The sequence below is a fragment of the Oenanthe melanoleuca genome, chromosome 11 (genome assembly GCF_029582105.1).
Source record: "Oenanthe melanoleuca isolate GR-GAL-2019-014 chromosome 11, OMel1.0, whole genome shotgun sequence".
Classification (NCBI taxonomy): Eukaryota; Metazoa; Chordata; class Aves; order Passeriformes; family Muscicapidae; genus Oenanthe; species Oenanthe melanoleuca.
In genome coordinates this window covers 18,526,306-18,810,192 of record NC_079345.1, presented here as the reverse complement: position 1 = coordinate 18,810,192, position 283,887 = coordinate 18,526,306, and the positions used below count along the sequence as shown (strand labels likewise).

The 283,887-nt window shown below is 45.2% G+C and overlaps 8 protein-coding genes across 12 annotated transcripts in view; 6 read left to right on the top strand and 2 right to left on the bottom strand.

The window, feature by feature from the left end:
- The window catches only part of PDP2 (pyruvate dehydrogenase phosphatase catalytic subunit 2), a 4,729-nt gene extending 2,429 nt beyond the window's left edge, over positions 1-2,300 (top strand). For both annotated transcript variants that reach the window (XM_056500723.1, XM_056500722.1), the window contains exon 2: positions 214-2,300. In XM_056500723.1, coding sequence (XP_056356698.1) covers positions 272-1,873 — 1,602 coding nt within the window. In that variant the 5' untranslated portion in view covers positions 214-271 and the 3' untranslated portion in view covers positions 1,874-2,300. The remainder of the gene's footprint in view (positions 1-213) is intronic.
- A 102,165-nt stretch (positions 2,301-104,465) lies between these two features.
- Positions 104,466-108,636, bottom strand: RRAD (RRAD, Ras related glycolysis inhibitor and calcium channel regulator). Its single transcript, XM_056500735.1, has 5 exons — positions 108,435-108,636; positions 107,764-108,101; positions 107,571-107,644; positions 106,840-107,044; positions 104,466-105,422 (listed from the first exon to the last, which is right to left on the bottom strand). Exons 2-5 carry the CDS (start codon positions 108,095-108,097, stop codon positions 105,145-105,147), a joined length of 891 nt encoding a protein of 296 aa, XP_056356710.1. The 5' UTR covers positions 108,098-108,101; positions 108,435-108,636; the 3' UTR covers positions 104,466-105,144.
- Positions 108,637-133,879: 25,243 nt separating this feature from the next.
- On the bottom strand, positions 133,880-135,663 carry CIAO2B (cytosolic iron-sulfur assembly component 2B). Its single transcript, XM_056500738.1, has 5 exons — positions 135,458-135,663; positions 135,305-135,384; positions 135,092-135,217; positions 134,585-134,630; positions 133,880-134,099 (listed from the first exon to the last, which is right to left on the bottom strand). The coding sequence occupies exons 1-5, from the start codon at positions 135,594-135,596 to the stop codon at positions 134,002-134,004; spliced, it is 489 nt and encodes a 162-aa protein (XP_056356713.1). The 5' UTR covers positions 135,597-135,663; the 3' UTR covers positions 133,880-134,001.
- A 1,502-nt stretch (positions 135,664-137,165) lies between these two features.
- Positions 137,166-147,041, top strand: LOC130257830 (fatty acyl-CoA hydrolase precursor, medium chain-like). Of its 2 annotated transcripts, XM_056500719.1 has the most exons (13): positions 137,166-137,526; positions 138,030-138,234; positions 138,598-138,736; positions 139,000-139,133; positions 139,623-139,776; positions 140,021-140,122; positions 140,878-140,976; positions 141,451-141,591; positions 142,779-142,859; positions 143,730-143,877; positions 144,480-144,629; positions 146,359-146,431; positions 146,575-147,041. In XM_056500719.1, the coding sequence occupies exons 1-13, from the start codon at positions 137,451-137,453 to the stop codon at positions 146,762-146,764; spliced, it is 1,692 nt and encodes a 563-aa protein (XP_056356694.1). In that variant the 5' UTR covers positions 137,166-137,450; the 3' UTR covers positions 146,765-147,041. The 2 variants fall into 2 exon arrangements, with proteins under 2 accessions (XP_056356694.1, XP_056356695.1); XM_056500720.1 differs by lacking the exon at positions 146,575-147,041 and having other exon boundaries at positions 144,480-144,687; positions 146,359-146,407.
- Positions 147,042-150,765: 3,724 nt separating this feature from the next.
- On the top strand, positions 150,766-160,604 carry LOC130257829 (fatty acyl-CoA hydrolase precursor, medium chain-like). 2 transcript variants are annotated; one of them, XM_056500717.1, is made up of 14 exons: positions 150,766-150,873; positions 152,604-152,796; positions 153,606-153,750; positions 154,197-154,330; positions 154,664-154,817; positions 155,665-155,766; positions 156,559-156,663; positions 156,789-156,842; positions 157,323-157,463; positions 157,548-157,634; positions 158,607-158,754; positions 158,942-159,073; positions 159,387-159,459; positions 159,876-160,604. In XM_056500717.1, the coding sequence occupies exons 1-14, from the start codon at positions 150,801-150,803 to the stop codon at positions 160,048-160,050; spliced, it is 1,716 nt and encodes a 571-aa protein (XP_056356692.1). In that variant the 5' UTR covers positions 150,766-150,800; the 3' UTR covers positions 160,051-160,604. The 2 variants fall into 2 exon arrangements, with proteins under 2 accessions (XP_056356692.1, XP_056356693.1); XM_056500718.1 differs by lacking the exon at positions 156,789-156,842.
- Positions 160,605-161,839: 1,235 nt separating this feature from the next.
- Positions 161,840-168,275, top strand: PDCD2L (programmed cell death 2 like). Of its 2 annotated transcripts, XM_056500734.1 has the most exons (7): positions 161,887-162,092; positions 162,171-162,334; positions 162,446-162,515; positions 164,241-164,632; positions 165,644-165,757; positions 167,383-167,531; positions 168,027-168,275. In XM_056500734.1, exons 1-7 carry the CDS (start codon positions 161,982-161,984, stop codon positions 168,155-168,157), a joined length of 1,131 nt encoding a protein of 376 aa, XP_056356709.1. In that variant the 5' UTR covers positions 161,887-161,981; the 3' UTR covers positions 168,158-168,275. The 2 variants fall into 2 exon arrangements, with proteins under 2 accessions (XP_056356708.1, XP_056356709.1); XM_056500733.1 differs by lacking the exon at positions 162,171-162,334 and having other exon boundaries at positions 161,840-162,092; positions 162,403-162,515.
- Positions 168,276-169,463: 1,188 nt separating this feature from the next.
- UBA2 (ubiquitin like modifier activating enzyme 2) lies at positions 169,464-186,826 on the top strand. Its single transcript, XM_056500716.1, has 17 exons — positions 169,464-169,673; positions 172,900-172,983; positions 173,252-173,322; positions 174,454-174,518; positions 174,940-175,040; positions 175,186-175,307; positions 175,923-175,990; positions 178,188-178,309; positions 179,087-179,186; positions 179,720-179,880; positions 180,783-180,876; positions 180,970-181,082; positions 181,537-181,692; positions 182,240-182,336; positions 182,879-182,984; positions 184,426-184,562; positions 185,518-186,826. Exons 1-17 carry the CDS (start codon positions 169,530-169,532, stop codon positions 185,799-185,801), a joined length of 2,025 nt encoding a protein of 674 aa, XP_056356691.1. The 5' UTR covers positions 169,464-169,529; the 3' UTR covers positions 185,802-186,826.
- An 8,030-nt stretch (positions 186,827-194,856) lies between these two features.
- On the top strand, positions 194,857-280,824 carry WTIP (WT1 interacting protein). Its single transcript, XM_056500714.1, has 8 exons — positions 194,857-196,758; positions 222,423-222,524; positions 253,986-254,053; positions 266,376-266,438; positions 270,641-270,771; positions 271,846-271,897; positions 273,576-273,644; positions 276,725-280,824. Exons 1-8 carry the CDS (start codon positions 195,321-195,323, stop codon positions 276,875-276,877), a joined length of 2,076 nt encoding a protein of 691 aa, XP_056356689.1. The 5' UTR covers positions 194,857-195,320; the 3' UTR covers positions 276,878-280,824.
- The last annotated feature ends 3,063 nt before the right edge of the window (positions 280,825-283,887 follow it).

Here is a 283,887-nt window from a genome sequence, read left to right as displayed (position 1 = left end):
TAAAAATTATCTTTTCTGATGAGCAGTCATATCCTTGGTTATAATTAAGTGATGGAAATTGTATCCTTTTCAAGATGCTTTTATCTATAGCAATCTCTTTTGGGAGGAAGTTCTGAATGTTTCTGAGAGCTCTAGATATGCTTTTGTACTTCTGTATGGAAAGCTTCTTGTGAACTTTCTAATTATTTTCCCTTTCCTACGTTTATATTCCAGGCTGCAAGAACACTCTGTGTTACTGAAGGAAGGTGCTCCATTTTTGGAGTGACTTAGGATGTCAAGAACTGTATCATCCTGGATTTTAAGCTCAGCCAGAAGCAGCGTTATTTTACAAGGGAAAGGACGTTTCTACTCCATCTGTATCCCAAATAGAAACAGGATCAAATGGAAGCTTGTTTTCTCCAAAACATGTCCCTACCCTGCTGGGAGCTGCAGCTTAGACAGAACTTTTTCCTTTCCCAAAGCATTCCGACACACTTCCACCGAAGAGGAGCATATTTCTTTCCAGTTGTCTCCGGCACAAATCAACGACATACTCCGAGCGGGCGAGCTGTCCCACAGAACGCTGGGTTTGCACGGCAAGAGCAGCAATTCCGTGCTGAGGTTTGAGAGCAACCAGCTGGCCTCCAACAGCCCCATAGAGGACCGGCGGAGCGCGGCCACGTGCCTGCAGACGGCGGGGATGATGTTCGGCGTGTTCGACGGCCACGCGGGCGCCGCCTGCGCCCAGGCTGTCAGCGAGAGGCTGCTGCACTACATCGCAGTGTCGCTGCTGCCCCGCCAGCGCCTGGAGGAGATCGAGCTGGCCGTGGAGGCCATGAAGCCAGTGCGGCCCATCCTGCAGCGGCACAGGCACCCCAGCGATGTGGAGTACCAGGAGATCACCTCGCAGTACTTTGAGAACCTCCGCGTTTACTGGCAGCACCTGCTGGACCTGGACGCTGAGCCGGGCTTTAGTTTGGAAGAAGCCATGATTTGTGCATTCAAAAGGTTGGACTCAGACATATCACTGGAGGTTCAGGCTCCTCAGGAAAATGAGCTGATGAGAAATATTGCCTTGCAAGTGGCTTTTTCTGGTGCAACGGCCTGTGTAGCTCACATTGATGGTGTTCACCTACATGTGGCAAACACTGGTGATTGCAGAGCGGTTTTAGGGGTCTGTGAAGAAGATGGAACATGGTCTACCCTCCCTCTAACCCGAGACCACAATGCCTATGATGAATTTGAAATTAGAAGATTGAAGAGAGAACATCCTAGATCTGAGGAGAAAACCCTATTTGTGAATGACAGATTACTGGGGATTCTCATGCCCTCTAGAGCTTTTGGAGACGTGCAATTAAAATGGAGTAAAGAATTACAACACAGCATTCTCGAGAACAGCTGTGATGTTGAGGCTCTAAACATTTATCAGTATGTTCCTCCAAACTACCACACGCCCCCTTATTTAACTGCAGAGCCTGAAGTCACATACCACAAGTTAAGAAGCAAGGATAAGTTTCTCGTTATTGCATCGGATGGGCTATGGGAGATGCTGAGCAATGAGAAGGTTGTACAGCTTGTTGCTGCACACCTTACAGAGCTCAACATGCAGAAACCCCCACTGACTTTTAAGAAACCAGTTAATTTGGGTTACATGCACAACTTGTTGCTGCAGAGGAAGAGCAAAGGCCTGGCCTCCCTGGACCAGAACATCGCCACGCACCTGATCCGGCACGCCATCGGCAGCAACGAGTACGGCGAGGTGGACCCCGAGAAGCTGGCTGCCATGCTCACCCTGCCCGAGGACCTGGCCAGGATGTACAGGGACGACATCACCGTCACCGTGGTCTTCTTCAACTCAGAAGCTATTGAAGGTTACCACAGGAACCAGGAGTAGAGCCTTGCACTGCTGCAGTTCAGTACCACTAGGGAACTTCATACCAAACCCTTCCTCTCTCTCTCTGGTAGTCCAGTCTGCAAGTTCCTACATTTTTTTGTTACTTACTGGCTTTGAAAATAACTTTCTAAAAGGTGAAATTTCCCTGGGTTTCCAGGTTTGTATACACTGAAGAAAAAATGTTTTCATAAAACCTCACTGAAATGTGACTGAACTAAAGATTGTGGACCAGTTCTGATTCCATGAGAACCTCTGGTGAAACTTTCCAATGGACAAACAAGACAAACTTCACTGAGACTGGTACAATTTAACAGAGATGGGTAATAGGTGTAGCTGCATGGAGTGTCAGGCTCTGCTCTTGTGGAGAACAAGTAGCATCCTTTTGAAGCACTGTAACTGAATTGAATAAATTAACTACCAGACCTTTTCTGAATGTGTCAAATATTTTAACAAATTGTCCCTTATTCATAAAACAACATGAAAGAAGGCTGTTGAAAGAGTCCTGGGATTGTCACACCTTTCCTGATTCTCTTCCTTAAGCAAGGGAAAAATTGTATCTTCTTGTGCAATTCTTTTTAAGTGGAAATTCACATTCTCTTAACTGTGTGGAATTGTGTGGCAGCTTATAATTCAAACACCTGAGGGAACTCACAATTCCCTGTTCAGGATTTAACAGTACTAGGCTTAAGCATTTAAGTGTTTTGCTTACACGGTGTACCCTTTATTAAGTATTGATCTATGAGGTGCTATGCATCAAATCCACCAACCATAATTTAAATTGTTCATCAGACGTAGAAGTTCAAAAATTTGCCTAAAAGTAAATACAGCAAAAGAGAGCACCTTTTCCTCCAGGTTTAATTTAGAAGAAATAACAGTGCTCATACTTCTCCGAAATAGGTTTAATCTTTCATTCTTGCTTTTCCTTATAGTTACAGAGTTATTTTCCCTAATGAATGTATGTTTTAGTCTCTGAACATACACCAAAGTGTATTTTACAATGTTCTTTTTTATATACTGAGCTTTCCAGAGTGCTGTCCAAGCTTGAAAATTAACTTTTACATATGGTGTTCTCTGGTGCCTCTTCCTTGTTTACACTCAGCAGGAACTGTTTCCCACAAGGATGTGCACACTGGGAATATAGATCTGTTTACTGTTCTTGCTGCTAAGAACTCTTGTGGGTGCAGCAGAGCAAATAAAAACATTGCTTTTTTTTTTCTTAAATTCACTTAAAAGCTTTGTCCTTCTACAGTTTAGCAGATGAAAAAGTTATTTTTTTTCTCAAGATCTTAAGTAGACAAGGTATTGGGGCTTAGACTGGTAGCATTTGTGGATTTTTGGGGGCTTTGTGTACTTTTCCTTACATATAAAATTTCTTAGTGGTTTTTTCAGGCATTTAATAATCTGTTTGGAAGATGGGATTAGAAGGAGAAGGAAGCTAAATTAGTTGAAAAAATATTTATGCTTTTGACTATTCAGGATTGACTGTAATTCAATAGGCTTGACTACGATTGCAATTACTAAATGCATCCCCAAAAAAACTTCTGAATTTACTGTTAATTTTTTTTTCTTTTTTGTCTAGTACATACTGGAATACATCCAGCCATTCAACCTGAATGCAGATTCAATGACTAGGTCTGTTGCCCTTGATACCAACAAACCAGGATTGACCTGAGGAAATCTGCCCCAAGCTCTGGGTGCTAGGGGCTGCAGGCAGACTTTGGGATTGTGCCAGATGCTGCAGAGGTTGCTGAAGTTCTTGGTGCTGGGGTCCAGCTTGCTTTAAAGGGTGCCCTGCTCTCATCCTCCAGGCTGGTGCCTGTGGGGACTGAGATTTCCTCTGCCAGGAAAGGCAGGCAGGGATGGCTCTGTGCTGACCTCAGGAGGGGCTGCTCTGCCTGCAGGGTGGGGGATGAGGAGGGCAGAGCTCCTCAGCAGCATCCCTGGACCACTCTGGCTTCACTGGGCTCTGCTTGCTCTTACAAATCCTCATGTGTGTTCAGTTACAGGCTTCACTGCTTGAAATTTAGCCATAAAGTAGTGCAAAAGCATTTCTCATCTCTTCATAGAGAAATTACTTGGCAGTGTAGCCAGAGGCACAAAGGTGCCAAGCCTTTACCAAAGGGATGTGAGCTGAGACATGTCTTATGAAGATAGTCTAGAAAACATTTAATGTAGAACCAAACTGCTGCTGCAAGAGTAGTGTAGCAAAGCAGCAAGTGCTGTAAAATAAACACAAAATTTTGTTCCTTTCAGCATCCAGTGGTGAAATCTAGGTTCTCTCTTGAAAGAGCCACTGGGCACTTTTTCATCAAGTGTAACTCCTGGAGACATTGTTGTGTGTAGGTTGTAACTGCACCTTCAAATTTGTAGTGATTGTTTAGGAGAAGGTGTTATTTCCATTTCATGGTAGGTTTGCTCAGTTTTGATATGCAGCACTATAATCATCTATGGGGAAAAAGGATAATGTTAAACTAGTTAAAAGTTTGATTTGATTTGGTTGCTTGGTTTTTTAAATACAAATTATGGATTGAGCTGCGTATTCCCTGGAATTTGTTGCTGTCAGTGAAGGCAATCCATCCATACTTAGAATCATTTAGGCTGGAAAAGATATCTAAGATTTAATTGAGCTGTTAACCCAGCACTGCCAAGGCCACCACTAAACCATGTCCCTGAGCACCTCATCCACATGGGTTAAAATATTTCCAGGGGTGGTGACTTCACCACTGCCCTGGGCAAGCACACAGGGGAAGACAGGAATTTGCCAGAAACTCCTCCCCCTCCACAAAATGAGTGTGAGCTAGGACTAAGCAGGATGAAAACACCCCAGGGTGAAAAGTCCACACGTGTAGAAGTGTGTGAGAACTCTGGAAACCCAAAGCTGATTGTCTGAGATGCCACGTGGTGCAGACAGCCTTCAGGTAAGCAAGGTGTGATTCTGCATTCTTCTCAGAGAACTGAGATTTGTGAGGTGACAGAGCTATTGATTCTTACCACAGAGCCCTGGACATCTGCTCCCTGTCACTGTGGCTGTCACACAGGTGGCAGGAGCAGCCAGCTGGAGGTGGCACACCCCAGCCAGCTGCTGTGCCATTGATCCCATCAAACAGCTGAGCTGCAGCCACATCAGCACTGAGATTCATTTCTGCCTCCAGGCTCACACAAGAACAAGGTGACAATACTGTCCCCCCTCCTTTCACCATCTCTGACAGCTGATCCAGAAGAGCTGTGCCTGATCAAAGTGAGGGGGATTCTCTCATCAAGCCTGAGGGATCTTCAGCTCTGAAGAGCTGCTGAAACAGAATAAAGTGTGCACTGTGCTGACATGTTGCATTTTCTTGCAATCCCTTTCAGTCTCAATTCTCTGCAGTATTAGGTGTGCATATTTACTCAGGAAAGAATCACGTTTTAAAGTCAAAAAATGAAAGATTGTGCTGAGCTGTGAGTGTACACACAGTGAAATGTTTTGTGATTAATTCACCCACTACAACCACAGTAAGTTGTATGAGTTCAACAATTTACTGGACCCTGAAGTTACCTGAATTGACAGCAATTCAATTGTGTTTTCTATCCAATGTATTTTAACAAAGTTCCACATTTCAGTCACTCTAAATTCTCAGCAATGTCTGCACCATGCACTTGTGTTGAGGAAAATTGTACCCATTTGAACTGGATCATAGGTATTTTCATCTTTTAATTGCTCCATTAATTAGTGCAGAGCTAACTGGCACTAATAAAAGTAGTATTTTGTGACTTGGAGAGTCAAAAAAGTTTTTATGTGAGCAAGCTAACTGCATTAACCTGCTCCTGAAAGCTTGATGATGTGAAGATTCATGAGAACATTTAGATGCAACTCCTGCAATATTGAAAGTCTGTTGGAATAAACATCTTTACAGGCAATCTGGTTTAGGTTAGATAGTTCTGCTTGCCTTTTGTGTTCTTCATTTCTGCAGCAATAAGAGAAGTAATAGTCAATAGTAGTCACACAAATTATGTGTCTTAAAATTATGAGCATTATGACTTTTAAATAAAACATCTGAGGTTAATCATGGATATAAATACTAGGAAAAAAATTATTTTCTTCCCTAAAACTTACACTTTGAGCTCAAATACAACTTTGTCACTTTTTTTCTTCAGAACTCCTAAATTATTATGCTTATTTATATTTAAGTATTCAGACCTCCACAATGTAGAGTTGAGAGAGGTCTTTTTTTGTTTGCTTGTTTGTTTTTTTAATTTTTTTGTAAGTTTTTTGTAGCTGGTGAGAGGAAATGGCTGTTTTTGGGAGTAGAAATACTCCTTTCACACATAAAACTAATCCTTATTAAATGGATGAAAGGCAGTGTTTTGGTTGCTGCACTGGAATGTAGCTCCTAGGGAAATATGCCAGGTTCCAGGTCAGAGAGCACAAATGTTCAGCCTGGGGTAGAAGTAAACAGCTTGAGCTTGCTGAAGTGTTTGTAACTCTGGGGGTTTTCCACAACAAAAACAACTCTTAATAAGTGAAAGTGAAGACATCTTGACACTACTGAGGTTCCATTAAATTAACCAAGTAGCACAGGGGACATGAGTTCACTGGCCAAAATAAAGCCCAGTTTGGGTAGTTTATTTGACACTTACAGAAAATTATTTTAACTTTGATATATATGTGTTCTTCAGCAGTTAAAGCATCATTGTAACATTCAAAATGGTGTCATTGTCTTAATGCAAAACCTCCCTACAACACCTACAGGAACAATAAATCCTTATCCTGTGATAGACCTGTAGCAAGGCAAGTGTTCATGTCCTTAGTCTTTGAGGCTTAACTTTTTTCCTGTTAATTCCAAGTATTTATCTATTCTTGGACAGGTAAAAAGAAAATTGTTTGGGACTGATTCTTCCAGAAGAAGATTCTTGACTAAAACTGAGGAAGAGTTTTTTGGTATTAAGTTGAAGAGAGGTTCTCAGAGCTGTAGCTGTAATGAGAACAAAGGCAGAGCTGTGCACACCTGGGGTTTTGGCAGGTTTGCCACACTGCTGGTGTGTGCTCTGTGCTGCCACAGGCTGAGTAATTCCACAGAAAGTGGAAAGGAAAGGGAAGAATCCAAAGTGTGAGTTTCTCTTGGGGTTACAAAGCATGGTGTGACATGAAAAGTTTTTTTCCCCTTCCCCTGTATCTGTGGTGGGGACACTGACCTTCAAATTGTTACTGTCCAGTAGAACACTTGTGTTTACCCTGCAGGATTGGCTCACACTGCTCCTGTTGGATCTCTGCATGTCAGCTGGGTGGGATCATTTCTGTGCTGGTGCTCAGGGACATCCCAGCCTGGCCTGTGCCAGCCCCTCAGGACACACAGGGCACCTGTGCTGGAGCCAGGTCTCAGGGACTGGGGATGCTCTGCCTGGAGCCCTTCAACATCCTGGGGGAAAAAGGTGACTGGGAGCCATCAGTTGGGGCAGGCAAGAATAATTATGGTTTTTATTTGGGTTAAGGGAACTTGTCTAGCACTTTTCTGAAAGAGAAAAACTTGCATGGCTTGATGAGGTTAAACAGTGCAGAAGGGGAAACTGTGGCAGCAGGCAATGTTTAAAATTATATGGGTGACAGATGAGTGGGTCATAAAGTGCACTTCCCATGCCTCCCTGCTGAAATTTTGGAGCCAATCCTGTAGGCACTTGTTCTGAGGTGGGTAGGTTAGCTCAGACTCTGGCTCTGTACTTCTCCCAAAGCAGCCCAGAGGTTCTCCCTGTGGAAGTTCTTCCCACCTGCAGCTGACTGCAGTGCTTTAGGGGCCAGCGTCCTGCTGCCAGGACAGGGGGCTCTGAGCTCCCAGGGTGGAGCCTTGGGCTTGCTCCTCTCTGTTTGTGTTCAGTCGCTTTGTTTGTCCCCTCTGAAATGGATCTGGTTGCTTTGAGGTGGCTCTCACAGCTCCACAGTTCCGTGCTGATTCTCTTAACAAGCAGAATTCCCATTTCAGTGCGTTGCTGGGTAATCCCTGCTTTGGTACCTGCAGAGCCGAGCTTGGCCAGACGATGTCACCTGAGTTTTGCAAAAGGATTGCTGTGCTGTGGGCCCAGTCTCTCCTCACTCTTACTTTTCATAACATAAATTTCAGATGCTCTTGAAAATAGAGGGGTAAAGCCACCAATCACCTGTACATATCTTCAAAATTCTATGTGATTTATTAGTACTTTAAACTTATGAATGGGATAATCTGAGCAAGAGTTTGATTAAATTCTTTTTCAAGACCAAGTCTGAGTGGCCCAAGCACCCTAAGGGGTTAAGCTTTGTGGAATAATCTCCTTGTCCTGGCACTGAGAGGTACAAGACCATGCAAGTGAAGCCAGGACACACCTGCCTGAGTTTTCAGGAGAGCTGCAGTTGCACAAGAGGAAAAGATGCTTCCAGAGCTGGGGAAATCTTTGCTCAGCCATAACCCCAGTGTCTCCTCCTGCTGCTGTGCAGCTCCAGCTGCATTGCATGGCTGCTTAGATTCAAACATTTTCATTTGGACAAACTTCTAGTCTGGGGATTGCATTGGGGTGCTCCTGGAGGAACAGGGATGCATTGTTGGTCTGGGTGTTCACAGAGATGTCTTTCTCCAGTCTCGTTGTCAGCTGGCATTCTTGAGTAAAATGAGGCTTTCCCCACCCTTTACCCTTTCCTTTTATCTCCAGTTCTTTTTTTTTTTTTTTTTTCCTGGACATAGTTACCTGCACTGAGTGCAACTTATCAAAACTTGCATTCTCTGTGTATTCTTGCTGTTGCATTTCCCACATACCTCTCCCCCTCCTGTTCCAGTTACTCCATGGTATTACATTTTCTGATTATTGTTCTGAGCAACTAAATCAAGAAAAAGGGGCAACATTGTCATTTTAGAGCAATATGAGAAGGGGGACATGACTTTCTTCCACACAGGAGGGTGAGGGAATTCCACAGTGGGACCAAATGCAGTTTCAGCCAGGTGCACATGTGAAAAATCCATAATTCCATGGAAAAGCTTCTCCCACTGTTTGCTGCTGTCACCAAATGCAGAATTAACACAGCAAATAACACCCATCTGCTGGGGGACAGAGGAATAACTTTGTCCTCATTGTTATTTGATCAAAGTAATGCATCATCCTCTTAGACCAGTTTTACCTTTTGTGTAATCCCGAACTTCAGCCTGGGGTTTGTTTGACTCTGTTTCTAACCACTTACCATGAAAATAAAACAACCAGACAATAAGTGGAACTCAACTGAAGGATTAAGATGCTGGGCAGTGGTGGAGCAGGGCAAAGTTGTGAACTTTGGAGCTGGTCCTCCATGGACTTGCTCCACACATGGCCTTGGGCTGGGTTCTGATCTCAAACCCACTTGGAGTCTTTGCTAACCAGATCTAATAGAGTGTTCTCTCACTCTATTAGAAGTGAAATCCAGTCTTTGACCAGAATTTCAGAGGAAATAATAGGTCATTATTAAAATCTTCCAGGATTGGGTTCATATTGCACCATCCTATTATAAAAAAACCTGGAATTGTTATTTCTGACTGTTTGGAAGCATTTGGAAAACAAATAAATCAGTGCATCCAGCCTTAATTCTGATGTGCCATGCATTCAGGACCCTGCTCTTTGCCAGGCTCTCTGCTATGAAATCCCCTGTGAATTCCCAAGGCAGGCACAGAGAACCCTCCCCTCACTTGCAGAGTTCAGTCTATGAACAGGAGATAATTGCTGTATTATTGAAACTATGGCAAGAGTAATAAAACCCTAATGCTGTTTAAAGAGGGATTTATTTATTTATTTTTATTATGACTTTGTGGTAAGCCCTGTGTTTCTGAAATCTTTGGCTGCAGTGGAGCAGATGGCACTGTCCAATAACCTGAGTTTCTGTGGTGAAAAGCCTGAAACCTCTGTAAAACCCACAGAAACAATGGGACATTGTTGCCCTTCTATGACTATGTGACGTAAAGGAAAAGAGGTTTCAATTTCATTTTGACTTAAATTTTGTTTTGATTTCAATTTTTGTTCATGCAGTTTTTTAACTACATGGTGTGCTTGCTTATCTGGTTATCTTCATTTCCTTTTCTGGAGTAAGAGTTAATTTTTAAATGGCTTTTTCTTTTTTTCCCCCCTACCAGCCAGGCTTTTAGAGGCATTCTAGTGTCATTCTCAGTGCATGCTAGTAATAAATATTTCTACTTGATTCACCTGCCAACTCATCTTTTATTCATCCTGCTGATGAAAACAATCTCCCACGAAACTTCTGTTGCTGAGAGAGTTCAAAAACTTTCCAGTTATGGATGTAATTAATTGCCTTTCCAGCTTAATCTAAGAATTTTCTATTGCTTTTTTGCACATTTTTGAAGAGGTTAAGAATTGTAAAGCTCTGATGTTGATTAGAGCAAGAGGAAGAATGTAACCCAGGAAATGTAGCAACAGGTGAACCTGCTCTTACTTTATGTTCTTATTGCAAAATACTCAAGTGGTAGCCAGGAAATAACAGCTGTAATCAAACAGCTCTCCTCCAGTTGTATTTTGCAATTATGTTTTGTGAAAACTGCAAATTGCAGCAGGAGCCTGCATACCTAGTTAAAATATAACAAAAATTACTAAATAAATCTGAGCAGGTTGTGCTATTCATCAGACCACCTGATTGCTGCAGCTGTATATATTATTTTTGTGTAAGTGTGGCTTAACACATGACTTGATCTACAGAGGAAGAACAAGACATGGAGGCAAGCTGGGATCCTGGGCAGCCATGAGCACCAGGATCTTCCTGCTTGAAAAACATTTTTGCAATGAAAATACGATTTGTATGCTCTGTGAAGAGAAAGGAGACATATGAATATGCATCCATTTAAACTTTTATTTTTGTCTAAGGAGGTTTTCTCAACTTGATGACGTTTTAGCTGCTCTAAGAACTTTGACAGGAACTGAGAGGAATGACTGTATTTCTGATATGTTCCATAGGAGCACAGCAAAGGCTGGCTGTGGTTCCCAGGATGGTGTTGAATTAAAACCAAACATGCCAGTGATGTAGGCATTGCACAGAAGTCAGACCTGGTCAATAGGACAACTCTACTGGGAAAGTAGAAGGAAAGCAAATGCCCACCTCTCAAAAATCACTAAAGTTTTGATTCCTTGGCCTGGAATCGGAAATGTAGTGTTGTGGTCTCGATGGAGGTCACATAAATTTTCACTACCACAACATCCTGAGACTGTCCAGAGTCAATTGACATCTGCTTGGAAAACCTGGGAGAAGTAAGAATGGGACCCCCTGGATGTGCACATTGTACCTCACATGCAGTGTGGTTTCAGGTGTGAGACACTGTCCCAGGTTACAATGTAAAGATGTGCCCAAAGAGATGTATTCTATCATCATCTGCTGAAACCAGGTGGGGCAGTGATTCTTATCTCTGTGGGAGATATCCTCTGCTAATGGGCCAACTGTTAAAAACCAGATGGGGCAATGTTCTTTATCTTTCCCACGACCCACCCTTCCTCCAGGAACATACCTTCTGTTAATGGATCATTGAGTCCCATTTGCATGACTGATAAAATTACATCATCCCACTGGGAGATGCTCCACCCAGGGGGAGGTGCTAAGCCTTTCCTACCTAGATAAAAACTGAGATTTGGAACACCAAGGCTGCCCTTACCCACTGGTTTCCAGAGGACAAGAGCTACCAGACCTTTCTACAGGATCACTGCTTTGAGAAGATCACTTCCTTCAGACTGCTATCACCACACTAACTAGCGGGGTGTCAGGTTGTATTCTGACTCTGACAGTGGTTTTTATTTTGTACTAATGCATAAATTTTTTTTTCTCTTTTTTTCCTATTAAATTGTGTTTCTGACTTGGAGTCTCTCACTGGTTTTGATTTCAAAGCCATTACAGATACCCATGACTGATGCTTAAGGGTCTCTATTTTTATGGCTGTACATATGGCTGATCTCTAGTTTGGCTATTGGCTGATGGAGTATATTTTTGCTTATTGCTGACCAGTTTTTGAACTTTGGTCTCTTTTCTATTTTTTGTTGCAGAAATAGGTTGGATCAATAACCTATTAATAACCTATTCAAGCCCAAAGTTCTATTCATCTGCACTTTCCAAACAAGAGATATTTCCATTGTTCATTATTACATGCCACTTCCATTTCAACCCTGAACTCATAAATCATAAATGAGCTTAAAGTATTAATTTCCCTCTTTCAGCACTACCTTTATCTGGTATTTGCTGACATGGCTCATTATAAGTTATTTTTGAGCACAGTCAGACCTTGTTTTCTGAACAGATGAATTCATTGTTGGAAAAGACTCTATAAATAGAATTTAGGGCCCCCCAAAATGAGAACTTCTAGCTCATTAGGATCACAGCTGGAACAATGTGATCAGATATACAGAAATTTTGAGCTGGTGAAATGAAAGCAAAGTCCTAGCTAATTGGTTCTGAACCTTTAAACAACACATGGGCAATTTTTGTATTACTGTTAAAGGTGGTAGAAACCATCTGGAAAAAGAGATTCAAGGCAGCATGGAAGGAGAGAAAGAAGGAAAAATGAGGGCAGTTAATGCTAAGGAAAAGAAATGAAGTACATTCAGTGGGATAAACAAATGATTTCTGGTATCTTCTGCTATTCTGAGCTATCTCCACGTGAGGCTTGCATGAAGTTAAAGTTTCATTAACTGCTGCCAGTCTTCCTCATACGTAGAAGGCAGATACGACTCCTGAATCAACACTTAGTGCTGAGGTGGTGAGGAAAATTTATGGATGTGTGACTCCACTGTCTCAAGCAGGATTATTGTTGGAAAAAGCATAAATCCTCTAAACTATCTACCCTCATGGAAGAATAAAGACTCACTGCATCAGGCCACAGCTAATTCCTCTGGAAACTGGTAACTCTGGGCACACAATGCCTCCCAGAACTGGAACTCTGAAGCTGGGCATGCATGAAGACTTTGCTCTAATTCCTCCCTTACTGGCACATTTCAAACATGGCTGGATGCCAAACCAGTCACAGTTTTATTATCATGAAATAATACCCTAAATAATGTCTTGATTTCTTCTTTCCTCACTGAGGAACAAAGCTCAATGTGCAGGGTGAACATCCTGAGACCCACAAGGAAATGAGGGGGTGCAGGAGGACATTTTTCTGAGCTATGATATTTGATATTTAAGAATTGCATTATTATAAAATCACAGAATGGTTTGGGCTGGAAGGGACCCCAAATCCCACCCAGTGCCAGCCCAGCCATGGCAGGGACACCTCCCACTGTCCCAGCTGCTCCAGCCCCAGTGTCCAGCCTGGCCTTGGACACTGCCAGGGATCCAGGGGCAGCCACAGCTGTATGGGCACCCTGTGCCAGCCCTGCCCACCCTGCCAGGGAACAATTCCTAATTCCCAATATCCCACCCAGCCCTGCCCTCTGCCACTGGAGCCATTCCCTGGCTCCTGTCCCTCCAGCCCTTGTCAATTGTCTCTCTCCATCTTTCCTGCAGCTCCTTCAGGCCCTGCAAGGCCCCCTGAGCTCACCCCAAAGCTTCTCCTCTCCAGGTGAACAATCCCAATTCTCTCACCTCTCCTCACACAAATCATGCAAGAAAATACATATATTGTGAATGCCTGAGAAAGGAATAAAGGGCACTCACCCAACGGAGGGAGAGAGTTTGCTGAGATCAGACCATGCTATAAACAGATAAAAGCTGTGAGCCCTGGCAGGGCCCAGCTCTGAGCTCAGACTCAGCCACAGGGCATGAGCAGCCCCTGGGAAAGCCCTGCTTCCTCCTCCTCACTATGAAATGTCTTTGACATGAGGTGTTTTTCTGTGTGTTCACACACAGAACTGCAGAATTCATCTAGTTATGCCAAGCATTCAATCTTTTGAGAGGACTATTAAAAAAGGTACTTTCATCTTTGAGAAATTGTGTTGGCTACAAATTCTTTTTTTTAATAAAACATCTAATATTTGTGTCTGAAAGATAAAGATGACTTTTCTGTGTTCACAGAACTGCATTAAGGAAAGAAGCAGTGATAATGGCAAGACAATGGTGATTGTTTTCCCCAGCTGTTTCTCAAATGGCTTTTGGGTGATCAGGATGGCTGCTGGATTTAGACAAAACTGCAAATGCTTTTTTAGACACACTTATACCATCCTAATGGGAAGGACACAGGCAGTACCTGAAATTACATTTTGTTGTGGTGTTTGTGACTTGTTTATTTCTTGTGTTTGTCATTTCTACTGTTAATGCACATAACTTCAAGGTGAAGTCTGTCTTTCCTCCTGTGTTTTTTTGACAGTTTTTTTAGAAATCATTCTTTCACTTCCCTAAAACTGGAAATCTCTTATGTACCTATGCAGATGAATTTTGTGGCAAAATTAGACTATCTAAATAGTAACTAGGGTATTCTGAAGTCAGAAGAAGGAAATCTGAAGTTCAAAATCACTGTACCCTTCTTTGAATTGTGCCTTATTACAAATTTGGTCCCTTCTCCAAAAATTAAAAATACACCCAAACCCTCAACCTCCATGGAAACAAACACCATTCTCTCAAAACCAAGCAGGTGTGAATGGGCAGTCGGTCTAAGCAGATTTTTAGTGTTTGGGAAGCTCAGAAGGCTTGGAGACTGTAGCAAAAGTCCTGTGCACACAATTCGAAACTACCACTTCACATTTGGCTGACTTGCTGTATATTAGGATCCAAGCTGAAAGCACAAACTGACTTTTAAAAATCTATTTCAATTTTTGATTAAATTAGTGATCTTAATTACACTACGGGTAGTGTAAGCCAGGACTGATTAATGAAAGGAAAGTGACAGAAAATCATGCACTGACCTGAAAAATAAATGTCATGCTCATTTCAAAATTACTGAAGTAATTCTTGCATGCTGGTCTTTTTCCTTTGGTCTCTGTGGATTTGCAAACTTTTTTCCATCTAGCAAAGGATGTGTTGGTTTACGTCATATACAATGCTTATAAAAACGTTAAAAATAATACATTGCCTAAATTTTTTAGGCACACACACACAGAATTCATAAAGACAAGTCTCAGGAAAAAGAGTGAGGAAAGAATGCAGAATACTCATAAAGTACAAAGCAGAAGTAAATTGGGTTATTCTATTTGAAAGTCTCTGTGGTGTGTGCGTGTTTGCCTTCTCATGTCAGTGGTTTAAATGCAATAATCCCCATCCATAAAACACAGACACTGTGCTTGGAGTGGCTGCCTCTGATCAAAGCTGCCAATCACCATTAGCTCACTGAATTTCTGCAGGAACTGATGCTGCCCTGCCTTGTTAATCCCATCTGACTCACACCGTGTTTAATTGATACTGGCGGAGGAGGGAATTGTTTCACAGGAAATTAGGAACTGATTATGGATGCTGAGCTGAAGGAGGCCTTTTAACTTTGTGCAATGCCCTGGAGGTGTTCAAGGGAGGGCTGGATGTGGCACTGAGTGCCATGGACTGCTGACAGGGTGGTGTTGGGCCACAGGATGATCTCAAATGTCTTTTCCAACCTGGTTGTTTCTGTGGTACTGTGACTCTGTGTCCTAGGTTACAATGTAAAGATGTGGCCAAAGAGATGTATTCTATCACCATCTGCTGAAACCAGGTGGGGCAGTGATTCTTATCTCTGTGGGAGATATCCTCTGCTAATGGGCCAACTGTTAAAAGCCAGATGGGCCAATGTTCTTTATCTTTCCCACGACCCACCCTTCCTCCAGGAACATACCTTCTGTTAATGGATCATTGGGTCCCATTTGCATGACTGATAAAATTACATCATCCCACTGGGAGATGCTCCACCCAGGGGGAGGTGCTAAGCCTTTCCTGCCTAGATAAAAACTGAGATTTGGAACACCAAGGCTGCCCTTACCCACTGGTTTCCAGAGGACAAGAGCTACCAGACCTTTCTACAGGATCACTGCTTCAACAAGATCACTTCATCTGCACTGCAACCACCACCCTGACTAGCAGGGTGTCAGGTTGTATTCTGACTCTGTCAGTGTTTTTTCTTTTGTACTATTGCATGTATTTTATTTTTCTCTTTTTTCCTATTAAATTGTATTTCTGACTTGGAGTCTCTCACTGGTTTTGCTTTCAAAACCATCACACTCTGTGATCCTGTGATGTTATCCAGCTCAGGTGAGAGCAGGGAACATTCCCATACAGAGGGGGGTCCTTGGGAGGGGCAGCTCCAAGTTGCACATCAGGTTAACTTTGGGACACTGGAAAAAACTCTCAACCACCTCAGCCATGCAGTCACTAGAACAGACAAGCTCAGGAGCCAATTTTAAGAAGCTGTTACATTTCCCAGTCTTAAATCTTTTAAAGATGATGATTCACAATCTTTATTCATTAATGGGCAGCTGATTCATCGCTGGTTATAGGGGAAATTGATTTTTGTACAGGAGCATAATTGTTCAGATTGCTTTATAAAGACCATGCAATTACTTCTATGACTGATGCCTATTTGGAAGGTTTACAAGTTGTCTGCAAAGCCTATAACCTGCCAAGTTACAGCATTAGGGCAATCACTAAAGTGATTTAAAGTGGTAATTTTTAATTTATGAAAAGGTCTTTTTTTAAAAAATAAGTTTTAAAACACTCACAGCTTTTTCAATGGCCTACAGAGCTCTGATTTTCATTTAAAATGAGACATAATTTTCTGTTGCTTTAAATAAACTGGATTGTTCAATCACATTTCATAGACTTACATGCTGATTTTCACAGGATAAAAATTGGAATGTTTGGAGGTAATCAACAAAATATTAGAGGGAAATAAACTCTGCAAAACATTCCCCCCCCCTCAGGGTAGGAATGAAAAATATTAATTTCCTATGAAAAAGCAATTCAGAATTTCCATCAGCGCTTTTTAAAGTTAAATGGCTTATTCAGGATCAGCTTATATGAAACCAAGTATTAATTTTAAAATTTTCTCCATCTAAGAGTTAAGCAGGTTGGTCCAGGTGGAATCATGACATTAGTGCCATTGGTCCTTGAGACCACATTTCTTCCATTATTCCTTGGGAAGAAACTCCTGCCATGGCTGGATTGGGAATGTGCTGCTTCCTGCACAGTAGAGATATGGATCATTCCTTAGGGAGAGCTTTACAAATCCTTCCTGAATGTTCTCTGTCTACAGGCTGACCTCTGTTAGTGGCTGAGTGATGTTTTGGGTGTTTGTTTTTTTGTTTTTGTTTTTTTTTTAATTTTTTTTTTTTATATTAGAGCACATTTTCCTAATTTGCCTGGTAATTCCAAGGAGTTACCATACTGCTGGGAGAGCTGAGCTGACCCAATGGCACCAGGTTGTTCCTGTTCTTGGGTGCCTCAAGATTAAAGAAACTGGCTCATTTGGGGATATTTCATTCCTCATCATCACCACCATCATGATTATAATATAAAAATGTAAAACATTATTATTATGAATACTAGCAGTAATAGTAGCAGTAGTCCTCCAATAATTTGGCCCCAAATACTCTGCTGGGCTTTCAGCAGGTGTTTGGCAGGCAGGAACTCTTGGTTGTCTCTCACTGTGGGTGTCTGCTGCAGAGGCTGAGACTGCTGAGCCAGGATGTTCACAGCTTTGGGTGTTCTGAGCTGAGGAAGTTTATACCAATGATGATAATTATCTGAGAACACATTTGTCCTGGTAAAAAGGACAGAAATCTTTCCCTGTTGTTATGAAGTGATTGCTACCAATCACTGCTCCTTCTGAGGGAGTGGGTGAAAACACAAAGTTAAAACCTGGAATTCTGTGGGAAAAAAGGAAATCCATGAGAAGTTTTCAGACAGCCTGTCTTCAAAATCTTTGTGTCCAAAGGCCAGACAGTCCAGCTTAAAAAATGCTAACTATAAACTTGTAGAAAATGGAGAAATCTTGAAGCCAACTGATTCTTTGTGTGATTCTGATCTCTATTTTCAAACACAAAATCTCTGTGTAACATTGAGTGTGACTGAAGCATAACAGCTCCCTCTAGAACACTGAAAACTCCAAGTAGCTGAGTGAAATCCACTTGTGTCAGGCAAGGATTGATGGTCTGCAGCTGATGGCTGGTGTGGAGGCTTTATCTCTGTCCCCTTTGATAGGTTCTCCTCAAAGTTTCCAGCTCTGACATTTAACCCTCATTTGGCACTCGATTTTTGTAATGTTTTTTTTTTACAGTTTTGATGACAACTCTCTTTCTGTTTCATGTGTTGCTTTTTACTCTCCAGGTCTTGGTACTTCTATCTCATTATTATCATTCAAGTCTTGTAAGAGTAGTTCACTCAGTGTGAAGGCATTTTGTGGTAGTAAAAGCACAAAATGGGGAGCCATGAGTTATCCTCAGGAGATGTGACTGACTAAAGCTGTATTTATGTGAGCAGAAAGCAGCTGAACCTCTGAACATCCAAAATGCTACACAGGCTCTTCACAGTATTCTCTTCCTTTTATTGGAGCCAAATTTTCCAGCTTTGCAGAATTCCCATTACTTTAAAAGTAAGGAAATGTAGTTTGTGTAATTCTAACTTTTACCACAATACTCTATGCATTTCTTATTTAATATTAATACAACTAATTGATATAAAATGTCTTATCTTTTGTTATTTGTTAATGTCTTCTGAACTAACAATGATGTCAGAATGAAAGTACAGGGAGGGTGGGGAGGAAATATCATATCTGCTTGCGAGATAGCCTAAAGTGTATTTATATAGATAAACAGATATTTCATAAATGCAACAGCAAGAGAGCTTAAAGTGTATTTATTTTTTTGTTGTTGTATTACTTTGAATTGGGAGAAAATGTTCTCTTGAGGAGTGTGAATTGTTTAGAGGCAAAGTTAAGGAGCAACTGCAGTAGTGAAGGAAAGCTGTCTGTTTTCTACCACACTTTAGACCAGTAAAAAAGAATTTTTTTTATATGTGAGTGTAGGTGGGAGATACAGAATGTGAAGATCCCCAATTCAAATTTGTGCTTTTTCAAAAATTTTGGCAGTGTCCACAGCTTTGTTCTGATGCTCTGGTGTCAGATCCCACTTTTCAACCACTTTATTGCTCTGGTTTTTTGTCTGGTGTTTCACCTCCTGGAAGGGAGCACAACAGGACTAATGAGATAAGATTATCTTCTACAAGGCATTGGAAATGGCACAAAATGGGATTAATATTAATATATATATATAATTTTAATAATTTAATAATTATATATTATATAATATATATAATATATATTATATTATAATATAAGCAGTATTAATACTGCTTTTAGCCTAATGTACAAAGGAGTTTAAACATGAATTCTGTGATAGGGTTTGCCTTGTTACATTTAACTCAAAATGCAGATTCAAGCCAACAGCTGTGCAGAAAGAGACATGGAACAAGGGGAGCATCCCTGGTTTGCAGCTCAGAAGGGAAGTGTTCAGTGAAAGCCCAGCTGGTGCCTCTGAGCTGGTGTAATCCACAGCTGTGAAATACCTGCAGTGCCAGTGCCTGCTCTGCCTGGGCACTCGGGCTCTGAGCTTTGGGCTTGCAGGGGATCAGCCACGAAATCTCAGCCAAGCACACAAATTGATGCATCCAAGATTGCCTCTCATTTAGTGGAGAGCTGAGGAATATTGTCCCTGGCTGGTTTCTGGCTTGTCTGTGAGCAGGCAGTGATGAGGCCATTCTGACACTGCTGCTAATGGCTGTGCCTCCCTGGGATTCTCTGTACTGCAGCTGTGGTGTTTGTGTTCTGGAGTGGGTGGGGACTGCATGGGGAAGCACCAGTTAAAGTTCTGCTGTCCACTGGAACAACAATTGAAAGATCAGTTTGCCATGTAGCTTTTCTTGCATATGTCTTCCAAGTTGCAGCAGGAAGTGCCTGAGATTATGAAGCCCAGGCTGACTGAGCAGAATGGGTGCTTGCATTTCAGTGAGAATTTCCCTATTTGCACTGGCTTCACCATTAGAAGAGAAGAGACAAAAGCTGTACTTCCAGAAATGTCTGAAATCCTACTGAAGTCCCTAAGCCATCCTACAGAAGGGCACCCAGCCCTCTAAAAGCAAGGAAGACTTGAACAGAATCTGTGCCTACCATAGACTATTTTTAAAAACTTATTGTAGAATAAAAATTACCCACAGTTTTGAAAAACAGAAATAGTCTCTTAAAGACTGAAGCTTTTTTTTTTTTTTTTTTTTTTTTTTTTTTTTAATTTTTTTTTTTTTATTTATGGCTATTTTAAAATTATCTCCTCCTGAGTATAAAAATGGTAGTGTTCCACTACCCTGCTGAAAGCATTAACCAAGCTTCCTAAAGACTTCTCAAAATCTCACATAGGTTAAGTCTTATCCACAGTTTGAAATAGCACTTGTCATACCAAACTTTAATTTGAAGGTAAATAATACCAGTTTGGGATATGTCCTCACAGCATTCTGCTTCCAGGGTTTGTGCACAGCAAGATTTGCCATCTCTAAAGCAGCAAAGCGGTGCCTGATATTGCAACACCATATTTTTGGGTTTTTTTTAAAGGCATATTTGTGAATAACCACAGCCAGAATTTGGCTGCTAAAGAACCAGCATTCCAATTACTTGTACTCCTGGAGATGGGGGATTAATGAGTCTGATCCACCACAGAGAGCAGTGCAGGAACTGGAGGTATGAAAACACAAACACTTTGTTCAGGTGGTGAAAATTAAGTTACAGAAGCAGCATTGCCCCAATGAGAGAACAGAGTGGAGCTGTGACCAAAACACAGGGTAGAAAAAGAGTAGAAGTCACAGCTGCTCAACTTTAATTAGCTCTCAATATTTGTCTAGAATGATCAAATAACTGATCCAACTAAACTAGAATAATTCTGTTTTAGTGGAATGACTGCATACAAAAGCAAAATAGGGAGCTCATTTCACTACAGTCTAAATGAAATGCAATATCCTTATTTATCCATTTCAGCTAACTTTTGTGTCTGCTCTGCAATTAGTAGGCTGACAGCCTACATTTCAATCAATTCCTCTTAGGAGCAAGAGTGTATTCTTTTTCACAGTTCCACTTAGGCAAAAATGGCTCATCATCTGGCACCTTAATTTTTTTTTTTCCAGGTACGTGGTAGAAATGAAAGAGCTGGACTAAATACAAGAAGGAGCAGTCAGCTGTGGTAGAATGTCTGAACCGTGTGTCAGTCAAAGGAACAAAGATGGATCTTTCCAGCTTTTTCTCCAGGACACAAACAGCAGTTGGGAGTTACTTTGCTGCTGCTCACAACTCAGAGCAGGTGGAAACACTGAGCACTGCCTGCTTATGGTAAAAATACCCCAGCCCTGCCCGAAAAGAGGCAGGAAATCACTGCTGGAATCTGGAGGTAAGGGGAGCAGAGGGGCTGTGTGCACAGATGCTTGGTTTGGAGAAAAGGTTGAGGAGTTCAGGTTTTGCACTCTGCAATAGTGGAAAGGGCTTCTCCTGGTTTCCAGCAAGGGCAATGAAAACTTCTACCAAAAATGTGTTTCCAGTGCATCTATTTTTCAGATGTACAGATTCTTCAGCAGCTCAAATTATGGACATTCTTTAGACTTTTATAGTTCTAATTATGGAAACACTTTTAAACTATGTAATTCACTGTGATCTTCCACCTGTGAGTTTAGAAATCTGCTAACCCACGCTGCACTCACACTCATTGAAAAGTCCAATTTGGGTTTTTGGAAGGGGGATTCTCCCCTGTGAGCTTGGGGAAGGTGAGAGCCCCAGGGCAGGTGGCACAGCAGCCAAACCTGCTCAGGTCTCACCTGGGAGCCTCCCCTGCCCTTGCCCAGTGTCAGACACCAGTGTCTGTCTGTCTGTCTGTCTGTCTGCCACGTGTGGGGCTGGGGAGCATCTGGGGCAGTGTCAGATGTGTGGTTTATCAGTCACCTCCTTTCCCCCAGCACCTGGCACTGGGGATGAGAAAAGCCCCCAGAGATTTCAATTTGCATTGTACTCAAACAGAGGGGCTCAGCTCTGACACTGAGGACTTCTGAAAATCTTGGAAATAGGCTGATAACACTTAGATAGAAAAACAACAGTCCAATATTTTTTTAATCTTTGATAGTTGTTTCAATTTTCCCCTTTAAAAGCTAAATTACAAAGCTATTTCAGATATTAATTGAGAGTTGTCTGTAGCTTACATGATGGTTTTTGCTTTTTTGGCATTATTTCATGTTCAAATTAAGAGAATTCTGAATTATTTCCCCCCACTTGCCAACCTGCTGTCAGATTGTGTCCAAGAATGCTCATTGCTTATTTCTCTTAGTAATGTAATCACAAAACTTAGGTATTTCTTATATGCTTCTACATACTTACAGCATATAAATAATACTTCCAGGTGAGAACAGACATCCAAGACAGTAGAAAAAGAAAATAATCAATATTTTGACCTATTGTTTTGCCATCAGTCTGGAGATTTTCTTGCTCCATTGGGTCACACAAGTGTGATATAGTAGTATAGGGAGACTTGGCTTATCTTTTGGTATTTAAAAAATTGAGAGAAAGATGGTTTATGGCAATGCAGCTCCCCTCTGACTATGGCTGCATCTCTCTTAAGCTCTCATATTTTGGTACATTTTCTGACAAATGGCAGAATTAAAAATCACTGCTGCATTTCTAAGGGAAGGGAACTTTCTCCCACCCAAATCAGCTTATTGTGTTATTACATATTTTTCTGATGCCTGTGCTCTGATTGACAGTGTAAGTTGTGACTCTCTATTAATTTTAGTTTGGCCTGTTTTCTCTTGTTTTCCCAAATAAAGCAGATTCAGCACAACAAGATATAGAATCTTCACTGGGCTCTCCCTGGAGCTAGACCAGACTATGGAAACCTGGAAGAAATAAAGAAGAAATCTGCTAAAGCACAGGAATACCCTTGCACAGATATAAGGATATTGTAGGTCAGCTTTAGAAATAAAAGGCAATTTTCCCCCTCTTACCTTAACCATAAGTGTAGTAACCTTTCAGTCCTTTTATTTTCATTTATTCTTCTAATTTTAGTGTTTCCATTGAAGGTCATAGTCCCTCTTCCAGCTTTTGAAACGATCAAATGCTAAAGGAGAGGGGGATTATGTACAGAGGAGCAATTTCCTAGTTGGATTAATATCCATGAATGAATTCATTAATGTGCCTTAGGGGAGAAAGGCTGCAGGACTGAGTTTCCCTTGATGACCAGAGGCTTTTACCATCAGGGAACAGCTGAAATGCATAGGTACATGAAAATACTCAGCTCTAGCAATTGCTGCCCAGGCTTTGAATCTAATCTGGTCAGGTTTTTAATCCTTTCACAGTAATTGGGAAATGAATTGCATTCTGTAGTCTTAAAGCATACCTTGGGAATAGTCTGTTAAAATAGGACAAGTTGGAATCACCCTACTTCCAGCCTTGAGCAGCCTTAATGAACTGGTATTTAGGACCAGATTTATTTCCAGGAGAAATAAGGCTTTATTCACAGACTTCTTGTGAAATTAACTTTTAAAATTATTTCAAATATTGGGTAAGTGTTCATAACACTGCCTTTTTTTTTTTTTTTTCATTTGTGCATTTTTTTGCCTAGATTTGGCTATAATGTCATATTGAAAGGTAACATGAGCAAGAAACTTCAATGAGAAGTTTCAAAGCACAGCTTGGCATCAGTTTCAGCTTTTCTGATGCTGAGCCATGGATTTGTTTTTGCTGTCCTGGATAATACAGAGCTGCTCTCTGCTCTGTGAATGGTGCCAGCTGCAGGGATCAGAGACTTTCTGAACTGGAGGCTTTGGACAGCAGCAAAGCCCACACTGGACACACAATCCCAGATGTGGCACCTTACAAGGCCTCTTCTCTCTTTTAAAGTTGCCCCTCCAGAGCTTGTTCCTGTCTCCTGGTGTTATGCTTTCCTAGGTAAAAGTTGATTTGTTATTTTGAACTAGTATTTAATCAGCTGCAGATGATGTGGTTGTCATGGAAATTACAATCTTCCTTTGAAAAATCTTGCCAGGGATGTTAAGATGGGTAAACCAGGTTAAGTGCTAAACTAGATCTGATCTGGCAAGCATTCCTCAAGCTACAGGACATTTACCATCTAGACACCTTTCCTTGGGATTTGGCTCTCACTACAATAGTAAATATCAGAAATACAAGTTCTCTGGGATGTTGATAGTAATGACTAAAGCAGGTGGTGCTGCCAAAATGTTCCTGTTCTGCTACCCTGCTGTACTGAACTGATGTGAGCTAACACAGCAAGGGCTCTGCCCACACAGGAGATTCTAGTGCTGTTTATGGCTGGTAGAGTTGTACCAGAGGTACATTTTGTTTTAGAAAATGTGTTTGGATAAGAACATCTGCACCATCAACAAATAGTGAACTTCTATCTGCCAGAAGGGTGAATTGGGCATCTGCCATTAGTACTACATTCTCCTACTAAAAATATATATATGTATATATGTATGTGTGTATATATCTATATCCTTTCCTGGTCATTGAATGAGGAACTGCATCAAAGTCATCCCAAGGTTACATTTCACTTCTAGTTAATTCAATTCAAAATTATTCTTTTCAGTTACATTGGGTATCAAACCATCAGACATCTTAGGACTCCTCAAAGTGACAGGTGCTTTAGACTCCAGCAACAATTTAGAGAACCTCATGTGATAGTACAGTCTCCATTTTCTAGGTTAGTTCTCCCTCCATGAGTACAAATGTCCAGTGGGATAAATATATTCCATATCTTCAAGAAGAGCCACAAGAACAGTGACAGCACCTGTGTGCACAAGTAGTCATGTAAGCTAAAGATCATGAATGTTTCCCCGAGCCTGTGTGCCCAAAATAGCCCAGGTTTGGTATCTGGAATCAAAGGGCTGCTATAAAAAGCTGCCTGGGTGCCTGTGGAGTATCCATGCCATCCATCAGAGCTATTTTTGGCCCGAGTGCTGACACTGGCACTCACAGGCAGGGCAGGCAGGAGGACTGAGCCGTGGTCCCAGCAGTGTGTGACAGGGGCAATGCCATTATATAACTGGGTCCTGCTGGGGGGAGGCTTCCAGGAGCTGCACTTGCCAGAGCAGCTCCACCTCTGGTCGCCTCTGTGTGGCCAGGAGGCCAAGACACTGCACAGTTTATCAGTCAGGGTGGGCAGGGGCCACACTGCCCACCAGCACAGCTGGAGCCTGTGGATGCTGCTGGGGATCAGGGAAAATGCAGCTTGAGCTTCACCCTGATTCCCACCAGTATCCACAGGAGCCCTCTCTTATCACAGCCTGTTTTGACCCCCATACTTGAACTCTGGTGCAGCTGGGGGGTTTCTCTGATAGTTGAAGTAGAAAGCTGCTGTGCTTCCAAAAAAAAGTTTGTCTGCTTTCCTCGGCCTCGGTGCCGCTGTATTCGAGGGCTGTGCAATCTTATCCTCAAGAACCCCTGCAAATGTTTTTCAGGCAGCAAACTGAGCCCCAGACAGGGCAATTCCTTGTTCAAGGTCACAGAGGCAGATGTGAGAGTTCCCAAAGGGTGGCTGTTCTCTGCCAACCCCTGACAAGAGGTGTCCTCTGCTCAAGACCTCACTGGGACACAGGGGCTGGGAGGATTTCTTGTGCTGGGCTCTGGAGTGGGATTTCTCCCAAATGGTGAGCTGGTGTTTCTGGCCAGGGTGTTCTGCACATCCAGGTGCCATCCCAGCATGGTGGGATGAAGGTGTAGGAGTGGGAGCAGAGCTCTGCTGCCTGCTGGACCTGCTCTGCCTGCCTGGGAAAGGACTCGGGGATCCCTGGGCTCTGAGTGCACAAGGCACTATCTATTTATATTACTGAAACCTTCCTATTAATTGAAAATAATGAACTCTCCATCTTCACATTCCAATTTCTGCCTGAGGCTGAGGAAGTTGAGGAGGGGCCTCAATGCATAACAAATGAACAATGATGATGCCACAGTAAATATTTTGTATTGTGTATGGGATGTGAATATTCTGCTTTCAGGATACAGAGCCGAATGCAATATTTTTTTAAGATCAATAATAGATTTTTATACATGAAAGATTTTTTTATTCCTGCATTCTCAGAGTGGTCTGAGCTCCCTCATCCATTTATTGAGGGAGGGTCTATTCAGCTTTTGTAGGTGATGATAACTCTATTCCTGCTCTACTTTTTTCCCTGTTAATAAGTTTTCTAAAAAAGGGCTTTTCCCTAAAATAAGGAGGTGGCATATCTCATCTTTTTCCACTGTGGTGAGCTCTTCACTCCACCCTGTGGTGCTGCAGTTTGCTCTGGCTGGGGCAGGTTGAGGAACCCCCTGTGCTGGCAGAGATGCTCTGGGAGCTCTGGGGGACCAGCAGCGCTCACTTGAGCTCAATTTACACCTCTCTGCTCCTGGCAGTGTGCCCAGCACACACAGACACTTTCCACTGGAAAATGTCGGGAAAAGGACAAGGAACAGTCTGTGGGGGATTTCCCCCTTTCAGAGGGGCAGACAGACACCGTGTTCTGACCAGGCCCTGTCTTTCTGCAGGCTCTGTTTCCATTTGGAGCCACACCTCCATCACTTCTGTGTCTCTGGTTTACACAGATCCTCTTTGAATGGAAAATTGCACCCTTGCATGCATCACTCTGTGTTTGCCTCCAGCCTCGTTGTTATCATCTTGAAAATGATGTGAAAAACTCAGTTTTCTCCCTTCTGAAGTGGTTAAATAGATTAAAATAAATCGTAGTGGTGTAAATGCAGCGTGCTTCTAGCACAAATGTGAAGCAACTCCACTGAAATTGGTCGATGAAATGGATTCAAAATCAATTTAACAAAAGCAAAATTAGACTTTGAAAGCTGCTGACAAAGAATTTTCTGTTATATGTTGCTAATGCAAATCTCTTTCTGCACAAACACTGAGAAATTTAAATAAGCCTAAAACAAATGCCATTAATTTGTGCCTGAATTCCTGTAAAACGAAACCCCTGCCAAGTTTCCAGGGAATGTGTTTGATAAGGAGTAGGCATCCTTGTGACCTTACTAAATACTCTCCTAGTGTGGGAATAGATGCTGCACACTGTGCCCAGTGAGGATAGCAGTGCTGCTAACTTTGTCCCAGATAGCTAAAAATGGGCTGCTCACACCTTGGGGGAGAGGCTGAGGGGCCAGACCAGCCTGGGAGGCAGGAGGCTGGATCCAAAAATGAAGGCTCTGGGAAGAAAGGCTCAAATAACAACTCCTGGGTGATTAAAACTGCCTAATCTGGCTCCTTGCTGACTCCAAGGTTACTCCTGAGGGTTTGCATGGCAGCCCAGCCCATTAATTATGGATATTTGGGGACACAGTTGAGCTCACGTCGTTCTCTCCACAGTTTGTTGACAGAAAAATGGCATTTCCCAGGTTCAAAATTCGAGTGACACTAAAGGTGCAGGTGACATCACTAAACAAAAGTACCACAAAAATCCCTTCCATGTTATGCTGGGGTCTAGAAACCACCCCCTGTCTTCTCTCCCCTCTTCCCAATTATTTTATGTTTTTAATGGACCTGACATGTAGGCACAGAGATCTGAATGCTGCATTGACAGGTTGGTGGAAACTGCTCACTCCCAGTTTCTAAATCGAGCACAGGTCTTGGGTTTTTTAATTCTAGTTGTAAAACCTCTGCTTTGTAGCACATTTAAGACATTTCATGAAATGTTACAATCAAGCCCAGGAATATTACTAAGTGAGCCTATTATTGAAGATGACTGTGCAGACTCTGTAGCTGTATTTATTGTTGAGCTCCAAAGTTCATTTCATACTGAAAAGTACAATTTGTTCTTGGATAGATCAGCTAACCAGCAAACCAGTGAACAGAGTTTCACTGTTTTACTGTCTGAAATAGATTGGGACCCATCAATAATCCACTTCTGAAATTAATGAGTGCACTGGCATGAAAATGATCATTGTGGGTTGTATTTTTGAACAGACCTGACCCAAACTTGTGTCTGTATTTGATGTTTCAGTGAAAAATCTGTGATGGCTCAGTGATAATAAACTGTGTAATAGAATTATGAATCTATTTTGCTCTTGACAAAACACAGCCAAATTTTCACAATGGGTATTCTTGAGCCTGACTTTCAGATATTCCTGCCTCAAGAGTGACAAGCCATTTAAAAATTAAGAATTAACTCTGCCAACTGACCTATTTCAAAGCATAAAAGTCCTTCAAATTTACATGGTGTAAGAGTTGGGGGAAAAGAAATAGATGCAGGTGTTTCAGTGTATTTCCACTGAAAACATGGATGTTAAATGAAATATGTATTTTACCTTTATATCCATGTGGCTCTCCTAAGTTGCTTTTCTTGTGGATTATTAGATTTTCAAATGTCACTGAAATATTTTAAGTCCCAGATTTATTATTTGCTATTTGCACCATTAAAGTGTAAGAAATTTGTAACATTTGCAGCACAAAACAAGATTTCACTGAAAGTTCCTATCCCATGGCTGAATGGATAGCAAGGTACTGTATTCTGTCAGAAATTTGAAAGCAGAAATTTGAAATTTTAATTGATATTAAAATATTGAAATTCAGGTATTCTTGTCCAAATTATTCACATTCCCTCATGCTTTCTAAAATATACTGTCTCAAACATCAGAAAAATCTCACTTTTCAATCAAATGAACCATTCACATTGGGTTTTCAGGCTTTTTTAAAATGCAACTAACATTTTGGGGTTTCTAAAATATATAAATCATCAAAATTACCTGGCAAACAAAACAAAATTAACTTCTTCATTGCATGGAATCTATCCAAATACACCTCTGCTTTTCTGCAGTTTTAACTGCAAGACACTCATTCTGCTAACAATGGGCTTTAAAAAATATCGCTTGATAAACTCCAGGCTATGCAGATATAATTTCCAACTGGAGCCTGCAGTGTTCTGGGAATCCTTGCATAATCTGGGGGTGGCTATAAATAGCTCCAGCAGGGAAGTGTGACTTGTTGAAGTCACTGAGTGCTCGCCACAGCCCAGCTCCCCACTCTGCTGTGGGGCTGCCAGGGACTGGGGAGCTCCTGCAGCTCAAGGTGACTTCTCAGCTGAGGGAGCAGGGCAGGAAGGAGCTCCTGAGTCATAATAAATACATATTATGGTACTGGCTTTTTGCAAATATTAGGGTGGATACTGTATGTGAGGTGTTGGAATGGTTTTTAAGATATTTTCTTTAGGAGCAGCATAAGCTGATAAAGTGTCTTTGTGAACTGTCTGCTTGGTTGGATAACACCCAGTGAACACACCTGCTACTGATACACCAGCATCACTGACTAGAAATTGAAAGCCACAGCCCAAATTTAAGAAAAATAAATTAAAACCACAGCCAAAAGTATGTATACTCTAAAAAGGCAGACTCAAAGAGTGGCCATGCAAAACAGCTCCTAGAATATAGAAAATAGTTTATAGAAGAGTTTGAAATTGCATGATAGGTCCATAAACATGCAACAGGCTGATGAATTTTAGGGGTGTCTCCAAAATAGCTGAATTCCAAGCACCCAGCTGTTACAACCTTTTGCTTTATTGTTTGTCTCTCACTGTCTTTTATTAAACCTTTCAAAATCTACCAGGAAAGTGAACTTGTTTTTTCACAAGTGCTCCCAGTCCTTTTCCTTTTGGTGCCTCCAGCCTGGGCTATCCCCCAGCGGGGTCAGGGAGCCCAGGAGGGGCTGCAGGGCTGAGCCCCTGCCATGGGACAGCTGAGCCTTTGCCACTCAGAGGGTGATGAGGATGTAACTAATGAGCAATTGTACCTTCACCCCACTTCTGGGTGCTGTTCACAGCCCCTGACTGGCAGGAGAGGGGTCAGGGCTCCCCCAGTGCCCAAGGGAAGCCACAGCTCCCAGGAGGATGGAACAAATTCCATTCCTTTCCAGGCTTCTCATCCCATCTTGCCAGAGCTGGTGGCAGGAAGAGGGAGAGGAGACAACAGCAATGCAAGAATCAGCACCTGAGTCCAGATTTCTGCCTGGTTCATGGCTTGCTTGCCTCCTTTGTATTTGTTAGGTGCCAGTCTTGGAAGGGCGTTTTGGAGGCTCTTTTTGACCTTCTCAGATCTGTGATCTCAAGGTGTTTTCTGTCTTAGGTCTGTTCTTGTGAATCTTTCTGAATCTGTACAAATGACTTGCTTCTGCTGTTACTATGGAAATCTCTGAAATAAAACTCCATTTTCTGTCATTTCACTCTCTTTGTCCGTGAAAGACAATTGCTTCTCTCTCATTGCCTTCTGTGAGTCATCACATTCTCTGCTGTCAGGCCAGCAAATAATTGCAAAAGTCTTCACTCTCAATAGCTGAAATGAAAAAAAAATCAGCCTTTCTTACCTATTTTCTCCAAACTCCAAAGTATCAAAAGACCTAATCCTAAGGGCTGCTGAAGTATGAATCAAGTTGGATGATGACAGGGAGACGGGCGAGCGGAAACTCATCCCCACACCCCGGCTTTCTGAAGGTTTCACTGAAACAACTCGCTTTAGAAGTGTGAAAAGAACAGAAGAAGGTCATTTTGGCTTTCTGTCATCCTCCCTGAATGAGGGGAAATGTTATTTTGTAGCTAAACCATTACTAGAGCAGCCCCTCTCAGGGTTTGGGGTGAGATCACCACAGCAGGGGAATCCTGAGCCTGACATTCATGTGCCAGCTCAAGTGCACTCCTTTCCTTCCCTGCCAGGAAAATTCTGTGTGGCTGCACCACTTGTCTGAACTATTTCTATTTTAATGGGCCTCTTGAGCTGGCTGGCACTGGTTTTACTGGGGCAGAGCTTTGTCCCTCTGCTCCTCACCTGGGCTCGAGTCCAACCCGAGTGGGAACAGGAGAACCTTTCCTGCAAAACTGCAGGACCCAGTGCTGTTACAAGATACATGGAAACTCCAAAAATAAGTTTGAAAGCAGCTTCCAGGCACATGGTTACAGCTGGGAGAAATTTTGGTGTTTTTCACAGCTCACTGCTGTTTTGATAACAAAGAGAATCAGCCACCAATTTCAAATGACCCCTGTAAAAGTCTCACCTCTAGAAAGGAGAGCTTGTACATAAACCACATTGTCAAGCTAGTAGGAAAAAGTCATTAAAGGGATCTACAAGTTTGCCTCTTAAGTTGGCATGATTTACAATGTTTTAAAAAGAAATCAAATAAATTCTTCATTATTTTCAGGGCTTGGAAGCCCCAAGAAACATTTGTAGAGCCATTATTAGCACCGGCCCTTAAGTCTGAACTGTCAGCCCTGTTCTTTAGTTCCAGTCTGTTCCAAATCAGAAAAAGAGCATTTTTGATGAATTCAATAAAAATAGCAGACAACAGGCATCCACTTATTTGAGACTTGCTAGATTTTATATCCAAGCTCTTTTTCACCAATACCCAGGAAAGGTAAAAATGTAAAAACTGAATAGGAACTGGATCCAGAAAATCTTCACCAGGCCTTCCCATGGAACACACTGGGCTTTTTTCCTTCTTATCTTTTGTCAGTGTCTCTGGAAAACCTGCAGAGCAGCAGAAACATCTTCCACTCTGGGGGTCACTGTCCCTGGAATTTCCCAGACAAGATGCTCTCTTTGGGGACAGTGACTTTAATCACTGGATATTCTCAGCCAAAGGAAGAAATAAGTCTAATAATTCTTTCCCAGATTTACCTTCTGAGATAAGGAGGAATCAGCTGAAGTCCTGGGAGAATTCCACTGAACTCTGGAAGTTATAATCACTGACAGTCATTTTCTGTGTAGCTTAGCTTTGTATGAAAATGAGATTTGTATTATCATACTCTCATTCTCTTTCCCTGGAGATGCTTTATACCCCTGGGACAATTTTAGCCAAAGCTGACTGAAAATGTGGAAGTCTGATTCATAATTAAGTTCCAATAAAACTGAAGGCTGTGAAGAAGAGAAAATCTGTGCTAAGTGAGGGGAGGAGAGGGACACCCTGAGTGCCCAGCAGGGCCAACAGGACAACCCCAGGCAGGGACATTTCAGAGAGAAATGTGCTCATGCAGTGGGGTAGGTGAGCATCTGTGGAGTGAAGAACACAGACTGATGGAAAGCATCCCTCTCATCATTTCCAGTCCTCACAGAACAACTTGTCTCCCAGCAGTGGAGTTTTTAGAAGGCTGGAGACCTGCAGAGGTGCTGGAATTCTTCTCCAGAATTACACTTTGACTCTTAGCAACACTCCAGTTTGCTCAAGCAGTAAACTGAAAAGCTGCTTTTGAAAATTTGACACAGAATTTATCCTCAGGAATACAGGTTTTCCTTCAGCAAGAGACATACATGTACCCTGAAATATATAATAAGAGTAAACACTTGTTAAAGTACCTTGCTGAATTATATTCAAATACTATAAAAAGGTGCATGTAATATTCTTTGCTACAGAACAGTAAATCCCTTGACTCACTATAATCTTGATTCAAGCAGAATCAAGAAAAAGCTATTACAGAAATAGTTTTTTAAGATCTGGTAGAAAATGTGGAGTCCTTTTAAACCCCCATCAAGCTGCAGCCTTGGCAGAAGTCGATATCTTGGCTTGACGTGCAGTATTGGAAGCGTGATTCCCAAAATAGCCCATGGCTGCCAACAGGCTGATATCTAACTGGAACAGAATCTTTTCCATTTTATCAGCCATATGATTTTTCAAAGAAGCTCAGCTGGTTGCTGTAACCACATGAAAGGTTTCCTACATGAAGCAGGAATGGGCAGAATTCATTAGTGCTAAAAGGGACCAGGGTTAACCAGGGTTACTGAAACAAAGTCTCTCTTTTTGGTGTTATTATACCCAGCTCAGGAGTCTGCATCACATTATGTACATTGAGTCTTTTGTGTTTTGCTGAGTGTCTTTAGCAATGGTGACATCAGGGATTGTCACTGTCCTTTATCAGTTCTGGCTGTGCTCAGGCTGCAGCTCAGACAGGTTCTATTTGTAGCAGGGCACAAGCCAGGGTGGATTTCTTATTTCACTCCATGAGCCTGATTGCTAAGAAGCTCCTGCTCTCTTCAGAAACATTGTTTGGCTAGTACTGAGAAAGGGAGGGCAGATTCTGGATAAGAAGCCCAGTTAATTCCTCCAGTTGCAGATCTGTGTTTAGAACCATGATCAAACCATAAACAATAATTTCATTTGATTTTTCAGAAAAAAAAAAAAAAATTATAGTTAACAGAAACCTCTAATGGACACAAGACAATCCTATGTATTTTAACAGTCTTGATTTGTATCTCATTACCTTTATTTTGGTTTTCTGTGTTCTGCTATTAATTTGGGGGGCTGGTTGTATGGAAGGGTTTAGTTACCATCAATGCTGTTTGCAGTGAGCAGCAGTGCTGCAGCTGCAGCAAACTGGGAGTGGTTGGGTGCCATTCCCTCACTCCTGCACACAGGAACAGGGGTTGGGATTGAGCTGATCAAGTGCTCATCATTTTGAGATTGTCTGCTACTTGAAACAACAATATCTCAATCTTAACTGCTAGGAGCTCAGTTACTCTGAGCTTTGAAACAGATTTACATGTGAAGTACTTTCAATAAATTCTTCTGAAATCAACAACATGCATTTCAGTGAGGTGAAGTGGGAGATTCATTTCCCAAATTTTCCTTATTTTGGCAGCTTCCTGAAAAATATTCCTTCTAGGAGCCAATCTTCTTGTAGAATTCTTAGGAAAGGAACCTCTGTGAGCATCACTGTGAGCACAGGCACCTGCTCTCATCCCAACTGGAATCATGCCCCAGGAATTTAGTGGGAAAATCCAGATGAATGAGCTGTTTGTGAGACTGTCAGCTATGAGAGAGATAAACTCTCTTTAGACACAGAAATATGCCATCTTGCAATCAATAGGATTCTGTTTGTTCTGAAAGGCTCCTTTTAAAAATGTAAAAATGTGAAGAGTTTACTTTGTTAAATCAGTGCTTCTGGATGTATAGAATAACTTTCTAGAGGAAATAAGAAAATTATTAATCTTTTACATGTTTTAGTACACTGACATGACACTGTGTTTGTTGACGATTCCTAACTGATAGGAAGGAGCAAAAGAAATAATTTTAGGTTAAATTCAAGAAGATCTCTAACATAGAAAGGTGCTTTTTGAAAAGTAAACTTTTCAACTTAGATGTTTGGGGGGTTTTTCCTGGTGTTATTTAACAGTGAAGTTTTTTGTGCAGCTGCAGTACTGCTTTTACCTCTTCTGTATGATGTATGGAGAAATTTTCATGGAAAAGCTCTGGCACTTGAGACTTGATCCACATATGAGATTATTAGTTCAAAGAGCATCTGCTCCAAGTAAAGTCACTCACAAAATGAACAAATATTTAATATTTTTCTTTTCATCTGAATAACAAAGGTTTACTGCTTTAACACATGTGTAGGGCTTCCTTTTTGTGTCTGTTCAAACTCCAAAATGTATTTATGTCCAAGTACCTGCACACATGGTTCTATTGAGTTTATATCCACTTAGTTGCATTTATGCAGGTAATTTATGTTTTTTAAAAGCAATATACTGTATAATTCTTATTCATATCCCAAAATTAGATAAATAAAGATTGTTATTGAAAGATAATATATTTTAAATAAAGCCATTAGAGAATGGGGGCAGTGTGGACAGCAAACAGGCAGGGTCATGTCCTGGAGTATAATGTCCATAAAAATGAGCTTATCCTTACTCCAGAATGGAGAGTTATCAGCAGCTGGAGACAAAGGAATTCTAGAAAGTCGAAGAGAATCATTCTAGGAAGACCCAGCTTATCACCAGCTTTTCTCCCCAGCCACATAAAACTGCACTGTGCCTTTCCTCAGCAGTGTCCTTAGAGACTTTCAGTGCTGGAGACTAAAATATTCCAGGGTCAACTGTTCTGAAAATTCACTATTATCCTTGGAAAACCTTTCTAATGTTGAACCTGAACACTGTTGGTTTGCTTTTTGGTTTTTTTTTGTTTGTTTTCTGCAATTAAATATTTTTTTTCCTTTTCGTGTCCATCTGGGGAGCAATTTGTTTTCCCAGTTTTCAATGCTTTAAGAAAGACAATCCCATTTTGTTCATTCCTACATAGAATCTTAAAAGTCCTTCCCTGTAGCTCTGGATTTTCTTAAACTCAGGAGCAATTCCTGAACAATGGCCCAAAAACAGGGCCCAGAGGTGGCACCATTGTAGAGTAGAGCAGAAGATTCCTTCACTTTCACTTAAACCTCTCAGGCTGCCACATCCCATTTTTGCAGCTGCATTAGCAGTGTTGGCTCCCTGACTCATGTCCAGCTCTGAGTCACTGAGGCTCCCCAGTTCAGCATTAATGTTCCCTCATCATTTATTCCCCACCTTGAATTTCTGCAGAGGACTATTTCTGTTTGGACCAGTATAACACTTCTTCCTATTGACCTGCATCTCTTCTTAGACATTTATCTATTTATACTTTTATTTATCCTGGGCACTTGCAGGCTCAGCTTACTGGCATTTGCAAATTTAATAAGGACATTCTCTATTCCATCTTCCAAGTCAGCACTGAGAGCATGTTATGGTTTTGAAAATAAAACCAGTGAGAGACTCCAAGTCAGAAATACAATTTAATAGGGAAAACAAAAAAAAGGTGAAAAATAAAATACATGCAATAGTACAAAAGAAAAAAGAGCCACAACTGACAGAGTCAGAATACAACCTGACACCCTGCTAGCCAGGGTGGTGGTAGCAGTCCAGATGAAGTGATCTTCCTGAAGCAGTGATCCTGTAGAAAGGTCTGGTAGCTCTTGTCCTCTGGAAACCAGTGGGTAAGGGCAGCCTTGGTGTTCCAAATCTCAGTTTTTATCTAGGCAGGAAAGGCTTAGCACCTCCCCCTGGGTGGAGCATCTCCCAGTGGGATGATGTAATTTTATCAGTCATGCAAATGGGACTCAATGATCCATTAACAGAAGGTATGTTCCTGGAGGAAGGGTGGGTCGTGGGAAAGATAAAGAACATTGCCCCATCTGGTTTTTAACAGTTGGCCCATTAGCAGAGGATATCTCCCACAGAGATAAGAATCACTGCCCCACCTGGTTTCAGCAGATGGTGATAGAATGCATCTCTTTGGGCACATCTTTACATTGTAACCTAGGACACAGAGCACAAACAGTATTTTCTGGGACAGAACCAGGCACAAGTCCTTCAGTTTTCTCTCAGTCACTGAATGTTGCAGTCTCAATGTCCCTTCCCTGCAGCAACTTCATCCAGAGGATCCTCCCTTGCATGGATGTTCCAGAGACAGCAGCCAAGGCTTTACTGGGGCCCAGACATTTGACTCCCACTGTTTTTTCTCCATTCTCAGGGCCAGCTGTCTATGAGAGAAAGGAATTAGATTGTCTTGACAGATTCTCAGTAAATCCTTGATGCCTGTGAATCTATGGGTTTCCCACGTGCTTTGATAAAACGTTGGAAAATATGTCAGTACTTTCCCAGGAATTTTAATTAATGAGTATTATTTATAATTCCCTAGCTGCTAATTGCTTTCACTCTTTCTTAGAATAAGAACTGTGTTTCTTTTTATTTTTCCCCTTGGTACCCTCGTGCAGTATTTTTTAAAGAGAGTTATTATGAGCTGCAGCACTGCTTCAGTTACTTCATTAAATAACCAAGAATGACTAAATTCTCCAAGCCCATATAAAATCTCCCTGATCCTTATTTTTTCTCTTCTAGTTAAGATCCTACCCCTCCCTCACTGGTACTAATTATGTTAGGCTCCTGTTTTTGCAAGCTATCTTTTTAAAAAGGGTGATGACAAAAGCTGATAAACACCCCAGTCTTTCCCAGAGCTGCCATTTGTTGATCTTTTCCAAGTCAAGTACAGAGATTTTCCTTAGACCTTTTTCCTTTTGCTTTTTTTTTTTTTTTTGCAAGCAGTCTGTGGGTCAACTGGCTCCCACTCCAGGAGATTCCATTCTGGAAAATGTTTCTTCCTGCTGTTGTTCAGATTTCTTACAATGCAGTCATACAAAGTGCCTGAAGCAGTGAGATTCTGAAAATCCCTTTGGCCAGTCCTAGCAAAAATCTTTGTCCTGAGCAGAGAACATAATCAACAGGTACAATTTGCACAATTTCTAAAATTTGGCTTTACTTTAGGTTGCATACTTTTAATTGCACCGTTTTCAGGTTTCAGACAAAATTTTTCAGAGAGAATAAGCGAGCAGAAATTAGGAGATTATCTTCAGAGGGATCATGAATTTAATCACAGGATTGCTCACAAGAACACAGATGCTCAAGTAAGAGTCACGTGGAGGATGGAAACGTCCTCATCACCAGGCTAATGGCATCTTTAATTGCTTTCCTTACTTACAAACAGAACTGAATCAGTGGAGAGAATTACAATTTAGCTCTGTTTATACCATGAACAAGTGTAGATCATATTTTATTTCTTTTGGGCAAGATAAGCTCCTAGGAGCATATCTCCTATATTGTCTTATACCCTGGGAGATAGATCTTTAATTCTCCAATACATTGCAAAATATAAAATGCAATTAATTATAGATATATTCCTATATATTCCTAACATTTTGGCACTTGATCTCAGAAGCAGGCTTTGTATTCCAGTGCTGCAGGAGAGTGTGGAAGAGCAGCAGAAGGGATCTGGAGAGCCCCACACCAAGCAGGCAGCTGTGTGCTGGTTTTTAGGAAGTGCTGAGGACCAGCTGGATCTCACTCACTGAGCTGCAAGAGATTTTATTCTCTGCAGTCAGGGGGCATCTTCTGTCCATTTGGATTCCACAGCTCTGATTCCCCTTCCCAACCCTGCCCCTTCTGCCTGCTCACCCACAGAACAGAGCAGGGTTTCCTTTTTTTGGGAGGAAAGGTGGCGGTGGTGCCTCCTTTTCTGGTAAAGGCAGCTGCTCAGGAAGGAGGTATGGAAATGGGTGTTATTCATTCTTTTTTTTGCTTTAAATATGTCACAGTGTAAGAGCTCAACACTGATTTCCATACTCCCTATGCTACAGAGTTGTTCTATCTTTATGCCTCTCTCAGAAAAACAGGGAAAACTAAAAATATCAGGCATCTCCAGATGGTTGAAAGGAATTCAGAATCACCATTTTGGTGCCGGTTTCCAATTAAGCCCAAGTTTTATTTTAGGTACCAAAGGCCTGGATCCTCCGAGGTTTGTCCTCCTAAACTCCATTTGACTTTCATGACAGTTTAATGAGTTAAGTGCCAAGTTACTCTCGTAATTCTGGGCAAGTGAAGTCTTTGATTTACTCTGGCCCTCAGTTTTGAGCAAAAGACCCTTGGCATTTCACAAGATCCCCCCTGGAGTGGCAAGGTAGGGACAGCAAAGTGTGGTTTTTTTTTCCTGTTTGGTTGCCCATTACAATTTTTTTCAGTTGTAGGAGTTCATGTTCCTCAGTTCCATGGGCACCTCCTGCCTCTGGAACTTGGCTGCTCAATGTTCTCTGGACTAGCTTAGGTTACTGCTTCCCTTCTGAGTTGTTTACGTGCTGTTCCCTTGTCTTTGCTTTTGGGCAAATGCTAAAAATAAGAATTTGCTTATCTAATTTGTATGGATCTTTACAGTGTTTGTGATTTCTCTGTCTCCCTTCCCCTAGAGCACTGGACAGATTTTCCAGGCCTTCTGACTGTGGGCTCTGCATTCATTGCTGTCAAAAGTCCCAGGATTTTTCCTTGCAATGCTGAAATGTTAAAATAAGACACTTCAATTTTTCCATAGGGAAAACTCCAAGTTTACAGTTTCTTCTTGTTGTGATCGAGCTCTGTTCCTACTAACCCTGTTCTGATTATATTTGTTCCACATCCTGGAAATCTAATTAACACCCTGCAAAATTGTTTACAGTAAGTGTGCCTAAAAATGTGCTTACACCTATGAAGTGATTTTTCATATTTCTTTGGACTAGAGGGGTAAATTTTTCTGTCAGCTGAATAACTCATATGGCAGAAGAAGAATCAGGGTAAGCTCCCCTGTGCTGACAGCCCCTATGCTAAAAGCTTTGCTTGAGATGCCATCTCAGAGGAAAGATCAGGTTATTCTGCCTTCAAGCCTGTCCTGTCACTGCCCATTCCACCAAAACTGTTCAATATAAGTCCCTGTTTTTGTCAACTGCAGCACTGGTTTTTTGCTTTTTGAAAAAGCAACTGCAGTACAGAGGTCACTAAATAGGCTTTTTTTGGTCCAGTTTGGATTTAATCAGAATAGGCACAAATCTCAATTATCTCTCCATGAATCAGGGGAGGTTTAAAAGGTCACCTCGGGATGGCACTTTGGGACACAGAGATGGTTGTTTAAAGTCATACAGACACAGCTCTGTCTGAACCCTTGCAGATACCCTAAATACACAGCCAGTTTAATCCAGTATCTGAAGCAAAACCTTTGTTTGCAATGCTGAGTGTCTGTCTTAGGAGAGCCTTGTCTGTACATCCCTTATGAGCTCTGATCATGAAAAAAGTCACACACCCCTGGAAGCTTACAGATGGTAGGGAGCCTTGAAAACTCCCCCTCTCTCCTTTCTGTATGCATAATTCTTTTCTGGATTTGAACTGAGGAAGTGATACTTACAGAGCAGTAAGTTCTGTTTGGACAGTTTGGAAGTTCTTTGTATCAGGTCTCCAGCTGTGGAAGTGTTTTACCACTGAGCAAACAGAACAGGGCAAGGACAGGGATCAGGGGGCAGTGCTGGCTTGCAAGGGCACAGGGCTGTGATGGGCAGGGTGGGCTGGAATTTGTGTGAACACAGTGAAATCAGCTGTGAGACCAGTCAAAATAAATACATTTTCAAGGGGTTGCACAAGAGGAATAAACGAAGCGTGCTGTGGAAGGTAGGCAGGGGTGGGGAGGATCCTGGAGGAGCCTCAGTGCAGGGAGCGTGTGAAGGTCAGGAATGCTGCAGGTATTCCAGGGGTTTTTGGAGCTGTACATTAAGTGACTTAACAAGCATGTGTGCACCTATCTACTCCCATGATTATGTCCTCTCATGGCTGGGATTTTGCCTGTGGAGGAGCAGACCTGGCACTGAGTTTGAACAAGGAGCTTTGCCCAGCAAGTGCATCAGAGATGTCGTGAGCACCAAACCTGCCCCTGGAGCCCACCTGGGCCAAAAGCATTTGAGGAGCACAGGATGAACTCAGTTTAGCACCCAGTTTATAACCAGCTGGCACATCTGCTGTTCTGAGAGCAGCCCTCTAGACCCCAGCCACACCAGTATTTCCACTCACACATTCATTTCCAAGACTCTGAATCTGTCCAGTGAGTCCATTGGCCCTGAAAACAGAGTTTGGTCCTTCTTGTGCAATCTTAGTTTTGTTCTAGGATAGGTCAGATCCCCTGAGGGAATAATGAAACATCTCAGTCCTCTGGCACATCTCCTCTCTGACAATGATACAGGGGTAAAATAGGTCAGAGTAGTTTAGGGCAGATTTTGAATTTATGAGATAGAACACACTGGTGTTTTTCTGATGCAGGAGAAGGAATCCTAGAGACAGAGAGATCACTTACTACAAAGAAGATGTAGAGAGAGAAAACAAAGCTCAAAAAAAAAAAAAAAAATCCAGGAGATTCTAAGTCTGCTAAACCAGACAAGATTAAATAAATTAATGACTTTAAAGTAATTCACTACAGTGTTGACTGCCTTCTACAAATGCTTGACAGGAGGTACAATTCTGATAAAACAGTAATGTACAGTATATAGTGTGTGTGCCAGGGGGGTGTACAACACAGAACTTACATGAATCTTCTGGACACATCAGTGTACTAAAATACAAGAAAAACATAAAAAAATGTTTAAGAAGTTAAACCTAAGGACCAGGTCCTGTCAACAACATTTGGAGTTGTCTGAAAGCATATATAGTTTGTAGTTTTTAAAAGGTAGATAAATACTATTCTAAATAAGATGAGTTTTTCTCTTTGAATAGAGAATTAAATCCTGAGAATTAAATCAGCTTTTGAAGCCATCTGAAATTGCCCATAGTTTGCAAGGCAATTTCTGAAGGTATGTCTAAAGGAAGAGTTAGCCTATTCTCATGACAGACCCAGATCTTTTAAAAAATTTGTATAATGAAAAATAGACGAAAAATAACCAGTAGCTGGAATTAGGTCAAGGCCTATAACAGAATATTTAATTTGGCTCAATGAAGGGGCTTGGATTTATCATTTGTTGTTAATCTAGGCACTCTGCTTGTCCTCATTTATCTTCCCTTCAAAGCTACTGAGAAGAGCTACAGAAATGCATTCAGCACATTGTGGAAGCAGTCTATGCTCACATTGAGTAATGAAGAAATAATGGAATTAATTGCTGTTATGTAATGGCACTTGGCAAATTAACATGGACTGCTACACAGTAAATAAATAAAACCATGAGCTATTTCTGGAGCAGCACTTAGAAATAGCTTGACCAGAGTCCTGGAGCATCCAGACATTTGGCTGATGGGTATTTACACAGGAAATGTTGGCATCAGTGGCTGTGGGGGTGAGAAGGACTCTGGAGGTGAGAAAGGAGCCTGTGTGTGCCCAGCTGGCCCTGGCACACCCTGCAGCTCCTGAGCCCCTGCTGCCAGCACCATTTCAGTGATCCCAGCAGCTCCTGGTGCTGCCTGCAGCTGGGTGTTCCTCCAGTCCAGGGGTTTCCTGATGCACTGATGTCCCATCTGGGTCACCAGAACTGTTGCCTGGAAAGGCTGACCTGGAACAGAGACTAGACAGAGCAAAAGGGATAAAATAATAAAAAATAAAATAAAATAGGTATTTAGTGAAAGGATACACCTTGGGCAGTGCAAGAGCCCTGCTGGGGCTGCACCCAAATCAAATCCAAGATGGATCCTGGTCAAGAGTCTTTACACTTTTATAAGTTTTGGTTCATTTATATATTGGGGTCAGTTGTCCAACCACAGCCCCAGGCTATGAAGTCTCCCCTGGCTTGTCCCCTTTCCCTCCATTGTTTCTGATTATTGGGTACCAGTTGTCCTTGATTCTCCAGCTAGAAAGGGATTGTTCTGTCTAACTACCCTGTGAAGAGAACTTACTAACACCTAACACGAAGTTTCAGAGTTACACACTAAGCTGGGCTGGGCTGGGCTGGGCTGGGCTGGGCTGGGCTGGGCTGGGCTGGGCTGGGCAGTGCTCCCTGCCAGGAGCTGTGTGGGATAATGCAATGGTGGTATTTGCACCACTTAGTTATTGGTTTATCTGAAGTTTCTTCTGTCTTCACTCGGAGCCAGGATTAAAAAACGCAAAGCAGATGAATTTTCTTGTGTTTGGGTCTGGTTGTTTATTAAATCTTATCTAAAGTGCAGAGAGCTCTGCAGCACTTCTAGCTACCAGATAGAAGAGAACAAAATGGAGTGAGATCCAGCTGCTGCAAGGTTTCCTAAAGCTAAATAGTCTAGTAGAGAGTTGACACCTATATTATTTATCCTTTTAACCCAATAACCAAACTCCTGTGACCCTCAGTGCAGCACTGACTGTCCAACGAGAAACTGCCTGAAACCACAAAGAAGAAGGAGGAAGAACACTGAGACACCACCCAAAACCCTTTATCTTGTCCCACACCTATTACAACATTATAAAAATCCCAAATTTAAACCCTTTCACCATGTGAATGCACACACTTCTATTTAACTACACCCCCGTGATTTTAACTCCATCACCCAAATTTGGAAGCTTCTCCAAGGCCACAGGTCAGAAGCAGAGTTCTCCAGGGGGTCAGTGCCAGAAAGCACAGAAAGCTCAAAATTTCCAGGTTTCTGGGATCCAACAGGATAATGGGACAGGTGCCAGGACAGGAGCCCAGAGGCAGCAGCTCAGAGCTGAGCCCAGCTCAGAAATTCTCCACAGCCTGGTGACAGCACCCAGCCCTTGCTCATTGTTGTCCCCATCCTCATCCTAAAAGCTAAACCAAAATTAATCTTTTTGGTTTTGTAAATGGGCCAACAAACCAATATCTCTCTACTGTAACGACTAAGAGATGCAGGTAGCCCTCTGCCTTGGTTTGAGAAATTTTATAGTAGATTAAATTATTTTTGCCATTACTACACACATGCATCACAACCTGAATAGATTAAAATATTTTGAGGGGATGGCTTTTAAAAAAACATTAAGGCTCTTACAGCATTTCCAATATCCTATTTTAAAATTGTTCATCTCCCATTTACACTGATTTTTACATTCCTTCTTCCTTTCCTAGTTGTATAACAAATCCCAAATAATAAATTTAATGGCTCCTGGCTGTTCTGAGGGTCCAGGTGCCCAGGTAGGGGGTGGCTCTGGGACCTGCACACCCAAATGTTCAAATCCTGCCTGGCCAGGGGGGTCCTGCCCTGGCCCTGGAGCCCCTCCCAGGGAGCTGATGGCAGGCACGGATATTCCTTGGTCCCTGGGATGTTCCCTGGGATGTTCCCTTGTTCCTGGGATGTTCCCTGGGATGTTCCCTGGGATGTTCCCTGGGATGTTCCCTGGAATGTTTCCCTGGGATGTTTTCTTGCCCCTGGGATGTTTCCCTGGTCCCTGGGATGTTTCCCTGGGATGTTCCCTGGGATGTTCCCTGGAATGTTTCCTTGTCCCTGGGATGTTCCCTTGTCCCCTTGGATGTTTTCCTGGGATGTTTCCTTGTCCCTGGGATGTTTCCCTGGGATGTTTCCTTGTCCCTGGGATGTTTCCCTGGGATGTTTCCCTGGAATGTTTCCTTGTCCCTGTGATGTTTCCCTCTGATGTTTCCCTGTCCCTGGGATGTTTCCTTGTCCCTGGGATGTTTCCCTGGGATGTTTCCTTGTCCCTGTGATGTTTCCCTCTGATGTTTCCCTGTCCCTGGGATGTTTCCTTGTTCCTGGGATGTTTCCTTGTCCCTGGGATATTTCCCTGTCCCTGGGATGTTTCCCTGGGATGTTTCCCTGTCCCTGGGATGTTTCCTTGTTCCTGGGATGTTTCCTTGTCCCTGGGATATTTCCCTGTCCCTGGGATGTTTCCCTGGGATTTTTCCCTTTCCCTGGGATGTTTCCCTGTCCATGGGATGTTTCCTTCCTTCTGGGATGTTTCCTTTTCCCTGGAAGGGTGTCAGCAGGAGGAGGGTGGAGGCAAAGGGAAGGACTGAAGCAGCCTTGGCACCCAGCCTGTCTCTGCTTTTCCACAGCTCTGGAGCCCTTTCTGGGGCTGACAGGGAGCCCTGGCCAGCTGGAAGGGAACCTTGCAGTTGCCTTTTCAGTGCCTTCCCAATCCAGCTTTCTCTTTATATGAGTACATGGCCAAAGGCCAGGAGGAAGAAAAGGATCAAGGGCAGATCTCCTACTAAGGGTTTGCTCACAGAATCATCTGTAGGACTGATCTCTGTTCCACAAAAAGGGTTTCCTCTGGCCAGGCCATTGCCCAGTTTTAGAGACACACCTCACTTTAAACACAGCTTTAGACACAGATGCAGAATTTTCCTTTATCTTAAACTGAGGGTTTTTTCCTTAATTTGAATGCAAAGATAAATCCAGTCTTGGTTCCTGCAGCAGTGGTGCTATGACTTGAATGTAAACATTTCAGAGCACAAGATGTAGAAATGTTGGGGAGTTTTGTGTTTAAATTTTCATTTTTCATTTAAGTATCATGCAAATTATATGCAAATATACCAATATCAAGTATATCAATATGTAAATGTGTCAATGATCTACCTTGGCTGTTTGCACAGGCAGTTCTTGTGGCCACAGGAAGACTTTGCTTCAATAGCCAAAGTAATTCTGCCCCTCTGTTGCCTTGCACACAATATTTATATAATGGTAGTTTCTCTGAGGCATTTTTGCAGTATTCCCACAGCAGTGTCTCCTTCTCATGGCTTCTTCAGGTAAATTCCAAACTAAAGTGCTCTGGCTTGAACAGAGAATCCTACCAGTGAGGTTCATAGTTGTTAAGTGGTGTGGGATCAATATTTTGTCTGAGGGTGTGTTTCAAAGTGATTTTGGGTTTGTGTTTTTTTCCAAAAAGATTTCCTTGATGTGTTGAGGATGTGCTGGTTTTGAAAATATGTGGTGAGGGGGTCAGTCTTTATTCTCTTGCTATTTCTATTCATACTGCACCTGTTGGGACTCCTGCTATAATTATAATATAAATACCCTGCCAGCCTCAAAGTGCAAGGTTTTGTAGTGACTTTGCTGTTTAACATTACTGGATTCTCATCTATTTCTATTTTTGTACATTCTTACTCTTTTTTCTTCTGCTTCGCTTACTAAATATAGGTATTTTACTAATCTTTTTATCCAAGAATTCCTGAGCTCTAATTCCATGTGTGATATTTACTCTGTGCAGGCAGAATTGTTGACTCATCACACTCAGTCCAGGGAGCTGTTTCATCTTTCAGACCCTGTGCATTGTCACCACATTGCATGGACAGAAGTGAAGGGCTGTGGCCATCTGAAACACCTGGGCATTTGTTTGCAACATCATTTTAAATGATCTTGTGCACTGCACATTTGGCACACCAGCTGTGCTGGAGCAGTGGAGGGAGTGATGTGGATGCAGCTAAGAGCAGGAACTTTACATCAGGAACTGTTTAAATTGGCAGCTTTTGCAAGAAAACAGAGTGAGGAACTTGAGCAGGGTGTGTGAGCCCTCTCTGGATGCTTGAAACACTTTGCCTAGTAAGGCAAGTGGGTGATGGGGAGCAGCCAGAGGTGGGGTGTCTGCTGCCAGGCAGACTGCAGGAAAAAGGCAAAGCTCCAGTCTGAGTGGAAAAGATCCTTTTCCCAAATCAGACTGACAAATGCTCTCTGCTAGTCTCATTCAGTGTGCTCTGCTCAAGAAGTGGGAGATGTTTGGAAATCTTTCCTTTCAGTGACAATGTGATTTTATTGAAGTCTGGAATGGCTATGAATATACAGCTTTAAGATGCACATAATGAATGCAATTTTTTTCATTGAAATAAACAGTGAATGTTCTTTGTCTTCAAATTACACCCGTGTAAAATGTTCTCCTTTCCAGGCATTGGGTCTGCAGGCAGGATGGCAACAAATGTACCTTGTACTGGAAAGACAATACTAGAGCAAGAAATGATGCAGATCACCAAAAAAGATCTTTAAGAGAAATTAATAATCTAACTCTGACTGGGAGACATTGATGTAACTTGCTTGTCTAACTATTCACTTCCCATAGTTGATGGATTTTAAGTGAGCTTTAAAAGGCTGAAACTTGATATGAATCTGTATTACTTGGGAGGGAAATGCCACGGGAAGAGCTGAGTGTGCACTTGGAAAAGCTCAGTGGGAGTGTGTGCTTATTAGAAACCAGAAATTCCTCAGGGAGACAGAGCTAGAGAGGGGATGGATGGGGATGCTGGAAAAGGTGAGTTCTGACTGCAAGGTCTCCCTTCTGTGCTTGTGGAATGGAGCTCATCTGTCCTTTCCCTCCCTCCCTGCTCTCTGTTTACCTGGAACCTGCAGGGCAGATGCTGAGCCAGAGCTGGTGAGGCCAAAAAGCACATTTATAAACACAAATCCTTCTCATATCTCATATCTCATCTCATTGTACCATCTTCAGCCCTCCCACATCTCCCACAACATTCCTGCACTCCCCCAGACCTTTCCTTCATTTCCTAGGATTTTCTGCTGCCCTTCACCAGCTTTTCCTTGCATTCCAGTCCAGCTGGCTCTCCTGGGCTGAGTGACACTCAGAGTTCTGCAGCTGACCTGGAGCTGTTCACACAATGACTGGACACTCTGCTGCCCAGGGGTTTTTATTCTCTTGAGCAAGCACCTCATAAATTTGACTTATTGATAGTATTCGATTTTGCAATTCATGTGAAATTGTTCACCAGATTCAAAATATATTTTGAGGCTGAGATGCACAAGTGATTATACATAAATATAAAACTGGACAGATGCCTAAACTTCAGTTTTATAAGAAAGCAGTCTACAAGGAACTCAATCATTTTACCTCAGAGCAATACCTGATGTGATGTAGAGGTTCTATGGGCCAAGTTAGTACAAGTATTAGAAGTAGTAAAAATATTGTTAGGCAAGTTTTCCATGCTTCAAAAGGGAATGTTAACCTTGTTGGGTTCCCAACTGCACAGGAAAAACAAGGAATCTTTCATCCCAATAGGTGACCATCCAAAAGTGTAATTCAGGGTGAATTACACCTGAATGACCTGATTTTTCACTTAAACTCAGGTGCCAAGGTTGCCAGTGGAGTTGAAAATGCATTTTCTCATCACAGGTTTCTAGCAGGCCAGCTAGTCCTATCTCTGTGAAATGGGAACTTTACTTTTTTAGGCACATATAAAATGAAAATGTGTATCCATGTGTAGAGCTGGGAGTATATTCTGACTTCCCAAACAGGGTGCTAGGGGATCATTGCTGGTTTACTGAGCAGATTGCTGACAGAAATTTGTCAATACAAATGCATTTGTGTATCAGTTGAAAAGATCAATATGGTGCTTACCAAGCTCTTCCTCTGTTCCAGAGCAAACATTTGCATTATTTAAGGTGTTGCACCATTCTGGGGATGGAAAAAGGTTTAAAAATATACTTCATGTTTGCATTCCTTGTGCATAGTGGCTCTATTCTCATTTTTGGTTTGTTTATTTAATCACTCATTGCTCATTTTTCAAGCTACTTTTGGACTGGAAAGTTGTCTCATTTGGCCCCTTTTGAGCTGGTGTTATTTCTGGGTCTGGGTGAGTGTTGCACATTTCCACCATGAAAGCAGAAATTGTGCACGAGTTGTCAGAACCATCAGCACATCCCTGGGCACGTCTGACACTCAAACTGGATTTTAACAAATGCAGTCTCAGCTCCCCTCACTGCTCACTGCCTGAATGCTGAGGTAATTCTGGCAGAATTTGCTTTCTGGGCTGCTAAAAATAGGAAGTTCACCTTACTGGCTTCAGTGGAATGCTGATATCCTGGAGACACGTTGGTGAAGCAGTTGGGGCAGCTCTTGTTCCCTGTGAGTAAAGAGCACCTGGATGCCCAAAGCCAATGCCTCAGGCTAATCAGTGTGCTTTAATTAATTAGATGGTATCATCAGAGTTATCAGCTGAGGCCCTGTGGTTCAATTGGTCACATTTTGTGTAGCAAGGATCTTGTTTTGGAAATGGCAAAGAGCTGTCTTGCTTTTTTCCTGCCATGGATCTCTTCACTCAGGCTCCTCTGATCTTTCATGCCAGACTAGTGTTGCTGCTCATTGCCTGTTTGCTTAACCCAAGCTGTGCTTTTTAATAACAGTCTTTTTTATAATATGAATTTCACAACTATGTACACTAACACCCTTGAGGGTACTTCTGAAATGGCATCAGATTTGCTTAGATTCTCTCTAAACAAAACAGTATTCTCCAAACAGCTCCATCCAAAATGTGTGCCAAGTATTCATGAGAGACTTGGTTCATGTGTATTACCACTGTAAGGGAATGAATACTCATAAGGAAAAGGGAATCCCTGAATATCTCTTAGGGGAAGTTTTATCCAACTGCATCAAAACTGTTGGTCAAGTACATTAGTGATGATTTTGCTGGGAAATGCATAAGTTTCCTGCAAAAAAATTGGAAACCAAACTGTACTCCACCTGATTAGCTTCCTTAATCACCTGATGCAGCATGTTCAGAATCCTGTGCCATGGAAAGATATCAGCATTTTCTCCTTTGTTCTGAACACTTCATTCAGACTTGGCAGAACTATATGCCAGAAAAAAAGTTAAAACTGTCCTTAACTCATCAAGTTGCTTTTTCAGAGTGAGAATCCCTGGATGAGAAAGGGAAGTGTCCTTCTTGCTCTGAATGCTCTGCATTTAAATTAAACTTGGTCCTTTTCTCAGTAAGCAAGATGAACATTTCATCAAAATTTTCCCTTCAAATTTCTGTCTGTTTTGCAGAACCTTTTTGATCAAGGTGCTAGTTCCTCCCATCCCCAGAAAAGCTCATTAGATTAACTTAAAGGAGCTCCTACCTAGTAGCTTATTTTCAGTATTTTTTTATCTGGAAACCTCTTGGGACAGAGCAGCCCCTCAAGCTTCCACAGGTTTATAAACTAAGCTTCCAAAATATTTCTACCTGATTTCAGTAATATCTTTTTTTTTTTTTTTCTAGATGGAATTTTTTGGTTCCAAAAGTGACTGAAAACTTTCCTTTATATGTTTTTTGTGGTTTTCAGTTTGATTTCTGTGCAGAGTTCAGTACCAAGCCTAAACAGAAAGTGCTGGTGAACTTCCACTGTCTCCCTGCCCTATCAGATGCTTCATTTCAGTTGAATTTCCAGTTAAGTTTTACTGAAAAGTAGGTCCAGACATACAGGTAGTGGATTTAGTTATGTTACAAGTTCAACACTCTGAAATCAGCCTCAATTATAAGAAAGCTTTTCCCCCTTTATTACATGACAAGGGAAATTCCCTCATACGAAGTTCCCTTCATTGTTACAAAGGTACAAAACCACTCTTCTAAACCATTCAGGATGGGTATTTATTTCATATAAATTATAAATGAGAAGTCTTCATTCTCCAAAGCAATCTCAGCTGGCTGCCTGTGTTTCAGTTTCCAAGAAGCATTGTTCAAGTGTGAGCCCAGCACAAAGGAGCTGAACTTTCATTCTACTGCCCCAAAGTGCCTCTGTAAGCACAGGCTGCATTTATTGAAAGTCATTCCCTTCAGGCAGTAAAACGAACTTTTCTGTTGAGATTTTAGAGAAATTTCTACAGAAACTTGTTGATCATGTTCAACTTTAGGATTAGAGAAAGAGAAGATGCTTAACTGTTCCCAGGGACAAAATGGTTGTTCGAATTCCTGCTTGCTTGACTCCAGAGAGTTCTCACTGTTCAAGTCCCTGCTTCATTGGGAATATGTGCTTGCTGGTTACTGGCACAGAAACCTTGGCTCTGAAAATTCAATGTATTTCCTAGCTTGGACTAGTGAGGCAGAATGCTCTTCTCTGATTAAGAAGTTGTAGGCACCAGTGTATTTCTCTTTTTTTAGTGGGTACAAGAGGAAGGTATTGACCGGTTGTCCTAGGTTACAATGTAAAGATGTGGCCAAAGAGATGTATTCTATCACCATCTGCTGAAATCAGGTGGGGCAGTGATTCTTATCTCTGTGGGAGATATCCTCTGCTAATGGGCCAACTGTTAAAAACCAGATGGGGCAATGTTCTTTATCTTTCCCACGACCCACCCTTCCTCCAGGAACATACCTTCTGTTAATGGATCACTGAGTCCCATTTGCATGACTGATAAAATTACATCATCCCACTGGGAGATGCTCCACCCAGGGGGAGGTGCTAAGCCTTTCCTGCCTAGATAAAAACTGAGATTTGGAACACCAAGGCTGCCCTTACCCACTGGTTTCCAGAGGACAAGAGCTACCAGGATCACTGCTTTGAGAAGATCACTTCCTTCAGACTGCTATCACCACACTAACTAGCGGGGTGTCAGGTTGTATTCTGACTCTGACAGTGGTTTTTCTTTTGTACTATTGCATGTATTTTTTCTCTTTTTTTTTTTTTTTCCCTATTAAATTGTATTTCTGACTTGGAGTCTCTCACTGGTTTTGATTTCAAACCATTACACAGGTACATAATACAGGGAAACAAAAACAATTCACAGAACCACAGAATCAGGTGAGTTGGGAGGAAGCCACAAGGATCACTGAGTGCAGCTCCTGGCCCTGCACAGGACACTCCAAGAGTCACCCTGGGTTGGTTAGAGTGAAGGGAACAGGAAGACTGGCACAGAAACCAGTTCAGCTCTTCATGGCATCAAGTGTGTGAGGTTTTTATTCTCAAGGAACAGGGGTGGTTTCTGCTGGCTCAGAACTTCTCCCCTTTGAAAATCTGAGTTCCTGTGCATGAGCTGAAAATTCCACTTTCCATATACTGGAGGTACACTTGTTAGGAGGTACATGCTAGAGCTGTTTCAGAAAGAGGTCCACTTACTTTTCCCACCAAAACAAAAGTTTTCATTGCATCCAGAGATCCCAGGGGTCTTTGGCAGCTGCCATGTGAATACCACTAGAGTCCCATTGCATTAAAAGCACTCCTGTGGGTTTGTAGGAGAGTTTCTCCTTTCTCCTTGCTGAGGTGTGCAGATACAGATAAACAGCTGTGAAGTGACTGGTTTGGTTTGCCCTGAGAAGTTGCCATCCCTCAGCTGACCTGCACCATGGCTACCCCAAACCAGCCCTGCAAAGGGGCAGTTTAAGTTTAACCTGTCTGGCTTTTCTCTGCAGTCAGGACACACATAAAATGTGTTTGTGTTGTTCCAGGTGACAGGAGGAGTCTTTGGAGACAAAGCAGAAACAAACCCGTGTGGCTTCAGTTACGGAAGAGATTCCTTGGCCACTTGAACCTTTGGATTAGTACATGAGCCAAGTAAATTCACATTTTTATGCTTTTAGTGGTTTCTAGCTGATGCCTTAGAGCTGTGGAGAGCAATGTAGAACAACAGTGCTGCTTTACTGAATTTCATTACTGAAAGATGGGATGCAAAATGAGTGCTGATGCTGCTGCTTTAACATCTGAGGATGCTCATCCATCACCTGGCATTCCATGGGTGCAGTTTAGGAGTAACCAGGGAGATATTTAGTGAACAGTTTAGCTTACAGATCACTTTGCTTATCAGATAAAACCAACAGGTTGTTTCACTGCAATATTGAGTAAACCTGTTTTGATTTATTCAGTTTATAAACCAATAAATCTCATAAGTGTTAATCACCAGTTCTGTTGATTTCCTTTGTGCTCCATAAATTTACAAAGTTGTTAAAAAGCTTCCCAGAAAAATCTGTAGCTCTCCAGTGTAGCTCTTTATTAAAGCAAATATCCTCATTTCCCACTTGTACTGGACAATGGAGATAAAGGACAGAAGAGTATTTTCTCAGCTTCAGCTGATGGTTGATAACCAGGAGCAAGAAGCAAGGGGTAGGAAAGAGACATTCCTGTTTGAAGAGACAGGGCTGAAAACCCGTGTAGCTGTAAAGGCTGTTTTAGAACACAGCCTGTTGTACTGTGACCAAACACAGGGAGTTACCCATGGCCAATGTGAGCAGGATGTTCTGCTGTACAGCCACACACAGCAATGCTCCTCAGGGGCACAAGGCTGTTTTCTAATAATAAGTACCACATGTGGGAAAAAGGGGAACAAATTCTGCCTAATTAGGCTGCCATGGAGACCAAACTAACTTCTCCTTTGATCCTGTATTGAGCAATACACCTCATAGGAAGGGCACAAGAGCAAATTGGCTCCTTGCATCCAGCTCTGGAGGTGCTGGAGCAGATCCAGAGGAGGCCACGAGGATGCTCTGAGGGCTGGAGCCCCTCTGCTCTGGAGCCAGGCTGGGACAGCTGGGGGTGCTCACCTGGAGAAGAGAAGAGAAGAGAAGAGAAGAGAAGAGAAGAGAAGAGAAGAGAAGAGAAGAGAAGAGAAGAGAAGAGAAGAGAAGAGAAGAGAAGAGAAGAGAAGAGAAGAGAAGAGAAGAGAAGAGAAGAGAAGAGAAGAGAAGAGAAGAGAAGAGAAGAGGAGAGGAGAGAAGAGAAGAGAAGAGAAGAGAAGAGAAGAGAAGAGAAGAGAAGAGAAGAGAAGAGAAGAGAGAAGAGGAGAGGAGAGGAGAGGAGAGGAGAGGAGAGGAGAGGAGAGGAGAGGAGAGGAGAGGAGAGGAGAGGAGAGGAGAGGAGAGGAGAGGAGAGGAGAGGAGAGGAGAGGAGAGGAGAGGAGAGGAGAGGAGAGGAGAGGAGAGGAGAGGAGAGGAGAGGAGAGGAGAGGAGAGGAGAGGAGAGGAGAGGAGAGGAGAGGAGAGGAGAGGAGAGGAGAGGAGAGGAGAGGAGAGGAGAGGAGAGGAGAGGAGAGAAGAGAAGAGGGACTGGGAACAAGGGGGAATGGCTTTAAATGAGAGAGGGTGGATTTATTTTAAGGAAGAAATTGTTCCCTTTGAGGGTGGGCAGGGCTGGCACAGGGTGCCCATACAGCTGTGGCTGCCCCTGGATCCCTGGCAGTGCCCAAGGCCAGGCTGGACACTGGGGCTGCAGCAGCCTGGGACAGTGGGAGGTGTCCCTGCCATGGCTGGGATGGGATGGGATGAGCTTAAAGGTTTCTTCCAACCCAAACCATTCTGTGATTCCATGTGGAAGCACTTTCTTGTCTGAAAACCTGGAGATTAAACTCCAATTCTGTAATAAGACTAAGGTGGAGCTGTAGCTCCTAACAGAAGAAGGTCCCACTTGATAAAGTCTTAATATTAATAATTATTAATATTCAACCAAACTTTCTAGCTCTTTTTGGTCATTATTAACATGCAGCAAGATAGTTATTTATACCTTCTTTGCCAATTTTGGTTTAGGGTGGAAGAAAATATGTGGATTTCTGAGTATACTCAGAGTAGAAATCCCCAGGTGGCAGCTAGATTCACCTTTGATTCTTTTTGCTTTTTTTTTTTCACAGATGAGCAGCACAGCCAAGCACAAGTGAAGATCTGAGCACAGGGACCTGGTTTGGTGTGGACTCAGCAGTGAAACCCTATCTTAAAGGTCTGTTCCAACCTAAAAGATTTTGTTCCTCTCCACAGCTGTAGCTGGATCAAACTCTAAAGGACAGGCAAGTGCAAGGTCAAGCTGCACCTTGGTGTGAGGAGGAAGAGGGAGAGGAAAGGAGGAAAAGAATGAGAAAACAGCTGCCATGTGTCACATTGGGTGCTGTGGGTGTATCCCCTTCTTTTGGGGAGTGCTCTAACAGACCTTTATTCCCAAGGTAGGAGTTTCTCTTCAGCTCAGTCTTTTTGGATTATTTTTGGTGTTGTTTCTTCACCCAGCCTCGCTCCTGGCCAAGTGTGTGGTTGGACACACAGGATGTCAGCTGTGAAAACCCCTGACCATTCCACTGCCCTCACCTGCCCCAGGGAGAGTGGCAAAAATATTCCATGTATTTTTAGCTGTGACCAGCAATGTGACAGGGAGAGATACAGCAAAGGAATTGCTGGTAAAGTTGCTTTGAAATAGTAAAGAACTTCTTCAGCATAACAGCCTTCCATCCCCACTTAGCACAGTCAGCTGTATAAACCAAGATTTTTGAGGCAAGATCTTGGATTAGGCTCAAGTTTATATTTAGCAGCCAAGTTTCAGTTCTGAAAATGAAGGTTTAACCCTAATATGGGATACTACCAGACACTGTTAGAAGTGGGTGAATGACTTGAAACAATTAAATGGTGAATTTTAGTTCATGTATTGCCTGCAAATGTTAGCACCTATAAAACTCATTGTCAGTCAAAAAGGTTTGGCAAATGCTTCGCAGCAGGAAAAAATATCTGTGTTACACTCTTCAAAACCTACAGGGAAATGATAAATAGATCTGCTCACTTCAATTTGAAGGACAAAAATAGTCTTTCAGAATTCCATTAGAGACCAAGTTATGCCAGAAGTTGAGCACTTATAGATTTTACAAAGGCACTGATCAGCCTATCTGCAGAGCTTGATCCAAAATGCTCTAAACAAGGAATCCCTTTGTCTGTGTAGCACAGTGGATCCTAATCCTTGAAATTTAAGGACTGAGAACTAAGATTAAAAAAGGACTAGCTCTGTTTATGGGCAATGTGTAAATTTATACTGTTTGACCTCAGGACAAGTTTAATTGTTGTGTTCATCTGACAGCTCGAGGCTGGAAGGAGTGTCCCAAGGGAATGGCATTGAGGTGAAGCTGTGGCTGTCACTCAGGGTGGCTGTGTGGGGTCCCTGTGCCATTGTCCATGAGCTCTGGTGCCTCTCACTTGGTCCTGGGGCAGTAAAGCTGTGATTTGGTAAAATATGCATATTCATAGCTGCAGTTTTACTGCTCACACAGCTGGGATCAGGATCCTGCCTGCAGTCCTGGGGGGATATATTTGGAGCTGCCTGTCTTCTGTGACAAAGCCCATTCTGTGCTGCCTTTCACAGTCCCTTTTTGCTAACACAAGAACCCATTAGTAGGTTTGTACAGTAAACTCACAAGCAGTTGTGCAGGGGAAATTGTGTATAAAATCGAGGGAGCTCTGTAAACTAACACTGCTGCCAGGAGATATGAACTGCACCTTCAGGATGTGCTGGGAGCAGGAGCAAGAGGCTGATGCAGCTCAAAATCATGTTGGATGCAGCTATGGCTGAAGCAGCCTCACTGTGAAAGAGTTGTCTGAGCATAAAAGAGTCTTATTATTTTTATATTTCTTTATTTCAGCATGGTTTCAGCACGCTTTCAGCACTGCAAGTGCGATAGAATTGTGCCTCTGAATTGTTTATCACCACTTGTTTTAACAAGTCAGTTATTGCTACATTTTCCTGCTTTTAGTGCTGTCTTTTTAAAACAAGAGCTGTAGGATAGTGATCTGATTTTACGTGACTGAGACACAGTAGAATAGCAGAACATAAATATTAAATGTTTCCATTTATCTTTTCAGAGTGTTCACACTTAGATTGTTCCACTTAACAACCCCTAAAATAGCCACTCCAAATGACTCCCTTCCAAACAAAGGAGAAATACATGCAAATGAATCACTGTGGAAATTTTTATAACAAGCATTAAAACATTAAAGAGAGCATAAAATGCAAACATATATTGAATCATGGGCCCTTAAGAGTAAGTGCCTACTGACCTTGTAAGAGATAATTGGGCTTTGAAACATCTTGGGGACTCAGCCAAAACACGCTGCAGTGCATTAGCTATTAAAAATCCCAAGCTCATTAAACAAACAAATTGTGTATCTGACCATCATGCAGCTTCATCTCTTTCCAGTTCATGTAAAACCTGGGATCAGGACCCCACTGCCAAAGAAATCTCATGGAATAATGGAATTTCACGACAAATGTGATCCCTACAACAAATGTGTCCTTACTTAGGATTAGGCCCTGAGCAATTACCGTGGGTTTTGTCCAAGGTTTGCATTCACTTTGGTTTCCTTATCCATTGTGTCTTGGGTTGCAACACAGGATGTAACCAAAAGTATTCCATTACCATTTGCTGAAACCAGGTGGGGCAGTGATCCTTATCTCTGGGATAGGAGATATCTCCTGTTAATGGGTCAGCTGTTAAAACCAGGTGGGGCAGTCATATTTATCTTTTCCACAACCCATCCTTCCTCCAGGGAGATAGCTTCTGTTAATGGGCCATTCAGTCCTACTGCATGACTGAAAAAATTACATTATCCTGTTGTGAGATGCTCCACCCAGGGAGGGGAACCAAGCCTTTCCTACCTAGATAAAATCTGAGATTTGGAATACCAAGGCACCTTCTTTCCACTGGATTCCAGAGGAAAGCCAGACCTTTCCACATCATCCCTGGAGCTTCAGAGAAAAACTGCACCTTCTACAGGAGCACTGCTTCAGCTGAACCACATCTGCCCCTGCAGGAGGATGCAGCCACCATTGAATGGCACTGCTACCAACACCCTGACTGACTGATGGGGTGTCAGGTTGTATTCTGACTCTGTCAGTGTTTTGGGATTGTTTTTTGTTGTTGATTTTTTTTGTTGGTTTTTTGGTTTTTTGGTTTTTTTTTTTTTTTTTTTTGTTTTTTTTTGGGTTTTTTTGTTTTTTTTTTTTTGTTTGTTTTTTTTTTGTAATACTGTATTTCTATTTTAATTTTCCTAATATTGAACTTTTATTCCCATATCTTTGCCTGAGAGCCCCTAAATTTCAAAATTATTATAATTTGGAGGGAGAGGGTTTACATTTTCCATTTCAAAGAGAGGCTCCTGCCTTCCTTAGCAGACACCTGTCCTTCAAACCAGGACACATTGATATCCACACCCAGGACTGTCAGGTCACTCCAGAGCAGTGCCAGGCAAGGCCCAGGATAGAACTTTCTCATGTTCAGGTTTGTCAGCAAGCAGGTGGCACCAGGTGCAGTGGCCCAGCTGGTAAAAGGAACTGTGTCCCTCACACATCTCACAGTTCCTGCTGTGGCTGGGAGAAGCAAACCAAAGAAGGGAGATTCAATTGTCCCTCAAGTGTCATCAAGCTGTGCTGCCCTAGGACTGGATGGATCCTTGGTCACTCTGGTTTCCTTCTTGTGGTCTTTGCTGGGCTGATTTTTCAGGGAGGCACTGAGAGCTCAGGTACTTGGCAGAAAGCACAGTTCACATCCTGCACAGGTCAGTGTGGGGCAAGCACGGGCACAGGAACTGAAGGGGGTCTTTGTGTCTGACATTTTACATACTCACAGAGGGGAGGTGCTCAGTCTGCGGTGGGAGCTCAGCATGACCTAGAGGAGATCAGCTCTGGCTTCCTGCAGTTACAAATGGGCCAGAACACTTTATTTGAGGAAGAAAATACGGCCTCATTCCAAGAGGAACTTTACATCTCCTGCACAGACAGTGGTGTCTGTCCCAGAGTGTCACAGGAGGGCTTCCCTTGGATTTGAGCCCTTAGTGATGCTGAGGGTCATCAGGGAGAGAGGATTCCATGGCTGGTACATCCCAAACTGTTCCATGAGTGGGGAACCAGACACTGATCACCAATATCCTGGAAAGAAGGACATAGAAATAATAACATTTTGGATGGATGTCACTCAATCTGCCCTGAAAGGTTGCTGTGGCTTGTAGTACCCCATGCTCCAGCTTCAAACTCAAATGAACTTATCCAGCAGCCCTTCCTAGTTCTGCATTTTAATTCTGCCTTTCATAGATATGAGGTCTTAATCAAGGACAATCAAGGAAGCTCTGCACAGATACCAGCTGGCTATATAAGAGCAAAACAGGTCACTGCCCTTTTCTCGGGGTGGAAATAATTTTCTTCATCTGTTCTGCAGCAGTAACAGTCCTTGGCCTTTCCACCCTGGTGAGTAAGGGCCTGGAGAAACTAGTGAGCAATATTTATTAATGGATCTTGTAGGTCACTGACAACAGCAGGGGAAAAAACATGTTGGCAATCTGTTCTTAATTCTATTTTAAGATGCCATGACTTCTTTAATAGCAGGTACAAGTTAGTGCCTTCAAGGTACTTATGCTGAAAAGTGCTGTGGTGCAGGTTAGATGAGGGCGCATTCCAGACTCTTGCCATTACTCCTTTTTCATATTTCAGTGTTATTTTCTCAGTCTTGTCCTGTTGTTACCTCCACTTGATAGTCCTCAAGGCTGTGAGGCAAGAGGTGTCTTTTCCTGAGTGTGGATGATGTTATTTCCTGCCTTGGTCAGCCTCCTCTGTCCTCTGCACTTGCCCTTAAATAAATTTCATTAAGTCTGTCAAACAAGATTTACAATTTATGTAGACCTGTTTTTAACAGCTTATATATCTTAGTTTGGTGATTTCATCTCTTATTTATGTGTCGATCTACCAAGCTACAGGAGACAAATTTCTCCTTCCCTCCTGCTCTCTTAGTAACTCATTTGTCTCCTGCAGTCCCTCTCTGCAGGTGGATACCCACTGGAAACCCTTGACATTATGCCCCCAGTTTCTCCTAAACACACTTGAGCTGTTTTTCCACCCAGATATCACTGCATGTACTTGAGCCTATAGTACAGGAAAAAAGCTTGCTAAGGGAATTATTAAGCAGATAAATTCTGTAAAGGGTTTTCATTATTAAAATATGTATTTCAATTAAAATAAAGTATATGAACAGATAATTAGAATGGTGTAGTGTTGGGACATTGAACACAGTTAATCTAGACTGAGGTGCAAGAGAAAATAAGGTCTTGGGCAAGATTTATGCTCTTCAGTTATTTCCTGCATTACAGGTGGCAAGACAGGAACAAGGAGAAGAAAATAATTTACTGTCTAGATCCCACTGAAGTTGCAGGTGACTTAAGAAATGCAGGGGCAACTGCTCAGCAGCAACATGGAGATATTTGAGTTCTTGTTTTGGGACAAGGTGACAGATTGTCAGATTAACAAAACCACTTCTATTAAAAACTGTGCTTTGGTGTGGAGACCAGCTCTGAGCAAGGTAGCAAAAACAGCACCAGTGAGAATGCATAGAGCAACCTTAACATAAAGCTGCCAGGAAGGCAAGAACATGCAATTCTCTGAATAACATGTCTGGGCTTTTGTTTTAGTTTGCCTGTTTGGGTTTTTAAATAAATGTATAAGCATATATTTAACAGCCCTCAGCTTTTAGGAAATGAAGTGGGAAACCAGTTTCTTTTGGTTTGGAGTCTGGACATTGGGAAGCTCAGGATGAGTAGACAAATCACACAGACTAGTGAAATGTTCACTGTGAAGAGCACTCTTATTTCATAGATGTAGAGATTTTTAAAGTCAAAATGTACCATTCTGATCATGAGTCTGGTGGTGCCCTACATCCTTGCAGGTGCAGATTACTCAGGGAAGATAAGGGAATATAACTTGCCAAATTAGCAAAGTGTCCTGTGAATATCCTGGCCCACCCCTGGACATGCCTTATAAATAGCAGGCACAAATATTTAACTTGCCCACTTCTCTCTGGAAGGTGTGCAAAGAGCAAAGCTGCTCATGTAGTGTTTGTGTGGGACTTTACCTGAAACTGCAGTTGTGGTGAGATCCTTGGAAGGAACAACATGAGTTTTTCCAACCTTGCCATCCACTCTGGCCAAGAGAATCCCAGGAACTCGACTGGTCAGTGCATTTCCCAGAGACTCTTTTAGTGCTGTCTTTCCAGAGAAGGTGTTCAACTCTTCTTTAATTACTTAAAACTGCAAAAAAAACCTGCCATGGTCTTTTACAGAATACAAGAATAAACCCTTGCTGGCACACACATGAGCTACAGTTTTTAATGTCTGATATTTTGTAAGAATAGATTTAGAAGCAACAGCTGAAAATGCAGACACTGCTGTGTCATTCCAACACTGCTAAAAAGAACTCTTACAAAGTCTCTATGACTCATGTCTCAGGTGATGTCATGTGATGTCTGGAAACAGCAAAATAATGACTTTTAGTGTTGCATTGATTCCACTTCATTTAAAGAAATATGCATAATGCTGGCTTCCAAAGCCCCCCAACTTTATTAAATCAAAAAGTAGGTATGAAGGGCAGAGAAGTGATGATCAGAGCACTGCAAGAAAAGTCCCTTCCATGTGAGTCCCTGGATTCCCTATGATTCAAGCAGCATCTATGATTTGTGCTAGTATTTCTCAAATTGCAAATATAACTTACATGTCTAGAAAATCTCTTCCAAAAGTAGTGGACAAAAAAGGGATCCAAACCAAGCCACAAATTCTTCTTGTTTGCCAGCATGAACAAATGATGGAAGGAGCAGTGTACTGCTTCCCTTTGAATCTCAGACTGGGATTGATCTTTCAAACAAAGAAAGTTTTGGATTTGCAAAAGTCACAACCCAAAATCTGTTAGGCCAATGTACCTAATCCTGCTCCCAGCACCCTTGGAGACTTCCTGAGAATGCAGAGCCCTGATTTTGAAACTGTTCAGGACTGGGCTTTTGGAGTGCTTGACACCATTTACATTCAGGAATGAATCATCCCATTTGATTCTCACTGCAGTTATAAAGAAATGTGGTCACAGTCCCCTTGCTGACCTTCCCCTGCTCTGTCCATGCTGTCAGTGATTTAGCAGTCAGCAGCTGAGGCTGGCTGGGGATGGTTTTGGTGCCAGCCTCTCTCCCCATGGGCTCACAGCAGCCTGGGTGCCCCAGACACAGCACTTGCTCCCACAGATGGTTCTTCCATTCACAACAGCAGGAGTAGGTTCCCCATCTGCTGGCACAGCTAGATGTGATTCAGAGGAAAAAACCATTCCTGCCCAGCCTCCTTGCAGGGTTTTTAAGGTGAATGTGGTGATGCCAGTGTGTGTGAATCACTGAGAAGCAGCTCCCAGAGCAGGGCATGGCTGGAGCTGGGTGCCGGAGGGGCAGCCTGGTCCTCACCCACTGCCTGGCACTGCTCACAGCTCCTCCCAGCCCCCCCGGCTGCAAAGCAGCTTCTGGGGAGCAGAAGTCACGCTGAAGTTTGGGTGTTTGTGACACTCAGTGTGGCTGCCACCAGCCTGGCTCACAGAGCAGAGACATTTCCAGGGGGCAGCTGCCCCAGCCAGGCTGCCAGGAGTGCACTCTGGGATCAGGGGGAATTTCTGCTAAGGCCTTGTCAGGAAAACTAATCCACAAACACCAGAGGTTTGTGTCCAAAAAGGAGACAGAGGAATTTTTTACTTTATTTGAATACAGGGAGAGCCCATGGGGCATTCCCCTGGGATCTCTCAGATTTTTGGAGGATGCAGCCTCCTTTTTATCCCAATTTCCTTGCTGCATTTCCCTCTCTCTTTCCCCATAGGCTGAGGTACTTGAGAGGCACAGATTTCCCTGAACACCTGATACCTGAGATTCCCCTCTAATGTAAAACATTCTCTTTTAATTTTTAATTCTTAGAGAATTCGTGGTTTTTCCCCATTGCTTCTTTCATCTTTCAGTATCCAATTTCATTTATCAGTAAACCTACAGTCTGTTTTTAAAGGCAAATACTTTTTCCATTCAGTGGAATCCATCCCATTGTTTCTTTTATCTTAGTGCTAGCCTTATCTACCAGCAGACCCACAGCTTGTTTGTAAAGACAAATCCATCATTCCTCTCAGCCTTAAAACCAGCCAGAGCTGTTTAGCTTTTCCTTGAGTGCATTCCTACTGGTTCTTGTGAGATAACATTGTGGCATTAAGGGACTCTTTCTTAATTTGATTACGAAACAGCAAACCTAATTTTGAAAGGAAGAAAAGGGCTACCGAAGAATACTTGTTTTGTGTGAAAGAAAATTCTTTTTGTCACATGGCTGTAGTAGGCTGCAGTACATTTTCTCTGTTGTAATTGGGAATAGATTTTTGCAGGAATGAACAACCACACCAAAGGTTTCTAATAATCCATGCAGTGCCACAGAATGCTCTCCACTGATCTGAGTGTGCAGGGAGCCTGCCTTTCCAGGAATAAATAACCAAAAAAGGAAGAATTTTATGGAGTAAGGATCTCAAATTAGGCAAGAATGATCTATCAATTTTGATAATTTCATCTAAGGACTGAAATTAGAGGCCAGAAACCTGTATCTTCATGTTGCCTTCAAAAATAAGAAAATCATAGGAGTTTCCCATGTGCACTCTCTCTCATCGTGTTCTTGGCCATTATCCTTTACTTTGATTTTTAAAAATGTCCTAGCTCTTGAAATAGTTTTCCAGTCCCTATATCAGGGTGTTGGAAGCTGGACAATCGTGTGTAATACATCCTTTAAAACAATCTTGTAATTTGACAGCCTGCATGTGAAACAGCTTTTACAATTCTTGGGGTTTTTTTGCACTGGAGAATGGCTGTAAAGGGCTACAACAGTTCCATCACAGCAGAGAGCTGGATTGGAGGGATGCCCACCCCTTTCACCTGGAATTTAGATGTCCAGAATATTTGAAATGGTGGAAAATGCAAATAACTATCTTAGATGGGAGGGAGTTGAATTAATGAGCTTGAAAAGGAGGAATCTGTACCAAGCAGTCCAGGAAAAGAAACATCAGTGCTAACAAACTTCCAGTCTGAGACAGGATACAGATGTGCAAAGTTACCTGAAAAGGTGTAGTGCTGGATTGGCAGAAAAGAAAAATCAAGATTTAAGTTCCTTTGTATGGTATTCCCTTGTATTCAGTTCCTATTAACCAGTGATTTATCTGCTCTGGAAAGAATCTATGCTCTTGTGTTAGTGCTGTTTGGGCATACATTACCAAGGCAAATGGAGAGGAATTTGAGTTGTAGACTGTGCTCTGAAGAAATCAAGCTTTAGCTCATTAGTGCCTGTGTGCTTGCTGGCAGGGTGCCAAAGCATCAGCCTTAGATACTGCCTCAGTTCTAACTGAGAATTCTGACAGAATTCCGGATTTGTGCTTTTACAACACGGGCAGCCTTTTCCCTCTTCCCTGGGTGCTCTTTCAACCATTGCTGTGTCCACTTGAGGATCTGTATAAAAAGGAAATATAAAAAAGGAAATGTGCTATGCTGTCAAAAATCCACAGCCTTTAAGGGTGACCACGAGTGTGATAAATGTTTTCAGAGCATCAACATCTTTGTCATCCTCTTTGTCAAGGGGCATCATCCAGGTGCTGCTGGAACCAGCTCAGTCTCTTGAGTGGATTTGATAAGCTCCCCAGCATCATTAAGGAAACAAAGTCCACAAGTCCTTTTGAACAAAATTGCTTCTCCAGTAGCTTGCCTTATTGATTTTGGCCATTATAATCATTGGACAGCAAGGTGTGCAAATAAGGGTCTAAGGAAGAGCAAATAATGCACCAATGATCCCAGCTGTGAATAAAATCCTCACATTACAGTTCCTGCCAGAACAGCCTTTACTGCCACATCCAAAATGTTCTTCACAATTTTATTTCTCAGCCTCTTGATGCAGTGCTGAAACTTCCCAGGAGTTTATGGAATAGATACATAGCTTTGACTAGAAGGATTAAGGAGCATGCAGCAGTGCTGTTGCTGGTGCTGATAAACCTGCATGGAACAAGAGCAACTCTGCTTCAGCTGTCCCTGTGCTTGACTGGGCTTTAAGGACCACCAGTTACATTTTTAGCATCACTGCTGAAGACATCCAGGTGTCACAGCTCAGGGTTTCACTGCAGGTGGGAATCTCTTCCTGCTTTGGCCAGGGCTCAGCTCCCAGGGCATGCTGAGAAGTTGTGCATTGCCTTCCCCTGCTCAGCTCTGTGAGAGCAGCAAATGGAGCTGTGGAGGGTTTGGCATGTGGCCTCTACTGTGGTAATTAGGATAGGACAAAATCATTAACAGGAAGAGGCATTTTCATCACAACAGCTCCAAGAATTCAAAAGACTGGCACTGGATGATGTTTCTCTCATTCCAGAGGAAAGAACCTGAAATTCACCAGGTGAGTGTGGTAGGTAGGGCTGTCCTCAATCCCCAAAGAGAAAAAATAGCAGGACACAGATAAGAGTCAAGGTTATGGTCCTATTTTCTCCTTGGGCTCTTCTTCTTCAATTCTGGATTCTGTTTATGCTTTTAATAATTCAATGTTTTTAGCATTTTTTTTTCAGATATCACAATTAAGCATTAAAACCTCCAAATCAAGTTAAACACCTTAATTCCCTCTAACTAGCCTGTGTGCTTCTCAGATAAATATTATTCTGAAGGACAATAAAAAACAGTAAAGCAATTGGATGAGTATCTCCCAACTGAGAAAACAAATGAAGGATCCAGATCAGAAGCAGTAAGGACAATTTCTCTGAATACCACAATAATCTGATGGGCACTTCAATTTCCAGCTGTCTTGGATGTGGTGATTTACTTTCAGATGTGCCTGGCTTGGCACCAAGGATGGCACAAACCACAGTAAAGCTGTGGAGACACAGCAGAATCATTTTGACATACCAAACACTGAAACCAAGTCAGCATTTGTCTCAGAGATGATAAATGAGGTTAAGGTAATGAAATCTCACTCTTTAAGGGCTGCTCTGTAAATACAGCTCATACAAACTCATGCCCTGTGAGTTACCTGTAACTTGGGGTTACCTGAATCATCTCTGGCTTTGTGTGATTTATTTAAAAAGTGGAAAACAATTACTGTTTAGCCACAGTTTTAATGGCAGTTTCATGGAAACACAGATTAACTGAATGGTTTGGCTTGGAAGAGACCTTAAAGATTATCTAATTCCAGCCCTTTGCCCTGGGCTGGGAACCTTATCCTAGTTTAATAGCAATTACATGAACACTTGTGCTCCTGTGTGCCTCTTTTAAAACAATCCCTGCAATCTCATAATGATGGGTACAGAGAATTCAGGACAGGCAGTGTGGTGCTGGATCTCTGTGAGCTGCTTGCCCCTCTCCACCTGTCCAGGGACAGCAATTCCTCTCTGGAGCTGTCAGTGGCAGGAGGAGCTGAATGCTTTTCCCCTTTGGAGCTTTTTCTATAGAAATGTTACTGGCATGTTGACCAGAGAGAGAAAACTTTCTTAGGAAGTTACAAATTTAACCTTCAAGTTCTACACTTCAGAAATCTGAGCCAAGCTCATTGAAATGAGAGTAATTAGGCACTCTGGAGAGTGAGACCAATTTAACTTAGTTTAGTTTAGAAGAATGCTATGGATTTCTTCCTCAGACTTTGGGATCTAAATATCTAAACTCCATTCAGGATTTTGCCTGATTCAAACCCAGCATTTTGTGGACCCCTGGTATGTTATTTATAAGTGTGCTGGTGTGTTTTTTTTTAAAAGCACTTTGGCCTTTTCTCTTTGTTTCAAAGCTTCAGGCTCTGGCCATACATTTCCCACTGGGAATATGTTAAGCCCCTTTGGTCTCCTGTTTCCAGGCTTGCAGTGCATGAAAATACAATCTGACAGAGAGCTGCAGGGCTTTGCCCACATCCCTGAGTGCAGTGGAACAGAGGGCTGGTCCTTTCCTGCTCCACAGATTATGCCCATCCTGTGAGAGAGACATCCAAGGGATGTCAAGGCAGCCAGGAGTGGCATCTGAACAGAGAGATTAAGGTCTGGAGAAACCCATGGAACACAGGTAACTCTCATTTTTAAGGTATTTGAAAAGTACTGGCTCCTGAGGCAGTGGGACCACTGGATAAAAATATGTTTTCTTAATTAAAACCATGTCCCTTGGATATAATCTTGCCATATTCTTGTTTTGCTGCAGAGTATTTCCTGGAATCTGCTGGGATTCACTAAGTTGTGTTGCTTGCTAAGGACAAAATGCCTTTTTAGTTGGCAGCACCAAACTCTGCACTTTTGTAATCTGCAAATTGGATAAAACACTATGTTAACTTCTCAGATTCAAACAAACCATTCAAAAGCTCAGTTCTGAATTAACACCTTGTGTTTTGAACAGTTTGTACTAAAATTGACACTTGGTAGTTGCTAGCCTGTGCTTATTAAGTTATTGACTGGGAACGTGCTGGGTACCTGGGTCTGAATATTCTCTTTTACCTTATTCCCTTTTGTCAGAAGCTAACATTTCCTTGAAGGTGGCATGCAGGGACTGAAGACAGCCTGTTCCAGCTGTCCTCACTGGCAGGATGTTATCACTTACCTGGCTGGCTGCTTAGGAGCATTAGCACTTTCAGTGATGACACCAAAAATCCCAGTTTTACTCTTTCACTGACGTCAGCAGCAAGGCAAGGCTGGTTTGCACAGAAATAAACCAATAAGGATGTACTGCATGACACAATTACTAAAAGATAATGCCTTTTTTTCACTGCCTTTATTAGTGACTCATGTGGTCCCAGGACAGAATAGGCACTGTGGTTTAATGATTTCTGTCATTGCCACTTAAACCTGAAGGAAAATTAATCTCCAGGGCTCGGTTCTTACCCCTCAGCCAGCAGGAATCCAGTGGGGCAGAGATCACACCAGGAATGTAGACCAGGCATTCACAGCCTCATCTACTCATGGGGATGACTGTAGAAATAATTCAGGTTATTTTAACAAGTGCCCATTTGTTTACTTGTTCTGCAGCATCACTTGCCACTTAATTACAGCCAAATTGCCAGATTAAAGTAGAGGAAGAATGAAACACTAATTTCTAGGAGTGTAAGGCTATATTTTAAGAAGGTGATGATTTAATTTTAGAAAAATAAATATTTGTATCTCCCTTTTTCCTTTTTTAGCTTTATATTACATTTTGCTCTTTCCCAGATAGGAAAAGAGGGAACAGGCTGGGTTTCATAGAAAAGTGGAGTTACTGGAAACTGGATTAAAACAAATGGAAGGATTTATGTTTTGTTCTTTTTATTGTAATACTGTTTCAGCTCCATGGAGAGGGCTCATGGCTGGCTGTGATTCCAGCAGACTCTTAGTGATATGTAGGCATTTTGAAAGGACTGTAAGTTGGTAAATCAGAGTTCCAGCCTGGAGCTTCATCCAGTCCTTATCTCTACACTGTGAGGATCTCTTCAGTCCTGCTGTTCTGACCAAGCAGAAACACCAGTGCAGTGGATTGTGTGGGATGGGGGATTTTGTCCTTTTTGCTCTGTCTTTGCAAAGTGTCAGTGTCCTGGCTGAGGAGCAGATTCCCATGTCACAATTAATTAGTGAAAATGGTACTGTGATAGTAAGAGAGGAAGATACTTCAGTCCATATTTAATTGCAGAAGAATGGATAGGGAAAGTTTGAGCAGGGCTCAAACACAGCCTGCTCTGTTTGGCAGCAGGCTACTCTCCATTTGCTTTGGGATTGTGTAGAGCCTCATCTCAGGTAGAAAACCACAGTGATAAATCTGGTTTAGAATTTGTTTCTCAGTATTCCTCATGAGACACCAGACATGGGAAATATCCCTTTTAAAACTGTCCTGGTTTGAAGGACAGGTGTCTGCTAAGAAAGGCAGGAGCCTCTCTTGAAATGGAAAATGTAAACTCCCTCCCTCCAAATTATTATAGTTTTGAAATTAAGGGGCTCTCAGGCAAAGATATGGGAATTAGGAATAACAGTTCTCTACTAGGAAAATTAAAATAGAAATGCAGTATTACAAAGAACAATCCCAAAACACTGACAGAGTCAGACTACAACCTGACACCCCATCAGTCAGTCAGGGTGTTGGTAGCAGTGCCATTCAATGGTGGCTGCATCCTCCTGCAGTGGCAGATGTGGTTCAGCTGGAGCAGTGCTCCTGTAGAAGGTGCAGTTTTTCTCTGAAGGTCCAGGGATGATGTGGAAAGGTCTGGCTTTCCTCTGGAATCCAGTGGAAAGAAGGTTGCCTTGGTGTTCCAAATCTCAGATTTTATCTAGGTAGGATAGGCTTGGCTCCTCCCCTGGCTGGAGCATCTCCCAGTGGGATGATGTAATTTTATCAGTCATGCAGTAGGACTGAATGGGCCAGCAGCAGGTGATATCTTCCTGGAGGGAGGATGGGTTGGGGAAAAGATAAAGAACATTGCCCCAGCTGGTTTCTAACAGTTGGCCCATTAGCAGATGATATCTCCCATAGAGATGAGGGTCACTGCCCCACCTGGTTTCAGCAGATGGTGATGGAATAAACACTTTTGTTTACATCCTGTATTGTAACCTAAGACAAAAACACAGGACAGGTAAAAAAAATCTCTAGGGCTTTGAGTTCAAACTCACACATTTGTTGCCTTTATTGTAAGTAATTGTGTGTGAGCTAAGTAGGAGATAGAAAATATTAAAGATTTGTTCTAGGAGAGGTGAGCTTAATGCACACCCTGGGTAAGGGCATAGTGGTGACCCTGGTTAATATATTTTACAGTAAGACTAAAGTGCCTTTTTTCCAGAGGTTTTTTTGGTTGCTTTTTTTTATTGTTGGGTGTGGGTTTCTTCCTCCTCAGAAGGTCTTGTGTTCTTTGCCCCAGAGAAAAAACACATTTTTAACAATGAAAACAAGGCCCAAAAGGGTCATTAAGTAATTTTCAAGAGACCTGGTTACCTTAAACTTTCAGAAGATGATCAGGTTGAGAGGCCAGACTGAACTGCTTCTAAATAACCCTTATTAGATCTTATGCTACAAAAATGCAGGAATGTTATACAAGATCAGTCCACACTGGTAAAAACCTGGGAATAATAACTTAGTTTGTCAGATGCCACCATATTCAGGCAGTTTAGTACTAGTAACACCTCCCTTGTCATGTGGTACCACAGCAAGAGCAAACTATGGACAGAGCTGATTGAATAAAAATTAAATTTAAAAAGTTATCATGCAGGTATTTCTATTGGTTTTTCATGCATCCACTGTTAGAAATAGCATTTCTAGTTCTTCAGTTTGTATTAGGAGCTGCCACTATTCTAGTATTTATTAGCTGAATTAGTCTAATGTCTGAGCTGAAAACAGTGAAATCTGTTTTCAATTCCAAGAAAAACCCAGACTTACTTACTCCACAAAACACACAGTTTCTCTGGATTGGGGTTTTTTATGGCATTTTGTATTGTTTTCAAACTGGAATTTACTATCTAGCCCAGGGGTTTGAATGTAGAAATTAGTTTAAGCTGGTAAATCTCTTCTGCTAGACACTTTGACCTGGGGGTTTTCCCATCTAGAAATACCAAGTTTGCAATGCAAGTTCAACTTTTTATGTACCACAACACATGCTCTCTAAGCCTTTTTAAGGACTAAGTATATCAACAGTGGTTGGCTGAATCAGGCTGTGGTTTCAGTCATAAAATTTCATGTGAACAGATTTTAACCCCTTGTTTCACAAGCTTCAAATGATTGTGTCCCTGGCTGAAGCCCTGTGGTGCCTCTGCAGACCAGGTCTCACAGTGCCTGTCTGGGGTCACCTACACTGAAGGTTCTGCCATCAGAAGGTGAATTTTGGGTATCAGATTTACCTGCTGTGCTCCTGGCTGGTGTCAGTGCCTGCTCTGGCATCTTCAGAAAAATGAGTCACCTGTCTCACACTGGGGAGGGTTTGTGCAATCAGATTTCCAGCTCTGAACTCATTCTGGGACACAGCATCCGACCGCAACCAGCCCGATTCCTCTCCCAGTGGAAATAATGAAGATTTTGTCACTGACTTTAGTGGGAACAAGGTCAGGTCTGCCCTGCCCCTGTGTCACAGCTGTCTGTGTGGAGAAGTGCCTGAGCTGGCAAGTGGATGAGCCCTGTGGGCCACTGCAGGGTGAGCCCTTGGGGGTGTCAGCACTCCTGCCACAGCTGCCTGTCCCAGCAAAGTTTCCACGTCTGCTGTGTTAATCTGGCCCCTCTGAGATCAAACACTGCACCTTCTAAAATAAGCCTGACAACATCTTAGCGGGTCAGATACTTATCAGGGTGCCTGGAGTCACTGCTCTGCTTTGAGCTGGGTTTATCTTGGCCTTGAGCCCTCGAAGGCTCTTCCAAAAACAACTGAGAAATACTGAGATGGTGAGAAAGGGCTGTCAATCTTACCGAAGCTGCTCTCCGTTTTCAGAGCATTTTTCTAACCTGAGCAGCCCATGTCTTCAGAAACCAATGGAAAGGAGACTTTGTCAAACCTGGATGGGCAGGATAAAACTCTGACCTGCAGCAAAACCCTCAGGACACACTAGATTATTTTGTCAAGAACATAAAACTGTGTAGATATCCAAGTTAGTATGCCCACTGCTCATGATGTTAAAATCTTCTGAAAACTGGTACTTTAACAAAGTTTAAACTGCCACAGACAGCATAGGAATGTGAATTGATTGAAATGCAGAGGTTTTTAAAACAAACAGTAATTTTTCCCCCTTCTCCCCTTCACAATTTGTGTGTAAATGTGTCTCTGTGTGGGTGTTGGAAAAATGTCATGATCTGGGAGCCTTCTCTCTGATGTTTTAGCACCCAGAGAAGATTATCCATGGTCTAACTCACCCAGTCACTACTGGGTGCACAATCTGTACCAACAGATTCCTGACTGTCCATCAGATGTGGCCATGCAGGTAAATCTTCCTGCACACCTGCATAGGTGGTTCACACACACATCTCCCAAAGCAGCAAACATGTGGACTGCTAGTCATAGAATGTACTCAAATAGATGCTTAGAGGTGCAAAAGCAGAGCTATGGATGTATTTCCAGTCCTTTCCAGCCCCAGACTGTGCCTCTGTACAAACAAGGTAGGGCAACCACCCATGCATTGGCCAGCATCTGTGTGCATATTAACTCACTAAAATATTGGCTTGTGGTTCATGGTTGACAAATACATCACAAATCTGAGTCCCTATGTCTTTCCCAGCTTATTGGACTGCTCAACAATGTGTCTGGTCTTGCTCCATGTGCAGAACTGACAGGACACAAGCCCATGGCTGTGATGATAATCACTGTGGGAGATGTTTCTGAGCAGGGAACATCTCTTGCTCTTGTAGCAGCACTCAGCAAGCACTGCAGGGCAGGAATTACTGAAAACAGAACACAGCAGCCCTTTGGGGGAATGGAAGAGCTGTTTACCTGCAGCTCATTAAGGAAAACGTTACAGGAGCTGCTGAGAATGGGCAAGGAAACACAAGTGAACTTCTTGACCCAAAGGAAATATTTTTTGGAGAAGCAGAGGTTCTTTAACTCTCCTATCTAGCACAGGGTTTGTGATGTTTTAAGTTTGACAAGAAAGAATCTGCCCTTCTGATCCAAGATCTGTTCTAGATCTGATTTCAAGAAAGGCAGGATAATGAAATTTGAGAGATCTCTTTGGTCAATGCAGTGTTGATTGCAAAATTGTCTGTAACTGTAAAATTGTCTGTATGTGTGGATATTCCAGGTAAAAAGGTTTTGTGTGCTGGGCTGGTCACTTCAGTGACTGCCACTGGCATTTGGAAGGTTCCTGTAGAAATGCCCTACATTTCTACATCAGTCACTGGAGCTGCAGCAGTGCTCTTTACTCCTGCAGAATAATATAAACTCCTGCAAATAAATAATGAATTAAATCCCTGCAGGAACCTGCTGTGCTCAGAGCCACTGGCCAGGCAGGGGACACAGCCCTGGCACCCACATTGTCATCCTGCAAGGTTATCACTCCAATTTCCCTGCTTATCATTCAGATGTCTCTGCCAGGATTAAATGAAAAGCCATTTGATACCTGAGCCTGCTGGCTCAGTGTCCCATAAGCAATTAGCCTATTAGTCTTTGAGTCATTAATATTCTCTGCTTTCACTGTGATGATCTCACTTCCTGCAAACAGGAACACTGAGCTGAGAGTGAATCAAAAAAACCCAAACAGAAATACAGCAGGTAAAAAAGGTTGTTTTAATGATGTATATTTTTTGATCACTACTCAGCAAAAATAAGTTCTTTAGAGTGGTTTGAGAGTTTTTGTAATAGATATTTTGTAAAGAATGTGATAATGAGTTGTCTCATTATAATATAAGTTAAACAAGATGTTAAAAGAAACAGACATGAGAAATAAATAGTGAATATTCAGGTATTGTAAATTCATCTCCAATTATGTTAACGAGGTCTTTCAGCATTTTTACAAAGTTTTTTTCCCTATTGCTGATCTCTAAGCTTTTCCTTAAGGTTTCTTTGTTACTTCATGGGTGATCATGTCTCTTGTAGATCAAAATCAATGGAACTTCAAGTGCTGTTCTGTGCAAAAAAAAAAAAAAAAAAAAAAAAAAAAAGTGAATTCACTGGTTTCTCTCATTCAGGCACTTCTAAGGGAAGATTCTCACTCAAGCAAAGGCTGTGAGCTGAGTCCTAAGTAAATCATTGCTCTTTCTCAGAGCTGTGGCAGGCCCATCCTGATTTCACAGCCTGGGTTGCTGCTGAAGAACCATTCTCACCTTGGGCTGTGCTCCTTGAGTGCTGCCTGATAAAAGTCTGGCTGGGTGCTGGCAGGTTGTCATTCCCATCCCTCCCCTCTATCAGCACCTCAGGGGGTCACTGTGCAGCAGCCTGGCCCTGCTCCCAGCAAGAACCCAAAACTCAGGCTGAGAGAGCTCAAACTGATGAAAAAAAATTTAAGTTGTATGTTTAAAATGTTATTTTTTAATTTTACTAGAATTTGGCATGAATAATTCCATTTGTATAAAACTCTGCAGTGTAGTTATATACAGCATTCATCTGACTTTTTTAATACTAAAAATTGTAAGGATGTTAAAGGGGTTAAAATTATTTAAGTTCTGGGCACAGGCAGCTTGTGTTATATATATATATATATATACACCCTTTTTTTTTAATAGATTACTCAAAGCCTAGTGCTATATTAGCAGAAATAATGGATACAAGAACAGGAGAGGGGAATACAATAGGCAACAGCTAGTGTGTTTTAAAAAGAAATATTTTTAAAATTCCTCCTTTTTTGCCTCTGTCAGTTGTTTTTCCACTTAAAGGGAGGCAGAAAAGTTCACTGCTCAGCTCTCCATGCAGGATGTGGGCTGTGCTGGTAGATGCTCTAAACTTCAGAGCCCCCTCTGCTCTGGGAGTGATGCTTCACCAAAACAAGCTGAGTAGTCAGCCTTGTCCACAAGCTCAGAGTTTCTCCCATGGGCTGGACTACAAAGACAGATTTAAAATTACTTTCTGCTTCTAAATTTCTCTGCCAAGCACTGATCCCATGTCAAATGACACTGTGAGGGTTTAAAAATGAGAGTTTGTCAATAGAGATCTTCAAACAGGGCTCTATTGCATGCATTATTCTCAGTTTTTCAGATTCCAGAGAAAAATCTGAAGCCCTCAGGGGTGTCCCTGCACCCTCAGCTTGGTGTCACCTGCAGAGGTGTGTCACTGCTGCAGGCACTCAGTGGCACTGAGCCCTGAGGTGACCACTGGCCACTGATGCCCACCAGGGCTCAGGGAATAACACTGACCACCACATGACAGCAAAGAACTCCAGAGCCCCAGATGGCAGCTTGAAGGCTTTCCTCATGCATGGAAGTCCCAGGGCTCTTTCTATAAATATCCAGGACCATATGCTCCTGCATCTCTGAACCATCACTGAACTCTTTGCCCCTGCATCCCTTTGGAGGAGTGGACAGGAGCATCTCAGTGAGGACATCAGAAAATCTAAGAGAAGATGGTTTGGACAGTAATACCTGTGCTGTGTGTCTGCCCAGCTCAACATCTGCCTCAGTATTCTTGCTCAATAATGCTTGTTATGGGTTGATTGATTCTGGGATTCAGTTCAGGAGGTCATGAAACAGTATTTAAACCCAGATTTGGTGTTGCTGCCAGTGCCCAAACTGCTTTCTGTGCTCTCCTTTCCCTCAGGGGGCCCTGGGAATCACCATCAATCCAGAACATTTTCTGTCCCCACTGGGCCAGAGGCTGGGGCTTTCATTCTGTTTTCAGGTAAATTGCAGTTGGTACCCCTGGTATTTTGGGAGAATTACATTGTGAAATACTAATTACATAGTGAAATATCACAAGGCATAATCCCATGGAAATAATTATGAAAGAAGTATAAAGGAAAGCAATACTATTGTAAAAAACCTAAACAGAGTTAATGCTCCAAATCAAACAAAAATTAAAAATCTGAGTTATATGTGAGAAATCACCTGGTTTATAGTCAAAGGGCAAATCCCTCTCTTAACCCAGTCTGCCTGTACTGGAAAGTTGGTCTGGTTTCTGCCACTGGTGCCAGAGCTTATTCCTGCAGGGAGGAGCTGAGTGGGAAAGGCTCTGGACAGGGATAATTCGCAGTGAGTCACTGGTGCCTGTGGGAATTTGGCTGAGTGACTCTAGCTCTGTCCTTCCCCTTGTAGGATGAGATAATTGCATTTCAGAAATGCTGAAGGGCTCTCCATGAAGGTGAGAATTAGGGTGGCAGGGACAGAACCTGAGTGCTGTGAGACAAGGAATTATTAGCAAGTAAAAGATTGTTTTCCTGGCCTTATCTTTCAGAATCCGGTTGTTCCACAAATGTGAAGTTTCCTTAATTCATATTAACAAATCCTCTCTGTACTCAGATGTTCTGAGCAGTACTTGAAGAAGTCACAGCTTCAGACTCTTCCTTGTATTTTTCCTTACCTGTGCCTTTCTCTGTCACTAATTCTCTCTGGTGCTATATAAATATTTTCAGCTGGATCAATTGAGGAAAAAAAAAAATAAATAAAAAGAAGGCCTGAGGGAGCTCCCCCTCAAACTGTAATGGGCCTCTCTACTTTGCCCCTCTATCCATGAACCTGGATTAATGGGTAAAATATTAGTGTAAATGAAATATTCCAAGTTTAAAAAAAAAAAATAGTGGAATGTTTAAGTCTCAAGGACAAAGGGTCCCTCAGAAACAGCATTAAAATTTTGTTGGCAGCTGCAGCAAGTTGCAGAAGTTCAGAATAAGCAGGCATAGAAATGAAAGTGCCCTGCAGAAAGCATCTCCTCAGAGCACTGCCCTGTCTGAAGTAACCTTGTCTCTGGTGTTAGCAGCCCTGGGTTTGTTCTTATCAAAAGAACTAAATCCTTTCTCTCAGTTATTGTTTTTGGAGAGTCAGAGCAAAGCTGGGGACAGCAGAGCTCTGGCATGTCCCTGCAGTGCAGCTGTGCTGGAGGCTGTGCCAAGGGCTCCTTAAGCAGTTCATTTTATCAAAAACCTTGAGATGTGGTCTGCTGGCTGCAGAAGGCAGCTGGGAATGGAGAAATGCTGGGCTTGGCTCCTTCTGTGCATCAGTAAGCAGGGTAGTTATGACTCTGGAGTTAACTGGTTTCTATTTTTTACTGGATTTCTGAATGAATATCTAAATACCCTGCATCAGTCAGTGTAAAATGCAATAATAATTTATGCTCGTCCTCTGCAATATTGGAGGACTTTTACATGCAATTTTCTCAATCTGCTTTGAGATTCTTTTGAATGTGTAATTATGTTATTATTCAGACCTCTGAAGAGATAGTGCAAGCCTCCACAACTCCCCAAAGAACAATATTTTATATAAAATTTAAATGGGTAATAATGAAATTGAAATGAAATAATGAAAGAATGGAATAATGAAAGAATGGAATTCTAGAACTTTGGGACACATTTCCATATTGTTACAGGGTGTAATCTTTCCATCACCACAAGCCAAAGCAAAGCCAAGTCAGTGAAATCTTTGTCTGACATCCTTTGGCAGACTGAAAGGTAACTCATTTTCAGATTGATTTGAATATGAAATTGAATTAGTGGAGCTAAAAATATTTCTACAGTACTGCACTGGTGAAAAGCAATAAACCCTTTTATGCCAGATAGTTTATGGAAGAATGGACAGCAACCTCTGAGAAAATGATAACCCATTTTTTGCTGTTACCATGGCAATGCAGCTACACACACTTGTGTTTGGACTGTACAGTCCTCATGAAATACAGCTTGTCAGATATTTTTATAAGCCATAAACCCTTTCAACTCCATGCATGCAGAGCAGCTCCTAAGAAGGAGAGAGGAGAAAGGGAATGTTACACATGGGAGATGTGCAGGACCTCATCAGTCCTCAAAACACCAGGGCAAGGCTCTGATGGAGGCTCATTCTGACTTAAACATCTCTTTGTTTATGCATTAATGTGTTTCTTGGGTGATTTTGTTTGGATTTTGTGCCTCTTAACCCCTCTGACTGCATTCCCAGAGTATGTGGGAGCTCACTGCCCTCCCTGCATTGCTTGCTGAGCTATGAGGAAAGGCAGGGCAGTCTCTAATCCATGTTTAAAATAAGAGTGTTATTTTAAGCAACCTTTCCCTACCCCTTTTGGATCTTTGCATGCTTGAGGGATTCCCTTTGGAGTCCCAATAAATAAAACAGCAGGCTTTACTCTGCTTTGGGCAGCCCTGTGTTTCTGTCACTGCTGAACAGGCAGGCAGGGCTGGAGCAGGATCCTGGGGAAATGCAGCAGGGAATTTAGGGAATTTAACAGTGAATTTAGTTATTCCCAAGGATGCAGGGCTCAGAATGCAAAAGTGTTGAGCATTTCTCCTTTAGCCAAGGAGAAAAACCAGCCTGTCAGTCCAAAGCACAGGCATGTGGATGATTTTAAACCCTCCATGTAAGTGAACCACACTTGTCAGGTGTCCCTTGAAGGTCCCTGAGAGCAGTTTCTGATCCCCTCATTAAAATGGGCCACGTTTCTCTGCTGCCATGTTTCCCTTTTGTTTCCCAGTGTGCAGCAAATGTGCCTCTCATAACAAACCTGAGCACACACCAGCATTTCTGCAAATGTACAAAAAAAAAAAAAGGCTGAAATTAATGGGATTATTCATAAACCTAAATTAATCACAGGTTTGCAGCATCAAAGCCAATGTTCCTAATCCAAAGGATTTACCCTGAGTACATTTAAAATTGCACAGAGTAGATTTAGGATTGTGGGACGATCTCAGCTCATCTGAGTTTAATGATCTTGAAAATCAGGGTCTCCTGAATTACCTTGGAAATGAACTGGAGATAACTCATGTTCAGAAGTACTGGAAGGAAAATGGCACCTGGGTGTTCTACATAATTGCAATTTCCAATGTTGGTAAGGCACAATTTCCTGATTCTCCAAATCTCTGACTTGCACAGTCAGATGACAATTGCTGACCCAGGATGTGTCCAGCATAGAGCTATCTACAAATAAGGGAAACTTATCAAAGACATTTATAATTCTTCTGCAAATGTATGACAGCTGGTCCAGGAACACGGAATTAAGCTGCCTTTCTTGTTAATTGCTGCTTAATAATTACAGCAGCTACTTGCAACAAGGATGTTTCTGTATTCTTGAGTTTGTGTATTTTTCTGTATTTCTGTCCTTCTGGTCCACCCCACTTTTTTACTGCCAGCAGCAGCAAGGTCCTGAAGAAGCAAGGAAGAATCTGGGGGGTTTCTGGGACAGATCTGTACCACAATTTCCAATTTCCATGTGACCTATGTGTCATTGTTAGCCTTTCAGGGATGTGTAATGATGGTGCTGATCATTCACTGGTGACAGCCTGGGGTTACTGAGGCTCAGAATTCACTTTCCTGCTGCTCTTGGTGCTGGGAAGGGAATTAAAACCTGCCAGGAGTGATGCAGGATGGTGGCAGGGATGGAGGCAGGGATGAAGGCAGGGATGAAGGCAGGATGGTGGCAGGGATGGTGGCAGGGATGGAGGCAGGGATGGAGGCAGGGATGGTGGCAGGGATGGAGGCAGGGATGGAGGCAGGGATAGAGGCAGGGATGAAGGCAGGGATGGTGGCAGGATGAAGGCAGGGATGGTGGCAGGGATGAAGGCAGGGATGGAGGCAGGGATGAAGGCAGGGATGGTGGCAGGATGAAGGTAGGGATGGTGGCAGGATGAAGGCAGGGATGGAGGCAGGATGGTGGCAGGGATGGAGGCAGGGATGGTGGCAGGAATGGAGGCAGGGATGGTGGCAGGGATGGAGGCAGGGATGGAGGCAGGGATGAAGGCAGGGATGGTGGCAGGGATGAAGGCAGGGATGGAGGCAGGGATGGAGACAGGGATGGAGGCAGGGATGGTGGCAGGGATGGAGGCAGGGATGAAGGCAGGGATGGAGGCAGGGATGGAGGCAGGGATGGAGGCAGGGATGGAGGCAGGGATGAAGGCAGGGATGGAGGCAGGGATGGTGGCAGGGATGGTGGCAGGGATGGTGGCAGGGATGAAGGCAGGGATGGAGGCAGGGATGGTGGCAGGGATGGTGGCAGGGATGGTGGCAGGGATGGTGGCAGGATGAAGGCAGGGATGAAGGCAGATGGAGGCAGGATGGTGGCAGGGATGGTGGCAGGGATGGTGGCAGGGATGAAGGCAGGGATGGAGGCAGGGATGGTGGCAGGGATGGTGGCAGGGATGGTGGCAGGGATGGAGGCAGGGATGGAGGCAGGGATGGTGGCAGGGATGGAGGCAGGGATGGTGGCAGGGATGAAGGCAGGGAGGCAGGGATGGAGACAGGGATGGAGGCAGGGATGGTGGCAGGGATGGAGGCAGGGATGAAGGCAGGGATGGAGGCAGGGATGGAGGCAGGGATGGAGGCAGGGATGGAGGCAGGGATGAAGGCAGGGATGGAGGCAGGGATGGTGGCAGGGATGGTGGCAGGGATGGTGGCAGGGATGAAGGCAGGGATGGAGGCAGGGATGGTGGCAGGGATGGTGGCAGGGATGGTGGCAGGGATGGTGGCAGGATGAAGGCCGGGATGAAGGCAGGGATGGAGGCAGGGATGGTGGCAGGGATGGTGGCAGGGATGGTGGCAGGGATGAAGGCAGGGATGGAGGCAGGGATGGTGGCAGGGATGGTGGCAGGGATGGTGGCAGGGATGGAGGCAGGGATGGAGGCAGGGATGGTGGCAGGGATGGAGGCAGGGATGGTGGCAGGGATGGAGGCAGGGATGGTGGCAGGGATGGAGGCAGGGATGGAGGCAGGGATGGTGGCAGGGATGGTGGCAGGGATGAAGGCAGGGATGGAGGCAGGATGGTGGCAGGGATGGTGGCAGGGATGGAGGCAGGGATGGAGGCAGGGATGGTGGCAGGGATGGAGGCAAGGATGGAGGCAGGGATGGTGGCAGGGATGAAGGCAGGGATGGAGGCAGGGATGGTGGCAGGGATGGTGGCAGGGATGGAGGCAGGGATGGAGGCAGGGATGGAGGCAGGGATGGTGGCAGGGATGGAGGCAGGGATGGTGGCAGGGATGGTGGCAGGGATGGTGGCAGGGATGGTGGCAGGGATGAAGGCAGGGATGGAGGCAGGGATGGTGGCAGGGATGGAGGCAGGGATGGAGGCAGGGATGGTGGCAGGGATGGTGGCAGGGATGGAGGCAGGGATGAAGGCAGGGATGAAGGCAGGGATGGAGGCAGGGATGGAGGCAGGGATGGAGGCAGGGATGGTGGCAGGGATGGAGGCAGGGATGGAGGCAGGGATGGTGGCAGGGATGGTGGCAGGGATGAAGGCAGGGATGGAGGCAGGGATGGTGGCAGGGATGGAGGCAGGGATGGAGGCAGGGATGGAGGCAGGGATGAAGGCAGGGATGGAGGCAGGGATGGAGGCAGGGATGGTGGCAGGGATGGAGGCAGGGATGGTGGCAGGGATGAAGGCAGGGATGAAGGCAGGGATGGAGGCAGGGATGGTGGCAGGGATGAAGGCAGGGATGAAGGCAGGGATGGAGGCAGGATGGTGGCAGGGATGGAGGCAGGGATGGAGGCAGGGATGAAGGCAGGGATGGAGGCAGGATGGTGGCAGGGATGGAGGCAGGGATGGAGGCAGGGATGGAGGCAGGGATGAAGGCAGGGATGGAGGCAGGGATGGAGGCAGGGATGGTGGCAGGGATGGTGGCAGGGATGGAGGCAGGATGGAGGCAGGGATGGTGGCAGGGATGGTGGCAGGGGTGAAGGCAGGGATGAAGGCAGGGATGGAGGCAGGGATGGTGGCAGGATGAAGGCAGGGATGGAGGCAGGATGGTGGCAGGGATGGAGGCAGGGATGGTGGCAGGGATGGAGGCAGGGATGGTGGCAGGGATGGAGGCAGGGATGGTGGCAGGGATGAAGGCAGGGATGAAGGCAGGGATGGTGGCAGGGATGGAGGCAGGGATGAAGGCAGGGATGAAGGCAGGGATGGTGGCAGGGATGGTGGCAGGGATGGAGGCAGGGATGGTGGCAGGGATGGAGGCAGGGATGAAGGCAGGGATGAAGGCAGGGATGGAGGCAGGGATGGAGGCAGGGATGGAGGCAGGGATGGTGGCAGGGATGGTGGCAGGGATGGAGGCAGGGATGGAGGCAGGGATGGTGGCAGGGATGGAGGCAGGGATGGAGGCAGGGATGAAGGCACGGATGGTGGCAGGGATGAAGGCAGGGATGGAGGCAGGGATGAAGGCAGGGATGGAGGCAGGAATGAAGGCAGGGAGGAAGGCAGGGATGGTGGCAGGGGTGGTGGTAGGGATGAAGGTAGGGTTGATGATGTGAGGCTGACTCAGGGCGACCAGAGCTTCTCCAGGGAGGGCAGCCTCAGAACCTGAGCTCCAGCAATTTGTCACTGGTGCCTCCTACCTCTCCCCCTGCCCTTCCAGCAGAATGTAACCCTGCCCTTCCCCAAGTGCTCTGCAGTTCTGCTCCAGTTGAGGGCTTTGCTGGGTTACCTTCCTGCCTCCTCTGTACCAGTAATCTCTGCTGGAGTTAGGAATGTCAGGTGTGGGAGGGGATGGAGGGCTTAATCTTATCTTGAAAGAGCCTGGAGGGAGGACAATGATTTGTCTTTGAATGTTCTTCCCTCCTACATTTCTGTTGAGCTGGTGATGCAGCTTTCTGTAATCATTCTGTAGTGACTAATACCTGAAAGCCATGGAAATTTCTCTGAACTCTTGAATGAGGGAAGATGGGCACTTCTGTGAGGATGATTTGCTTTTGTAACAGAGGTGAGATTTGTATCAGGTTGCTGTGTCAGTACAAAAGTTACAGCTGCCAGGAGACAGGAGTTTTGAGAGGCTGGTGTTTTTTCATCTGTTTACCCAAAGCAGAGTTAACTGGATCATGTGTTTCACTGTTAAACTGCTCCTGGAACAAAGGAAATCAACTGAAGGATATTTTACATACCAGAGGAGCAGTCTTAGATTAGAAAAAAGTGAAAAATATCTCATTTCATTTGAAGTTTTCTTAGTGGTGTTTGTTGCTTAATTTGAAACACATGTTCAGTTATGGTTCAGTTACAGCCTTCCCATAACCTAAGAACCCAGCTGTCAGATTGGTCACTGCTCCTGAGTGCTGCTCTGACCTCAGCCTTTATCTAAAACATAAACAGGGATCCCAAGTGACAGCCATCAGCTGGTTTTCCATCGGAAAAAAATCTGTTTTCCCAGTTCCATAAAAACACTTGAATATTCTCTCAGCATTGGGATTTTTTTAAGTGTTCTTCCCATTGTGGTGGTGAGTCTTGCACAGCACAGGGAAACGTAAAAATAAGTGAAAAATATATTGAAGAGCAGGTCACAGACCAGCACTTTTAATTTATAATTTATTAATAGGAGTTTTCCGTGCTCTTGCATAAAGAATATGGAGAGATGGCCAGTGTGCATTTGTAACAAAATGCAGTGCTGTACATTCAAACAGGGCATTGTGACCTGGGCTAATTTCTTAAATGCTGAGATTACTCTGCCTCCCCAGTTCTTTCCATCATTATTTTTGCATTGTCCTGCTCTACTGTTATATCTTCAAGTTACCTTTCTCTGTATAAAATGTCATTTTAAGAATGTCCAAGGAAGGTGAATCTACTGCAGAGCCAGCTCCTTGCAGCCCAAACTAAAACATTAATTCTTCACGCAATATAGCACATAATTAAAAACTTCTCAGGCTGGATATCCTGTTTTGGGGGAGAAGATATTTGACCTTTGTAGTTCTCTTTTGCAGTGTTCGACATTTATTATTTTGTAGGGTTTTTTTAAAGGAAAACAATTTTTATCTAAGTATCTTTTCTTCCTTTCCCTTCCTCTTTTCTTTCCCACTGATGCAAAATAATATGCAGTTTGTTGATGCAACCCAGATAGATTTATTTCATCCCCATCCCATACATCTAGCTTTTAACTGCACTTTCCAAAACTTTTTGTGGCTATTATGTTAGTATGGATTTGCTCTTTCAAGAATCCCATACAGCACAAAATTACTGCAGGCACACAAAAGGAACTTCAAAAAGACCTTTCACTGCACTATTGAAAACCCAGTCACTGTGTGGGTGTACACAAAGCATCAGGCAGTGTTTTTCAAGGACAACAATCTACACATTCTCAGCTGTACCTTATGATCTTCAGCTTCAGAAAAATAATCTACTATAAAGTAGAACTTCCTGGATTTTGTTCACAAAAGAGAAGAGGGTAGGACTCATCAGGGCAGCAGCATCATCTGGTGGGAGGTGCATTGGGATGCAATCTGGTGTGCAGCTGCATGCCTGCAGTCACGAAAATCTTGGAATCACTGAGATCATCGTGGAGTTCCACTCAGTGAGTAATGCCAATGTATTGTGTTTCTGTTTATTTGTTGTGTACTGCTTAGCTAACCTAAAATCAGAACCGAAAACCTGATGGAGAATTTTACATCACATATGACTAAAGGGCCTTGTTTTCATACAAACCCAAGGAGTTCTGTGGTGTGGCAGCTGCTCTGTTGGGTGCTCTTGTTTCCCTGCTATGTGTGAGTTTGGTTATTCAGGGTTTTATCACTGCAGCAGCACAGGGAGCTCAGGAGTTTTCTTTATGTGGCAGCAGCACCCAAACGACTCTCCAAACCTAGAGCCTTAATCTAAAAGAGACAGTACATCCCTGAGCCTCTGAAAACATTCCTTTGTTTGGTTCACATGCTTGGCTGTGTTGTACAGGGTCTCAAAATAGAAAACTGACTTCTGTTTCCTAAGACTTCAGGTCTAAAATGTTCCAACTTCCATACAAACCAAGAGAGAACTGCCCAGCTGGATCTTACCTTCTACAGATAAAGAAATACCTTTATCCTTGAATCTCTCTGGAGCATGAGCTCTGAAGGGTGACTTGGAGCCTGTGAGAGGATTTTGTACCATAACTCAGTGTTTGGTGTGAAGTGTCATGATTTCAGCCCAGCTGGCACCCACAGCTGCCTGCTCACTGCTCCCCTCACCCTCAGTGGGATGGGGAATGGAGCCGGGGAAAAACTGGGCTGAGACACAGAGAGATTTGTAGGCCAGGAAGTGAAGGGAAAACAATAATAATAATAATAATAATAATAATAATAATAATAATAATAATAATAATAATAATAATAATAATAAAGAAAATGAGCAATGCATAATACAATTGCACACCACCAATGTCCAGTCAGTCCCTGGGCACAGATTCCTGCCCTGTGGCCAGCTCCCCAGTTTATGTGCTGGGCAGGTGCCTTAGGTTACAATACAGGATGTAACCAAAAATCTGTATTCCATCACTATCTGTTAAAACCAGGTGGGCAGTGATCCTTATCTCCATGGGAGATATCCTCTGCTAATGGGCCATGTTTAAAACAAAGTGGGGCAGTGTTCCTTAGCTTTCTCACAACCCATTCTTTCTCCAGGAGATATCTCCTCTTAATGGGCCACTGAGTCCCACTGTATGACTGATAAAATTCCATCATCCCACTGGGAGATGCTCCAGCCAGGGGAGCAGCCAAGCCTTTCCTACCCAGATAAAAACTGAGATTTTGGACACCAAGGGACCTTCTTTCCACTGTATTCCAGAGGAAAGCCAGACCTTTCCACATCATCACTGGACCTTCAGAGAAAAACTGCACCTTCTCCAGGAGCACTGCTCCAGCTGAACCACATCTGCCACTGCAGGAGGATGCAGCCACCATTGAATGGGACTGCTACCAACACCCTGACTGACTGATGGGGTGTCAGGTTGTAGTCTGACTCTGTCAGTGTTTTGGGATTGTTCTTTGTAATACTGTATTTCTATTTTAATTTTCCTAGTAAAGAACTGTTATTCCTAATTCCCATATCTTAGCCTGAGAGCCTCTTAATTTCAAAATTATAATAATTTGGAGGGAGGGGGTTTACATTCTCCATTTCAAAGAGAGGTGCCTGCCTTTACTAGCAGACACTTGTATTTCAAACTAGGACAGCAGGACGTTCTGAGGTCTGAAATATTCCTGTGGCCAGTTCAGGTCAGCTGTGCAGGCACTGCTCCCTCCCAGCTCCTTGTGCCTCTGCTCACTGGCAGAGCAAGGGAAACTGAAAAGTCCTTGACTTGGAGTAAGAACAACTTAACACAACTAAAACATCAGCGTGTTGCCAACATTATTCTCTTACAGAGTCCAAAACATAGCACTGGACCAACTACCAGGAGGAAAATTAACTCTTTCCCAGCCAAAGCAGGACAAAGGGGGATCTGAGTCAGTGGGATCACAGCCAGGCCAAAGGATGCTCCAGGCTGGAGGCTGCAGGTTGGCTCTGGTGACACAGCAATTTAAAACCCAGCAGGGTCCAACACGACAAATCCTTTGTATAGACACAGTTGTTTTCCCAGTGAGCATCTGCCTACCCTGAGAACACGAAATGCATTGTATTTATAGGTGTTTTGTATGGCACCTTGGTGTTTTTTCAGGTGGAAAAGACAGAGCAGTGTGTTCCTTCCCATCATCACTGTGTACAAGCTGATCTTACATTCTCTGCCTGTTTAATGGTTTCTTTTTTTAAACTTATATCCTTTCAGTTCTTAAATCCTAGGGCTGCCTTGGTTACCTTCTGTAAAAGAGAGGCTCCAGAAAGAGCATGTTGATAGTGATAGCACCTTTCACCTGAGGCATCCAAGGGCCTCTCTGTATTCCTGATCAGCCCCACCTGGGAAGCTCAAAGTTCCCAGCCCTTACAGTATTTGTTGTGTTTCCCACTAACTCTTGCAGTATTTGTTGTCTTGCTCACTAATCCATCTGCTGACAGTTTTGATTAGGCTGTGGTGGAACAGCAAGTTTTCCTCATTGCACAGAAAACCTTTAAAGTGTAGCCTGGGGCTCTGGGCTCAGGAGGTTCTTTCCAGTTATTGCTCTTTAAACCCTTCAGCTCAGCTGGAGATGTTTTCCTTGTGCCTTGGAAACATGTGAAGATGGTACAGACAGCTTCTTGCTGGTTTTGTTCTTAAACTGTCAGACAGAAAACTTAACCTGGGAATTTGGGGTCAAAGAATTTCCTATGGTTTCTGTTATGTTTGTATGAGTGATGTGTGGAAGGAGCACAGCAGTAAACAGAACAAATCTTCAGGAACCTGTGTGTCTCCTTGTGCCAGCAGGATCTCCTGGTGGCTCACCAAAGGTACAAGATTGAAACAAAACAGTGTTTTGTACAAATGATGGAAATGCAGGGCACAGATATTGATGAGCCTCTTCACCTGTAGCCCCCAGCTGGGATGGAGTGTTTATTTTTATTTCCTGCTGGATCCACGGGGTTTCCTTTTGCCTTCACTGAGATCAGTTTTATGGCACAGGAAGCCCAGCAACAACTCAGGCATGAGTTCAGGTCCAGGACCCTCACCAGGGGATGGCAATATTTTGAAAAAATTCATCTTCTTCTCTGAGTGAAACCCAACTCTCCCATTTCTCTAGCAAAAGTGTGAAGCAGCCACCAAACATGTTCTGCTTGGAGTGTTGGTTTAACTCAGCAAGTTTCCTTGATGTGAACAATTCACTCTTTTCTGTATTTTAACACTGTGCTCCTTACTTGTTCAAAATGAAACACCTTGAAGTAAACAGTCTCATTTCTACCTTTGTGTGGGCATTAAACAGCTGCTAAATGGATTTTGTGCTTCTACACCAGAGGCAGCTTTTCTGTGGTCAAAACCTAGCCACACTCTGCCTATGTGCCAATGTAAGTGGGATTTTCTGGCCATTGTGTAGAATTTCCACCTTTGTGGCTTATGCAATCAGGCAGCATTTGCTAAATGCAAATTCAGTGGTGTTGCTGGAATCCTGTGGTTTGACAATCGTGGGGATCCCAAAGGACCTGAGAGGACAAACGTGTCTCTTCTTCTTCTGAGGGACAGTGCATGTCCAACAAAGTTTTGCAGAATTGTTTTGAGGATTCAGCATCAATAAATCAGCTAACCCAGCCCAGTGGATTTGCACTGATATGAAAGTGGAGACAGCCCAAGTGAGGGTCAGGACTGGGAACAGCAGAAATATTTAGCTTTAAGAAAGCACTGTTACCTGGAATGTCAGTGATGCAGCACTGGGATTGGAGCACTCCATTCCTCTACCCATTTCCCCTTTGTTCTCAAGACTTTTTGTTCCAGATTGGAGCAAATGACAAGTACCCATTAAAACTAATTTAGCCTTCACACTATGAATCCCTCTGCTGCTGTGGTGGGAAGTGACTTTTTCCTCCCTTGCAAACATATGGAAATGCACAGCAAACCCTTAACAGGTCTGCAATTTAACAAATATTGCTGTCAAAAGCCACCTTGTGTGGCAAAATAATACAAACCAGCGTGACCAGTGCAAGCCAAAAGAACATACTGAGGAAACCTTCACACTGAAGACAAGTAGGTATTTCAGACAGAAAGACATTTCTTGTGATTAATCAAGGATTTATTCTCTGGCTTACACCTCATTTCCATCAGTACAATAAACCAGAGCTCGGTGGAGTTACTCCTGATTTATAACAAAGCAAGAGGACTGGAGTAAGTACCAAATAGGTCACATTCTCTGCTGATTGCTGCCTCACATCATGACTGCCTGACATCTCTGCTGCCTTTAAAACACTTTCTGTTTCATGTAGGAGCTTTTTATACCATTTGTACTTGCTGTGTAGGGGAGAGGAAAATTAATTGCAGTCTAAATTAAATCCCTTTGGCGTGCATTTAGATGTGACTAAGAGGACTTCTAAAAATATGTTAACTAACATGCTTTATTGGGAAAAAAATTGGAGCATTTTGACATATGCTTGCAGGTAAAGGTGATTTACAGATTGAGTGTGCCTGTTTGGGATCAGCTCAAGGAATGAGAGTATTATCTAGTCTGTCACCTCTCCAGTCTTGGCAATGTCCACCATGTGCTGCCTAAGGGGTGTAGAGCCACCTCTTGTTCTTTGTGGTCCAAACATGTTGTAAACACTGACAAGTAAAACTGATATTGCTGCTCTCTGGTATTCGTAGATCACAAGCAGATACAGAGTTAATTTAAGTTAATTTAATGAACCTTTTTGCTGGGGAGCTGACAAAGCCTCCAGTTTAACCCTCTGGACTGTTTCCAGCAGATGAGGGGCATGATCTTTGCTCTTTGGAGCTCGTGTGGTGGGATAGGGAGCACAAAGAGCCCCTCAGGTCCCAGAGCAGTGGAAATGTGTGCACATGAATCAAGGCAGGGTCCTGCACCTGGCTCAGGACAGCCCCAGGGTCAGAACAAGGTGGGGGATGAAAGGATGGAGAGCAGCCCTGGGGAGAAGGTGTGACTGCTGGGGCCTGGGGCTGCCACAATAAGACATTCTGTAAGGAACAGCTTCTCCTGTTTCAGATTTCAGCCACAAGGTACTTGAATGCAAGCAAGCCTAGAGTTTAGACCATCAGCTCTTTTTGTGATTTCTGCTCAGTTTGCAAAGTACCTTCTTGGCCAGCAGAGAAACAGAGATGGGGGAAGCTGCACAGAAGTTCTGCAGACATTTTTATTTCATCCACAAAGGGGTCCAGGCAGCAGTCAGAGTACCTAAGGCACTGAGGGGGCTTTTGTAGGGTCAGGGTGCCTTAGAAAATGAACCAGTAATATCAAGGATTGAAAAGCTAACCAACTGCTTAAAGGTTTTAGGAAAAAATGACCAATGACCCAAGGGATCAAAAAAAGGACCAATTGACTCACAAAGAGATAAAGTGGGGGTCTGCAAAGGGGCTGAAATATTTCTAGTATTAGTCACTTTAAGGAAGCAATTTCTTATCTAAGGGATGATTTTCCAGGGAGGCCCTGTCAGGGCTCCTGCTCCTTGCACAGAAGGGTTTGGGGTGCTGGGGAGGGAGAAGCTCAGCATGCCCTGCCTTGCTCACCTGCAGCCTGCAGAGCCAGCCCTGCCCTGGCTGAGCCCAGCGTGGGCAGCAGGGCAGGGCATTCTGCCCTGTGCTCAGGTGAGACCCTCAGCACCTGCAGAGCTGCCCCAGCACAGGGACCTGGAGCGTGGGGTGGCTCCAGGTGAAGGTTACAAAAGTGATCAGAGGGCTGGAGCGCCTCTCCTGTGCAGAAAAGATGACAAAGCTTGGCTTGTTCAGCTTGGAGAAGAAAAAGCTCTGAGGAGACTTTTTTTGTGGCCTTTCAATACCTGAAGGAAGCTTGAGGAAAGATGGAGACAGTGCTGGAACCCCGAAGCCTGGGAGTTTAGAACTTTCTGTGCTTTCTGACACTGACCCCAGGAGAACACTGCTTTTGACCTGATGTTATTGGGCTAGGAGAGCAGTGAAAAGGATGTAGCAGCAAGACTTCCTTCAGGCAGAAAGAAGCAGAAAGCCCTTTATTAAAGAAACAAACTATACTTATATACAGTAGATCATGGAACTAAGGGCAGAAGTGATTTCATTGGTGCAAGGAGGGTGACACCCCTGGCAAACACGCTTTCATGGAAACATCACGTCTCTCACACATCCAGCAGGTGCTTAACCATTGCTGTAATTCTTCCTCTTATGTTTTCTTTGAGTCTGAGAAAATCCAAGCTGCTTCTTTCCCTGGCTTCCACAATATCCCACAACCTGAGGCCTTGGAGAAGGCTTCCAAATTTGAGAGATGGAGTTAGAATCACTGGTGTGCAGTGAGAATGGAAGTGTGTAATTTCACATGATGAAGGGTTTGGAATTTGGGGTTTTAGAATATAGTAATAGATATGGGACAAGATAAAACCTCCTTTAGGTGTTGTCTCTTTTTTCCTTCTTGTTCCTTCCTCTTCTTAGTTTTAGGTGGTACTTTTTTAATTGGTTAGAAGGCACCACAGTGTGGGTCACAAGTATAAATAATATAGATGTTAGTTTTTAATTGGGTAGTTAGCCTTGAAAGGACCTTGTAACTAGCTAGATTCACCTCCATTTTCTCACTTTTAACTTGTTAGCTGGAAGTGCTGAAGAACTCTCTGTACTTGAGATAAGATTTAATAAACAACCAAGTCTGAACAAGAAATCTGCGTCTCGAGCATTCGATCCCAGCTGTGAGTGAGGGCAGCAGAAAAGAGCTGGCCACTTTCAGGCCAGTGGTGACAGGACAAAGGGCAGTGGCTCCAACTACAAGGTGTGGGGAGTTTTTCTCAGTGGAGGTGGTGAAACAGCAGAACAGGTTGCCCAGGGAGGTGGTGGATGCCTCTGCCCTGAGACATTCCAGGTCAGGCTGGACAGGGCTCTGAGCCTGATCTCCCTGAAGATGTCCCTGACCCTGCAGCACCAATGGTTTCTAAAGGACCCAAATCATTCAATGATTCTGTGAATTCCTTTCATTGCAAAACTGAGACTTAACAAGAATCTGGCCCTTTTTTAGCATTCTGTATCATCTGAATGCTTACATGAAGGTAGGTAATCTTCTTTTTATTTCTGATTTATGTCCTGAAAATTTATACTCAGCTTTTCCCCATTTTTCTGGCAAGCAGAATAATTCTCACATAAAGGCTGAAGTACAGTAGCAGCTTAAACCACCAGCCTAACAAGTTTAAAGTATCTCCCCTAAATGAAGGTCCTGAAATCACCCCCACTTCCATATTTAAACACTCTCTCCCTTTGACTTTACATTTGGTTAAGGAAAAACATTTGCTCTTCAAAAATATGTTGGGAAGTTTATCTATAGAACTAATGATAGAACAGACCATGTTTCTAAAATAGTCTCCTTTTAGCCTGCTTATCTCTTCCCTGACATTTCTTACTGAGCATCAGTGAGCAGGCAGCTCTGCACTGACATCTGAAAGCAAGGCTCCATGCAGTCACATGGTTTCTATATTTTCTCTCTTTGTTTACTGTGCTCATAATGCCAAATGGCAAATTAAAAGAATGCCCTAATCCCAAAGAGTAAGGCATGGTATTTCTCCTTCCCACACGGATGGTTGTGATTATCTTTGGGGAGGAATTTTATATTTGGGTTTTTTTCTAATATTTTGTTCAAGTCTTCTCTCTGGGAATGCAAATAATTTCTGGGTTTATTAGTAGAAAAATGATGTAATTTATATAAAGTTCATTATTTTAATGAAATATTTGACTAAATTTACAGACATTGATATGTGTGTTCTGCAGAAACTTTGAATGTAGAAGAAGTAACAGGAATGTCCCTTTTTAGAAAGAAGCTGGGAGGTTGGTGTTAGTTAAGTTTTGTTAAGAGCTGCAGAGGAAACACATCCTTGGTCATATTGCCTTTTTTCATCTTTTACTGCTGTGGTTATGGTCATGGAATTCAAAAATTCTGCCTGTTCACCTTCATCTTTTCCAAGTGCCAGCTTTAAAAATGTGTTTTATAATACACATAGTGGTACTAGAGCAGTAGGAAAACTTCTATTAGCTACTATTAATAAAGGGCATGTGATGTTTAAAGTCCAATTTAAAAAATGTTTAAAATACAGGGACAAGGTACAGAATGAGGTGTGGAGAGATGTGTCTTATCTGAGTCTGTGCCTCATCTCCCCCTCAGGAAAAGGTGATGGGAACACAAAATCAGGCTCCAGCTGAGAGCTCCTGCCATTGCTGGTAGCAAAATCTCAGGGACAGACATCTGGAATTGCATGGACAATTTGTTTTTTCCATCCAGTGACCTCCAGGTGCAGCTTCAGGTCTGACATAGCAAGGGGGGACATGACAAACACAAGAGAGAAAGGATGTGGATAAAAACACATTTTTGATAGACATAGGCAAAGAATATGTTGCTTGAAATAAGAATTTCTGGGGTTTTTTTTAAGCAATATGACCTTAAGAATTTTTGTCTCTATTCAATAGTGATAAAGTTTACAGAAATAGATGCATCTGAAAGTGACTTTAAGGATAAATTGGTATAAATTTGTTATTTAAAGAGGTTCCACTAATATTTTCTGAGTAGCCTTTCAAGAAAGATCAAAAAACATCTCTAGAAATACTTTTCCACATGCATTTAATATCTATTTCAGTGCACAAAACTCAACTCTGCACTCACTCACTTGGACAGTTATGTAATCCAAACACACTTTTAGCTCATAAAAACATTTTTAAATCCCCTTTAAAAAATATGCACTTTAGTTTCACTCTATGAAAAATAGCACAGCTGTATTTGAATGACATTGTTTCTCAAAATTCAGAAGAGGACAGGAGGGGAAAATAATATAAGACTGGAAAATAATATAAGACTTATATTATAAGTCCCAGCAAAGGTTACACAAACCTGGAAGGAGTTTGTTTTTTTGGTTTTTTTTTTTTTTTTGCTGCAAAGCAGAGCAGCAATAAAATGGCAGTGTTCTGTGCAAAGTCAATTTAAGTACAGATTAATGAGTCACTGAAGCACCTGTGAAATGGCAGATGGTGCTTATGGCTGGGAAGGAGAATTTCCATTTGTTATTCTAGCAGAGGGCAGTTACTGAATCAAACTGGTTGTTAGGAATTAAAAGGCAAACAGAATCGATGGCATTTGTTTTGTTTTGGTTTGGTTGCAGGCTCCATGATAAGATTGAGCAGGAAGAGAAAATTTAAGTTAAGGGGACTCTATTTTTTTTAATAACTATGATGCCTTCTCCAAAATCTGTGCCTTATGAGACCCCAAGTACCCACTGTACATTGTTTTCAAAATGTATTTTAAGTGAGTGACTCCAGTCAACAGCATTTATCCTCACAAATGTAGGATATTGTGTTTGTTTTCCACCATTCATTGTGCAAAGGTTGTAAAGTACAGATATTGTAGACCTCAAGACAGGCTGGGTATGTAAAAATCTTCATTCAAAGTGTAGCTGCTGACTAAAAACTGAAAAATTATAGCTTCAAGTGGTAAAGAATATATTTGAAGACCCTCAGAGCCTTCTGGAAAGTTTTGTCTTATAGCTCTCCTCTGTGGACTTACCTCCCTGTTATCCTACTCTTTTTTTTTTTTTTTTTTTTAAATGCACAAGGATCAAGAACTGTTTTGATGTGGAAGAAGCAAGAACCCTTTGGTGCTTTATGGGTGCCTGTTGTCTGTGAGGGACCCAGCTCATGCTGCAGAAGAAAGTATGAACTTTCATTTCCTGCAGCTCCCACAGCAACAAATTCATGCCCATGTTTTCAGGAGTTGTTTTCTTTTTAATTATTCTATCATTTTTTTAGTTATTATTCTTATGTGTTTCTGTTGATACTTTTCTTGGAGGAAAAACATTTTCCAAACACTCCTTTTAAGCATTGAGATAATTCTTTTAAGCTTTTCTAGTCCCTTATTTACACTGAACTTCTATTCTTGGTGTGTTTCAAAAATGTTTTCAGTGTAAAAGATTCTTTGGAAATAAAGCAAACAAGAGGCTGCTCAAGACAGAGATATTAAAATCAATATATTTTTATTTGATGCCAGTGGCTTTTTCATGTATTTCCTGGATAGCAGCCATAGGGACCTGGGAGAGGAGAAGGGATTGGAGAGCTCACAGCAAGCTGAGATCCAAAGTTTCTCTTTCATGTTTGAAAGGTTTCCTGTCAGCAGCACCAGGCTGTGGAGTGCAGGTGAGCCAGCTCAGTCTGTTTGGCTCATTCCTGGCTTACAGAGCTGTCATTTCATGGATTTGGTGGTGCTACTAAACTGGAAATGAGGGGAGAACAGTAATTGTGTGGTCCTGGGTGGGTCTATGGCAGCATAAGGAGCACAGTGAGATTGAGACCTTCCTCTGCATATTCTAATGAGATATATTGTTAATAACAGCATGAAAACCTAAAAAAAATAAATTATCTTCCTAATTCAGACAAACCAGAATTTCTTCACTCTCAGCAATGAAACCAACACCAAACTCATTCAGTGCCATAACTCCCTGAAAATTAGTCCTGTTCTTCTGAAGCTGATTGATAGGAATTAGAGCAGATCTTGGTCCTCCTTTCTCCTCTTTCTAATCAGAAAAAATTGGGTTTTTTTATTTGTACAGTGCCCCTAAGCACAGAACAGAAATGCTCCTACACAACAGAAAGGTTTGCATAGGTTAAAAGCACACAGCATTGTGTGTTCAACCTTCCCTTTAAATGTGACCCTAATGGCTGAAATCTGGCTATACTTCAGGAAATGTCCAGACTCTTTCTGGCAGCAGAAAGGATAAGCTCTGACTGTGATGGAGGATTTAATCTTGAGCAGTGTTGGGCACTGACTGTGTCCACTGAATGACCTGGCATCCAGAATGTCTTTGTGTCAGGCTTCTAATCACAGTTACCTGAACTCCTCTGCCTAATCTGGAGCAGTTTCCAATGCTCAGGAAGAGCTCTGAACCAGCCTGTGATTGTGCATTTGGGTTTGGTCTGAGCTCCTCTGCTCTCCTCAGTACCTGGTACAAGAACCAGCCACAGCCAAGTTTCTTTTTCTTTAACAAACTCCACCTAGCAGGTTGTTGTAGTTAGAGATGGCCAGAATAAAATCTGAGCAATAGATACCCCTGCACTTCTGAGAAATTCTGCCTCAGGATAAGTTCATGGTTCGTGATCATCTGAATAATCACCATCAACCTTGAATCAGGTCTGAACAAAGTCTTAGGGTAATTAAACAGACATTACACAGGTGGCTGCTCAGGTGACAGCACTCTGCACTTGTAAAGGTCATGTGGAAGAAATTCTTCTCCTTCCCAGCACTGCAGAAACATTTGTTTGTAAAATCCCTGCCCATCAGATGACACGAGGAAGCAGAGAACACTTGAACTGGGACACTGATAGGGGTTGCAGTCCCATGATTTGATTTTGGTGTTTTCCACAGTTACATCCTAGGCAAAAAGCATAAAGGAAAACTCTGAATTCTGTCACAAACATATCATCCCATTTAATAATAGAATGCCATTAGGACTCCTTGATACAAGTGCCATTACTTACACTCTGCTATGACATTACTGCTGTAGTTGTGTAACAGGATAAAATGTATTTCTCAGATATGAGGTCCCTATTTATATTAAAATGAGCCACAGGAAAGATAGAATATCCCACAAGAGTTGTAAATAAGTTGCCTCCTTTCATTTACTCCTGAGTTGACAATTCTGTGCACAGTAAGCAGTGAGATAAGAGCTTAGGCCATTACCACCCCTCTGGATGAAGGAAATGGGGGTTTAACCAAATCCTGGATAAAACTCTACTTTGTACATTTGTATGATGCCTGTCCAATGAAAAATGGATCAAAACAGTACAGATGTTTCACTGCACTGAGGGAAAAATCTGGAAAATAACTTGTGTCTATTTGCTGCATTGCGAACCACCACGGAGAGAGAAGAAGAATATGAATAATTATAGGAGGAAGAGACCTCACAGGAGTGTTGTAAATCTTTGTGTAACACCCAGAGGAGTGAAGAGCAAGGGAAGGGGGGCTGTGCTCCTTTGGTGCTGATGTCACCACACAGGCAGACGTCAGCACTGCAGAAATGCCAGTGACGTGTCCTGGGATGAATCCTCCCCTCCTGGGAGGCACACAAAGCACCAACTCACTCCTGCAAAACTGAGAGTGGCTCTGCTTCAATTTTCTGTCAGTGCAGGCTGTGAGATTTATCTGAGTCTTTGCAAGTCTGTGTTGCCATCTCCTGCAGTGCTATCACTTTATTTTCATAATTTTTCTGCTTTACTGGGACACTGCCTTTGTCACCCTGCACCCTTTGATATCTAATTATGGAACAAATGCAATAATAAGCTGGCTGTGGATAGATGTGTTATAAGATTGTAATCCCAATCATAGTCAGGTTTTTGTTCATGGTTCAAACTCCTAGAGCAGGTTCATTGTGTACTTTAGGGACAAAACCAACCCACAGCTTTTATGATCCAGGAAGAATATGGTGCAAAGGACTCTCTTGGTCTCCTGCTCCTTTTAGATCACAGTGTAGTGATACAAATATCACATTATTATTACTGTGAAGGTCTCTCTTGCCTGATCACACTAAATTTCTGCATATTTGGTTTCAGCTGTCCCTTGTTGAGATCTCAGTCTGTTCAGAGAGCCCAGAGCTAAATCTGTCCCTGCTCCTTCCCTGCTGTCACTGCCTGGATCTCTGGAGAGAGAGGGGTAGCCTGCACAAAAGGGATTTCCCACAAAGCCTGCCCCCAGACAAGGAACAGCACATCCCTCCCTCTGCCCCTCGTTTACCCACAGGCAGCTGCACCTCACTCCATCCTCTGCCCTCCTTGCTGCTTGAGACTCACTCTGCATAAAAATTTAAAAGAGAGGCACAGAAGGGGTCCCTCTGTGATCTGTTCTGATCTCACAGCAGTGTGAGTTCAATTTAGTGGAATAACTCTTGATTCAGGCCATGATTCACCCACTTTCTTGAGCAGACTTCCAGTTTTAGGCACATGAATAAAGCAACTACTCACAGGAGGATGACGACCCTGTAGTGGATCTTTTTATTGGAAGGGACTTTCCCTCTTTAGAATGGAGCATAGCTGGGATCACAAGTCTGTACTTAACACTAAAATCTTATTTCCTTATTTTAATGCTGATAAAATAAGTTGAAAAAATGAATGCTGTTTTATTTCTTGTCAGTGACATGACCACACCTATTATAATATTCCACTACTTCTCTTACCAGGGATTTCTGTTAAAATTCCTCCCTGGCAGGGTGGGCAGGGCTGGCACAGCTGTGGCTGCCCCTGGATCCCTGGCAGTGCCCAAGGCCAGGCTGGACACTGGGGCTGGAGCAGCTGGGACAGTGGGAGGTGTCCCTGCCATGGCAGGGGTGGCACTGGGTGGGATTTGGGGTCCCTCCCAACCCAAACCATTCTGGGATTCTGTGACTGTTTGATTTTATGCTGCATGTGGAGTCCTACAATATCTACTCTCTGGAATCCTAAGGTATGTGTCACAGCAAAGTCATTAATAGAAGCAAAGTGCTTCTATTTTCAGGTATGAAAAGGAAATGATCAGTAGGTGGGCAGTAAATTTTATTTTAGACACTCTGAAGTGAAACAAAAGAACATAGCTAGAAAACTTTTTACCCTACTTTAATCTTCTGGTTTTCTTATAAATAACTTTAAAAAACCATAAATTCAGAATACATTAATGGAGTAAATGCAAATAATATGTTGAAATGTTATTAAAATACATATAGTTACCCCTATGAAATGATAAATGAACTAGGAATGTACAGCACCTAAACAAGAATTAGGGAGGATTCCTGCTTACCCCCCTGGCAGTAAGTATCCCACTGAGCACACACTATGCTCATTAAATTTACCCTTGGACCCTTCAGTCAAGAGAAGGAGTAAAGGAAAGAAACACTGACTTCTTTCTAGAAGAAAGAACAACCCACTCTAACCCACCATGGTCCTGGGTTATTTTTTCATTTATATCTTCAAAGAAAGAAGCTTTCTTGTTTCTTTTTAAGGCTCAGAGTTCTAACTAAAAAAAGCCATCCCCCTTGAGCAGCCTTAAGCAGAGCTGTCTGCCAGGGGAGGCATTTATCAGGATCTCACTGACACTTGCTCATTACAGAGGGGGTTGAGCTCCCCCCTGCCCTTGGTGCTGTGCTGGGACCTCACTGGAACTTTTTTCCATAAATGAGGCTGATGATGGTTCTGTTGGCACCAGCCACACACCTGGAGCCTGACATTTGAACAGCCCTGTGAAAGGGATCTCAGGGTGAAATAAAAGCTCATTTATACCAGAAAGTTGGAAGTAGCAATCTGATCAGAGTGGAACATTAAAGAAGAATATTTATTGTAAATACTATTTATTAAAATTCAATGGATGATTATTAGAGTTGTGTGGAAATGCTTTTGTTTACTGAAAGTGAATGATAAAACAACAATATGTGAAAAAGTGATTTTCAAAGCCAGCTATGCCTATTGTCTGTCTCAGTGTCAGAAAACTGGCTTAAATGCATCCCTGGCATAAACTAAATTAAAAGAATTGAATAAATTTAATTGACCATTCCCGTGATATAAAGCCACAAAATCCAGCAGTGGATGAATGCTTTGATTTCTCCTGTTTTCATGTAAGTATTGGGCACTATTTTAATTTGTCAGTATTATCCTGATGCCTCTAAAATGAATTATTCTGAGATAAAAAGATTGGTTTGCACAAAAAGAAGAGCAATAGTTCAGTGGATGACCTCTGCTCTATTTTTAATCAAATAGAATCAAAGACCTGTCCACAGTTTTGTTGTTGTTAATTGCCTCCCAGACATAGAAACATACTTTTGGGTTTAGTCATTCAAATGTTTGAGATGTTGGAAACAAAAATAATCAGGAAACCTTTACTGCGTTCATTATTTTAATTTCTCTGTCTGAATGCATCCATCTGTCAAAACATTCCTGGGTAAAACACATAACATGAGGTACAAGTTTCAAATTCTTTATGTGCATAGTTTGCCATTTTGTCCAAAATACCCTTGAAAATAGAAGTATTTTTCCCATTTGTGCTTTTTCAAGGTGCTGCATCTTTGCTGAGAGGAAATGCAGCTGCTCAGGGCTGGGGGAAAGCTCAGTGTCTTCAGCAGGGTGGTGTTGATCACACTGTGTTAGCCAGGCTCAGCAGGGAACCATTGTCCTCCCACTCAGTTCTTGGGGACATTCAGCTTTGGTTTTATTCTCAGCCTCAGGACAGGCCCCCAAAAATCCCCTGCTTGCATTAGAGACCTGCAGGGATCTCATCAGGCAGTGATTCTGGAAGCTGAAGCAGCTGGGTCCAGAACCATCCATTCTCCAAGATGCCCTTGGAATGGGGCTGAATTGTGAAAGGGAAAAAAAAATTAACATTCAGCTTTAAGGCTCAGAATGTTGCTCAGCAATGGAGGAATAGTTTGGCTTTGCTTCTGATCAGTTTGGAGCACTCTTTCTGCTCACTCACATCTTTGCCCCAGTGTTGTTGTGTCTCACAGAAATTGCCCTGCAATTATTTTGTTTTCCAAAGGCACCTCTCGTTTTCACAAGGTGATGCAGCCCCTCTCACAACACCAAGTTCTATTTTTGTTTTTCCCATAGTGTGGCAATAACACAGCTCCAAACTGACAGCCTTTGGGGTATTCATTCATGGGTATCTGACATGTCTGCTGACAGCACACAAGTGCAGGTGTTTCCAAAGCAGGGCCTGGAACTGCTGACCCTCCAGAAAACAGCAGGAGCTGTCCTGTGAGCCTAATAACATTATTTACATAAATATTCCTGAGCTGAATCAGGAATTAAGAAGCTGTGTGTTCATTTAGCAGCAGGTTAAATGAAGGTTCTGTGCCATCCAGGTAGGGACAGGAGTACTGGGAATTTCAGCTCAGGATTTCCTTACTGTTCATCCTTGTGGAAGTGACAAAAACCATTAAAATGCAGTCAATGTTTTTTGTCCATCATCCACCAAGTGACCCTAATAAGCATTCCCAATGACATGTAAAACATTTCAGGGATTTGAATAGTTTGGGCAGTGTTTGTCACAGAAATCCAGCACAGTTCAGGGAAGAGTGCAGAGAACTGCCTCAACTGCATCTCTTGGGTTAACTGACCTCATCAAGGATTTATTTCCTGAAATGAATGGATTTTGCTGGATTATGTTAGGACCAGGTGGAGTTTTAATTAAACCTCTATCCTGCTGTTTGGAAACAAAGCTTTACAATCAGTGAATTAAAAATAGCTTTCTTGGGGGAGCCAGGGAGGGCAGAGTAGGAAGGATGGAGGGGATGCTTTGAGGTGCAGGAGGTTTCCCACCATGGCATGGGACAGCAAACTCCTCCTTGAGCACTTTGGAGACTTTTTCTCTTGGTTTTCTTCAGGCACAGCTCCTTGTTGAAGTCAGCAATCCTTGTGCTGCTTTTTGAGGCAGCTCAGAGACCAGGAATTAAGTGAATTAAATTAATTAAGGAATTAGTGCAAGTGATGCTTTTATCCTTCCTCTGGTTGTCCTTCCTTGTTCAGCCCAGCCCAGGGAGCCCAAAGCACCTGGACCTGCAGGATCCCTGTGCCCTGTTCCTCCACTCCATCCTCTGGCTGCAAATTAAGAATCCTTGAAAACTCAATGTAAAATAAATAGGATTGTATAGAAATACTTCATTCTGGATACTTGCCACCAAACTTATCCCTCTCAGCACAAAACTGAAAATTTAGAGTACTTGAATGCTTACAAGGTCTTAAACAAAAACAAAGCTACAAAATACTGACATATATTTTTTTGTACTGACTATACATTTATTAATGAGAGTCCTGAAAGTCTTTGTCCAGCCCAGGATGACCTGAAGTTACCACCCAAAATACTAATTTGCCTTTACAATATTCACAACATCCAAACTCCTGTCAAAATTTGCCTGTGGTTTGTTCCTTTGGACTTGACATCTGCTCTACATCAGACTTCTCAGATGAATACTGTATTAGCAGTCATTCAAAAGGAAATGAAAAAGCAGAAAAGCAGGAAAACCACTTGACTGCAGGGCTCACTTCAGTCTAGAGAAGTCCTCACTCACACTGGAGGGGGGACAGGAGAGAGCAGGGTGAGTTTAAAGAGTTTGCAATCCAAGCCAGCAAAAAAAGAGAAAGTCAACCAATGCACAGTTTCTGTGGTTAAAATGAAATGCTCCTTAATCCATCTTACCCTTGAAGGGCAGAATGTTACTTTGGGACTGAAATAATAACATTTGTTCCTTAATTATTTACTCTGTAATTAAAAATGAGCCAATTACTAGCCAAGCCAAGATCTGTAGAATTTAAATAAGAATTTAATTTATTACTGCTTTTCTGAAGGCTGAGTATAAAACTGCTTCTTAAAAAGCTCCCAACCCATTTTTGGTTTTGACTTCTTGTTTTCCTAAGATAATGCACTGTTTTCTAGAACCCCTGAAGTCTTTCTAGCCAGAGCTGGACATTCTGCTAATGAAATCCCTGGGAAGGTTGGAGGCACAATGTTGTTTATTTGCAGCCTAAATGTTTGTGCTTGAGGGCTTGGCTGTTCAGCAGTTTTGCTCTGGTACTTGGCCAGCTCAGCCATTGGATAAATGTGCAGAATGCAGGGATCCCTCAGCTCTGCAGGGTCTTGAAAACCTAACACTGAATGTGAGATGTGCAGGAGGCATCCTTTGCTACCTTGTTTTTGTGCTTTTTTATTTCTGTGCTATAACTCAGACCTCCATTGTTCTTCTTTTTAATCTCTACCAAAGAAGAAAAAAGGAAGAAAACCAATTCAGCAGTACTGACCACATGTAGATGCATTTGTTGTGTGTTTATCATACATATGAGTTGAGGGTATGCATTTGCACAGGTGAAAGCTCATTATTGGTAAAGACAAAAAGGGAGATTGGAACAGCCTGGTCTTGTAATTTCCATTTTCTCTACTTCTGTGCAGTTTACTACAGACCTAGATCTGCTGCAGAGTATCAAGAAAAACACAGAAATATTTCTTATTGGTGAAGACTAATACTTCTGGGTTTTCTGTAACAGTTTGTTTTTTTTTTACTTCAATTAGCTACCAAAGTGCTGTAGATTGTGAGTGTAAAACCTGCACAGAAATGTTGGTTTGTTGAATAATATCCTTTTATTAGTTTCTTTCAAAATCATGCAAACTTTGCAAATGCTCATCTCTTCACCTTACTTGTTTTCCCTGAGATTTCATGTGTTAAACTTCCAAGAAGATTTTCTGTATGGGACTGGGCAAGAAGGATAGAGACACAAGAATTCATGGGTAGTGAGAGGGCAGAAGAGCATATACACAATATTCAACAGCCAAAACTACTTCCATTAAAAAATGACTAGAGTGTAAAAATGAGAGGTGGATATTGGACTCCATAAGTTTTTCTTTCTTTTCTCACAGATTAGCTGAAAATCTTGCATTCCCTTTGCCTTGCCAATGCAACCAGAGTCCTGACACTCAGGAAGAGAGTAATTTAATTTGCTGTGCTGTCTTAATCAGAGACTTAAGTGCAGCAAGATCTGACATTTTTTACCCAGACAATATTATCAAAGCAGTGATCTGGGCTCAGGTTCGTGCTGGAGCTGATGATTCCCAGGAAGTTGGGCAGCAGCAGAGCAGGGCAAGGGTGGCAGTGTCACCATGGAGGCTGCAGAGATAAAGCTGCAGCTGACACAAAATGCATGTGACAAAGGCCCCACAACTGAGACACCCAGGGGTGAAAAATCTGTGAGGAAATGGGTCAATATCCAATAATCCAATCCAGACTGTCCCTCTGCCAAGGCATCTCTTGGACTGGAAACTTGCATCCACAAAGAAAGGCTCACAGCCTTTGGTGGGACTGCAAGATTAACAGGACCAGAATTATTTATGCTAATAGAGTGAGGCTGGTGGGAGTGGGACTTACTGCCAGGAACAAGCCAAGCAGGTTTTCCTGGGTCTTACTAAACTGTTCTGATTTGTGGTCCAAATCATTTCCTTTCTCCAACCCTGAGTAGAGAACTCATCAAGGCTTTTAAAAGAGGGTGGGATAATTAGTATTTTCAAACAGATTCTATTTATCTATGAGTACTAAATTGTAATTCAGATTAATATTTTCTTCATTTCCTGTGATAAACACGGGAATTATTAGGAAAAGATCTGTATGCTCCTAATTGATTTCCAATTATTCATTCTGCAGCACATTTATAAATAGGAAAAAAGGGAGGGGCAGAAGTCAACAGGAGAGAGGAAAGTCTTCAAGACATCCAGCTGCCACTTCAATCAGTGGCCAGAACATTTCTGTGGTACTTCACTGATACCACTTTTTTTAATTAAGTGAATTTTTTACCCTGCTTCCTACCTTCTAGTGCTGGAATCCCTAATGCATTTTTAAGTTAAACAATGTTGTTTCCTCTTGAATTCTGAGCAGTGGCTACAGAAACATTATTTGCAGACATGCAATTGGGATTTGTTCTCTCTTTTACTTCTCTGTTCAACATCCATGGCACAGAGCACAAGGGCAGTGGATGTAATTTACTATTTCAATTTTTAGGGATGTGTATTTTCAGTAGGATTGGTGTTCAGGTGTTCCTCTGTGCAAAGAGGGACTCAAGTGTCCATGACAATGGCAGAGGTATTGTGGTGAGTTGTGAGTTGAAGGAACCTCCTGGAATGCACAGGCATCACTTCTGATTGCAGATTCATTCAGATTTCTGGGATGGACTTGAAATTAAACCTGCATCATCTTTCAATAAAATTTAGAGCACTGAAGTAAATTTCAGCATGCTGTAAGTATTAACTCACTTTTTTTAGACTACATCTTACCCATTTTCTGTCATACACTGCATTCTTAATCACTGCCAACTCACTGTATTTTCCTTCTCAGTAAGGATCAGTGATGTTATGCAATGTTACTATGTAGATCATGCTCTGGTTTTTCTACTCCTATTTTGAGAAAATGCTTCATTTTTGGTGATGCCAAGTCTTCCCCAGCAGATAACATTTCATCTATATTTATGTGACATGATTTTATGCTTCGTGGTTTTGGCAGGTGGAGGAATGATGTTTTTCACATTTCTCATATGGTGAAGAATGCACAGAGCCTAGTTTAGCACCGAGGGTTTGGTTTGTTTTCCTAACATGTGTGTCACATAAAAGGCAATGTCCTTGCACTGTGGCTGTTAATAACTGGCTGCTCCAAAGGGATTTGTGCCAACACAGAATCCACCACCACAATTAGCAGTAGTAGGAACTTCAGCTGGCAGCAGCAGAGAAAGCAGTAAAGATTAAATGACTGTGTGAACTGTCTCTCCAAATTAAAACTGATGTGCATTGGCAAAAAATAAGAAAACTCACACATTATCCTTATACTCTGTTTTACTTGGGTAATAATTAGAGAAAATGTTGCTGGCTGGGACTCACTATTTACACATAACAGATTCACCCCAGTAATGACAAGAATATGAGGAACCACACCAGTAAGACATCTCCAATTACAAAAACTTTTAGATGACTTTCAAATGTTTGAGGATACAGATGGAAGAAAGGAACCTTTTGAAGAAAGTTGATTTTTAGACATTTGTCAGCATGTTACTGGTTTTTATCTAATGTTGCATGTATACTTCCAGAAAGTCTGCTTGGAAATTCCACTAAATTACATCCTTTTTTTTTTTTTTTTTTTTTTTTTTTTTTTTTTTTTTTTTTTTCTGGGCAGAATATCTCCCAGGAGCTTCAAAATCTCTGCAAAATAGTACTCATGATAATACTTCTACAGCATAGAATATGATCTTGGTCTAGAGCAGATTATTGTCAGACCTGCAATAACAATAAACCTTCCCCTTCTCAAGAGCCATGGCTGAATTATGCTAATACCTGTACAAACAAATGAATGAAAAAAATTTAGTACAAGGAGGATTTGATTAAGTATTTCATTGTACAATATTAACTGGCAGAAAACATTCTAGATTAGCCCATGTTTCTTCAGAGTGACTCACAGTTTATTGTCTCACAGTGTCCTATATGACATATTCCCAAAACACAAATTCTTTTCTGCAGTTTAAGTGAGCCACTAGGAATGTGCTAGAGCTCCTCAGACATATCTTAGGCTTAAGAATCGCCCCAAACTGACCTTGGAGCTCATGAGCAGGAAAAGCCACCTGATTTATGTGTCAGTGTGCAAAAATCACAGCTGGAAACCTCAGCCTTGAAGAGGTTCTGCAGCTGCAGTGATGCAACACATCATTGTCACTTTGTGAAATGCCCAGTCTGACACTCTGGGTGTGCATCCCTGGTATTTATCATGGATGGGATTTCATCCCATAAATCAGTCAGACAGCTCAGTCCTTTCCTGTGAAAGCAAAGGGCAACCAGAAGTCCAAGGCTTTGCCAACAGGGAACAGGATGGAGTTTTGTCATTAACCCTGGCATGTACCTGAACAGGGATGTGCCCAATTTGGACACTCTTGCTGTAGAATATTCAGGATTAGAGCAATTGCTTTGGTGTTGGCATTAGAAGCTTCCTGGTGCATACTCTGACAGTGGTCAGATGTCCCATAATGGATAATAATCAATATATAATAGATAATGATAGATGTGCAACAGAAAATAGCTTGCCAGGAAGCAAGGCTAGTGGAAAAATAAAGCCAAATCCAATTAAAGTGTCTGCTCAGGTTAATGTGAGCTTTGACTGCAGGACAGGATCATTCACTTTAGACCTCCCAGAACACAAAACACCTCACAGGAAATGTGTCCTGTTAGCAGCAGCACAAGCTAAACTGGGCATGTACCCAGCCCACAGCAGGAGATGCTAGTTTGCCAATTCTTGTATTCCCTGTGTGAATTCCTGCACTGCTCCCTGAGGAGTGCCCCACACTGGGATAACTCCATGGAGAGCTGTTTGCCCCAGCTCTGGAAGCCCAGGGCAAGGTGTGAGACCTGAGGAAACCTCCCAGAGCTTTGGGAAAGCTCAGCCCCTCTAAAACCATGGACACACTGGGCTCTCAGGCAGCTGCAACCAACCTCTAATGAACTGTACAGTGAAAGAGGCAGAGGAATGTGCATTTCATGGGTTTTGAGAACAGAGTTCATGGATTATTTTTAAGAGAATGTATCCTATGAGATAGGAGAAGAGGAATTTATAAAGAAAATGCCATAAGTCACAGTTCTTGCACTGCAACATGTTTGGTTTTAACTTCATTAATAGCACATAGGGAAAAGTAATGGGAAAACAGCAGATATAACATACTAAATTGCAGCAAGAACAGCACTGAAGGCCACTGTACACAACTGAATCCTACAACTCCTTCAAACACCCTTGCCAGCCTGCTTTGAACTTCCTGAAACCACTGGAAGCTTTCTACAGGAGTGGGACAAGATTGGACAATTATACTGCTGCCAAAAAGGAAAAAACAACCTCCTGCATTTGCTTATTGGCTGCAACACAAGACCTTGGAGCCAGGAGAGGACTTCAAGCATTACAGGGCTCAATTTATCAATATAAACACAACACATCAATCTCACTAAAGGCAGTATATAGAGCCCAGCTCCTGCCAGAGCTGATGAGAACCAGGTTGAGGATGAGCAATAATATGAAGGGTCAGGGGCTCCCTTCCCAAGAAGGGCTGTTGAAGTAGAGTGCTCATAAAAGCAGGATTTACTTCTTAAATAAACTCTCTCTTAAAGAAAAGGACCGACAATTTTCCCAATTCATCTTGTTCCAGAACTTTATCACATGTAAGTCTTCAGTCTGCGTATGACATTTTGTGCAGTGGAAAAAGGTCAGTATAAAAATACTGCTCTCTCATTCTTTAGCCACACTATGAGAAAAGCACTGTTTATTATAACAGGAAATAATATTTTATTATAAAATCTGCATGTAAACAAGTAACCAATTAATTGAATAACAGTTAATGGAAGTGCAAATAAACTTCATAAAATGATATCTGTTCTGTATTTAAATATATATATAATTTTTCTCCCATTCTACTGTGGTTCTACTCCTCCCTCCCCACATTTAAGTTTAAAAAGGTTCATCATTGCTTGCTTTATACTAAAAAGAGTGTACGAGCCTGCGTACAAGTTTAAGTTTTGCTCTGCAAACGAGACAAGTCTGTGGTGACAGTTATCCTTCCTCATCTTTGCATCTCTGGCAGCCACAAGAGAAGAGGATATAGAACATAGGTACAGGTGGGCGTGTCAAGCCTCACGTTTCAAGTTAGTTCGTTTACTTGCACACACTGAAACTTAAACCACGTATCAATGAAGCACTGCAGTGTGACTTCCAGCCTCGCTTGGGCACCTTAAGGCATCAAGGAGAGTCTCAGTGAGGAGTCAGGGCGGGTATCGCCAGCAGGACCGTCCGCTCCTGCCGTCCCGCGGGCAGCCCCTGAGGGCTCCTATAGCACAGACAGGTCGTGGCAGGACTTGGACTTGGCCTTGAACGCCATCTTCTTGTTGTTCTTGGCCACGATCCTGCCCAGGAAGCGGCGGGCCCTCTTGCTGATGCTCTCCCTGCGCTTGGCGTTGGCCATGCGGCGCGCGTTGTCCTCCTTGCTGTCCCTGCGCAGCCGGATCTGCCGCACGATGCCCTCGAACAGGTCCTGCACGTTGTGGTGCAGCGCCGCCGACGTCTCGATGAACTTGCAGTCGAACACCACGGCACAGGCCCGGCCCTCTGCACACAAACAAACACAGCAGCGTGAGTGGGCACGGCCTCCTCTCTTCCCCAGCAGGAAAACAAAGAACAGCTGGCTCTAAGCGAGGCAAGCGCCTCCAGTGCCATGAAACAGCTTTGCTGCAAAATAGCAAAACCCAAATCTGCTCCCATGGTTTTGCCCCTTTACTCTTCTTGGTGCTGTGGTCAGAAATCTCCTTTGATCAATGGAAATGAGTACATGGCAGCAAAAGCCCTTCAGCCAGACTGTTCCTGTACTAAGAGCTAAAGCTGGTTGAGGAGAGGCCCTTGGAAGCATGCTGGCTGTTTGATAGGGAACAGTGTGAGGTACAGAAAGAAATGGGGCTTGTTCTGGAAGCTATTGAGCAATCCTGCACCTCTGCCTTGCTGTAACGAGTTTTCCACACCAACAGAAGTGGAGCTGATACAGGCCACAAGGTCAAGTCATTGAACACATCAGTAGAGGTCACAAAGTTGTGCACCACTGAATCTGACCAGGGCTGAATTTGAAATACAAGATATTCAGTGCTCTGGACATAAGCACTTAACCCTGAAACATGCTGCAGCACAAATTTTCACAGTCAGCTGTGGTAAAGAGCAGCAGAGTTGTAAACCTGAGGAAAGTACAGATGCCAGAACTAGAACAGGTCAACCATGCCCTGCCCCAGCCTGTAAAAGTAATCTCCAAATGAACTCCAGTCTGGGAGCATGGCAAACCAGATAGGGAGAGACTGTTCATCATCAAGGCACCAATATTTCAGATTATCCTTTCAAGAGGAAAACAAAAAAAACCACCCCAAAACAAAACAAAGCCCAGCCAAAGAAAAAGCCTCACAAAGTGTTTAAATAGGCAGAATCAAGACTGTGGTGTTGGCAGTGGTTCCTATGCTCCAGGTACCTAAGTGCCAGCTGGAACTGGCTGAGAGAATTCTCACTGACCACAGCTGGAGAAGACACACAAAAAGACACTAGAGTTGTGTGAGCCTGTCCCCCCAGCTCAGCTCAAAGGTGATGGAGTCCCAGCAGAAAGGGCTGTGTGGGGTCCCCCCTCCTGAGGCTGCCTGGGCTCTGTGACATGGCACTGTGTCCCTTAAAGGGCACAGCTCAGACTGTCACACCCCCAGCCTGGCAAGTGCTGCTGCACACCTACCACACAACTAAAGCCTGGCTTTAGTAGTCCTGTGCTGAAGCCACAGCTCTGGTGCATTTTCCTCTCACAGCCACACATCTTCCCCAACTATCCCCAGTGTTTTCTGTGGCACCAACCCCTTCAGCACAGAGCAGCTGGCTCCACCTGCCCAGTGATCCCCAAACCACAATTTTCCTACATCAAACCCAGACCATTCCTGTTGGCCACAATCCTGCATTGCCTTTGCTGCTACTTTAGACAGCACCTGTAAAATTCAGTGTCTCTTACCATCAACTGAGACCTCCCGGGATCTGACCAAGTCACTTTTATTTCCCACAAGGATAATAGGAATGTCCTCTGTCTGCCTTGCTCTTCTCAGCTGGATTCGTAGCTCAGAAGCCTTTTCAAAGCTAACTTTGTCTGTCACTGAGTATACAATAATATAGGCATCTCCCATTTTCATGCAGTGGTTCTGGAGCCATTGGCTGTCATCCTGAAACAACAGACAAGAAATAGATTTATTGTGGTGAAAAATCAATCAACACTGAGTGATGATTTGTTACTCTAAGCAACTTATAGATTCTTTTCTTAGCTTCATTATAAAAAGTCAGTAAAAGTAAGCCAATCGCCCCAAAATTTCAAAGATTTTGTTGTTTAAAATGCAAAACAAAATAAATTTCTCTTGTTTCCAGAAATAGTATCAGGCCTGCACTGATCAGATTGGCAATCTAATTTTACAGTAATTCCCTGGGCTGCTCATGTATGATACTGATTACTCAAAGCATTAAGAGAGTCTCACTCAGCTCTATTCAGGGCTTTAAACTGCCTGCCTAGCTACAAGAAATTAATTGCAGAGAGAACAAAAGGCAGTGGGAATTCTAATTTTTTAATGCCACTTATCTGATTGAACAAATAGGCATAGTTGGTCCATTTATACTTTTTTTTTTTTTTTTTTTTTTTGGTTAAGAGAACTACCGACCAAGCCATAAAGCAAAAGCATGAGGAAAAGCTGTAGGTACCTGCTCCCATATATCAAACACCACGAGAGACGCTTCTTCCCCATCAACTACAATCGATCTGTCGTACGTATTTCCTACGGGAAATTTAAAAAATTCATTAAAAAAAAAAAAAAAAAAAAAGTTCAGCAGAAGAAGTTATTCTCCTCCTAGGAGGGAATGGGCTTAGGGGAGGCTCCGAGCGGGGGTTCCTCACCAGCCTCCTCCGCGTCCGCGCAGTCCTCCACGCCGCCGAAGATGCGCGCCAGGCTGGTCTTGCCCACGCCGTGCTCGCCCAGCAGCATCACCTTGTAGAGGCTGCCGTCCGAGTCGCTGCCCGACGAGATGACCGAGTCGGAGGAGTCGGAGGCCCAGCTCTGGCGGTGCTGGCCGCCCGGGCTGTACGAGGTGCAGCGCACCAAGCCCGACAGCTCCTCGGGCGGCAGCGCCCGCAGGTCGCGCTCGTCCACGGGCATGCTGCGGCGGTGCAGGTGCTGCTGCGCCGCGAACGGCGTGCTGCCGCGCCGCTTGTCGCCGCGGTTCAGAGTCATGGGGCTGCGGGCAGGGCACGGCACGGCTGTCAGCCCGGCTGCGGGCACGGCGGGGCCGCCAGCACCCGCACGGCCCCGGCCCCGCACAGCCCGAGCCCCGCACGGCCCCGGAACCGCGCAACCCCAGCCCCGCTCGACCCCGGCCCCGCACGGCCCGAGCCCCGCGCATCCCCGGCACAGGGCATCCCCAGCCCCGAGCATCCCCAGCCCCGCACAGCCCGAGCCCCGCGCATCCCCGGCACAGGGCATCCCCAGCCCCTCACAGCCCGAGCCCCGCTCGACCCCGGCACAGATCATCCCCAGCCCCGAGCATCCCCAGCCCCGCAGCCGCGCTTACCTTGGAGCGGTACGCGGAGCGAGGGATGAGCGAAGAGGGACCGGCGAGGGACCGGTAAGGGATCGGTGGGGAACCGGCGAGGGGATCGATGAGGGACCGGCGAGGGGATCGGTAGGGAACCGGCGAGGGGATCGGCGAGGGATTCCCCGGTGCTGCCGCTGGAGCTCTCCGAGCGCTGCTGCCGCCACCGCTCCCCGCGCCGCTCTTTATGTCCCGGCGGAGGCGCGGGGCCGTCCCTCCCCTCCCTTCCCCTCCCCTCCCCTCCGTGACGCTCGCCGGGCTCTCCGCCAGCGCATCCCCGGCAGCGCCGCCGCCCCCGCGGGCTCCGAGCGCTGTGCGGGGGCGGCGGCGGCGCGGGGAGCCCGGCGGGAGGCGGGAGCGCCCCGGGGGCTGGGGGAGACACGATCCGATCGGATCCGACGCGCTCGACTGCCAGCTCGGGGTCCCGCCCGTCGGCGCGGCTCGGCCGGGGGAGGCGAGCCCGGCCCCGGAGCGCGCCCGTGCGAGCTGCGGCTGCGGGGCTCGGTCCCGCCGCCCTGCCCTGCCCTGCCCCGCTCTGCCCGGCCCTGCTCTGCCCTGCCCCGCTCTGCCCTGCCCTGCCCGGCCCTGCCCTGCCCTGCCCCGCTCTGCCCTGCCCCGCTCTGCCCGGCCCTGCCCTGCCCTGCCCCGCTCTGCCTGCCCTGCCCTGCCCGGCCCTGCCCTGCCCCGCTCTGCCCGGCCCTGCCCTGCCCTGCCCGGCCCTGCCCTGCCCCGCTCTGCCCTGCCCTGCCCGGCCCTGCCCTGCCCCGCTCTGCCCTGCCCTGCCCGGCCCTGCCCTGCCCCGCTCTGCCCTGCCCCGCTCTGCCCTGCCCTGCCCTGCCCTGCCCTGCCCCGCTCTGCCCTGCCCCGCTCTGCCCTGCCCTGCCCGGCCCTGCCCTGCCCTGCCCGGCCCTGCCCTGCCCTGCCCCGCTCTGCCCTGCCCCGCTGCGATTCCCCCAGCATTAGCTGCGTGTGCCGCTCGCTCCCCCTCCCCGCCCGTGCCACGGCGCACGGAGCGCGCAGGGAGCATCCCTGGGCTCTGGCACCGCGCGGGAGCTGGCGTGTACAGTAATGTTAGAAAACACCTGCAGAGAAAACATCTGCGCTCCTTGCACGCCCTGTGCTGGCTTTCCCCAGCACACACGGGAGCGCCACAGCGGGGTGAGCGGCTGGAGAGGCCAACATCAAACACAGAGGTCAAATCGTCCTCTCGCTTTCACCTGAGCAGCAAAGCGGGACTGTGAAAATCTTATCTCATGAGCGGCACAGTCACTCGCATGTGACCGGGCGAAGAAAGGGCTCAGCAGATAACTATACGTGTCTCCTGCGAGGCTCACGCAGCGCCCTGTACACAGTTTGTTGTTTTCCTAGCAACCGAAGCATGTCAGACATTGTGCGGCCAAAATAGCCCCGGCCCCTGCTCCCGAAAGATTACAGCCCGAGCAGAGCGGGAAAACCCCTGTGGCTCTGGACGTGGATGGCTGCCATCAAACTCGGGTCAGCTCCAGGGCTTCCAAATCAGCGGCAGAAGCAAGGTTAAAGAAAGCCAGAAGTAGGCAGGTGATGGGAACGAAGTTAGAGATGTAAGGAATAAAGTAAGGGGAAGAGAACTCTGTGGGATTGGGCTAAGTGGGTGAATATTCTGTTATTTTCAGGAGCCAATCATAGTTCCCCAGTCGACGTTTTTGGGGTGGTTTTGGCCGCTTCACGCTGATAAACTGCACTTGGGAGTGTTAATGTGGCTGTTAAAGATCACCAAGTGCTTGCAGCAAGTTGTCCGTGTCTCACAGCACAGCGACCAAAATAGCCTTGCCAGTTTAAATAGTCGGAGTTTGGGCAAAACAGGCGTGCTTCAGCTAACTGAGCTGAGTGAGAAACCTCTGCCTAGCACTTGGAACCATATGTGAGATAAATTATGGTTAGCATTGGAACTACACTGTGGTTACTTTAGTTGGATAAACTGGAATCTGCCAAGCTGCCTTGATGGTTCTGAATTTATAGACAATTAATTATGTAAATACATTTCCAGATAAGGTTGGTCTTCCTTAAAATTTGGGGGTTTTCTGCCTAAAGTTGTCACCTGAGACTATTCTCAGGGAGGTTTTATGTCTTTTGCTCCAGACTTTGCTGCGTGCCTTTACTGTGTGTCAGGGTCACACTTTAGAAGTTGACACATGTAGTGAGGGTATTTTTAATTCTTTTCTGTGAAAAAGAGAAATCTGAGAAGCAGCAGAACCAAAGAGACAGTGCCACTTCTGTGCCACACAGAGAGCCATTGGACTGGAAACACACTAAAGATGGGGATTTCATTGGCACAGCTTAAAGCTGTGTTTTATTCCGAGCCTTTTCTGATGAGAATTATGGATGTTTTAATGATGTAAATGTGAGATAGGCCACTTGCTAGCCAAAAACTATCAGGAAAGACATGTCAAAGTGCTGAATAAAAAACTTCTACAGAACAGTGTTTCAGCAGAAAAAAGGAGTGAAAATAAAATTATCCCCAGTAGAAATCATACAGAAAATTCAGGACTCCATGGCAAACACTGGGGTATTCTGCCAGCACCCAGGCACAAGTAATGAATTAACAGTTATAGAACATGGTCACAGGATCCTGCCCAGGACCTGGCACTGGGCTCTTTGAGTGTCCTTTGCTGGAAAGTGAGATGGCTTTGGACTGTGTTGTTCCTGGAGGGAAGAGCAGCTCCGTGCCAAGGCTGTTCCTGCTCCCCTCTGCCCAGGGCATCACTGGGGCCACCAGCTGGGTCACCTCCTTTGATCCTAACAGATCCAGCTATTTTGTGAAGCTGGAAGGAATCAGCTGATAATTCAGGTTAATCACTTGAGAAACATATTTCTTTACATAGCATGTAGTTCTGTTTGCTGGCAATTATTGCAATTATTATATTTTCATGTGCACATTACTGTGGCACCCACTGATTTCAGTGGGGTGCATGTGAGTCCACAGACTTCAAATGGTGATCCTTCAGTTTCTTTGAAGGATTTTAGGATCATCTTCTTTCCACCTGCCCTCCATTTCCACTTCTGTGTGACCATGCCTCTAACAGACAGATGAACTGTAATTTATTTCTATTTAAGAGAGATTTCCATGCCTTGCTTTTCTACCCTTGTTTTCTATTGTTCAAGCTTCTACTTTTCTTTAAAAAAAAGGATTACCTTTTTAAGTTTAATTTCATCTTTGCATGATTTTAATTTTCCTCATTTCATATACTTCCCAATTCTGGTGCCTTTCTTTGCATTGCACTGTTTTAGTACACCCAGTTTCTTTTTTTTTCTGTTACCTCTTTTCTGTTTTATTCCTTCTCTGTTTCTTTTCCCTCTCACTTTTCCTCAAGCTCTTGAGAAGTGCCAGTGTTGATTTCTAGTGCACTCTCTTGGCCTGAGTACATTTCATCATCTGGAAAATGCAAAATGTGCAGTTTGATCCTGTTTTTCCAGTTATGTATTCCTGGGGTAACAAAGCCAAAGGAGTTTCTTTATTCTGTACTAGGTGCAGAGGGCATTTCATGGTCTAAATGACAAGCACAGACTTTGCAAGGGGTGCAGTGATAAACTAGGTTAAACTTAAGTTAAACTAAACTTAACCAAGCATGTAAAATCTAACACCTAACCCCCTCCCCTTTGCATCTTCAGCTTAAAAAGGAAAAATTTGGGGGCTGCATGAGCTTTATGTGATTTTTCCTCTTCAGTGTTTGTTCAAGGTCAAATGCCATATTATAAATAGCATTTATATTGTTTACATCAAACTCATTTTATTACTGAGTTCCAGTTTTTGAGGTTGCTGCTGTTTCCCAGCTGATTAGGAATAACAGGAATATTTTGAATAGCCCAAAGGCTGGGTTAGCAGCAGTGAGGTGTGGGGGTCAGCATCATTCTCAGTGTGGCTCTACACTGAAGTTGTGGGTTTCTCTCCTCCTTACTTTTCAACTCATCTGCACGGCTCAAGTCTAATTAATCAGCCATTATGTGGGTGAAATTATTTCTGTACAAATGGTGAGATACCCACAAGGGTCTGTTCTTGCCAAGTTATATGAAGCATTACTCCTGCAGAAGCATTAGCCTGGCTACCTCCCAAATACCTGGACTGAGAAAGAAATAGCAGCATTCATTATTATTTTTATTACAGAACTGACACACAGGCCACTGGGAGAAGAGGCAGAGGAGCAGCATGACATATGTCAGGGTTTTAACCTTAGCAAGAGAGATAGAGGTACAGGGAAATGAAAAACAATTTTTTTCCTCATCCTACAAAAAGTAGGATATAGTGCAAGTATGGTATCAAGTTTTCCTCACCATCACCCTTAAAATCACAGATTAGTGTGAGCTGAACAGCCCTGGGCTGACTGGTTCAGTTTGTATCAGCCCCTTTCACATGAGGCCTGTTTATGTTCCACAGTTAATGGATGAGGAGAGCAAGGGGCTCTTTGAACTGTACCATAACCATCAGAGTGGAGCTTCCAGCCCTCACCAGCTCCTTTGTGGGAAGGTGACAAGTGTCACATCCCCGCTGACCCTGCTGGGGGAAGGCAGCACACCCGGTGGCCAAGCTTTCCCTCATAATTACTCTTGCATTTAATGGCAGGTGGCATTTTTAAATGACTGGTGGTAGCCACGAATTGGGGCTGAAACAATAATGTGAGAAATACGAGCTTTGGAGGCAATAGAAATCAATACAGCTTAGAAAGCTCACAGAGTGCCAAGGGGGAAATGCAAGCAGAAACCCAACTAAATCCATTGTTATAGCTACAAAACTAATAAGCCTTTCATGGCTGATGTGCTTCCTCTCAGCTCCAGAGCACAGATTCTAAAGACCACTGCAATGTTTGCATTTTCAGGTAGAGAGTGATAAAATAGGCACGTTTTAAATCCACAGCTCATAGTGGCCTGTCTTTCTTAAAATCATGTAAAGGAGTGCAAAAAATAACTTGGGATGAGAGTAACTGGAAATGTGGTTCATCTTTCAGCTGCTCTCAATTTCTCACTGCTTTGAGTAAGCTACAAAACTTCCAGTACTAGATAAGCTGATGACCAGTGGAACCAGGTGAATCATGGCTCTGGAAAAAAGGAATTGCACAAGGGGCAGATCCAATTTCATTGTGCCTGTGGAGCTCCTCTGCCTCTTTTCCACAGACTGTCAGTAAATTACTAATGAATGTTGGGGTGTACTTGGGAAAAGCATTCTGTCTTAGTTTAATTCTAAATTCCCCCTTAATTTCAGTTCCCTTCTCACCAGGGCAGTAGCTGCTGGTGCCAGCCCTGCTGTGGGAGGCAGAGTTTGGGTGCTCAGTCCCTCCTGGGCTCCCAGCACGTCCTGGATGAGGTCAGCTGTTTACCCCTATTGCATTTCAACTTGGGAGTAAAAGCAGAACATGACCTAAGATATTTCCATAACTGTTTTCCTTAATCACCCCCAATTCCTCTTTTTCGGGATGAAACCTGTCATAGCCAACGTGTGTGACACACATCATCCCTCTGGGGCTGGAATGCTAAATATCCTCTTACAATTCCTGCAGGATGTGCTCTCCTTGGTGGGGATTTCACAGCCCCTTCATGAGAAATAGCTGGAGTTCAGAGAGCATGAGAAGGTGTCTGAATTTACAGGCAGGTGGTTTAGGGGGTGGGCAAAGTGAGTGGCTGTGTCTCACCAAGGATTACGTAGTGCTGAGAAAGCAAACTGAGAAAGGAAGATTTATTGTTTACCAGCAATAGCTCTTGGCAAGAGGAGTGAGTCTATTTACAATAACAAATTAAAGGAGCCATCCTGGGTCAGACCCAACTTACAGCCATATTCCAGCAGCTGCCTGTAGCAGATAGCTGAAGAATGGACAATAGGAACGTGATAAACACAATTAAAACTCCACACACACAACCACCAGGGGGCCTTGATGTAGGATTTTTTTCTGCATATTTTTCTAATTGTGTTTTAACACATGTAGATTTTCAACACCCTGTATCACCCCCATTACTCTTTGGAGGAGCAGAAAATGAGATTTCCCTCATGTCTCCTTCACACAGTGGTTTTATAGCTTTCTGCAGTAGTTTGTTTTCTCTTGTGGCTTAGGAACCTGGAGTTCCTCACTCCATGTATAGACATGAATCCCTACTTGCCCTTCTCTATCTTCACTAATACACCTTTTTAAACATTAGGGGAGAGAAAGTACAGATTAGTAACATGGGTTATTCAAACTACATGTTGCTGTGGACTTTCACTGTCGATAATGATAATTTATAATTCTGCTTTCTTGTTAATCCCAAGAATTCCTAGCACCTGTTTACACTGTCAGCTGAACACTGAGTAACATTTTTGCAGACCTACTTCTATTTTATTGAGGAGCTAAGCATTTAATAGGCAGGAAATTGGGTAGAAATCAGCCTAGAGTCACCCTTGCTAACCCACAGAACTCATTTCTCCTTACACCTTCAAAAGTCTTCAAAAGTTTCCTGTTAGCAGCTGTGAAAATCTGGATTAAGTTGTCATAATGGAGATATTTCCATGAAAATGACAGGTGAAGAAGGAGAAGTCTCCCTGGATTGAAAACCCATAGCAGGAGCAGCCCTGGGATGCTCAGAGGAAACACCAAGAGGCTTCCAGCACTCAGAGCCACAAGGATGCATTGCTGGGGAAGGACACGGGACAGAAACACAAAGTGTTCATGGCAATATAAAGTGAAACTTCAGCTGTGCTGCCCTCTTCTGTGCACCAGATATGAAAAAAAGGACAAGGAATGTTTAATGTATTTTTTTTTTTTTTTTTTTTTTTTTTTTTACAGAGATGCCTTCAGCTGTGTGTCCAAACAGGCATTTGCAAGGCTGAGAATCACTGCACGTTCATTATGTGAGGCTCCTGGTGGGGACAGAATCAAACAGAGCTGCCCTTCTGCTTTAGGTGACAGAGCTTCCTCTTGTCTCCCTTGTGGGGAAACTCCATTTTCCTTCCATTTCAAGAAATGAAACCTTGAAGCAGGGAGAAAAACTCATAGTCACAGGGGAGACTTAAGAATTTGAATTGGAAAAGTTTTGTACTTCCTTATAAGCCAGGGCAGAATTTATGGTGTCTTTTCCTGTGGTGAGTGGAATGATCCATGTAAAGTGTGTGGGAATTTGGATGTGAGAGATGTTATCATCTCCTCCAGGAAAAACTCAGAATTTGTCCAGTTGGAATGTGCTGAGTTTGGCAAATTCCATATTTGCATCATAGCAGTAAAAGGAATCTCTGCTGCTTTTGAATGTCACATTTCCTGCTTTGCCTCTGCTGCTATACAAGACATTCTGGTAAAAACCTTCAGAATTCTAATTGTAGTGCTATACTAGAATGAAAAGAATTTTCTTTCTAAATTTTTTTTCCATTTTAAATTGTCAGATTTCTTTCTGATTCTATTGAGAAATGATGCAATTATTATAATTGTAATATGTTTCATTATCCATTACTCTCTTAAAAAAATATAAAATGGTCAGTATTTAGGCTCATGATTAAATATAGAGAACAAGCATAAGCCTAGACTGAGGTATGAGAATGTATGAAGTGTGTTTCTTATATAAAGGGGTTTATAGGCAGTAGACTTGAAAAATGTCATCTAGTGAAAGCAAATGCAGATCTTAATTTGAAAGCCAGCTCTAACTAGACAAATCTGAACTAGATCTCCAGTGCTGGAAGTCTGTCAGTCCTAAAGACAAAACTGCAAAATCGTGATGGTTATCAGGGACACCCTACACCCAAACCAGTTACAGTGAAGCAGGTAAGAAATAACTTTATTTCTCTGTTCATCTTCCCAGAGGAAAATCCCCATATTTAGGGAACAGGAGCACACTGGGGTCTCCAGTGAGGCTTTCACCTCTCCTCCCCTCACCTCCCCTCACCTCACCTCACCTCACCTCTCCCAGGCATCCTGAGCTGCCCATCACTGGGAAAGCGACAGGGAATTATTGCTCTGCTCTCGGTCTCTGCGTGTCTCATGCATGAGGAGTTTCCAGTCAGAGGTTTTTATGACAGGCACATTACAATGTAAACTTTTGGGCTTCAGGCACTTCATTTCCCAAGTCATCAAAGCCACTCATATTCAGTGAAAGACTCGGTGATCATCCCATTCTCTGGTGCTAATGGAATTCAGCACAAAGCTGCTTTTCATGGCACACTTTCACTTTCCCACGTAACAGTTTTGGAAATGAGATCAGAATCAGGCCTCAGCATTCTTTTCCCTCCTCTACGCTTACTCACAGCAGCAATTAATGTGAGCCAGGCAAATGTTTCCTTGGCATCAGACTCTCACATCAAAAACATCGAGTGTGTGTCAGTCAGGCACTGCCTGCCCATGCACCCCGGGCCGTGGGGTGAAATGGTCTTTATGCAGCAATTAATGTCATAGAAGAACATGACATACACAGTAAATTGCTTTTCTGCAAAGCCTTTCTTTCACACTCACCCTTTTCTTTCATATCTTTACAAGGGTTATAAATTTGCATCACTCCTCTGTTCAAGCACACCAGCTCCACCAGAAGAATCTACAGCCTTCTAAGGTAACAGCAGCATGTAGCTAGGCAACAAAAAAGAATATAGTATTTTTCAGGAAGGAGGATTTTTCTGGATGATCTCATATAGATGCAGTGCTTTTTTGCCATATAAGAAGAAAATGGTTCATTGGAGAAATGGGTCTGTCATCCTGGCACCATCAAGCCATGTTGATCTATAGGCCTCCCTTGATCATCTGTGGCAGAAAATAACAATGCATTCTATACTGTTCCTATTTATTTCTCAGTATCTATTACACATTTGTGAGGTTTTTCTGCAAAGACTAAAGCCACAAACGATTTTATGGCAGATTGCATTAACCATTAACCACCATCCAGATTACAATGGAATGCTTCAATAATTATCAAGTCAGCCGAAGTAAAGTGCATCTCAGTTCAGCTGAAACTGTGTCAGTTAACAAAAAAAAAAAAAAAAAAAAAAAAAAAGTTTTATGAATGGAAAAGACATTTTGTTGTAAGAACATAAGAACAGTCCACCACATGCAGGGACGCTGTGGATGGTGTACACTGATTTTTGCTATTGAAGGGATACGGTGAAGAGCAAAAGGAAAACCTGATATGATCCAGCAGGATCATGCCTTGGAGCCCGGGATCAGGGTGACGAGGCAGGCAAAAGGGGCGGGCAGAGGTGCCCGGGCAGTGTCCGTGCCTCGGGCTGTCCGTGCCCGGCAGGAGCCCCGAGAGCCGGGCGGGACCCGCTCCCGAGGGCGCAGCTCCGTCTGCCGGGACCCCGCCCGGGGACGCATCCCCATCCCCATCCCCATCCCATCCCCATCCCCTCCCCATCCCCATCGCCCATCCCCATCCCCATCCCCATCCCATCCCCATCCCCATCCCCATCCCATCCCATCCCCATCCCATCCCATCCCCATCCCCATCCCCATCCCCATCCCATCCCCATCCCCATCCCCATCCCCCACCCCTCGCAATCCCCATCCCATCCCCATCCCCATCCCATCCCCATCCCATCCCCATCCCATCCCCATCCCATCCCCATCCCCATCCCATCCCCATCCCCATCCCCATCCCCATCCCCATCCCATCCCCATCCCCATCCCATCCCCATCCCCATCCCCATCCCCATCCCCATCCCCATCCCCATCCCCATCCCCATCCCCATCCCCATCCCCATCCCCATCCCCATCCCATCCCCATCCCCATCCCCATCCCATCCCCATCCCCATCCCCATCCCATCCCCATCCCATCCCCATCCCCATCCCAATCCCCATCCCATCCCCATCCCATCCCATCCCATCCCCATCCCCATCCCATCCCCATCCCCATCCCATCCCCATCCCCATCCCATCCCCATCCCATCCCCATCCCCATCCCATCCCCATCCCCATCCCATCCCCATCCCCATCCCCATCCCATCCCCATCCCATCCCCATCCCCATCCCATCCCCATCCCATCCCCATCCCATCCCCATCCCATCCCCATCCCCATCCCATCCCCATCCCCATCCCATCCCCATCCCCATCCCATCCCCATCCCCATCCCCATCCCCATCCCCATCCCCATCCCCATCCACATCCCCATCCCCATCCATTCCACTCCCATCCCATCCCCATCCCCATCCCCATCCCATCCCCATCCCCATGTACTCCCCATCCCCATCCCCATCCCATCCCCATGTCCCCATCCCCATCCCCATCCCCATCCCATCCCCATCCCATCCCCATCCCCATCCCATCCCCATCCCCATCCCCATCCCCATCCCCATCCCCATCCCCATCCCCATCCGATTCCAATTGCCATCCCCATCCCCATCCCCATCCCATCCCATCCCATCCCCATCCCCATCCCATCCCATCCCCATCCCATCCCCATCCCCATCCCCATCCCCATCCCCATCCCATCCCCATCCCATCCCCATCCCCATCCCCATCCCATCCCATCCCATCCCCATCCCCATCCCCATCCCCATCCCCATCCCCATCCCATCCCCATCCCATCCCATCCCCATCCCCATCCCCATCCCCATCCCCATCCCCATCCCCATCCCCATCCCCATCCCCATCCCCATCCCCATCCCCATCCCCATCCCCATCCCATTCCCATCCCCATCCCCATCCCCATCCCCATTTACCCACATTCCCTGTTCTCCATCTGCCAGGACCCCGGCCCGCCTGGGGATCCATGCCCATCCCCATTTCCCGCATTCCCTGTTTTCCATCTGCCAGGAACCCAACCTACCCGGGGACCCATTCTCATCCCCATTTCCCCCATTCCCAGTTCTCCATCTGCAGGGATCCATCCCTATCCCCATTTCCCACATTCCCTGTTCTCCATCAGCCAGCTCAGCCCGGAGAGCTGCGGGGAGCAGCAGAAATCCCATCCTGGAGCATCCCTGGCTGTGCCAGGCTGGGCTGGCCCGCTGAGCTGGGGGAGCAGCAGAAATCCCATCCTGGAGCATCCCTGGCTGTGCCAGGCTGGGCTGGCCCGCTGAGCCGGGGGAGCAGCAGAAATCCCATCCTGGAGCATCCCTGGCTGTGCCAGGCTGGGCTGGCCCGCTGAGCTGGGGGAGCAGCAGAAATCCCATCCTGGAGCATCCCTGGCTGTGCCAGGCTGGGCTGGCCCGCTGAGCCGGGGGAGCAGCAGAAATCCCATCCTGGAGCATCCCTGGCTGTGCCAGGCTGGGCTGGCCCGCTGAGCCGGGGGAGCAGCAGAAATCCCATCCTGGAGCATCCCTGGCTGTGCCAGGCTGGGCTGGCCCGCTGAGCCGGGGGAGCAGCAGAAATCCCATCCTGGAGCATCCCTGGCTGGGCTCCGTGCGGGGCTCCCGTGCCGAGCGCTTTTCCCGCTCCAGACCCGGCCGCGGTGATCGGGGCCGCTCCATCACAGCTGCACCTCGGCATCTCTCATCCTTGGCAGCGCTCAGCGTTTCCTCTCCTTGGCATCTTGTTTTATTTGTGTGTTCCAGAGCCTGCTCCGTGGGCTGGCTTCGTTCTTCCAGCTGGAAGGCACGGCTGTGTCTGGCCCATCCTGTCGGAGCAGGGATTGCAGGAGAGGAGACACAATTCCACAATTCCTTTGGACCAGGAAAGACTCGAGCAGCTTTTAAGAGGCTGAAGCCCGCAGGGAGCAGAATGCCAGAGGAAGGTGCACCAGCAGGAAAATTCCTGCAGTTTTAGGGATTAGCAGAATATATTGCAAGGGCTAATCTAATATGATGCATTACCTGATATGTTCAGAATTTGCTTCTAAGCTACAGTGTTTACTTATTTATATTTATATTTTATTCATATTTATGCAGAAAACTTGTTAATTGTGTGACTTGTTGACTGCATAAGTACTTCTCCTGTGCAGCCAAGTGCTTAAACTACAGACAAACTGAATTGTCTGCACTTAAAGCAAGGCAGATATGACCGAATTAGAGTTGATACAACGTTTACTTTTTGTTTGAAAAAACAAATTCACTCTCCTGCTTTACTAGGAATGACCCAATATTGTCCTCACAAAATAAATGTGACAAAACTTCATCACTTCTATGCCAAAAATATAATCCAGAGTATGACCCCCACATCTTAAATTTTCAGGATCAGACCCAAAATGGTAAGAGGAAAGGGGAAGAAATTTTTTCAGTAACAGCTCCTGTTTCAGGCTCCTTGTCAATTTTGCCATTAGTAAGAAGCATTACTAAGGTGGAATTTGACAGGCTTTTTACAATATTGACTTATGTTTCAAAAAAACCCAGTGCATAAATGTGTTGTTATGAAAATAAGCCAGTACACATTTGAAGAGAAACAATTTATGTGACTCAGTCTTAATTATTTTCTTTCTGCCTAAAAAGCAAATGTTTCGTTGGCTTTTTTTTTTTTTAATTGGCTGCAGTGTTAGTGAAAGCATTTTCTGATTTCCAGAAATAAAAACTAGTTTTGTTGTATCAAAACTGTTCAGGAAAAAGAATGGAATCTGCTGGCACCGACTGTGTTTTTTGCAAGCATTTCAGATTATGTGGATGATTTATTTGTCACTTTGCAGGGGAAATGAAAATATTTTTCTGCTTAGATACCTTCATAATCCTTAGGCAGAGCATGTGCCAGCTGTCCATTAGCAAAGTGGAGAAATCGAATTTCCAGGGATCCCAGGGTTAAGCAAGCTCCTGATGACCCCCTGAGGTTATTTCAGTCAAAGCCACGTGTGCCACATCTGATGGGAGCTCAGGAAACTGATTATTTCTGTGTTTGGGCTTGATTGTTTATTAAATTTTATTAAAAAGTATAGAAAGTTCAGTAACACTTCTAGCTACCAGCTAGAAGTGAGCAAAATGGAGGCAGCTTTAGCTACAAGGTTTCCTAAAGCTAAACAGTCCAATAGAGAAATAATACCTATATTATTTATACTATTATATAGTATATAGTATATAGTATATAGTATTTATATTTATTTATATTTATATTTATATTTATATTTATATTTATATTTATATTTATATTTATATTTATATTTATATTTATATTTATATTTATATTTATATTTATATTTATTTAACACCTATATTATTTATGCTTTTAACCTAATAAGTAAATTTCCATGACACTTAGTGTGGCACTAACTGTTTAACCAGAAAATACTACCTGAAACCACGAAGAAGGAGAACTGAAAAAGACACCATCTAAAATCCTTTGTTTTGCCAATGCTTATTATTATAACAACTTGAAATTTAAAACCCTTTACCATGTGAAAGCACACACTTCTATTTAATTACACACCTGTGATTTTAACTTCATTACTCAAATTTGGAAGCCTTTTCCAAAGCTTCAGGTCAAAAGCAGTGTTCTCCAGGGATCAGTGAAAAGTTAAGGAATGGAGATTACCTGTGTGTGGCAGGGTGCAAAAGCCCTTCAGAGGTAGGAATGAAATAATAAATGTATGAGTTGGTAATAAGAGACAGGTAAAGAGGTGACAGAGTGTGACAGAATGTCTTCTGCAGGTACTGAAGTGTGTTGGACAAAATGAGGGCTCTCTCTATTTGTGCATTTTGTGAACATGCCCTGTATTTTTAGCATTTTGTGGAATGAAAATTTTATGTGCTATTAAATGTTGCTGGCAAATGGCTGTGAGACCAGCAAATTTAAACACACCTCAACTTTCCCTGCTTTGGTTTTCTTTGCTGTTACTTAGAACCATCACAGAGATCATACTACAAACTTTTTTTCTGCCTATGGAAAAACAATGAGTGCCATTTCTTCAGTCTGTATTTATGCCAAACAATGCATTTGGTAAAGGAAGGGAAAGTGGTCCAGTTCTCTGCTTGACAGGCCAAAGGGAAATGCTTTTAACAGCTGTAAAAAAACCTGTAAAACACTGAGTTTATAAATTAAAGCTCCAGGAGATCTTTATCAAAGCCCATCATCTCAAGCAAGGCCAGAATACTGAAATGATTTTATTAATCAACATTCCCAGTGTGTGGCACACCCTGCTCCACCCCAGGGCCACCAGAAGTAATGCCATGCAAGGGGGAAGATTTCCATGGACAGCCCAGCTGCATCCTTGGACACAAAGCTGCTGAGCTGCTTCCCTGCCCCTGCTGAACCCGAGGCACGCAGGGGCAGCAGCAGGGACACTGAGAGGGGATCCTGATCCTGCCCATCCCGAGGGGCTGCCGTGCCCTGGGGCTCAAACACACTCCAGAGCAGGATATTGCAGGGACAGCACAGAGAGCTGCCCTGGGGGCACACTGGGAGTGGGGAATGCCATCCTGTCACCCCTGGGTGTTGGAGAGGATGAAACTGAGGAATCTTGCAAATATGAATGCTCAGATTCTGGGAATATAGAAACCATGGATGAAATTGAAATGAAAGCCACGTTTGAGATACCAAGCCCTAGTTACTGAATAACCAGGTATACAATGGGATGGCTCACCGAAGCCAATCCACTCTTAACTAAACAATGCTTTTGGCCAGAGGGCAAGGCCAAAAGACACAAAAGACTGACCTGCACCCAAAGATTAGATCTTAGAGTTTAGAATGTCACATGCTATGCTAATGTAAGATTTCCTATAGGCTGTATGTAAATGCTATAGAATTAGTATTTTGTATTAGATTGGTTTTTAGGAATTAGAATATTCATGATGGAAGTGGATTTATTGTGTTACAAACGGGAAGTCGCTCTCTTTTCTTTTCCTCTTCTCTTCCTCTCTTTACCCTCCTTCTTCTCTCTTTCTCTCCCCCTTTTTATCTCTTTAATCTGCACGTGGCTGTGCCGGGCAGCTCCTTGCAGACTCCCTTATAATAAACTGCAACTGTAGCTTTTAGCATTTACAGAGCGTCTGAGTCTTGTCCCTGGCGTCCACCCTGATACAAAGAATCCAGGAGTCTCTCGCAGAGTGGCGCCCAACGTCATTTAAAGAACCAGCTCACCTGTTTTTGGTTGCGGGACGTTTTTTCCTGGACGGTAACTATTAAACCTACTTTTACCTACTTTCCTCGCTTGCCGTGAGCACAGCTTTGCGTTGGTTCAGCAACGTATTGGGCTGGAGCTCTTAAAATATTCTTACTGTCGAGAAAGCCGTGGAGTAAGGGGAGCCAAGCTTTGCACGGACTTTCTGACAGCCCTCGAGCACACAGTTACTGCCGGTCAGTACTGCCTGGAGCTCTCTGAGGGAACCGCCGCGGCACTCCCCGCCGTGGCACCGAGTACAGCCACACGCTGCCTGGCGGTGTGTGAGCTGTAACTCAGTGGAGGGAGGTCCCGAGTCCGCTACGCCGTTGCACAGCGACGCATAGAGCGGTGCTCTGAGAGGGGACCGGAAATACAGTGTCTTCCACCCAGAAAGGACGCCTGGCCAGCGCTTTCGTGGGACTCCGGAAATTTTACACTGTATCAGCGGCAAACCGAGGTTAGTAGTTAAAAGTTAATATAAAAGTTAGTAGTTAAAAGTTAATATAAAAGTTAATAATGGGACAGACTCATTCCGCTCAAGAGAGAGACCTGTATAAGCAGTTGAAACATTTATTAAGTTCTCATCACCATGACCTGCCTAAGCACGAGTTAAAAAATCTTTTGGAGTGGACTTTACTTAATTTTCCTCATGCAGACCGTTCCGTAGTTTTTACCGCAGATTTTTGGGAGAAAGTCGGGGTTAAACTTTTTAACCGCATTTCCCGCCGAGATATGGCTGTAGCAGAACTAGTCCCGGCATGTCACGCATTGCTTGAGTTGTTTGTGGACAAGTCCTCAGCAGCCACCTCCCCTCATGCCCCCGCGGTTCCCCACTCCGTTCCTACAACCCCGGTCCCCGCGGCACCAGTTCCCCTGCTCCCCCGAGTCCCGGCCGCAGCGCCTCCAACCCACGTGGTCCCAGGACCCGCTCCCCCAGTCCATCCAGCTTCCCCGGACCCCGCGGCCTCTCCCGCTGCTCCCGCCGCCCCGGCGGGCACCATCCCCCACGCCCCCGGGGCCCCTCCCCCCGCGGTTTCCGTAACCCCGGGCCCCGCAGCGCCAGTCTCCCTGCTTCCCCGGACTCCTGCCGCCACGCTTCTGACCCACGTTGCTCCTGCCCCTCCTCCCCCTGTCTCCGCTCCCGTATCCCCAAACTCCGTCCCCGTAAACCCACCCGCCGCGTCCGCACCCAATCTTGCTAATCTCCCTCCCGTCCCGGTAACTACGACCGTTCCTGTCTCTCAAGCTTCCTCAGTAACCCCAAATCCCGCCCCTCCGCTCGCAATCTGCAATTTCCCCACCCCCGGTCCTGGCCCGTCCCCGTCCCTTGCCCCCGCCCCCGCTCTCCCCGCCCCCGGTATCCCCGCCCCCGCGCCCGTCACTGCCGTGACCCCGCCCGTTGGCTCCGCCCCTGCACGCCCACCCGCCAACGTCATCGCCTCCGCCCCGCCCCTCGCTGATGGCGTCACGCCGACCCCGCCCCCCTCCCTCGCTCCCGCGAGTCCCTCAGCCCCTCCCCCGATACCCGGCGCCGCCGCCATGACGCCCGTGGCTGCGGCTCCCTTTGTTCCCACCCCGTTACAGACACACCAGTCTGCAAATGCCATAGTGCCTGCAGTTACGGCATGGGTGCAGTCCAGCGTCCTGACGGACCGGGCTGCGCCGCTCGGCTTCACACCGGCGCTGCCGGCAGCAGCACAGATGCTCCCCGTTCCCAACCCGGGAGCCGCCTGGCGCGGAGCGAGCCCGCCGTCGGAGCTGGCCCGCGCCGATGCACCGCTGCCTGCGCGCAGCTCCACGGATGCGCGGAGCACAACGTCAGCGCTGACCGCGGTCCCGGAGTGCCGAGACGTGCCTGTCAGTCCCACGCCAGCGCTGCAGGCTTCGGCCAGCCCAGTCCTCGGGCAGGCGGTGGGGGACGCTCAGCCTGGAGCTCCCCCACCTCCTGTGCCGCCTCGAGCCACTGCGTTCCTGCCTCAGTTCTGTCCGGTGACCATCGCAGCTCACCCCCTGAACTCCCGGTGCTCGGCATTGCCCCACCCCCAGTCGGCAGCGTTCACCGACAAGCCGCCGCCCACCCAACCCTCCGCCCGAGATACAGCCGCAGCCGCGCCGCCGTTCAGCTGCTCTTCCGTGTCAGCAGTGCAAACTACGTTCCCTATGCACCTCCCCGCCTGCGCCCCGCCTCCGCCTCCTGCCCTGATCCCGCCGCACACGGCTCCGCCGCCTGCGACCCGCATGGCACCGCCGGCCGCCACCATGCAGCCAAGTCCGCCGGTGGGAGCCCTGACACAGCATCCTGCCCCAGTTCAACTGCTGCCGCCCGTTGCAGCCCCAATCCTGCCTGCCGTTTTGGCCCCACTAGACGCAACTCTGCAGCCCATGCCTGCCAGCGTAGTTCAGCCCGCCACAGTTCATCTCCCTCCGTGGTCAACTGCAATTCATCCTGCAGCCGCGCCTGTCCCGGCCGCAATGGAACTGGAAGCCCTGCAAGCCTCGACCGTGCCGGTCTACTTCCCAGATCCCGATGCGTCTCTTCCCAAACATCCCTCTACAGCTGTTCCTCAGCAGGATGTGAACACAGCACATACATCCCATTTAGGGGGCGATTCCCCGGTTCCTGCAGTTTTCACTCGGCTACCGCAGCCAAACCCACCTCCAGACCTCTGCGATTCAGCTCTGCAATTGCAACCTGTCACCCCATCCGCTCTACAAACAGGGGGAATGTACGTTACGGCTCCACAGTTACTGAACACAGAACGGACACACACTTATGTTCCACCTGCGAATCCTATATCTGGGCAATCTCTACAAAAGACATTTCCGCTTCATACTGAGACACTGTATCCTCAGAACACATCAAATTTAAATCCCCAATCGTATAATAATTCCCTATTAACAAATTGGCAAGAAATTAGAAGAGACATTTGTAAAGATGAATGCCTTAATATAATGGCAATGCCTGTTATTTTTAATCCACAGCCTGGTGGTCCTAGAAGATGGTCTTCCATTCCATCTCATGAAATTAAAGAACTAAGAAAAGCTTTAAGGGATAATGGCATCTCCTCACCCTATTTCAAACAAGTGCTAAAAAGCACTCTGGAGGGTCACACTCTTACGCCAAATGACTGTAAAAACCTTGCTATGGTTACACTTACGGATTCACAATATCTTTTATGGGAATTAAAATGGAAAAGAATGCTCACAGAGACATTAGCAACATACCGGGATAGCACAGATGTAGAATTGCGTGCTTTGACCATATCTAAATTAACAGGTGACCATCCTGATGACAAAAATGAAGATCAAATAAATCTCCCCAGAACAGCCTTAGATGATATTAAGAAAATGGCACGCAAAGCCTTCCTGCAGATACAGCCTGCAGGAATCTTTGAAAAGTCCTACAATCTTATTACCCAGGATCCATCTGAACCTTTCACCACATTTGTGGATAGAGTAATCCAGGCCTCTGAAAGACAGTGTTCTGATGATATAGCTCGCCCATTAATGATACGGGACATAATTGAAAATAATGCCAATACAGAATGTAAAAAGGCCATTAAAGCCATGGCAAAGGAAAAACCAACAATGCCTGAAATGATTGATGCCTGTAACAAAATTGGAAGCCCACAGTCCCTAATTTTTCATTACATGGATGATTTATTGATAACAGCACCTACGCAGAAACAAATGGAGGAAACTCGGGACAGTGTTATTTCTGAAATCACAAAGGCAGGACTGGTAATTTCTGAATCAAAAATTCAAGAGACTGCTCCCTGGAAATACTTGGGTTGGAAATTAACAGAACAATCTATTGTACCCCAAAAAATACAAGTCCGAACGGAGGTCCACACTTTACAGGACCTGCAGCAGCTTTTAGGTGAAATCAACTGGGTCAGACCTGTGTTAGGAATTACTGCTGATGAACTTGCTCCACTTTTTGACTTGTTGAAAGGGGACAATAACATCAGATCACCTAGATCACTCACACCTGAAGCGTGCAAAGCCTTAAAAAGAATTACAGAAGCCCTGCAGAACAGGCAGGCACATCGCTGTATCCCAGAGAAACCCTTTTTTCTTGCAATTTTAGGACAAGAGCTGAGACTGTGTGGTCTAATCTTTCAATGGGACCCTTCTCAAAAAGATAATTTGTTAATAATTGAATGGGTTTTTATTTCTTACAGGTCATCCAAAACAATTCTCACACCTTTAGACATGATGTCTCAAATAATCATCAAAGGTAGAGCAAGGCTTCTTTCAATAGCAGGTTGTGAATTTGCAATTATCTATTTGCCCATAAAGAAAGCTTATTTTGAGTGGGCAATGCAAAAGTCAGAGGACCTGCTGTATGCCTTGCTTAATTTTCCAGGCATTTGCTCCATTCATTATCCAGCACACAAAATGATCAAAGCTAAATTATGCTACAAAGAAAAGCCTCTGATCAGTGAAGAACCTTTAGAAGCAATTACTGTCTTCACTGATGGTTCAGGGCAAACACACAATTCGGTAGTCACATGGCAAAATATGAAAACAAAAACTTGGGAACAAGATGTTCAAAAAGTTGAAGGTTCTCCTCAAATTGTAGAATTAGCAGCTGTTGTAAGGGCTTTTCAGCTCTTTCCAGAACCTTTCAACCTCATAACTGACTCAGCATATGTTGCTAATATTGTCAAAAGGATTGAGGGATCAGTTCTAAAGGATGTGAACAATGATAAGTTATGTCTCTGGCTCACCTGTCTTTACCAAATCCTATCTCACAGAACTAATCCTTATTTTATTTCCCACATAAGGGCCCATTCGGGCCTCCCAGGATTTATGGCAGAAGGGAATGCTCACGCAGATGCATTGGCATCAGCTGCTTCTGATGAGGAAGATGCAGCAGACATTAAAAATGCTACCTCAGTGCTTGCTGCAACTCTGCCTAATACTATTGAACAAGCTAAATTAAGCCATGCATTTTTTCACCAAAATGCACAGGCAATTAAGCGAGATTTTCACATTACCTTAGAGCAAGCACAAAATATTGTACGAGCTTGCCCAGATTGCCAGCTAGTTCTGCCGCTTCCTGCTACAGGAGCCACCAACCCAAGAGGGTTGGAGAGCTTGCAGAAATGGCAAACAGATGTTACAAAGTATCCCTCTTTTGGGATGCTTAAAAACATCCATGTCTCTGTTGATACATTCTCAAATGCGGTTTTTGCTTCTGCGCATACAGGGGAAACAGCTAAGCATGTTTGCCAGCATTTCTCACAAGCCTTTTCTTATCTAGGCATCCCCCAAGAAGTCAAAACAGATAACGGACCTTCTTATGCCTCACATGAATTGGCTACATTTTTAAATGAATGGGGTATCCGCCATACATTTGGCATACCCCATTCACCCACAGGTCAGGGAATAATAGAAAGGACACACCAAACTTTAAAACGCATTTTAGATCAACAAAAAGGGGGAAGTGGGCTAGCCACACCCCACACAAGGTTAAATAAAGCATTGTACGTTTACAATTTTTTGAACAGCTCTGCAGAAGAGCCAGATCCTCCTATTTATAGACACTTTTTAAACAACAAAAAAGCAAAATTGAAAGAGCACCCTCCAGTTTTGGTTAAAAACTTAGAAACAGGACGAATAGAGGGACCATACAACCTCATAACATGGGGAAAGGGGTTTGCATGTGTCTCTACAGATGCAGGACTCAAGTGGATTCCAGCGAAGAATGTGAAGCCCTACTGCTCTGTGAAGCCTGCTGAAGCCTCCACATCAGCCAGTGATCCTGCAAGAAGAAGCCAGGAAGCAAGCACCCAGACCTGAACTGTGCAGAATCATCAGGAGAAAGTGATCTGCCAGAAACAGCTCAAGGATGGAGTTTTATCGATTACGTGAATGCATGTTGCTTTTCTTTTGTTCTTGTTGTTTTTTCTTTTGTTTTTGTAGCGAAGCTTTACCCATAAGTCAACCAAAGACAAACATTTGGGTTAATTTAGCCAAGACTGCTGGTTCTGATACCATTTGCTTATCCAACACAAGTCCTGAAAAACCCTTTGCAACCTGTTTGGTTGGAGTACCTTTCCCAAAAGGTTTTGATAATGTTACCCTTAAGAGGTATTGGCCATATGATGATCCTCATGCATCCCCAACTCTCAGCAAAAAATATCAACCTTACATTGACAATTCTAAAGTTGACAAATCTGATCTCCAAGAGCTTGAAATTTTAGGTTCAGTAACCATGGGCAACTGTTACATATTTCATCTTATGGAAGGAGACAGTCCTCATTTAAATGTTACCCCATATCACCCAGTTTATAGCAATGTGACTTTTTGGTGTAATCAAACTAAACTTCTCACATACTCTGAGCCGCACGCAAGTCAATCTAGCAAACTTCCAATACGATTTCCCAAAGGAATTTGGCTCATTTGCGGAGACAGAGCCTGGCAAGGCATACCCGCATATATAGAGGGTGGCCCTTGTGCTCTGGGACAGCTCACAATACTTGCACCCAGTGTTAAAGAGGTAGTCAAAAAGAAAAATAGAAAAATTAGATCCGCCACAGGATATCATTATGAAAGTGACTGTGACAGTGACTTTCACCCATGGAGCACTGGACAATTAGTTGTCACAAGCCTCTTTTTACCTCAGCTGAGCTCTGCTACCGCACTGAAACAGTTAAACAAGTTGGGATGTTGGCTCAGTAAAGAAGTAAATGCCACATCAATTGCAATCAGTGACTTGCTGACAGATGAAGAGGCAGTAAAACATGCCACTTTACAAAACAGAGCTGCTCTTGATTTCCTTTTATTAGCTCATGGACATGGATGCAAGGATTTTCAGGGATTATGCTGCATGAATTTGTCAGATCATTCCGTTTCCATTCATAAACAGCTACAAAATCTAAAGGATTTGGCTGACCAAATCACAACAAATTACCCCACCTGGCTAGACAGTTTGTTTGAAGGTTGGAACTTTACATCTTGGCTAAAGGAACTCTGTAAGATAGGTTTGTTTATTCTAGTAGTAATAATTGTAGTTGTAATATTTGTACCCTGCATTCTCCATTGTACGCAAAAAATGATAACGAAGGCAGTATCTAATGTATTAGTGGTTGAACAAAACGGGGGAGATGTTGGAGAGGATGAAACTGAGGAATCTTGCAAATATGAATGCTCAGATTCTGGGAATATAGAAACCATGGATGAAATTGAAATGAAAGCCACGTTTGAGATACCAAGCCCTAGTTACTGAATAACCAGGTATACAATGGGATGGCTCACCGAAGCCAATCCACTCTTAACTAAACAATGCTTTTGGCCAGAGGGCAAGGCCAAAAGACACAAAAGACTGACCTGCACCCAAAGATTAGATCTTAGAGTTTAGAATGTCACATGCTATGCTAATGTAAGATTTCCTATAGGCTGTATGTAAATGCTATAGAATTAGTATTTTGTATTAGATTGGTTTTTAGGAATTAGAATATTCATGATGGAAGTGGATTTATTGTGTTACAAACGGGAAGTCGCTCTCTTTTCTTTTCCTCTTCTCTTCCTCTCTTTACCCTCCTTCTTCTCTCTTTCTCTCCCCCTTTTTATCTCTTTAATCTGCACGTGGCTGTGCCGGGCAGCTCCTTGCAGACTCCCTTATAATAAACTGCAACTGTAGCTTTTAGCATTTACAGAGCGTCTGAGTCTTGTCCCTGGCGTCCACCCTGATACAAAGAATCCAGGAGTCTCTCGCACCTGGGGGCACACTGGGAATGGGGAATGCCATCCTGTCACCCCTGGGAGCACACTGGGAGTGGGGAATGCCATCCTGTCACCCCTGGGAGCACACTGGGAGTGGGGAATGCCATCCTGTCACCCCTGGGAGCACACTGGGAATGGGGAATGCCATCCTGTCACCCCTGGGGGCACACTGGGAATGGGGAATGCCATGCAGTTACCCCTGGGAGCACACTGGGAATGGGGAATGCCATCCAGGTACCCCTGGGAGCACACTGGGAATGGGGAATGCCATCCTGTCACCCCTGGGAGCACACTGGGAATGGGGAATGCCATCCAGGTACCCCTGGGAGCACACTGGGAATGGGGAATGCCATCCTGTCACCCCTGGGAGCACACTGGGAATGGGGAATGCCATCCTGTCACCCCTGGGGGCACACTGGGAATGGGGAATGCCATCCTGTCACCCCTGGGAGCACACTGGGAATGGGGAATGCCATCCAGGTACCCCTGGGAGCACACTGGGAGTGGGGAATGCCATCCAGGTACCCCTGGGAGCACACTGGGAATGGGGAATGCCATCTGGCCACCCCTGCAGACTCTGCCCAGAGCTCAGGAATGTGAAGCAGATGTCTGCTCCTGGCATTTTTCCTGGACTTTAACGAGACTGTGTTCAACACAGCTGCTCCAAAGGGTCATAGTTTCTCTTTTTTCTCTATTACAAAACATTCCAGAGGCTAATTTAGGGTCCAAATATGGAATACTAAGCATCTGAAAAGACGTATTTCTAAAAAATGAGTATTTTCTTCCCCCACTTTGTCTCCATACAACAGAAACCAGGTAATGGTCATCAAAAGCAGGATGGAAGGTTTTCACCAGAACATTACCAGTACTTTATCAGCAAGTACTGAGCCCAAGGAGCCTGGACAGGAGAGGCTGGGGCCTTCAGAAAAGTCACTGTGGTTGTCTCTGTCATAAATACAACAGATCTAAAGTAATCAGATTCTTCATCCCTAAATAGAAGTCAGTTCTTGTTTGAAAATCCACAGCAGATTCCCCTTACTGAAAAGTCATCCCCCAACTATCAACTATAAGCATAAACCATCAATCACATTCTGCTGCTTCTCTGAGAAGGTAAATGGTACAAAGTGCATCCCCAGGGCTGCTGTGCACAGTGTGCTTCACGAGGCAAGTGCCAACACCCCAATAAATTACCTAACACTAGTATTATGTAGTGGTGAAGCCAAGCAGAGAGCTTCAGCAAAGCACTGTTTACTGGTCCCTTCTCTGGTTGGAGTGCATTTGCTGGCAGCTTAGTCATCCTCCTGTTTTCCCCCTGGCATATATGTGCAATTCCTTCTTCCCCAAAATCTGAGGGCAAAATTTGTTTTCTTTTAAAGAGCACCCAGAAACCAGAAAGCAAAATCAAACACCCAGACGTGGTGCCCAGGAGCTGCCTGCATGCATTAGCATGGCTGGAGTTTCATCTGTGGTGCAACATTGGCAATGTCAGAACTAATCAGTTCAGTGATCCAACAAGAGGCAGAGGAAAGCTGGGTCCTTCTGTTCCTTGCCCAATATTAATATTACATAAATACTGTCTTTACTTGCAGTTTCATTCATACATCCCAGCAGTGCTGCCCATTCAGAGGATGCTGAGCCAAGTGAGCAGGCTGATGCTGAGCAGGGTTTCTGCAGCCCTGTGCAGACAGGGAGGCTCAGTTCTGAAATGGGAAACTCTGCCTTTGTTTCTCTCCTGCTCTGCTGTGTGGCTTTGGATGTCACACCTGGAGCACTGGACTGGACTATTAGGCTGAGCTTTCCACAGTGTCCATAAGCTTCACCCCTTTCAAACAGCACCTGAGACCCTCCCAGAGAAAATGCTACTGGAGTACAAAGCACTACCATCAAACTGGTGAGCACAGCCTGTATTTTCAGAAAGTGTATTTCTTATTTTCCAGATAAGTGATGGCAAACAAGGCAACATTGTAATGGGTGCATGCTCCAAAATACCCAACAGGATTTAATAACTGGTTGTTATTTTTCCATGTGGTTTCCACGTGGTAGAGACATCTTTTACAAATATTCAAATTAGTTCTTAATGAGTTTTTCCATTGTCAATGTCTGCCAAAGACAACAGTTTAGTGAATGCCACAGTCCCAAACCAGGCTGGGTTTTTAGCATTAAATCTCAAGGCATTTAGACCAAAACTTGTCCCTTAGCTGTCAAACACTGCCAGGAGAGTCTTTCAGCAGAGCCTGCTGGGCTGTTCATACTGAGAACTGGTAATGGCTCCTGTATTGCAGGTGCACAAATAAAACCCCCTTCAAAGATACTGTATTTCCTATCACAATTAAGTAGTAATTTAAAATAGTTCATGTTTTATACAGGTCTAAAGAACCCTCCACATTTGCCTAATCTAAGATAATTAAAACCAGATATATGATTTGGAAGTGTGGACACTTACTGCTAATTGTCCTCCAACTTTGCACACACCAGCTTGTACCACTTGTGATGTCTGAAAGTAAACTGTATTAGCAGTCTGAAACTGTCCCAGGAATCTAAAGATTTTAACTAAAAGTTATCTTGGTGCACTTGTGAAGTCCAGTGTATAACTTATTTTTAGTAGTGAGAAACCAGTAAAAAACAGGTTGAAAAAATATTTTAATGGAAAATTGTACCTATGCAATGACTCATACAATTAAAAAGACAATTTTCATTATATTTTGTAGCTGTCTGTAAGTTAACTCCCCATACAGTATTTTCTGAAAAAGCAAAGAAACGTTTCCTCAAGAGAATTTCAGTGATTTTATTTTGCTCATAGATTTATGTAAATTGCAACATCATCACTTATATACAAAATCAGTTTAACAGATGAGAATACCAATGATTTCCTCACCAGGCCATTATGACCGAGCAGACAAACACTGATTCACCACCTCCAGCAGGTGAGAGTTCTCCAAAGCAGCTGCCACACGTTCTTTATCAGCGAGCTGTTTATTAACTGTGCAGGAAAAACCCACCAGGAACCAGTCAGGACACTGGGACTCGGTGTCTTCACACTGAGCCACACAATCACTGTTGCCATGGAGCTGCAGCTCTCAGGAAGCCAAGTGCAGCCCAGAGCTGCTGTCTCAGGGCAGAGCCTCTGTCATCACAGCTTTGCAGTGAGCTGGCTGTGATTCAGCAGCAGGGAGCTGCTCTGGAGGTGCAACACAAGAAATCCCTGTTTGCCTCCCCTTTTCTGAGTGACTGGGAAATCAGTGACTGTCTGAGAGTGCTGGCTGCCTGAGGAGATGTTTAAAGAACACCACAAGACAATCTAATCAACACTCCATGTTCCTGTTCTGGAACACCCCCCAGAATCTGACGCACAGAAAGTCCCAGACACTGAGCAGCAGCTCTGCAGCTGTGGGAATCTCCCTCCTCGACAATTTTCAAGAATAAAACAAATATAAAGACCACACAAGAGAGGACTAAAGGCCTTACCTGCATGCTCAGAGGCATGTGTTCCTGGTGTTATATGAACATCCAGCTGAAACAGCAGCACAAAAGAAACAGGGGATGAGCTCAACAAAACGTCTGAAGGTTAAGTTCAAACTAATAAGAATAGGACAGTAAAAAAACGAAGGGAGAAAGGACATTCTTGCCACTATCAGTTACTCTACACAACTGAATAAAACAGAAGCCTAAAACCGCAGAGTATTCAGCATTTGCATGTGCTTAAGCCTGCTTCAGGCAAGGGTGAGACCCCTCCTCCTGCCCCAGAGCAGCGCAGTGATTCCCCCAGAACCCCCAGCCCATGAGAGCAGCCCCAGAACCACAGCTGTGCTGACACTTCAGCCCACTGCCCTCTCTCCTTCCTGCACTCTCCCTCACACAAAACGTGAAAAAACCTCCCGTTGTTTTTCACTGCAAACTAGTTAGCGCTTATTTTTTTTATTTTTTCCAAACGCAACCCCCGCGTTTTGCTGGTCCAGTGATGCGGCTGCTCACCTTGAACCTGTCGGGCAGGGAGCGGAGCAGCTTGACCTTGATGGAGAGGCCGATGAGCGTGGCCATGCTGCAGTGCGGGATGGTGGGCGTGAACTCCACCGACACCGTGCTCTCGGCATCGTTCACCTGCCAAAAACACAGAAACCCGCCAATTCCGCTCGCCCATACATCTGCTCACTGACATTTTCCAGTACTGCGTTATTGGGATCTCACTTTCACTCGCACTTGCTCGACGACGTTGAGCTCCTCCAGGGTGAGCGGGTGCTCGGGGTCATTGATGGAGCGGATGAGATGTGCGGGTTAAGGAAAGCGGCGCTGCCCTGCCCACACAGCCCGGCCCGCCCCGCCCGCCGCTCCGCAGGATATCGAAGATCTCCCGGTCGTCGATGGCGTCGGGCAGCTCATCGTCCTCCTCGCGGGCGGTCACGGGGCGCTCCCCGGAGCGGCGGTAGATGAGGGGGTTCGCGTTCTCCAGCGGCGCCGCGCCCGCGCCCGGGCCCACCATGGCGGCACCGCACCGGAACCGGAACCGGAGCCGGAAGCGGAAGCGGCCCGGAGCGCGCGGGGCCCTGGAGGAGCGGGGCGGGGCCGGTTCCTGGGCGGGGCCGGGTGTGAGCGGGGCGGGGCCGGGCCCGGTTCTGGGCGGGGCCGGGCCCGGTTCTGGGCAGGTCCGGGTGTGAGCGGGGCGGGGCCGGGCCCGGTTCTGGGCGGGTCCGGGTGTGAGCGGGGCGGGGCCGGTCCCGGTTCTGGGCGGGTCCGGCTGTGAGCGGGGCGGGGCCGGTCCCGGTTCTGGGCGGGGCCGGCTGTGAGCGGGGCGGGGCCGGTCCCGGTTCTGGGCGGGGCCGGCTGTGAGCGGGGCGGGGCCGGGCCCGGTTCTGGGCGGGGCTGGGTGTGAGCGGGGCGGGGCCGGGCCGGTTCTGGGCGGGGCCGGGTGTGAGCGGGGCGGGGCCGGGCCGGTTCTGGGCGGGGCCGGGTGTGAGCGGGGCGGGGCCGGGCCGGTTCTGGGCGGGTCCGGCTGTGAGCGGGGCCGGTCCCGGTTCTGGGCGGGGCCGGTCCCGGTTCTGGGCAGGTCCGGGTGTGAGCGGGGCAGGGCCGGTCCCGGTTCTGGGCGGGTCCGGGTGTGAGTGGGGCGGGGCCGGTCCCGGTTCTGGGCGGGTCCGGCTGTGAGCGGGGCCGGTTCCCCGGAGCGCGGCTGAGCTGCAGCCCCGGGCTGGAGGCGAATGGAGTCGGCGGTGCCGTGTCCGCCAGCGGCCTCCGAGCTGGGCCCGCTGCTGCCAAGGATGCTCCGATTAAAGTTGGTTATGTGATAATTGAGAAATGAAAATATATGATTAAACCCATTTTGTTTAAATACCCGTTATGAATATTGTATATTGAATGTTGTATAGCAGTTTGTAAAAGAAAAAAAAAAAAGGGTTTCCATAGTCTGAAAGATTTTTTTGCAGAATCAGATTTCCTGCCTTTGTGTAATCAATTACAACCTGAAAGGTTTTTTCAGAATCAGATTTCCTGCCTTTGTGTGATCAATCACACACTATCTGCTAAAGCTCAGACTTCCCACTTCTCCTGTTTTTTATCTGCCAAGACCAGATGGTTACATGACCAATTGTCCCAAGAGCTGTCCCACGGAAGTTTAAAGTTTCTTTCACTATCACTGCTCACCTTGCAGAACTACTACAACAAAACAATAACAATTATTGATTACTACAAGGAAAATCAGACTATAAAAAGGGAGCTGCAAACCAAGTTCTGTGGAAGCAGAGTGGGCGGTGACCCCTCACATTTTCCCCAGGGCGCTGCTTGCTCTGTCTGTATAAAATAAAGTAATTATATTTTGCTAAATATTGACACTTTTGTTTCTCACATGCTCCCCGTTTTGAGGAGTCAAACAAAAATAAAACACGGAAATTTAAACCGGAGTTATATACTGTGGCGATGACACACTTTAGCTTCATACACCCCTCTAAAGGGGGATCAAGGCAAGAATGAACTATTTGGATTTGGTTTTTTTGTTTTTTGTTTTTTTTTTTTTTTTTTTTTTTTTTTTTTTTTTTACTGTTTCTAGTTTTGCAATCTAGAGATTACAGATAACCCCTAGTAGGGCTGGGGTTTTGTTGCGTTGCCGTGGCGGTGTTTCGGTGCGGTTTTGCTGTTCCAGGGGTTTTTAGGACGAGCCCCGCAGCCCGTTCCGCCGGGCCCGTTCGCGCTGCAGTGACGGGCGGGGCTGGGCAGCGCCAGCGCCCGGTCACTCGCGGTGCTCCGGGCTCGCTCCGTGCGCCCAGTGCCCCGGCTGGACCTTTGTCCCCTCTCCTTCCGCTTAAAACCGGGCAGAATCACCGGGAGCCGACAGGGTGCAAGGATGTCTCCGCTGAGCCCGATCGCGGTGCTTTGCGCCGTGCTTTGCAAAGCCGCGCTCCTGGTGAGCGGGACAGAAGGTGAGCCCCGCGATTTGTTGTTGCTGCACCAACGAGTTCCGATGATTTTTTCAAAGGCAGTAAATCTCTTATGCTCTCCAATCTGCAAAACTGCCTTCATGACTGGTCTTGTGACATGAAAATGTTTTTTAAATGATTTAATGAAAAGAAAGCTTTCTGTCTTTTTTAAAAGATAGAAAGCAGCAACATTTCTGAATTCTCTAAACAAAAAACAATTTAAGATCTTGTTGAATGATAAATTTAGGAAATTTTAATGGTTCTGGTATTTGCTCAGTGACTAAACTCTGCCGTACCTAGCTCCAGGTGTCACTGGCAGGAGGGTTTGGCAGTGTCTGTCACTGTGCCAAACCAAAATGAAAACTGAACAAAATTGAAAGGAATAAGCTGAAATGTCCTAAATTAAACAGTCAGTTAAAAATACTTAATCGAAAAGTTCTGTGTGATAATTATGAAGATGGGGTCTAATTTGTGGTTTTTTGTTTTTTACCTTTTGTCTTGCTTAGGACAGAGTGGTGCTGAGCCAGAGGTGACTATTGCACTTGGACGGCTCAAAGGAACACAGACAAATGTGAAGGGGACTGACAAGCTTGTGAATGCTTTCCTTGGAATTCCTTTTGCAAAAGCCCCTCTGGGACCTTTGAGGTTTTCCCCACCTGAACCACCTGAACCCTGGACTGGTGTGAGAGATGCAACTTCTCACCCACCACTGTGAGAGCTGTTCATTTGTAGCTAGAACCTGCCCATGCTGGTCAGAGCTGTGGTTATTGGGGAGAAGCCTGGTTTTGCTGAGGAGTTTATATTTGGTAGTGGATACACTTCCAGTACTGGAGTATTTCTAGTACAGGTGTGGAGATGTACTTTTACAGGCTGCATCTCTCAAAAATTGAAGCACCCTGTAGGGATTCAATTCAGCCAGGGACAAAAGAAGTATGTTTTTTCTACCATTGTTACATTGATGCTAATACAGATTTAGTACTAATAATTGTGCTGCCTTTTTTTTTTTCCCTTGCTTTTTTTTTCTTGCCTTTTTTTTTTTTTTTTTTTTTTTTTTTTTTTTTTTTTTTAATGAAGTTGTCCTCAAGATCTATCCATGTTGAAAATAGCTGAAAAAAACTTTAAAGAAAAACACATTGCATTCCAAACTTCTGAGGACTGTTTGTATCTGAGTGTCTACAGCCCTGCTGGCTCAAGCAAGAAGGACAAGTTACCTGTATGTAAACCATTGAACAAACTTGTGCTTTATAAAGCTTGCAAGAAATGATTGCTCCTAAGAGACTTAATTGCTTTTGAAAATGTGATGCTGCACAAGCAGAAATAATATTACCATTAAAATTCAAAGTCTACCAATCTGAAACTCAGCAGCCATCATCCTTCAGTGATTTGATGTTCCTAATTCTCTGATGTTGTTTTCCTTTTTAAAGTGAAATCTGCAAGCCAGTGCATAAAGGTGTGTCTCACCCTTTTGTTTCCAAGGTAATGGTGTGGATCCATGGAGGCAATTTTATATTTGGTGGTACTGCTCGGTATGATGGCTCTGCACTGTCAGCCTATGAGAATGTTGTGGTGGTAATAATTCAGTACAGACTGGGACTCCTTGGATACTTCAAGTAAGAACACCTATTTCACTTTTTACAAAGTACTTCATGTTTAAAGCATGGGTAGTTCTGTTTACTAAATCTGCTGAACTTCTATATCAGCTTCCCACCATTTCAATGGTTTAAATGTACATAATTCACCAACACCAGGACTTCAGAACACCGAGAAATGTCTGTACATTGCATGTGCATGGTTATGTGATTGCAGCCTGCTATCACATTTAGATATGCCCAGATAATAGCTGGGCTTATCTGGAGCTGGACAGGATGTTTGTTCTGGCCTTTGCTTCCATCCTCTGCTATGTAAAGCAAAAACTCAAGGTAGGGTAAAGGCCAGGGATGCAGCTGTGCAGAGGTGAGGAGAGAGAGGAGGGGAGTCAGGGGCCAAGGTGTGACCACGAGGGGCTGTGGTCACTCTGCACAAAACACAGGTTGCTGAGATTGCCCTTGCTGTGGCATTGTCACTGTTCCTGTGGAGTGCCTCTGCTGCTTCCATTTCAGTACTGGTGACGAGCACGCCCGGGGGAACTGGGCATACTTGGATCAGGTGGCAGCTCTTCGGTGGGTCCAAGGAAATATTGAGCACTTTGGTGGAGACCCAGCATCTGTCACTCTCTTTGGGATATCTGCAGGATCTTGCTCTGTTTTTGCACATGTAGGTATATAGTAAATAAAACTAAAAATCTTCAAAAGCTCAATTAATGTAACATTTCATGCTTAATCTGGTTTTTGAGAGTAAATTGAACAGCACATTGGTCGAAATCTGGAGATTTAGCAAATAAAGATGTATAATTCCCAACTGAATCCAGGAGCTGACTAGACTATAACTAGCATAAAGATATGTGGTAAGGATGTTAATATAGAATAAATACTTTTTTTTGTTCTTCCCTTCTTGGCAGGTGTTATCTCCTTTATCTAAGGGTCTCTTTCATAAAGCAATATCAGAGAGTGGAATTATAATTCCTCCCAGTAAAGATTTACATCTTTCAACAGATCTTGAGGTAAACTAATTTTTTTTTTATTTTAAAGTCTTTATAGCCTAAAATAGGATACTTCTATGTGATAACTTGTTTAAAAGAGAAAAGGGGGAAATCTCATTGCATACTGTGCAACAAAGTTGATCCAATTTATTGTTGCAGCACACCTGTTTAATTTCGGTCTGTTTGGTGTTTGAAATAGATTGTACAGCTGGATGATTATAACAGCTGTGAGCTGACAAAGGTATTTTCAGTCACACACATGCCAAGCTAGGCAAATGTCCATTTTCATACCCTCTGTACTCTATACAGTAACTGTGGCATTTATTATGGAAAGTTTAACAAGAATTCAGAAGAAGAATTCCGTTTTTTATTGACCTACAGTCTTTTAGGGAGGGCCTTTATGTGAAGTAAATTAATTAAATATAAAAATACCCCTTAAAATAAAATCACTTTCTATAAGTGTCTTTTAATATATTTTTCTGTAGTGGACATAGTAATAATGTAAAAATTTCTGAATTTTCCTTCCTTATTTGGTTTATGCTACAAGCTTGTATTATCTCTACAGCAAAGTTTGATAAACAGTGAATGGAAATACAGCAAGAAAGAGAGGTACACCAGAATGATTTCACTTTGTGGTCAAACTGTAGCATTTCTATAGTAAAATAAACCACTCAAAGATCTATCAAGCTCACCTAAATCTGCCACTAAATCAAGCTATTAACAGCAGTGTGTGTAATGGCTTTATAACAGTGCTTATCTTTGTTGATAATTTACAGAAAATTGCCAATACCTTCAAGTGTGAGGCGAGCAGTTCCCTCTCCCTGCTGAACTGCTTGAGGAAGCAGGAAGCAGAGCACATAATCCATAAAAGCAAGGTAGGTGAGACTTCATGGCAACAGAACTTTTTAATGGCTCACTTGCAAAACTTTAGCTCAGCCTCTGATCAGAGTTCATTGGTGGTCCATTCCAAAGTTGATTTTTCTTATCTTTTGCCAAAATACTCCTTAAATGTGGAAATCATTTCAGATGTAATTTCTCCCTGGAAGTTTCAGCAGAGTCACATCACCTGTGAAGTTGTGAGCAATGTTTGAGCATCCCTATGTTTTAATGTCAGAACAGCACAGGATCAGGAACCCATTACATTCCACTATGCCTTGACCCAGCCAGGCCTGCATTGTATACTCCTGTGCCAAACTAAATTTATGTTACAGTGGCTGTAGATCCTTGAATTTCTTAAAGCCCTTTTTTGCACTTAGGACATTTAATGTGGACATCTTACATGATTTGAAGGAAAAATTGGACATATTATTAACAACTGATTTGATCTCTTTTTTTCTCTCTTCCTTCAGGAAATCTCATTTTTACCCTTAGTTTTGGATGGAGTGTTTCTTAATAAGCCACCTGAAGAGATATTGGCTGCAAAAGAATTCAATGCAGTCCCCTACATGATAGGAGTCACCAACAATGAATTTGGCTGGAATATTAGATCGGTAATTTAATGTCTGTTCTTTATTTAAAAGTGTTTTTAATGTTTGTGTTAAGTGATAGCACAAGTCTTTGCACTGTTGGAAATACATAGAAGGTAAACATGACTTGCATCATGGCTCTGCAGTGATCCAGAACCACTGGGTCACAAGAGGGTGAGAGAGGCTTCATCCTGCAAGTTAAACTACATGGGCACATCAGTTGGGACATCAATTTTGTACAGTGTTTTCTTATCCTAAAATTTTAATCTCTCATCCAGGCAGAGAGAGGAAAAAGAATGCAACAATCAAGGACTTATTAATGAAAGACAAATAAAGCCAATCCTTTTCCCCACAAAGATCAGTAGTCAGGGTTTGTACATATTATGCTTAAAAATGTGCCACTGACCACCTAGACCAGTTTCCCCTGGGTATCATTACCAGCCTGCAGAAAGAGCTTTCATTTGAAAATCTCATCTGGGGCAGAGTGAGGGGACAATGCAGGTGTCCAGCCCTTTCTCTTGGGAACTCAGTGGATAACTCCAAAACCTGAGCAAATGCTCTCAGTGCAGAAAAACTGCAGGAGATGGATTTGTGTCCTCTCTCTTTCTTGCCTCTTTCTTTTATTTCCTAAATATTCCAGCTCCTTTCAGTAGTACAAAGCATTTGTTCTGAATCTAGGAAACAACTGTCACTGGGAGCGTGCTCGTTCCATGTCCCAGAAAAGCAATGCAAAGTGAAATCTGTTTCAATTTATTTTGCTGACAGAAGAGTTGTTTTATATAATGCTGTACAAGAGGAGGAACACTGCATTATTCTTATTTCAAATGGCTCAAACAATTGGACTAGAGACAGACTGACAGTGACTTTTAAGATCTCCCCCATCAGAATGAAAAGAAGCCTGTGAGATGGAAGCAGCTTTTTACTTCAACTCTGCCCTCACGTTTTTTAGTCTTACAAGTTTCTTAATGTTGATTTAAGAATAAACTGTGTATTAGGAATGGTTCATGTAGAAACCAAGGCAACATTTACTGCAGTAAATACAAGCTTTTCAAGACAGCTGCTGCATTGTGCTGCACTTTTGCATATGATATGATGCTTCAAAAGTGAACACCAGTAGTAAGAATTAATGGAATAATACAGTTCCATTGTTTAAAATAAGAGACATTTAAAGGTGCTAATAACGTTGGTTTTTTTTTTTCCTCTCTGTATAGACATCAAAAATGAAAAGTTTGAGGGAAATAGGAGATAGAAAATCAATTGCCTCAACTGTAGAAGTTTTCCTACCAATGATTGTAAGTACTGCTGCACTAATGTAATTTGAGAAGTGAATTTTCTTTTTCATGTAGGTAACAGATTTGGGTCTCACTGCTTGAGTCATAGTGTTACAGAGGACTGATGTTATGCTTTGGGGAGAGTCTCAGCAAAGTTGACAGGACCAAGGTGTATGGAATTACAAAGAAATAGGATTGAGTCAGGCCTGGGATTTGAGAAAAGGCCTTTTTCATTCTAGACCTCAACCAATACTTTTATCTTACATATTTGTGGGATTATTAATAGTAATAGGGTAATCAGTAATTACTAATAGTAATAGGGTAATAGTATCCCAAATATTAAGGTATCTCATGGCTAATCTTCTGCTTAGGAAGTTTCAAAGTGTGTTTTTCAGTGTGTTTAAAAGCTACATTAAATGCAGCTTTTAAAGTAGTTACTCCTAGTTTTGAGGTGTTATCTTTCAAGCAACAAATTTTAACCCTGAAAACTTACACTGTTGGATCTCCACTGTGTTTGGAGATCCCCTTGGTCTTGTCCTCTTGTCTAATGGTCCATAAATCTTTTAAGGACTGAGAATTTACTTTTATGATTCCCATCTCTCTTCTCCTGAAGAAAACAGAAGCCAAAGATACTGTCAGGAGAAATTGCTGGATCTACACTTATTCCTGTAGAGTTCTAACCCACATAAATCTGGTGCAAATTTGACCTGAGGTGGTTGGTTTGTTTGGAATTTTCTGCCCACAAAAAGTGTGAATAGGTTTTGATTCCCATCAACATGGGTGCTGTCCTGGACATTTGTGCCTTTGCAGAATCTCAGAAGTTTAAAAAATGGCAATTTTAGCTTCTAATTCAGATAGTGATTGTTTGTCTGTTTGTTTCTTGTCTCATAGGATGTACCCTCAGATTTTCTGCCCATGATCTTGGATGAGTATCTGGGAGACACAGAGGACCCTGCAGAGCTCCGGGACGGATTCCTGGACCTGCTGGGGGACATGGCAATTGTCATGCCAGCCATTAAAGCACTGAATTATCATAGGGGTAAGCTGATCAACAGCAGTGGGACACTCAAACCTCCTACTGCAGGCTGCATCAAATGATGCAGATACAAATCCTGTCATATGCAGGCAGCCCTTCTTGAGATGCCCTCTGGGCACATGAGGAATGATACAGGTCTGCAGGGTTGTGCATAGTCCCTTATCTCTGTATCAGTGTCTTGCACTGTGCTCATAATCACAGTATATTGAGAGCAGAGCATGGTAACACAGGTAAATGTTTGCTAACTGACGTATGCAGGCTCTAAAGTCAAAGCACATCAAAGCAACCTTTGTCCTTTGGCCCATGGCTACTTGGGACATCAGCTCTGTGGTCTGTAAATTTTTGGGTGTTTAGGTGTAGGCAAGCCGTGCCAAGATACTCAAAAGTGGAAATAATTTGATAATTTGTTTTCTGTAAGTTTCCTTAGGGTGGACCTTCCAGTTTTATTTTTTTGTATGCAAGTACTGAGTTCATCATTTGAATGTAACAATTATGCTAGAGATGTGCCCAGTGTAAAGCTTTGTTTAAAGTAGTATTTTAAACAGCTGATGACAGCTGTAGTTTATGTATCTCTTCTGTAACTCTCTAAATGTTATGTCTTGCAGAGTCTGGAGCTCCTACCTACTTCTTTGAATACCAGCACCGGGCAAGTGCATTCAGGGATAGCAAACCAGACTATGTGAAGGCTGACCATGGGGATGAAGTTGGTTTTGTCTTTGGGGGGCCGTTTCTGGCCGGGGACATCCAGCTCCGCAGTAAGGAACAGACACCACTCACTCCTGAACTGGTCCTGTAGCCCCTGGCATTTCTCTAGTCAGTGTTCTATTCATTTTCATCATATAAAAGTGCATATATTGGCAGTGAGACCAAGCCATAAGCCTTTCTCCTGGCAGAATTAGTCTTATGCACTTAACCATCTTCTCCATCTTCTCTCCTTTATAGTTTGCTCATTCTGGAGCACAATGAGTTTCACATCTTGTCAGCAATTCAGCAAATAAGATATTTGCTAGAAAATTCACTGTCATTATCCCAGCACTGTGCATGAATTTACCAAATAGCTTTGGCTGAAAATGAAATTGAAAGAAAGTCAATTAAACTTGCAGAGAGTGCTTGGGAAGCAGGAAATCCAGGATCTCTTCTTTTCCTGAGGAGTGTAGGCCAATGTGTCCTCCTTTCCAGGAAATCCCACAGGCTGTCAGGCTCCACAGAATGGGGGACTTGGTCTCTTTTGAAGACAGTGATTCCAGCTGTGCTCAGAGCAAGTTGTGGAGTTCCAGTGTTTCATTTTCTGTGTGAAGATCTCATGGTTAGGTCTGTTTTGCCTCACAGTTCAATTAATGCTTGAGCATTTATTCAAATGGAATCAGTCCACTGAGGGAGGATTAAGGGTGTACTCCCTAGTTCCTTCTGGAAGAATCCCACGTTGTTACATTCCCAATGAATCTGCCAAACAGTTAAAAAACATGATGCCACTTCCTAAGGAACATTATGAATCCAGCAATAGCCTTTAATTACATTTGCCTAAGACAGTAATACTCAGCATGGAGTATTTTCTTTCCCATGGAACAGATTAGGAGCAGTTCTTATTCTGACAGAGACACAAAAATTCTGCTTATTTTAAGTGAATTTACTATTTTTTTTCCTTGCTTTTATTTTTGTCATTTGCACAGTAGTTCATAGTCTGGTCAAATCTTACATAAGTGAAAGTATTTCCTTTTACTCCTTTGAACTTTGGAGCAATCCAGCTATGTTGTAAAACCCTTTGTTAATCTGTTACCAGAGCCTTTACCTTCTGCTTATATACATATATATATTTTTTTTAATTTTTTTTTTTTTAACTTTACTTACCTTGGCACTAGAAAACACTACAGTTCTTTTCCTCTTTGCCTGAATTTATGAAGGGCTTTAAGGTACCAAACATTTTTCTTAGTGTATTGAGAAGCATTTATAATTAAAAACACGCAGGAACTGAAATAATTCTGACCTAGTGAGTTTATGTGTAACTATATTTAAAGAAATACTATTGAAGTGCTGAGAAATGGAGTGGCACCATCTTGTGTGAGAATGAAGAAATCTTTGCCTAGTCATGCTGTGAATAACAGGGAGAGTTTCAGTCCCACAAAACCAGAATGGGATCCAGGAAAGGGATCCAGCCATGTGGCCCATTCCTGGAGTTTTACTGGAATGCAGGACACATGGGAGTTTTTTGGTTCTGCTTCAATTTCCTGGAAGGTTACAGGCACACCACTTCATTTCCTTGTTCCTGAATTCCCTAATTTTTACAGTAGGGTAATTATGCTGAAATCATAAGGAGTGCTGAAATCCATGATGCTTCCTGTATTTACTGATGTTTTTGCTGGTCATGTGTCTCTCTTGCAATTGCCAAATTTTTACACCATATTCACACATGGAAATGCTGCTGCTGGAGTAGGAATGTCTTGATTTCTGCCACACAGAGTAACTGTTCTGTGTTTTTTCTTTCAGGTGAAGTTACAGAGGAAGAGAAGAACCTCAGCAGAACTCTGATGAAGTACTGGGCTAACTTTGCTCGAAATGGGTAAGAATCATGAGATTCATGACAGATATTGCTGCTTTGCACAGGCTCCATGGGGAATTGGCTGGTTTATTGATTCAGTCTTAACTTGTGTGATTGAATTCCCCTGTGACTGGAAAGGGCTTTTTCTTTCCTATTGCTTACAGAAATCCTAATGGAGAGGGTCTGGTTGAATGGCCATCTTACAACCTAAATGAAGAATACTTGCAGATAAATCTACAGCAAAAGAAGGACAGAAAGTTGAAAGAAAAGAAAGTAGAATTCTGGAAAAAAGTGATCCTTGAAAAGACAAATAAGAAAAGCACACAAAACATGAAGTTTAAATTAGAGTTATAGTTTACAGTCTAAACATGCACATAATTTGCAAATTATTAGGATATTTTAATAAAATACCTGAAGTATATTTGAGGATAAAAAATACATTTCCCTTCTTTTCACCTTTTCTTCCTAGTTGTCATACTTGCAATTATTCACTGTAAAAAGTCCAGTTGATCCTCACTTGTTAAATACAGCTACCAGATTTCCCCAATGCTCAGGTTTTTCTGTCACTTCCCCATGCCTGAAGACAGAAAGTAGCAGCAATGTTAATAAAGTGAAATCAGTGCAGACCCAATTTGTGAGTAAGACTCTCTTGATGCCAAGTTTGTCAGAAGTTTTGGTGTGGTGCAGATACAGAAATGTCCTCTGTGGAAAGAAGATGAAACTACAGAATGTTCTGCTTTGTCAGTTGGTTTTACAACTGAGACAGGAAAGTTCTGAGTGTCATGGTTCCTAGTCTGTAACATTAGTGCTGGAATTAAGACTTTTCACAAATGTTAGAAAAGAGAAAATTTCTGCAGTACCCCCAATTCTCTGCTTTCCCCCTCCCTTCAGCTCCCCTCTATATCTCTGGGATTTTAGGTTGTCCATGGCTAATAATCTCCTACAGCAACTAGCTACCATCCCTTCTTTCCAAATTACTTTAGTGAAAGAAGTAGGCTGGGATTTTCTACACATTCTTGCCCAAGTTCTATTGCCAGGCAGAACTCAGGAGCAGTGAGATGGTTATACCACTGCAGTTTTGGTAAGCAGAACTTCACTTCCTCCTAAGCATCTGTCCCTGCTTCTTTGTTTTAGCTCCTTTGTTGTGAGGGGAATATAGTTTCAAAATAGTCTTGCTAAATCTTCATTGCACAAACCCTTGATCTCCTTTAAAGGACATAAACAGATAGTGTTGCATGGGTGTGTACAGAATACAACCAAATCTTGTGTATGCAGAGTAGTGTGGTTGAATTTACTTCCCTGCACAGGCCAGCACCAAAAATAAATCACAGTGGAAAATGTCAGAAGATATTACTCATTTCTATGTAGAGATAAGCACTGTGATACTCTTATCTTATCCCAGAGCCCTCCTGAGGTGACATTCAGTCTGTGAAGCTGTCCAAGCTTCAGAGGCTCTAGCTCTAAGTTTTATATTCTGTAGTTTCATTGAATCTCCAGCAGGGGCTGTGATCTATTGAAATCAGGACAGGTTCATTAAAGTACAAAGAGGCAAAAGTCATTGTGTGGCAGGGTTCTTTGACCCCTGACTTATGCATTCTTCACTGATTGGGAGCAGACTGCAAAATCTCTTTAAATTAATGCCAGACAGGATTCAAGAATTGTACTCACCAGGTACTGTCCTCAGATTCTACAACTCCAGTCTGTGTCATGGGGGCAAGACTCTCCACATTTTCAAAGCATATAGGCCATGCTTGCAGATCCACCAAAGTATCTCCAGAAAAGGCTGTAGGGATCTAAAATCCCTTCTTTTGTTATCTTACTGTAAGTAAGAAGGGGGAGTTTGCAGAAACTGGTTTGCACACTTAATATTTTTCAGAATAGCTGCTTCCCTAAGCCTGTGGATGGAATATAAGCTCAGACTTTTTGCAGGGGGGGTACTTGAGAGAGAAGGAAAGATTGAAGAGAAAAGCTTGGAAATTAAAATAGTAATGAAGGGGGAAAATAAAAGGAAATTAAATTAGAAAATATGGAGTCTAGTAAAATCAGGAGATAGAAGATAAATTGGTTTTGGAAATGAAGTTTGTTGCAGCAAAAGGAGAGAGCAGCAGGTACATTACAGGGTATTTGGCTGTGCAGCAAAGGACCCCTCCTGCAGCTTGTGGGTCACAAGTGAGCTGAGGCACAAATGCCCACCAGTGTGGGAGCTGAGGCACAAGGAGGGATTCTTCAGCTCCACCTTCATGGAAACAGTATTCCCTTGCCAGGAACCAAAACAGAACAAGGCAAGAGGTGACAGTGAGAGAATTTACAGCAGCACCCAAGCAGGCAAACAGGAGGGCAAAGTTTACTCCTGTGCAGTGCTTCTGAGGTGTCTCAGAAACCTTCATCACTCAGATCCAGGTAAAAGATAACTTATTCTCAGCTCCATCACTGGTACCCCAGGCCTCTGTGCCATTAATTGCATTAGACAATGCACACATCTATCATTACTGTATAGATTGTACATTCAAGCAGTGCAGACTACTCCCAGATCAGTTTTATTGACCTTTAGTGTCCCTCTTGAGAATCATGGCAAAAAGTCAGCCACAGAACACCTATAGAGCCACAATTCATTGTAATTCTGCACCCAAGCTTTTCACCTCATTGTTTTCTCAGCAGCCCAGATTGACAGTTTCCCATCTGCCAGTGCACTATGGGCACTGGGTGTGCCCTCAGCCTCAGGAGCTGCACTGGGGCAGAGTCAGGAGCCACCACAAACACAGCAAAGGCTGGAGACACAGCATGCACTGCATGGCATCCCCTGCAGTGCCTGGCACCACTTTGCTCTGTGAGCAGCCAGGTTAAAGGTTACTGGGGTTTATCTCCAGGGGCTGTAAATCTCACCTATGCACATACACAGAGGAAGATTAGGAGTAAAGTACAAAAGCAACATTTGGAGTGCAAAGTGCCCAAGCACAGACACCATAGTCAGGATTAACAGGTGCATAATGTGCTAAACTAATTTGAAGACTGGGTCATGTAACCCACTGAGCTGTAAAGAGAGGTGTGAGCAGGAATGCATCTGTAGAAATGGAGCACCTCTCCTGTGGAGATTGGCTGAGAGAGCTGAGTTGTTCAGCTTGGACAAGAGAAGGCCCTGGGGAAACCTTAGAGCTCCTTGCAGTACCCCAGGGGAGCCAAAAACGGAGAGTGGCGTTTGCCAAAGGCATGTAGCAACAGGATAAGAGAAAATAGCTTCAAACCAATGAAGGTAGGTTTAAATCAGATATACAGAAGAAATTCCACCCTGGCAGGGTGGGCAGGCCCTGGCACAGGGTGGCCATACAGCTGTGGCTGCCCCTGGATCCCTGGCAGTGCCCAAGGCCAGGCTGGACACTGGGGCTGCAGCAGCTGGGACAATGGGAGGTGTCACTGAATGGCAGGGGTGGGATGAGTAGAGCTTTGAGGTTTCTTCCAACCCAAACCATTCTGTGATCATATCATATGATTCTTTGAAATGCTCGTTTGGACAACTGAGACTTCCCATCTGAAATTGCAAAACTGCCTTTCTGGGGCAAGAGCTACTGAGTCAGTGAAAAACAAGAAAAAGGCAGAGCCTAATACCTGCATAAAACCAATACAACCTCTTACTTAATGTGAGCAGAAAATCTCTATTCAGCTAATCTGTTCTCTCATTTTCATATAATCCTTCAATTAGGGATGTGAAATGACTTGAAATAAATCCCCTGGATTTTCAAGAGGCTTTAGATATATTTAGTTACCACCCAAATACCACCCTTTATTATTGCTCCCACACTACAAAAGCTGATAATTCACCTCTTTATTGTTGTAAGTGTATTGCAACACTATACCAAACATCCCTGAACACACAGAACTGAGAGACAGGTGTCTCCTGCTGTCTCCTGAGAAAAAGCTGGGATTTTTCTAGTATTGGGTTTTTTTTCAGAAAATATCCTTTTATGAGAATAAAAATCACACAACTTTTACTTCCGTAAAGGCACACTTTTCAGGGATATTGGTTTGGACTTGGCTATATTGTGTTTCTTATACTTAATACCAAAACGACAGTAATGTACTGAAGCAGAATCGAGGTCTCTGCAGTGCAGTGCGAGGAACCCTCCGGTCCCTGTCCCAGCCGGTGCACGGCAGCAGGACCCGCTCCCGGCCGGTGCAGGGCTGATTCCAAAGCGTTTGGAAGCCGCTGGCTCTGAGGCTCTGTGAGTGAGATTCGGAAGGAGCAGAGGGGAGGCTCAGCAGCCGCTGGGGCAGGAGGGCTCCCCGCTCCTGGCTCGCAGCCCGAGCCCTGCCCCGCCTCACCGGGCTCGCCTTGCGCAAGCGGCCCCGGCCGAGCCCATAAAGCCGCAGCGTGCGGGGCCGGGCCAGAGGCACCATGGCATCGGCGAGGGACGCCGTGCTGCTGGCCGGGATCCTCTTCGTCGGGGCCGCGGCGCTGGTGGCGGCAGGTAACACCGGGACACCTGGGCTTCGGTCCGCAGGGAGACAGGGCACCTGCGGCTGCCGCCCGGTACAAACCCCTGGCTGAGCTGGGCACAAACCCTGGGCTGAGCTGGGCACAAACCCTGGGCTGAGCTGGGCACAAACCTTGCACTGAGCTGGGCAAAAACCCTGGGCTGAGCTGGGCACAAACCCCTGGCTGAGCTGGGCACAAACCCCTGGGCTGAGCTGGGCACAAACCCCTTGCACTGAGCTGGGCACAAACCCTGGGCTGAGCTGAGCACAAACCTTGCACTGAGCTGGGCACAAACCCTTGCACTGAGCTGGGCACAAACCTTGCACTGAGCTGGGCACAAACCTTGCACTGAGCTGGGCAAAAACCCTGGGCAGAGCTGGAAACAAAGCTTCGGCAGAGATGAACACAAACCCTGGGAAGAGCTGAGCACAAACCCTGGCCTGAGCTGGGCACAAACCCCTGGGCTGAGCTGGGCACAAACCCCTGGGCTGAGCTGAGCACAAACCTTGCATTGAGCTGGGCACAAACCTTGCATTGAGCTGGGCACAAACCTCTGGGCTGAGCTGGGCACAAACCTTGCATTGAGCTGGGCACAAACCCCTGGGCTGAGCTGGGCACAAACCTTGCACTGAGCTGGGCACAAACCCTGGGCTGAGCTGAGCACAAACCTTGCACTGAGCTGGGCACAAGCCTTGCACTGAGCTGGGCACAAACCCTGGGCAGAGCTGGAAACAACGCTTGGGCAGAGCTGAGCACAAACCCTGGGAAGAGCTGAGCACAAACCCCTGGCTGAGCTGGGCACAAACCCCTGGCTGAGCTGGGCACAAACCCTGGGCTGAGCTGGGCACAAACCCTGGGCAGAGCTGAGCACAAATGCCAGCCAGAGCTGAGCACAAGCCCTGGGCTGTGCTGGACACAAGCCCTGGGCTGAGCTGGACACAAGCCCTGGGCTGAGCTGGAAACAAGCCCTGGGCTGAGCTGGGCACACAAACTGAGCTGCAGTCATGTCAGTTTTTAATTTATGTTCAGTCATTTGTCTTATTTGCCTTCTTTGCAAATAGCAAAATCAAATCCCTGTCACAAAGTCTTTCCTGCTGAGGCCAAGCAGCCACAGTACCACATCTGTAATTTGATATTAGAACTTTGACACAGGTCTTTAAATTAGTCTTGCTTAAAGATTAACAGGATTTTTTTGTGCTGGATTTTTTTTAGCTATGTTAGAAGCTTTTTCTTTTGGCTGTAAATACTATCAAGGAATGTATTTTCTCTGTTCATTGTCTTTTGTTAATGACAGCAATCTACTGGGTTTTTATCTAACAACCCCAGGCAAAAAAAAGAGATTAAGATCTATATGCAGCCACTAATGTGTGTGTGGTAAGACAGTACAGATTATATACCTGAAGGAGATTGTACATACAGACCAATCAAAACCAAGGCTGAAATCAGCTATACTGATTTAATAAAGGTATAATAAAAATGTGCTAGAATAAATTAGTAAATCTAAAATTTAAATGAGAACACTAGTAATCAAATTAGTAAAATAAATTAGTAAAATAAAATAGCAGATTAGAATAGTGTACTGTTAAAACTAATTAGAACTTGTTGAAGCTTTATATATAAAAACTACTTGTTTAAGTAAATAAGAGCTGTGTCTTTAAGTAGCAAATCTAGCAATTACTTACAAACAGACCAGTTATGTGATTTTGTGCTCCTGTCCCACAGAACAGCCAGAAGCAGAGACCAAATATGGGCGAGTCCGAGGGTACCAATTCCAAGTGGACACTGCTGAGAGGACTGTAAATGTCTTTTTGGGACTTCCTTTTGCTAAGCCTCCAGTTGGATCACTGAGGTTTTCTGAACCCCAGCCACCTGAGCCATGGCAAGGTGTCAGAGATGCCACTTCCTACCCACCAATGTAAGGCAATGATTAAACCTTTAGAAGTGTTATACCCTATGCAGTTCCATGACACTGATGTACACACAGGGCCACCCACAAAGATGAATTCCTTGCTGCCCTCTCGTTGCTCCTGCAGCTGTTTCAGTGCATGCATTTCTAAGGACACTTTATGTGCTGCTCTCTTTACCAAAAGCTGCTGTTTCACGTTCTCAGTGACAAACTGAGATGGAGCAGCACTTTACAGATAATGCTCTGGCTCAGGAGCACTTGGCCATCACTTACCAATCACTATAAACCTTTGGAGCAGAGACAGAAAGAAACTGAGGAAATGCTGGAGTACAACATTAGGGGAAAAATGCTGAGTCAAATGCTTAAAAGGGCACATAAGAAATGCAGAGCAATTCTAATCTACGTTGTAAATGTCTCACTCCCATTGTCCTACTGCCCTGGTTTAGTGTCTCAAGCCTAATATCTACCATTGCAACATAAAAAGCTATTGGAGATGTAAATTATTAATTTATATTTTCACTGAAGTATTTTATAGCCATGATATATTTCTGTGATTTTGAAATATGCAAAATTGTGTCTGCATGTCACTGTACTGCAGTGGCTTTATTTTTACAGATCTCATTAAGGATAGGTCAAAGGAAGAAAATATATCAATACCAAAAAAATACTATGTTTGCAGTTGATGCCAATCTAGAAATGTGCTAGAAATTAGCTAGAAATTCTGGTTGGCACTTTGTTGTGGAAGTACAAGAAAGCTTCACTTCATAGCTTTCATGTTTTAGTTAGTTCTGTTGCTTGTTACTTTTTTGTTTATTCAGGTGTCTTCAGGAAAAAGAACAAGGACAGAGGTTTTCAGACATGATTACCAACAGAAGAGACAGAGTTATTCTCCAAGTATCTGAGGATTGCCTGTACCTAAATGTGTACACACCCGTTTCTACAGGAAAACAGGAGAAGCTGCCTGTAAGCAAAATCCTTAAAACACCTTGAGCAAAATTACCTGACAGCAAACCTTCAACCTGTGCCAAGAGCACACATGCAGGGGCAGTTTTGTAGTGATGATCAACTTACATGCTTTGCCCTAGCAAATATTAGCTGAAATTAAGAAGAGACATAACATCCTATCTTACAAGTAAAATTGTATTGGCATTTTAGCTAAGCAGTGCTTGATTTAATCTAATGATCTGTCCAAAGTCACAGGGCACTGACACAATGGAGGCATTTAACAAAATCAATGCTATTTTGTAGAGCTGCAGGCCTTAGATTCAAAAGATTTCTACAATTCATGAAATGTCATCTGAAAGAATCAGGAGTGAAACAGCACAAAATATTGTATCTTGGGTTATATTTAGTTTTTATGACTGGGAGCTCATACCTGTGCTGGGTTGATCCTGTTTTTCTCTTTCCAGGTCTTAGTATGGATTCATGGAGGTGGATTGGTTTTTGGAGCAGCTTCATCATATGATGGCTCAGCACTAGCAGCCTTTGACAACGTGGTGGTTGTAGCAGTTCAGTACAGATTAGGTATTGCTGGATATTTTAGGTAAGATGGTTGATCTCAGTTTTTCCTGAGTGGTTTCCAAAATGATGTGTGCAAAGCCTTTGTAAAGAGAAGTGCAGAAGGCTTGCTTATGCAAAGAAACATTTCTGAACTGTATCTGCAAGAGTCAGGGACATTTCCAGTCCCAAGGCAGCTTCCAGACCTGTTCTTGTGGGGTTGCTGCTCCAGTCTCAGGGCTTTCTGAGCCATTCCTCTGTCAGTTGTGTAGAGAAGTTCTGTGTAGAGAATGGCAGATGATTTCTCACACCACAGGTTGTATTTTCCTCAGCCCTCTTGCTTATTGGGCTTTTAAACAAATCTGTTCTCCCCCTGCAGCACTGGTGATGAGCATGCTCGAGGTAACTGGGGATATTTAGACCAAGTAGCAGCTCTTCGGTGGATTCAGGAAAATATCATACATTTTGGAGGAGATCCAGGATCTGTTACTATCTTTGGAGAATCTGCAGGAGGAATCAGTGTTAGCGCTCTTGTAAGTTCACAGTAATATTGTATTTTAATTATTTTAATTACTTAGGGAAAAAACCCTCTCCATCCATTTTCTGTATCTGCATGAGAAGTCAGTGAGAGAGAAGAGATGGTGTTACAGTGACACATCACCTGGGTCTTTGATACAACAAGGCAACAGCAGAGATTTTAATTTATAAAAATGTGTAATTTTCATAGGCAAATGTTGTAGTTAAGTAACAGATAGTTATTACTCATCTGCTGAGTTAAATTCTGGTTGGTTTGGGTTTTTTTCCAATGTAAAAAACCCTCGAAGTCTGATCTCTTGGGAAGAGTCCTTTAAGAGGAGTTGTGGACTTTTGCCCATTTTCTGTTTGCTCTGGCAGCCACTTGTGCAAAGTGATTGAGGTGAGCAGTGCTGATAGCTGAAGCAGCCCTGCAGTTTGTGACCCAGAGATGGTGTAAAACCTTTATTTCAACACAGAGCACATTGGCTGTGACACTCTCCTCCTCCAGTTTGGTACAGACCACACAGCCAAAGCAGGGCTATTGTAGCTGGGATACAAATCCCTGTGTCCTCTGGCCAAAAGCTCCTTATTGCCCTTCTGCAGCAGAGCCAGAGTGCCTTGGGCACATCAGTCTGTACCTGGCTTGCAGTGTGGTGCTGTGAAGTGCTGGAAGCAAAGTGCAGTGGGAGGGGAAGGCAGCTGAACTCCTCATCCCTGCGAGTGCTGCCAAAGCCCTTTGCACAGCTGGACTATGGTCAGAGGCTACACAAGAACACTCCTGCCACATGGGCTTTCAAATGTTCCAAATCTGAAATCACTGGGTAGAACACAGTGCTTGTCATGCTTGTTCTTGCTTTTTCACAGGTCTTATCTCCCCTGGCCAAGGGCTTGTTCCACAAGGCCATTTCAGAGAGTGGTACTGTAACCCTGGGCTTGTTCACTGAAAATCCTAAGGAGGATGCAAAAGTGGGTATTTTAATTATTTTATTTTTTTTAATTTTATTTTTTTAATTTTAATTTTTTTTTCCAGATAATTTTGTGTATCTTAAATGGTTCAGTCTAAAATACAGAAACTTTTTTTTTTCCAGTAAAACGAAACAGACAGTATTTCTGTGTGCAAATAGTATATGTTTGATGATGTCTTGCTTTTCAAACACCCAAATATCCACAAAGAGAGAAGAATGAAATGTAAAGGAATATTGTAACATATAGTGTCTTCAAAAAAAGTCAACCTATAATTTTTGGCTGGAAAATGGTATCAGACTATGAATACTCTTCCCCTCCTGTTTGATGCCTGTAGTGGGCAAATAAACAAGACTTTATTAAGTTTTTTAAATTTGATAAGTACCAGATTCCACCCCTTTCTTTTCAACTATAAGGAACAATTTCCAAGAACCTGGCACATTAAAGAGACAGCTCTCTCTAATGACAGCTGTTGTTCCAGCCAAAAAGACATCAGCAAGAATGATAGAATGTGCTCTGTTACCCTGCATAGTTTGTTCCTCTAACTCCTTTGTGTCACCCAGCCTTCCCAGCCCAGCATGTTACTTACCAGAATTGTCTTAGAATATTTCTGTATCAAGAAAACCTGGAGGCAGAGGTTTTCTCCTTCTGCCCAGCCCGTGGTGTCTGGAGCTGGCACAAGCCAGGCTCCAGCAACTCTTGTGCAGGAGCTTCAGCTGCTCCTGCTGGACTCGGTGTCTCATAGAGCCAGAGAGAGGAAATGTGTCCAAAACTGTTTGTTTTCACTGCTTGCAGAAAATTGCTGCTGTCTCTGACTGTGAAAAATCCAGTTCAGCTGCAATGGTTGAGTGCTTGAGAGGAAAAACAGAAGAGGAACTACTACAGGTGACACTGAAAATGGTAGGTGAAATGATTCTTCTTGCATTTAAATGACATCTCAGACTTTCTCATAACAGAGAATACTCTGTGTGCTGTAATATTAGAAGAACCTGAAGTGGATGTAAAGACTTTTTTGGCTTTTCCAGGACTTGACAACACTGCAGCTGTGCAGCAATGCCTCGCCTGGAGAGTGCAAACAGGTTCCTGCCCTTCCATTCTGCATGCTCTTGGAGCTCCCTGTGGTTTACTGTCATGCTTTACCAGAGCAAGGAAAAGAAAATGGCACAGATTATTCTGGAGAACCTCAAAAGCAAATCATATATTATGTCCTACTAAAAAGCTCTTATCACAATGGTTATGTGCCTTTGAAATTTCCATCCAGAATTTGTTTTTCCTCACTCTTCCACGTGTCCATGGCCATATTGAACTAAGAAAAGATGTAAATTCAACATAACGACTTCTGTTTCACAAACATTAGAAATATAATGTTAATCTTCACAGAATCTCCTGCCTAGGGCAGAAAATCAGTCAGAGAAAATGTTAAGATGGCTTGGATACCATTACTTCTTGTATTTTTCATTTGGCTTCACTTTGGAACTGCAGTTAAATTTGAACTTCTTTTAGAAGCAAAATGAATGTATTAATGAAGATTTGTTTTTCTTTTTTCCCTTTTTGTTCAGGATTTATTTTTTGCCAGTGCATGTGTAGATGGTGCATTTTTTCCCAAGAGTCCCTGGGAATTACTATCTGAAAAATCAATCACTGCAGTCCCATACATAATAGGAGTAAATAACTGTGAATTTGGATGGGGACTTCCTATGGTAAGACACTTAAAATGTTGTTATTTAAACATCATTTTGTAAATTGAAGCTTTTTTAGTAATTATGATTCTCTGTATCACACAGCTTATGAAATACCCTCCCTTCGTGGATGGTCTGGATAAAGATGTTGCACGTCAAATTTTACAGACCAACTTAGCACTAATAATTCAGGTAAGAGACCATTTTCACAATAACCCAGTGCTGCTTCTTTGCTGGTCTGGCTGGTTTTACCCTTAAAGGGACATACTTCACAGGGAAATGCCATTGTGCTGGACAGCTCCCTGAGTTGGGGCAGAAATGGGCAGAGATGTGCTGCATTCCTGTTATCTCTAGTACTGAAAATACTCTCTAAACTTCCAGCCTAAATGGCCCTCCCTCTTCTTAAAAAGGAGTTCTGTGGGAATCCAGGAGTGATGCAGGTTCCTAAACAGAGGTCTCTTGGGACATTTTAGATACCCCCAGGTTATGTGAGACATGCAGAGTTCCATCAGGTATGACAGGAGGCCTATGGGACACAACCTCCTAAAGCAGTAGCTGGGCCCTGCAAAGGAAAGCCCGAGAGCTTTAGGGTGCACTGACACCTGTGTTCAGGTTTCTCGAGGTCTTGCTCCCCTGCAAGTTACAAATCTCTTGGAATTATGGTGCCTTTGTGCTCTCCTGAAATAATACATAGAAAAATATCAATTAAGAGATAAGAATTAAGGACTCTATAAGCAGGGACAGAATTTGCAAGGAGCCATTCAGTGACACAAAGATCCACCATGAACTTAGAAATGCAGAGCCCAGGCTTGTTCTGAACAGGAGAAATTATGGTCATCTACAACAATCAATGGATTTTATGAAAACCAGCAGGATTTCTCTGCTGCTATGAGGGTTGTTTCCACAGGAGGGAGAGCAATCAGCATCACAGATTGCTGTTTATCTAAAGGTGTTTGATCCTTTGATCTTGCACCCTTCTTTTCCCTGAGATCACCTGTATCCATAGCTGTGTAACTCCAATCCTGAGCTCTGAGCCACACTCTGACACAGCTGAGGATTTTCTCTGAAAGGTGATGTTTGGGGATTAGCCAGGGATGTGCAGATGCTACACTCACTGCTGATAATGTTCATTCTCATTTGAAGTACTTTTTATTGCTGTTTCAGCGCCCTGTGTCTGACATTGCTGACAAAGTGTACAAGGAGTACATAGAGGAAGCACAGAGCCCTGCTCAGGTCCGAGATGGCCTCCTGGATGCAATGGGAGATCTCTACTTTGTCATCTCATCTGTGGAAGTGGCCAGATACCACAGAGGTAACTCAGCAGCTTCAGAACAACTGTGGAATTCTGTATGGGGATGGTGTGGACAGTGTGCAGCACTTTCCACTATCCAGAGAACGGGCAGTGTTTTCATTTAACCAAAACAGTTTTTAATCAAAGTTTATCATCTTTGGAGCAAGTATTTTCAGCTCTCAAACCAACCATTTTCTGTATCCTCTAGATGCTGGCAACCCAGTCTACTTTTATGAATTCCAACATCGAGCAAGTTCACTGGACGGTTTGGTACCAGACTTTGTGAAAGCAGATCATGGAGCTGAGATTGCCTTTGTCTTTGGAAAGCCATTCTTAGCTGGTGAGTACCCATGCTTACTCCATATTCCTTTTAGAACTTTGTTATTACTCCTTTTAATTACTACAGGACTTTAGAATAGAATTTCTCTCTTATGAGCATTATAGATATTAGAAGCATAATTTATCATAAGCATTATTATGAGCATAAAGATTTTTCTGTCTTCAGTAGTAGATACTTTTCATTACATCATTCATCTGCAGCTCTCTCCTAGAAAAAACTCCAGCAGCTCAGGAAACAAGCAGAAGTGTTGCAATTGGTACAGCTGATGCTATACTTACTTTCTAATGTGGCCATTTCATCTCTCCCTTTGCAGGAGGTGCTACAAAAGAAGAAGATAAACTTAGCAGAACTGTTATGAGATACTGGACCAACTTTGCTAAAAATGGGTGAGGATCACAATGCTAATTACAGCTCAAGTTTTGTCTGTGCTGCTGAGAACATACTTACCTGCCTGAAGCAGTACTTATATGGTGGTTCCTAGAAATTTGGCAGAATTTAGGAGAAATATTGAAGCAATTCTCTTCTTAATGGTCTTCGAAAAGGACCAGCAGACACAAGGAGAAAAAAAAATCTAAGAGCTGTCACTCCATCTGCAATGGAGTTTTAGATCTAAAATTAATGGCAGCTATTATTCTTCTGCTGTTTCACTGATGAGCATTTTCATAAAATACTGTCCATTTATTCAGGTCCAGAATGACATAATCTGGGCTCCTGTTGGTTTTCTGAAATGCTCTGAACCTGAGCAGTCAGAGAGCAATGGATTGGCAAATGGAGAGCTAACTTTGCCTTCTATTATTTCCAGAAATCCCAACGGAGAGGGCTTGGTCCATTGGCCTCAGTATGGCCAGGAGGAAAAATACCTGGGAATAGACCTGGAGCAAAAGGTAGCAGAGAAACTGAAGGAACGCAGAGTGGAGTTTTGGGCACAAATCAAGAAACAAATTCAGAACGGAAGGATAAACCACACAGATTTATAAGAGCTGAGGAGGGTACAGTTCACTTTTAAAACCCAAAGGAAAGTCAAACAAAATGAGTTTGTCAGGATGCAGAGTAATAATCACCTTCTAACTCACTGTGTAATCTGCTGTCCTAATCACAGTGAAACGAGAGAAACAAGGGGTACTCAGAAGGTTTGTCAGACTAAAAATCACTATTTAATGAGGCAAGCAGAAAAAAAATCTTTCCAGGTTCAAACAGACTGTGGTACCTACTCAGTGCATAACAAAACTGAGTAATGAGGTGAGAATGGGCAAACAAATTGAAATCTGTACAAAATTATCTATACAGAAAGTACCATAAATGTCAGACTATTTTATCTCTTCTTTCAGAAGAGCATTGTCAGTTGTCCTTCCTAGAGCCTCTTTCTGCTTTCTTTAGCTGGAAATAGCTTGTAGGCAGCAGAGCACCCATCAAACTACATCTGTGAGGTGGGCTTGGCATCTCACAAAAAAAGGACAGAAAATCTCTACTTGTTTTATTTGTGAATTGTTTGTGAATTATTATAAATAAATGTTGGTTTGATTTTTTGGAACTTCCTTTTCTTTCACTTAACTGAGGCTAATTCCCAGAGGTTAAGTCACACCTGAGAAGCCAGAAACGTGCCCAGTTTCTTTCTTCCACCTCTAAATGGTTTCAGGTATGAATGTCTTTAGGAATGGAAAGCCATAAGTATAACTCCTGTGCAGAAGGGAGGTATTTTATTAGGCACACATGATAACAAAGCAGTTTCTGACTGTGTGAGAGAAAGTATTCTGTCCATCTGTGAATTTTAAACCCCAAATATAAACAGTGGTACACTGTCAAACAGCTGAGAAAGGAATAACACCATAGCCACAGTGTATAAGCTACATTTAAGCAGCAGATTCTGACATTGTGTTCCAAACCTTATTTTATTTAATAGCTTTAGTATTCAAAGTCACTTGGTATAGATTCCCAGCTGCACCTATATTTGAAGAAATTCTTATCAGTATATTTACTGATAATATTCAGCAAGAATTCTGCTGTTCTGTTTTTATTTCCTGTCAATAAAAAACGTTATCTTTTTTTAAAAATGTATCACTTATCCATAATTACTATAATTGCTTTTCCAAGGTGGTCACCAAGTATGTTTGATCTGCTGCTTCTCAGATCATCTTGTTGCTAAGTGTGAAATATGTACATTTTGTTGTGAAATATGTACATTTTTATTAAGATAGGATGTTCTTTACTGTTTGTAACTTTCAAGCGTTATCAGCAAGGAGGGAGATTTAATCCTTGAAGCAGAGTGGCCAATAAGCTCTAAGTGATGTCCAGCTGCTGGAAACACAAATTCCTGGTCAGCAGAATTGCCTTGTTAAGGTTTGGGGCTGCACATGCCCCGGTGATCTCAGCCCAGGGAGGTTAACAAAGCTCGGGGAGAAGGATTTCCACCGATACACGAGGAATGCAGAATTCATGGCCACGAGGGCATTGGGCAGAACCCTCAAGATAAGGAAGAAACAAATAAAGGCAACTCAGAACTGTGTGGAATCAGCTCCGAGTGGGTAAATGGGAATTGCAGCAGGGGCAGATCAGGAGCACAGCTCATGGAGCGGCCACACAGGAGAGCACTGAGCCAAAGGAGAGAGCATGGCAGCAATTCCATGCGAACCAACCGAAGAGAGAATACTAATTAATAAGAGAACCGTGTACCTTGCAACCAGTGCACATTAATGTCTTTGCTTGCTAAAAGGTGTAAACAGCGGGAAGTTTTGCCAGCCGTGCCGCTCGCTCCGTGGGGATGAATCAATGCCGGGGCCGCCTCAGGGAAGGGCCCGATCGGAGCCTCGCCCGAGCCAGGGCGGGAGCGCGCACGGAGCGCGCGTGAGGGGAGCGTCAGGCGCGCGGGCACGCGCACGCCGGGCAGAGGCACGCGCACGCCGGCGGGGCCATGGCGGGCGGGCCGCCCGTGCTGCTGGGGCTGCGCGACGCCGCCATGGCGGGGCCGGGCCCGGCCGGGCCGCTCCCCGCCTGGGCCACCAACAAGCTGGGCGGCACCGCGGTAAGGCCGGGGCGCGGGGCGGGCGCGGGGCGCGGGGCGGGCCCCGGCCGGGCCTGAGCCGCGCTGTCGGTGTTGCAGGACTGGGTGCCGGCGGTGCGCGCGCGCCCGCCGCGGTGCGCGCGGTGCGGGCGCGCGCTGCTGCTGCTGGTGCAGGTGTACTGCCCGCTGGAGCGCGGCCCCGCGCACCGCGCGCTCCACGTGTTCGCCTGCGCCGCGCCGCGCTGCTGGGGAGCCGCCCGCAGGTGAGCGCGGGCCGGGCCTTACCGTTATTAGTATTATTATTATTATCGTTACTCCTGCCGCTGCTCAGTGTCCCCCTCACGCTCCGTTTCTCTCTGCCCGGCGCACGGAAGCTGGAAGGTGCTGCGCTCCCAGTACTCGCAGGCCCAGGACGAACAGAGCCGAGGTGCCGGCGTCACACAGGTACAGCTCGCTCTGCCTGCCCGGCTGTGCCGCGCTCGGGAGGATGTCTGAGCCAGCTGCACACCCCCCTCCTTGTTTAAATACCGAGCCTTCCTCCCGAAGCGCTCTGTGATGGTTTCCAGTCTCGGAGGTTTTGTCATTGCACTGCGCTGTTTACTCTATGACAGTTTAAATAGTGTTTAACTGTCCTGGTTTGAAGGATAGGTGTCTGCCAATAAAGGCAGAAGCTTCTCTTTTAAATGGAGAATGTAAACCCCCTTCCTCCAAATTATTATTATAATTTTGAAATTAAGGGGCTCTCAGGCAAAGATATGGGAATTAGGAATAACAATTCTTTAAATTGTTATTCTGAAAATTAATATAGAAATACAGTATTACAAAGAACAATCCCAAAACACTGACAGAGTCAGACTACAACCTGACACCCCATCAGTCAGTCAGGGTGTTGGTAGCAGTGCCATTCAATGGTGGCTGCATCCTCCTGCAGTGGCAGATGTGGTTCAGCTGAAGCAGTGCTCCTGTAGAAGGTGCAGTTTTTCTCTGAAGGTGCAGGGATGATGTGGAAAGGTCTGGCTTTCCTCTGGAACCCAGTGGAAAGAAGGTTGCCTTGGTGTTCCAAATCTCAGATTTTATCTAGGTAGGAAAGGCTTGGCTCCTCCCCTGGCTGGAGCATCTCCCAGTGGGATGATGTAATTTTATCAGTCATGCAGTAGGACTGAATGGCCCAGCAGCAGATGATATCTTCCTGGAGGGAGGATGGGTTGGGGAAAAGATAAAGATGACTGCCCCACTTGGTTTTAAACATGGCCCATTAGCAGATAATATGTGCCACAGAGATAAGGGTCACTGCCCCACCCAGCTTCAGCAGATGGTAATGGAACACACATTTCTGGTCACATCCTGTATTGCAACCCAAGACATCAACCTACTGTTTGTGGTCTATGTCAGGCTGGTTTTAAAGTGGAGATTGCAGTCCAGCTCTATGGCCAAAACTGATACTTAATATTAGTTCAGCTGACTAAACTTTATTTTTCAACTTGAAGTAATTGGGCTGTACTGTTTGTGTTTAGATCTTTAACCAGTTTTTTGTCTTCTGTTTCAAATTGATCTCTTCAAGTTTAACAGGAGTTTTTTTTATTAATGTGACTGAATTATTATTAATATACTTGTGAGGAAAAATGACATGTTTCCTAAAGTAGGTTGGGGGAGTAGGGTGGCACCAACCTAGTGGGGGCAAGGCAGGGAGTGTTTATTCAGTTGGTGCACTTGCAATGTGAAATCTTGGCTTGTGGTAAATGGGCTTTTACACTGGTAAAATGATAGTGGTGTTATTATTATTTCCTTCTGTCTTCTGCCCTCTGGGTACAGAGTTCCTATTGAGTGCAGTAGCTGCTTCAGCTGGAGCTGCCCCCAAAGCTGGCAGGGGCTGTGTCACAGCCAGGGCATGGCAGCAGGAGGCACAGGGGCCACTCAAAGGGCTGATGAATTCTTGCTCTGATTTTCCAGTGTGAGATGTTTTTGCCATAACTGTGCAGATGTGAGAAGTACATGTGGGTGTGTTGGGAAGTACCATGGTGAGGAGAGTAGGTGCAGTAACACTGAGCATTAGGTTAAAGTCTCAGTTCTCATCTGTTAGAAACTGAATTTGAAGTGCATCAGGGTGGCAGACCTTGGCAATGCTCTCTTCCTGTTTTTTGTTTTTTTTGTTTTTTTTTTGGTTCTCAGAAGCAAGAATCGAACTTTACAGCAAAGGATTGGTGTGAAGATGCAGATGACTGGGGGGCCTGTGATGGAGCAGAGCCTCCTGCATGTGCCTCCCTTGAGCTGCTTGGCCTGAAGGAAGCTGTGAGCAGCGAGGTGGAGTGTGCATCCCAGCTCCAGCAGCTCCACCTGTCTGAGCCTGCCCCTGGCCCAGCTCCCCAGGACACACACCCTGCAGCCAGTGAGGAGATGGGGATGCCAGTGGCTGATTCAGCCCCTGTGTTCCAGCCCTTCTACATTAATGTTGTGGATGAGGAGGACTACATGGGCTTGCTTGATACAGATCATGCAGATAAGCTACTGAAGGAGTATCAGCAGAGAGAGTGTGTTGATTTGGAGCAGATGATGTCAGAAAGGTGAGAACAGGTCTGGATTTCACGGTGAAACCAAAGGAATTGTGTAGTTTCCTGTGCGATGGTTGATAATCTGAGTGGGACTCTCACACTAAACCTGAATGATGTTGTCTGGAAGCCCCTTTAGGAACCATTGGTGTGCTGTGCAGGAAGAACAGAACAGTGCACCCAGTGCTGCCAAATCCAGAGTTACTCAAAGGTGCAGCTATTTCTGAGTGACTGAGCACTTGGAGGGTTCATGGGCTCCAGGTGGTGCAATGGATGGTTAATCTCTGAAACAATATCTCTGCTAAATGGCATCACTTTATATCATGACAATTCATGCTCTTTCTTTACAGGGCTAAAGCTTTTCTTGTGTTTCAGTTGAATTTTTAAGAGTTTGATTTTTTTAGGGGTTTTGGCTAGAGACCAGGATGATGGTAAGACACCTGAAAGTTTAGTAAAGATTGCCTGAAAAACAATTGTTGAGTGTGATTACTTTATTAGGAAAATATTTTCTTAGGAAAATATTTGACTTAGGTGGTCACAGTGAGGACTTTTGACCACTTGTGCTTGAATTGTGGACAGCATTGAATTTGTTTATAGCCGAAGCTGCTGTCAGCTGCAGAATCTGCATTTTTAGCAGTGGTGGTCCTGTTGATTTTACTTGACCTTTATAAAATTGAAGAATTTTAATTATGCTTGATTCAAAATTGAAAAAAACAACATCATAATTTAAAAACCACAAAAATTTTTGGGAAGTTATTAGAGGAAAGGGTTTTTGATGGAATAAAGCAGGTATCTGGTGGATTTGAGTCCCATGTGATAGTTTGAAACACTGTTAGTAATTGTAAGTCACTAGAAGGAAAATACTCACTTGCTACCTCTAATAGGAATTTTCTCTTAATAAGTATATATTTTTTTTCAGTGTATTTAGTATAATTTAATGTGAATTAATAGTAACCATACCTTATTTAAAACATTCATGTCATACTGAAAACCTTAGTGGACAATTTGCTTCTTGTCTTCATACAGTTTTGCTGGTGGAGGTGGTAATGAAAAATATGAGAAGAGTGAAGTCAAGAGCTGGGACCACACATTCCATAAATTCATGAAAAGAATATCTATGTGTCCTGAGCAGATTCTAAGGTATGTTGATAATCTGGTTGTAACAGGGACATACAAATCACAGGCATAGATGGTTGGTAAATCAAAATAAATTCTTTAATTGGAAATATGTGTAGGTTTTAATTCCTTAACAAAAAAAAAAACCAAACAACCTGCTGTGGAGGCTGTTGCCATATCTCTGGTCAGACTTCAGTCCCTGGTTGGGCTTTCTTTATACAAAGTTTAAGTAGGTGAGCAGCAAAACAGGATCAGAGACCTAAGCTCTGGCTATGGGAGATTTTTCACACAAGACCTGATGAGAAGAGCCCCTGACTGTATTTGAAGGCTCACTGAAATCCAGAGATTCCCAAGAGACAGTATTGAGGTATATTATATTTTATATATATATATATAATATTGAGGTATAACATAGTAGTGTGCTGTTGTGATAGATTTCCAAGGCTATCTGCTCTGAAATTTTGTGATGTATTTGGATTTTCTAATGTCTGTCCTGCAAGCAATTACTTCTTTTAAAGCCAGTTCTGCAGCTCATTGTGGACTTCCCTCAGCACCCAGCAGTCTTCAGGTCCTGTAAATCTGTTGCTTTTCCTAGAACAGAAGCAGGTGTAACCTCAGAGTAGCTGCTCTTCCTGAGAGAGGAGTTAATTCTGGATGGGAGTCCAGGAAACAGTAAATCATAAGTCATTCACAGTAGCAGAAAATACAGGTTTTCGTTTTCCCTGTTCCAGGGAGTGCAGGGTTGCCTGTCTGGTCAGGCTGTCTCAGTGTAGTGACAGGGTGTTTTTAAACAACTTTCTGGTACCACATGGAACTAACTGGGCCCTTTTTGATGAGTTAAAAGTCTGATTGACTGCTTAGACAGAAAAGAAACATGAGAAGCTTTTATTAATTATCTGAGATTATACAGGAGATTTTCTAATGCAGAGTGCAAGTAGCATTTCCAGACAGCTTTTCACTGGGTCTGTGACTTTGCAGTATTGTGCTCTTTGAATTTGCCATTACTCTAAAACATGAGCTCTGGTTCTCCCTGGGCTGTCCCTGGTTACAGTCATTTCATAGCCTCCCTTTGCCCTCCTGGGGACTGTCAGTGTGCTCTGAGACTCCCATTTCCCCTGCCAGCAGGGTCCCTGTTGGCCTTCAGCAGAGCACACAATCTCCTGCTTGGCATTCCTTGGAAACCATCCTTGGTCTTTGTTCCTGTTAGCTGTGGAGCTTTGATAGCTCTTACAAATAAACCATCCCTTCTGAGCCATAACTGTGATGGTTTTGAGACCCCTTTGGTGTTAAATCCTTTACTTGTTGAGTTTCATCTTCCAGGATTCCATTTTTCAGGGAAGTGTAGTTTGCTTAATGAAATTATTCTGGTACAGCATATTTTGGAGGTGTCCATTCAAAGCATTTTTCTCCTCTAAATCCAGCTTTCTTTAAGGTTTTCCAAGCATTAACCTACCAAGTATTTCCCCTTCCCTCTCTTTATTTTTTAGTTCATGGCTCCTTTGAAGCTTCTGATTCACAGCCATGTTTTTTACTTGAAGCAGGTTCAGAGATCTCAGCAAATCCTGAACACTGTTGCAAACATGTAAGATTTCCTATCAGCTTTAGATATTTTAAAAATGTATAACCTTCTTCTCCCTGTCTTCCCTCAGGTACTCTTGGGATGGCCAGCCTTTATTCATCACCTGTCCTCCGGCCAACCTGGAGCAGGGTATTCCAGCCTGCAGTAACTGTGGAAGCAGCAGAGTGTTTGAGTTCCAGCTGATGCCCACGCTGGTCAGCATGCTCCAGAGTGACTCAGGTGCTTGACTTGGTTGAATCAATATTTCTAACAGTCTCCTTTTTGGGAAGAGTGAACTGCAATTTGAGTTGTTTCTAGCTACCCACCAGTGCTTAACCACAGTGATGGTGTTCAGAGAATCTGCTGTCTCCATTACACATTTCACTGAGCAGAGAGAGCTCTGCTGGAGATACTCTGATTGCAGCTTGAATTGCTCACTAGTGAACTTTAATAACTGCAATAGGGATAATTCCATGGCCTTGGGAGTATTTGTCTTTATTGCCTCTTAAAGGAGGCCTTGGAAAATAATAAATGGTGTGAGATAAGAATGCAGACATTTAAAAATCTCTTTGAAAATTCTGATTTGGCTGCCTTTAAAATGTTTAACATTAAAAAATGCTATTTACAGAGGAGACTGAATTAATTTGTGCAAGGACTGAAGTCTAGTGGTAAGGAATATACCCTGATTATATCACTTTTCATACCCTTATATACCTGTGTTGCTTTTTTTTTTAGATGTGTCAGTGGAATTTGGAACTGTTATAGTTTACACATGTGAGAGAAGCTGTTGGCCATCAAATCATCAAACCCCTCTTGAAGAATTTATTTTTGTACAAGAAGACCCGGATCAGAGATTATTTAAATAAATTGTATTTCTCTGCATACATCAGAAGTTTGTTGGAGTATTTTGGTTTCCTTTACTACAAGTGTGTAATAACAGAATTTTCCTCAGATGTGGTGAAAAATTAAATTTGTTGGATGGCATTATGCTTATTTCAAAGAATAACTGATTGAAAGATATTATGCCTCTAAAATGTGGTGGCAAAACTTGCTTATTTCAGTTACACATGGAAATTGAAGTATAGAGAGTTCTCAAAGTTTAAGTTACTCTTAACATTTAGGAAAGAAGGAGAAAACCTTTCTCATATATTATTAGTATCCATCAGCCACACAGCATCCAGTTTTTAGAAACTCTTAGCAATGGAGAAGCCAGCATGATTTTAAAAGGAATTCTGCTTTGCTTTGACCACGGATTGGAAGTTCAATGGGGAGTGGCTGAAGGGCCTTACTGTCCCTGCAGCCTTCCAACATGAAGCTTTCCTTTGTTTTTCCAGTGAAGGAAAGGTTTCATATGAATGGTAAAATGAGCTGTGGCAGTGCCATGGGTTTGGGTGGGGAGGAGGTGGAGGGGTGAGTTAACCCTTGTGTTCTCACAGGTACAGAGCTGGGGTGGGCTCAGCATCTTGGTTAAAACCAAGCTTTAGTTTAAACCATCTCCATTCTCCTGTACCTTCCTGTTGGCTTAGGCTGAACTGCAGTATCTTCACTGATTGAAGGAAAAGAAATTTGAGTGTCCTTAGAGCATTCTGTACAGGTTTAATGCCATAACATAAATTAATGCAATGAAAGTGTGGGCTTAAAATAAGGGGAGGTGGGGAGGAGAGGAAATGACACATGGATGATGGAATGTTTGCAAAACTGTGTTTTTAAGGAAGAATTGTAGCTTACCATGTCAACTTCTGGAGGCAAGTTATTTAGCTGAAGTCATAAATATAAAAAATAAGAATGCATTAGAAATAAATATATTAAAAATATCATAGAACATGCAGAGTTGGAGGGAACCTATCAGGATCGAGTCCTGGCCCTGCTCAGGATGCCCCACGAATCCCACCACATGCTTGGGAGCATTGTCTAAATGCTTCTTGAGCTCTTTTTATAATAATATAATACATAAAAATCTTAAACATATAAACATATTAAATACGTATATTTGAACTATAAATATATTAAAAATTAATACAACAAATAAAAAGTCAGTTGCAGCAGGACTGCGGCCCTGGGGTTCCCTGGCGGCAGCGGGCTCGGACTCGAACCCGCGGCCCTCCGGCCCCGCCCCGCCGCGCTTTTCCCGGGCAGCCCGCGGTCCTCCGGGCCGGCAGGGGGCGCTGCGCGCGCGGGGGCGGCGCTCTGTCCCGGCGGGCCCGTGAGGAGGCGCGCGGAGCCGCCGCCGTGTCCGTCATGGCGGCGGCGCTGTCGGGGCCGCTGAGCCCCGAGCTGGCCCAGGCCGTGTCCCAGGCGCGGGTCCTGGTGGTGGGGGCCGGCGGCATCGGCTGCGAGCTGCTCAAGAACCTGGTGCTCACCGGCTTCAGCAGCATTTACGTGGTGCGGGTCGATGGCGGGGCGGGGGCTGGCGCGTTCCGGGCTGGCGGGCGGGGGGAGGCCGAGCCCGGGCCGCGGGTGCCGCTCGGCGGGCGCGGTGTGGCGGTGTCGCGGCGTGGCGGGGCCGCTCCGCCGCCGCGCTGCGGGCGCGGTTTCAGAGCGGCCCGGGCCGCCCCCGCCGCGGGCCCGCCGGGCCGGGCCGGGCCGGGCCGCCACAAAGGGGCCGCGGCCTGCGCGCCATCGCCGCCCCCTCTGCCCGGGCTCCTCCTTCCCCCGCCTGCCTGCCCAGGCCGCGGATGAAACCGTGCCGTGCCGTGCCGGCTTGCGGCGATATCTTGAAAATCTTTAGTGTTGCCGAGTGCCGCCTTTGGCGGTGCTGGGGGTGATGGTCCGGTGATGGATTGCGGCGAGAAACCCCCGGGAGAGATGAACTCTGCTTTCGGATCCCGGGCTGTAAACCCGTCAGTGCTGGCGCTTCCCGCCGGCTCGTGCTTTCACTTTTGCTTCCAGATATTAATCTGTGAATGCGTTCAGGAAGGGCAGGTGTGAGAGGGTAGTAATGAAGAAGAGAGGGAAATACTGTTGGTGAAACTGTGATTGCCTGGTGTCCAGACCTTTATTGATTTCTTATTGTAGTAAAGAAGAGCATAGGGTTTAAAATCCCGCTAGAGCATAGATCTGTCCTTCAATACCTTTTTACTAACTTGCCCAGGAGTCACATCTGAGAGTTTTGTGTGACAGGTTGTGAGGAGTTTGGGTTTGCAGTCAGACTTGTTCAGCAGAGCAGCTCTTATCTGAAACCGTATCAGCTTCTGGAAGAAAACAGTCACTTGTTTGCCTTGTTATTCTTACAGCTTGGGCTTTCCTGCTGGAATGCTTTTTAAACTCGTAGAGTTTAATTCCAAATTTCCCTTTTGGTTTGAGAGCCTATCCAATTTGAACATTGCCAGGGAATATAAGTAGGGAAGGGATAATCAATAACTGCAGAGAAGTGGAAGCATTTTCTGCACTGTTCTCCTCTTTTTCCACCTCCCCACTCTGCTGTGTCAGTTATGTGCTCCTGCAGTCCATTATAACACACCTTAAAGCTCCTGATTTTCCAGTTAGTCATTAGACATAAATCTCATCAGGGTGTGCTTGTTATAGTTTGGGGGTTGGTATTGCCTTTCAGGGCTGGCTTGGTGGGACTCCATTATCTTAAATACGTGTTGGATCAGGGCTGTCTTCCTTCTTATGACAGTACCACTGGCAGTGTTTCATGTAAGACATAATGTTTTGATAATGTAGGGAACAGGTGGGTATAAGACAAGGTGAGAGCAAAAGAAGAAGTATAGTGTGTTGAAAGGCATGCCCTTGTGCTATGAATGAAGAGCAAAATTATGTTTTTTCAGGATCCAGGTCGGAATTAAGAACATGAGTAAGTGTTGTTAAGTTATCATGTCTTTTCTTCCAGGTTACCAAAATGGAAACAGTGTAGCTGTCTTATAAGTGAGCTGTTAAATTCTCATCGTTCCTAGCTAGACTGAAGCTTCTGTTGAGGTCTGATGTTCTCAAGTTTTCTTTCTGGAGAGATCCCTTTGCTCCCTTTAATGCTGTAATTCTTGTTCTCACTAGGAGCTGATGTTGCTTGTCATCCTCTCCAGTTGAAATATTCAAAGCTTTTTGGGTAGTGAAGGTTTTAACAGAGTTTTGCACTTTACTGTTTTCCCCTGAAGTTCTTGGGCTTTCTGGCTTTGGACTAAGCAAGCTTTCAGTGTGTCTTTTGAGGAAGGAACTGAGGTAGAAATGTGAATTATGCAAATACCATTTTCATGAAAAGAGACAAGGCCACAAGTAGTTACTATGATACTATGTAGTACTGTGTAACAGTCTCAGATCTACAGTATATTTGTAAAACATAGTATCTTTTCTGCGTGCTCTGTATCTACAGGGGCTTTTATTTAAATAAAACTGTGGCTGTTGCAGTTTTTAGTATGTTAAAACTTAGTCCTTCAATTGAAAGTATTCCTTTCAGAAAAGAGGTGGATTAATCTTGGGGTTTGGATCTCTCATGCAGAGGATGTTCAGTGAGTTTGTGCTGAGCTTTTTTCATAATTCAGGTTTGTTTAATGAAGTCAGAAACCTGTGAGAGCACCCTGAGTAGGTCATGATTAAACTTCACACTGCACAGTCAGTCTGAGAGGGCTCTCTGGGTAGCTGAAGGTGTTGCTGTGCTGAATATGTCAACATTACCTGTGGGAATTTGGGAGAAATATCTCTGATGTTCAGAAAAACTCTCACTCTCCTCATTAAAAATGTTAAGGACAGGAAAAGACTTCTAAAAACAGTTGTTGATCAAAGAAACTTTAATTGCATGAGAAGTAGTGATAACAAAGCTAGGAATAAATGTCAAAGTTCTAGTTAAATCTTCTTAATTCTTGTGGGGGATAAAGATACTGGAATTTATGCTGTTCCTGTGTATATATTAATAAATAGAAACATAGCTGTTAGCAGTCATGTATCCTTTGTGCTCTGGGCTGTATGTTTTTAAACATTTTCATTGTGTGATCTCTTTTTTTGTAGGTAGACTTCATAATTTGTTAATGTGCACTTAGGCAGTGGTCCTGGGGACAGGCAGGAAAGGCTTTTGCCCTGCAGTGTGTGTGAGATGGCCGTGCAGCCCTTGATGTACTGATTCAAGTGCTCCAAGCCATGCTCTATGAAGTGGAAGGACCAGTTGGTTTGGAGCAGCCTTTGCTGGGCCTGGGGGAAGCACAGAGCCAGTGCTCTGGGTGGGTGGTGCAGGGAGAGGCTGGCTGGACCTGTCCTGATGGATTTCTGCATTTTCCCACCTGAGCTTGTGCTGTGCTCCAGAGGAGCTAAACTCTTTGTGCTGTGCTGTGCAAGCAGCACCATCAGTGCTGACTTTCTGCTCACTGCTGTGTGGATGTATCTCAGGAGTCACAAGCTTTTTCAGCAGATCTCTGCAGAAAGTTTGTTCTCATGTAGCCCTGCACTTTTGTCATGGTCCCCTGCCAGCACTCACTGATAACCTGTGGATTCTTGAAGATGATTAGGTGACCACTTGTGCCTCTTCAGTTGCTGTAGTGCAGATGTAACACCTGAATGGCCTGAGAAGGGCTCTGTAAAGTTTCTGCATTTTGGCCAATTGTCTTTTCTTCAAACTGTGTTAATGGTTTTGTTCCTTTTCTTCCTATGAAAGTGAAATGCCTCTCTTGTGTGTTTATAGATTGATTTGGATACTATTGATGTCAGCAATCTCAACAGACAGTTTCTGTTTCAGAAGAAACATGTTGGAAGATCAAAGTCACAGGTGAGGAAAAAGTTAAAGCTCATGCCTTATTACTCAGTATTATTTTATGGTAGTGTTAGAAACATGTCACAGTTTAGTTTCTGCTTGGGAAGAGGTAAGTGTTGGTTGGCTGATTGTGGCTGTCCACAGCATTTCATTATTAAAGTATTTAAATCTCTTAAGGTAGTCAACTTACTCAATACACAGCTGGTATCAAGTCTGTCTTTTAGAAGGAAGGAAGAAATAATAAGTGTTTCTTTTGTTTTCTTTTTTTTTGTTTTGTTTCTAGGTTGCCAAGGAAAGCGTGTTACAGTTTTGTCCAGAAGCTAATATTATAGCTTACCATGATAGCATCATGAAGTATGTTTGGTTTTAAGCTCTAATTACATGTTTGATTTGCAAGTACTGTGTTATTTAAATGCTACATTGGTGTACTTTAAGGTATTTTACAAAGCTTCCTCAATAAGGAGAAATTCCTGTAAATGTGAACTACCAGACACCTGAGTGGAAGTGTGACTTTTGCATGGGTTTTAAGTTCTGGTAGTAAGCTGTAGTCATTTGTTTGTGTCTGTTTTTCATTTTATTGGCAATATTTGCCATATGAATTTCTACTCTGTAAGGATGTCCTGATGTCTTGAGCAATAGTTAAATTAAAAGACATGTGAATGTTGAGTCTGTGATTAAAAAAATTAAGTCCTTTGTATGTGTATAGGTAACTAAGTGTCATTTATATATGCCCCAAGATGTTGAAATTTAGTCTTTATGATCTGCAACCAATGAGTAGAGTACAAAGTTATGTATGGTTCCATTAGCTATTCCCCATGTTTTAATTTATATTTGCCCCAATTTCTAGAAAATGGATATCTGTACCATGGAGGTTTGAGCTCTGATGTTGCTATTAGCCAGTGAAACATTGATTGACCACATCCTTCTCCTGCAACTGTTAATCCTGTTTCCTCTTTTCTCTCTTCTTCTCCACCTTCTTCCTTAAGTCAGAAGAATGCAATGTAAAGATAACTGAAGTGTCAGGGTTTAAGTACCATGCCATGTGTTGGCTCCTCAGGGTATGGCCACACAATCAAACCAATGGAGCTATCACAGCACAATGAACTATGCACAGTCTGATGAGCTGTGGTAATTACAGTGTGCATGTTTTAGCCACAGCTGATGGTTTTTAAGGTCAGTTACCACAGCTCAGCCAATTTACTCATTAGGTCAGAGTAGTTTAATCACTTTCCCTTGTCTGCCCATTTCATTGGTCAAATTAGTACTAATTGCAGTAGCTTCCTTCCAGCAGCATAAAATTCATGCTTTCACTCAGCTTTAAAGTGGGCAGAAGACAAATGGGGCAGTTAAAGGGTAGCTAAATTTATAAATGTATAGTATATGTAACTTATCACACAAACATGGGTTGCATGTGTAGTTTCTGTTGTGCAGTACTAACCAACAACCTGGACGTGCCATTTGAAATGTTGTTTTTGTTTTCTGTAGCCCTGACTATAACGTAGAGTTCTTCCGCCAGTTTACGTTGGTTATGAATGCTCTGGATAACAGAGGTGAAGTTTTCACTATGATTTTATATTACAGTTGTTTGTTCCTTGCTGCAGTGTCATTTGAATAACAATATCCTCCTAACACATCTGCAGTAGGACTAAGCCTCGTGTGCTTTGCTAAAAACTTGAAGGGGTGGTTAGTGCTTCTGCAGATGTTCTGAAAGAAAATGTGCACTGCTAGTTGCTGCTTCTGGGACCTGCTGGGTGCTGTGGGTACAGTGTAGGTTTAATCAGTGAATTTGCTGTGTTTATTAATGTCCATATGTCTTGGGAGAATGGGAAACTGGGAAATGGTGTAGTGCTCTATAGAAAAATGAGGTATAGTAAAGATAAGTGCATAGGATGCTAGTTTGGATTTGGAGAAGTAAAACTTCTTTTTTCTTAACTATTCAATTTTTTTCTTTGAAACCCTCTTGCTTTGCAGCTGCCCGTAACCATGTGAACAGGATGTGTCTGGCTGCTGATATTCCTCTTATAGAGAGTGGAACTGCAGGCTACCTTGGACAAGTAACTGTTATCAAAAAGGTTAGGTGGGGTGTCACTCTTGTCATTGGCTATTTTGGACAACAGGGAGTGGGTGTTTGGAGATAGAGTTACAGTTCATCTGTTAATAGCCCAAACTATCAGTAGCCTTCTTGGAGTGACAAGTAAATACTTCATTTTTCACCAGGGAGTGACAGAATGCTATGAATGTCAGCCTAAACCAACTCAGAAAACATTCCCAGGCTGCACAATCCGAAATACGCCCTCGGAGCCTATCCATTGCATTGTGTGGGCCAAGTATTTGTTCAAGTAAGTGACTTTAAAAAAAATAGGTATATTCTTCTGTTTCTAAACCTACAGAGAAAGAAATAAAATTGACACACTTTTCTAATTTATTATAATAAATTTTAAATTGATTTAGATGGATTATGGTGAAAACCTCTACTTACTTGACCTGGGTTCTGGGATGGTTATTAGTTGATCAGTATTAGGCCTTGCTCTAATAGCAAGTGTACTTTGGCACAGCAGTGTGGGTTGAGATTGCTTTATTCTTCATCTTTGTATGAAGTAAGCACACTTTTCATTTTAATACATGTTATAACGAGTGTAAAGTTTGTTGGAATCTTGGATATCCCAGAGGTTCTAAAAATGCATTTAGTACTGCAGTGTAAATATTAGGCTGAATATTGGGTGAGCTTCTGAGTGAGTTATACAGAAAACTGTTTTGTTGAATTCATTTTTGTATTGGGCATTTTGTGTTGTCCATGTTAAGTCCACATGTGCTGAATCACAGCAGTTTAAATAAAAAGCAATGTATCAAGTGGCAATCTGTCTGAAAGCATGGAATCCTAGAATGAATATATATCCATGTCTTTAACCAGATATGCTGAAATTCTAGTCTTGTTGTTCTTAATTGTTATATAGCCAGTTGTTTGGAGAAGAAGATGCTGATCAAGAAGTCTCACCTGACAGAGCTGATCCTGAAGCTGCCTGTGAGTGTGATATAAGCTGGTGGCTTACGCTGCTACTGAAATGTTCCTTTTCAGAGATTATGACTCCTTTCTGTGCATTTCATGAGGTTAGAGAGCTCAGCTCAGTTTTATTTAAAGAAGATTCTGCTTCTGGCCTCTGGGAGGCTTGTATTTTGAACAGGATACTGAGTGGTATTTGTAGTCACTCTGCATTTCCCACTGCTGGCTGAGGGTTTGCAAGGAACTTCAGGCTCTTCTAGCTTGCAACACTTGAGCATTGATCTACATATTGATCTACATGCCCATTTTGAGTGATATTTTTATAGCTATTCAGTATTTTTCTGTAAGGACAGTAATCATAGTTACTATGAGGTGAATAAGCATCATTGTTGGTTGCTTCTTTTGGATCCTTTGATAGATGAATGGACTTGGGAGCGGGAGCTTAGAGTATCCTCCGACTCTTCAAATTCTTTGAACATCAGATAGTAATTACTGGACAGGTTGTTCCTACAGGAGGTGCAGAATGAAATAGGTGAGTCTTTAAAAGTGGCAATATAAAGTCCATATAAATATAAAACAATGGCTGCTGAAGTAGTTGAGAGATAGCAAATGCAATGCCACTTATTTAAGTGAAGGCAGCAGGGCAGGTACAGGAGTGCTGAGCTGGAGTCTGGTGCCTGCAGTGACAGACTGCTCACAGTCAGGGTGCTGTGTCACACAGAGATGCCAGTGGCCAGCTTTGACCCCAGCTCACAGCTCAGCCCTCTCTCACTGCCCTGCCCAGAGCAGGGAGAACTACACAGAAAGTGAACCTCAGAGGCTGGGAAAGAACAGCTAATAATGGAGACAAATAAGTAATATTATTGATAATAATTGGAATAAAGAGAGGGGGAGTAAAACTCAAGACAAACAAGTGACGCAGTTGCTGACTGCCCTCTGTCCAGTGGATGCTCAGCCAGTCCCCAGGCAGAGATCAGCCCCTCCCAGCCAACTCCCCCAGTTTATGTGCTGAGCAGGATGTTCTGAGGTCTGGAATATTCCTGTGGCTAGTTCAGGTCAGCTGTGCTGGCTCTGCTCCCTCCCAGCTCCTTGTGCTTCTGCTTACTGGCAGAGCACAGGAAACTGAAAAGTCCTTGACTTGGAGTAACCTCTTGGCAACAGCAAAAACATCAGTGTGTTACCAGCATTATTCTGGTGCACCAGACCACCTACTAGAAATAAAATTAACTCTCTCCCAGCCCAAACCAGGACATCCAGCGAAGAGTCAATGCAATATTTATAAAGGGAAGTCGTGCCCAGCACAGCTCTGTGGGTCTGTGGAAGCAATCAGCAAGCCTGTGCAGATGTGTCTGGTTTAGGCTGTTCTGAACGTGCTGGGGGCAGATCTAAAAACTGGTGAGGGGAACCTGAGGGACATAAGCAGCCAAAGGGGACAAAAAAGGCTGAAGATCCTGAAGTGGTTAAACTACTTGAATGATAGAGATAAATGGTGATTAGAGGAGTCTCAGATGGGAGATGTGTCCTCTTCAGTGCTGATGATTAGGCAAAGTCACCCAGAATAAAAAAGGACTCACTGAAAAAAGTAGTGGATAGCTTTACAATACAAAATGACTGGGCAATGATACATGAGACAGATAAATATGAAATAATGCAAATGATGCATTGGTGAAAGGGGGAAAACATTCACAAATTTACACATAAAGTAATGGTCTCTGAGTTGATTTTTCTCATTCAGTCAAGACATTAATAACAGAGAGTTCTATGCAACATCAACCTGATTATTAGAAATCGTGACAGCAATTGTTGGATGTGTCTGGGAAAGAAAGAAAATTGTTCTCATCTTTATAGAGTTTTCTTTTTTATTTGTATAAAAAGAACCAGAGATAGGAAATTGATTTTTTTTTTTTTGTTTATTTGTTTTGAAATCCCAACAAAAGTAAGATCCTTTAGCCAGAAAAGATACTGCTAAAAAGGGGTGGTAAGACAGTTCTGAAGTAGCAACATTATGTGGAGAAAATTAGTGGGAAACAGTAGTTTCTGCCAATAAAGGAGTTGTGTGTTATCAAGTTAAATTAGTGAGTTGCAGTTGCAGAGGCAAAGAGGAACAGGCACACTGTGCCCAATTCAGCCGTTTTATGCTCCCTGTTATTGACTCTGGGGATAATATCTGGATGGGATTTTTTTTTTTTTTTAATATTGGTTATCACTTTTTTAATAGGGGAGCCAGCAGAAGCAGAAGCCAGAGCACTAGCATCCAATGAAGATGGTGAGATTAAACGTGTTTCAACTAAGGAGTGGGCTAAATCCACTGGCTATGATCCAGTTAAACTTTTTACTAAGGTATATTCTTTACTCCAAATAAGTATCTTTATTGAAATGTGTGAGGTTCTGTAAAGTTAAATCAAATCCCAGTTTGGACATGTAATGCAAGTCATCAATTGTGTGATCCTGTTGTGACATCCACCAGTGTTGCTATTGTGTTGGTCTCTTGCCACGTTTGCATCTTTTACAGGATTCCATCTGCACCAGTAGAGGTGGCTGCAGCAGCCTGACCACTGTGCAGACAAAACTCCATTGCAATTACTTTTAATGGGAAAGGGTCTGTTTGACCTCTGGAATTGCACTGGACATAATCAGAACCAATCTGAGGACCTAAAAGCTATCAGTCATCTGTGTTTTATCAGGCTCTGTAAGAAAAAACAAACCAGTTAGGAGTCTTTGTTCTGTATAGTTACTGAAAGTGGATAAATAGAGGAAATGAGCTTGAATGTAATGTTCATAGGTAGCAATAACTTTTCTTTGGAAATTCATTGGCGTGTTCATTCACTTGGCTCAGAGAGGGCATACAAAGAACTGTAGGGATGGCTTCAGTAGACAGGTAAAACCACTGTTTGAACTACTGTTTCTTGATTTTTTCACTTCTCCCCAGATTAATCAGAGCTGTGTCTGCTGCTCTATGCAATGAGTGTTAAAGAGTGGGGAATAAGAGTTTAGAATCTTTTTATGTAGTTAAAATACTGTCAAGGAGAAAATCAAAACCTCATCCATGTAATGCTGATTTTTCAGTTTTGGTTTTTTTTTCCCTTTCAGTTTAATTTTTTTTTTCATATTTCCTAGCTTTTCAAAGATGACATTAGATATCTGCTGACAATGGATAAGCTGTGGAGGAAAAGAAAGCCTCCAGTGCCACTGGACTGGGCTGAGGTACAAAAGCAAGGTAACTGTCCCTCCTCCTGTATATTTTGTATAGTTGTACCTGCTGTTTATGAATGCATATCTGTGTTATGTACATTTTTTACTGCTGCAGTTGAGTTCTGATAATGACCAGTGTTAATTCTTTACACTTCCTGAAGATTTCAAAATTTTCTCTGTATAGACAATGTTTTTCTAAGACTGTTTTAGCAGTTGTTGTTTTAGATGCTCAGTATTGGCTGTAGAGAATACACATTTAATAAAATTATGTTAGCTTATTCTAGGACACCTTACCATAAACACTTCTCATAGATTTATTTCTGAAAGTTGTTTGGTTGAAAATTTATATTTGCTGTAATTTGTGTGTGTTTAGGTGAGTGATATCATAGTTATAGTTGCAGTTTTAAATGCAGATTTGTTGTAAATTTTTTGGGCTACTCTAGGTTAAGGATATTGTTTTTCAATTTAGAAAATGCTGAAATTGGAAAGTTATTTGGGAGAACTTCTGTGGAACTTATAAATATTCCTGATGTTATTTTTTTCTCTTTTTTCCCGAAGAGCAAAACATGTCTGACCAGCAGAATGAGAGCTCTGCCTTGTTGAAGGATCAGCAGGTTCTCAATGTGAGGAGCTATGCAGATCTGTTTTCAAAGAGTGTTAAAACCCTGAGCCTTCACCTGGCTGAGAAGGCTGATGGAGAAGCACTTATATGGGATAAGGTTAGTTTGCCATGTATAAACTCTACATCAGTAATACAAATATTAGTTGGGCTCATTCAGGTTCCTTCCAAAACATACTGCTTAGAACAAAACTATCTGGCACCTTATGGAAACACTTTCCATATGTAAACAAAGATATTCTTTAAACACTATATTGTATAACTCACTAAAGGTAAGAATTAACTGCTGTGGTGTGAAATAACTTAATTCATCAAATTTTCCAGCTCATAAAAGCATAAATTCAAAAGTATTTGTCATATTTTGATTTTTAAAAAAATTTAAATAATTCAACTTCATTTTTCCCGTCTTATCTGTCTCCAAAACATGTTCTTAGCGAGATGTCAGTAGCTGGGGCTTTACTGAGGCTATGAGCAATCAGCTGATGATGGGTGTGCTGTACAAGTTCTGTTGAAGAAGACAAGAATATTCTCTTTTATCACCACACACAGTATCACTTCCAGTCAGTTATCATTTGGCATAAGAAAAAAGTAGTCTGTAATGAAGAGGGTGGGGCAAAATATTAAAATATTACTATGACCAATAGTACAAATACTTCTCTCTGAAACACCCAGTGTTTGAAACTGATTCAGAGTTAAAATTAAATGTGAAAATGTTTGATACAGGGTACAGACTTAGGATTTAAACATTTTTATAACGTACAAGGTGTTTTAATAGTACAAATATGCTACTTGTTTACATGTACATGTTTAGAAAGTGTAGTTAGTATTAAAAGAGCTACTGCTCTGAGTACACCATCTGAAAGGGGAAGTGTATTGACTTGGAAATTTATACAGAATTTTTTTTTTAATTCTGGTTTTTAAGGTTTTAGGAACCATTTGCTGCAAACTCTTTCCAATGAGTAATCTGATTTTTAAATGCTTTTTGTATCAACTTCTTTTTAGGATGACCCTTCTGCCATGGATTTTGTCACTTCTGCTGCAAACCTCAGGATGCATGTTTTTGGAATGAATATGAAGAGTAGATTTGATATCAAGTGTAAGGATAAAATGTAGCATTGTTTTATTTAAATTATAATCTTCTTGTTTTCTTTTGCTGTTAAAAATCTGCATACTCTTGTTTGTTTTGCAGCAATGGCAGGAAATATTATCCCAGCTATAGCTACTACCAATGCAGTGATAGCTGGGCTGATAGTGCTGGAGGGTTTGAAGATTTTATCTGGGAAAATAGATCAGTGTAGAACGGTAAGTGGGAATAAAATGCTTCTGCTTTCTTGCTATTTATTATTTGTTTAAAAGTTACATTTAACATTTGTTCACTATTGTGTAGTTTTACTATCTCTTGTCACTTCAGTAGATTCTGAATGTGCTGGGAACTTTCAGTCACAATGAAAAGAGAAGTGCAGGTCTTAAGGATCAGTAAATTGCTATGACTTAATAAAAATTTGCTGCTGGACGGGAGAGAGAAGCAGGCTGCTGTTGCTTGCAGTGTGGTTGTTTGGTGCTAGAGCTGTTGGCAGGAGCTGCTCAGTCAGCACAGGCTGGGCTGGTTGTGTGAGACTCCTGCTCAGCAGGCACAGCAGGGAGGAGTAGGGAACAGGACAGCCTGTGAGACCAGGACAAGAAATCTGCAGGAAAACAGGCTTTAGATGTGCTGGTAATTACAGAATAACCTGATTTCTTCTTGTCTGTCCTCAAGATTTTTCTGAACAAGCAGCCAAATCCCAGGAAGAAGCTATTGGTTCCTTGTGCTTTGGATCCACCAAATCCCAATTGTTATGTGTGTGCAAGTAAGCCAGAAGTGACTGTGAAACTTAACACACACAAAGTTACCGTTTTGACACTCCAGGATAAGGTAAATCTTGAGCTACAGTTACAGCTTTCATTTCTATTCTAATACTGTAGATTATTAAAATAAGGTATTTGCTCAGTGTATTGTGACCAAGCACCTCCTGTTTATATTTACTCCACATTTCTCTCAAATACAAGAGGAACTGATTAGCCAATATGCTTCTTGCCATGTGTGTTGTGTGCCTTGTGAAAGAATGTTTGCATTTTGTAATTCTGGCAGTTTTAAAGTCTATTCATATCTGAGAGCAAAAGACAAAATTTGCATTTCAGTTGAAAGTTCAGTAGCTACATTACAGTTGTGGTCACAAATGGTTTGTAATTCTGTCATTTTATGAAGTATTCTAAAAAACTTCCTAGCATATATGAACCTGTAAGTATCAGACATCAAAAATGTAATAATTTTGTTCGTGGAGGTGAACAAAAAAGTATAGGCTTTCAGTAGATGCCTGAAAATGAGCCATAATAAAATCAACATAATTCAGTGTTGGTTTTTTTTAGTAAATCTTTTTAAGTCAGATTTTGAATATATTTTAATATATTTATCTTTTCAGATACTGAAAGAAAAATTCGCTATGGTAGCACCAGATGTACAAATAGAAGATGGAAAGGGAACTATCCTGATCTCTTCAGAAGAAGGTGAAACAGAAGGTATGTATGCTCCTGAGGGTTTGGGATAAGAGTATATAAACCCTTGGAAGAGACTCTACAGAGTAGGTGTATAGCAGATGTTGCAGTTTGAAGAGAGCTGGGTTTGCAAGGTTTTTAAGTGGCTTGAGAATAGCCAGGGGTATTGTGTGCAAGCTGCATGTGCAGCTCAGCTTTCCTGCACTAAGCACTGCTCAGCTGGCACCTCAGGATTCCTTTCAGGAACAGGTATCTGCCTGCAAGCCCCCTGCATTTGCTGGCTCATAGGTGGTGCTTTGTTCATGATGCCAGAAACTATCTCCAAAATGTTCCCAAATGCAGTGATTGTAAGTGCTTGAACATGATGGCATGAGGAGTAAATAAATCAAACATAAGTAGCTTTAACTCCTAATAGGCTTAAATGTATTAGTTATATTTCAATTAAAAACTGACGTGTCAATCTTATGTTCCTGCATAAAAATTCTGGACTAGTCCATATTTATCCAAGTGTAAGGATTATTCTATAAATAGCTCCATACACTGCAGGTTTTTTATTGTTTTTGCAGCAAATAACCACAGGAAATTATCAGACTTTGGAATTCGAAATGGCACTCGGCTACAAGCAGATGATTTCCTCCAGGACTATACTCTGTTAATCAATGTGCTTCACAGGTAAGGATTCTGAAGTAAGGATCTTCTGTGTATATACATAGAACAGTTCCACAGGGATTTTTCACTCACAATTTATAAATACATGAATTAAGTTCAAAGATTAGGCTGTGGAAAGGAAATGTAGAGGTAAAAGAGGAATGGTTATTTTTTATGAAATTATAGTTTAAGGGTTTTTGTTAGGTTTTGTGTCTTTTTTGTTGTAGTCTTGTTTTGTTGTGGTTTTGTTTTTTACAGCAATAACTGAAAGGGGTTTATTTCAGTAATTTGTTGTTACACAACGTAAGAACACATTGCAAAAACAAATTAACTTTTGGGGCAACCAATAAGCAAGAAACTGGCATTTAAAAAAACCCCTAAAATTTAGAAAGGCAAAAAAACCCCAGCCTACTAGGATAATACATCCTCTGCTTAAATGCCTGTGCTCAGAAGTCCCTCTGAACTAGCTGGGGTGTGTATTTAACCCTGAGTAATAATAGACATACACAGAAACTCACACTGCACATTCAGTAGGAGTAAGGCTGTGCTGCTAAGGAAGAAAGGTAAGCTCAGGCTATGGTTTTTCTGATTCCTAAGAATTTGGCTTTCATAGCTCTGGGTGGAATAGTGTTTAGGAACAGACAAAGTGTGGACACTGCTGAAGGCCTAGGCACATTTCAGCCAGGCCTTTTTCTCAGGTTCTGAGTCTTATTAGAATAATTACTTAGTGGTGGATTTTTCACTGTTTGATAAGTCTGGTGGTATGGTGATGGGTTTTGCTATTGTATTAGTTTTATTGGTTTTACAGGGAAAAAGTACCAGGTGTGAAAATTTCCCTGGGCACTTCAGGTGTCCACAGATCTCCTGAGTGGTGTTCTTTGTAAGGGCCCTGTGGAGGATTACAAACACTTCTCTTTCTTTTCTTTTTTTAAATTAAAAGAGGGAATTGTGGACACTGCTGAAAGCCTAGGCACATTTCAGCCAGGCCTTTTTCTCAGGCTGTGAAACTTTCTCAGCTCCAGACAGGATTTTTCCCAGGCTAGAGACTTTTTCTGTAAACACAAGAGAAAGAATCATAACAGAGATAAACACCTGCTGGATCCATGGGAAAGCCAGGGAGAAGAGGTGTCTCATTCTCTGACCTATGATCTGTCTGTATTTTGTTTTTCACAAAGTACCTTATTTAAAGCCATGGCTTCCCTCAATAAATTGCTCTTTCTTGCTCTTTCTTGCACCAAGCAAGAGAGTGACTTGTTGCTGTTTTTTCTCACAGCTCCATAACCTTTCTTACAGCAACAACAAAGCCTAAATTATAAAAGAGGACTGAACAAATTTTCCTCTTTTTCAGTGTGTTTTTTCATTTTGTCACAGTTGCAGGGTACTCTACTACTTGAATGGGTCTTTTTGTGTAAAAGACAGAATTTTATTTTCTGGCTATTTAAAAGCATGTGTGTTTTTTCTGCAGTGAAGACCTAGAAAAAGATGTAGAGTTTGAAGTTGTTGGTGATACCCCTGAAAGAATTGGCCCTAAACCATCAGAACCAGCATCCAAGAACATTAGCAATGGTAGTGATGATGGAGCACAACCTTCAACATCAACAGGTAATCAACAGTCATCAATATTAAACAAAACAGCCTTTCACTAGTGCAGTCCAATTGAAGTTGTCTTCAGCTTTGTGATTTACTTCACCAATGCAAAGTAAAAGGTATTTAAATTGCCTCTGTATTTAACTAATACTAAATAGAAAAATTCATTTACAATTTTTACAAAGGGCACAAAAGTTTATAGTACATACACTTTGAAATTGTGTTCTTTACCTGGCGTTCCTTTGCCTGTAAAATATGTGCACAGATTTAAGACACTAAATATGGAGTCCCTTTCCCTTGTGTTTGAGGGAAAACTAAATCTTAAGAGTATTGCTAAAATTTCCTTCAAATTGTATTAAAAATTGCATAATTAAGCATAATTAGTAACTTTTTACAGTGAATTTGTGTTTAAAACCAAACAAAATCCACGAGATGTCTTGAAAGTTCCCATTTGGTTCTCTCTTCCCTTCTTCATACTATCCATCGTTATCCTTTAGCTCTGTAAGTCTGCCCACCCTTCCACTTCTCCCTCTCTGAGGCTTCTCTCTCCTGGAACGTGGCCTCTCCTGGGGTTGTTCTGAGTGCAGTAGGGAAAGGAGAGGCTGCTCTACACTTGGTGTATGCAAAACCTCTTTTCCCAACGACAGCTGCAGACAGCAGCAATTCTTCTGCTTTGTAGGTGCAAAGAAAGTCCTGCTAAGTAACACATTTCCCATATTTTTGGCTTATTGCAGTATTTTCCACACCTGTGGTGAAGAAGGAATGCCAGTGTGAAAACTGTATTTTATAGTAATTTCAGGGACATTGAAGATACTCTTGCAGTTGCATGGCAAAGCATGTTGATAAAGAATGCTCCAGTTTTTTGTGTATGAAAACATATGGTTTGAAAACAAAGACAGTCTGCTGTCTCTCGTGGTTTGAGAGCAGACTGTCTTTGCAGGATCCAGTTGAACCCAAACGTGTTTTGCAGCTCCAGAGCAGGATGACGTGGTGATTGTTGACTCTGAGGACGAGGGTACTTCCAGCAACGCTGACGATGTGGAGAGCAAGAGCCGCAAGAGGAAGCTGGAGAAGGGCTGCGAGTGCGTGGGGGCCAAGAGATCCCGCGCCGAGCAGGAGCAGGACGACCTCATGATCGTGGAGTCTGAGGATGAGGGGGCTGCCAGCAGCCTTGGGGAGGAGGAGAGCAGGAGCCACAAGAGGAAACTGGAGGAGAAAGGATGCGAGTGCGTCGGGGCGAAGAGCGTGTGCTGAGCTAAGAGCAAGATGGGGGAACCTCCAAAATCACCAAGTGATTCACATGTCAACTGTAACAGCAAATTGTGGTGGGATGTGAAAAATGTCCAGAACTAGACTAACTCTAAGGCCTTGGTTCCAAGTGGATACCAAATCGCTGGCTTAAATAATCTGTGTCTGTTTCTCTTGATGATAAAGCTCTCGTATCAATAGACTTCCAGAAGTTTTTCCTGTATTCCATATATTAAATGTAGTAGAAACATAGTCTGTGAATACCTACAGATAAGTATTTACCTAAACAGTCATGAAAACAGCATGATATTTTTGTGTAAATACCTTTTAGGTATCATCCAACAGGACAAAAAACCCCTACTTTTGTTCAGTGAAAGGGCCATCATCAGATGCCCACATTTTAAGCAACTATATTTTTTATTTTTGAGTGATTACTTTTGAAGTTTCCCAGCAGTGGCCTGCCTGCACATGTGCTTATCCCTTTCTGAGGCTATGTTGCAAGTGTGACTGCTCCACCTGCAGCATTCACAGAAACACAGATGCTTGAAGAATAACATTTTTGGCCTAGTCCTAAACATTTTTCACACCCTGAACAAGTAAAGAAGAAAATCCAACAAAGCAAATTAGTGCCGTGTTCTAACAGTGTTCTTAAACATCAGCTGGCACTATGTACATTACTGTAAAACTGTTAATTTACTCCAGTTTTTCAGCTCGTACTGCCTGGTATGTCAATGTAAGAAGCAAATTTTTGTGTATTGTTACAGTTTCAGGTTATTTATATTTGATGTTTTGTAAACTCAGATACTACTATACTGTACATCTGATGGACCAAATAAATAACATCTGAAATACTTGCTATATTTGCTTGCACAGTCCAAGATTATGCTGACTTATGGGATTTTACAATGTATAGCCTTCAAAAATTACTGTATTATTTCCATTTTTCTAAACATAACCTAGTAGTACAGAACTTAAGCTTCACTTGTTTGAGGTGAAAGGGGAATTTTTTTAATAAAACTTTTGTGAATGTTTTTTTCTTGGACAATCAATTCTTGGGCTCTTCAGCTGCAGCAGTTGCATCACCACACATGCTTTCACCACCTCATGCCTTCAGAAGGAAGAAAGCTCTGATTTTTATACATGACACTTTGTGTGTAGGACAAAAGTGTAATGTTTAGAATCACTGTCTTAAATCCTACTGCATTTGTGTTGGTAACTGTCAAAACTGTCACTGTTGGTTCTCACAATGCATTAATTGGCCATTTCTGTCACTGTACCAAAATAATCTCCCACTTTGTGCCAGGGATCCAAAACTGCTCCCATTCATAGGTGAGTGTGCAGTGAGCCTCACAGAGCACAGCAGTTGAGCAGCAAGATTCGTCTGTTCCAGTTTGCAGACTGAGTGAATTGTAAAGCAAATGTGAATTTTATAGAAGAGGAATGTTAAAAAAACAAAGGCCAGCTCATCATTGTGTTAAAATTGCCAGTGCTGTGCAAAACAGCTTCTACGAGGTAATTAATGTTTTATTTCTTCTTTTAGGCAGTAACAGTCATATACAGTGGCTTGTTTGGAGGCATGATAGTGCAGTGAAATCCTTCTGAGTTAGTTGCTGCTTGGCTGACAGGAGTGAAGACCGAGGTAAAGGTGTAAATGAGAAAGGATTTCAGTGCTACGATGGAATACTTCTTGCCATAAACAGCTGAAGCACTAGAATTTAACATCTAATGACATCTTCCAAAAATTCCAAACATATTTTGGTTTTAAGCTTTTAAAAATAAAATTACTGCTTTATTTCACTTTCTTTTTTTAAACACCAGTAGAGGGTGTAATCCTGGTAACTTACTGCATTAGTTTTACTGAAGTTGGAAATTGAGTGGAGTATGAGCTGGATTGAAACCTCACCAACAGATTCAAGGGTAAAAAAAGCAGGGGCAGTTCTACTCTATCTCCTTGGCTGCTGCTCAGGTTATTCCTTGTTTATTGTTCTTAACCTTGTGTCATTGTTTGCAGCGTGGAAGGCCAGGATGAAGTGCACAAGCAATGACTGGTGATGTGTTTAGAAGGTGCAGTTGTGCAAGAATGCTCCTGGATCCCTCCTGACACATACTTTGAAGTGAAGGATTTTTAATGTATTTCCACAGGCTGCTCCCACAGAACATGGGACAGCTCTTGGCTGTTCTGGTCAGTCCTTTGGAAGTTTGGCAATACAGAAGGAGCCACTAAATGCAAACTGCTGCTGTGCGAAATGAAGAGCTGCTTTTCAGAACTGGTGGAGTATGAGTGCTCTTAATTGGCTACTAGTCACCAACATTGCATTAATGTAGAATTTTCCAATTTAAACTTTCCTTTAGAAAGTGATTTCCTTTAGAAAAAATATAAATTCAAGTGTTAATTAAGCTTTAAAGTAATTAAAAAACCCTCCATTTTTCAACTCCTAATAGCAGTAATGGTCATATGGAAAGAAGTATAGTTGGAAGGCAAAAGATCTAACTGTTAAAATGGAGGAGAAATTCTTCCCAGTGCTTTGGCTCAGCAACCTAATATAGGCTCTGTCTTCACTAACAATTTTGGAGCCAGCTCATTAGATCAGTCTACAAACTGCTATTTGCAGTAATACAAATTGGCTCTACTGTCACACAGGGTTCCCAAGTTGTTTGTTTATACTCATTCAAAATTCTCTAACACAGATAAACTTTTTTGGCTGCTTTTATAGAGACAATTCTTGATTTGCATTTTTAATTTACTTAGTGAATTTGAGTGCCATGTATGGACAAGAAAGTCCAGATTATTACAGAATGTACCTAGCGTCTGCATGCTTTCAGTTCAATATCCCTTTTCTGCAGCAGAGCAGCAGAAAAAAAAGGAGTATTGACCATTGATGATTGACAGCAGTTAACCAGAGATTCATGAAGCTGTTCTGATGGAGGGTGAAGGAATTCCTAAAGCATGGAGAGAATCACCTTTATGAGGCAAATGATAACCATTCAGCAGAAAGAACTCTGGGGCCCTGGTGACAGACAGCCCTGTGCCAGCCCATTTCCTGAAGAGCCACTGCAACTGTAGATGACCATTTAGTGCTTGTGGTGTTTCTGTGATATTTTAGCTTTAGCTGAAGAGAGGTGCATCCTTTCCTGGCCTCTCACCTCTGACAGCTAGGAGCAGATTGATGTGCCATTTCAAGTTCTGACCTTTACAACAAAGACCTCTTGCTAACCAGTTATTAGACTTCAGAAGATAAAATCAGCTTGTATTCAGTCTGTAGATACCACTGATATCTGCTCTGAGCCTTACTTCTACTGCTCCAGAATTTTAAATTAAATTTTAGAAAAGAGAATAAACACAGAATTAAGGGAAATTGATTTGGTGTTGCTCTCTCTAAAAGGATAAAAAGCCCTCAATTTTGTGCATTTAAAATACAGAATGTGTAAGAAAGCAGGAACTAGGATCAGGACAGTACAAAAATTGCACACGTCAGTTATCTGGTTTTTGCTTACCTGAGATTGTTTCTGGGCTGGTGCCTAAGCAGAATGACTACAGGGAGCTTAAACCTGCAGACAAATGTACATGAGGGAGAGGCAGTGCTTTGATTTGGAGGCCCTGATGCTTTTAAGGGAGGAACAGGATGAAGTAATTACAAGTTCTTGTAGATGTAATTTGATATCTGTTATATTAAAAGAAGAAAACTGCTGTTTAGATACACGTTGTCTTTATCTCTCCCTTTGGCAGACTCCTTCACTCTCATGAGAAAAAGAAGTTTGCAAAACAGTTTCCAAAAGAGAAGATACTGACGGAATTGCTCTGCCAGTTCTCTTCAGCAACACTTGAAGATACTTGCAAACGTTTAGCAATTCCAACCCTGCAATGCTGGAGAAGAGACAGACCCCCAGAGGCTTCTGTGGTAGCACTTTGGCTTTGGAGGTGTGGGACTGCCACCTTTACTGTGGGTAAGTGCAGGGTCAGAGTGTTTTGGGACACAGGGCTCCCAGGGCTGCAGCATTATTAGGGATTTGGAGAGAAGCTACAAGCTGGAGAGTGCAGAGGATGCAGAATACAGAGACCAGACTTCATTAGTTACACTTATGAAACAGCTCTATCCTTGCACACTTGTTCATTGTTTTCAGTTAACAAGTGATACATCTATAATACTTTTAAAATACAACAAAATGTAAATGTAACTGGTGTTCTCAACAAACCAATGTCCTCTTCCTTCTGAAATGATCCTTCTCACCACAGCTGAAGTGTGTTGTGTTGCCAGGTCAGGAGGTCAGTGCTGGTAGCCTGCCTCATTTCTTTAATGGCTATGGAGAGGCACATACAGTCAGGCTCATGCTTTTCACCACCAGAGCAGAGGGGGCCATGTGTCTGGCAGCCTGACCCTCGTGCAGTGTTTCTGTTCTTTGTTCAGTGCACTAATGCTCTCTGATTCCTTTGCTGGATCAAGATTTGCAGTGTTGTAATCAGGACTTCCATTTTATCATACCAAGAGAAATGGTAGCTCCTCCAAGTCTCTGAAACCAGAAGCTGTATAACTTCAGACCTCCTTAAAAGTACTAGGTGGGTGCACAGCTAACTGAGCTGACCAAGTAAATGATGGATTTATGCAAATTTAGTGGTTGCTAACTGATTGCATTGGAATATTCAGTGACTGTGTCCTGTGAGTGCAAGCAGCTATGGCCAGTGCCCTGTGCAGCCTCCAAAGGGTGAGCCCATAAGCCTTGCTGGACAGAAGTGTGATTATCTGAAATATGTAAGAGAAGTGGAAGATGAAGCTATAAAAGAAATAAGATACATATATGGTGCATTAATCATAAGTGCTTGGACAGATGTTGTCTGTCTACCCCAGCACGCTCACAAAGCGCCTGTTGTGACTGGAATTTTACAGGGTCTGTCCCAAGTTGTGTTTGTGCAGCACAGTGAATAGCTGCAGTTGCAGTGAATAAGAAGAATGTAAAAAATGTTAAATAGTGTTTTATTGCAGATTTAGAATGAGAAATGACCTGTAAGCCTGCAGAGTGGTGTTAGTCAGAAATATTTTAAATAGTTGTGCCTAGCGAGGGCAGCCATTCAAATACAGTGTGTGCTGTCTGCCAGAAGATGGGGCCCTAAAACACACTCTAAAACTGCAATTTTTACAAGTTGCAATCAACTGTAAATGAGAATTTTAAAAAACAGGTCAGAACAGAGTGATTTGCAAACAAATCACCCAAGTCCAAGTACATACTAATATCCAAACTTTTTATTCCAAAATTTTTGCTTAATCTTAAAAGTATTGCAACACAAATTAACATATAGAATCCAAATATGCAAAACAAAGCAATAGAAACCCAATACAGCTACCACTTCAAAGAAAATCAAAGCTTCAGTCTCCCATCCCAAAATATAAACACTTCTTAGCATAATTTTTGAATTAATTTCGCAAAGTTTTTTGGGGTTTTGTGTTTGTTTGGGTTTGGGGTTTTTTTCATCAGGCTTAAAACAGTCCAGAGATAAAAGAATAATCATTTATGTTCCTTACCAAGAAACCAATCAATTTTAAATGTGGAAACCAGTTACCTTGTGGAGGTATAATTTCATTGATTTCTTAATGCTGGAGACAAAGAAATAAATTACAAAAAAGCAGGTAGCATCCCGTTCAGTAGGCAAATCTGCAGAACAGCTTCAAATTATTCAGCTGATGAAGTGAGACAAAGAACTCTGTCCTGCATTGTGTCAGGTCTGATATAACACACACACACCACAACACAAGTCATGGGGGTTTTGCCATTGTCTTCACCCGAGCTAAAGTTTCCACGGGGAGTCCTTACACTGACAGATTCCCTGCCTTGCTGGCAATAAGCTGTTTGCAGCTTGGGGAGGCAGAGCCCAGCAGAGCAGCAGATCAGCCTGGCTGCTGGCTCGGGCTGTGCTCCCTTGTAGCCACTGGCCATTTCAAGGAACAGCAGCGCTCTGCCTGGGGGGCCCAGCCAGCTGATACTCACAGATCAATAACTCCACCTGGCTATTCTGCTCCCTTTAAGTCTCACACAACGGAGTTTATTTAACAGAACAGCTGGCTTTCCTTAATATCTGATTTACTGAAATAATTTAAAATCAGGCATGAGGATAACCACACCAAACTGTAAAATAAAGTTCTGCTTTAATAACACTCCCACAGCTCTTGTGCTCTTAGGTGCAGAAGTGTCAGTCTTTCTGCAGTATTATATACATGTTACTGCTGGTTGTTATAATTAAGCAAGTATTTTGAAAATTAGGTAGGGAGAAAACCACACCAGGATTGTCAAGCTGTAACTACCCAGGGGTTTGGATTTTCATGTATCTAACAGTGAGGAGAATGGTGGGACTACTTAGTACAGCAACAGCAGCTTTAACTCCACTCTTTTTGTTTGCACAGCCTGGTACATACAGATGGTGCTCTGTGAGCAGTGCAGCAGTGTTGTGTGTCCTGTGTACCACTGCAAGCATATTTATCCCACCTGCATGGCCCACACCTGGGCTGTGCTGTGGATAAATGTGAGCTTCTTCATGTGTGGGACACAAGTACAGCTCCCTGGTGGGCCAGGAGCATTCTCCCTGCAGCAGGGCTCAGATGGAACATGGTACCAGGATGTTACTTATCAAGTAGAAGTGATTTTTACCATTTGATCCACACTGCTTACTGAAACAGGCTGTTTCCTTAGACTCCTCAGTATGTTTTTCCCATGAGCTCATATCCAACAAAGCCCATGCTTTCATGACTGATGTATCAATACTTAGTGCAGAAACCTGCTGGCAGCAGAAGCAGCACAGAACTGAGCAGCCTCAAAAGACAGAGCAAGGCAAGATTTGTGGCTCAGAAGGACAGAGCTACAGAAGGACACTTGCTGTAAGTGTCAGCTGTGGCTTCAGCTCTGCAGTTCCTGCTGCAAGGATACCTGCCCAAAATACTTCCTTGCATGAACACACGGGCAGGGCTTCTCAGCATGTCTTACCCAGTCTGTCAGATTAATAATAAAGCTATCTAATGTTGTAATGTTAAATAAAACAAACAAACAAACACCAAAACCCACAAACAACGAAACCAAACCAAACCAAGACACCCTTAAAACAGAGTAGGTTTTCTTGACACGTGCTCTGATGGACCAACCTTCCAAGCTGTCCATGAACCTCTCCAGTTTCTCAGGAAGACAGCCTTACAAAAACTGACACTAAGTGGTGCTAAGTCAGTAACAGAGAGGAGAGAACAGCCCTGTGCAGGCCCCAGGAACAACTGAAAGAGCTCTGCAGCACTGCACTTGAGGGCAGCAGGCTGTGAGATGCTCACTGCCACAAACAAATTTCATCCCAGGCAGGGCAGATGAAGCTTCAAGTTAAAGGTGGCCCCCAAGTGCTCTGTGGGAGGAACCTCTCTTTGTTCTTGGTGAGGATGTGTCCATGTGATGTGGCTGACAGCAGTTTGTGTCTGTGCTGACAACTTTACCAGAGTCCATGGCTTGGATGGGATGGGGACTTGAGCTGCTCTTTGATCCCCTCACAGCCAGGGCATGTTTGCTGGGCAGAGTTTGCTGCTGGTGCCCAGCAGGAGCAGTGAGGCACTGCACCAGGACAGCTGCAAAGGTGCCTTCAACCATCACACACCCGCGGGCTTCAGCTGAAATGTCGTCACTTGTTCCACAAGTACCACACGTGCCAACAGCTGGTTTAAGAGATGGGCAAAAAATGTGATGAAAGTCATGAACATAGAAAAGAGTTATTGACCCCCAAGAATTGTGGTGTTTGCTTGTGTATGTCCACATGGACGTGGATTACCTCTGTCATGCCTAACAGATTTGTTTTTCAGGTCTTGCTCTGCACATTTACATAGTTTGTTGGATTTTTTTATCCCTGCCACCACTGCACACACAAGAAAACAGATTGCCAATCAATTGCCCTCCACTGCTGGGGACATTTTTAAGTTCACAGTTACTTTAAACATTTAATTAGGTCCAATAACAGAATAAAATGTTCTTGGCACAACACAGCGTCTATAGCTCAAACCTGAGCCATATTTCTCCCCTCACAGGGTGCTCAGTACCCAGCAGTGTAAGGACACCCATCAGATACCTATTGTTAGGGTTTTGTCAGCATTTCTGCCATCGATGCAAATGATTGTCAGGGAGCTGCAGCTCAGTTATAAAAAAAAAAACAATACCAAAAAACAAACAAACAAACCAATAAAACTGTAGGCTATGGATTAGTATTGGGGGTCTTGTCAGTTGCCCTTTTGAGGGGTTGTTGTTTTCTGACGCTCTTTCCCGTGAGCACACAGATGTAAATAGCAAGCGGCGCCGGGGTGCTCGTCACCGATCAACAGATGAAGCTCTTGCAGTCACACACACAGTAGCTGCTTTTTTACACTCCCGTCAGCTCACAGATTGCTTTAGGCCACAATATGTTTATCATATGTCTTAGCGCTCCCCCCCCCCTTTTTTTTTTTTTTTTTTTTTTTTTTTAAAGGCTTAAATAACTGGCAACAACCCTCAGCTGCCGTGCTACAAACACAAGTCCTTTCAGCGGCGGCACCTGGCCAGCGCTGGGGACTCCACACAGGTGCGGGGCCGCTCCCGACCCGCGGCCCCGCAGAGCTGCCGATGTTTGTGGGGGCAGAGCCGCCCCTTCCCCGCCGGTGCTGCCGGAGGGTCCCAGCGAGGGGCGGCGGAGCCCCCGGGCCGGGACCCCGAGCGCTCGGTGCGCGCTCCCCGAGCCCCCGCGGGGACCCCGGCGCGGTGACAGCCCCGCCGCCCGCCCCGGGCCGGGCTCGGCCGGCCCCAGCCGAGCAGGGAGCTGCGGACCCCGCCGGCGAGCAGCGCCGCGGCCGCCCTCTCCCTGACTGACTCGGGGAAAATCATTGTTTGGCTCCGGCATTAACTACATTCCAGCGGGACGCAGCGCCCAGTCTCCTTCCTCGCATTCCTGCCCCACACAAAGGAGTCCCTGGCTCGCCGCGCCCCGCGCCGCGCTGGCCGCGCCGCAGAGCCCCTCCGGGCCGGCCGCCGCCCTCGCCCCCGCCCGGGGGTGCGGGAGAGCCGGGCCCCGCCGCGGGGCGGCCGCCGGGGGCGGCGGGGGCCGGGACCCGCCGAGCGCAAATTCCTCCGCGCAGCGCGCCATTGACTGGACCGAGCAACTTATTTAAGGCTGGAAAGTGACACAGGGGCGCCTCGTCTGCGCCGGCCGCGCTCCGCCGGGCAGCCCGGCCGCCCCGAGCCCAGCGCCCGGCGCGGGATGCCGCCCGGGTGACCGCCCCGAGCCCGGCCGCCGCCTCGCCGGACCCGGAGCCGCGTCCCGCCGCTGCCCCGCCAGGACCGCCGCGAGGGGCTTTCTTTTGGGGTGCTTTTTGTGTTGCCGGATTTGGGGATTTTTTAATTTTTTTTTTTTTATTTTATAAATCTTTTTGGCTTTTTATTTTTCTGGATTTTTCACCGCTCTCTTCTTTTTCTCCGCTCCGGGCTGCGCTTTCGCGGAGAGTTCACCGCCCTCCCCCGCCCCGCGCCGCCGGGCTCCGGCCGAGCATGGAGAAGTACGAGGAGGACATGGCACTGAAGGCCACCAAGTTCATGGAGGACCTGTCCCTGTACGAGCCCTGCCCGGAGGGTCCGTACGGCCGGGGCGGCCGCCGGGACCTGGTGCTGCACCCCGACCTGGAGGAGACCAAGCGGGTCATCGCCGCCCACATGACGGCGGAGCAGCGGGGCCGGAAGATGAACGGCACCGCCGCGCCGCCGCCCGCCGAAGGCTTCCCCGCCGCCGCCCCCTGCGGCAAAGCCGCCCCGCTCCGCCACAACGGCCGCGCCGCCGCCGAGCCGCCCGCGGGCCCGCCGTGCTGCGAGGAGGGGCTGTGCACCCGCTCCGAGGTGGCGCTGCCCTGCTACAGCGGCTTCACCGACAAGGGCAAGCGCTACTCGGCCGAGGGCTACCGCTACGCCGCGGGCAGCGCCTACGAGGGCGGCTACGTGGCCAAGGGCGGCGGGCGGGCGGCCGGCGGCCCGGACGGCAAGCTGGGCGCCGCCAGCCCGCGGGCCAGCCTGGCCGCCGCCCCGCCGGGCCCCGCCGCCGAGCACGGCAAGTTCTCCAGCCCGCGCTCCAGCCTGGGCGGCGCGGCCGCGCTGCCCTACGAGAAGTTCTCCAGCCCCCGCTCCAGCCTGGTGGTGCCCGGGCAGGACAAGTTCGGCAGCCCCCGCGCCAGCCTGGTGCAGTACGACGGAGCCGCCCTCAGCCCCCGCTCCAGCTACGCCAGCACGGCCAGCGACACCAGCAAGCACTCCAGCCCCCGCGCCAGCCTCACCGGCTACGACGGCGGCGGCAGCAAGCCCAGCAGCAACCGCACCAGCGGCATCAGCATGGGCTACGACCAGCGCCACGCCAGCCCCCGCTCCAGCACCGCCAGCCAGTACTCGTGCACCGCCAGCCCCCGCTCCAGCTACTCGGACTGCAGGTACGGCCCGCCGGGCAGCGCCGAGCCCGAGGGGGCGGGCGGCGCCGGGCTCGCCCTGGCCAGCCCCCGCTCCAGCCTCTGCGGCCCCGAGGGCCGCGGCTCGGGCGGGCCCGCCGTGGTCAGCCCGCGCTCCAGCATCTCCAGCCAGAGCTCGCGGAGCTCCCGCGGCTCCATGAGCGCCTACCCCGAGCTGCAGCTGCCCTCGCCCCGCTCGTCGCTGCTGGGGCCCGGCCCGCCGGAGGACGGCGCCGTGCCCGAGCTGGCGGACGTGTACCACCGCATCCATGCCCAGTCCCCGCCGCGGCACGAGCAGCAGCACCCGGCCGGCGCCCCCGAGCCGCCCCCCTACGCCTACAGCCCCACCAAAGGCTCCGCTTCGGCGCCCAAGTTCAAGCTCCCGTACCAGGTGACGCCGTGCCGGGAGAGCGGCCCCAGCCAGGCGGAGAGGCGGCTGGAGGCGCTGACGCTGGAGCTGGAGAAGGAGCTGGAGATGCACATGAAGAAGGAGTACTTTGGTGAGTGGGGCGGGGGGAGCGGGCGGCTGGAGGGCGGCGGTGTGCGGGGCTGCCGAGGCAGAGGAGGCGGGTGTGCCGTGCCCGGGCTGCTCTGGACCAGGTGCCTGCCGGAGTCTCACATGGCCACAGACAGTCTGGTGTTCCAAGTGCTTGCCCTGTAGTTCACTCCCGGTATGTGAGCTCTCTCCCGTCTCTTCCTAACGCGCTTTGCCGGGATGTGGGATGCTTCCCTTTCCACGTGCGGATGGGAGATTTGTGTGAAGTGTGGCGAGAGCTCATTGTGCAGTGGTGACTGTCGTTTGTCTCCCTTCCTCACGGGCTGCTGAAGCTTCTCTGCTAACCTCCAGCATCCCGGGGGCTGGGGTTTGCCATCCTGCTCTCAGTCTCTGGTAACTTTTGTAGATGAGTGTGGCCGGTGGAGCAGTTCTTAGTGCCTCGTTCAGTGAAATCTTTGTGCTAGTTCACAGTACCTGTGGGAGCCCAGCATTGTTCCTGCCCCCGAGGCCTCGCACGCTCTGCTCAGCACAAGGGACATTCCTGGGACCAGAGAGGAGTGTGCAGGAGAGGAGCCCTTGCTGAGGTTAAATCGGCCTGTTGGTTATCCCAATTCTTGCCGTCTTTATGGAGGAGTGACTGAAATGAGGATGAGTGCACGTGTTCTGATTAGGATTAGGCTGCTCGGTCTTTCTTACATTGTACGGGATGGCAAAGGCTAAAAACACCTGTGGGAGCTGATCTTTGAGCGTGCGAGTCCTGCCGTGGCTCCGGTGCGCTGGGGACCGGGGTGAGCCGGGGCCGGCAGCGCTGGGGACCGGGGTGAGCCGGGGCTGGCAGCGCTGGGGACCGGCGTGAGCCGGGGCCGGCAGCGCTCAGAGCGGCTCCTGCTTGAGCCGGGGCTCCCGGGGGCTCCTGGGCGATGCCGGAGCTGCCCAGGTGATGTGTGGATGGGCAGCCCCCGCCCAGGCTGTGCGGGGATGGCTGGCTCCGTGCTCTCTGGGGAGAGGCTGCCCGGCGCTCGCCTTCCCGGGGTGCAGCCCTGGGGGTCTCGGTCCGTTCAGTGGCCGGGCTCGGAGTGATTTGGTGCAGCTCTGGTGTGCGCTGCAGGGACAGCATTGTCTGGGACAGGGACCTGGCCGGGCAGCGGGGTAGCTGAGTGAGCAGCACCTCTCCACCAGGAAAGCCTTGCTGTAAGCTGCAGTGGCAGAGTTCTGCAGGCTTTTGTGCCCGCGCAAAGGAGGCTGAATTTCCTTCATCCATCTAGGGCCGATAAGGAAGCTGATGGGTCACCCGGTGCAGTGTTGGCACCTGGCAGATGCTCTCAGCAGCTGAGGGATCCTGCTGGGGGCAGTTCTGCTTCCCTTCCCAGATGTGCAGGGGCTGCATGGGACTTGTAACACAGGAACCGCAGGAAATGTTACCTTTAACGTTTCCATGGTGTACAGTGAGAGACTGAGCAGTAAAATGAAGATTAAGAAAGGAGTTATCTGTGCTGAGCCTCTGGGAGGTGTTTCCTCTGGGAACACTGGGTGTGTGATCAGGGGCTCCAGGAGCCAATGTGGGGAATCTGTGTTGTGGATAGATTTTCTTATTTATCAGAGTTTGGCTGTTGCAGGTGCCCCTGCTTGCAGGAGTGCTCCATAGTGAGGTGCTGCAGCAAACCTCAGGAGATGCAGGATGAGCAGTGAGCCTGGGAAGCCTCTGGGCTTCTGTGGCTTCCACCTTGGAAGCACATGAAACCCAGAAACCTGGGGTGCTTTGAAAGAGAAAGCTGATTTCTGTGAGTTGTTGAGGGTTTGATGAATCCTGGTGGGTTTGATCCCCCCAGGTTTTTGGTTCAGGTGATCCATCTAGGTGAATGCTGAGTTTTGGCTGAGTCTGGCAGGGCTGAGCACAGGCTCTTGCTCAGAAAAATAGGGAGAAGTCTGGTTTTAGTGTGACTTACCTGAGGGTGTCTTAAACAAGTTAATAAAAAGAGGCAAGGAAAATGCATTGATTTTAATTGCAGTTTGTACGTGCTGCAGCTGTGCACTGTCTGCTTAGCTAGCACTGGTGTCTGGCACACTCCAGAGGCACTGGTGGGTGTTCTATGGTGCCTGTGGAGAGCAGAAGTGTTGAGCCAACAGGTCCAGCAAGGTAGAGGGAGCAGAGGAGATGCTTTACTGCTTCTTAATTAGATGAGCTCAATTGCCTAATGAGTAAATGCTGATATGAGGACACCAGGTATTTACTGCGCTCTGTGTCCTGTCATCATGTTGTTGTCTCCTCCCCATATCCCCAGTAAAATTAAAAATTGAGCAGTGTGCTATTTTGAAACTGAGGTCAAGGGACAGGGCAGCTCTGCTTGGAGGAACAGCCCTGCCCTGGTTGTGGCTCAGTTTGTGTGAGTGTTCTCCCAAGGTGCTGGCAGGCCCTGGCTGCTCTCCCACACCTCCCTGCTCTGCTTCAGGAGGGACCCATAGTCTGGGACAGATAAATACAAATGGGGGAGAAGTGCAGGGTCTCTGAGAGGCTCTGGGGGAGCCAAGCCAAGCAGGGTGCAGCCCTCAGGTCTGGTGAGCTCACAGCTGTCTGCCCAAGCAGTGCTGTGCTGGGAGCTTTGCTTCTCCACCCTCTCCTTCCTTCTCCCAGTGCAACTGCAGAGAGAAGGAAGGTGCCCTCCTGCTTGGTTTAACCTGAGTAAAGATGCCAGTGCTGCCAAAGGAAGGCTCTGCATCTGCCCATTGCACAGGAGAGGGACAGCACCATTCCACTCCCAGGTGCTCCCAGCAACTCCTTGCACTCACAGATCTGAGGAAAACAAAGCCTGCAGAGGAGGGAGGGTTGTTTGGGCTGGATTGGTGAGCTGCTCCAGCTCATCCTTGTCAAAGAGAAGGCTGGAGCTGACCCAAGGCAGAGGGCTCCAGGAGACCCTTCCTTTGGCAGCAGCTGAACTGGGTAAAGCTGTGAGACTTTGTTCCCTTGAGCTGCTTCCTGTGCATTCCCCACCAAAACCTCCTCCTCCTTAACCCCCTGAGACCCCCTGTCAAGGTACTGTAATGTGTAAATGTGCTTGGTTTAGTGACAGATGCTGAGAGGTGGGGTAAGAAAAAGTACTTTCACTCATTTTCATAACTCTTTTGAGCTGAGCATTGGTATAAGGTGAGGTGACAGTTGTTTCAGGAATGTTTTTTAAATTGAATGTTCATCCCTTGGTATCAACAGGACACTTGTGGGTGTTGGGAAGTCATGAGCTCAGGTGCTGTCTTAAATTCTGTTTTCCCTGCACAATACTTTAGTCTGATGTCTAGGTGTTAAAAAAAGTGTAAGGTTAGAGTTGTGTTTTGGCACACCCACCCCAGCCATGCATCCTGTGAGCCCATGGCTTGTCAGCTCCAGGCAGGGAGAGGCCCATGCTGGCTGCTGGATGTGGCTGCTGTTCTGGAGCAGGTCTGTGTGCTGTCAGCAGTGGCAGGAGGGAGGCTGGAGGGGTGCAGGCAGCACTCACACCCTGCTGTGCTCCAGCCATCCCCAGCAAGGGCTCTGCTCATCCTGGTGCTGGATCCAGCACAAGAAGTGACTTCATTGTCACCTTGTCCAGCCAGAGCTGCAAGAGGCACCTGATCCTGGGGAGGAGAGGGGTGCAGGTGCCTGCCTGTGCAAGGTCCAGAGAGACAGGCAAGTCTGCAGCTCTGCTGCTGTCCCTCAGCTCCCCTTGAGCAGGCAGTGCCCTTTGTGGAGGTGCTTCTCCCCATCTCTGCACATCAGGGCCCTCCCCCTGAACGCAGAGCAGGGTGAGCTCACAGCACCTGTGGTGCTGCTCACTGGGAACAGTGACCCTGCAGGGAAAGGCAGGGATCTCAGCTCCTGGGGACTGAAGGAGCTCTGAAGGGGCAGCATGGTGTCTCAGGATGAGACACAAGTCTGGATTCTGTCAGCAATGCAGTCTGAGCCTAGCACAGCCCCTGCCTACCCTGCTGAGTAGCTGGACTTTGGAGACTCTCTCTTTTTCCAGAGCCATCCTGCAGTACAGCACATGTTCTTTGGAGCACCACCAAGAAACAGTGCTGATAACATGGTGTTGAAAAGCCCTTGGCCTGGTAGGTGAGGGGAGGGAAGACCAGGTGAGGGGAAGAAATAAATCTCTAGAGCCATCCAGGCCCTCTCTGCATAGACATCCCTGTAAATCTGGATTTGACCCTGCAATATGAATTCAGAGCTGTATGTTTGTGCTTGTTCTGTGTGTGCAGGTTGATGCAGTGGAAGGATGTTTATGCCAGTGAGATCAAAATTGAGGCAGGTAGCAGTGGTGAGTCTAAAAGCTGTATTGAATAGAGATGAAATTGGAGTGAAATTCAGGTGAGCTTGCAGTTGGTGACCAGAACACTTGAGAGATTTGCTATGGAGCTGTTTTCAGTCCTAGGAGTTCCTGAAGGTTTCTTTGTGAAATATTAGATCTTTCCTGTTGCCATTGAAGTAGAGGTAATGATTAATAAACTGTATTGTTTGGGGGGGGATAAGCAAAGATTTATTTTCTGGTAATTACTTTATATTTCTCTTTTGCTGGGCTTAGAAAGTCATTCAGTGTTGGTAGGCAGCTGTTGTCCTTCAGCATTTACTGTTGAGGCTGTCGTGAGGAAAAAATTGCCTTTGATAGGCAAACAGTTAAACAGAAATGAACTCACGTGGTGGGGTCACCTGAAATGTTCAAACAGGCTGTGCATCTCAGAGTTCTGTTCTTTTCCAACCTCCCTGTTACAGCTGGGAAATACATTGCTGAAACTAATCTGAGAGTGGTCAGGCTTTTCTGACCCTCTCCAAAGAGCAAGAAAGCCTCAGCAGGGGCGGGGGAGGTGTTGATGGGGCAGGTGCTGGGGGACCTGTGCAGCAGCAGCATCCTGGTGCCTCAGGACTGCCAGGAGCCTGTCCCCTGAATGAGGAAATCATGGCAGAGTGATGAACTCTGCAGCTGGGGCATCTCCCAAAGGGAGGGAGGAGCAGGGAAGTGGGGGGAGAGAGATGGTGGAAGGAATTGACATGGAAACAGCACAGGATAACACAAGAGCTGGGAAAGAGGAGTCTGTGGTATGAAATGTGCTCTGAGATGCTCCTGAGATGGCTTCTAGCAATCCCTGCTAGCCTTGCACATCCTTGTGACTCTCCTGGAAGTTGGGAAGTGCTGTAGTAACAGCAGGGGAGAGCTGTGGGATATGAGTGTTTATTTTATTGAGTACTAGATACATGTAACATGAGTAATTAACATGAAATGGGAATTTGGATATAACTTGGACAGAAGCCTGTTATGAATGGGGACAAACCTTTTCTTATCTTCAATTGCTTGACACTTGACTGTGGATGGGGAATTGTTTCATAGAAATGGTTCTTTTGTTTCTTTTTTATTGCATGTTGTAAAAGCACTGTGTGCAGAAGGGAAAGAAGGAAAACGTTTTTCCAAAGAGCTGCCACATTTGGTTAGAGGTAGGAGGTGGGTTCCAGTAGAGAGGTTTGGGGTGCAGGGGGAGCTGGCAGCTGGTCTGTGACCCTGCCCAGGCCTGGCAGAGGCTCCTGTGTGCCCAGCCAGGCTTTGGGGCAGGGAGGGTCTCAGGGGCTGAGTGCAGTTTGTTTGGAGTGGGAATGCTGTGAGAAACACTGAGCAGTTCTTTGCTTCTGCTCAGCTCTCAGGGTTGTCACAACCTCCAGGCCAGGGCTGTGTTGCTTTCCTCAAGGATAAATCCCAGATGTGACACCCTTTAAACCAACCCTTCCCCCAGCCCAGCCAGCTCTGCTCTCCCAGGTGGGGCAGGGAGGAATCCTAAGCAGGGCTGAAAGTCAAACGTGGTTCTGAAGCAGAGCTGAACTTGTATGGGCAGCTGTCTGTCTCACCTCTGGGCTGGATCTTCCACAAAGATCTTTGGGTGAGAATGTCCCATTTGAGGTGCAGTCCCTCACTGGTGTGTGAACTGGGAGGAAATCCCAGTTTAATGACTTTAATGCACTGTGGTTGGCAGAATAGAAATGAAAATAGAATAGAAATACCCTGCTGTGAAGGAACAGATAGCTGTCAAAGTAACTGTTCCTATAATTTGATTTAAGTTGATTTTTTTTTTTTTCAGTGGAACACATCCCTAAACACACTTTTACATCTAAAATGTGTAAATGGTACATGCTGGAGTGTTACCACTGATGGCTTCCTAGGCTGAAATCCTTAACATCCACAGTTTATGAATTAGGATGTAAATGTCTCTTTGCTGTGTGGATATTGGGTGCTTAGAAAACTCTCCCCAAGGAAGAGAATTTGCCTAATCATAAAGTGGTTATTTTTTAAAATGCTAAAATGATTATTAAAAAAACACCCCAAACTTGGCAAAGTAATTCTCAGGTATATAATAGGATTGTTCAGCAATGGAAACAAAATAAACTAACAGTGATAAGCCAGATATTTTTACTGAATTAAGAACATTTATGCAGACATTTAATGAGCTCCAGGGTTGGCTTTCTACCTGCATCATATGTCCCAAATATCTCAGGACAGCACCTCAGAGCACGTTGGCAGAGTCTGGTTGGTTGTGCCCAAAGTAATTTCATGTTCTGTGGCTGGAGAAGCTGAGTGTCTTAGAGTGTGATGATTTTTGTGCCCATCCTGGACAAGGTGCCCCCTCTGTGACAGGGATGGGGATGTGTGAAATTGAGCAGCACTGCAGCAGCAGGGATGGGATTCAGGGATGTGCACAAGGTTTCTCAGGAGCTTGGGAAGGCTCCCTTTGTGTTCAGCTGCCTGGAGGGTTCATGGTACCTGTGGCATTGCTGGAGCTGCTCCTGAGGCTGGCAGCAGGATTCCTGCTGCCTTATGAGCCTTCAGCTCTAAACAAAATTAGCAAATGTGCTAATGATCAACCAATAAATGTGGTGTTTGGCTGCATTTGTATGTGATTTTCCAATGTGCCTGTGTGGGTTCCATCTCTGGAAGTGGATTTTCTGGTTTTCTACATTGGAGCAGATAGTTCCATTCTGTGGCATGTGTTATCTCTTCTGATTAACCTCACTGGGTTGTTCTAGCTCCCTGTCAGCATAGCCTTGCTTGTTACTGTGCTGAGACTGAGCACAAAAAGTGGCCAAGCAAGTCATGCATCTCTTCCAGCTGGAGTATTTCACATTGTCTGAAACTTCATTCCTTGTTTTTTGGAGCAGTTCTTACTAAATCTCTAATGTCACATTTATGCATTCCAGCAAACTTTGGGCTTTGAGGGCTGAACCACCCAGCAGAGAATCGAGTTCCTCAGGTGCCAGGGATGAGAAATCAACTGACTTTGTGTGCTAGTTTTATATTAATTAGTATTTAGAAGAAGGCAGGAAGATTTCCTTTATGCCGTTTAATTTTTAGGCCTGCCTTACTTATTACTCCTAATTCTATCTCACAGCAAAAAGTAAGTATGTTAAAATCAGCAAATCTAAACCAATACACTAAACTGGTGTTTCTGTCTGGTTTTGAACTGAAACTTTGAAAGAGGGATATGTTTGGGTTGGAATAACAGCACAAATACTTTATCACCTCCCCCAGCTCCAGTCTGTAATTGCAGGCAGCAGCAGTGAAATGATTTGGGGTTAATGTGTGTGTTTGGGGATGTGGGGAGAAGTGCAAGTGTAGAGAGTGTAAATATCAGAGGCTGTCATGAAATAGGGAGTGGAGCAAATGGACAACCAGGAGGTATTTAATAGGTTACAAGAGGTCATGTCTCATGTGTAATATTGCTCTTTTAAGAATTTGGCTGCACAAAGCTTGTTTCAGTTCAGTTTTTTGGGAAAGTAGATGGCTGCTGTGGAAGAGCTGCTAGGGACTTTCATTGTTTCCCAGCCATCCAAACACTTATTTCTTTGGTGAACTGTTTCACTGCTGACACCTCAGAACTCCTGGAAAGAGAAAACAAGATGTTTTCTGCCTTTAATGTGGTCACTTGAAAAAATGAGAAAATTTCAAAGTTAAAATAAAGAGAAACAAAAAGCCATTCCTAAATGCAGTTTGACAGTTGTGCATGTTTAGATGCTTCAGCTGGCTTGGATCATATTTCCTGTGGTCTGTGGAGAGCCTGTGGCCTCTCCCAGGCATGGGAAATACCCTTTTGTTCATGGTCATGGCACAGAGCTTTCCCCTGTGCTGGAGCTCATCCCCAGGGGTGCAGGTGGAGCTGCTGGGCTGGGCTGGGTGGTCCTGCTGCTCCTTCTCAGCTCCCTCTGTGCTGGCCCTGCATCCCTGCCTGGGTCAGGTGCTGCTGGCACACAGCTCATGGGTGCCCCAGATTTTAATGCCAGGCTCCTCTGTGTGTGTGTGGGTTGGAAACCTTTGGTGGGAAGAGATTTCTAACCAGAGGGAGAAGTCTGGTAGTGACTGTGATGAATCAAACATGGGCCAAGGGCTCTGCTGCTGGGGCTGGTTCTGCTTTCTTGGCCTTGTGGATGTGACCTTACCTCCAGCAGCATCACAGTTAGAGCAGGATCTTGGTTTTCCGTGTTCTGCTGGTGTGAAATTCCTGCTAGATCCATTTGTGTGAGTCAAATATGGAATAACTGGAAGACAGTCACTGACAGAGTGTTTCTGAGCAAGGGGAGAGTGAATAAACTCTCACTCTGCTGTGGTTACCCTGCTCACACCAGTGTGTGATCCTGGCCATGTGCTCTCTGCCCTGCCTGCTCATGAAATGCAGCAGGATCAGCCCCACTGCCTGTGGATGCTCTGTCACCCTTTCCATCCCTCCACAACTGTGCTGCTCCAAAAGGAATGGTGATTTTTGGTTTTCCTTAAAGAAAAAGGGAAGAAGCAAAAGACACTGGAGTGCAATATCAGCTAAGACAAAACAACTATGGAAAGAGCTGTAATTGGTAAAATCTTGGGTTCTCAGTGTTTCTCTGTGCATTTGCTCCTCACCTTGTGTAACCTTGCTCTGATCCCAGGTGTAGGTGGGGCAAACAGGCAATTCCTCAGGGAACAAGGCAGAAGTTTTGATGAATGGCAATAACTGTTGCAGCTCTATTTATTTTTTTTTTTGTTTGTTTTTGCCAGGCAGTTATGTGAAAATTCCCTGCAGTTGGTGGGTTGCCCATTTTTAATCAGAGCCATGTTTCCCAAATCTACACACTCAATAGAAAACAGACCTGCACAGCAATCAAGTGTGTTAGGGTCCATATTTGGAGCTGGTTTCAGAAATAAGCATGTAATTTTTTTGAAGTGTAGGTCAGTAGCTGGTTGTCTTGGAAAGTCTCTTGGCTTGTACCTGTTCCTGGCTGGGGCAGGGCTGGCCCTTGGCAGTGCAGCCCTGCAGAGCTGCAGTGATGCACTTGCTCTGTTGGAAACTTGTAATGCTGCTATCTGCACCACTTAATTAGTGGCTTGGCTTTTTTTTTTTTTTTTTTTTTTTTTTTTTTTTTTCTCTCCTTCACTCAGAGTTAAGATTAAAAACATGAAGGAGATGAATTTTCTTGTGTTCAGGCTTGGTTGTTTATTAAATCTTATCTAAAGTACAGAGAGTTCTGCAATATTTCCAGCTACCAGCTAAAAGTGAACAAAATGGAGGTGAATCTAGCCAGTTACAAGGTCTTTTAGAGCTAACCAGTCCAATTAAAAGCTAACACCTATATTATTTATACTTTTGACCCAATAACCAAACTCCTGACCTGCAGTGCAGCACTGACTGTCCAACCAAAAACTGCTGCCTGAAACCACGAAGAAGGAAGAAGAGCACAGAGAGGAGACAACACTCAAAATTCTCTGTCTTGTCCCATGCCTATTACTATATTTTTAAAACCCTTCACCATGTGAAAGCACACACCTCTATTTAACTACACCCCCGTGATTTTAACTCCATCACTCAAATTTGGAAGCTTCTCCTTGGCCTCAGGTCAGAAGCAGAGTTCTCCAGGGGGTCAGTGCCAGGAAGCACAGAAAGCTCACAGATCCCAGGTTTGAGTGGCCATGTGTATCTGCTCTGTGCTGGGGCTGTAGAAGCCACGTGCTGCTTGCCTGGGAGCCTGGAGCTTTGGCAGGTCAGTGCTTGTGTGACAATTTGCAGGGAATTGGTGACCATGAGCAGGTGGAGTCAGTGGTGAGGGACAGAGCTGTGATCTCTGTCCTGTGACCTCTTTCAGCTCCTGCAAAGTTACTTCTGGGCACAGAGTCCCCAGGTTGCTCCTCTCAGGATGGAGTGGAAGATGTGGTGGGGTGGAGGCTGTGTCCAGATGTGAGTTGTGCATCCTCTGCTTTTCTTCTCCTTGTTCCCTTCTGCCCAGAGCAAGGTCCTTAAAGGAATCCAGAGCTGGAGAGGATGTACAGCACAGCTACAGGCACAGACAGGGTGATGCACATGAGCTGCAGCTGGTTCTAGAGATCACCCTGGTGCTGCCTGTGCTGAGTGACTGAGGGCTCTTCCCATTTTCTTGCCTTTTTTGTTTAGGTTGGTTGGCTGGTGGGGTTTTTTTTCCCTGCAAAATAATAAGTCCTGCCTGTTCTTACCTAATGTCTTTTTATGAAATCTTGGCAGTCACCAGGTGCTAGACTCAGATGCTCCTTCACAGTTAGAAAAAAAACTTACTTTGCTGTGCCTGGGCAGAGAATCTCCCAGTGTGTCTGTGAGTTGGTTTTGGGGGAGGCATTCCTGTGTGAGGGTGGTGAGTGGCAGTGCTGGAGGTGTTCCCTGTTCTTGGAGAGTGCTGCAGCCACACCAGCAGCCCCTGCAGTTGGTCACTGCCCAGTCTGGAGAAGGGAAGGACTCAAATCCAGGCAGGTTTGGGCTTTGAGTGCAGCATGGATGAGGTTTGCCCCTTGCAGGAGTTCCTGGCAGAGTGCAGATGTGGCAACCCACTCACCAAATCCCACATTGCCTGAGAGCACTGGGGCAATTCCACGTGGGGTGGAATGACTGGAGTGCCAGACCACACCTTTTAAAAAAAGCAAACCCAAAAAACCTCCCTGACCTATTACGAAAATGTGAAAAGAGCAGGGATAGCTTGGGTTAGGCTGAAACAGCCTGGAATGCTGTGTAAGAGCAAACTGGTGATCTTTTGGGAAAAGGCTTTCTCAGCCCCTCTTTCCCACCTGGGAGGAATCCAGCCCAGAAAGAGGAGATCCACAGAGGCTGCCCCAAGGAAAACACTCTGAAGTTGTGCCAAGTGCAGGCTTGCAAATCATCTTCCTGCTGTTCCAAGTGTGTGAAGCTCTGCTTTTCCCTCTTTCCCTGCTTCCCACCTCCTTTTGTCTGACTTCCCATGGGGTGGCAGGAGCAGGGAGCAGCTCAAACCCTTGTGGTGTCCTGGCTCTGGCTGGACACCACATCTCACCTGGTCTGATTTACTCCTGCAGCTCCTGAAAGGAGGAAAAATGAACCCACAAACAAAACCCACACTCCTGAGCTGAAGGACAAATCCTGGGCTCCTTTGTGGCAGAGCTTCCTTTGAAATTGCTGCGTTTTGCTTGGTTGGACTGGCAGAATTGGGAAAGCTGCTGTCAGATTATTGTAGGGTCAGAGACAAAGTGCATTTCAGGACTGGGGGGAAGGACTTTGTTTGTTTTTCTGACATAGTACCCCTTGAATAATGAGCATTGACCTGGAGCTCTTCTGTTCCCAGCTGGGTCAATGCCTGTGTGGGGAGTTTCTAGCCCTGCTCCAGGTGTTCCCAGTTCAGTATTTGGGGAGATTCTGACTTCACATTCCCATACAGTGTGGAAAAGGCAAGAGAGAACATAGCTTAAAAAAAAAAAAAAGGAGGCTGCTGATAGTTCTGGCAGATACATTGTAATATTTGCTTAAGTTTCTGAGAAATACATTATTTCACTTTTGTTATGAAGCTTCTGAATGTGTATTTGCATTCCCCCAAATGTTTTCTGGAGTTTTGCCATTTCAAGGCAATGTTGGTCCAGAACTGCCAGCACCAGGGCTGAGCTAAAAGTGCTATAAACTCACCTTGTTTTTAATTTGAACCATTCTCATTTTGACCAAATTATAGGGGCACAGTGAGGGAATGTCATGACTTCAGTTTTGTTTGTACATGTTGTAAATTTGACAGGGAGTGCAACCAGAATGCAGTGAAGAGAGCTGCATTCCCAGGTGACAACAGTGTGTAAAAAATCTCCCTGAAGAGTGGACATTAATTCCTGTTTTAAGGAAGATCTGGGAGCTGGATGTGCAGGCTCAGTTCTGCATGCATTGTTTCCTGCTGGAACACTACTGTTCCCCAAAAATAGCTCCCAGAAAGTGTCCAATAGCCTGCAAATCAATTGCTGTTTGAATTTTTTGGACCATGCAGCTTGCAGTTTCTCACCAAGCAGTTGACAGTAAGTGCTGTCTCGGGGTCTGAGTTAAGAAAGAGTGACTCCAGGTCGAGTGTGACCTTTGGGGATCAAACATTTGCAGTTTGTGCTCATCCTGCAGGGCACAAGCTGGGAAGGGAGGGAAGAAGTGAGATAAGGATGTTCTGAGGTACAGAGAGCAGAACAGGTGCCAGTCCACATGGTTAGTCCTGAACAGGAATAAAATAATTCAGATGTTCCTCTCTGGAAGAGCTCCACGATCAGGCCACGAGGAAGTGTAAGGGGCTGTGCAGGGGAGGAGGAGTTTGGAGCCTGGGGCTCCAGGGGTGAGCTGGAGGTGCTGAGCTGCTTCCCCAGGGCTGTGTGCTGGGTGCAGCCTGGCCCTGCAGGGACAGGGAGCTCAGCTGCCAGCACCAGCTCAGGGAAGGACAGCGAGAGGGATGCACACTCCTGCCAGCCTGACTCACTGACTCCACTGCAGGATAGAGCTGTGGCTCCACCAGCTGAAAACCAATGGGGAGCAGCATTCTGAGTGATCTCTGAGTTGGTTGTTTTGGGGTTTTTTTTTCCCTGCTTTGCTTGAAGAAACATCTCTCCTGCTGTGGTGGAAGACAACCAGAGAAGATTTTGTGGCTGGTACTAGAGTGAAGCCCAGTCTGCTTTAACTGAGGATCAACAATGGTTCCTTCTCTGAGAGGGACAATTAACTCATCTGGAGAAATTATTAATCCTTCATCTGTCCAAGGCACCAGTGGGAGAAGCAAGGGATGTGCAGGCACCAGCTCAGTCCCAACTCTGTAATTCTCTCTTAACCTTACAGAGAAAGCACAGTAGAGAGTTTCATCATTGGTTTGGTAAAAGCTGCCCTTATTTTCATGGATATAATTACAGAAGAGGTTACATTCATCTGCAGACAAAGGCTCTAGTATTTTTTTTTTTTAAAGCAAAAATGAATTTTAAAACCCCCAACAACTGAACCAATTCTTTTAGCTAGTTTTTAAAAGATAAGTTTTGTGGGTTGTGTTATAGTTGCTTTGTTGGTTTTTTTTTTTCCAAGAGAGCATTGAGGAACGTATTTCTTGGTGAATACAGTGAAAGGAGAGATTCCAAAAGGGCTTTTGTGCAATTAACAGAATGTTTGCATTAGGCTGTGCTGCAGTGACTTAACACATGAGAAAGAAAAATCCCAACTGAGTGATTTACACACTGATCTTGAATGTTTTGATCAAAGGTCAGACTCAGAAATGCATTTATGCTTATTTTTAAGTCCAAAGAGAATCCAGTGGGGAGTTAAATCTTTAAGCAGTCATTTAATGTGTAAATATTCACAGGTAGCTCTTTACTTAGCTGTGTCATTTTGTTGTGAATTTAGACAGGGTGAGATTTACTTGGAAGCTGAAGTCCAGACTCTGCCAGTACTACAAGAGGGGAGAGCATTTCTGTAGGCTGAACTGACTTTGAATATCTCATATAAATTCTCTATTTTACTGACTTACAGTAGGTCTAAAGTAGATAGGGAGCAGTGAAAAGGAGTCAGGAAAACTGGTTTGTTTTTCAAGGCTTGCAGGCTCCAGGTTCAGGAATGGTCCATCCTGAGATGCAGGCAATTAATCCTTTAATTAAGTGGCAAATAACTTAAGTGGCAAGAGGCCTGCAGGGGTGGGCAGGGGGTTCTGAAGGAAGAAATGGAAAGGATTTGTGTAATATCTAAGGGGTGGAGGCAGGGACAGGTGACCTGGGGGCAGTATCAGGAGACCAGGGCTCGTCTGGGGCTGGCCCTGGTGGAGGGCAGGGAAGTCAAGAGGTGCTCCTGCAGATATGGAGAGAAAGGAAGAGCAGGGAAAACATGGAGCAGGGGTGCTGGGCTTGCCTTCTGTGATGGAAAGCTTGGGGAATTAGGGCAGAGCAGTGGTGCTTGATCTCAGCACTAGTAAAGCTTTTGATGCTGTCACCCATGGCATCCCTCTGGACAAGCTGGTGCAGAAGAGAGGGTGGGATGGACTGAAACTGGCTGAGCTGGGGTGTGACCAGCAGGATGAGGCTGATTGGAGCCACTCACTGGTGGTGCACCTCAGCAGCCCCTGCTGGAGCCAGCTCTGGAGTCAGCAGTGTTTGACACCTCCAGCAGTGACCAGGGTGATGGACAGAGCACCCTGTAGCCAGCCTGAGGGTTGCACCACCATGAATTCTGCTTGTGGACTGGATGGATGTGGTGGTGCCCAGCAGGACCTGAGAGGCTGCAGAAAGGCAGGAATGGGAACCTCATGGGATTCAACACAGGGAAAAGGCAAGTCCCACACCTGGGGAGCCACAGCCTCCCCCAGTGCTGGGAGCCCACTGGAGGCAGCTCTGCAGAAAGGCCCTCTGGAATCCAGGTGTGTGGCAAAGGAAACCAGCAGCAGCTTGAGCTGGAGCTCAGGGTGACTGCCCTGGGCCATGGGGACTCTGGAGCTGCATGTCCTGGGTGCCCTGTGCTTGGTCCAGCCCCAGTCTGGGCTCTTGGCCCACAAAGCTGTGTCTGAGCCAGGGCTGGGGTGTGTCAGCCTCTGCTGTGGGACTCCAGCTGTGCCCAGCTGTCTCTGAGAGATGGGAGCTCAGGTCTCATCCAGGATTCCCAAAGAGAGCCCACCTCTTCTCAGGTGCACCCCTGACACCTAAAAGGGCACCAAACAACTCCCACATGGTTCATAATCTGTGTGATGTGGATGATCCTTCATTGCTTTTGTCATGATCCCACTGGCCCTGCAGGTGAGGTGTCCAAGGGCTCTCCAAGGATGGATGCACAGGCAGCAGCTGAGGTGGAAGGGGTTGCCTCTCTCTATCACTTTCTCTGTTTTACTGAGTGTTTTAATTAAAACCAGATAGAGGAAAATTTCTCACACTGCTTCCAATTTTTAGTGGTTTCACCTGCTGTTGGAAATTGCACCAAGACATGATGGTAAAGGGGTGATGTAAAGAGGAATGAATGCTCCTTTTAGTGGCTATGAATAGAGGCTTCTCATATCAGTTAAGTGTTGACTTATAATTATGGAATGATTATAGGTTTCTGCTATTTTTTAGCAAGTCCTCTAACACATAAATTAACTAACATTTCATCACTTCATGTAACCTTTCAAAATGGAGAAGGGAGGTTTGAAATGCTGAAATGAATAAGGTCACATTTATTTGGAGATGTTTACTGTAACTAACAAAGTGAAAAATTACCTTCCTAACCCTTTTCTGTCTGCTCACTCTTTCCCTGGTTATGCAGCTCTTGAGGAGGTGATTTTTGCTGTTTCTAGAAAGATTTTTAAAGAATAATTATACCAGGGGAGTTTGCTCTTCAGCTCTGCTTTAGTTCTATTTTTCTGAGAGTTGCTAGAAATTTAGCCAGGACTCCTTTGCTGTCTTATGACTGTGGGTGGTGGAGCTGCTGAATAAGAGATGTTTGGGTGGTGAGGTGTCAGGAGTGGGAGGGAAGAGCATCTCATGTCTTGTTCCTCACTTTGACTTGAGGCTGGCACCCAGCTTACAGGAGACAGTCCATCTCCCAGAAACCACCCTGGCAGAGGATGCTGTGTGTGCTGGGCTGTGGGCAGGCACCCAGTGCAGCTCTGGGCACAGCTCCTGTGCTGTGGCTGGTCTGCTGTGGGTGGTGGCAGCTGTTTGTGAAGGAGGCTCTGCCAGCAGAGAGAAATCCTTCCCCCCTCCAGCAAACTGCTCTTTGGCAGGAGCCATCGAGGCCAGGGGTGTTTCCCTGTTTGCACCTCAGTGCCAAGTGCTCTTGCAGGACTTGGGGTGCTCTTCACCAGCAGCAGCTTGGCACTGCAGCTGAGTGGCTGCAGGATTCTCTGCAGGGCTCGTGGGCCACAGCTTTGGCTGCAGGTGCAGTGGGCAGGTTGTGAAAAGGGCAGATGATGCCAAAACCCTGGTGCAGGTGGTGCTGCCTTCTGTGTCAGCTCCTTTCCAAGCCAAGTCAGTGTCTTGGACATTCTTCCCTCAGTGCCCAGGTTTTGCAGGGCAGCCAGGCACTTGTGCCACTGCTCTGTCTGCAAGCACAGAGTAGTGGGTGGCAAAAATGGTGTGATTTTAGACACAGTCTGCCAGCTCTGGCTGCTGGTTTGTCACTCTCTGGCAGAGAGCTCATAACTGAGGGCATAAGCAGATTTAACATGTGCTTCTTAGCTAGGTGTTGTGACCATATCCATTTCACACCTATTTCATCACAGAAAAATAGATCTCTGGGTTTGTTTTTTGGTTTTTTTTTTCCCCCCAGTTTCTGCCCTTTTATACCCACTTTGCTCCTGTTTCATGTCAAGATGACAGTCCAGGTTGAAGTAGGGGAGAGGGATGGTCCTGAGTGTTGTATTTGTGCATTTCTGGATCATTCATTGATACTGTTTGGATGTGGATCAAGTGTGTGTTCACATTTGTGTCGAATTAGCCAGACAGATGACATACCCTGGAGCTCATTCCAGCTGCTGGAGAGCAGACTGTTACCTGATCCAGGACTGACAATACCTGATCCAGCAAAAAGTCAAAGCAGACCAGACAGAAGATACCTGACCTAGCAGAAACCTGCCAGGATGAAGTTTACTGTCAGGACTTTGCACTGTGGGGCATCTTTTTCTAAGGCACTAGGAGTTGTAAAGCTGGATTCATTCAGGTGTTGGCAGCTCAGTGCCAGTCAGAGGGAGACCTGTCCATTCCAGCAGGTCTGGGAGGAGCCCTGAAGCTGAGAATGGAGCTCATGGTGGGAAGCTCAGAGCTGCCTTCTTGCAGGAATCACTGCAGACAGGAGCCTGGAACAGCCCCTGCCCCCTCAGGTCTGCCTTGGACAGCATGAACACGTGGGCAGGGTGTTCATTTTCTAACTTGTGCTTCTCCCCCCAGTTGAATTCCCAGGCAGGAAATGAGCCCACATCTACAGCATTTAGTGCTGCTGTTTCCCAAAGGTAGAGGAGGCAAAATTAGAATATCCTGTTTACATGTCTTTGACCAGCTGTCCCAAGGGTTTTCCACTTGCTAGATCAGGACAGGCTTTTCTTACAGTCTGAGCATGTTCCTGTGTGAGTGAGGCTGTTTGCACTGAGCTCCTCCCTGGCTCAGCCTTGCAGCTGCAGGGGAGACAGCATCTCACTGCCACCATCACGGGGAGCCTGAGGCTTGCCATGACCAAAGGTGGGAGAAACCTGTGGCAAAGAGCTTTACAGGAAGGTGCATTCCTCCTCCTGATGTTCCCAAAGCCATCCTTGAGTCACTGGGCTTGAAGTGGCTGAAAAAAAAACTGATTCAGAGGATTGAGGCGACAGATTTTTTTTTAAGTCACTTCCAGCTTTTCTTAAGTGAATAGTTCAGCCTTTCTAAATGTTAGCTTGGTATAATACCTACCTATATGCATGCTTGTGTGTGAGCAAACCTATTTGTGCTTCTGGGAATGGTGAAGAGCCTCCCTGGGGAAGGTGTCAGCAGGTTGGTGGGGCTGGAGCTGCTGGTGGCAGGAGCTCTGATTTGTAACCAGGTGTGGTTATGTAATTCCCTGCCTGTTCCAGACTCTCATGCTCGTGCTGGACACAGACCATTATCTAAGAAAATAGGAAAGTGCACCTGGAAACTTTTAGACTAGTCTCCTTGTTTAATCATGAACCCATGTGAAGAATGTCAAGGAAGGCAGCTGTAATATATGACCTTTCTGTGCCATATGCTGGGGTGATGACTCGTGGTGCAGTGTCAGGGGAAGGCAGTGAGGAGTCTCCAGGCTGATGTCTGTGCTGCTGCTGTGTGCAGCTCTGACCTGCTGTGGGGTTCAGGCTCTTTGGGCTGCACTCTTGGTGCTCAGCATCACTGTTGCTGCCTGGCTGCACAGATTTCTGTAAGCTGGGGTATTTAAATTGATTCTGTCTCTTCCCTGTCATCTCAGAAGGTTTTTTCTCTGAAGACCACAGAGGTGTCAGTGACTCACATTTAATATGGAAAAGAGCCAAGACAGAAACTCAACGTAACTAGGAACATCAAAACTGGAAAAGGGGCTGGTGCAGTAGGTTTTCTGACTGGTTCTGTACTGTGAACACTGTCACTTTTATAGAAAAAAATCTCTGCAATGTGGAGATAAATGTATTATTATTAATGTGTGGCATCAGCAGGAAGGAAAGACAGTGGCCATATGAGCTCTTAATATTTAGTTTATTGTTTATTTGCTGTAATAAAACTGTCTCAATGTCTGTAAACCTGTCACTGGAAAATAAAACTTTAGTAAAAGCTTAAATAAAGCATAAAAGGTCTACAGCCTGACCTGCATTATGCCAAAGTCTGAAGTAATGGCATGGGCAAGCATCTTGCCCCAGGGCTCAGGTGATCCCCAGCTGGTATAACCAGCAGCTGGTATAAATTGCAGTATCCATGATAATTTAAAAACAAGTAAATTTTTTTTTTTGGAAAATCTCCAGTTACCCTGGACCTGCCATGCACTAAATGAAGACACAGAGAAATGGATGAATATTTGTGAAGCAAGCATCAGTGTAACTGAAGGAGTGCAGGTAGAACATGGGACATGCTCAGCCCTGTGCTGTCAGAGCTCCACACAAGGGAGAGCTCTGCACAGGCACCAGGGCAGGCTGAGCCCTGCAGACAGTGGCAGTGATTTCATGCTTCAGAGCAGTAATTTCACTAATGTGTGGAGCAATTTGCTGTGCTGGCTCTGGCTTTCACTGTGTGATGGGGTGGCTCTACTTCAGCAGTGACAAAAGCCTTCCTTGCAGTTTGCAGCATCCATGGCATCCCCACTCTGCCCTGCCTGCCTGGAGCAGCTTTCATTCACTGCCACAGCCATGCCCTGGCCTTAGAGTGCTGGAACAGGGAGTCTGGGAGGGTGTGGTTGTGAATTCTGTGGCCTTCTGTGTCCCCCAACACTTGCCCCTCAGCTCACCCTGCATTTGGGAGCCCAGAAGGGTTAAGGACAGAGCAGGACAGGCAGCATGTGTGGCAGGAATAGGCTGAGTCCTGCTGGCAGGCTGATCCCTAGGCAGGTGGGGCTTGGCTCTGTGCTCTGCTCAGCACTGGCATTCCTGGAGCTGCTCCACTGTGGCCAGGACCTCTCCCAGCAGCTTTATCCCATGCAAGCCTTGTTAAAAACAGGCAGAGTGGAGCTAATGAAAGTTATTCCAGACCCTAAAACTTCCAGTGAATGTGAAGTTTGTTGCATTTGTAACCAAACGTAAATTATCTCAAATTTTGGTTTTTCTGAGTAAAGCTCTACACATGCATCCCTCCTGTGCATTAACTGAGTAAAGCCTCCTGTAGCAGACAGGCTCTGAAATGATAGAGATCTTTTCAAGTCAGCAGATGCATATCTCAAGGGCATAAATAGTTTATGGTTTGTTCCTTGAGGACGAGAGTGAGGTTGGGGCAATCACAACAAGGTTTAACAGCGACAACAAGGAGTTTCCCAGTTCACAGGCTGCTTCTTGCCTTGCTTTGCTGAAGCTGTGACTTGTGCTAGGTGTTGTTGCCCATGTTCCTGCAGTGTAGTGCTCCAGCACAGCTGCTGCAGGGAGCACGTGGGGCTTCAGGCTGGGGCTGTGTGCCAGCTGGGGTCACCCATGGCTCTTGGGGTGCCAGGTCTGGATGGGCTGGAGCTTGGCAGGAGGGCCTAGAACGTTCACTTGGGCATTTCTCAGCTTTCTTAAGCTGTCATTTCCAGCCTCAATTCAGGTTGTGGTGCCTCCTGCTCGTTCCTGGGGCAGGGGCAGTGCTGGTAGCTTGGCCAGGCATTCCTTCCATCACTCCTATCACAGGGCATTGCTTGGCATGCCCAGGTTGCATTTATTTATAACCTGTGTGTGGGCTTCATTTCATGTCAGACTCCTTGAATCCTTGGTACCTTTGCCAGGTTTCTGCCAGGTACCAGATGCCAGCCCATGGAGGGCTGGGAGGGTTCTCTGTGCTGCCTCCCTGGCTCTGCCCCGTGTCTCCTGCCTGCACCTGGCTGAGGGGTGACGTGTGTGTTGGAAGATCCTCCTCCTGTGGTTGCTGGAAGGAAAGGAGCATTTTTGTGCCCTGAAGTCACCTCTGCACTCCAGGGTACCTCAGCCAGGACGTGCAGGGGAGCTGCTGGGAGCTGAGCAGGTTCTGTGCAGCAGTGGCACAGCTGCCTGGGCTCAGAGGGCACATTGTACAGGTAGCACAGCACCTGTACAGTGAGATCACTGCCTGCAGGCAGGGTGGGAACCCCTCCCCTGGCCAGGGGCACCTGCAGCTGTGTCACCCAGCCCCTCTCAGCCCTCTGCTCCTGCAGCCCTTGCTGCAGTTTGGCTTTTTGTTTGGAGCTGAGACTTCCCTCTGGTCTGTTCTCCCTGCTCAGTGCCAGTGGGTGTCCATTTCCCTGCCCCTGTGCCTTGGATAGGAGCAGGTGTGGAGAATGTGTTGGTTTTCCATCTCTGAGAAGAAAAGGGGGTTTTGCAGTGATGTTCATCCACCCTTCTCCCTGAGCTGCAGAGGCAGGGAGGGAGTCATCTGTGCCATGTGTTAGCTGTTAATTTTAGCTTTACCACAGCCCTTGATGACAGGGCTTGGTTGTTTCCTGCTGTAGGCAGCATGCAGCAGTTATCCTGGAGGGGCAGTGTGGCTGTCAGGCACTGTGTGTGCTGTGGTGCTGCATTCTCCCAGCTCACACAGCTGCTGCATGGAGGCACATGGCACCATTCTTCTTGCATCCCTGCTCAACCTTTGCCTGCAGGTTACATAAGGATAGCATCAGGCACGGGCTGAATTCCACCTGTGTCTGAGGACAAAGCTTGGCCAAAAGGTGGTTAAATATCTGCCGTGATATGCATGAATTTTATCAGTCTTTTTCCTAATTCTGGCTTCCTGGTGAGGTCTGTATGGAGTAGCAGCCTGTACTGGCATGGCCAAAAGAGCATTGTAGGATCTGAAGTACAGGTCCCAAACTGGACTTCTGGTAATGCACAGGCTGCTACAGGGAGCTCTTACAAGTACCAGCAAGCTGAAAAATAGCTTGTTGCTGATGCCTTTGCTAATTATAATGCATTGCATTCGGTCTCAAGTCTGGAGCAAAGTCACTGAACACATCAGAAAATGCCTGTCTGATCTGCTGGTGCTGCTATCTGTGTTTGCTGGTGCAGGAGTTACCCAGGGACCTGTGCCTGTGCCAGCTCTGTTGCCAGGCAGTGCTGAGGCTTGCCTGGCTGGTGTCCAGAGATGATGCTCTCACTGGTGGGGTCAAGCTCAGTGAAGGGGACTGGTTAAAGGTGTGGGGGGCACTGGGCATGTGCTGGAGTCCAGCAGGGAGTCCCTGGGAGCTCCTTCTCCTTCTAGGACCATTTCTGTTGATGGTCTCTTGCTGCACTCCACAGAGTTTGTTCAGTGTCTGCGCTCTGTGAGGGTGTGAACACATCCCCACCCAGCCAGGGACTGCTGTGATGCTGTGCTCTGGCTCAGCCAGCCTGCTTGGCAGCTTTCAGCACGTGCAGCATCTTGGAATGTCTTTTTCTGGGTACAGACCCCAGATGTGTGGGAGAGCTGATGAGCTGGGTAGGAACACAGCTGATGTGTTAAAGATCTGGGGTACAGCTGAATTGAGGAGTCAGGAGGGGCAGGGAATCATATGGAGGCAGAAGTTGATCTGAAATCATGTCAGGGAAGTGTCAGGAATGAGACACGCTTGCTCTGCAGCAGAACATTCTTCACAGGTGGTTTAACAAGCCTTGGAGTTAAATCTGGGGAAGGGGAAAGTGACGTAGCTGCTATGTCAGGGCTTCACAAGCCCTCCGTGTGCACTCTGGGCTGTGGCTGTGGAAAAGCAGACCTGAGCAGCCATGGAACCAGGCTTTTCCTAGACTGTTATGAGCTCACACTACACTCACTCTGCAGCTGCATATATATTTTCCAAAATGCACTTCTGGAATTTTACATAAGCTTTTTTAGTATGCTAATCATCTCTGTGGTCATTCACTCCTGGAGTTAATGACTACTCTCTCAGAGAAAACAAGTTAACAAACTGACAGCTGCTCCTAACAAATCACTTGCTTGGAGAGGCCAGTGCCAGTTTAACATCCACAATAAATCCTTCTTCTGCTTCTGATGGTTCAGTGCAGCAATGGCAAAGAAATGAGGTCATAACTTTCATTTATCAAAGCACTTTGGACTGTAGTTGTGCTCAGAGCCAGAACTGCCAGAGTTACAGATTCCTGCTCTTCTTTGGATAGCTCTAAGTGTAGGTGGGATTACATAGTTCTGTCTGTAACCTGCCATAGTTCTGTCTGTAATCACATCATCCATAGCTGCCAATGTGGGCTGGAAAGGTGGGCAAGGAGTGCCCAGGAGCTGGGGGGCTCTGGAGGGGCTGCTCTGTCCCCATGGCCAAGAGTGAGCTGAGATGTCAGGGCTGAGCTGACACTGGCTTGTGCAGCCCCTCCTGCCCCAGGATGTGGTGGGACAGCAGCAGGGTCTGGGCTCTGTGCTGCTGCCGGGAGTGAGCAGCTCCTGCAGCTGCTGGCTCTCAGGGCACCTCTTCCAGGCACAGTGTCCACAGCAGTCATTGCCACCTGTGAGCAGTTAACCTTTAACTCATGGCAAATAGAAGGTGTTTTCCATAACATTTGGTTACAAATAAATGAATAGACTTGGCAGCCTTGGATAAGACAACAAACGTTCTGAAATTCCCATTTCTTGTGTCAGGGCTGACTTGCCCAAGGACTGGCATTCCTTTAACAAGTGTGCAATAAACTGATGGATCTGGATGGCAGCTGGTTTGTCTCACTAGGTGTAACATGGGTAGCTGTTATCTTACAGTTTTTGCTTCCCTAAATTTCTAAAATCAGGTTTAAGATTTTAAAAAAATATTAACAGATGTATTGGGTTTTAAATTTATCATTTCATTTGACAAATAGTCTAAAATGGCAACATTGTGTGAGGATTTTGAGCCAGCTGAATGAAGGCATGTCCCTTCGTGACATGAAATGAGGGAGTTAAAGGTATAAACACCAATAAACCCTGTGATTGAAACAATGGTCTTTCCATGTCAGTACTAAAATTTGTAATATAGGAAAAATAGTTTTTAAAAACTTGCCAGTACTCCCATTAATCTGATCACATTGCACAGCTCACACTGGTTGCTGTGTTGATGCTGCTGTGAACTGAAGCAGTTCAGTTTTAGAAAGGATTTGTTGGACTGGGCTGGCATGGCCAGGTTTTGGTGGTGGGGTGACTGGGTGAGAAGTTGCCAGAAGCTTCCCCTGTATCCAGCAGAGCCAAATTTGGGCCCATCAGTGACAGTGGCAGCACCTCTGGGGAACATTTAGGAAGGGGGAGGAAATGGCCATGGAATTGCAGCTGGGTGAGAGTGAGGAGATGTGAGAGGAGCTGCTCTGGCAAGCCCCAGGGCAGGAGGGGCAGGAGCTGCTGCAGGGGCTGAGCTGAGGCTGCCCCGAGCCCGGGGGCAGCCAGGGAGAGGCAGCTGTGCCCCTGCAGCCCACGGGCTCCAGGATGGAGCAGAGATCCCCCTGCAGCCCCTGGAGGAACCATGGGAGCAGGGGGGGCCTGAAGGAGGCTGGGACACCACAGGGAACTCCAGGCTGGAGCAGCTCCTGGCAGGAGCTGTGCAGAGAGGAGCCCAGGCTGGAACAGGTTTGGTGGCAGGAGCTGTGACCCCACAGGGACCTGGGCTGGAGCAGCTCCTGGAGCACTGACTGCACCCATGGGATGGGACCAGGCTGGAGCAGCTCCTGGAGCTGTGACTGCACCCATGGGATGGGACCAGGCTGGAGCAGCTCATGGAGCTGTGACTGCACCCATGGGATGGGACCAGGCTGGAGCAGCTCCTGGAGCACTGACTGCACCCATGGGATGGGACCAGGCTGGAGCAGCTCCTGGAGCACTGACTGCACCCATGGACAGGGACCAGGCTGGAGCAGCTCCTGGAGCACTGACTGCACCCATGGGATGGGACCAGGCTGGAGCAGCTCCTGGAGCACTGCAGCCTGTGGAAGCTCACACTGGAGATGTTCATGGAGGGACTCTCCCAGGACAAGAGAGAGATGCCTGTTCACAATACACTGATCTTCCCCCAAAGAACTTGCATTTTTATTTTGCATGTACTTACATAGAATGTTCATAGCACAGCAGGGAGGAATTCTGGAAGTTAAAAGCCCCGTTTTGTAGTTCTGCAGTTCCTGGTTCTTAGGTGTATTAGCAGTTTTCTTGGTGCCAATGACTAGTGCCAAGCTTGTGCATGCACTTGCAGAAATAGAGCCTCAAACAGCACATGGAACACAGCAGTTTCTTTCCAGTTGTTTGAAGCAAAAAAATCTCCATATTTATTTTCTACTGTAGTATTTAAAAAATATCACCAGCCTTGTCTTAATGTGATGGACTGTCCTGCTAGGATCAAATAGAGACCTACAGACATCTCAGAAAAACTTAAAAATCAGTTGTCCCATTTGTGTGACAGAAGGACATGGGTTCCCCAGAGTTTAAGTTCTTCTTCATAGGGAGACAAAACCAGTGATCCTTGAATTAATTCCCTTATTTGGTTTGAATTAAAGAGGTTATGCATAGGTAGAAATAAATGCATAGGCAAAAGACTAAAAAAAAATAAAATTTGAGGAAATAACTTTAAGTACTCCCCAAAACCAAACCATCCCAAAACCCCCACTTCTGTAGAGCTTACTGAAATCATGACCTTCCCTGTGGGTTTGCCATGTGTAGAGCTGACCACTGCCTGGGTCTCCTGAGGGCTGCAAGGGAGTGATCCTGGCATCAGCAGGAGCAGGCATGGGCTGGAAAGGTGAATTTGTGAGCCCTCTGAAGCTGCCAGCCTGAACTCCTGCCCTGAGACCAAAAGGAAGGCAGAGGCTTTGCTGTTTGGTGTGGTGAGGTGCCAGGCTGTGTTTATGAGGTTACATCCCCTGCTCATGGGGAATTAAACAATTTCTGAATGTGACTGACAGATCCATTTTCCCAGTGGCTTTCACTGCAGACAAACACCCTTGATGTTTGTGAGAGGGCCAAGGAGAAACCTTTTGGGCTTGGACTGAATTGTTTCCTCAGTGGTTGTTGAGTGTCATGTGGTGAAGGTCTCACTGAATTATTTCTGGGGCTGGCAGAGCTGTTTGCAGGGAGTGTGTGGATTTCTCTGTCCTCCCTGGCTGCACCTGCCTCCTCTGGTTTCTGTCTGTAGCCAGCCTCAGTGTCCCTGCAGTGAACCACCAGCAGAGGCTTGGCCCCCCTAATTTTGGGTTCATTTCCATGGATTTGCTTGGGCACTTGAATCTCTTCAGGTGAGGAGCTCATTGATTTAGGGCCTGATGGGATATCATGAGTGTCATGAATCAACAACCTGGAGCTGCTTTTAGGAGCTGTGGGGGATTTTAACTTTGATTCTCTTTCTGCTTTGTAGGTATTTGTATAAAATGTGGAAAAGGTGTGTATGGAGCGAGCCAGGCTTGCCAAGCAATGGGCAACCTCTATCATACCAACTGCTTCACCTGCTGCTCTTGTGGTAAGTCACACCTGCCCTGCCCTCCTGTGCCTTCCTTTTTCCCCAGCACAATTCCCAGCAGGGCTCCAGCTTCAAAAGTTGTTTTTTGTTTGCCATCTGTAAGTGCTCAATGGTGCTTTCCTAAGCAGCAGCCCAGAAAAGTAGTGTTTTGTTGTTTGAAGGGCTGCATTTACAAAATGGCTTCAACCTGGCTGTTGGGTGCTTTAAATCACCTGCCTTTATGGAACTGCAATGTGCATGTATCATTTTTATAGAAAAAAAAGGTAAAATTTGTTCAGCCAAAACCATACTTTTGTCACTTTCTATTTGCAAGTCTAGCCAGGCATGTGTATTTGTCATTTTTGTGTATGCACAGTGCTCAAAAATTGTTCACTTGTGGTTGAATGTGACAAGAACAAATAGAAACTGTGTGTTGAAATGTCTTATGCTACTACAAGATTTTATTTTTGTGGGGGAAAACTAGATGATAAATCAGTGTTTCCTCCTTGCTGTTCTCAGGACCTTTTTAGGTTTCCCCTTTAATCTGAAAGAGATGTTTCTGTGTGTGATTTGGGGAAGTCCTGGCTTTGCCAGGGGAAATGGAAAATTCAGGGCAGCATTTCCAGAAGTGTGCCATAAGTCAGGCAATAAGAATTTAAGTTGGAGACTTCTTCAGTGTCTTGTCTGGAACTGCTGAGAGCTCACAAATTCCCACCAAGTCAAGGGAAGTGGGAGAGCTCAATTTTCAGGAGTCAGGTGATTTTTTTCTTGTTTTATGCACACATCTAGTGAGGTTCCTTATATATGAAAACATTTGCCTGGCTATTGAAGATCTTGTTATGATACAAATCAGCAAAAGATTTATTCTGAACAGAATGTGTTTGGCACAGATTGTTTATAAAAAAGGATTAATTAAGGATGAGAAAAAGAGTAAAATATTACAGGCATAGAACCAAATAAGTTGATAATTGTAAAGTTCACTTCTGACAGAAGTGTTGTCTTTTCTCCTGAGATTTGTACTGATAAATATTGGTTTAAAGAAACATTCAGCTTGAATTTAGTGACTTTTCTAAATGACTCTGGACTCATCTCCACCCTCAGGGATTGCTTGTGGCTTTGCTCAGGTCTCACAGTAAGTCAGTAGCTGTTTTGTTGGCTCCCAAAGTGATCAGCATCCTGCTTAGCAAAGGATTACAAAATAGGATATCAGATAATGCCATCCACAGCATTAACCTGATTGCATGGGTGAATTGCAGCTTCCTCTCTGGGGCAGAAATGTTGTTTTTCAGTTCTCAGGCTGCATGTTTGCTACCATGGGGTTCTGGGTGCACATCACTGTTCCTCAGAAAGGTCTGTAAGGGACAGGAAGTGTATTTTAACAACAAAATACAAACAGCTCTGTTATTTAAACACTTCACAAGCTTTTCTGACTCTCCTGGAGAGGTGTGTGTGGCCACTGTTCACCCACCACAGGCAACTCCAGACATGTGCACTTGAAGCATTGTTTGCCCCACCCTTCAGTGCCTGGAATTTGGTGATTCAGCAGCTTCCCCTGAGTCACCTCACTGGAGATGCTCCAGGTTGTCCTGTGTGCTGCAGTGGGCAGCTCTCCACTGAGAAGGGCTCAGATTTCCTTCTGTTTGCAGCCTCCTGGTACAGCTCCATTGCCAGGGGGTGTTTGGGCATTGCTGGGGCTCTGCAGAGGGGCTGAGCTGCTGCTGGGGCAGTGAAACACCTGGGCAGTGAAACACCTGGGCAGTGAAGGACCTGGGCAGTGAATCACCTGGGCAGTGAAACACCTGGGCAGTGAATCACCTGGGCAGTGAAACACCTGGGCAGTGAATCACCTGGGCAGTGAAACACCTGGGCAGTGAAACACCTGGGCAGTGAAGGACCTGGGCAGTGAAACACCTGGGCAGTGAAACACCTGGGCAGTGAATCACCTGGGCAGTGAAACACCTGGGCAGTGAAACACCTGGGCAGTGAAACACCTGGGCAGTGAATCACCTGGGCAGTGAAACACCTGGGCAGTGAAACACCTGGGCAGTGAAACACCTGGGCAGTGAAGGACCTGGGCAGCGAGGCACCTGGGCAGTGAAACACCTGGGCAGTGAAACACCTGGGCAGTGAAGGACCTGGGCAGTGAAACACCTGGGCAGTGAAACACCTGGGCAGTGAAGCACCTGGGCAGTGAAACACCTGGGCAGTGCAGGACCTGGGCAGTGAAACACCTGGGCAGTGAAACACCTGGGCAGTGAAACACCTGGGCAGTGAGGCACCTGGGCAAAGCTGGGCTCAATGTGTTCAGGGTGAGTCCTGTGCTGCTTGTGCACGTTTGGCACTTGGTGAGGAGGGAAGAAGGCACCCATGGAAATTATTTCTTCTGGGAGGAGATGCTGAGAGATCCCTCTGTGTCTGACAAAGGCCAATGGGTGATTGGTTTTGGGATCTGCCACCCTGTTAAACCACTGGGAAGTTGAACAGCACTGCCTGCAGAGGACTGGGTTGGCCCCTGGCACTGAATGCAGCAAAAGCCAGAAAACAGCCAGAGCAGCCACCACCATTTCTCATGGCCCTGGCTGTCCTGGCCCAGCCCCCACTGATGTCTGAAATACCCCACCCCAGCCTGGGCAGGATATTCACTCATCAGTGCACAGGTGAAACCTGCAAACATCAATTCTCTCCCCTGGGTGAAGGAAAAGGACAGAGATGAAGATACATAGAAAAAGCTTGGAGACACCAAGGTCAGACAGGAAGGGTCAGGTCCCTGATGTCTTGGACTGAAATTCTCTTGTAAGCTTTGGAGAAGATGTGATTGATATATCAGACTTTTTTTTCCCCTGTAACTCATAAAAAGTTTGGGGTGGGGAGCATTTGCATTTTAGACATGAGCAAAGTCATTTGTGCTGAAGTGAGCAGATACTGAAGTAGCTGTGATCCCATGAGAACTTTAACCAGAGAGAGAAGAGTGATGAAGACCCTTTGCCCCTGGGGAGAAGAAGGAGATCTCTGTTCCCAGACCTGAAGATAATCTCAGAGTGAAATGAAGAGAACTTTGCTCTGAACTGCTCAAAATCCTTAAAAATAGCACCCCATAAGTGGGCATGGTCCTCAAAAAGAGTTGTGGGGAAAACTGTAAGTCAAAAGGAGGGACTTCTACTGCGTGATCAGATTTCCATTCTCCCAGGCTGCTGATTCACTGTGACATTGAAGCCACAAGAAAACTGTTTCCTTGTGGAAAAGTCTCCATAGACTGATGAGAGAGACTCCTCTCTCTAAGCAAATTAGAGAAAGACTAAGTTTACACCTCTAAAATAGTCTGACTGATTTATTTCTGTATATAGTCAGTGTGAGAGAAAAGAGGATCTAGAGAGGGGACAAGTATTCTGAATATCTTAAGGTATTTAGAATCAGAACTAAATATTCTGATTCTTATTGTTTTTACTTTTAGTTTCTGTTAATAAAGGTTTTTTTTATACCCTTCAAAGTTTAAGCCTGCTTTGCCTTCCCTCCTAACCCTATCTCACAGCAGGAAATGAGTAAATAATTCTAGTGGGTGCACTGGTGATTTAGACCCACCACATAAATTGGTGCATTGGTCAGAAGATTTCAAATTTCCAAACTCAAACCACTGTGAGTCCAAAGCAGAGCTTTACCTCTCAGCTCAGCTCTGAAATTGGATCAACATGAGTGTAGCTGGGAGGAGGGTGTTGCATTAACTCTTTTGTTTCTCACTGTATTTTGGGCTGTGCAGCCCATGGAAAACCCAGAGGGGTTCAGTACAGTGCCAGTAAATCCAAACCCTGGGACCAGGGCATGTCTGTGGGAGCTGCACCCTTGAGAATGGTGCTGAAAAACAGCCAGATGGAGACTTCTCACAGGACTGCAGTTTATCAGCAGGGAGTTCCTCTTGTGACATTGCTGGGACCTGTGTGAGAATCCTGTAGGATTCTCAAACCTGAGCTCTGGGTTTGGTGCCCACCTTTAAATGGATGAGAGTAACCAGAGAGGGCCCAGGAGAACTTCAATAGATGATTAAAGGCTGCAGAAAAGCTAATCATGAGAGCCCAGTGTATTTTGGATATCTGAAATTGTGGGAAGGACATGTGGCTGGAGCTTGTAAGTATATGAACCATAAAACAGCATTAGAAAGTGGTCTCACATGTACTAGGGACAAACACAAGAGAGATCTTTCCTGGAGGCTGAAATTACACAATTGAAATAGGAAATCAAAGACAGTTTTGCTGCAATGAGGATGATTAACTGCTGGAACAAAATAGCAAAAGAAGTGGCAGATTCTCCATTCTTCTTTGTTTTCAAATTAAGACCAAATGTCCCTTTGGAGAATGTTTTAAATTGAGCCAAGCTGGGTGATCATTAATGATCTTTGTTAGGTGCTCCTTCTGAGCCTTTGGTAGGAGAGTAGAGAAGTCCATTGGCTCTCTCTGCATAAACCAGTGTCTGTGCTGTCGTTCCTGTGTAAATTTATGTGCTGGTTGGCCCTGGCTGGACCAGGTGCCCACCAAAGCTTCTCCATCCCTGCCCTCCTCAGCTGGATGGGGAGAGGAGATATGAGGAAAGGCTTGTGAGTCAGGATAAGGGCAGGGAGAGCTTCCTCACCAGTTACTGACACAGTAAAAAAAATAAATCTATTAACAACCAAATCAGAGTAGGATTAATGGCAAATAAAAACTAAATCTTAGAACACCTCCTCAATCTTCCTTGATTCCTGGGCTTCACTCCCAGCTTTCTCCACCTCTCCCCAGTGGTCCAGGGGGATGGGGAATGGGGGCTGTGCTCAGCTCATCCCAGGTTGTCTCTGCTGCTCCTTCCTCCTCAGGGGAAGGGCTCCTCACACTCCTCCTGTGCTCCAGTGTGGGATCCCTCCCACAGGAGAGAGTGAGCTCCAGGAGCTGCTCCAGCCTGGTCCCATCCCATGGGTGCTGTCAGAGGTGCTGCCACTGTCACTGATGGGCCCAAATTTGGCTCTCCTGGACACAGGGGAAGCTTCTGGCAAAGTCACTCCACCACCAAAACTTGGCCATGCCATCACAACACAAATTAGAAATGTGAAAATAAGAGCACAGGATTGCCTGTGGTTTTTAGTCTATCGTTTTTTCCCTCAAATAACAAGAATTATCTCAGCTCATCTCCAGCATTTTTCAATTTTACTTTCAATAGAATGGTTGTAGAAAATAAAAGGCAATAACCAAAGAACAATAATTCTGCACCTGAAGATATCTGGTACAGATAAGGGCTCAATACTTAACAGCTGCAATTAAAAATAAATAAATAAAATAATATTCCAAACCCTTGGGAAAAGTTGTGGTTTGGAGACCACTCAGGCTGAAATGTGATAATGAGTGATGGAGCCTCCAAGGCCTCATTTCATCACTTGGCAGTGAATGTTTTCAGCTCAGCAAAGACAAGTGCAGTTGTGCAGAGAAGTGGAAATTCCGTCTGAGTCAGAGCCCTTTACTTGGAACTTCCTTGAGCTTATCTTCAGTTCCAGTGCCAGGTGCTGTCTGGCAGGGGTCCTGGTTGGAGAGGGCAGTGTGTGCCAGGACTGCCCATCCTGTGCCTTCCCAGCAGCTCCCAGTGCTGTCCTTTCCCACTCCCACCATTGCTGGGGGGTTGGGTTGCTTGGAATTAAGAGGAAAACCAAAAACTCTCTCAGCCATGGGCACCTCTGTGGGGGCTCCAGCCTTGCCAGTGTAGAGGTGTAAGGATGGAATGGGAATTACTGGGATCTCCTGCAAGGGAAGGATGTGAATGCAGAGAGATGAGAAAGTATTTCAGGTAAATATACTGTAAATAAACAGGAGACTTCTGTCCCCTCTAGACATTTTGGTAAAATGCTCACATGGTAAATATCAGAATTGTCTTCCTGGGTTCTGGCAACTTTGGGAAAACCCCTCAGTAATGTATTGATTTAGAGTTGTGCAGGGTTTCCTAAAACAAAAGGAGATTTCACCAGTAAGCTGAGATTAGAATTAACATGGAGAGGAAGTGTAGATGACTTATTGGGCATGTTTTATGTGCTGCTTTTCTGCCTCTCAGATGAGTTCAGTGGGGGCTGAGCCTTGCTCCCATAACTGAGCAAGTTCAGCATCTCAGGTCCTTGCTCTGTCAGCAGATTTTTGCCACATCTCTGTGAACCCCGGCAGCCTTCTGCCTCATGCTCTTTAGATTGCTTTTTTCAGAGGTCAAACAATTCTCTTCAGCTAAGGTAGAAGCCAAAGTGATCTGATTTCCTGAGATCAGGTATTTCAATGTAGATCTTTATTCACAATCTCTTAGGGGAAACAACTGAAGCCTGTCAGGGTGGTTTTTAAATGCAGATTCTGTCTCAGCCCTGATACCAACAGAATCCCTTTTAGGCCCTGATTCAGCAAAGCACTTAGATGTGTTTAAATATGTTATATCAGTCATGTAAAATTGCTTTGCTGAACTTTAAATAACATATTAATTCAGGCAACAACATAATCTATCCCTTCTGTAAAGTGTAAAATCTTGGCTTTGGCAGGAGTTCAGTTGCAGATTTTGCTTATGGAAGACAAGAGCTGAAAAATATCTGCCTGAACAGCTCATCATCTAATTCCCCTTGATAGTATTTCAGAGCATGACAGGATTTCTTGAAGGATAATTGCTGTAGTGCCATATTGCTTGTGTGATCTAAGAGCAGGTGAACAGTTGCAGGAATTTATGGACTCTGGTTGATACTCATTAAAGAACAGAACTTTCCAGGCACCTTCAGTTTGCAGATCATAACATAGTCCACAGAGTCTTTTCAGGCTAAAATTTTAATCCAGTGGCAATGATGGCAGAAACTGCAGTAAGATAAATCTTTACAATGAGGAGTATCAGTGCTAAGGGTTTGAAGGCTCTGCTCTCACAGCTGAGATGTATTTCACCATAAAAACCAGGAACATGTTCTGCTCTCCTACGTGAAAGCAAATACTTGACATCTTTGATTGGAGCCTTTGCTGCTGGTTTTAAGGCACAGAAAATCATGGCAAGATCAACCAGAAGCTTGAAGCAAACTGAGCATCTGAAGGGATGCAGCTCTCACCTGATGGCTCTTGTCCAGCCCACAGCACTTCAGTTTTGAGGGACAGGTGGTAAAGCTGTCTAAAGCTGTCCAGTTTAGGTGGTGATGCTGCCTTTGTTCAGCCTTCACAAGCTCACCCAGCTCTCTGGGAGGGGATCCTGAGCTGCTGGTTTTAAATGCCCAAGTGGGACAACCACAGTGGGAGAATTGTTATTATTACCCTGAGGGTTTGAACCAGCCTGTGCCCCCAGCTGATGGGAAAAGGGAGTCAGTCCATGGCCACAGTCACAACCTGCCTTTTCACTTCTGTCTGAGGCCACTCAGTGCTGCTGGATGTGCATGTCTGTTAATAGAGGTTGCTCATGTCCCAGACAAGCTCCTTGTGACACTGGAAATGCTCTTTTGTGTATGTGCTGCCCCAAGCTGAACCTTTGTTTGCTCTTGGTGGTAGTATGGCACAGAACATCCTAAGGAAGCTGTGTCCCTTTGGTGTGTATTTACAGCAGTTGGGGAGTTTTTAAAATACCCAAATTCCCAGTGGAAGGTTCATTTTCAATTTGTATTTGTTCTGTCCCCACAGTGTATTTATAAGTCTGGCATGAGTCGCTGCATCCAAATTGCACACTGCCAGTACTTGCTTTGTAGCTGCAAATTAAATTGTCTGTAAATGTGACTTTCCAAGAAGTAAAACAAAATCCAGTGTCAAATCTGTGAGCTCTGCAGTGTATATCCCCCAGTGTTAGAGTTGGTAATCACAAATGTGTGGTTTGGTGCTCATGGCTGGCTTTTCACTGACTTAGTTGCAGGTTCAGTATCTGTTCATCTTTCTGCAGCTTTGTACAGCTCTTCTGGGCATCAAGGGAGCCCAGGAGGAGCCCTGGAGGGAGAGGGGCATTGCTGTGCAGGGCTGTGCAGTGACAGGCTCCTGGGCAGCTCATGGCCTTGTGCACTTTTCCCTGCTGTTTTCTGACATGTGGGGATTTTTGGTTTCTAAGCACACCTGGTTGCACTGGAGCAGGCTGACGTGGGGATTTTTGGTTTCTAAGCACACCTGGTTGCACTGGAGCAGGCTGACATGGGGATTTTTGGTGTGTGATGCTGCCAGAGGCACTGGCTCACAGCTGGTGCTCAGGTGGAGCTGGGGAGTGACTCAGTGCTGTAGGAGCATCCCTGCCACTGCTGCTCATCCCCAGCTCTGGCCCGTGGTGGTTTCAGTCTGTGGCCACCTGGGTGTCTGGTGGTTTCCAGGCTGTGGCTGGAGCTGGGGCAGTGCTTGGAGATGGGATTCCCAGGAAAAGCTGAGTGCTGTGCTTGGGAGGCAGGGAGGGTTTGGTGTCTGTGCAGCTGGATGTGGCTGCTGGAGACTGTCACTGAGGTAGCTCCTGCTGTGCTGCAGGAGGGCAGGGCTCTGCCCAGTCACTCTGCACCTCTGCATGAGTTCAGCCTGTGCTCAGCCCCACACTTCATTCAGCACCTAGCAGGACAGGTGGATAAAGCCATTGCAGGCTCCAGTGCAGAGCTCAGGACAGGAGGTGCTCGCTGTAGAGAGGCAGGGGATGGCAGAGATGACAGCTGGCTTCACATGGTGTGAGCTTCCCTGAGCCATGGCTGAGCCTCAGCAAAGGAATGTCATCTTGATTTTCATTAAAAGTCAAACTTGGATACCACCCCATGTAAGAGCCCAAGTACCTTTGGGTACTGAGTGCTGGAAAAATGTTTTATCTTGATCCATTGTTAGTCTGATAATATCCCAGGCTTTAGAAGAACAAAAACAATGGGGTGGAAAAGGGTCATCAGAAATGTCTGAGATGGGATAGACACAGGAAAGTCTCCTTTATTTAAAATTTACATAGCTGGGTTTTACATTTTAGGAGTAATTTTGTATTTCTCTGTATTGCTGTCTGCTGTCCCAGGTAGCTCTGGCCCAGCAGGGCACTGATCTGTGTGCTGGGCTGGAAATAAAGCAGTCCACTGCTGGGTCCCTTCTACAGACTAGCCTGTAAATATGAGATATTTTCAATTCTTTGACTAATTTAAATTCAATTCAGCTCTAGGAGAGAACCTGTTTTTTTAGGGGTGGCTCATCTGGTTGCTTTACTTCCACGGGGACATCCCAGATATTGAAGATGCATGTGCTTAAAGCTTTTTTTGGTTGGGGAATTGTGTGTGTTGGTGCAGTGCCACTCTGCTCTGAGAGCAGCTTTTGAGCAGGGGGCTCAGTCCCAGGAAGGGTGGTGGGATCAGCACCTGCCTGACAGGAGCTGGGAAATTCTCTGTTGCTGATGATCAGATCAATTGTTGGCTGATGGTTTGTCCCTGTCTCCTTGTTTCCTTGAAAGGCTGTAATTGCATTCTGCTATTGATGATTCCAGCATGAAATACAGGCTTTTGATGGTTATTTTAATTGGTGGGGGTTGCCTGGCAACTCATGATGGAAATTTTCTTCTGTGTTCATTGACTGACCATAGATGTATTCCTTTCACAACATTTTTGTATTCATAATGTGGAACCATTCACTGACAGCACCTGTGATCCTTTCAAGGGTTGGAAAACACACGAAATACAAAAAATATGTTCTAATTGACAAGGTTTCTGTCTCTAAAAACTCCAGAGAGCCTAATCACTTCTTTGCATAGTTTTTGGGGTCTGAAATGTCACCTATTGTCTGGAGTAACAAGATTTGGTCAAATTTCTCTGTTTCCTTATTGGCATATTTTATCTGCAGGTCTTGATGGTCTTCTCTGAAACCCTCATCTTTTGGGTGTTCAGTCTTCCCTCCTACTTTTTTTTTCCCCTTTCTTACCTTCCCGTCTAGCCATTTAAAATGTTTTCTTGGAACACACCTCAGTTTCTACAAAAGAAGAGATTCCTTTGTGCTGCTGTTAAGTTTGTCTCTCAAAAGGGAAGAAATCCAGATAATCCAGAACAGAGCACAGGCAAGTCACTAACATTGTCAACAGATGTTTCTGTTTCCCATTGCCAGGTTCTGTAATTTTTAAGTGTTATCAAAAAACAGGTGGAAGGAAAAAGTGGAGAAGAGAATGAATTAAAGGAGAAACACAGGGTTGGATTCCTGTAATTCTGTTGATCTGTTTCTCCTGTATGTTGTCCCTGTATATTTTGCCAAGTGCAAAAAATGCTTTGGTGGTGTCCTTGATCTTTGCTCATCTGAAAATTAAACCTGCAGACTAAACTAAATAATCTTATGTAATATAGATCATCACCAGTTTTTCAACAAAAAGTCACTTCTGTGTCCACACATGCAGTTAATCAGTTTTGTCCTTTGCAGGGAATCTGTTCTCCCACCCACAGCCAACCCATGGTTTCTTTCCTGGTGTGTGTCTGTACATTTTACCCTCATACAAAACCTGTCCATGTGTATGAACACATTCAGGTTCTCCACCTGGATCCTCTCCTGGCATTTGGGTGGTTTTCCACCTTTTCTTTGCCCTGGAGTTGATCTCACCACTGCTGCTCTGGACTGACCAAAGTGTGGTCAGTGGGCCACCATCCCCTGATTGTTTTCCTGGTCTGTTGGAAGGACTGAACTTCAGTTTTTGTCTCTGATGCATCCTGGAAATGGAAAATGGAAAGTTTCCCATTCCCCATGTGCTGTCTTTTTTCTTTTCCCTGCCTGCATTTGCTCTGATGTGTCTGCTCTGCTACTGAAGAATTCAAACTTTCTTACCATTTCTCTGTGGGCATCTTTTGTTTCCCATCTCAGACAGGCACAATGGATGACTTTAGTCATGTCAGTATGTTTTTTTCCAGAAAATAGTGAGCTCCTCTGGCACTGTTTGAAATCTTATTGTACCCTGGTAATTTCCTGTTTTGATTTGTTATGAGTGTCTTTTGCTTTTCCTGGAATTCCCAGTGTCTAAGGACTGCTGGCAGCTCATCACCCCCATATCCAGGAGGCAGGATTACACCACTTTGCAGCCATGGAAACTTCAGTCAGTTTTCTCATTCCTGTTACCTTTTCCTGCTATTTCTAGCCTTGGAGGTGCTGCTGTCATTCCCTGGTGCCAGTGCAGGGACAGGAGCTCTCCCTCCTGCCAGCCCAGCTCTCAGCCCAGCCTAACAAGGACTGGGGCTCTGGCAGGGGACACAGCTTATCAGGAAATCTGGTTTTGCTGCTTCTGCTGCTTCACCTCCCGTGCTGTGTGACAGGAGGGCTGTGGCTTTGCTCCAGCCATGCCCCCTGTCCAGCCTGGGTTACAAGCTCATCCTTAGTTCTTGTTAACTGCTTATTTCCAGGGAGACTTGTCTGTATGGCCTGAAAACACATTAAAGTTCTCACCAGAAAGCAGCCTGGGTTTTACCTTGCAAATTCATTTTACAGATCAAAGGTTTCTACTGCCACTCTTCACCTTAAGGATGCTTTGACTTCTTGTGGGTCTAGAAAACCTCTTTCCCATAAGAATCTTGCCATGTACAAAACAAAATAAAGAATTTTTTTTTTTGCTGAAGTTTGTCTGTGCACTTATAAAATATGCAGTTGCAGACTTCAGCACTCTGTGTTTGAGGCTTTCTTCTGGCAGAGGATGTTGGCAAACAGCAGAGGAGAAATTCTTAGCTGAGAGGATTGGTAGGCTGGTGGTCACCAAGGGGTGCATGAGCCCAGTGAGGCAGAGGACAGAGTTTTGCTCCTTTTGCATTTCCTTGTCCTCTTGTACAGATCACCTGTCTGGCATGGCCCTTCTCTCCTCCCTCACCTGGCTGATACTGTGCTGCTTTCATATTCTGAAATTAGAGATCTGAGGTCAAAGCACCAGAGAAGTGAGAAGTTTTTTAAATCTTTCAGCAATTATTGTTATATCACAAATAGATGCATTTGCTGGGGGAAACACTTGCAGTGTCTGGCAGCCAAACCATACAGCTGCTACTGCATGCTACTGAAACTAATTACTTGCTCAAATAATGCCTATTTACAGTTTATGGGGGACCAGTTTGAGGATTATATATCATTAAACAAATGGACTAATGCAAGATTTTGAGAAGCCTGCTTTCCCAGCCCTGCTCCCAAGAGCCCTTAGTGCCTGGGCCACGTCAAAAGCGTTCCCATTCCTCTGGCCAAGCCCAGCGTTGTGTTTTTAATTTATTTTCAGTATCCAAGGAATGCTGTCTCCAGTATCCAGAGGACTCTAAATCGGATGTGAGACACAAATACACCAGAGAAGCTTATCAGAGAAACAGGCTTGGCATGAAGCCTACATAAACAGCCATAAATTCTTCTCATTTAAATGAGAGGGCTCGGGAGGATTGGCTGATTTTAGCAGCACTGGGCTGGCCTTGGGCACCAAGGAAAGGGCTTTAGTAACCCCTGGTGTCTGACATGACCTGAATGTTTTGCCTGCTTATAAACTGGTAAATTCACTTCTACAGGTGAGTTATCTACCAGCAGTGGATGTTTTCTCCTCTCCTTGGACTTTTCAGGAAATTTTAGCTTGTTTTAACCCAGGTAATGAAGAGCTCTTGTTTCCAACCACCCCTCACTGCTTTACTCCCTTAAAACACAGAACAGGAAGAAACTCAGTAAATTCAGTCTTGGCCAGAAAGCTATTTTTTCCCCTTGCTTCTAATAAATATCTCATTTCCTGAAAACCCTGACTTTGACCAAAACTTCTGGGACTTTCTAGATTTATCATCACTCATGGCCAAATCCAGTTTCAGTTAGTGATGAAGTTCATGAGTTCATGGAGGGCAGTGTGAGCTCTGAGCTGGGCAGCAGGAGCTTGCTCCCATCACACTGACACTAACCCTGTGGTTTGCCCCAGGTGAGTCTCTTCCCTGTACTGTATAAAAAACCATGGAATTTTGCAATATGGCTTTGATTCTGAGCACCATGCCAGAAACAGCAAGGCATTATTTTATGGTTTTGTTGTGAAATTCCTGTTACTTTACCAGCGTGAGCCCTACACGCTGCACTGAGCTGATGCAAGTAAAAATAAGCAACTGTCACACTTGCAAACTCCCCACAGTCTTGGGTTAGGTACAGTAAATGCTTTCTGAAAGGAACCCTGAAGCAGAACCCCCTGTGGCCTCGCCAGTGGTCAGTCCATGCTGCATTTGAGGCTCTGGGAGAGCAGCAGAAAGGATAATGCAACATAGTTCTTCATGTAATGGAGAAGCAAAAGAAGAGCTTTATTTAGAGAAACACTGCACTTATATATAGGGTAGTTGGTGCAATACAAAATAGAAAAAGCTCATTGGTCCAAGAAGGCAACACCTCTTTGAAAACATGCTTTCTGCAAAACATCACGTCTCTTGCAGGTGTTTAATCATTGTTATAATTTCTTGTCCTTGAGCAGCTTGAGAAACCCAAGACTTCAAGGCTGCTTTTGCTCTGGTTCCCAGCAGTATCCAACAACATGTCCATCCACATCCAGTGCTTCTCCCTTTGTAGGGATCAGTGTCTCCCTCTGGCAGTTCCCAGGTCTGGCTTCTGATGGAGCTGAGATCCTGTGCTGTGCTGTTGATGCTGGGCTGGAATCAGTGCTGGGCTGTCCCCTGAACAGCCCCCTCTGGCTGACCCACTCCTCTGGCTTCAAATTAATGAGGGTTATTTCCTTCAGGCAGTGGAGAGAGCAGGAGTGTGATAACTTCAGGTGTGGTTCGTGTTCCTCACCTGTCCCAGCCATCTCTGCAGCCCTAGGGCACGCAGGGAGAGAGGAGGGAATGGTGTGAGGTTCCTCTGGAATGGTGTGAGGTTCCTCTGGGATGGTGTGAGGTTCCCCTGGGAATGGTGTGAGGTTCCCCTGGGAATGGTGTGAGGTTCCTCTGGAATGGTGTGAGGTTCCTCTGGAATGGTGTGAGGTTCCCCTGGGAATGGTGTGAGGTTCCTCTGGGAATGGTGTGAGGTTCCTCTGGGTGGTGTGAGGTTCCCCGGAATGGTGTGAGGTTCCTGTGGGAATGGTGTGAGGTTCCTCTGGAATGGTGTGAGGTTCCTGTGGGAATGGTGTGAGGTTCCTCGGAATGGTGTTGAGGTTCCTCTGGGAATGGTGTTGAGGTTACCCTGGGAATGGTGTGAGGTTCCTCTGGAATGGTGTGAGGTTCCTCTTGGAATGGTGTGAGGTTCCTCTGGGAATGGTGTGAGGTTCCTCTGGAATGGTGTGAGGTTACCCTGGGAATGGTGTGAGGTTCCTCTGGAATGGTGTGAGGTTCCCCTGGGAATGGTGTGAGGTTCCCCTGGGAATGGTGTGAGGTTCCTCTGGAATGGTGTGAGGTTCCCCTGGAATGGTGTGAGGTTCCTCTGGGATGGTGTGAGGTTCCTCTGGAATGGTGTGAGGTTCCTCTGGGATGGTGTGAGGTTCCTCTGGGATGGTGTTGAGGTTCCTCTGGGAATGGTGTGAGGTTACCCTGGGAATGGTGTGAGGTTCCCCTGGGATGGTGTGAGGTTCCTCTGGGAATGGTGTTGAGGTTCCTATGGAATGGTGTGAGGTTCCTCTGGGATGGAGTGAGGTTCCTCTGGAATGGAGTGAGGTTCCTCTGGAATGGTGTGAGGTTCCCCTGGGAATGGTGTGAGGTTCCTCTGGGAATGGTGTGAGGTTCCTCTGGAATGGTGTGAGGTTCCTATGGAATGGTGTTGAGGTTCCTCTGGGATGGAGTGAGGTTCCTCTGGGATGGTGTTCAGTGTTTGCTCCATTTCTCTTGGGCACTGGGCACTTGGGAGCAGGTTGTGTCCTGTGGTCATGGGCCAGAGTGACCTCCTGCCATTGTTTTGGGGTGGTGGGTGCTCAGGGCCTTCAGCACTTCACCCACAAAGTGGCTGCTCCTGGGTGATGAATAACCCACCCTTGTCACTGAAGTGACAAAGAGCATTTCAGTCTGTCCCGTGTCCCACAGAGCCAGGTGCTGGTGAAGGTGTAACTTTGGTGTGTTTCTGTGTTTGTGTGTGACATGGCTGGAGGGGCCTGGCAGCCTGTGGGGCAGGGAGTGTTGCTTATCCTCTCAAAGATCTGCCCAGTGGTTTTTGAAGTGCTCTGGTCTCCTGCTGCTGTTTGGGAGAGGCACTTTGGGGCAGGAGGGTGCCCAGGAGGCTGTTTGACCACCATGGACTCTGCAATGGGGTTTAAAACCCCAAGGGAAACTCCATTGCTTTTGAGGTTACTGGGGCCCTGTGAAGCCATTCCCAAAATCCCCCAGAGTGCTTTCTGCCTTGTGGTGTTAGGGGCAGCCTGGAGGAGCAGGTTTCAGTCTGAGGGAGACCCTCCCTCTCCTCTGCCTGTTCATGCCATGGGTGCTGGTGGCACAGCAGGGCTGGGTGCTGGTGATGGGGTCCCTCACTGCTCTGAGCACTGTCCTGCTCTTGTCTCCACAGGCTGCTTTTATGGGTGCACAAAACCCAGTGCTCCTGTTCTGGGCCCCTGCACCTCCTTACGTGCTGTTAGTGCTGTCACTGCTTCTGGGGGTGGCTCAGCTCTGACAGTGTCATCACCCTCAGCTCCATCCCTGCCATCCCTGCAGCTCCTGCCCTGCTGCTCCATCCCTGCCATCCCTGCTGCTCCATCCCTTGCCTCGTCATCCCTGCTGCTCCATCCCTTGCCTCGTCATCCCTGCTGCTCCATCCCTGCTGCTCCATCCCTGCAGCTCCATCCCTGCTGCTCCCTCAGCTCCTGCATCCCTGCTGCTCCATCCCTGCCATCCCCTGCTCCCTCCTCCATCTCCTGCAGCCCAGCCTGGGCCAGGCACTCACTGCAGCTGGGGAAGAGTTTCCAGCAGTGCTCCCAGCTCTGGATGTTCCCGCAGGCTTGGTGCTTTCTCCTCCTCTCCATCAGCCCCCAAGCTGATTTTTTTCCTACCTAAAACCTTCCTGGATTAACCATGTGTTTACCAAACTCCTGTGAAGTTGAACTGTGTTTGGAGTAGTGGTAAAAGTGAATGTTGAGCCAGGCAAGAAACAGGCAGGGAAGTGGAGGAGAGTCACTTGTGAAGTATCTGCTGTAAGCAGGAGCATCAGCAGTGCTCTGACTGCAGCCAGCAGGGCTGGCTCTGCTGGGGTGGTGCCAGCACACAGCCCCCAACCCCTTGCAGCTCTTCTGGCTGTGCTGTGCAGAGTGAAAGGTGTCTGATTTAGTGCATATCTAAGAGCAGTCTTCTAGCAGTCGTTTTTGATTGCTCACTGTTGCATCTCAGCAGTTGTCTGTCAGTGTGCTCTAAAACACAAGTGTGCTGTGTCCTGACATTAAATTAGATATAGTGACAGCACCTCAGTCACACATCTCCCCTGGGTACTCTGCACTGCCACTCTTCCAACTGCCCTGCCTGCAGAACTTTTCCTGGAAGTAATGCAAATAACCTTATTGGGTGAGTCAGTGGATTACTGACCTTAGGAACCACGGCAGTGCAAATTCAGACCCATGGAAACAATTTGCTGAACCTGTATTAACCGTGCAGTGGTCTCCAGAGCAGCAGTCTCCAAAGTGGGCTGCAGGCTCCCCAGAAAAGTGTTAAAGATGATCCTTTAGGGTGCAGGGAGAAAATACTTCACAAGTGGATGTACAGAATTTATAAATATATAAATGTAGGTGTATTCAAATGCACGTGCAAACATTTTTTACTGGTAGAGGAGTACGATCAAAATTTTGGATTAGGGGAAGAAAGCCCAAAGAACACACAGCCACCAGGGCTTGTTCTGCTGATTCCATGAGTTATTTAACAAAGCAGAATGTGTGCACTTGGGAAAATAAGGCTGGAAATCATCTACTTAATCTCTTCAGAAAGTATGTAGGTGAGAGCCAGAGCTCATGTTTTCTAAGCCCTGTTTTTGAAGGGATGTTATTTTTTATTACCCTGTTTAGATTCAAGTAGCAAATCATCCCTGTTACAGTGGGCTGGTTTGGGCCCTGCACTGGGGCTCCTTCAGGGAGAGGAGCTGGTGGCTCTCTCTGAAGTCCTGTGGGGTTTGGGTGATGATGGTGAAGATAATTTGGTTCACACACAGAGGTGGCAGCACAGAAGCTGGCAGATCATACAGCACCTGTGCACTGAAACCTCCAGGAGGGCTCAGTTTGCACAAAGGGGAAGGTCCTTTATCAGTGAAATTCTGCAGCTGATCCTGTGCAGGTGTGAGTGAATAACTTTGGGTCACAGGAGCCAGTGCATTTGATGTTTGTGGTTTGCTGTGTAACTGCTTTTTCATATTTGCTTCTAGAGCCTTTTTCCCCTAACCCAAATGCTGGGCAAGTGAAAAACCCAAAAACCAGGGGAAATGAGGAGTGACCAGCTTTGATAGCAGCATGGCTGAGGGCAGAGGTTTGCAGTTCTTAGTCACCAGTGGCTGCAGTGGAGAGCTGATGTCTCATGCTGGGTAGAGAAGAGAGGAAGGAAGTGGAGTTAGCAGAAAATTGATTGCATCTACTTGGGCTCTTTCCAGCTGAATCCTGAGTTAAGTACATTCATCCTGAACTAATCGTTGTGGAGAATTGGCTGAAACCTCACATGCTTCTTAAAAGGAAAGCTAAGCATTAAAGGAACAATATCCTTATTGTACCTGAGTGCCAAAAGAAGTGAGTGTACTGTCAGGAGCTGTACCTATTGAGCCCTCTGGCTTGGGAGCTGCTTGTGGGTTTAGTACTAATGTGACCTGTTGCAGGAAGCTGTGGTCAGCACAAATATCAAGGGCAGCCCAAGGAGGGCTGATCTTTGATTAGATTTCAAATTGGCTGAGCAAACCCCAATCCATTTCAGTAATTGAGTGCAACTTTGATTTTCAGTTTTGTTTTGTTTGCAGCAAAGAATACTGGAATGTTGTCTAAAACACATATCTCAGGTCCTAGGGATGTTTTGTTCCAAGTTACCCAGGATAAATCTGAAATAACATTATTAACACCAGTGTAGTTGTTCCCCAGGAGAGTTGTTCTCTGTGCAAATCTTTCAAAGTTACAGCTGAAGAATCTAAACCCAAAGAATGTCCTTCAGAACTTGCAGGTGCTTTAATACTCTGTCATTCTGAACTTCTTTTTTCACTGTGTGCTGTCCTCTCTCAGTTTTCTTCGTGTTTCTGGACCCAAGCACCACTCCCTGACACATTCTTCCATTGTCCCACGAAGAAAAGGGGTCACAGCTGTTGCTCAAGATGTCATTTCTAGGCACTGTGGATCTTAACAATCTCACTGTTGCAAAGCTCTGTCTCAAGGGAAGGAGGATCATACACTGTGAGCTTGGTTCCCCCCCACCATGGAGTGCTGGGCACCCTGGACCTGGTTCAGCCCAGCCCTGCTGCTGGGGAGGTTCAGCAGCAGCGCCCTTGGATGCTGCTCACCCGCTGCTGACTCACCGTGAGGAAGCACCAGCTTTGCAAATCCATTCGTGTTTTTGTGAGACAGCTGCAGGAGAGAGTTTGGGGAAATTGCTCATCTCCCTCGAGGCTCTCCTGCGTGTTGTCACAGGACTGGGCTGTGTCCACTCCTTTTGTTCAACAAACTTGTTTGTATGTAGGAGAGGGATGCTGCAGCTCATTCCGTGCAAAGATGACATTCAGCAACCTGCCAGCTCTTGTTCAGATTTCTCTTCCTCTGCTTCAGAGCCTGGCTAAGATGGGACTTTAGCTGGGGCTGAACTTCAGTGGAGAATAATGACTTGCAGCAAAGCACCTGGCAGTGATGGTGAGGGCTCTGCAGTGACCCAGGTCCAGCAGCCTTACCCAGCGTTTGCTGGTTGTCAGCTGGAGCCTCCAGTGGGTTCTTCCTGCTCTGGATGTTCACATGACACTGAGGACCAAGCATCTTTTTTTTCTTCTTCCTTCTTTTCTTCCTTTAATCTTATTGGAATACAGTAGCATCTTCTTTTGGATGTGTTCCCATAGGACTTGCCTCCCGTTGTGTTTCTCAGCAGCTCACAAAGGCTGCTCAGGAACCTGGGGCATGCAGAACTCAGGAGGTTGGTCCTGTGTCCCTCAGGGGATCACAGAGTGAACTTTGATTCAGGGACTCTGTTCCATGTGTGTGTGTGTCCATGCCTGTGTTGTACAAAGAAGACCTGAGCAGAGTCTCAGAATGCTGCCAGATAAAAATACCAGTTGTGCTGGAGATGCGCATCCCATTCACATCCAGGTGCAGCTGAAGTTTCAGACTTTGACTTACAGAGCTCTTTAGTCTGGTGGTGATGACTGCAGAGGCTGCTGAGTTCTCTAGGGTGCAACAGAAGCTTGAGATCAGCAGAGGTTGAAAAGAAAAAAAGGGAACTTTTCATACAATGCACAGTGAAATTGTGGGACTCTGCCATAGGGGACAGTGTGGAGGCCAAAAATATAAATGATCTCATAGAGAAATTAGACAAATTAGAGAAGAATTGGTCCAGTGAGGCTATTAAACATAATAGTTATGATGCAACCTGTGGTGCAGGAAGGCCTTAAGTGCTGGCTGCTGGAAGCTGAGAGGTTATTCCTGGGAACTGCAGCTGTGTGAGCCCTGCTTGCTCCTTCCCAATGAACTTCCTGGCCAGGTCTGGAGCCAGGATAGCTGGATGCTTGTTGCTGACATTGTGGTGGTTCTTGCTGGCTGAGAGCCCCCCACCCTGACACAGGGGTAGCTGCTGGGAGGTGTGTCCTGCTGGACTGGCTGCCCTTTGGGGATGGATTTACTCTGCCATAGAATGGGCTGGCACTTGGACCCTGGGACAGTCAGACAAGACAAGTACTCTTTTAAGTCCTGGCTTACAGGCAGCAGCTGGAAAATTGGAATTCTTTGCTGATAACAAGCAAGAGGCTGTGATGAAATGGTGAAAGCTCCCCACAGTGGAAGCTGCCTTGGGGGAAGAGCTGTACCCCCTGCCCTCCCAGCTTCTCATGGTTTGGTGGGGGTTCTTTGCATTTGTAATCCCAGCCCTTGGGGAAAAACATTAAATTGAGGTACACTTGGAGCTTTATTTTGCATTTTCTTGTGTTGCCACTTGCTGCCTTGTTAAGTAATATATTTTAAGATATATGTTAATATATAGACCTGAAGTAGCTGTTAGATCAATGCAGGCAGTTGCATTTCTGTTTTTAAATATATATTTGGCTTATGTTTTTGCAAACCCTTTTTCAGCATGAGTTCTTCTGTTAGAGCTCTGTGGAAATAATTTATGTGTTAACCCTGAAATTGATGGGTGGTATGGGATAGAATAAATATGTAAGTGGGAGAGAAAGGAAACATCTGCCAGTTTAAACTTCAGCAAATTATATGGAATCTTGAAAGTATCTGCTAAGTTTATAAAAGGGTCTGCACAGGAACTTCTTGCCAGAGTGCCAGAGGTCAGAGAGCTCCTTGTCCCTGCAGCTGTAAGCAACCTTTAGGTTAAATAACCTGACCAAAGAGTAGGAGGAGACAGAAAGGAAGAGAGAACTCCACACTAGAGTAAACATGGCACGGAGATTATGGATTCCCTGCCAAGAAAGGTGGGGCTTTCCAGCAAGGTAACAAAAGATACTCACTATCTATCTACATGGTCCTGCTGAGGCTGACAGCTGCAGCCATGCAGCGAGGCTGGGGCAGAAATGTGCCCTCAGCACCCACCTGGGGCTGCAGTGGGCTGGGTCCTGCAGGGGGCTGCACTGCAGGGATGTGGGATTCAGGGATGCAGGGATGCAGGATGCAGGGTGCAGGGATGTGGGATGCAGGGATGCAGAATGCGGGATGCAGGGAGGCAGGATGGAGGATGCAGGGGGCTGGATGCAGGATGCAGGATTCAGTGATGCAGGATTCAGTGATGCAGGGATGTGGGATGCAGGGATGCAGGATGCAGGGATGCAGGATGCAGGATTCAGTGATGCAGGGATGAGGGATGCAGGGATGCAGGATGCAGGATTCAGTGATGCAGGGATGTGGGATGCAGGGATGCAGGATTCAGTGATGCAGGGATGTGGGATGCAGGGATGAAGGGATGCAGGGATGTGGGATGCAGGATGCAGGATGCAGGATGCAGGGATGCAGGATTCAGTGATGCAGGGATGTGGGATGCAGGGATGCAGGATTCAGTGATGCAGGGATGTGGGATGCAGGATGCAGGGGGCTGGATGCACCTACTGGGTACAGAGCTGTTCTCTTCAGTGCTGTGGCTGCCACGGGTGAAACCCCAGGGAAGATACTGAAGTTTTTCCCTTGGACATCGTGGCAGGTTAAGGTAAATGCAGAGGAGAGTCTCGAGTTTACCTTGTGCTGCAGACATGCCCAGGGGCTGTACAGGGCAGTGTGTGCCTGGACAGCAGCCCAGAGGGGAGATGATCATTGTATCACACAGGAGTGTGCTTTTGTCAGAGTCCAAGTAAGAGCTGGGCAATGGGAACTGGGGCAAAAACAGTTCACTATCATCTGCCTCCCCAGGGCAGAGCAACGAGATGGAGAGTGAGAATGCATGCTGACTTTGGAATTTGCACTGAAAAGCTCAGTTTTGGTGTACAAATATGAATTACTGTAGGAACTTAAACTAGAGAATGGTTTCCAATTATTAATTTGAAAACAATTTATTTTAAATTGTAATTTAAAATATTATTTTAAACAATTTTTATGCTTTTTCCACATCAATATTTCTTGGATTTTAATCTCCTAGTCTCTTTAAAGTGTTTGTTCATATCTTGCTACGTCTGCCTATCTGATGATAATATTTTATTAGAATCTGTTCACAGACTGAATACTCTTTCCTGAAAGAACCTATGTAAAGGGAGAAAACAATACACATCCTGTACTCCACCTTCATAGGCCTCCAACATACGATGCCACCTTTTGTTTGCAAGAGTTTAAATTTCAAATAAAATCCCAGCATTCTTTTGAAAAAAAGGAAAGGGCCTCTCCCCTGCTTAGATTGTCAAATCCCAGACTAGCCTGGAATTGAATAGGCCAAGTCAGTGACCTCAGGCAGAAAGAATGTTGGTTATTTACGTAGGGCTTCTGCTATTTTAGCAGCAAACCTTTTCTTCTGAAAGGACAATGTATACTGTTTTGTGTTTATGGCCGAGTAGAAAGCTTGTACATTTGAGATTTGCATGGTAATAGCCTCGTAACTCAATATACAGCATCCTCAAAAACAGCAGTGCAAGGCTCTGTTTTGTCTTAGCCAGGGCAGGTCTTTTACAGGCTTTTACAAAAGTTCTCTGAAAAACCGACCTTTAAGATTCAGCTGCTTATATGTTTGATTTGGTGCCTTTTTTTCTTTTTTTCTCCTTCCCCAGAGTTTTTTTTGGTTTTTTTTTTTGTTTTTTTGTTTGTTTTTTTTTTAAAAAAACCTAAAACTACACGTGGTTTCTTTAGGAGCTATCAGGTCAGTGCTCAAAATATTTTGATGCATCTCAAGCTAAGCTGTGCCTGCAGTTTGAAACCAGGAAAACGTGTGTGTGTGTGTGTGCAATCCAGACACTGAGCATTTTTCCTGAAATAATGGGAGATCTTTACAGGCATTCTGGCCTGGTGGATGAGCCTGCAATTCCAAATGGTTTTTAAAGTGTGCCTTTCTCAATAGATCCTAACCATGAGGAGCTATTGTGTGAGCAAAGCACACATTTAGGATCCAATCCTGCATTCCTTAAAGTCAATGGGAGTCTGATCGTGAAAGGAATGCAGGATTGGGTCCTGGAACAGGGGAGCAAAATCGTGTGCCAGATTGCTTTGAAAAGAAGAATACAGCACATCCACAGTAGCCACTTTTTAGTGTTTCAGATTTCAAACGGCTGGAGTCTGTGAAAAGTGGCTTCTGCCAACATGCAGTATCTTCTATTCAAAGGAATTTGGCATTGATTTTTTTTTTTTTCTTCCCCTATCTTAAAACCCCTGAAAACCCCAGAAATTCACCCCTCCTTTCACAAAGAGCATCAGGAGGAGGGGAGGGGGCTGTGGGGATGGGGGATGGAGGTTTCTCCAGGCTGGGCTGGAGCTCAGAGCCCTCCTGGCACCCTGGCTGTGGTGGCAGCTTCACCACGGCTCGCAGAGCTTTGTGTGAGCCAGCTGCAGGGGACCGAGGAGAAAAATTTAATTAACAGTTACTGAGAGGCTAAAGCAGCCTCGGACTGCCCTGCTCCCAGTGGGTGGAGTGGCAGAAGCCCCGTGGAAAGAAAACCTCTGTGCAGACAGGCAGTGCAAGCCAGAGGGAGGGATGAGGAACTGCAGGTCCAAACTCACATGCGAGTAAAGAAAGAATGGGAACAAATAAAGGAAAAGCTTTGGAAGCTTTTGTTGTCTTTTGGCACATCTTCAATTCCTAGGCAGGCCAACCTTCTCTGCTGCTTAAAAGGCAACAACTCTCCTGGGTGAAATTCTGCTCCAGTTTTAGCCAGAGGTGTCTGGGCAGAGGAGGTGGCAGGGATGGTTTGTTATTACCTAATGTTTTCAATTATTTGTTATGTTTGTAAAACTTGGTATTTCTCTTGAAGTTTCAGCTCCTGGACTCATCTGGTGACTTAAAATTTAGCTTCCACTGTTCAGGAATAGTAGCTGTCCAGCCCTGGGGGTTTGTGGAGAGCTGGTTTGGGTTCTGGAGTTTTGACTCCCTTGAGCTGTGTGTGCTGCAGCTCCTCAGTCATCAGGTGGTGTCACACAGGTGAGGACAGTCACTGCCTGCCAGGAGGAGCTGCAGGGTGTGCCAGGCTCTGCTGGTGCCCCTGTGATGCTGTGGGCAGGACCTGGGGGGACCCTGGGCTGGGACAGAGCCCTGGGAGCGTGGGCAGCCCATGGGTGCACAGAGAGCAGCCCCAGAACAAGAGCCAGGGCACAGAGCAGAGCACAGAGCAGAGCACAGAGCAGGGCACAGAGCAGAGCACAGAGCAGGGCACAGAGCAGGGCACAGAGCAGAGCCCAGAGCAGGGCACAGAGCAGGGCACAGAGCAGGGCACAGCAGGGCACAGAGCAGGGCACAGAGCAGGGCACAGAGCAGAGCACAGAGCAGGGCACAGAGCAGGGCACAGAGCAGGGCACAGAGCAGGGCACAGCAGAGCACAGAGCAGGGCACAGAGCAGAGCACAGAGCACAGAGCAGGGCACAGAGCAGGGCACAGAGCAGAGCACAGAGCACAGAGCAGAGCACAGAGCAGGGCACAGAGCAGAGCACAGAGCAGGGCACAGAGCAGAGCACAGAGCAGGGCACAGAGCAGGGCACAGCAGGGCACAGAGCAGGGCACAGAGCAGGGCACAGAGCAGAGCACAGAGCACAGAGCAGGGCACAGAGCAGGGCACAGAGCAGAGCACAGAGCAGGGCACAGAGCAGAGCACAGAGCAGGGCACAGAGCAGGGCACAGAGCAGGGCACAGAGCAGGGCACAGAGCAGGGCACAGAGCAGAGCACAGAGCAGGGCACAGAGCAGAGCACAGAGCAGGGCACAGAGCAGGGCACAGAGCAGGGCACAGAGCAGAGCACAGAGCAGAGCACAGAGCACAGGAGCACAGAGCAGGGCACAGAGCAGGCTTGGCCTGCTGGAATTGACGTGGTGAGCAGGGTGGCAGGGTGGGCAGTGGGCAGGCAGAGGCATTTGCTCAGCTCAGGCCACCTCGTGTCTCACTCCACCTGCACAGGGCTTTGGGGCAGCACATGGGGATTTTCCTTCACTGTTAGGGTATCTGGGAAGTATTTGAGCAAATGTTGTGTACTAATCCTCTGTGTGTGTGTGTTTACACACCCCTGTAGTCTGAAGGCTTTGGGAGATGCCACTGAAGGTGCTGGGATGAGATGAGAGCTGGTGCTGGTGTCACAGTCTCTGCTGAGATGGCATCTGAAGCAGTTAACAAGCAATTAGGTCCATGTTTAATATTGCTAACTAAAACAGGCACAGCTCTTTGGTCAGCCAGGCATGAAGAGCTGCACTCAGGAAGCTGGGCAAGTCATGGACCAGAGCTCCCAGAGCCAGAGATCCTCACTGCCTGTCCCCATCAGCCTTAGCACTGACAGCTTGTTAAGCAGGAAAAAGGAGGAATCTCAAGGACAGAAGCAATGTGAGAATTTTATTTTCCCCTCCAGAAAGAGCTGTTGAAGAAAGATGCTGTGGATGTGTCTTGCTGCTGTGAGACAAGTCAGGAGCTCCTGGGTGCCCCTTTCCCAGCAGGAGCAGGGCATGGCAGTGCTGGGGGCTCTGGCAGGGACACCACCCTGCCTGTGCCAGACTGCACCTCTCTGGCTGCACAGCCATGGCCAGCAATCACTGGAGTGATGCTCCACAGTGTTAACTGGGGCTCTTCAGACTGTTATTAGCTCTGCTTTAATGAATTTCCTAACTTTAGCAGTCGTACCTACAACTAAACTCTTGGACTGCACTCCATATGGGAAGGTTTAATTACATTTTGTGGCTAAAATAGAATCCTTGTTCCACACAGCTGTGCCATTAGCAATAACAGGACATTATCAGTCACTTCACTTTGTCCCCTCTAACACTGAAACTTTCCCACGTGGAGTTGGAAGAGGCAAATCTCTGCTGAGAATACAGGAGAGGGATGCTGGTGGTGAGGGGTGCTGTGCTGTGGGTTTTCAGCTCGCTGTAATCTCTGGGATGCAGCAGGCATTATCTGGGAGGCAGGGCTGGGGCTGCAGCATTCCCATGATGTCAGAGGGAGCTGTTTGTGTTTGAGCAGCGTCAGGCACGGAGACAATGCAGGCTTCTCACATGAACTTGCTTACTCTACACTGCTCCTAAATCATGATTACCAAAGGGTTGTGTGTTTTCAATCATCAAAGTACTTAAAATATTATAATAATGCTTGGCACTTTTCAACTTCAAAGCAGGCTGCAAGCAGTAATTAGGTCTAATAACCCTGCTGTGACAGTGAGACATTCCTATCTCCTGTCTTTCAGGGAGGGGGTGTCAGCCCTGATCCAGTTCCATCCATCCTGTGTGAGACAGGAGATCTTCCACTGAAGGCTGTGATTGATAAACTGGCCTCCCCACAGGCACATACTCAGGGGGAGCTCAGAAGGTGCTTTCCAGGCTGGAGGGGAGGGGGCAGGACGCTTCCAGTGCTCTTTTGGGCCATGTCCCCAAGGCTGTAAAACCTGGGCTCATTCACCTTTTGTTCCATGGGGTCTGGAGCAGCATTTGAAACAGCACTGGGGAAAAGTTTTAGTCCATCTTGGCTTCCTGGCTGGTGTGTTTTCACCACCCAGCAAAGTGTTGTGGAGACTGGGGAGAATACTTGTGGACAGCCTGTGTCAACTGGGGGTTATTTTTCCTTTTGCAAGCTGTCTTTGACTTGAATCATTTGATAAAAGAACAGCTCTCCCATTCCTTCCTTTTAGTTTGTGACATGTAGTAGATAAAAATTGTGTAGAAAGTAATTGATAGACACATTTCAATAACAGAGACTTATAAACTGGTTAAATGTCCAAACCACTGTTAAAAACTTAGAGGTGGTTCTGCTTTAATTTTTTTTAAGAGTTCCACAAACCTGCATTCTTTTGGATGTTTGTTGTGAATCCCCAGCTGTGATCAGTCCTTGGGACAGAGTCATTTCTAGCTTTCATTCATTTTCTGCTGGATGATCTCGGGGGTGTTTCAGTGCTGGCTGCAGTGTTGAGTCTCTGCTCCCAGCCTGGTGCTCGCTGCCCTCCAGGGTGGGGTCAGGAAAGGAACTTACCTGTTTGTCCTGCAGTGTTTTCTGTGGGAAGGCAAGGCTGGAGAGCACTCAGGGACAAGGGGCTTCTCCCAAAGGCTGCTGCTGCTGTCAGGAGCCTGCCCAGGCTGGGATGGATGGATAGATCCCTGTCCAGGCTGGGATGGATGGATCCCTGCCCAGAGTGGGATGGATGGATGGATCCCTGCCCAGGATGGGATGGATGGATCCCTGCCCAGGCTGGGATGGATGGATGGATCCCTGTCCAGAGTGGGATGGATGGATCCCTGCACAGGCTGGATGGATGGATCCCTGTCCAGGCTGGGATGGATGGATCCCTGCCCAGAGTGGGATGGATGGATCCCTGTCCAGGCTGGGATGGATGGATCCCTGCCCAGGCTGGGATGGATGGATCCCTGTCCAGAGTGGGATGGATGGATCCCTGTCCAGGGTGGATGGATGGATCCCTGTCCAGGCTGGGATGGATGGATCCCTGCACAGGCTGGGATGGATGGATCCCTGCCCAGGCTGGGATGGATGGATCCCTGTCCAGAGTGGGATGGATGGATCCCTGCACAGGCTGGGATGGATGGATCCCTGCACAGGCTGGGATGGATGGATCCCTGTCCAGGCTGGGATGGATGGATCCCTGCACAGGCTGGGATGGATGGATCCCTGCCCAGGCTGGCTGGATGGATCCCTGCCCAGGCTGGATGGATGGATCCCTGTCCAGGGTGGATGGATGGATCCCTGCCCAGGCTGGCTGGATGGATCCCTGCCCAGGCTGGATGGATGGATCCCTGCCCAGGCTGGGATGGATGGATCCCTGCCCAGGGTGGGATGGATGGATCCCTGTCCAGGCTGGGATGGATGGATGGATCCCTGCACAGGCTGGATGGATGGATCCCTGTCCAGGCTGGATGGATGGATCCCTGTCCAGGCTGGGATGGATGGATCTCTGTCCAGAGTGGGATGGATGGATGGATCCCTGCCCAGGCTGGGATGGATGGATCCCTGTCCAGGCTGGGATGGATGGATCCCTGCCCAGGGTGGATGGGTGGATGGATCCCTGCACAGGCTGGGATGGATGGATCCCTGCCCAGGGTGGATGGGTGGATGGATCCCTGCACAGGCTGGGATGGATGGATCCCTGCCCAGGCTGGATGGATGGATGGATCCCTGTCCAGGCTGGATGGATGGATGGATCCCTGTCCAGGCTGGATGGATGGATGGATCCCTGCCCAGGCTGGCTGGATGGATGGATCCCTGTCCAGGCTGGATGGATGGATGGATCCCTGCCCAGGCTGGGATGGATGGGTGGATCCCTGCCCAGGGTGGATGGATGGATGGATCCCTGCCCAGGCTGGGATGGATGGATGGATCCCTGCCCAGGCTGGGATGGATGGGTGGATCCCTGCCCAGGGTGGATGGATGGATGGATCCCTGCACAGGCTGGATGGATGGATCCCTGTCCAGGCTGGGATGGATGGATCCCTGCCCAGGCTGGGATGGATGGATCCCTGCACAGGCTGGATGGATGGATCCCTGTCCAGGCTGGGATGGATGGATCCCTGTCCAGGCTGGGATGGATGGATCCCTGTCCAGGCTGGGATGGATGGATCCCTGCCCAGGCTGGGATGGATGGATGGATGGATCCCTGCCCTTTCACTCCCTGTGCTGCTGCTCTCCAGTGTGGAATGGAGCTGCTGCCTCACTGCTGCTGCTGCAAACTGGTCTGGCAGGGCAGGTGTGCCAAGGTGGGGATGCAGAGCAGGAGGAGCAAGTGCAGGGTTTGTGAAACCCCACACTGCTGAACTCTGCCAGGCTGCTTTGTCATTGTAATGAGCTGTCAGCAAGTTGCATCAAGTTTTGTCAGAAGCTCTTGGCTTTTTTTTTTGTTTCAATATTATGAAAGCAAATAGTAAGCAGGCTTGGCTAGACACAGCCATTCCCAGGAGAGCCAAGCAGCAGGGCCTGCACCAGTGGGCAGGGTGATGTTACCTTCCCTGGCTGCAGGAACATCAGGGGGGGTTTAACTCACCATTCCTGCCTAATTGACAGTAACAGATTACAGCTACACAGAACCTGGTGCTGTGCAGATCCCCAGGTTGCTCCAGGACCCTGAGGGGTGAAATCCCCTTGGAGCTTGGGGCAGGCATCCCAAAATGAAGGTGCTGCCCTGGGGCTGGGGGCACCAGCCCTGCTCTCCTCAGGGTTCCTGTCTCCCTGGCTGCAATCCCCAGCCCTTCCCTCTGCACTGCAGTTTGCTCAGGATGCCCAGGCACTCTCAGGGTGCTCTTTGACCATGTTCACTTCTGGAGGGCAGTGCAATGCACACTTCTGCCCTTGTTTCTGAAATTCAGGATGTAGAAGCCAGTGTGGGCATCCAAGGTTGTTTGGGTGATAACTTGCTGTTTCTTGTTTATGAGATAGTTATTGTATAGTCCCTGAATGAAATTCTTCTAAGGTAAAAGGCCTGTCACTCTCATTAATCATTGCTAGTAATAGTCATTATCATGTGAGCAAGCTGCTTGCCTGCTTTATGAGTTTAGGCAAGTCAGTTCTCTAATAGGTGTCTTGTCTTTTTCAACAGAAAAATGGGGAAATGGTATTTTCCCTCAGTTTTGAAAGGTGCTGGGAGTGCAGTGTGGTGCAGGGATGGCAGGTGTGGGGCAGAGAGAGCAGCTCTGAGTGCTGGGATTGTGGGATGGGCAGGGAGCAGGGACCCTGAAGGGCAGGGACAGAGCAGGGCAGGGACCAGCAGAACAGGGACCCAGCAGTGCAGGGACCCAGCAGAGCAGGAATCCCAGCAGTGCAGGAATCCCAGCAGTGCAGGGACCGAGCAGAGCAGGAATCCCAGCAGAGCAGGAATCCCAGCAGAGCAGGAATCCCAGCAGTGCAGGGACCCAGCAGAGCAGGAATCCCAGCAGAGCAGGAATCCCAGCAGTGCATGAATCCCAGCAGAGCAGAGACCCAGCAGTGCAGGAATCCCAGCAGTGCAGGAATCCCAGCAGAGCAGGAATCCCAGCAGAGCAGGGACCCAGCACACTCACAATGGGGCCTGGCACAGGGCTGAGATGATGGCCAGTGCTCTGTGTGTGAGATGATGGCCAGGGCTCTGTGTGTGAGATGATGCCCAGGGCTCTGTGTGTGAGGGATGCCCAGTGCTCTGTGTGTGAGGGATGCCCAGTGCTCTGTGTGTGAGGGATGCCCAGTGCTCTGTGTGTGAGGGATGCCCAGTGCTCTGTGTGTGTGAGATGATGGCCAGGACTGTCCCCTGCAGCAAAGACCCAGCTCTGGGGGGAGCACAGGGGAGCTGCTGCATCATCACATCCAAGGCAGGTCCCTGTTCTGGGTGGACTTTTCATGTCCACCAGCTAAAGACAAGTTGTGTGCCAAGGCTGGATCTGACAGAGACATTCTGGCCTCTTTCCTTTTTTCATTCATGTACTTTACGTTTCCCTAGAGAGGTTTAACAATCCGGATCTAGCTGGGGTTGCTCCTGCACCAGTAGAGAGGCCCCAAGGTCCCTGGCTGCTGTCCCTGCCCTGTGCCTTGTCCAGGTTCACCCAAGACTCTCGGGGGGATGAGCACATTGCCCATGTCAGCAGGTCCTGGTCCCCTCCAGAGCCACGGGGCAGCTGGAAAGACAAACAGAGCTGACTCCTCCTCCCAGCAGTATGGAGACAACAGCCCGTGAGAGCCACAGCCCAAGAATGTGCACACAAAAGAGGCTTTTCCCTCAGCAGGGCAGTAAAACCACCAGACAGCCACATGCAGCATGTGATTTCCCAAAAGCACCAGCCCAATCCCAGCTCCTTTGTGCCACACGCTGTTTCCCAGGATCACATCACAGTGGCAACGTGCAAAAGAGGCTTTCAAACACAAAATTAATCATATTTTCCTCCAGATTGTTTATGGAAACCGTGGGGAGCACTCCTGCCCCTCGGTCAGCATCCAGCCCTCTGTGGAGATCAGCTCTGGTGGAGCTGCAGAGCCCAGGCTGGTTCCATGGAGTGACCTGGGATGTGCTCACCTGTGAATTCCTCCTGCCTGTGTCACTGCTGGCCCACCTGAGGCAGCCCTGGGGCTGCTGAGAGCTCCCCCATGCCTGGGAGCTCTGGCCAGTGGGACCCTGGCAGAGCAGGAATGAGGAGTTGGGATGAGTGTGCTTTCCCTTCTCCCTCTGCTTTTACACTGGTGTACACTGAAGTGCTGTGTCTGCAAACTGATTGTGCTTGGTGGTTCTGGAGTTCCTGGTTTGAATCCTTCCTGCTGGGTCTCTGTGCCTTTCTTCACTGTAAGGGGAGCCTCAGTCAGTGACTGGCACAGGCTTTGTCAGTCGAGTTCCACGTGGGCTAATGAAATGGCAAATGCCAAAGCTTGAATACAAAATCTCTTGTTTTCTGTGTGATTTTACTGCCCTTCCCTCTGTGATGTGTGCCTTGTACTGCTTTAGTGTCTCAGGGAGCTGCTGTGGCATTGATGATGAATATTTTTGGGGGTGGCAGGAGCATCCATCTGCAGCATCCTTTGTGTAATCCTTTGGAGACAGCTGCTGCTGCTGGTGATTGCAGTGGCTGTGAGCCTGCTGGGATTGATTTTACCTGCCAAGAAAATTGTCTCAATTTGCAAAGGAGCCTTTTTCCCCCAAATAAATGTTGAGCTTAGATTGCACATTTTTCAGGAACTGGGTTCCATAATCCATGCTTAAAGGTGACATTTAGTTGGTGCTTAAGGCAAGGTTTGGTAGCTGGTTTGGTAAGGCCAGACAGAGCCAGGAGCTTGACCCTCAGCCCTGGGTGGGTCCTTCAGGGAACAGAGGGGCCAGGAACAAGCCCCACAGACAGAGTGGGTGTGCTTTTCACTTTGCATCCTGAGCAGCTGGGTTTGGGGATGAACAAAACTCTGATGGTCCTGTGCTTTGACAGGGAGAAGACTACGAGGAAAAGCATTCTACAATGTCAATGGCAAGGTGTACTGTGAAGAAGACTTCCTAGTAAGTAAGATTTTAGGCTTTTTTTTTTATTATTTCTAAAGCAAATTGTTCTTTTTTGTTGGCTTGTTTGCCCTGAGAGATGGTTTGATAATGCAGGGCTCCTGCCAGTGGTGGAATGGGGAAGCACCTACCACTGACTCCTTGGTTGGGAGTGGGGCTGTAACACCAAGCACAGAACTGTCCATGAGCCATCACAAAGTGTAAATTACCAGAACAAACACTGGGGCTGCTCGAGCCTGGGACTTGAATCACAGCCACGAGCCTGGGCCAGGGCTGAGCTCAAGTCAAACATCTGGGGGACACCAGTCCTAACAGGAGGGAGAGGTTTGTGCTGGGCTCTGCACAGAGCTGCTTTGTTGGGGCACAGTTTAATCACTGCTCTGCTCACGGGCTCTGGGGCTGCCTTGTGATTAGCTCTTGGCCATGGAGGGGCAGCTCAGCTTCTCTCCCTGCTCACAGAGCTTTTCTAAATGCCTTGCTTTAATAGAGACTGCGTCAGGAAAAGAAAAATGAAGCCTGTTGCTGAGCTGTGTTGTTCCAAAAATAAAATATCCCTGCAATTAAGGGTGAGGATTGTGCAGTGCACCACAGATGATTCAATAAATGCAGACCATTTAGAATTAAGATGAAGAGGATGGCATGGCTGGGAACTGCAGTTAGAGAGCAATGATATATTTTAGCTGAGAGGAAGATAAATTGGACAATCAGTACGTTGAATTTATGCCACCTTCTTTCTTGAAATACCATTAATTTAGAAGCTTGGGTCTTCCAGAACGACTTTCCATTTCTAATGAATATATAATCATGCTTCTTGCAAAGGAATTATTCAAAGTATATCCCACAACAAAATTGTTGCTGGCAGTTCAAAGTGCACAAATGCATTTCTCATCAATGCAATCCATTAAAATCATGGAAATTCCTAAAATACAAGCTACACTTGCCTTCATGTGTTACACCTTTACTGTGAGCTGGAGCTGCTGGAAAAGAAACCAAAATGTGTTTCGTGCAGAAGATTAAGAACCTTGTTATAATTAAATCTTGTTACTGTTTTGCTTGCATTCTGGAGAGAAAATTCTGTTTTCTTCCTGGCTTTTTTCAGCTCTTTCTGCACTGTGTTTCTGCACAGGGAGGGGGAGAGGAGGTGGAGTGTGAGAGGGAGGGGCTCAAACCTCTGAGATTTTTCATTTGAACTGTGTTGGAATGTACTTTCCCCATGATCAAAACCTTTCATCCAGACTTAATGACATGATTGTTGTTATTAGCTTGTAATTTCAGCCTAAACACAAGAATTTTAAATCTAAAAATCTTAATCTTTTGGAGAACATTCAGTTTTCATGGGGTGGGGGGAAAACCTCTTTAGCTCAGGCATGTTCTGTAGTGGAAGATACTTGCAGAGATTTTCCCAGAAAAACTGAGATTAAGGATCTGATAGGAACAAACTTTCTGCAAGTTAGGGAACCGTTGGGACATTTAAGGCACAGGTTTAAAAGCCCAAACTTCCCACAGGTGTGTTTTAGCAGATTCCCAGTAGCAGAGGGATGGGGGAGAAGCAGACAAAGGGACACTGTGTAAGTCAGCAAAGAAACCAAATTCTGATGTTGTCCCTGCCTGTGGTAATCTTGCTGCTTCTCAGGAAGTAATTGCATCTTCTCTCAGCTCCCCTGAGCAGATGTCATAGCAAGAATCCTAGGAATTGTCTGGTATCACCAATGAAATCAAGCAACCTTGCCTGTTTTAGGGTTCTGTGAGCAGGGAAAGCACAAAGCTTTTCTCAAAGTTGAAGGGAAAAAGGCTGCAAAATAACCATTAAAAAGGGAATTATTATAACTACTTCATCATCCCAGGTCTTCCTCTTGAACACTGGGAAACCCCAATCCTTTCCAAGAAGAGGCATTTTCAGTCCAAAGCAGAAAATGAAATGCTTTTTCTGTATAACTGGGATTTCCAGTCTCTGCCATGGCTGCAGTTCTTCAGTGCAGGATTCCCTGCTGACACCATCAGTGCAATGCTAGGGAAGGTAAGGCAGGGGGACAAGGAAAAGATTATTTCAAATTGGGGATGTAAACAGATTCAGTCTAACTGCATTATAACTGCATTGCTGCTGAGAAGATGCTGCCTGCTGAGGGCTCCTTCCTCTTCCTTGGCTTTTGTTTGCCTGGGGATTGATCAGGAGAATTAGGTGCTCCTGTTGGTCAGGGTCACATGGTGAAAGGTTTTAAATGTAAGGTTTTTATAATATAGTAATAGGTGTAAAACAAAATAAAAAAAATTTAAGTACTATCTCTTTCAGTGCTCATCTTCCTCCTTCTTTGTAGTTTCAAGTAGTAGTTTCTAGTTAAACAGTCAGTACCATACTAAAATTCATAAAAACTTACATTATTTATACTTTTTATTTAATAACTAAGTGTTATTTCTCTATTAAACTCTTTAGCTTTAAAAGGCCTTGTAGTTAGCTAAATCTCTCTTTATTTTACTTGCTTCTAGCTGGTGGCTACATGTGTTGCTAAATGTTCTATACTTTTAGTAAAATTTAACAAACAGCCAAGCCCAAGCAACAAAAAAATCCTTTTTCTTCATGTATTTTTTAATCCTAGCTCTAAGTAAAGACCAAAAAACCTCCAAACAAAGCATTGATGAAGTAGTACAAAGCTGGGTTATGTCCTGCAGGGCAGTCCAGGCAGGACACAGTGATTTTGGGGCTGCAGTGAGTAGCACCTGAACACTGATGGGCAGAAAAGCTGACATGGCTCTTGATGTGATCAAATGCAGGAAATTGTAGTGAAGAATGGATATTATTTATGGGTTTCCTGCTATTGTAGCTGCTAGAAATGTTGAGCATCCTATAGATGTCAGTATTTTATTTCTCCTGCGTTTTGCTGTGCCAGAGCAGCTCTGGCTGGAGCAGTCTCCAGAGCTGGGGCTCAGTGGGATGCCTGGCCCTGTAACTTCACCTGTGACAGATCAGCTCCTGCACTCAGAGGTGCAGAGTGGAATCCACTGCAGTGTCACAGTGTCCCTGAAGCCAAGGCCTTGGCTAAACCTGTTTCCAGTGCTCTCCCGTGTTTGGCTCTGGAGGAGCCCCCCTTGCTGAAGTGTCCCCTGGAGTGCCTGGCCCAGCTCTCCAGGGCTCTGTTCATGCCCTGTGGCCACGAGCTGCTGGGCAGGTGACAGCAGGGCACAGCTGTCCCCCCAGCACAGGGAGCACCTGAGAGCTTTGGCTCCCACAACACCACCTGCTGAAAGTGTGCTGTGAGGAGCTGCTGGCATCCAACTTTCCAAATCTGCCTCTTGCTTGGAAAAGTGGTTTTGGTTTGTGGCCACAGGTGAGGAGTGAGCTGTGCTGCTGCTGGGAGGCTGCCCAGGACACCCTCAGGAGCCACAGGGCACATCCTGCTGGCAAATCATTTTCCCATGTTTGCTCTTGCTGAGGGCACTGTCTCCACACCAGGTGGCTTCTTTTGCTCTCTCTTTGCAGGGAAGAAGTGCCAGAAGATTTTTGCCACTTGTGCAGTTGTAGGTGGCAGGAGCTGCCCCAGTGCTGTGGGCTGGGAGTGCATGGCAGGAATCCATCCACCTGGAGGATGAGGAGCACCTCTGCATCCCAGGCTTCTTCTGTCAGCCTCCTGCCTCCTGCCTCCAGCCCTGATTAGCTGCACATTCTCTCAGTGCTTAAACCCTTGTTGGCTAATTGAATGAAGTGAATGAATCAGATTTTAAAAAATAAATCCATGGATAATCCTACTTCTGCCTAAGACATTGCCTGATCTGTGCCATTTCCAGTGGGATACTGCATGTGTGAGGAGCAAAAAGAACAAACTCAACCCCCAAACTTTACATTGCTTTGCCTCAGCTCTAGGGAACATCCAGGTACTCCTTTAAATGCCACCTTCAAGCAGCAAGTCCAGCAATACCCAAGTCTTGCCCCAGCCCTGTTAGGAGAGTTATTTCATGGAAAGAAATAAAACAAATGACAGTTTAATCCTTTCCTGAAAGCTCTTTGGACACAGATGGCTAACTAGCCATAACAGAGACACTGTTCCTGGTGAAGTGAACAAAAAATAAATGCCTTACTGTATAGTAAATAATCCCAGTCAGATGTTCGTGTTTCATTTTGTTGATAAATTGCTGCATAATCATGGGTGAAGGAAAAATAATTTTAATTTGTCTTTCTTTTTCTATGCTTAAATATCAGGTAAAGAAATTCTTTTAAAAATACTGTTTGGCTTGGCAAGAAACACTTTAAAAATGTCACCAAAGCAGCCTGAATCTTAGATCTATTATCTATCTCTTTTCTTTTTTTTCCCCTTTTGAAAGGCTTTCCCTTTTTCTCTTGAGGTAATGAACATTATTGAGTGGGGGTCCAGTAGAGGTTAAGAAATGAGAGAATTTCCCTCGAGGGAGGAGATGAGAGGGAAAATGAACCTCATGACAGATGTTAGTTACATTGCTTAATGCACTACTGGAAGAGGCTCAGATGCTCTGGAAATAACCTATTACAGACACCACAGGCTGCAGTGCACTGCATTAAGGTCATCCAAAACTTCCCCTTTTAAGATTTTCTCTTTCACTGTCTTAAAACTTTGCCAGATTTAATCATTTAGGCTGAACTTCTTCGTGCTAGGTTTTTGCCTCTGGCTAACTTTGCTGCCATTAGCTGCTGAAAGTTTCATCTAGAGCTGTTCATCCATTTCAGTGAGTAAGACTGGAGGAACTCTGCCCATAAATCTTCACAGAGAAAGGCTCCACAAACTTCATTTTGCACATGACAACATAAAGAAACTCTGTGCATTGCAAACCTGCAGGAGCTGTGGGTGTCCCTCCCTGCCCTCCCCAGGAGGGTGCCCAGCCCCAGGGGCTGTGGCAGGAGGAGAACAGGGAGCCCCAGCCCAGCAGAGCCCCTTGCAGCCCTGCAGTCTCTCTCCAGCCCTCCTTCTCCTCTCCATGCAGTCTGGTGGGGTTCTGGATCCCTTTGTCCCCTGTACCAGCCACTGGTCCCCACCCAGGACACTTCTCCTTGCTGCTCACTGCAATGCAGAAGTTACAGAGGACACAGAGGGCCTTGTCTTACATCCACAATGGTAAAAGCCACAATGATTTCAGAAATGCAAAAGTATCAGGGGGCAGGTGGGAAATGAGAATGCTGAGCCTTTCCTGGAGGAAGGGGCAGGATATCACCTCAGGAGTGATGGGCAGAGCAGGGCTTGCACCTTCATCTCCTTCCCCCAGCCAGGGCCCCTGGGCATGGCTGCAATGTAAATATTAATACTAATGAGGCTTTTCTTCTCAGTTTGTGCACATGCTGCTTTCCAAGCCTGGCAGTGTGGGAAATGGCCTGTCCCACTTGCTGGGCCCTCAGAAGATAGTTTTTATTTAGTGTAATGGAAGCTGGTGTCAGCTGGAGTCAGAGGTTTGATTTTCCATCTCAGTGACTATAAATGTTTGGAAGTCCCCTTGGGAGGGAGCCCTGGGACTGGTGCATTAGTCAGAGAGCCCATTTCTGCTAAGTGAGACTCTTAGAAGAAAACAGCTTCAGTTGAAAGGTGAATGATGGAAGTTGCAGCTTGTTCCATTTCCTATCTAATGGGAATCACAGAGCACATGGAGTTCTAGATAACTGGGAGGATGTTGTATTTAGGAGACTTGCTGTTGGAAGCCATACTTCAGTCAGAGAACACAGACATGGGAGTCTATTGATATGTTTAGAGACTGATGGAATCAAAGCTCAGAAAGGGATTTGCTGCAATATTCCTGATGCACAGAAGCATAGGGAACTCTGTGAGTGTTTTCAAGGTGCTGGTTTCTCTAGGTTGGGACAGAAGGTTCCAGAGGCATCATGAGTGCCAAGCATTGCTGTGCTCCCAGATGCTGTGACTGAAAACAGAGGCAGACAGTTTATAGCATGTTCCCAATTGGGGCATGAGGGAGTGCAGTCATGTTGCTGCTTGTGTCTGTCTTGCTCCCCCCCTCCCTGCCAAAAAAAATTTGAATATTTTCCTTCCTTAGTTTTCCCTAAGTTTGTAGTATGCCAGTGGTCCTGGGTTTATTTTATAAATGAACTTGACAGTAATGATGATTAATTGAGGTATTCTGCATAGAAGCATTGGGTCACACCTAGAGATGGGCTGAAAATTCAAGTTTCATACTATCTAGGAATATTGGTCAAATACTGGCCTGTCTCTGCTCTTCAGACTTGGATGTGAATGAGCATGAAGAGTGTTTAGAGCTCAGTTTGGGTTTGCCTCTTACTGTATCCCAGTTCCAGAGTGCTGTATCCTGGATCAAGAATTTACAAATCCTTTGAAGCTGGTGGCAGGAGTCCCCTTGTCTTCAGGGAGGCATCTGGCTTTTCTCTCAGGGATTCACCCCAGAGGACAGAGTTTTAAAGCTGGGGCCCATAAAGAGTGAGAGAAGCTGAGGGTGAAGGCTGTGAGCCTGGGGCCACAAGAGGAAGCCAGCTGTGTGCTGAGACATCTCAGGTTTATACAAGAGCAGAACACAGGCAGTACCAGGCCCAGGTGATAATGCAGAGAAACATAATGCAGGGAAATTGCAGTGTGTCTGTAAGGTCTGTGCTCACTAACAGGGCACTCAGCATTTCTGAACTGGGTGGCAGATTGTTGAGTGAGTCACAGGAATCACTCTCTGGGACATGGCACAGGAGACAAGGAAAGGCAAGGACAGGTTTTTCCTGAGATGCATCACTGCTGATCACCCCGTGTAACTATCCTGTGTTACATTTGCTGGTGGAATTGGAAGTGCCTGTTAGGAAGTCCAGTTGGTTTCATGCCAGATAATCACTCCCCTGTTCCCTCTTGGGATGGTGATCCAAATAGTGAGACTACCCATTTTTCTTAATATTACATTGAAAAGTAAATTACAATAACTGAAGCACACTTAAAAGAACCAGAGCACTTTCTAATTATGTCTTAACTCCTGCCAAACACTTGTAAGCAGACAACATTAATTTTTTTCTATGGGAGGGTTAGAAAAAGACCCATGTGGAAAAGTGGCATGTTTCCACTTTGCTAATAAACGTTGGTATTAGCTGCTCTTATGTTCTGAATTGAAATCTCTCAACAACTGCTTGGAATAAAATCCAGATAATTTTTTTTCCAGGAAGATAGGTTCTTGTGTAAACACTTTCTTTCAGTGTATGCAGTAGATGGTAGCAGTGGCAGTAAACAACCTGCAGCAGAGTATAGCCCTGTGCAGAGTGAAGTGCTTTACAGTGGGAATCAAGTCAGTAAATGCTGGGCTCTGTAATATGATGCAGAGTTAAAGCTGTTGATTCAGCCTTTTTTTCTTGATCATTGTCACTGTGAAGCTCCCACAGGAGTGTGTTTAAGGAAGACCTAGGTAGGAAAATCATTAGTGGCTCCTAATTAATCACAGAGCGAGTAGCCTTGGTGAGTGCCCGCCCAGGGTTCCTGTAGGTGCTGTAGGATGTAAGTGGCTGGTCTCTTCTCCGGGGCTGTAAAATGCCTGAGTGGAGAGGCAGAGTTCAGGATCAGCTGAATTCCTGAGTTTTGTGCCTGGCCAGACCACCTGCTACCTCTGTGCAGAGCGTGGAGCCCTCCTTGCCCTGTCCTTGTCCTTCAAACAGAACAAAGTGGAAAGAGAGAAGCAAGAAGGCAAACTGCTGTGTAGTGTTTCCTCACAGACAGCAAGACAGTGAAGCAACAGGATATATGAAAGGGTTTCAGCAGGATGAAGAGTAAAGTTCTGGACTCTTTTCCTTTAGTTAATCTGTCACCTGCCACGAGGCTCCTTTATCTTTGAGCCTGAGAAGGCCCCATTTTGTCCAGTTCATTTTAATCTCTGCATTTCAATATGTGTGTGAAAAACAACAACAAAACCCCATCTGCATGAAACCAAATTTGATATTTGCTGCCTCTCTTAATGCGATCCCATGAATTTCTTACATTGTTGTGTCCCATGTAGTAAGGGTCCCATGCAGAGAGCAAACAATACAGCAGTGAGAAGACAGATGCTCTGCTAATGGGAAACCAAGGAGCAGAGAGTCTGTGAGGGATTACAGGCAGCCTGGGGTTGGAATACATTATTAGCATAGCACCCAATTCAGAAATTAGTTTTCAGAATTAAATGCCTGAAGCATTTTGGCATAAACTCCTTATCATCCTACTCAAAAGCTCCCAAAGCCTAAAAGAGTAGGAATCCCAAGCCTAGGCTGAGCAGCCCCGTTGGGTGACTGCAGTGCTGCACAGTGAATTGGAGATTTTACAGCTTCATACCATTACCGGGGCAGCAGCTGCCACACCCACTGAAATGTAACCCACTCACTCTGCTTGCACAAACCTTCAGCAGGTTTTGAACATCCTCATCAAAGAGGCAAATGGGCCTGAATGAGATTCCAGGGTCTGTTTCCAGGAGGAAGGTTTTGTTTTGCTGAGTGCATAACAGCAGGGAAGAGCAGCAGCCCCTCCTTGGGCACTGTCAGGCATGTGAGGGAGGAGCAGTGACATGTCTTTTCAAAGGCCTGACATTGCCTAAGGTAGAAAGTTTGGGTCCTCAAGCCTTTTTCAGGCACCCTATTTTCTGAATGTTTTTCTTTTGAAAATGGTGATAGGAGCATCAAACGTTAAAAGACCCAACCAAGATTTGCTACAGGACTGAGAAGAGGCAGGAGAAATCTCATAGTACGTGGTGGGATTATCCTCCATGCATAATTGTTCATTATATGCTCAAAATTCATTGTTAATTTCTTTTAGAAATATTGCATATTAGAGAGAAGAGTTATAAATCCCAAGATTATCACAGGAGGATACTAACAGGCCTAAATATTCAGGACAGAAGGGGTCTTGTTTTCCTCTTACATTGAACAAAGACTCTTGGACAGGATCATTAGAGAGTTTTTTTGGGTTTTTTTCCTGTTTGATAATCAAAGTATATTGGACAGCAAACAAAAGAAAAGTTCAGCCAGCCAAGTCTTCTACTTTATTTTTACTCTTTTATTCTAACATAATTAACATATTTCTCAAGGTTTATTTAGTTTCCCAGAGTCTTATTTTATATAAGTATCATTGAGGAGCTGAATTACAAAGTCTTGATTTGTGCATATGAAATGCGATTTTATTATCCTGGTAGAGAAGACAATGACAACTTAAATAAGGGAGAAAACAGTTGAGACTAGACTAAGAAATCAGGAGAAATAATATGCCAGCTCTTCAGCTTGCACTTTGTTTTCTTTGCATCCTGGTGTGTCCAGTCACAGAAGGGAGAGTAAAGGGTAACACTCCATTTTCAGCTTTGAATTTCAGAGCTGTTCTTTCAATAACAACTTCTCTCAGTGTTTTTATACCTGCTTAAGGAGTATCTGTGATGAATATTAGGGAGAGTTCAAAATTACACTTCCCATTTGTTGTGGATATAGAGTGTCCATAGACTTCTGACTGTTTCCATCCAGACTGAGATTGGTCTGCATTTACATCACTTTACTGCTCTGCCAACATAATCCTTTTTTGAAGAACCTGGCACAGAATAGAGCCCCACACTGCTTAGATCCTGAATGAAGTTGTGCCTGTGAATTCCAGGGGAGCAGGACCCAGAGCTGGGATTTGGCTGCTCCATGAGGCTCTTGCCTCTCAGCCTGTGTCACTTCACTGCTTCACCTCAGCCTGTTTTCACCTCTCCAGATTGGGAATGGGGGCTGGTGTGCTCAAAAGCTCTTTTTACTCCTCCTGCTCTGTCAGTGTTGAGAAAGGCTCCGAGTCTGTGTAGCAAAACCTTCTCCTCTCTGTGACCTGCTCCCAAGCTCTGGGCTGCTCCTCCCTGGCAGCCACGCTGGGAGCCCACCTGGGAGGCTCTTGGTGTGCTGGGAGACAATAAAGAGGAGCTCTGCCTTGTCTGCAGTCTGGAGCAAGTCCCAACACCTCTCCTGCTGCACACACAGGATCTGGGAGGGTTGTTAATAATCGACCGCTTCAAAGACAGGCGTTGACAATTTTAATTAGTGTTTGAAGACTTCTAAATTCTGCCTCTAAAATTCAAAGCTTAGTACAGTAGCCCTGTTTGAACACTCCAAATCAGGATCAAACAGTGCAAAGAAGCAGTTTACAGTAAGCTCCAGAAAGTAATTTATTGCTTTTAGCAGCAGTGTCCACAGCATTGCCATCCTGTAGAAAACAGTGCTGCTGCCACAGTGAGGCTGTTATTCTTTTCCAGTTCAAATAGATTTACAACACAGGCAGACCTGGATCCAAACCCCTGATCTCACTGAACCAGGCCTTCAGACTGTCTGGGATTGACCCTGTGACCAGGAGAGAGAAGAGTGCAGTGGTAAAGGACAGCTCCCTGAGCCCGTGAAATATTTTGTCACTGCTGGTAGACTTACTGCCATTTTGCAGTCTTCTTAATGGGGTAATCCAGTTCTGGATGTGTTTGACTTATAACAATTCTCTTGTTAAAAACAAATCATGGTTTTAATTTAATAGGGTTAGTTATATAAAGAGTGATTTTGTGTCAGCAAAGCCTTTCTTTCTGACAAACAGTATAATTTATGAAAATCTAGTTAGCAATAAATGCCATTAATCTGACCACTATGCCATTCTCTTCCTGGGGAATAATGTCCCCTCTTAATCAATAGCTGGGTGAATGCTCCTTTGCATTCCTTATCAAATGACAGCCAGATGGTACTGGTAAATTCATTCCAGCAGGATTTTAGAATTAGCTGGGTTTGTGCTGTTGTTAATCCTCTGCTGTCTGTGTCACTAGGACCTGCCCACCTGTTTCCAGTAAGCCTGGAGTTCCCAGCCCTAGGAAGCAGTCTAGCCAGAGGGTTACTCAGCCACAGGGCAGCCAAGAAACTGCCCAAGCAGTGAGACCTTTTTTCTGCATCAGTAAGAAGAGCGAAAACCCAATATAAGTAGTATCTTGCAGAAATAGACAGCTAGGACTGCCAGCCTCTGTATTTGTTCCTCTACACCTTGATCTCTTCTAGGGAAGTTTCAAAGTTTCTTAAGACTGCATGAGCTGTGTTTCTTAGGGCACAGTAAGTTTTGGGCTGTGACAGCTGCTATATCATTTACTGACTTCCAGGCCCATCAAAGTGTCTAAGAGACCTCTTCCTTCATAATCACTTTGTTGCATAGCAACAATAATTTTGTCTCCAACCTATTGATCCAACATAACATGTAATCCCCTCACTCCAATAAAAAGGAAAACATATGGCAGCTCCAGGCAGGGAACCACAGGCTTTTGATGTGAGGGGACAGTTAATCCCCACTAAACCAGGGGGGAATGGAGCAAGAGATACACTCTGCTGGGGCTCAGAAGATTCATTAGGTGCCTGAGCCAATTAACCTGTGTTCTGGGAGCAGAGTCTGGTTTGCCTTCATCCTCCCCTTCCTCGTCTTTTATTTGTGCAGCTGAAGCCCGAGATGGGCTCTGCTGGAAGAGCAGCACTGTGCAACAGCCCAGGTGGGTGGGCACCCCTTCCCCGGCAGGATGCTGCACACAGCTCTCAGCTGGGATGGGGCTGCAAGGGGGAGGGGAAAGTTCAGCCCCTGCAGACATTTCAAATGTGCATGGCTGGAGCTGCTCAGGGAGATGTTTCTTGTTTGTAGGCTGTGGTTTGGTAGGTCAGTCTGATAACCTGGATGGTTTTTCTGTACCTCAAAACCGAGGGCTAAAAGCAGAACTTGGCATCTGAAACAGGATTTGCTTTGGGGACAGGAGCACAGAGTGAAGGACAGGAGCACTCAGGCAGGGAGCACAGAGCTTTGATCCCAAGCAGGCAAAGGCACTGAGCACCTTTCTGAGGTACCTTACTGCTGCCCTCATTGTGCAGTGAGCCCAAGCTCCTGTGAGTGCACTGCTGGATCTTCCCTGGCTGCAAGGCTTGGTGTCCACAAGGCAGCTAAATCCTTCTTGGGCTTGCCTTCATTTTTCTAGCTTGCAAATAGCACTGAGTGAAATGTAGGTCCAAAGTCTGAGGTCACTAATTTGAGCAGGATTTGGGAGGTGAGTCCTATGTTGTTTAAAACAACCACCACAAGAGTCAATTCAAGCTAGTTTCCATGCATCAAACAAAAACTTTCCATATAGATTTCAAAAAAATAAAAAATCAAACTTAGAATAATACTGTTACATTGGGAATCTCAGTGGAAATATTGCAGTAGATCAGAAGGCCAAACTGGTGTCTGAACATGCTGCAAGAGCTGAGGAAAGGCTTCTGAATCACTGTCTCCCAAACCTGTGTCATACACAGCACAGGCTGGCAAATAGCACAGCCTTCACCTAAAAGGTATTTCTATGGCTGGAGGAGTGGCTACTAATGATCCTTTCTTTTCTGTCATTTTAACAGTATTCAGGTTTTCAGCAAACTGCAGACAAGTGCTTTGTTTGTGGACACCTCATAATGGAAATGGTAAGAGACCTAAACTCCTAATGATGGGTAACTTGGGAAGTGCATTATGAGACATCTTCTTTTCCCCACCCAGGCTGGTATTCTGTCTTCACTGCTGTCAGTACAGTTTTTGAAACTGAAGTAGTAAATAAAAATGCCTTCATGATCTATTGCTACTATTAAGTACAGAAAGTTGGGCTTCTTTGCTACCTAAGAATATGGAAGGCTGTTATTCTGCCATTTGTGAGTTAAAATAAAATAGAGTTTCAATACTAAAGGGGGAAAGTACAGCACAATTTTGTGTGAGAACATGGTAATGGGACATGGTGGGTGTGCAGTAGATTACAAGAGCTCAGAGTAGTGGGTGCAAACTGGGATAGAGCAGGGAGGGACATGATCAATAGTCCTGAGGTTTGTCACCTGCTCTCTGACTTGCTTTGTTTGCCCTCTGTTGCTTGCTCCACATCATTTAAAATGCTTTATTGCCATTGGGATTTGTAGGGAGCCAGTAGTCAGAGTTTCTTTTGTAATAAAAAAATCAAAGGGCTTTGGGTTGGCCAGATACTACTGGCATCATTTCAGTGGGTGAAAGCAGGAAGAGTTTTGTGTGCTCTTCTTAAGCAGAAATTCCCAAACAAAATGAAGTGGCTTGCACAACGAAGAAGGGCAGATCCTGCAGTGTATCTGTTTCCCTCCTGCTTTAAAGTGTGCATGAACCTCAGTGTGCATAAGAGAAGTAGCTGTTGTGTTGCACACAGAGGTTCAGAGCTGCAGCAGAGACTTCACTAATGAGGATTCTGGCTCATATCCTGGCACCACTGGTTGGACAAGGATATTGTTCGTTTTAGCCCAACAGCAAATTTCTAGAGTTGTGTCATGCTGGGAGGGGGAGGGGTATCCTGACTTGCATGCTTTGAGCTGGCCCTTAATTGAGAATCCCAGGCAAGAGTCCATAATATCTCACTGGTGGAGCTCAGTAGCTGGAAGCTTGGCAGGTGCTTCTCTGCCTCTCTCCCATCAGCAAGTGTGCTCTGACAAAAGGAAACAGCTCTGGGAGCTCCAGGAATTCAGCATTCATCAAACACTCCTACTGGGCTAATTCCAGTGGATTCCTGCATGAGAGTGGGAGTGCAGCCCAGCCCTGCCATGTGCTGGCCTGGGGCAGAGCTGGGGCTGTGCAGGCAGTGCAGGCAGTGCAGGGCAGTGCAGGGGCAGTGCAGGGCAGTGCAGGGCAGTGCAGGGCTGTGCAGGGCAGTGCAGGGCAGTGCAGGGCAGTGCAGGGGCAGTGCAGGCTGTGCAGGGCAGTGCAGGGCAGTGCAGGCTGTGCAGGGCAGTGCAGGGCAGTGCAGGGCAGTGCAGGGGCTGTGCAGGCTGTGCAGGGCAGTGCAGGGCAGTGCAGGGCAGTGCAGGCTGTGCAGGCTGTGCAGGGCTGTGCAGGCTGTGCAGGGCAGTGCAGGGCAGTGCAGGGCAGTGCAGGCAGTGCAGGGCTGTGCAGGGCAGTGCAGGGGCAGTGCAGGGGCTGTGCAGGCTGTGCAGGGCAGTGCAGGGCTGTGCAGGCTGTGCAGGGCAGTGCAGGCTGTGCAGGGCAGTGCAGGGCAGTGCAGGCTGTGCAGGCTGTGCAGGCTGTGCAGGGCAGTGCAGGGCAGTGCAGGCTGTGCAGGCTGTGCAGGCAGTGCAGGGCAGTGCAGGGCAGTGCAGGGCTGTGCAGGCTGTGCAGGGCAGTGCAGGGCAGTGCAGGCTGTGCAGGGGCTGTGCAGGGCTGGGCAGGGCAGTGCAGGCTGTGCAGGGCAGTGCAGGCTGTGCAGGGCAGTGCAGGGCAGTGCAGGGGCTGTACAGGCTGTGCAGGGCAGTGCAGGGCAGTGCAGGGCTGTGCAGGCTGTGCAGGGCAGTGCAGGGCTGGGCAGGGCAGTGCAGGGCAGTGCAGGCTGTGCAGGGCAGTGCAGGGCAGTGCAGGGGCAGTGCAGGCTGTGCAGGCTGTGCAGGCTGTGCAGGGCTGTGCAGGCTGTGCAGGGCAGTGCAGGGCAGTGCAGGCAGTGCAGGGGCAGTGCAGGGCAGTGCAGGGCAGTGCAGGGGCAGTGCAGGGCAGTGCAGGCTGTGCAGGGCAGTGCAGGCAGTGCAGGGGCAGTGCAGGCAGTGCAGGGCTGTGCAGGGCAGTGCAGGCTGTGCAGGCAGTGCAGGGCAGTGCAGGGCAGTGCAGGGCAGTGCAGGCAGTGCAGGGCTGTGCAGGGCAGTGCAGGGCTGTGCAGGGCAGTGCAGGCTGTGCAGGCAGTGCAGGGCAGTGCAGGGCAGTGCAGGGCAGTGCAGGCAGTGCAGGGCTGTGCAGGGCAGTGCAGGCTGTGCAGGCAGTGCAGGGCAGTGCAGGGCAGTGCAGGGCAGTGCAGGGCAGTGCAGGCTGTGCAGGCTGTGCAGGGCTGTGCAGGCTGTGCAGGGCAGTGCAGGGCAGTGCAGGGGCAGTGCAGGGCTGTGCAGGCTGTGCAGGGCAGTGCAGGGCTGGGCAGGGCAGTGCAGGGCAGTGCAGGGCAGTGCAGGGCAGTGCAGGCTGTGCAGGGGCTGTGCAGGGCTGGGCAGGGCAGTGCAGGGGCTGTACAGGGCAGTGCAGGGCAGTGCAGGCTGTGCAGGGCAGTGCAGGGCTGTGCAGGCTGTGCAGGCTTTGCAGGGCTGTGCAGGGCAGTGCAGGCTGTGCAGGGCAGTGCAGGGCAGTGCAGGGCAGTGCAGGGGCTGTGCAGGGCAGTGCAGGCTGTGCAGGGCAGTGCAGGGCTGTGCAGGGCAGTGCAGGGCAGTGCAGGCTGTGCAGGGCAGTGCAGGGGCAGTGCAGGGCAGTGCAGGGCAGTGCAGGGCTGTGCAGGGCAGTGCAGGGCAGTGCAGGGCAGTGCAGGCTGTGCAGGCTGTGCAGGGCAGTGCAGGCTGTGCAGGGCAGTGCAGGGGCTGTGCAGGCTGTGCAGGCTGTGCAGGGCAGTGCAGGGCTGTGCAGGGCTGTGCAGGCTGTGCAGGGCAGTGCAGGGCAGTGCAGGGCAGTGCAGGGCAGTGCAGGGATCTGCAGGGCTGGGTGTGGGGTTGCCCTGTGCTCAGTGCCTTTGGCTTCACAGCTGTGCCAGGCTGGCCCCACAACACACTCCTGCAGCAGCAGCAAGCCCAGCACAGGGCCTTAGAATGGCCTTACCAGTCAGAGTCTGATACCACTCACTGAACTACAGGGCTTCATCAGAGAGGGAAGAAAAGGTTAAATTCAGTTAGCCTCTTTTTCTGTACTTGTTTCCTCTTGTTTTGATCTTTATTCATAGAATCACCTGTAGGGTTGAGGGAGGTTGGTTTGTGCAGATTTTTCATCTCAAGCTTCCCAGCAGCTCCAAGCTGAGCACACTGCAAGCAGCTGAAATTTTGAAATTACCTTCCAAAAATACTTCTTACACCCAAAATGTATGGAATTGGTCTTATAACCTGTTGAGAACTGCCTGAAAGTGATAACTGTGTCTTACTCTTCCCAGGGGCTTGTTCGTGGGCTTGCAGGGTTCTCCTCAATGTTCTAGTACTAGACTGAGTGTAACATAAAAGGGTGTCAGGAGTGGGGGATCTGTTCTATAGCAGTGCAGCCAAGGCTGCATCAGACGTTTCCTTAAAACCTTTATAATGCAGTAGGGAAGGTCAGCATGGGGAAAGCCTGGGCAGTGCTGTGGTGATACTGGATCAGTATCCAAATGCATGGATAGTGATGGAATTTTATCAGAAGCCAATGGGCCTCTATGACTGAGTGATAACCAGTCAGTAACTCTGGGAGGTTAGGATCCTTAGTTAATAAAGAGGCATCTCCTTATTTGCTTGTTTTGTTATTTAACTTTTTGATTAATGACCAGTTTGGATTGTGTCTGTCACAGCCTGTTAAGTTTTGTAAAGTAACTCTGTATCCCTGTAACTTGTATTTGGGATTTCCCCCAGGAGAGTTGAAGCCATTTTTAATTTCCATGGGCAGTACTGGCCCTGCAGAGCTGATGGGCTTAGCCTGCTTTTCAGCTCCTGCTCTTCATTGGGAGCATATTGAAACCCACTAAAATAAGCAAGTTGATTGTTTTAAGAGGCCCCTTGCTGACAAATCTGCAAAGTGGTAATTTCATCCTGAAGTGTTTTTCTCACTGTCATTATTAAGAGTGAGAGAGGCACAGCAGTTTATGGGGAGAGAATCTCTCATGTAATCATGCATCCACTCATTTGGTTGTTGGCCTCATAAGATCTTACAGGCCCTTGGAAAGTCCTACCATCCTGGCTGCTTCCGCTGTGTGGTGTGTAACGAGTGTTTGGACGGAGTCCCCTTCACTGTAGATGTGGAAAACAATATTTACTGTGTCAAAGACTACCATACGTGAGTACACAAACCCACTGCATGCTCAGAAAAATCCCATAGTTAAATAATTGATGATACAAGCCTTGTGATAGATAAAAAGGTAACTGCTATTTGCTCACATGTCCCTAAACTGCTTCCTTCATGTGTTGCATTTGTAAAGTATTTTAAGGTTTGTTAAGTAGTATGTCATGGGCACAGTATGGCATACAGTGGCCTAGTGAGGCTGAAAATCAAATTTTGTCAGAGGATGCTTTTCTTGGGGCTGTTCCTCTGCTTCTTTCAGGACTACCAACACTAATTATACCAGGCCACTTCTGCAAGTGTTGGTGGGTTCTGCTGGCTGTTTCAAGAGCAGAGTTTCTGGCAGTGCTTGACATGGGTGTAAGTTTCGTTAACTGAGACAGAAGACATGTAATTAACAGTGTTAGGACAATTTGAGCCATACCTGACAAAAGGTAGAGTTTAAGAGGTTGCTTTTGGACTCCTTCCTGATTCTGCTCAAAGGCAATGGGGTCCTGCTCTCAGCTCCAGTTAACCAGTAACTCAGTTATGCAGCAGGAGTCAATCACCCTGAATTCAACCCTATTGGTGCCAGTCTGTCTGTGTTACAAGGACACAGTGAGTGTTGGCCCAGTGACTGACATAAAATGCAGCTGTGGACCATAAGGCCATTTGTGTATTTAGCTGGTAGATTCTGGCCACAATCAGCCCCTCTCCTGTTTAACATGGTTATATCTTTCTGATGTCAGAGAGTGACAGTCCCTAAGTCAGGAGCTGCTTTGTAGCATCAAGCATCAAGGCTCTGGAATTTGAATGGTTTTATAAATAAAGGAAGGAAAGAAATATGGCATATACTGGAAGAGGGGTGGATTCACTATGCCTCAAGGTCAGGAAGACCTGAACAATAAAGTTGGGGTAGATCAGCCTTTCCCAAATCTCCTTTTCATTGAGTATCATCAAACAATTAGAGATGTTTCAAATCCTGTGGATCTCCATTTTACTAAAAACAAGGCATGATTAGAATGGCTCTCTTGGTTCTGCTATTTGAAGATGTTTTAAATGTGATTGAAACACTTTCTTCTTGCACCCTAGGGTTTTTGCACCAAAATGTGCTTCCTGTAACCAGCCCATCCTCCCAGCACAGGTAGGTGTTAACATGCACTGACTCTTGGGGAAAACAGCTCTTGGCATATGGGCATTTTCTAAAAACACACTAAGGGCTTTGCCTTCTCCCAGAATCTCTACTATGTTAGATACTAAATTAAGCACAGTTCAGCAGTAAAGGCACTCCCAAACATTCCCAGAGGTTGTAATAGTCATACTACTTCTACAGCATAGTACTTCATATCTTTAGGGTGCTTTCCAGGTCTTCATTAATCTGTTAGAAACCTCATTTAATTGAAAACACTGACTGGGCTCCAAGAACAACTCAGGGAGTAAAAGCCTTTGAAAAGGCATCTGATAGTTACCCTGACCCTGTGAGAAGGCCACACAGTCTGTTATCCTTAGGTCATGGACATGGAATGAAAGTTCTTGAAGGGGTTGAAAAGGCAACAGCAAAAATGGGGCGAGGTGAAACCTGTTTGCAAGCTCAGCCTGTGCTGACAGTGTTACTGGCACAAGTAGCCCAGAGTGGGGCTCCCTCGTGCTCTGGGGGCTGCAGGACCCTCTGAGTTGCCTTTGCTGAGGTCACTGACCAGCTCATTTGTAAACAAAGGGCTCAGCATCTCCCTGCTTCTCCTCCAGTCATGTTTACAGAGCCAGAGCTTCCCTTCTGTAAGCTGCTGTGCCCCAGTGAAGCCTGATGCTAGAGCCTCTCACGTGCCCACCTCCATCACTCTGCACATTTCTCTCATTTGTTATTAGTATTTCTGTTAATTTGCCAAGTCTTATATAACCAATAAAACCCTATGAAGGCTGAACCAGAACTGCTTGTCCTGATGGGTTGTGAGGAGAAAACCTCTATGTAAATATCACTGAATTTTGGTCTTATAAAATGCTTTTTTATTTTCAAGAAAGAAAGAAAAAGAAAGAAAAGGCAGTCATAGTGCTGACTCACCTGATGGCTAGCAGGACACACTCCATATTCTTTCCCAGGGAGATTTCTTAGGTTAGTTCAAGTCTAGTAGTACAGGTGCTAACTTGCCCACAGCTTCTCTCAGACATAGTCCACATGATATCTGGTGCTCTAACCACACCTGGAACTGGAAACAATGCAAGGCAACCAATTTAATGAGCTCTGTCTTCAGAGTGGATCAGGAAAAGAGCCTGTGAGGTTACTAGAAGGGTATTGGCTGCTCTGGAGGGCCTGGGGCTCAGCCAGGAATTGCACAACTCTGCTGCACCCACCCTCAGGCTGAGGTTTGGCCTGTGCCTGTAATTACCTGCCAGACTGGTATGTCAGTCCCTATGGGGGCACACAGTGTGCAGAAGATGGTTTGAGAGGAATGCAAGTCCTGGAAAACAGAGCAGGATGCATACAAGGAAAAGTTACCGAATGAGCAGGTTTTTGACTGGTAATTTGTTCAGATCCTGGGTGCCCTTGGAAGATTACTTGATTTCAAGATTGATTTGTTCCTTGAGAATGAGGTGTTGGCTACACTTGCCAAATGACCTGTGCAGCTTGGATGTGCCAGACCCCCAGAGTGCTGCTGCACACTGAGGAGTGGGGCAGTGCCTTGTGCCAGGGTCAAGGCACTCAGTGCTCACAGAGCTGCAGGGGGAAGAGGGGATCCCCTGGGGAAAGAGCTCTCCAAAGCAGCACTCTGTGCTTCAGTGAGGACTGAAAACACAGCACTGTCACTTCTGTCTGCTCCCCCCAGGGCTCCGAGGAGACCATCCGGGTGGTGTCCATGGACAAGGATTACCACGTGGAGTGCTACCACTGCGAGGTGAGCCCGGCATGAGCCGGGATGAGCCGGGATGAGACCGGGATGAGCCGGGATGAGCCGGGATGAGCCGGGATGAGACCGGGATGAGCCGGGATGAGCCCGCCCGCCCCGAGGCAGCGCTGCCCAGGGGGACTGCTGTGGTTTGGGGGGAGTGCTCTGCTCTGCTCTGGGGGACTGCTCTGCTCTGCTCTGCTCTGCTCTGGGGGACTGCTCTGCTCTGGGGGACTGCTCTGCTCTGCTCTGCTCTGGGGGACTGCTCTGCTCTGCTCTGCTCTGCTCTGCTCTGCTCTGCTCTGCTCTGGGGGACTGCTCTGCTCTGCTCTGGGGGAGCTGCTCCATCTTGGGGGGATTGCTCTGCTCTGGGGGAACTGCTCTGTCTGAAGAGGAGCTGCTCTGTCTCATGGAGGGACCTGCTCCGCTTTGGGGGAACCTGCTCTACGTTGGGGGGAGCTGCTCTGTCTCAGGGTGGGGACCCTGACTCACCCCAAGGGCTGCACTCCCTGGCTCTTGCACCCCTGGGCAGGTAGGGCTCTGCCCCAGAGCCCCTGGAGGAGGACAAAGGTGTGAATGCTGCCTGGGCTGGAAGTGGTGCTGCCATCCCCAGCACTGAATTAGTTTTGGTGGGGTTTTTCCCGATATATTAACTTCAAATCTAGGCTTGGTATGTTGGGTTGAATTTTCTCAGTACTTCCAGGTGGGAGTGAGCAGAGTACGTGCCAGCTCTCTTTTTCCTCATCTCTGGGTACAGTCTGTAGGGCTCTGATCTTCTGAAGAGACTTGAATTTACATTGGCTGTGCAGGGAAGGAGTGGCCTTTCTAGGGGATCTGGTTTTTCAGTGCTGAATGTTTTTTGATTCTTTACTAGGAAATTGACAGGGATACCATTGACTTGCTTTTTGGGGAATAGTTTCTTATTGTGCAGAACACTTAAACATTTATTGCCACAGATCAAGTTGTGGAATTAGTGCTCTTGCTTCAGAGAGGAGACCTGAGTTCATCCTTAGTCCTGCATCCAGGAACATGAGATAGGAAACAAACTCACTAAGTTAGGATCAACCAAAAACTTCCCTTTTGCTGTAGGTTTGGCACTCTGACATGGCACACAAATATCCACACAGATCTCCCCTGTTAGCACCAGGGGTAACAATACAGCAGTGCTGCCTTCATGCACTGTTGTGCAAAGGTTTTACAAAGAATCTTCTGACTGACAGAGAAAATAACAAAATTCAGGGCACCTTGAAATGTTCTGTACCTAAATGGAAGGAAGGCCCCATCCACTCAGCTATCTGCTCTCATCAGACACCTGATACTCCATCCATTTCTACTGCTTTTTCAAGAGAAATTGGCACAGGAAATCGCAGTATTTTGGAGAGCTGGACTTGCCTCCTCCTTCCCCCAGCTATTGCTTTGTGCAGGCTTCACCTAAGATGACAGCTCCCTCCCCTGCTCTCAGGCTATTGACTTTATGCTGGAATGTCCCACTGGGGGTTTGTTTTCCGTTCTGTTTCATTATTCATTTCCCCATTCTCCTTCCCTTTTGAGGCAAATCAAGCTGCCTCCACATCTGCCCAGGAAGGCAGAGTGCATTTATGTACAGGAATCAGGAGTCAGCCATGTGTCAGCAGGGGTGGGTTTCTGCCTGATGCTCTCAAACCAGGCTCTCTGTGCACTGCTGTCCCCCAGTGCTGCTGGAGGAGTGAGTGCCAGTATTTCAGGGTACCCATGTGAAGACTTGACTTAGGCAGCCACTTCTCATCTGCTGTTGGTGTCATCCTCACCTGATGGCCACACACAGCCAGTGGTTAGGCTGGAAACATTGCAGCTTTTCTGTGTCATCTCTTTCATGTGCAACCACTTGACTTCTCTGGAGGAGTTCAATTCCTTTTGCAGATCACTGGAGCCCCGTTCTGAAGCTGGAATCCACTGACAAGGCAGGCTTTCTCTTGCAGAAAGGGAATTCAGTTTTGGAGAGGGAAAAAGATACAAACACTTGGCACATAAGTAGGGTATCAGAAATTGGTAAATTCTAGTTTTAAATCTTGTATAAATTGCTATGAAATCATTGTATAATATGTAGCAATACACAGAAAATTACCTTGGCAGATACTTGGATTAAGACCTCTCTAAACTAAACTCCAGTTTTAAAGCTTACTTTAAAGCCCATTTTCAGTCTTATTCCAGAATTGTAAAGTTAGAGGATTTAAACTTGTGCTGTGAAAGAATGCTGAAAAATTATACTTTGTGTTCAGTGAAAAGCTTTGCATTTGTTTTCAGTACTAAAACCACCTATATGCCCAGTTTGTTCTGTTGGGTTTTTTTTTCTTTCTGTTAAGTGCACAGATGTATACTCAGAATCTCTGGTTTCTCAGAACTGATGACAGTAATAATTTCTAAGTATTTAACATACTTGAAACATGAAATCTAAGCACCAAACTTCAGTGATTTCCAAATGCCATCAGAATTACAGTGATGGCAGCTGGAAATCAGGATGGTCTCTAGTGTAGTGTACATAAGAGTCAGCAGGCAGGATCACTGGTAGTTGCTTTTCTGTTTATCTCTGTCTCTGTCTGTAGTTGCATGTCAGTCCCAGAGGTACCAGCATTTCCACTAAAGGTGGACCACTGGCATTGAAGTCTTTAAGTGCTTTTAATTCCAAATTAGAGAAAGTGTAGATCTGCTCCTTTCCCCCTCCCCTCTCATTCTCTACTTATGCTCCCCCACATCTTGCTTGCTGCCTTGCTATGGAATTAGCTCCTTCTCTTTTTGAGCCTCTTCCAGGTTGTATTTGTCAGGTCCCTGGCCTGCTTTTAGGCTTTTGATTTGCATCACCATTTATTAGATGGAGAAGAGACCAGAATGGGAAGCAGTGGTGAAAAAGAGGCTGGGCACTACTACAGCCTGTGCTGTTGGATTTCAGTAGTGCCAGTGGGAGATGGTCAGGTGCACCTCCCAGGAGCTGTGGAGGCTGCTGGCTTTGGGGGTGGGCAGGGAGCTCTTGGGGCCGTGCAGGACAGAGCAGCAGCTGTGTGAGAGTCCTGCCTGAGTCCCTCACTGATCTGGGATGTCTCTGTCTCTTCTAGGACTGTGGCTTGCAGCTCAATGATGAGGAAGGCCATCGCTGTTACCCCTTAGAGGGCCACTTGCTGTGCCACAGCTGTCACATCAGGCGCCTCAATATCAAACTGCCATCACATCCACCTCCAAGCTACCCCATGCATGTCACAGAGCTCTGAAGGACATTGCCACCAGCAGTGAGCCGTTTGAAAGAGAAGACAAAAAGCTAAAAATTACTTTCGTGTTCCTTTAAAGACGAGGTTCCAGTAATAACCATCTAAACCAGCTATTTATTTTTTGAATCAGAGGTGAGGGGTCCTTTTCTGATCTTGTACATATGCATTCTTTTATCTAGACATTTTCACTGAGACACTTGAATAAACAATTCACTACTTAACTGTAACTGTAAATGGCAGCATTTCTAAAAACAATGGTACAAAGGGCTGTTCTGCACTCCCTACTCACTTCCTGCAGTGGAGATTTCACCCAAGTAAGGAGTGTAGAATTACTTTCCAAAAGTTAGCACCTTATCATATTGCAGCAAGCATGATAAGATAAATGCTAGCATTTTAGCTAGTTTTGTTGAATTCTGGTCTTAGAGAATACTTAAATTCCAGAAGTAGGGAATAGGCAGCAAGCGTTTTAGCCAGGGCAGTTTTCAGTGAGGTTAAAGAAGGGTGTTCTGTGAAGAAGTGTCAGGCCAGCTCTCCATCCTACAGGGTCCCACAGTCATCCAAAGACAAATTATTTAGTTTGTTTTCAAGAAATACGGCAAGCATTTGATGTAAAACCCATGGTGCAGAGGATTGTGTCCAAAAGATTGGCATGTGCAGGGTCAGCAGTTGCAACCCTCTGTAATTGCTGGCTGTGTAGCCATGGCTTCAAAATGCATTCCTATCAACTGGACCATTTGGCACTTACTAAAGAATTCATCTTTCAAACCTGTTTTTTGTTCAGTAGGGTTCTATGCAAAAGCACACTTGTCTTTATACTGCTTGTTTTATCCAAGACTTCATTTGTTACCAACTGCTTCATGATTGTATGTTGAGACATTATTAAAGAGAGGCACAGTGGTTTGGTATTACCTTTTCAGCTTTGTGTTCTTTTCAAGATTAGTTTTGAACTGATTATGGTGATTGTCTTCATTGGAAAACAAAGTGCAGTATGGCAGGAATAGAAATTTAGAGAGTCAGACCACGAAACATCGGTGTTTACAACAAGTATTAGCTGTACATAGAATGTACACACTTTCATGTTTTGCATAAGCTTTTACAGTACCCTCAGACCTCTGGGGAGAAATATATGTCTTCCATATAGGAAGTTAGATGAATCTTTTTTATGGTTTGTTTTCTACCATGTGCTGATGTTTTACATGCAAATCACAGAACTGTATGTCAAAAAAATTCCTTGCATTCTCATGAGAATTGACCCAGCCTTCATGAAGCTGCAATTTATCATTGCTGTCCTTAACTGTATTCAAAGTTACAATAAAATAAAATCCTTCAGCTCCAGAGGAAGTAGAAATACCAGACCAGATTCTTGGCATGTGTAAATTGGGACATTTCCATGCCAGTTCTCAACACTTGAGAATCTGCCCGATCCGTTCGGAAACGATCCCGTGTTAAATTCAGCATGCACACTGATGGGATGACTTATTTGGCAACACCATTGCAGTTTAGTTTCTTATGGTCCATTGACTTTTTGAAAGCCATTTGTGGTGCTCTTGAAAAGCACAAAGAACATCCAATGGCCACTAATTCCTAAGTGGAATAATTAACTCCCTTAACAGAACTTTTTGATAGTCTGGAATTTCCTTATGGGGAAAGGTGGGGGCAGGGGAACAGGAAAAATTCCTGAGAACTATTTTTTTCTATTAGTAAGGAAGAAAAGGGATGCTTCCTGAACTTCTGCTAGACTTTCATTGGCCTAGATTAACCTGTCCTACTGAAGGCTCCTGGGCAAAGTCATTTTGTAGTTAATATATATCAGTTTATAATTCACATGTTTAATGTGAATGCCAGGGTTTGAAAGAACTACAGTGCAATCAGTGCCCCATTTCTGCACTGTGTTCCAAGAGGCCTGGCCTGCAAATGGGAGGCCAGGAGTGCACGTGCACTTCTGCATTTGCAGACTCTCCCTCTGTGCCCACAGTCAGCAGCCCAGCCTCAGGAGGAAGTGAAACTACATGTGCCAGCAAATGGAGAAAGGGGGAAAAAAAGTCTTAAACTGGATTGTATGACAAGGCCAATTCCTTCAGGTTATTACAGATGTGGAGGGTGCCAGAGCTTCAGGATAAACTTTTAGCATCAGCTGCAATGGAATGCTTTTTCCATTGTGGAAGGGTGCTTTGGACCACATTTAGCTTTGAGGCATTTTCACTTGCATGCCTTTACAATATATTTTAAGGGACCCAGATAAAGAAAAGATCATTAAAACACATAGAGAAGGTTTGGGTCTGTTCCTGGGGACAAATAACAGTTACTTGCTGAACTGGAAAATGCTTTGCTCTACCAGTAGAAAAGCAAAACCTTCCCACTGACAGTGGACAGAGCTGGAGGTGACTTTGGCAATCAGCCCAGTCCTCAGCCAGCACCTTCCTGGACACTTGCCTCCATCAGGGGCAGGTTTGTTTCCAACATACTTTCCAAGGGCCAGTACACTTTCAAATATGTACATACCAGACCATTTCTTAATTTTTTTTTTTTCAAAATGATCATCCTGCAGAACAGAATAATATTTAATTTCATTTCACATGCTGATTTTTCAGTCTTGTGTAGTTCTGTGAAGTTCTGATCTGTTAAGTGTCATCATGGTAAAAAATTCTGAAAGGTAATATGTCAATATAGAATAAGCAATTTGTTTAAAACCAGAAAGCAGCAGTTGTTGTTCTAGTATTTTCTATAGACATATGCATTCCATTACTGTATTACAAAGTACAGCTTTGCTTTTCCAGCATTTACTATAAAAACGGGCTTGAGTGAGATTTGCCAGGTTTGGTTGGGGCTTTTTCAAATCAAAGAGAAAAAGAAAATCAAACCTAAAATAATGATGTGCTGTACTCTTTAGAGCTATTGACAGTTTCTGCACATCTTACCTCCTGCCTGGGGAATTGTGTCAATGAGAAATCCTGTTTTAATGATTTTCTTACAGAATATTCTTATGTTAAATCAGTTCAACACAGATAAAAACTTCCTAAGTTCATCCTACAGTGCAATTGTTCTTCAGAAGCCTTTACTGTACTTTCAGAATATTTCCATAGAGTTACATCCATAACAACCTGTTCTCACTTGTCTCATGCCTGCCCCTTCCCATGCAGGCAGGGAATCCTCCCAAGCCCCTCCAGCACAAGCTGCTGTGGGCAGTGCAGGGTCCCTCACCATGGGAGCACGTGTTCCAAAGAAAGGACCAAAATAATCATTTGAAAACAAAATGCACTCAGAGAATTGAGCTTACAGAGAGGGTTTGTTTGGGTTTCTTTCCTTTTTCCTTTTACTTGTGTGCACGTGTGTGTATATATTTTGTAAGGTGGAGATTCAAAAGGAAAACATGGTTAGAGGAACTCTTTAAGACCAGAAATTCCAGAGTAGTAAAGTAAACCAAAGCTCTAAAGGAAACAAAAGCTGCTTTCTTGTGTTTCAAGAAAAGTTTAAAAGTTTGTGATTCATCCTGTAACTAATGCCGTAACTAGAGTATATAATTTGACTTAAATTAAGTTTTCATTTTAAAGATATTTTCATTTTCTTTAAAAGAATATAGTTTTCTTCCAAGAACTTGGACCAACATTGATTTTTATTTTGTAGGAAATATATGAATTCCCAGTTTGTATATCATGTAACTAGTTTACATGCTGAAAATATACATTAGTTAACTATTTTTGTATATATATATATCCTTGTAAAACCTTTCAATGTGCTTCTGTCTTTTAGTCTTTAGAATTACTTGTGGTTTTGTGTTTCAGTGTTTGATTCCCTTGATTGTTGAAGAAAAAAATTGGGAAATGTAGATTTATTTATCTAAAGAAGAAGCTACTTGCTATCATCTTAAGTTATTTAATATTAAAGTCAGAAGTTTCATTTAACCTTAGATGCTATAATCTGCTTTTTTCAATAAAGACATTTTGTAGTTATCTCTGGTTTTGTAGTCTGTTGCATGTAAGTATTTTGTTTTTTTTTTAATCTAGGTGGGCATCAAAACAATTTTCAGAAGCCCTTGCATTGCCTACAGAAATGCCTAACTGATATTAATTGATTGCAGCTGCATTCATGAAAGATTTTGGTCCTCTGGTGCAAGTGTTACTAATTAAAGTCTAAAATATGCCCACAGCTAACGTTCTGCAGCTGCACTTAGAAAAGAATTTAGTCGCTCTGGCACTTTTTAATTAAGCTTTAACCAGTTTGGCTAGTTCACATGTCGGACAGTCAGTGTTGAGGAACACTTCTTTTCAAAACTCTCATTATTTTTTGGAGTGTTCCACAAGAGAAGTATTTGCCTGGGCTATGAACTTAGCTTGATGCACTTGGACCTTGGTTTGGGGAATTTTCTCTCTATTCTTGCTAAGTCACAGTAACCCAGAAACTGTGGCCAGAGCTCTGATAGGATCAAAGAGATGCCTGCTTATCTGTTTTGCCTTTCTGAAGCTTTTTGCCACTTTTCCTGTCTCCAGTTTCATGGCACAGATGGGAGCTTGGTCACGTTTACCTTCCTCAGCAGTAGTTCTGCAGGAGCAGCTGTGTTCATAGGGCAGAATGTGCACAGCTGGCCAGGGAAGAGAGCACAGCAGCCAGTTCCTTCCTTGCTTCCTCATATTCAGTGCCTTCCTTTCCATCAGGCTGGGCATCATCCTGGTGAATGTTCTCCCTCCAGAGACTGGCAGACATCAAACACTCACCCACTGCTCTTTGGGTGTGCAGCCACCCTCCCATCACAGGGGTCTCTGCAGCTCTCCCACCATGGCTTGGCAAAGCCCAAATGACTTCACAGCTGGAAAAGAAACTTCTGGAGGTTTTGCCACAACGGCTATTTTGGTAATTTTTTGATTCTGCACAGTCAGAATGGAAAGAGTTACAGATGCCACAATTGTTTTAGGGACACAGACTGCACTTTGGTGCTTTGAAACAGATGTACCATACTTCTGTAGGGCCTTCACATACATTCCATTTTCTCACTCATTATTTTCAAAAATTCATTCAAAATGAGCAATCCATGCCCTCCTTGAAGAAAAAAAAAAGGCACAAAGTCTGGTCAACTCAAAGCATTTTAACAGGGCCTTACTACATGGGTGACACAAATGTACTTAATAAAAATCTAGGACATCTTAATGCAGCAGGAATTTACACCAACTCATAATCAGCCTGAAAAGAGCAGAGTTCTTAAAAATCTTAACTGTTCCATGTGGGCCTCTGTGCAGAAAGCACATTTTGGAAAAATGAGCATTCATTCATGGCAGGGTGAGTGTGAGTCAGGCCCCAGCTCCCAGGAGAGCACCACCAAAGGCTACAGTGTGCTGGGTCCCATTCCCTGTGCTGGGTCCCTTTCCCTGTTCTGGGTCCTATTCCCTGTGCTGGTCCCATTCCCTGTGCTGGTCCTTTCCCTGTTCTGGGTCCTATTCCCTGTGCTGGGTCCCATTCCCTGTGCTGGGTCCCTTTCCCTGTTCTGGGTCCTATTCCCTGTGCTGGTCCTGGCCCTGTGCTGGGTCCCTTTCCCTGTTCTGGGTCCTATTCCCTGTGCTGGTCCCTTTCCCTGTGCTGGGTCCCTTTCCCTGTTCTGGGTCCCTTTCCCTGTACTGGATCCCTTTCCCTGTGCTGGTCTCTTTCCCTGTGCTGGTCCCTTTCCCTGTGCTGGGTCCCTGGCCCTGTGCTGGGTCCCTGGAATTGTGCATCCCTCACCTTGCAGCTACTGCACAGAACCAGGATTCTGCCATGTCACCCCAGGACTGAGCCAGACACATTTGGCTAGTTATGGAAATTGTCAGGAATATGTGAACTAGGCTGGTGAGGCTGCCTTCAGTCCCCCAGTTCATAGATTCAGAATAAATGAGGCTTGACAAGATTTCATGTGATGCAACATCTCACCATCATCGTACATACACACACACACACAAAGTAAAATGTGTACATAAATCATAGAATTGTTCAGGTTGGCAAAGACCTCTAAGATCATTGAGTCCAACCATAAACCCAACACAGCCAAGGCCACCACTAACCCATGTCCCCAAATGCCACATCCACACATCTTTTATATCCACCCAGGAGTAATTATGCCAATGCTTGACAACCTGTTCTGTGAAAACATTTTCCCTATTATCCTACCTAAACCTCATTTGGCACAACTTGTGGCCATTTCCTCTCCTCCTGTCCCTGTTCCCTGGCTGTCCCCTCCTGTCAGGGAGTTGTGTACAGCCAGAAAGGTCCCCCTGGGTCTCCTTTCCTGCCTGCTGAGCCCCTTCCCAGCTCCCTCAGCCCCTCCTGGGGCTCCATTCCCTTCCCCAGCTCTGTTCCCTTCTCTGACATGCTCCAGCCCCTCCAGGTCTTTCCTGTAGTGGGGAGCCCACAGCTGAACACATCACTCAGGGTGTGGCTCAGCAGTGCCAAGTACAGCGTGACAGCCACTGCCCTGGTCCTGATGCCCACCTGGGCACTCCTGGGCTCATGTTCAGCCACTGTCACCAGCACCCCAGGGCCTTTCCCTCTGTGCAGATTTCCAGCTCCTCTGCCCCAGCCTGCTGCTCTGCAGGGGTGGTTGTGACCCAAGGACAGGACCCAGCATTTTACTTGTTGACCCTCACAGCAATGGCCTCAGCCTGTCCATCCAACCTGTCCTGGTCCCTCAGCAGAGCTACTCTCTGTAAATCAACACTCCACCCAACTTGATGTTATCATTGGATTTAGCTGAATTTGCTAAAGCTATGATCCCAGCTGGTGCAACAGTCCTCATGCTTGGGGCAACTTGCAGATAAGAATATTTGAAGGGGGAGCTACTAAGCAAGGTCTGAAAAGAGTGAGCAAGAGCTACTGGACATGGAGTAGGAGACATCAGTCTTCACTGGTGTCTAAGCTGGACATGAAAATGTCCCTTTCTAAACAGAGGGCATTGGTTTCTGGGATGAATTGCAGGTCGGTCACCACTACTGGGTTCAGCAGCAGCTGATTTATGTATTTTAAAAGCTATGGAGTTCACCATAACTTCTGAT

Excerpts from the sequence above, each read along its gene's own strand:
- RRAD (XM_056500735.1), bottom strand. The coding sequence starts at position 108,097 with ATGACTCTGAACCGCGGCGACAAGCGGCGCGGCAGCACGCCGTTCGCG. Across the intron at positions 107,045-107,570 it reads TGTTTGATATATGGGAGCAG|GATGACAGCCAATGGCTCCA; the intron begins GTACCTACAGCT and ends CTGTTGTTTCAG. Across the intron at positions 105,423-106,839 it reads CCGGGAGGTCTCAGTTGATG|AGGGCCGGGCCTGTGCCGTG; the intron begins GTAAGAGACACT and ends GTTTGTGTGCAG.
- CIAO2B (XM_056500738.1), bottom strand. The coding sequence starts at position 135,596 with ATGGTGGGCCCGGGCGCGGGCGCGGCGCCGCTGGAGAACGCGAACCCC. Across the intron at positions 135,218-135,304 it reads TCGAGCAAGTGCGAGTGAAA|GTGAACGATGCCGAGAGCAC; the intron begins GTGAGATCCCAA and ends TGTTTTTGGCAG. Across the intron at positions 134,100-134,584 it reads ACATGCCTCTGAGCATGCAG|TTAATAAACAGCTCGCTGAT; the intron begins GTAAGGCCTTTA and ends TTTCCTGCACAG.
- LOC130257830 (XM_056500719.1), top strand. The coding sequence starts at position 137,451 with ATGTCTCCGCTGAGCCCGATCGCGGTGCTTTGCGCCGTGCTTTGCAAA. Across the intron at positions 137,527-138,029 it reads CCTGGTGAGCGGGACAGAAG|GACAGAGTGGTGCTGAGCCA; the intron begins GTGAGCCCCGCG and ends TGTCTTGCTTAG. Across the intron at positions 140,977-141,450 it reads ACATAATCCATAAAAGCAAG|GAAATCTCATTTTTACCCTT; the intron begins GTAGGTGAGACT and ends CTCTTCCTTCAG.
- LOC130257829 (XM_056500717.1), top strand. The coding sequence starts at position 150,801 with ATGGCATCGGCGAGGGACGCCGTGCTGCTGGCCGGGATCCTCTTCGTC. Across the intron at positions 154,331-154,663 it reads GGTATTGCTGGATATTTTAG|CACTGGTGATGAGCATGCTC; the intron begins GTAAGATGGTTG and ends CTCCCCCTGCAG. Across the intron at positions 155,767-156,558 it reads ATCCTAAGGAGGATGCAAAA|AAAATTGCTGCTGTCTCTGA; the intron begins GTGGGTATTTTA and ends CACTGCTTGCAG.
- PDCD2L (XM_056500733.1), top strand. The coding sequence starts at position 161,840 with ATGCCGGGGCCGCCTCAGGGAAGGGCCCGATCGGAGCCTCGCCCGAGC. Across the intron at positions 162,093-162,402 it reads ACAAGCTGGGCGGCACCGCG|TGTCCCCCTCACGCTCCGTT; the intron begins GTAAGGCCGGGG and ends GCCGCTGCTCAG. Across the intron at positions 164,633-165,643 it reads GAGCAGATGATGTCAGAAAG|TTTTGCTGGTGGAGGTGGTA; the intron begins GTGAGAACAGGT and ends GTCTTCATACAG.
- UBA2 (XM_056500716.1), top strand. The coding sequence starts at position 169,530 with ATGGCGGCGGCGCTGTCGGGGCCGCTGAGCCCCGAGCTGGCCCAGGCC. Across the intron at positions 178,310-179,086 it reads CAGTTAAACTTTTTACTAAG|CTTTTCAAAGATGACATTAG; the intron begins GTATATTCTTTA and ends CATATTTCCTAG. Across the intron at positions 179,187-179,719 it reads GGCTGAGGTACAAAAGCAAG|AGCAAAACATGTCTGACCAG; the intron begins GTAACTGTCCCT and ends TTTTTCCCGAAG.
- WTIP (XM_056500714.1), top strand. The coding sequence starts at position 195,321 with ATGGAGAAGTACGAGGAGGACATGGCACTGAAGGCCACCAAGTTCATG. Across the intron at positions 222,525-253,985 it reads CTTCACCTGCTGCTCTTGTG|GGAGAAGACTACGAGGAAAA; the intron begins GTAAGTCACACC and ends GTGCTTTGACAG. Across the intron at positions 266,439-270,640 it reads GACACCTCATAATGGAAATG|ATCTTACAGGCCCTTGGAAA; the intron begins GTAAGAGACCTA and ends TGGCCTCATAAG.